General features: G+C 34.4%; 15 protein-coding genes across 22 annotated transcripts in view; 8 read left to right on the top strand and 7 right to left on the bottom strand.

Moving 5' to 3' along the window:
- The window catches only part of cacna2d4b (calcium channel, voltage-dependent, alpha 2/delta subunit 4b), a 67,012-nt gene extending 11,141 nt beyond the window's left edge, over nt 1–55,871 (top strand). The window contains exons 7-37 of the mRNA XM_056452319.1: nt 1,650–1,710; nt 3,345–3,495; nt 3,582–3,656; nt 9,614–9,703; nt 9,793–9,906; nt 12,048–12,126; nt 15,349–15,482; nt 17,399–17,557; nt 18,316–18,390; nt 18,498–18,584; nt 18,667–18,738; nt 21,791–21,852; nt 21,984–22,051; nt 23,096–23,141; nt 23,234–23,331; nt 24,104–24,197; nt 24,358–24,450; nt 25,802–25,932; nt 26,024–26,092; nt 36,219–36,280; nt 36,442–36,456; nt 37,512–37,556; nt 37,673–37,735; nt 41,964–42,034; nt 45,403–45,478; nt 45,566–45,618; nt 45,705–45,760; nt 48,463–48,580; nt 51,258–51,378; nt 51,468–51,545; nt 54,715–55,871. Coding sequence (XP_056308294.1) covers nt 1,650–1,710; nt 3,345–3,495; nt 3,582–3,656; nt 9,614–9,703; nt 9,793–9,906; nt 12,048–12,126; nt 15,349–15,482; nt 17,399–17,557; nt 18,316–18,390; nt 18,498–18,584; nt 18,667–18,738; nt 21,791–21,852; nt 21,984–22,051; nt 23,096–23,141; nt 23,234–23,331; nt 24,104–24,197; nt 24,358–24,450; nt 25,802–25,932; nt 26,024–26,092; nt 36,219–36,280; nt 36,442–36,456; nt 37,512–37,556; nt 37,673–37,735; nt 41,964–42,034; nt 45,403–45,478; nt 45,566–45,618; nt 45,705–45,760; nt 48,463–48,580; nt 51,258–51,378; nt 51,468–51,545; nt 54,715–54,807 — 2,609 coding nt within the window. The 3' untranslated portion in view covers nt 54,808–55,871. The remainder of the gene's footprint in view (nt 1–1,649; nt 1,711–3,344; nt 3,496–3,581; nt 3,657–9,613; nt 9,704–9,792; nt 9,907–12,047; nt 12,127–15,348; nt 15,483–17,398; nt 17,558–18,315; nt 18,391–18,497; nt 18,585–18,666; nt 18,739–21,790; nt 21,853–21,983; nt 22,052–23,095; nt 23,142–23,233; nt 23,332–24,103; nt 24,198–24,357; nt 24,451–25,801; nt 25,933–26,023; nt 26,093–36,218; nt 36,281–36,441; nt 36,457–37,511; nt 37,557–37,672; nt 37,736–41,963; nt 42,035–45,402; nt 45,479–45,565; nt 45,619–45,704; nt 45,761–48,462; nt 48,581–51,257; nt 51,379–51,467; nt 51,546–54,714) is intronic.
- lrtm2b (leucine-rich repeats and transmembrane domains 2b) lies at nt 28,939–33,409 on the bottom strand. Its single transcript, XM_056452320.1, has 3 exons — nt 33,397–33,409; nt 31,710–32,453; nt 28,939–29,474 (listed from the first exon to the last, which is right to left on the bottom strand). Exons 1-3 carry the CDS (start codon nt 33,407–33,409, stop codon nt 29,005–29,007), a joined length of 1,227 nt encoding a protein of 408 aa, XP_056308295.1. The 3' UTR covers nt 28,939–29,004.
- A 1,051-nt stretch (nt 55,872–56,922) lies between the features above and the next one.
- samm50 (SAMM50 sorting and assembly machinery component) lies at nt 56,923–75,086 on the bottom strand. Its single transcript, XM_056452228.1, has 15 exons — nt 74,933–75,086; nt 74,030–74,140; nt 72,736–72,837; nt 71,925–72,012; nt 68,758–68,864; nt 68,550–68,680; nt 67,599–67,686; nt 65,515–65,643; nt 65,367–65,438; nt 65,197–65,283; nt 62,494–62,564; nt 62,342–62,409; nt 62,114–62,260; nt 57,684–57,825; nt 56,923–57,236 (listed from the first exon to the last, which is right to left on the bottom strand). The coding sequence occupies exons 1-15, from the start codon at nt 74,951–74,953 to the stop codon at nt 57,191–57,193; spliced, it is 1,410 nt and encodes a 469-aa protein (XP_056308203.1). The 5' UTR covers nt 74,954–75,086; the 3' UTR covers nt 56,923–57,190.
- Nucleotides 75,087–75,422: 336 nt separating this feature from the next.
- Nucleotides 75,423–99,596, top strand: efcab6 (EF-hand calcium binding domain 6). 2 transcript variants are annotated; one of them, XM_056451926.1, is made up of 31 exons: nt 75,423–75,490; nt 78,455–78,605; nt 78,687–78,907; nt 79,040–79,119; nt 79,942–80,011; nt 80,084–80,220; nt 81,698–81,816; nt 81,985–82,106; nt 82,190–82,338; nt 82,504–82,578; nt 82,689–82,791; nt 82,886–83,053; nt 84,759–84,824; nt 84,919–85,079; nt 85,150–85,254; nt 85,978–86,149; nt 87,010–87,124; nt 87,207–87,322; nt 87,715–87,944; nt 88,021–88,108; nt 90,131–90,249; nt 90,665–90,802; nt 90,890–91,045; nt 91,136–91,352; nt 91,461–91,658; nt 91,754–91,981; nt 94,840–95,037; nt 95,122–95,308; nt 96,788–96,972; nt 99,195–99,344; nt 99,441–99,596. In XM_056451926.1, exons 1-31 carry the CDS (start codon nt 75,461–75,463, stop codon nt 99,561–99,563), a joined length of 4,377 nt encoding a protein of 1,458 aa, XP_056307901.1. In that variant the 5' UTR covers nt 75,423–75,460; the 3' UTR covers nt 99,564–99,596. The 2 variants fall into 2 exon arrangements, with proteins under 2 accessions (XP_056307901.1, XP_056307900.1); XM_056451925.1 differs by having other exon boundaries at nt 84,916–85,079.
- A 1,688-nt stretch (nt 99,597–101,284) lies between these two features.
- Nucleotides 101,285–115,561, bottom strand: tdg.1 (thymine DNA glycosylase, tandem duplicate 1). Of its 2 annotated transcripts, XM_056452024.1 has the most exons (11): nt 115,460–115,561; nt 114,861–114,919; nt 112,265–112,434; nt 110,763–111,025; nt 110,589–110,658; nt 108,340–108,475; nt 108,169–108,251; nt 107,980–108,074; nt 104,756–104,927; nt 104,522–104,662; nt 101,285–102,848 (listed from the first exon to the last, which is right to left on the bottom strand). In XM_056452024.1, exons 2-11 carry the CDS (start codon nt 114,917–114,919, stop codon nt 102,712–102,714), a joined length of 1,326 nt encoding a protein of 441 aa, XP_056307999.1. In that variant the 5' UTR covers nt 115,460–115,561; the 3' UTR covers nt 101,285–102,711. The 2 variants fall into 2 exon arrangements, with proteins under 2 accessions (XP_056307999.1, XP_056308000.1); XM_056452025.1 differs by lacking the exon at nt 114,861–114,919.
- Nucleotides 115,562–119,521: 3,960 nt separating this feature from the next.
- Nucleotides 119,522–135,299, bottom strand: tdg.2 (thymine DNA glycosylase, tandem duplicate 2). 2 transcript variants are annotated; one of them, XM_056452016.1, is made up of 11 exons: nt 135,203–135,299; nt 134,815–134,886; nt 134,221–134,402; nt 131,995–132,191; nt 131,702–131,771; nt 131,487–131,622; nt 131,178–131,260; nt 127,531–127,625; nt 127,282–127,453; nt 127,073–127,195; nt 119,522–122,983 (listed from the first exon to the last, which is right to left on the bottom strand). In XM_056452016.1, exons 2-11 carry the CDS (start codon nt 134,868–134,870, stop codon nt 122,895–122,897), a joined length of 1,203 nt encoding a protein of 400 aa, XP_056307991.1. In that variant the 5' UTR covers nt 134,871–134,886; nt 135,203–135,299; the 3' UTR covers nt 119,522–122,894. The 2 variants fall into 2 exon arrangements, with proteins under 2 accessions (XP_056307991.1, XP_056307992.1); XM_056452017.1 differs by having other exon boundaries at nt 131,995–132,188.
- Nucleotides 135,300–135,754: 455 nt separating this feature from the next.
- Nucleotides 135,755–139,239, top strand: LOC130219406 (ubiquinol-cytochrome-c reductase complex assembly factor 6). Its single transcript, XM_056451813.1, has 3 exons — nt 135,755–135,860; nt 137,369–137,515; nt 137,946–139,239. The coding sequence occupies exons 2-3, from the start codon at nt 137,408–137,410 to the stop codon at nt 138,033–138,035; spliced, it is 198 nt and encodes a 65-aa protein (XP_056307788.1). The 5' UTR covers nt 135,755–135,860; nt 137,369–137,407; the 3' UTR covers nt 138,036–139,239.
- A 415-nt stretch (nt 139,240–139,654) lies between these two features.
- Nucleotides 139,655–159,687, top strand: nt5dc3 (5'-nucleotidase domain containing 3). The gene is made up of 14 exons (XM_056452169.1): nt 139,655–140,024; nt 142,542–142,726; nt 145,877–145,951; nt 146,036–146,091; nt 147,496–147,586; nt 150,634–150,771; nt 151,219–151,279; nt 152,304–152,406; nt 152,538–152,639; nt 152,852–152,933; nt 153,016–153,102; nt 154,691–154,831; nt 155,647–155,711; nt 157,062–159,687. The coding sequence occupies exons 1-14, from the start codon at nt 139,742–139,744 to the stop codon at nt 157,321–157,323; spliced, it is 1,731 nt and encodes a 576-aa protein (XP_056308144.1). The 5' UTR covers nt 139,655–139,741; the 3' UTR covers nt 157,324–159,687.
- A 2,609-nt stretch (nt 159,688–162,296) lies between these two features.
- On the top strand, nt 162,297–175,279 carry parietopsin. The gene is made up of 5 exons (XM_056451423.1): nt 162,297–162,615; nt 164,215–164,543; nt 167,660–167,905; nt 168,285–168,407; nt 175,191–175,279. Exons 1-4 carry the CDS (start codon nt 162,297–162,299, stop codon nt 168,399–168,401), a joined length of 1,011 nt encoding a protein of 336 aa, XP_056307398.1. The 3' UTR covers nt 168,402–168,407; nt 175,191–175,279.
- On the bottom strand, nt 175,127–198,356 carry cax2 (cation/H+ exchanger protein 2). Of its 3 annotated transcripts, XM_056451420.1 has the most exons (21): nt 198,257–198,356; nt 196,964–197,116; nt 196,725–196,825; nt 196,546–196,654; nt 195,000–195,119; nt 194,858–194,919; nt 193,971–194,132; nt 192,702–192,887; nt 192,203–192,302; nt 190,109–190,250; nt 188,162–188,345; nt 187,980–188,079; nt 185,461–185,582; nt 185,320–185,357; nt 185,123–185,235; nt 182,266–182,408; nt 182,102–182,196; nt 179,336–179,414; nt 179,148–179,256; nt 177,887–177,995; nt 175,127–175,307 (listed from the first exon to the last, which is right to left on the bottom strand). In XM_056451420.1, the coding sequence occupies exons 1-20, from the start codon at nt 198,306–198,308 to the stop codon at nt 177,922–177,924; spliced, it is 2,244 nt and encodes a 747-aa protein (XP_056307395.1). In that variant the 5' UTR covers nt 198,309–198,356; the 3' UTR covers nt 175,127–175,307; nt 177,887–177,921. The 3 variants fall into 3 exon arrangements, with proteins under 3 accessions (XP_056307395.1, XP_056307393.1, XP_056307396.1); XM_056451418.1 differs by lacking the exon at nt 175,127–175,307 and having other exon boundaries at nt 177,524–177,995; XM_056451421.1 differs by lacking the exons at nt 175,127–175,307; nt 177,887–177,995; nt 179,148–179,256; nt 179,336–179,414 and having other exon boundaries at nt 182,114–182,186.
- Nucleotides 198,357–199,272: 916 nt separating this feature from the next.
- armc10 (armadillo repeat containing 10) lies at nt 199,273–211,769 on the bottom strand. Its single transcript, XM_056451422.1, has 7 exons — nt 211,422–211,769; nt 210,554–210,699; nt 210,300–210,434; nt 208,175–208,351; nt 206,568–206,639; nt 203,284–203,586; nt 199,273–199,839 (listed from the first exon to the last, which is right to left on the bottom strand). Exons 1-6 carry the CDS (start codon nt 211,684–211,686, stop codon nt 203,335–203,337), a joined length of 1,047 nt encoding a protein of 348 aa, XP_056307397.1. The 5' UTR covers nt 211,687–211,769; the 3' UTR covers nt 199,273–199,839; nt 203,284–203,334.
- An 808-nt stretch (nt 211,770–212,577) lies between these two features.
- fbxl13 (F-box and leucine-rich repeat protein 13) lies at nt 212,578–226,351 on the top strand. The gene is made up of 20 exons (XM_056452433.1): nt 212,578–212,652; nt 212,852–212,955; nt 213,072–213,159; nt 213,250–213,317; nt 213,410–213,564; nt 215,893–216,002; nt 216,082–216,180; nt 216,259–216,354; nt 217,840–218,112; nt 218,199–218,299; nt 218,380–218,512; nt 218,743–218,841; nt 221,392–221,512; nt 221,596–221,758; nt 222,377–222,496; nt 222,865–222,991; nt 223,112–223,195; nt 223,296–223,430; nt 225,907–226,070; nt 226,183–226,351. Exons 1-20 carry the CDS (start codon nt 212,578–212,580, stop codon nt 226,268–226,270), a joined length of 2,403 nt encoding a protein of 800 aa, XP_056308408.1. The 3' UTR covers nt 226,271–226,351.
- Nucleotides 226,352–237,345: 10,994 nt separating this feature from the next.
- LOC130219624 (serine protease 27-like) lies at nt 237,346–239,924 on the top strand. 3 transcript variants are annotated; one of them, XM_056452067.1, is made up of 7 exons: nt 237,346–237,431; nt 237,807–237,830; nt 237,940–238,108; nt 238,212–238,659; nt 238,835–239,033; nt 239,121–239,190; nt 239,556–239,924. In XM_056452067.1, exons 1-6 carry the CDS (start codon nt 237,383–237,385, stop codon nt 239,150–239,152), a joined length of 921 nt encoding a protein of 306 aa, XP_056308042.1. In that variant the 5' UTR covers nt 237,346–237,382; the 3' UTR covers nt 239,153–239,190; nt 239,556–239,924. The 3 variants fall into 3 exon arrangements, with proteins under 3 accessions (XP_056308042.1, XP_056308041.1, XP_056308040.1); XM_056452066.1 differs by lacking the exons at nt 239,121–239,190; nt 239,556–239,924 and having other exon boundaries at nt 237,810–237,830; nt 238,835–239,109; XM_056452065.1 differs by lacking the exons at nt 239,121–239,190; nt 239,556–239,924 and having other exon boundaries at nt 238,835–239,109.
- A 4,730-nt stretch (nt 239,925–244,654) lies between these two features.
- Nucleotides 244,655–260,881, top strand: LOC130219018 (uncharacterized). The gene is made up of 15 exons (XM_056451291.1): nt 244,655–244,778; nt 246,123–246,143; nt 248,828–248,996; nt 249,077–249,345; nt 251,484–251,626; nt 252,613–252,828; nt 254,502–255,020; nt 255,307–255,547; nt 258,303–258,356; nt 258,585–258,605; nt 259,026–259,194; nt 259,293–259,740; nt 259,882–260,083; nt 260,172–260,244; nt 260,595–260,881. The coding sequence occupies exons 1-14, from the start codon at nt 244,727–244,729 to the stop codon at nt 260,204–260,206; spliced, it is 2,559 nt and encodes an 852-aa protein (XP_056307266.1). The 5' UTR covers nt 244,655–244,726; the 3' UTR covers nt 260,207–260,244; nt 260,595–260,881.
- A 10,981-nt stretch (nt 260,882–271,862) lies between these two features.
- fam185a (family with sequence similarity 185 member A) lies at nt 271,863–282,087 on the bottom strand. Its single transcript, XM_056451872.1, has 8 exons — nt 281,569–282,087; nt 281,191–281,300; nt 275,899–275,991; nt 275,462–275,600; nt 275,332–275,373; nt 275,153–275,248; nt 272,332–272,466; nt 271,863–272,203 (listed from the first exon to the last, which is right to left on the bottom strand). Exons 1-8 carry the CDS (start codon nt 281,966–281,968, stop codon nt 272,085–272,087), a joined length of 1,134 nt encoding a protein of 377 aa, XP_056307847.1. The 5' UTR covers nt 281,969–282,087; the 3' UTR covers nt 271,863–272,084.
- Between the last annotated feature and the right edge of the window lie 6,271 nt (nt 282,088–288,358).

The following is a 288,358-nucleotide window of genomic DNA, read 5'->3' as shown; positions in this document are numbered from 1 at the left end:
TTCCGTGTCTCGTGTGAAAACCACTTCACTCCACACAGTAATTTTACTGCGCAGCATAGCTTAATAATTTTTAACGATAACTAACAATAGTGATAACCAGTAGCTACGTTTGCATCCACCTAATTTTTTGCGCATTTTGGATATACGCATAAAAAATTATGTAGTATAAACTTTTTATTCGATAAGAAAAGATGTGCATAAACTACGATGGAAACACTTTTACTGTACAAATTTAAGTATGAAAAAGGTCATGTGATTTTGTTATAAGAGATCATGTGATGATAAAAATGTGTGTGAATGGACAAACCAGCAGGCTGAGCACATTGTAAAACATCTGAAATGTTGTTTTGGTCATTCTAAGATGCTTTAACCATTTCAGTATTAGTGTTATTATATTATTAATGATCTTCAGAATAAAGAGTGTCTGTGCTCTGCGTCTCACGCCTTCAAATGCCACCGCGCGTTCACTGCGTGTCATGATTGCGTTCTGAGGCACAAGTCATTTATTAAATGAAGAAATTCACGCAGCAAATTCCATTTTTACTACTGATATTTTGCGCCAGATAATCAGGAAGTGACGATTTTGTTCTTTTTGATTCATTGGATGGAAACGCTGCTTTATTCGCACATCTTTTATGCAATATTCCAGTTTTGCGCATAAAGTTAACTAATTTGCATTTTTGGATGAAAACATAGCAAGTGATGAAATATCAATAGAATCTGGTGGCTAAAAATTTGTGTCCACTCTTGTATTGTTTATATTATAATTTATGTAGTTGACGGTTTATAATTGCCTGTTTGTACTGTAGTTAAAGAGATTAAGCATGCGAAAGTCAGTCGTGAGAGATTAAACAAGATTAATCGATTGCTCCTAATTTTAAGGATTGCTTCCTTATATGATTGAGCAGGTCAAGAGTTCCCCAAGCTTGAATTTTCCAATGCAGCGACATGCAAAACTTGTCGCACAAGCTTGCATTTCCAGTCTGTCACAATCGCATGCATATGAATAGAAGTCTTTGGGGCGAAAAGTGAAGTATGACCACGGCTGTAAAGTAGCAATGGCTGCTTTTTCGTCATAAACTTACAACACTGGCGAAAAGAACATAGAAACCCCACCGTCATCTAGCATTTCAGAAATTTGATTGCAGACAAATGCAGAGAGGACATAAAAGCATTAGGGTTCATGATGGAATCAGCTACATGTATAGGCTATCGGTTTCACTTGACACAAAAGTAGAAATTCAGGATTTAGCACAGTCTGGAGCACAAGCGTCCTGTCGTGTAATTATGCATGATTTCCCATTATAAATATTAAAAATACAGCTATTCACTTGTTTTACATTGTTTATTGTTAACAATGTAATCGCAGAATTGCTGATATCGTGATATATCAATATCATGATAATATCATATCGTGAGTTAACCTGGGATTTTCACCCCAGAAATGATGTATGCTTGTATGCACTGTTTGTTTTCTATTAGCTTTGCTTTGTATATATGTATTTTTATCAGTTGCCTATTTTAGCTAAACAACTTGGATGGCCTGAGTAAAATAACAGCAAAATTGGATTATTGGGAGAACTATTAACTTAATTGAGCGTTTTTAAGGCAAGAAAATATAAAATTTTGCTTTTATTTGCTTCTTTCAGGAATCCGATGGACCCCTGATGCTAACGGCGTTGTGTCTTTTGACTGCAGAAACAGAAACTGGTAAGTCGTGTCAAAAAGCGTTGGACTTAAAACCCAAACAACAGTCAGTTTGATGGAGTCTTGATTCATTCATATGAGAAAGAAAGTATATGCCAGCTGATCTGGATTCAGGAAGGTCTTTTCCTGAGCCAGCGGGCAGTGCAGGATTATCTGTGTGGATGCCACCCAAATGTCTGCTTGTGGCCAGTTAGACCCTGATCCCACCCAAAGACTTTAATCTCAGTCTTAAGTGGTTAACCGCTCAATGACCAGGTTAGTAGGACTACCGGCGTACGTGTCTGTTTATACAAAACAAACTATTGAAGTTAAATCTGAATAAAAAAAAACAAGATTGTATTCACATTGACCTTGTGTTACAGTTGTTAGTTTAGACTTAAAAAGGGAAAATGTACTCATATTTTACTCACCTCCAAGTGGTTTCAGACCTGTTAAAGTTTCCTTTTTGTCTGTTGAACATAAATGAAGATTTTTAAAAGATTGTTGGAAACTGGTAGACATTGACATTAATAGTAAGAAAAAATACTATGGATGTTTCCAACATTTTTCAAATACAACAACAACAACAAAAGAAATGATTACTAGAGGGTTGTAAATGATGACAGAATGTTCAACTGAAATGAGCTAGAATTCCAGTTAAAAAGTTTAAAATGTAAATAATTATAAAAATGTCATATTTCTTTTTTTCTTGGTTATTTCTATGTGTTATTTATATTAGATCTATTTTTTTTATTTTATTTACATGTCTCAGAACTATTCATTATTTAGATATTTATTGTTAATAATTTACTTAATGTTTTTGTTTCATGTATGTATCTTGATAAATTTAGTTATTTTATTTTATTTTATTTTATTTTATTTATTTTTTTATTTTAGTCCCAGATTTATCAGGGGTCGCCACAGTGGAATGAACTAGTTTAATTCAATTTTATTTTATTTTATTTTATTTTAATTTATTTTATTTTATTTTATTTTGGCTTAGTTTAATTCAATTTTATTTTATTTATTAATTTTTATTTTTATTTTATTTTGGCTTAGTTTAATTCAATTTTATTTTATTTTATTTCACTCATATTCCTTCAGCTTAGTCTGGGGTAGCCACAGCGGAATGGACCAGTTTTATTTTATTTTATTTTCGGCTTTGTCCCTTCATTAATATGGGGTCACCACAGCGGAATGAACCGCCAACTTATCCAGCATATGTTTTACGCAACAGATGCCCTTCCAGCTGCCACCCATCTCTAGGAAACACCCAAACAGTCTCATTCACACACATAAACTACCGACAATTTTAGCTTACCCAATTCACCTGTACCACATGTCTTTGTACTTGTGGGGGAAACCGGAGCACCCGGAGAAAACCCATGCGAACGCGGGGAGAACATGCAAACTCCACACAGAAATGCCAACTGACCCAGCCGAGGCTCGAACCAGCGACCTTCTTGCTGTGAGGCGACAGCACTACTTACTGCGCCACCGCGTCGCCTTTTTATTTTATTTTATTTTAGTTTATTTTATCATAAAGTTAACATGAAATTCAAGCAAATGCATATAAAATACTTTAAAAAGTAATTATTTAGAATTATTACACAATTTGTAGATGTTTCTAGTATATTATTGTCCTCTCTGTGCTGCAGGTACATCCAGGCCGCCACATCCCCTAAAGATCTCGTGATTGTGGTGGATGTGAGCGGCAGCATGAAGGGCCTGAAAATGACCATCGCCAAACATACCATCAACACCATCCTGGACACACTCGGGGAAAACGACTTTGTAAATGTTATCGCTGTAAGAGCATGTTTAGGCTTTCCATTTTTTTACCACCAGTTTGTAACATTAAAGCATTCTAAAATATGATTTGTCCTTTTCTTTAGTACACAGATTATGTGAGCTACGTGGAGCCGTGTTTTAAAGGGACATTGGTGCAGGCAGATTTGGACAACCGCGAGGTAAGACTATTATCCACTTCACTTGAGCCTCAAACTAAAGCCAGTGACTCCAATCGGCCCGGCTGGATATCAGATCCTGCCGTTCCCTCAGATGCTCTCACTGTGCTCTGTGTTGCGGTCGTTCATTCATTTATTCATTCGTTTTTTCTTTTTTATCATTATTGGGTCCTGCTAAAACATATAAAAATATAAAAAATCAAATCACACATATTGAGTCATTTTTGTTCAATTGTGCTGGTTTTGTCACAATTTTGATTTTATATATAAACAGCAGAAAATAATATTCAATGTTACAAATGATACAGATATAATACAGAATTACTTATGTAATCATTCATTAATGTTTTTGTTCCTTAGTTAATTTATTCTTTTTTTATCATTATATGCTCCTGCTAATTTTATCTTGAATAGATTACTGGTGTTTTCCCTTTATTTTACTTTATTTTGATTATGCAGTATTTTGATTTAATTTAATTTAATTTAAACCTTTTTCACCAAACTTATATATAAAAGTATTTTATTCAATAAAAACAATTCCTTCATATGCCAGGAATTACAAAAACAGGTAGTCATTTTCCCAAATTCACTTTACTTTATATAAAATATAAATAGAAAAAATAAGATCAAAAATTCAAATCATATAAATAAAAGTCTAAAAATAAAAAATTACGTGAAGAAGTCATGTTTCTTGAGCCACTGTTGCGATAATGTGCTAGTTTTGTTGGTATAAATGATCAATGTTTATTTCTGAGAAATATATGTGTATCAATATGTATGATGGTCTACTTATTATTAAATACACATTTAATGCAATTGAGATAATCAAATAGACATTATAAATAAAAATTGTTTTTTTAATTTGAATAATAATAAACATTTTAGATGTAACTTCTGATGGGCTATTATTCATTCATTCATTTTCTTTTCGGCTTAGTCCCTTTATTAATCTGGGGTTGCCACCATGGAATAAACCGCCAACTTATCCATCGCATGTTTTACACAGCGGATGCCTATCCAGCTACAACCCAACACTGGCAAACACCCATACACTATGGCCAATTTAGCTTATTCAGTTCACCAGTACCACATGTCTTTGGACTGTGGGGGAAACCGAAGCACTCAGAGGAAACCCACGCGAATACAGGGAGAACATGCCAACTGACCCAGTCGAGGCTCGAACCAACGTCCTTCTTGCTGTGAGGCAATTGTGCTACCCACTGCTCCACCGTGCTGATGGGCTATTATAACTCATTAAAATCTAAATAAAATTATATAAAAATAAAATATCAAGCTATTCTTTAAATAAATAACAAATAGATTTTAAAATATACATAAAAATATCAAAACTAGTATAAGGAATATATAAAAGAACTCATTCATTCAATTTTATTTCGGCTTAGTCCTTTTATTAATCTGGGGTCGCCACAGCAGAATGAACCACCAACTTATTCAGCATTTTTTTACACAGCGGATGCCCTTCCAGCTATAAAAGAACTCAAAGAAATCAAATCATACTTGTTGAGCCAATTCTGTTAAATCGTGCTTTGTTTTTTTTGTTTTATTTTATTTTATATATATTAATAGCATCAAATAATACTAAATATTACAAACAATAAAAATATAATACAGAATTACTATATATAGACACACTTCCAGAAAGCAAATGCCTGCATTGCATTCTTTTCTTTTATTCATAGGCAGTAGTAAACACGGCCCGTCTTTATCTGACCTATTTTTAGTCACATGATTAGAGACGGCGGTGGGTGATTTGATCTGATGTGCAGCTCTTTTGCTTGTTTTATGTCAGAGAGCAGCAGGCAGGGACCAACTCTAATCTCTGAAAGACTTATAGAGCGATCAGACAGTCAAATCACTGTAGGTGCATGTTTCATCTTTCACATTTTCACTATACTAACATCCCTTATAGTGCCAGGAGTTCACTAAAAATGTCATTTAGATTGAACTAATAAAACGTTAAGCTGAAGACAAGACATTGCAGGGTAATAAAATGTGAAAAAATGTATTGTTTACATATGCAAATTAAGCATTACTTAAATAAACATGCACGAATTTGCATACATTTCTAGCACTAAATCAGAACATATTATTCAAAGGTTTCTTGTGGGATTTTGGGAATCTCTTTTTATCACTCCATAATTCTGAAAATACTGCCTGAAAAAAAATTAAGAATGTTTTGAAGAATAAAATGTTGTATCCCATAGTGAAATAACCTTATATAACCAGATATAAATTAAACACTTAGGTTTGGTGTATGTGAGAACTGCTGAAGTGGAGATTTCTGGCTCAGTGCAATATTAATGATAATAATAATAATAATTTAGAGAAATCTGAAGACACAAATTGATAAAATGCTAAAAGACATATCTGTGAAGTAAAGATTGTAGGTCAGTTTGACAGGTCTGGACAGACACAGACTGGCTCCTAATACAGGTTGATGGGTCAGCAGAGCTCATAATGATATAAGTCACTCAGCGTCTGTTCACTGGGCTCACACAGATCCTCTGGCCCACATTCTCACATCAGCAACTTGGGGAAACTATCCCTGGTGCATCTACCAGTACAGAAATTGTAAAAAAATACACAGACATACATAACCCAGTGATTTTATATTGGATAAGCCTTTCAGATTTTACTTTCCTTGTGTTGTAGCATGGGGATCTTGATTTATACTACCAGCCCTTGATCTGCATGTTTCCATCCACAGCACCACTGCAGCAGCAATCATTTCTGTTTGCTCGTTGAAACAACAATCGTGTGTGTGCCAGAAAAAGAGAAACACTACGAATGTTCTGCTGTTGGATAAACAAGTGAACATCCTAGCCACTGAGGACACATGTGGTTGAATTTCAGTTTTGAAAGAAATGAGCTAAAGAATACAGTGCATCCGGAAAGTATTCATAGCTCTTCACGTTCACGTTACAATGTGAAAAAAGATTTTTTTTAAATTGTTGCAAATTTATAAAAAAAAAAAGAAAAGAGAAATCACATGTACATAAGTATTCACAACCTTTGCTAAATATTCGTTGATGCACCTTTGGCAGCAATTACAGCCTCAAGTCTTTTTGAATATGATGCCACAATCTTGGCACACTTTTCTTTGGGAATTTTTGCCCATTCCTCTTTGCAGTATCTCTCAAGAAAGTACCTCAGGTTGGAGGGGAACCGACAGTGTACAGCCATTTTCAGATCTCTCCTGAGATGTTCAATAGGATTTAGGTCTGGGCTCTGGCTGGGCCACTCAAGGACATTCACCGAATTGTTGTGAAGAGACTCCATTGATATTTTGGCGGTGTACTTTGGGTCATTGTTCTGCTGGAAGATGAACCGCCATCCCAGTCTGAGGTCAAGAGCACTTGTTACGATTTTCTCAGGTCTAGGGATGTGACCGCAACAGAAAATGAATGATTGGTGGTGGGTGATGTGCAATGGCTAGAACAAAAAAAAAAAAAAAGAGAGAGATTGATAACTCATCTCCTCAAACAGAATTTCTAGAGACTTAAACAAGGTCAAATCAAGAAAAGAGAAGTTTGTACATATCAAAATATAACAAAAAAAACAGGGTATTAAATCAGAAGGGGGCAAGGCCAAAACAAACAAAAAACAAGCTAACTCCTAATATGAACTCTTGCTAATCTGAAATAAAAAGAAACAAAAAAAAAATACATAAACAAACTAACTCCCTCTACTAACATAAACAGGAGAAAACTGATTCAAAACAAAATGGCACCCACCTTCCTACTTAACCCTCAAAATAAACAAACAAACAAACAAATCAACCAGACTCACTTCTCTTTGGGTGAATTATTAGATGTTATCAACAAGATCACTGAAAGTAGAAGTCTTACTTAAATAGCTTTACCACACTGTAAATATTGAAGTCTGACAAATTTGAAAGCTCTAACAACCACAAGGTCTGTATGTGGAGAAAAGTTCTGCCAATGCACGATCTAGCCACCACCAACAATGGTTTGAAGTGTAGATCAGGTTAAATGGTCTCTCTCCTCTCATAACAGCCAATCACTAGAAAGATCCAATGAACGCTACCAGGTGGACACAATTACCTGCAGGGAGAGAGAGAGAGAGAGAGACACAGAGAGAGAAAAAACACAAGCACATTGTGCACACAAAAAGATAAGTCTCAGGATGTAACACACTCCTCAAGAGAGCAGTAGCTCATTAGCATTTAAAGCAAGGCACACAAAAATGCTCTGATTTTGCTCACAACATTTGTGGGCGAATAGATGAGTGTGTTCAAACATGAACAGTGAAATAAACTTTGTTTAGAGTTTGAGTTTGCATAAAAAAAACTTGTATAAAAATTAAATCTCCAGAAACATTTTCACTGTTTGATAAAGTTTTCATACAAATTTTGCTTTTGGTGATTTTGTTATTTGCGTTTGTTCATCATTCCTCAATTTTTTTATTTTAAGGAAGTTATTATATGCTTATTATATAATATAATAATAATTATTATATGTCATTGCTGTCTGAGAGAATATTATTGTTGTTTATATACTTTTCCTCTATTTATTAACATTTTGAAATAGCTTTTAATTGTAGATGCTTTTCATTTAAGTTTTTGTAGTTGTAATGTTTTTTTTGTATTTGTAATCTTTTTTTACTTTTTTATTAAGAAAAAAAGGACAATAGGGGAAGAAAAAAAATTAACAACAAAGAACAAATCAGTTGTCAAATGGGTTACAAAATCAATTCATAAAACATTTGAAGTACATTATCACATATTGTTTACAATTTTCGCCAATACTTGTTGCACTTTTTTTGAATCAAGACTTTAAAAAGTCAGGTTAAAAGTCAGTCTGTCCATACAGTATATTTCCTTTACAATTCCTGTCCATTGAGCCATTGTTGGATGTTCAACCTGAAACCATTTTCGAGTTATGGCTTTTTTACTACTTACCAAAAGTATTTGAATTAAGTATTTGTCAATAGTTGGAATGAGTTCTGGCATTTTCCCAGGGTATAATGGAATAAATGAGTAGTCCAATTTTTCTCCAGTTATCTTTTTTATTTAATTTGTTAATTCATACCAGACGTTTTAGGATTAACTGGATGCGCTTTTTGATAGTTTTATATCATTTTGACCTTTCTTTGTTGTGGTTAAAATTATGTTTAATAGCTAGGATTAATTAAATAATTAATATCAGAACTGGTCAAAAGACCGATACAGATTTTAAAAAGATTTATATTATTATTTTGACCTTAAAGCAACACAAAACGCAACAACAGCTATAAAGACAGAAAAGAAATGCCAAACAAAACAAAAAAAAAACATTGTTGCATCAGTTCCTCCAGTTTTATACACAGGTTAACAATGTTACACAAATATTTCTAGGCCAGTGGGCACAGGCAATATGGTGATCTTGCAAACAATGACAGGGTCACACAGGGTTATCAGGGATATCAGGACAGGGACAGGGTTATCCTTAACATTTAACAGATAATTAAAAAGGGGTTTCCAGTTGGCTTCGAAGTCAGCAATGCTATCAGTAAGATTGTGTCTAACTCTCTCTAAATGTAAAGTGCTAGAGAATTCTGAAAGCCAGAATTTAAAAAGTGGTTTTAATGCCTTTTTCCATAGACAGAGAATAATTCTGAAACAGATATTAATGGAAATTTCTAGCACTTTTTAAGAGAATCTTATTGTTGTGTTTATTTTTTACTCTATATATTAACATTTTCAATGATATTTTAATTGTAGATGGTTTTCATTGTAGTTTTAGTAATTGTATGTGCTTTTTTAATAGTTTTATTAAATTTTGACCTTTATGTTTAAATAGTTTAATTAATACCAACACTGGTCAAAAGACTGAAACAGATATTATTGTAAATTTTCCTTTTCTTTGTGACATTCGCAAAGTCTTTATCCTTTATCCGTCTTTTCCTCACTCTTTCCCCCATCCCATCTCACCTTTCAGCATTTCAAGCTGCTTGTGGACGAGCTCCATGTAAAAGGGGAAGCTAAAGTGAAAAAAGCCATGAAGGAGTCTTTCCGTATTCTTGCTGACGTTAGTACCATTTACAATACTTGTTCACACAGATATACAAACCTTAGCCAATCCTCTGCATGTCACCGTGTTTTTCTTCCTGTCTCCAGGCCAGAGCAAATGGTCAGGGCAGCCTGTGCAACCAAGCAATTATGCTGATCACAGATGGAGCCATGGAGGATTTCCAGTCAGTTTTTGAGGAGTTCAACTGGCCTGACAAGAAGGTAACACACAATCTGCTCGCTCCACAGGGGAACGGAGGCCATAGCATATGACGTACCCCTGTGGAAAAAAAAATGAAGGCCCACATGATCATTTTTAGGTTTGAGTACAACTATAATATCGATTTTTATACTGTAAAGGTCTGAGAACATTTCTTCCCAGTATATTTAGTATATTTATTTTCATAAAACAACATCAGAAAAGCAAATGTTTTCATTTGTTGTGATTGAAAAATCAAAGTTATTCCATCAAATATTGATCTTTTACATTTTCTGATGGTTTCTCATTTAAAAAAAAAAGTTGGAACACTAAAGCATTTACCACTTTGTAATGTTGCCATTCCTTTTCACAACACTTAAAATACATTTAGGTATTGAAGACACCAAGTGATGAAGTGTTTCAGGTGTAATTTTGTCCCATTCTTTTTGCAAACAAGTTTTAAGGTGGGCAACAGTACAAGGTCTTCATTGTTGCATTTGCATGCGCTTCAAAATGTGCCACACATTCTCTATTGTAAACAGGTCAGGACTTCAGTTAGGCCAGTCAAGTAGCTGTATCCTCTTCCTCCGCAGCAGGACTTTGTAATGTGTGCAGAATGTGGTTTTGCATTGTCCTGTTAAAATGTGCATGGGCCTCCCAAAATTTCTATGTACTTTTCAGCATTAATGGTGCCATCACAGAAGTGAAAGTTAAGTTTGCCAAGGGCACTAACACAACCCCATATCATGACAGACCTGAGTTTTTGGACTTGTTGCTGGTAAAGTTCTAGATGATCCTTTTTTTTCTTTGGTCTGTAGCACGTACTTGAAATACTGATTTATCTGACCGCAGTACACATTTCCGCTGAGTGATGGTTCATTATAGATGGCTCCTAACTCAGTGAAGTCGACGGCGCTTCTAGACAATGTTAACATAGGGCTTCCTTTTGGCACAGTACAGTTTTCACTGGCATTTGTGGATGAAACTACATATTATGGTACTTGACAAAGGTTTGCCAAAGTAGTCCTGAGCCCATGTGGTGATATTGCTTATAGATGAATGATGATTCTTGATGCAGTGCCCCCCGAGGGATTGGAGATAACATTTGTTCAGCTTAGATTTGTGCCCTTGTCTTTTACGCACTGAAATTCCACAAGCCCTTGAATCTTCTAATGATGTTAAGCACTGTTGAAGGTGAAATATCCAAATGTCTTCAATTTCAATCATTTCAAAGACATTTTAATAATTTTCTTACGTATTTGTTGGCAAACTGATCCTCTGCCCATCTTTGCTCCTAAAGGACTAGACCTTTCTTGGATGCTGCTTTTGTGCCAAATCATAATTACAATCACCTGTTGACATCACCTGTTTCAAATCACATTATTATTTAACCAATTTCCCTGATTACTAGCCCTAAATTGCTTCGGTCCCAATTTGTTTTTGTTTTTTTGGAATGTGTTGCAGGTTTGAATGACAGGAAAAGATGTAGCTATATTTACAAATGAAATGAAGTTGACCAGACAAACCATGAAATATTTTGTGTATATTGTCTGCAATGAAATACAAGTCAAAGTAAATGTGGAAGTTACTACTTTCTTTTTTTATTTGTGTTTTCCATACTGTCCCAACCTTTTTTGATTCAGAGTTGTAAATTTGGATGATATGTTATCAGAAGTTCACTGAATTAAGCACGTAATTATAAACTTCAAGTATAGAGAAACCTCATTTTCAAGTGGTTTCTTAATTTTTCCAGATCTTCGTTTATCTTTGAAGCACAAATGAACATAGTTTAGATGAAATCTGACAGTTCTCTGATCCTCCATAGACAATAATGGTCCCGGAACGTTCAAAGTACAGAAAAGCAACCAAAAACATTGTCAAAACATTATATGTGATTTCAGTGGTTCTGCTGCAGTCAAATAAAGCTCTAAGAATTTTCACATGAACTGTAAAAACGATTTACTGAGTTGTTCAGAATCACTTCTTTCTTTGATAGACAGCGTTTATACGTAAGTTATTGACTTTTTAAATTCACAAACAGCTACATTACATATTCAACAAATTGTCATATTCAAAAAAGTAAAATGGAAGCACATTAAGCATCGAGACTTGATTGAACATGAAAGTTATACTTCATATGTAACATAAAATGTAATGTTTTCAGGTACGGGTTTTCACTTACCTCATTGGCAGAGACATGACCTTCTCAGAAAATGTCAAATGGATTGCCTGCAACAATAAAGGTACAGCTTTTCTATGAAGTTGCATCATTATTAGGTTTTCTTGGTCGGTGTTTGAACTTTAAAGAATAGTTTAGACAAAAAAAGACTGTCCCTCATGTGGTTTCAAGACTGCATTGCTTGCTTTCTTCTGACTGATGCTTTTAAGCTTTATAGAGGACACAAAAGTCCCATAAAAATGTGATATTCCTTCCTGTTTTCAAGTCTTTTGACACAATATTGTAGTTTCTGAATGGAAATTGAAGTTGTTAATCTTCATGTCCGATGTAGGGCGCAATGATATTTATGCTGTTTTTGGTCATTTAGCATGACTTTTCTAAAATGCCATTTATATGCACAGACACAAAGTTAGATAAGTTACTTCAAAAAAGTAATTTCTCATTACTTCATCTGAAAAGTAACTTAGATTCCAAACAGATAAAATGAATAGATTAGTAATTGAATAAATAGTAATCTATGTAAATATCAAAGCATCAAGACAATAAATTTGAGTCAACCCAGACCTTTTATTTTTTTATTAATAATCAACATTTAAACAATATATGTATTACACATATGACACCATATTTCACACTTTTCATATATTAGCATACATTTACATTTCATTGTTCCTTAAGCATGTGCAGTTGTGGGGCAAATAAACTTTTAGCTGAACAATTTAAGTAATGAACCCTTTTCACAAGCCTATTATGATGCGTTTCGGTCATCCTAATCTTAAATCCTTGACAGATTTTAATACATCGATTTTTTTTTTTTTTTTTTTTTTTAATAACGTATGTACATTTATATGTATTTATGTATGTATTATATCATCTTTGCATCAAATTACAAATTACCATTTGTGCGAGGTGTTTCTAATGCAGCGTCTATGGGGCTGAGAGTAAATTTGATGTTATTCTCTCTTCTGCCTGCCGTTTTCAGCCTCACACTATTTTTTTTTCTTTTTCTGAAAGTCTTGTTAACAACATTGTGGAGTTTTTCTTGTATTATTTCAGCAAATTGGATTGTAAAAATATTTTTTTGTTGTCTCCCATTCACTGCGCTCTAAGTTTACCCAATAATGAGGAGTTCAACTAATCAGAAACCCGGACATGTGAAAAGGCTTCTCTGAATTTATAGCTTATATGGCATTAATTTTTTTTCTTTAGCATGTGCAGTTGTCTTGATAAATAATATAAAATTGAATTATTCTGAATCTTCTTTTCTGAAATGATTTCCTGCCGAATTCATGTACAGTAAGACAGGTATATTATAAGTAACAATTAAATTAACTAAAAATATAAATTGTGAACAATGAAAATGTCAAGTAAAAAATCTCTTACTTTACTATTTTAGCTTTATACTTTTCATATAATCATTTTTCATCTGGAAAAAGACTTTTTTTTAGCTAGAATAAAAGCAGCTTTAAATTAAAAAAAAAAAAAACATTTTAATGGGCACCTAGGTTAGCCCTTTTTTCAGATTTATTATGAATCTTTTGTGTCTCCAGAATGTGTCTGTAATGTTTCAGCTTAAAACACCCATCAGATTTTTTATTATACCTTTTATAAGATTCTATTTTATACATTTTTGCACTGGTTGGTGGTTTTGCTGTACTGCGCCTTTAAGGCTAGTCCTCCCCGCCCATCGTTTCTATGTGTCTTTCTGCATGCCTTAATCTCCTCCCTCGGCTGCGTCAGACAACAAACAGACATAATGGAAGCAGATCTCACGTAGCGTTTGTGAGAAATACTACAGTAAGAACTTGACCAATGAGTATTTGATGCATGTGTTATGTTAAGTTACAACGATGAGTCACACACAATATCGTTACAAAGTTCGCGCGCACATACACAGACACACACACATACCCAGCACGGACATGATACACACATACATACAGACAGCGCGGGTTCAGCTTTGCACTCTTTTTGCACGCAAATGTGACAGGATACAGGTTAATCTACAAAATGTACAAAATAAACCTGATTTAACATCCACAAACCGGGATTGAAGCTTCTTCTTTTATAATTGTTTTATAATTATTTATATCACCCCAATGGGACCGCCTATACACTATACCTACACATATTTCTGTGAAAAGTAGATGTTTCTTTGAAAAGTAGATTTTTCATCATAGGTGCTCTTTAACGTCAATATTATTAACCCCTTTATGCAATATTTTTCGATTGTCTACAGAACAAACCATTGTTATACAATGACTGCCCTGATTACCCTAACTTGCCTAATTAGTGAAGTTTATTTATAAGCTAATTTTGAGAGGATAACATGCTTATGATCATGCTTATTAAGCTTGCTTGCAGCTGGTCCCACATTATTCAATTTATAATTCACCAATCAGACGATTCCTAAACCCTTTAAATACCCTAAGTTCTATATGACAGCCATCTTCGTTTTAAAGAATCCCCCCTTCCACCCCTACTCCTCCTCCTTTCCTAGATGGGTGGCACAGTGGCCCAGTGGATAGAACTGTTGCCTCACAGCAAGAACGTCACTGGTTCTAGTCCTTATCAAGCCAGCTGATGTTTCTGTGCGGAGTTAACACGTTCTCCCCATGCTCACGTGAGTTTACCCCAGGTTTCCCGGTTTCCTCCCACCATCCAAAAACATGCAACTTAAGTTAATTGACCAATCTAAATCGGCACCATAGACATGCACCTAGTAGGTAGTTATCTTTTAAGAGCAATCACTCTCTGTTCATTAACTACTATAGCAGGGGAGTTCTCGAGATAAACCTGAGCTCAAACTCCCCTCTCGCCTTGCAAATGGGAGGGAGCCCCGGGCTCGAGGATCTTATGAGTTCAGGGCTCTCTCCCGGGACAACATGCCAAACAAGCTTTATAATCAATCATTAGCTAAGTGTGAACTTTTAAAAACTAGGCAAGCCTTTAAATGTCACTTTAAGCTGAATACTAAAATGTCTAGTCAAATATTATTTACCATCATCATGGCAAAGATAAAGGAAATCAGTTATTTGAAATGAGTTATTAAAAATATGTTTAGAAATGTGTTTAAAAAATCTTCTCTCCATTAAACAGAAATTGGGAAAAAAATTTATAGGGGGCTAATAATGCGGGAGGGCTAATAATTAATAATAGCCTTTATAATAGACAGAATTAATAAACTTCAACTGTACATAACCCACTCATCAGACTCACTTTGTTAATGCATTTCTAACATTATTCTCAAGAGAACAAAAAAACATCTTGTATTTAATATTTACAGGTTTTTATGCTCATGTCTCCACCCTGGCTGACGTACAGGAGAACGTCATGGAGTATCTTCATGTTTTGAGTCGGCCGATGGTCATCAACCACGACCATGACATAATCTGGACTGAGGCATATATGGACAGTGTGGTGAATATGATTATTTATTACTTTCATCAATTCATACCACACATTTCCATCATTTCAAAGAATTTGAGTGTGGTTGTTGCTGTCCTGCTTAACCAAAATGTGTGCTGATGTAATTTTTCCCATTCATCTCAATCATTTTTGCTATCAAACAGCTTCCTAACGCTATGGAGGTAACTTAATTAAACATTTTAGCATGTGTAAATAGAAATAGAGATATATTTAGTGTAACATACAGTAGTTGTTAACCTAGTAAATATAGACGGCTTTTTGTTGTTTTAGGACGCCCCCTAATGTTTATCATCATTCATTACATGATTTGATGGTTTTAAAGCAAGACACTGCATGTTAATGGGGACATTTTTGTTCTAAAATGGAATGTTTAATGTAAATAAATGGTGAAATAAGGCGTTATTGAATGAAATGTGTACTAATTTGCATTATTTTCTAAAACAAAAGTCTGAATAATGGATGAAGTTTCATTCAAAATGGTTTCATTAGTTTGACATCTTAAAGTCAATCGTTTTATTTCTTTACAATTCAGAAAATACTGCAATTATTTTGCAGAATGATATGGCATACATTATCATATGTATTTTTCAGAATACAGCTATAAACAACTATTGTTGAATGTAGGAGAAAAAACTAATTTTAAGAAAATTATTATTATAAATACATTTACATTTAAATGCATTTTAATACAATAAAATATGTGTGACAAAAGTAGAAGGTTAAAAGTAAAAAAAATGTCCTGAGAAACTTTATTAAAAGTTTTTGCCTACAGTGTTTTGCCTTAATATCAACATGAAATGTACACTACCTGACAAAAGTCTTATTATTGATCCCAAGAGCAACAAATACTAACTTGACTTCTAGTTGATCATTTGGAAAAGTGGTAGAAGGTAGATTTTTCCGATGAATCATCTGTTGAACTGCATCCCAATCATCACAAATACTGCAGGAGACCTATTGGAACCCGCATGGACCCACGATTTTCACAGAAATCAGTCAAGTTTGGTAAAGGAAAAATCACATTCAGTATGGGTGTGTGCGAGAGATCTGCAGAGTGGATGGCAACATCAACAGCCTGAGGTATCAAGACATTAGTGCTGCTCATTACATTACAAACCACAGGAAAGGGTAAATTCTTCTGCAGGATAGCACTTCTCACACTTCAGCCTCCACATCAAAGTTCCTGAAAGCAAAGAAGGCCAAGGTCCTCCAGGATTGGCCAGCCCAGTCACCAGACATGAACATTACTGAGTAGGTCTGGGGTAAGATAAAGGAGACAGTGAGGATGAATCCAACAAATCTGCAAAAACTGCAACTGCAACACTTTCTTGGCCATACAGATGATTTTATTAATACGTTATTTGAGTCATTATAGAGATGTATGGATGCAGTTCTGCAAGCTCATGGGAGTCATACACAATATGAATTCTTTTTCCACTGCACCATGAATTTATATTCTATACTGTACATTATTTCTATTAAGTGACAAGATTTTTGTCTAAGCACAGTCAGACTTTAATAATTAAAAATCAAGGCATGATCATATTCTATTTTGGTAAAATAAGCGTAATCTAGAAGCCTTTGCCTTTCATATAAGCCGTGTTTTATACAAAATGAAGTCAAATTATTATTTGTTGTTTCTAAAACTTGGATAGTCGACAAGACTTTTGTCAGGTAGTGTAGTTAAAACCCATTTTTACTTCCAATTTTCAAGTAAAAGAAGAAAATTATGTACTTCGAGGAATTTACCTTTTCTGCAATTGGAATTGTTCTGTTTTGGAATCTTCAAAAGTGGACAAGATAAAACCAGGAGCATGCATTTGTATTTTAGTGTTTCATAAATGGGTCGGTTTTTCATGTCTCTGTGCTTCATCTGAATTACATTCTTTTTCTCAAATCTCCTGCAGGTGTTCAAGAGCAAGGCTCACAGTCTGCTGTTCATGACGTCGGTGGCCATGCCAGTGTTCAGTAAGAAGAAAGAAACACTTTCTCATGGCATTTTGCTGGGTGTTGTGGGAACTGACATCCCCCTGCTGGAGGTCATGAAACTTGCCCCACGATATAAGGTAAAAGAACACCACGAAAGCCAAACTGTTTGTAATTTAGGTCAAATATTAATATATATATATATATATATATATATATATATATATATATATATATATATATATATATATATATACATGTTATTTTTAAAAAAATATTTATAAAAAATATTCAAGGGGAATTTTTTGGGTTTTGCATGTATTTTGTTTATTTAAATGTTTAGTAATTAACAATGTTCGTGAAATGCAGTAAATGTGCTTAATTGTGATGAAAACAATGGAAATATAAAAATACATATGTACAATTAAACACATTTACTTTATAGATATTGAATAATAGCATAGTCAAATAATGTTAAAATATTACATTTCATAATTTCAAAAATATACACATAAATATTCACACAAAATATATTAATTTATTTATGATTTCCATTTACTTGCTTGTATTTTTATGCCCCATCATAAATAGAATGTAAAATAATATTTTATTATTATTACAATATTGATAATAATGGAGTTTTTTTATTGTAACTGCCATTATTCTAAACTATTTAAACAAACTCTTTAAAATGTTAATAATACTGCAGAATTTTTATTTGATCAAATACCATTTAAATTACGCGACCATGAGAAATAAAATCAATTTAATTATAATTTAAATATATTAATATATCATATTTTTGTAACAAATGTGACTTCTTAATTGTTTAAATATCATAAGACAGGAAAATACTGTGTAAATGTGAAATTCTAATTCTAATGATGGTGTCGTTTAGCTTGGAACACACGGCTACGCTTTCCTCATCACAAACAATGGCTACATCCTGGCACATCCTGACTTAAGACCACTGGTGAGTCCATCTGAATCCTCTTAGTGGCTCAAGCACTCAAACATCTGCTCATCTGCATACAGCCGATCCATATTCTACTCATGTTATATTGATTTGTCATCATGCAGTACTATGAAGGAAAGAAATTGAAACCCAAGCCTAACTACAACAGTGTGGATCTGTCCGAGGCTGAGTGGGAGGACACTGAAGACAGTGTGAGTTTTCCATATATACTGTAAATATCACAGTTTTAAAGCTCAGCAAATGAGTCTTAATGATGTCTTGCTGTCCGTGCAGTTGAGAACAGCCATGGTGAAAGGAGAAACTGGTACTCTGGCTTTAGATGTCAGAACAGCTGTGGATAAAGGGGTGAGTTTGTTTGCATTAGCACGCAATTTGTTACTAAATTGGTTGAAATGTACTGTCCTCTCACCTATATGTCCATCTAAGACAATATTTTCTATTTGTTACAGTACAACTTAGATTAACATTTCAAGGCTTTCCCTCAGAACAGATCTAATATGATGATACTTCTTCTTGGTGACATTTAGCATTGCTGCTTGTTTAATAGACATCTAGGAGTAACCATCCAGTAATACCACCCCGGGGGCACCTTGATGTCAAAACAACATCAAATTGACATTGACATTAAAGTTTAATTACAGGGTATTATAATTTGATGCTTTTGTTGTTTTTTGTTTAATTAAGTTGCAACTTGGGGGGGTATAACATTGCAGTGTTCTCGCTAACATACCCCAATCGTAACCAAACCGTGAGACCAGTGTAGGTTCACACCTCTAATTTCTACATTAGAAGCATTGCCACCACAGCCAAGGAACATTCTATCTTACTGTGGCTCAACACCAACTCTGCGGCAAACGCGTTGAGAAAAAGCCACAAGCAGAAGATTACAGGACTTGAGAGTCTGGGCGAAAAAATTGCTGCCAAGGCAGCAGAGCTGCGAAGGCTATAGTGTTCCAACACCAAGTTCAAATTTATTTGTTTATTAAAAATCGAATGTGTGTTACGCTGTTGCAGATGTATTAAATGTAACTGACTATTTAAATAAAATGTTTTATTCAATTCAAGTAGTCACTTAACATAACATAATTAACATAATTATTTTCTAGGGTTCAAAATTTACAGATTTTACATTTTTCCCTCATACTTCTGTCGGAATGGGTATGAAGTTGGCATTGAATTTAATTTTAAATGGTATTAAAAAGGTATTAAAAAGCCTTGAATTTCATTTGAAGGATCCTGGGGGTACCCTGCCCCTTATATTATTCATAATTTGTTCAGTTACAGATTTTTGGTAATTAGTATGTTTTGTAGGGCCTTGAGGAAGTATAAATCTGATCATTTGCAGAATAACTGGGAAAATTGACTCATATACTGCATGAAAAGCAATGGTCCTAGTATTGAGCCTTGTGGCACCCCATACTTAACTTGATCAATATGAAATCTTTTCATTTACTGTGACAAATTGATAATGGCCAATTTGACTATTTGAACAGTTGTACCCATCTGTACAGTTTTTGATGTTAACACCATCCCAGGGTGTTGTGGTTGGTAGCATCAAATGCAACAATAAGGTCCATTTACACAAACATACACTCACCGGCCACTTTATTAGGTACACCATACTAGTACCGAGTTGGACCCACTTTTGCCTTCAGAACTGCATTAATCTTTGGTGGCACAGATTCAACAAGGAAATATTCCACAAGAGATTTTGGTCTATATTGACATGATAGCATCACGCAGTTGCTGCAGATATGTCGGCTGCACATCCATGATGTGAATCTCTCGTTCCACCACATCCCAAATGTGCTCTACTGGATTGAGATCTGGTGACTGTGGAGGCCATTTGAGTACAGTGATCTCATTGTCATGTTCAAGAAACCAGTCTGAGATGATTCACGCTTTATGACATGGTGCGTTATCTTGCTGGAAGAACCCATCAGAAGATGGGTACACTGTGGTCATAAAGAGAAGGACATTGTCAGCAACAATACTCAGGTAGGCTGTGGCATTAACACGATGCTCAATTGGTACTAATGGGCCCAAAGTATGCCAAGAAAATATCATCCACACCATTACACCACCACCACCAGCCTGAACTGTTGATACAAGGCAGGATGGATCCATACTTTTGTGTTGTGGACGCCAAATTCTGACCCTACCATCAGAATGTCGCAGCAGAAATCGGGACTCATCAGACCAGGCAACGTTTTTCCAATCTTCTATTGTCCAATTTTGGGTAGCCTGTGCGAATTGTAGCCTCATTTTCCTTAGCTGACAGGAGTGGCACACGCTGTGGTCTTCTGCTGCTGTAGCCCATTTGCCTCAAGGTTCGAAGTGTTGTGCGTTCAGAGATGCTCTTCTGCATACCTCGGTTGTAATGAGTGGTTATTTGAGTTACTGTTGCCTTTCTATCAGCTCGAACCAGTCTGGCCATTCTCCTCTAACCTCTGGCATCAACAAGACATTTGCCCCCACAGAACTGCCGCTCACTGGATATTGTCTTTTTTCCGAAGCATCCTCTATAAACCCTAGAGATGTTGTGCTTGAAAATCCCAGCAGATCAGCAGTTTCTGAATTACTCAGATCAGCCTATCTGGCATCAAAAAACCATGGCACGTTCAAAGTCACTTAAATCACCTTTCTTCCCCATTCTAATGCTACATGTCTAAATACATTGAGTTGCTGCTATGTGATTGGCTGGTTAGAAATTTGCGATAACGAGCAGTTGCCAGGTGTACCTAATAAAGTGGCCGGCGACTGTAAATGTGCAACAATGATCTGTTTATAAGAATATATAATTTGTACTGTAACTCTGTTGAGTGCAGTTGAAATGGATAAATCCTGACTGAAATTTCTCATAGGTACCATTTCTTTCAAAGAACAGAGATAATTTTCAAGAGACACTCTTTCTGATAGAAACATTTGAAAACCAGGCTCACTGGAACTGTATATATGTGAATTATTCTGCAGTTTCTGTGTAAAATCAACCCTAGAAAGCAGTAAAACATCAACTTTTAATTCTTTCTTTTTTTTTAGACAAATTTATGATCATAGGCAAATTATAAATGTAGATAGCCTTGTTTTTGTGCAGTTTTTTTTACATGATTCTATATAAAAGCCTTAAAAAAAGTTTCATTCACTTTGAACTTGTCATTGAAAAGTGCAGCTAAATTGATCCAGAGCAACAAATTTTAAATCATGCAGAAATGTACTCACAAATATTTTTCATTCTTTATTCTTTGTCTCTAAAACATTTCAAATGCCTTTTTATTTTTCTCTAATAAGTGAGGTAATGCGAGATTCTTTCTTTTAATGCATTTAAAACACAAGGTGGCAATTTATAGTGCTATAATTAAGCTGTAATGAATATATTTTTCTTTCTTTTACCCCTCAGAAAAGGCCCTTGTTTCTCAAAAATGATTATTACTACACAACGATCGATGAAACGCCATTTAGGTTTGATATGCTTCTCACTTTCTCTAAATATTTCCTTATTATACTTGTACATGTTGAAAAAGATTATTGAAAAACACACTGAAGACATTAGAAGACGGTATTTTACCTTTCTGTTCATGGTGTGCTTCCAGCTTTGGGATGGTGCTTACGAAAGGTCACGGCCAGTACATGTTCTTTGGGAATGTGTCTGTGGAGGAAGGTGAGCTCAGCGTATGATTTTATAGCATGTGTGATACACTGGTGTCTCTGTAACCAGGTGGAAATGATACACTGGCTTGGGGTCAGCGTGATTTTTTTTCTTTGTGATTCGAAAATGTTTTAGCAAGGGCACATTGAATTGATCAAAAGTGACAATTTATGTTTCAAATAAATCATACTATTTGATTTTCTGCATTTCTCAAATAAATTCAGCTTTGGTGAACAAAAAAGCATTAATAAAAATGTATCACATCCCATACTTTTAAACAATAGTCCACTGAACATGAGGAACAGTAAAAAAAAAAGATAAACAATTAAAATTAACATACTGTATGGAATAAAAACATTTATATGAAGTTGTATATACATTTTACCAGTAATGGTATCATAATAATGTGGAAATCTTATATCTATTATGAAATTCGGTAACACTTTAGAATAATGGTCCATTAGTTAATGATATTTAACATATTTACTAACATTAATTAAGTATAAATAAGCTTGTAAACCATTTAATAATCATAATTGTAATAACTTTGATTTATAAATTTATAAATTATGATTATAATAAAATTATAATCATAATGAAATAACATTAACTAACATTAACAAACATGAATAAATATTGTAAAAATGTATTGCTAATAGTTTGTTCATGTTATTAAATACATTACCTGATATTAACTAATGGACCATTATTTTAAAGTGTTACCTGAAATTCTTGTGGAAATAATTTTAGATTTATTTAACCCTTTGTTTAGTTAAAGAATAGTTATTTAGATTTTTGTTATGGAGTTTGTTAGCTCTAGGTCTGAGACAAGGTTAAACCAATGAAACATATACCTAAAAGGTATAAAAACAGAAAAAATAAAATATATATCTATGAGAAATGGTTTAATAAAAGTAAACCCCTGGGAAATAGAAGTGCAGACATTGAAGACACACTTATGGAAGACACTGTCAAAGCACAGAGGAAAAATAAAACTGCTTCAATAACGGATAGCAAGCTGTTTCATAGCTACTAACCAGTTTCTGTTTTCTGTAGGTCTTCATGATCTTCAGCAGCCAGACCTCACTATAGCAGAAGAATGGTGAGTACCGGAGATATTAGGTGAGGGAACACAACCCAAAAAAGAAAATTCTTTCATGCCTTAAGCTGACCCAAATGTCTGTGCCTCTTTAGGACATATTGTGAGACAGATATTGACCCTCAGCACCGGAAACTCAATCAACTTCAGGCTGTGGTTCGATACCTGACTGGAAAAGAGCCCGAATTGGAGTGTGAGTTCTTCTCAACTGTAACTTTCCTTTTTTTTCCTTTTTTATTTTTTTGACAGTATTTTCTGTTCATACGCTTCAAACAGCCCCACATGCTTTTATCTTCTCCCCAACCTCTTGCTTTGTTACTGTAGTTTATTATGTTGTTGTTAATTATCTTGCAGAGTATGGTTGCAGCATGCTAATTCATGTTGTGAACATTTTATATTTGTTACCAGCATGGCACTTTATGCTAACCAGAAACATGCACAATAATGCTAACATCATGCTAATGCTAACATTATAATCATACTATAATACATGCTAACAAAATACTAAACATTAACAACATCGTAGAAAAAAGCAAAAAAAAAAAACATGGGAACCCTAAAATGCTAATTTATGCTAGCAAAAATGCCAGCATGCTTATTTTTGTTAACTTTGTGTAAGAATTTTAAGGCATTTCTAAAAAATGCTAACAACATGGCAGTTAATGCTTGCAACATGCAAAATACTGTAAAAATACTACAAATATGCTAGCATCATACGAATTCATTATAGCAGTGTACAAATGTTAAAATATGCCACGAACAAACATTAGCCATGTGCTAAAAAGTATTCAATTTGATACTTTAACTTAATTAATTTGCATTGGGAAAATGTGAATGAATTATTTGGAACCCTTGGAAACCTGTTTGGAACTGTTTGCACATTGCTATGTTTTTAATTATTTGACCTTGTTCGGTGCAGGGTATTTTCAGAAATGAATTATTTAATTGTGATTTCATTGTGACAGGCGATGAGGTACTGCTCCAGCAGGTTCTGTTTGATGCAGTGGTAACCGCTCCACTGGAGGCCTACTGGACGAGGCTAACGCTAGCCCCTCCTGGGTAAGAGGCTTTATATAATCAGTGTATGCTGTGCATTAGCCACCAACACAAAGTCAGATGTTTTTTGTGTGCCCTACAAAATCTCTATTTTGCTCTTAAGAACATTTTGGAGAAAAAAGACATCAGTGTTTATGGTCTTTTTGCTTTTATTTGTTTACAGCGTGGATGAAGGAATGGAGTCGGCTTTCCTTGGGACGCGCTCTGGAGTCTTGCGTGTCATCAGATATGCAGGAATTGAGAAACGATTGGGAAAGTGAGTAAAAACAAAATCAAATCCTCCATTGCATACTTATTAGTGATTTATACAGTGGGAGAAGTAAGTAATGAACACTTTCTTAGAAAACATATTTCTAAAGGTGCTGTTGACTTGAAATTTTTACAGGATGTTGGTAACAACCAAACAAATCCATAGATACAAAGAAAACAAAACTAATTAGTTTACAAATGAAGTTATGCGTGATAAAATTAAATGATGCAGGGAAAAAGTATTGAACACATGAAGAAAGGGAGGTGTAGAAAGGCAGTGAAAGCCCAGACAGCAGCTTTTCACAAAAAACATGTTCAATACGTATTTCTCCCACTGTATGTCTTTATATTTTGGTAAAAGTGACATATTAGCTTTGCCTGAAGTCGCATGCTACTCATGCAGTCATTACATTTTGATTCGACCATACTTCACGACCTTTGGTAGATTGAGATGTACTACATCCGCCATGTTGCCATTATAACATGACCTATCCTCATCAGTTATGCCACTTCATTAGCACTCCTAAATTCTCTAGTATGGCCTTATGGCATAGTAAATTGTCCATTGGATGATCACTTCAGAATCTAGTGTTTTACTGAAATAATGTTTTTCAAATACTATGAATTTTGACATCATACTCAGTACTCAGCTCACATATTCTTTAACACATACAGTTGTAGTATACTTTAAATATCTAAAAATATGATCTGTCTATCTAATTTTTTTAGAAATATATGCAACAATAAAACTTTAGCATGAAAATAAAATGATAATAATGATAATAGTCAGTCATAAGCTAGTTTAATGATTATTACATGTATCTAAAAGTTACATTTTAAATTATATTCTTGCGTGTAAATATTTAAAACAGTTTTATAAATGGTTAAATATGTGCTTAAAGGTGATCTATCTATCTATCTATCTATCTATCTATCTATCTATCTATCTATCTATCTATCTATCTATCTATCTATCTATCTATCTATCTATCTATCTATCTATCTATCTATCTATCTATCTATCTATCTATCTATCCATCTATCCATCTATCCATCCATCCATCCCATCCATCCATCCATCCATCCATCCATCCATCCATCCAATCTATCCATCCATCCAATCTATCCATCCATCCAATCTATCGATCCTATCTTGTATCTATCTCATATGACTTTCTGCTTAGATTTGTTTAGATTTATTTAATTGTCCACAACTGGAGCACAAGCTAAATTTGGTTTAGTATTATAGGATTTAAGGGAAAAAAACGTGATACCATTATCAGCTTTTATTGCTCATTTAAAAAAACTTTCTGAGATGTTGGCCTTTCCCCAAATTTCCTGAAACTTTGCCCTCACAGAAAGTTCCTGACCCGTGTGGATAAGGAAAACCTTTTCACAGTGGACCACTTCCCCATTTGGTATCGTTTGGCAGCGGAGAATACACCTGGTCAATTCCTCTTTTACGTCCCATATGATGACATAAACAAAGGTGCATAAACACTTATTATGAAGTGGACTAGAAGTGTCACATATGCTGTATGAGTTACAGTATCTTATGATTTCTGATTTCTGTAAAACAGGCAAGAACACTTTTGTTGCAGTTACATCAGTGACAGTGACTGAAGGGAAAAGAACAGCCGTTGCTGGAGGTCAGACATTTATATTGTTTCTGTGCTGAAATCTGACTGTCAGATTTCATATTTGACATCATATTTGCATTTCTGGGGTCTAAAAGTGTGATTGTAATTTTTCTTTAGTGCTGACTAAAGATAAGCTTTTTAAACACAATAAATTTTCATGAATAATTTAATAAAACGGTTAAATATAATCTTTGTAACATGTCAAAATATACATTATATTATATAATATGATGAGTAATGGCGACATGGTGGCTTGGTGGTTAGCACTGTCGCTGGTTCGAGTCCTGGTTGGGTCCGTTGGCATGTTCTCCCTGTGTTGGCGTAGGTTTCCACAGGGTGAACCGGTTTCCCCCACAGTCCAAAGACATGCACTATTGGTGAATTGAATAAACTAAATTGGTCATAGTGCATGAGTGTGAATGAGTGTGTATGGATATTTCCCAGTACTGGGTTGCAGCTGGAAGGGCATCCGCTTTGTAAAACATGCTGGATAAGTTGGTGGTTCATTCCACTGTGGCGACCCCTGATGAATAAAGGGACTAAGCTGAAGGAAAATTAATGATGAATAATTTTCACAATTCATTTATAACATTTTGAATGATAGACATTTTTACATTTGTGTATTTTTTATTTTTTTATTTTGACCAAGTCAGAATTGTATTAATGTTAAAACAATGAGAAATGAAAAAAAAAAACTAGCTGAATTACAATAAGTTTGAGTTTTTATACATTTTATTTTGTTTCAGTACATTACAGTACATTTCAGTATTTATTTTTTGCATTTCAAGTAACAAAAATTGTTCGTTTTAGTTAACTATAACATCCCTCACAGACAAATCCATTTAAAATATAATATGTACATTTTAGAAAAAATATACCGTTTAATGATTAACGTAATGATGATTAGCAGCTGATTGATAGCCACCATAACAAATCACATTTTATCTGTTATGAGAACTAATACGAAAACTTTTTACAATTGTACGATTTCAAATGTGCCGTTTATAGTGATTACAGTAAAACTTTTCTTCTTCAGCAGAACAATAAAGGATTTTTTTAGCTTAAATTGAAGTCCTTGGTGATTCAAAAAATGCCCAGTTAAGAATTTTAGATTCTAAAAACATTTCTTAAACATTCCTATTCAGTTATACAATGCATGTCCGGTTTTTTAGACAGTGTAATTTTTTATCGTTATTTTTTGGTTCTCAAAATTTTTCAGTCTCATATTATATTCATTTATTCATTTTCCTTCGGCTTAGTGCCTTTATTTATCAGGGGTCACCACAGAGGAATGAACTGCCAACTTCACAGCGGATGCCTATCCAGCTGCAACCCAGTACTGGAAAACATCCATACACCCTCATCCACACACATACACTATGGCCAATTTAGTTTATTCAATTCACATTTGGACTGTGGGGGAAACCGGAGCATCCAGAGGAAACCCACGCAAACACTGGCAGAACATGCAAACTCTACACTTAAATGCCAACTGACCCACCCCGGGCTCGAACCAGTGACCTTCTTGCTGTGAGGCGACAGTGCTAACCACTGAGCCACCGTGTCGCCCCCTCATATTGTATTATTGTTCTTTAAACTTTATTTAAAATGTCATTAGAACATTCCTTCCAAATTTAGACAACATATTAACATTGGTTTTGGTTATGATAACGTTATTTTAAATGTTTTTAGAACTTTTCAGTCTCATGTTATTTATATATTTTTTAGTATGTTATTTAAAACATTATTAAAAAAGTGGGTAACACTTTATTTTGATGGTCCATTTGAATATTAGTCGACTGTCTGCTTAATATCTGTTGATACTGCTCCTTCAACAGACATTTAACTGACTATAAGAAACTTTGCAAGTACCTGTCAACTTACACTCACCCTAACCCCAACCTAACAGTCTACTTACAATCTAATGAGAATTAGTTGTCATGTAGATGCAAGGTAACAAATTCAACAAACGGACCATCAAAATAAAGTGTGACCAAAAATTGACCATATATTAATGTTATAAGGACATTTTTCTATCAATGTTACAATCATGTTCCAAAAACATTATTTTAATACCATTTACACAACTTTTAATGAACGTTATGGAATGTTCTGAAAACATTCCCTGTTCTCTGGGTCAGTGTCTACTGGCATTTTGAGAGTCCAAAAAACGTAATAGAATAAATTTAATACCCAAGGCTCCTAATGATACATTGAGGCCTTGTGAAGTAAAACAAAAGGGTCTGTGTAAGAAACTGAACATTATTTACAAAATTATTCAGTTGAATCCAATTTAATCGTCAGCAAACAGGCCTTTGAGTGATGTCTGGTTCACGTCTAAATTATTCTTTTGAATGAGTTCTCTAAATTGAAAGGTTTTCAGTTTCTAGCTCAAACAATTCGTTTCGCTTCTTGAGACTTCCGTGTATTAGTTTTTGTTTTTCCTGTATATGTTTTTTTACTCTCAAAGTGATGATGTTGACTTGCATTTTATGAATCACAAAGAACCACAGCTTTAAAAAAAATCTTAATTGTTCTACTAAAGAAAAAACTCACCTACACTGTAAAAGAAATTCTTGCTGCCTTCAATTTTGTTGTTGTTGAATCAAATTAGCTTTTTAGTCATCTAAACTTACATCAATCAAACTGACTCAAAATATTAAATTAAACATTGTATAACTTAAAAAAACACGTTGAACCCTTATTAAATTATGAAAAACAAGTTAAAGCAACATACAAAATATTTGTTTTCTTGTTTTCATTACATTTTTACAGTGAAAATTTTGGATGACTTGAGTCAAATAAACAGGTTTAGGTGAACAATCCCTTAAACAACCAACTAGTAATTGCTTTTAACATACACAGAGTCATTTGACCTCATGTAATTTATGTAATTGCTCAACAATAAACCACCGTCTCCCTTAAACACACACTTCCGGAGGAAACGCCATCCACCCCACACACTCCATAGCTTCGGCGCCCTTTCCGATGGTTGGCATCAGATCCTCCTTTTCATCATGCGCTGGTTCTTTCTCCACCATGAGTGGCTGTTGCTGCTGGTGCTTTCTCTGCAGTATCTGCTGTTGTTGGTGAGCGACCAGCGTGGCGTAGATACAGCCGTACGTGGCCGTCACCACCATCAACACGCACACTACGCTGCACACCACACCCGCCACCACCACTGTGGCCGTGGCTCGACGCACACTCACAGCCCGGTAGCGCTGGCGCATACAGTCTCCCGATGGCGCCTGGTGGCCCTCGGGGGCGGATGGCTTTCTGGTTTGGAGCTGCAGGGGGTAACAGTGTCTGAACAACTCCATTGGGAGGCTGGCAAGATCTTTACCCTGCAGGTCAGCTGGAAACAAGCAGTTGGGGGAATCCACACGGCCACCTGTGGAAGAGGATGGCATTATTTAATTTTTTTTAAAATGTTACTATGAATATAAATTAAATTGATATATTAGTTTAATTTTGAATGCATTTGTGTGTGTGAGATATTTATGAAGAGTATTTTTGCTAATTTTTTTATTTATATATCATTATTATTTCATAATTTAATATAATTATTCATATAGCATATTCATACATTCATAAATGTTTACTTATGTTGGCAGATAACTGATAAATGGTTAGTAAGTTAATAGTTATAGTAGTTTTTTTCAAACTACTGAGCTGAAAATGAGCTGAAACAAAACAATTAGTGTTTTTTCAGACAACTTAATTATTTTATATTTAATCAAAAAACAAACAAAAAATGTTAACTTAATTCCTTCATGTTGTCCCAACACAAATTGATTTTGTGGAACCCAGCATTTTTAACAGTGATATTTTTATAGTATTGGCATTGATTTTGATAGATACAGTGCATCCGGAAAGTATTCTCAGCACTTCACTTTTTCCACATTTTTTATGTTACAGCCTTATTCCAAAATGGATTAAGTTTATTTATTTCCTCAAAATTCTACACACAATACCCCATGATGGCAATGTGAAAAAGATTTTTTGAAATTGTTGCAAATTTATTACACATTTTTTAAATTTATTTATTGATGCACCTTTGGCAGCAATTACAGCCTCAAGTCTTTTTGAATATGATGCCATAAGCTTGGCACGGAAATATTTACACATTCCTCTTTGCAGTACCTCGCAAGCTCTTATCAGGTTTGAGTTGAAGCGACGGTGTACAGCCATTTTCAGATCTCTTCAATAGGATTTACATCTGGACTCTGGCTGGGCCAGTCAAGGACATTCACTGAGTTGTTGTGAAGCCACTCCATTAATATCTTGGCAGTGTGCTTTGGTTCATTGCCCTGTTGGAAGATGAACGGTTGTTCCGGTCTGAGGTCAAGAGCACTCTGAAGCAGGTTTTCATTCTGGATGTCTCTGTACATTGCTGCATTCATCTTTCCCCCTACCCTTCCAGTTCCTCCTACTGAAAAACATCCCCACAGCATGACACTGCCACCACCATGCTTCACTGTAGGGATGGTATTAGCCTGCTGATGAGCGGTGCCTGGCTTTCTCCAAATGTAACGCCTGGCATTCACTTCAAAGAGTAAAATTTTAGTTTCATCAGACCAGAGAATTTTGTTTCTTATGGTCTGAGAGTCCTTTAGATGCCTTTTGGCAAATTCCTGGTTGGGTGTGGCTTCCGTCTGGCCACTCTACCATACAGGCCTGTTTGGTGGATTGCAGCACAGATGGTTGTCCTTCTGTAAGGTTTTCCTCTCTCCACACAAGAATGGAGCTTAGACAAAGTGAACATCAGGTTATTGATCACCTACCTGACTAAGGCCCTTCTCCCCTGATCACTCAGCTTAGATGGCCGGCCAGCTCTAGGAAGAGTCCTGGGGGCTCCAAACATCTTCCACTTATGGATGATGGAGGCCACTGTGCTCATTGGAACTTTAAGAGAAGCAGACATTTTTCTGTAACCTTCCCCAGCCTTGTGCCTCAAGACAAGCCTATATCGGAGGTCTACAGGCAATTGCTTTGTTTTCATGCCTGGTTTGTGCTTTGACATGCACTGTCAACCCTGGGACCTTATATAGACAGGTGTATGCCTTTTCAAATCATGTGCAATCCACTGAATTTACCACAGGTGAACTCAAATTAAGCTGCTAAAACATCTCAAGAATGATCAGTGGAAACAGAATGTACCTGAGCTCAATTTAGAGGCTGTGAATACATGTGATTTTTCAGGTTTTTTATTTTTAAGAAATTTGCAACAATTTCAAAATATCTTTTTTCACATTGCCATTACGGGATATTGTGAGTAGAATTTTGAGGAAATAAAAGAGTTTAATCTATTTTGAAATAAGGCTGTAACATAAAAAAATGTGGAAAAGTGAAGTGCTATGAATAATTTACGGATGCACTGTAGCCAGACAGACAGACAGACAGACAGACAGATAGATAGATAGATAGATAGATAGAAAGAAAGAAAGAAAGAAAGAAAGAAAGAAAGAAAGAAAGAAAGAAAGAAAGAAAGAAAGAAAGAAAGAAAGAAAGAAAGAAATTAAATACAAATTCCCAGTAATTGTAAGTCAAGCAATGCAGGTAAGTAATGTTTTACTGATAAAATTTGTATCTCCAATTCCCAGCAGAGTTAAAGGACTTCTCTCACCTGTATATACGATCCATTCCAGCCAATACTTGAGTGGGATTAATTTGCAGTTGCAGTTCCAGGGGTTTCCCTCGAGCAGCAGCTGCTGTAGAGCATTGGCAGGCTCCAGTGATGACCGATCAAGAGTTTTCAGCTTGTTGCTCACCAGCGAGAGCCACAGCAGGTTCTGGAGCCCATCCAGTAGGTGTGTGGGCACATGGCTGAGGCTGTTTAAAGAAAGATCTAGACGCCTAAGTTCAGTCAGGCCTTTGAACTGATCTGTGTTCAGTTCCCTCAGCCTGTTGTCTCGTAGAACCAGTTCATTTAGGCTGCTGAGATCAGAGAACAGGGTAACCGGGAGCCTCACAAGAAGGTTCACTGAGAGATCTAGGAACTCCAGGCTATTCAGATGGGAGAAACTGGAAGGGGAAACTCTGGAGAGAAGGTTTCTTGAGAGGTCGAGATGCAACAGGCCACTGAGGTTGGAAAAACACCCAGGGTTGATGGCGGAGAGAATGTTTCTAGAGAAGTCTAGATGTAGCAGAGTGCTGAGGCTGGAAAAGCTGCCGGGTTCCACAGTGGTGAAATTGTTTTTGGAGAGGTTGAGATTGGTTGTGTCAAATGGAAGCTGCTCTAGGATGGAGTCCAAGGAAGCCAATTGGTTTAAGTCACTGCAGTCTGTTTGGTTCACGTTGCAGGAACACAATGACGGGCAACTTGTAGATGTTCCACACAGACTCACTAGGGTCATCAGACCTGATGAAACTGCAAGAAAATGGAGGAATTTAGGAAGCCATCAGTTGAGATGATTGAGGATACTTTAAGGGCCATGATGCACCAAACAAAACTAAAGGTTGGGTGTCAATCAATAGCTATGCTTCCATCCAAAGATGCGAATTATACTTTTCGTCCAATGAGTTGAGATAACAAAATCATCCCTTTCTGATAAGCTGGTGCCAAATATCAAAAATAATTTTCTGCAGTATGAGAAGCCACTGTGGACATTTTTTTTTCTATATTATAAATCACTTGTGCTGCAGAAGATGAAGATGAAATGCAATGATTCTTTGGGAGGGCAGCCGCTCAAGACAATTCTGAGAGGTAATGATACCAAACGATAACAAACCACTTTGATGATGGACTTTGGTTAAGGAATTTTAAAATGACCAAAACCACATTTCAGATGTTATGCAATGTGGTCGGTCCATTGGTTTGTCCATTCATGCTATCCCACCTTCCCATGATCTGTTAAAACAATTTTTTTTATGCACATGCTGGAGTTTGTTCAGCAAATTATTTCTTAACGGATAAAAAGTTTATCCTACTCATCTGGGAACATACATTTTTGCACATTACCAAAACTTTGGCATTGAGCATCTTTTTATGTGATATTCCAAAACGAATAGGTGGGTGGCATAATAGCTAGTTACACCATCAGTGTGCCTGAAGATTTTTCCTACAGAGTCATTTTCAGCAACTTTGTTTTACTTTGTTTACAGTTTGCATATTTGCAATCCTACTTATGATTTCTGAATGGTGAATGGTGATTCCTGCTAAGATGCAGATGCAGAACATGCATGCAAGTTTGTAGGTGGCTCTGTTGTGTGTCAAGTGCGGGTTTGTTTTCAACTGATGTGATTTGTCTCTGCTGGTTCTTTGAGCTCGGTGTGTTCATGGCAATAATAAGTTATAGTAATAAGGGTCTTACTTAAGATGTTCATCCTGGTCCAGATTGTCCAACCTTTGGAGAAACATCTGGTGGTTTACACCAAATCAGTGCCTTTCTTCACCAACATGACCAGTCCACCATGCTGTAGTTAAAATCTTGATTCATGCAATTGCTGCAATAATGGTAATAAAACAAAGCAAACACACTTAAAAGATGATATCTTCTGAAGGATGGGTCATTTTGTTCAGTATAATGCATAACATTAATAATAATTGACTTCTATTAGAATATAAATTGCTTGCCATGTGAAAGATGGACATTTATTACATTTAAAGCTCTATAAAATTAAATAAATAAATAAAACATGACAAACACTGAAATGGATTTGAGTCTTCTGAAAGAAAATAATGAGAATAAAAGAGAGTACTTTATGTAAAAGTAGCCCAGAGGCCAATTGCTTGTTGTAAAGAGCATCAAACCAAGTAAAAAAACAAGAAATTTTGAGATTACTAGAGGTAGTTTTTATCTGCTTTTTATGCTTTTACATTATTTTGACAATATTATGGGATAGATAGATAGACAGAGAGATAGATAGATAGATAGATAGATAGATAGATAGATAGATAGATAGATAGATAGATAGATAGATAGATAGATAGATAGATAGATAGATAGATAGATAGATAGATAGATAGATAGATAGATAGATAGAAGGATGGATGAATAAATGGACGGACGGACGGACTGACAGACAGATTGATTGATTGATCGATTATTGGTATTGTTATTAGACAATACTATAAAAGAGGGCTTATTAAAAATTAAATTATGTAATTAATTTTGTGAGCTAAACAAAGTTTTGTGCCAAAAAACGCCCCTTATTTCCTCTTGCTGTTTTGCCCATCACATTTGTTGCATTACCCTATCAAGGATTAAACAGTCCACACCATTAGATAATAAATCAGAGCTGAGAACAACATCCGCTTTATCAGTCAAAAGAGGATCAAATAGTGCATGCTTGGATGTGCACTAATCATAAAATATAACATTTCATGAAAACAACAGCATATTTTTTATTTTTGATTGCAAATAGAAATCTAGAAATAAAAATAACACATGAAATAAAATGAAAAAGGATCAAAAGCATTGAACTACATATCCCTTATATAAACTTAAGTTACGAAACCATTTTAAAAAGTCTTAATGCTGAGTGAGCACAAACAAGAATATTCACTTAGGTAACCTAATCAGTCAGAAAATTTAAATGAATCAGAGCATAAACGTACCTTATTGTAGCCCTGTGAAATTTCATGATTACTCCTGTAAGCCACAACAAATGAAAGAATAAATGAGAGGAACTGCTGTTTGACTGAAGTCCAGTGTGTGTTTGAGCATCAGTAAAGAAAAGAACTGACTTTAGAAAAGCCTAATAGAGAGAGAGAGAGAGAGAGAGAGAGAGAGAGAGAGAGAGAGAGAGAGAGAGAGAGAGAGAGAGAGAGAGAGAGAGAGAGAGATGGATTGAGGAGGAGCAGAAGAGATAAAACATCAGCTGATAGCGCTTAGAAAATGGTCGCCTCTTACATTTTTTTATGACCCTTTGCTGTAGCTTATGATGGTTTGCATATAGGAGGATTAATGGTGTCATATAGAGACTCTACATTAATGTGTTGTCCTAAAAAACAGTGCATGGATCACTGTATAATGAAGATTTCCGGGTGCTCGATTGAAAGTTTGGGGTCAGGTTTTTTTTTTTTTTCATGTGTGTGTTTTTTTTTTCAAGAAAATGATTCTGTTCATAAGGGCGGCATTTATTAAATGTAAAAAAATAAATAAATTGTTGAATATTTATTAATTTTAAATAACTGCTTTCTTATTGTATGTAGTTTCAAGTAAAATTAATACTACAGTCATTATTGCTTTTGGTAATATTACCATTAATAATAAGAATTAATTTTAGAGTAATTTCTGAAGGATCATGTGACTCTGAAGACTGGAGAAATGAAGCTGAAAATTCATCTTTAAAATCACTGGAATAAATGATTAAATTAAATGATAAGCTACTTTTGAACAGTTATTTTAGAGAACAATAACATTTCACAATTTTACATATTGTACTGTATTTTTGATGAAATAAATGCAGCCTTGGTGAGCAGGAGAAGCTTATTTTAAAACATTTAAAAATCCCATTGACCCCAAACTTTTGACCGGTAGTACTTGCTTATTTATTTATTTATTTGAAATGGTAAAAATATACATTTTATCTTTATTGATTGGATATTGTAATTATCTGTACATTTTTAAAAATACAAAAAATCTATTAAAATAGATTAATTTATTTATATTCATATTTTGAAAAAATAATGTTAGACCTTTTATAGAATTAAACAAATATTATCATTTTTCTCAAAAGAAAAAATATTATTACAATTAAAAAAATTTATTTAAAAAATTATAACAATTTAATCATTTAATTTTTTTTCTTTCTTTTCTTCAAAAAGTCTTTTTAAACTACCCTTTTTATTAGACATTCCTTTAATCTACACCCTTGATTCACACACATATTATGTCAAAGTAAACTTTTATTTTTAAAATATCAGCTTAAGATTAAACACCTTTAATGTTTGCCCAGCGCTAATTACTCTATTATATATGTGGCCATATTAAATATGTATTCTTCTTTTTGAGAATTTTTATGAATTTTTGCTTTTTCTCTCTCTCTCTCTCTCTCTCTCTCTCTCTCTCTCTCTCTCTCTCTCTCTCTCTCTCTCTTTCTTTCTCTCTCTCTCTCTCTCTCTCTCTCTCCTCTCTCTCTCTCTCTCTCTCTCTCTCTCTCTCTCTCTCTCTCTCTCTTTCGTTTTCAGCTATTGGAATGCAAGCGTCTCTAGACCTGCTGGAGAGAATATTCATGTCTATTGCCAAACAAGTGAGTTTACCCTAAAAAATATTCACAATAATTGTCTGTCAATCAGTCATAAGAAATGTAGATGCAGAATGCAGATGCCATTATTCTTGTACTGTTATGAAAAATGCAAACAAATATATAAATGTTTTTTTTTTCCTCCTTTTCTTGTTTTCTCCTGTCAGCCAAACGACACAGATGTAAGTATTTCATTGTTGCCAGCACTGGTTTTTATATTTATTAAAAAACCAAATTGCATTATTTAGGCACATTCCACTGATATGATGGTGTCTTGTTCAAATGTTATATTTTTTTATATAAACTGCATTTTGTAAAATACAATTGATATTAGCAATATGCAATATGAAAGTTGCAACTTACACACGTCATGTTTATATTTCACTTAAAGTGTGATTTTATGTTATTAGAATATTTCTTTAGTATCATTTGGTGTTTTTGTAGGTAGATAGGCAGGCAGACATGTAGGTAGGTAGGTAGGTGGGTGTGTGGGTGGGTGGGTGGATGGATGGATGGATGGATGGATGGATGGATGGATGGATGGATGGATGGATGGATGGATGGATAGATAGATAGATAGATAGATAGATAGATAGATAGATAGATAGATAGATAGATAGATAGATAGATAGATAGATAGATAGATAGATAGATAGATAGATAGATAGATAGATAGAAAAATAAGAATAATGAATAAGGCTTTTTTGTGATTTGATTGAACTGTTAGTCCTAGTTTAAACATCGACATACAACATTTTGATAACAGAATAGACTATACAATAATAGAGATTTTGTATAACATTTAGTTTAACATCCTGAAGACGTTTGATGTTTGCTGACTTTTTAACCCACTATTTGTTGGCAAAATGACTTATGAGTTTAAGCCCCTTTGTACCGTATTTTACCCTATGTCGCAATAGAAGGAAATTCACTATTAACTGTTTTATTGAACTATTTTAGTTATTAATGCGAGAATAGTTGCTAAGTCATATGAATTCACTCATTCATTCATTATTATACAACATACACATCAATGCTGACTTTTTCTAAAGAAAATGTTACATTTTCATACACACAAAACTGCTATGACATAAAATAGAAGCACTTTCTTGTGATATTGTGTTGCATAATATCTATAGCCTCCAGCTATTTCAGTCATTTCACCGCTGAAGTGTTTCCTATATATAATGAATCAAATGAAAAGTCCATTTACTAAAGGCTTTTTTTCCTCTTTCAGTGCAATGATGTGGAGGGTATTTGTCCTCTCAGCTGCGAGAGCATTGTGAGTCCAGCGTCTTTATGTTGTCTTTATATAATCTGTGAAGCGTTGTTCTGATTCTGTTCATTCATACGAACCCTTCACCAGAGTGAATTTTGATCAAGTTTTTTTTTACACAGGATCTCAACTGTTACCTTGTTGACAGTAATGGCTTCATACTGATCTCAAAGGATAGAGGAGACGTGAGTATATAATTTCATGTGTTGCATTAGTTGTTTGCACTTGTAGATTAGTTTTTTTTTTGTTATATACGTTTGATAAGCTTTTCATACGCTTGATAGATTTGGTCCTCGTATGTTTTATGAATGTAATTGGTCTGCTTTACATATTTATATACAATATATTGGATACATTATACAATATAAGTTACACCATAAATTGTATTTATATAAAATGTAATCTTAAATATATTTTAGCATATATAGTGAAAGAGTAAAAGAAGCTGCATTATGTCCCAAACTGTGAGGTTATTTAAATAACAGCGAACATACATCTACTGTATGTTACATTTAACGTGTTACACAACGCAAAACTATTGAAGTAAGTTACCAAACTACTCCTCCCTAAATTACCTACAACTCTTTCCCTTTCCGCTACTTGAGTAAAACTTTGACTGTCAAGTGTTCACAATTCCTCAATTCTTTTTATTGGTTGAATAAGTATAGGTAAAGGTATTTAAGGTGACGTTTTTGTTTTTCAAATATTCCGTTTAAATTCACTACGTACGCTATTTGAACTACAAAACAAAGTAGAATGGACTCTTTTCACATGTCCGGGTTTCTGAAGTAACTTTGCCGCTCATCATTAACTTTGAATTTGCATTTAGTTTATAACTTTTATGAGTGTTTTTACGTTTTTAACCCAGCTTTTTCTTAAATTTACCCAGCTTTTACTCTTATTTTTTAAGTAAATTTAGGCTTAAAAGACTCTTATTTTGGAGTCGCATATGCTTACAGCAAATCATAATGCAAATTGTAGGATATATACAGATTAAAAATGTATTCATCGCCACCCCGAAGAGCATAAAGTCTGTTTAAATAGATCTTTTGTTAGTTGAACATGTATATTGGGAAATTTTTATCCAAAAATCTTTTTAACGAGGTGATATGTTTGTCTATCATATGTATGTGTATTCTTGGGCTCGTACAAATCAACTATAAAGCTGTTTGGGCTATTAAGTGTCTTAGGTCTTCTGTTTTTGCCACAATCCTGTGTTTATTTTGGCAACAGATTTTATTAATACCACTTGATGAGTATTGACGATTATCTCTGGCTCATTTCTATGGTGTGTTTACGCATTTATGCTGCGTTTACACACATTTTTGTAATGTTACGACTTATTGGAACCTCAGAGATGGTACTAAAAAGTGGAAAACTCCAAAAGTAAGCAGTACTGAACCATAAGCTACTGAAAAGTGTTTATTGTGTGTGAACTGGTTTGGAGAATGGCGCAATTGGCATTGTTTCTGGCAGGAGTAATTGTGCAAAGATCAGCATGTTTGACAAGAGTATAATATTTGACTTGAAGAAGATTTGAGCAGAAATTTTACGCATGTCTTATGCAAATGACACACTAAAACACTAGAACAAGCTCAGGAACAAATGTGTATGTATATTTAGGTAAAAACGTGTGGTGTAAGTGAATGTTTAAAACAGTTTAGAACAGTTAAATGATCATATCTGTTGCCCTTTTTGTGACAGCATGTCCCAATCCTGGCTTATGAGAAATACACAGGCATAGTGAGCTTACGCTTTCCCATGATCAGTAGATGGACAATGATGAGCTGTTATGTGACGGTTCCAGCTGCACGTTTCCTTGCCCAGGCTTTAGATGTGAAGGGCAGGTGACAGGGTCACGGATGTTCTCCCATGAGATGCCATAATCTAAAACAAGCTCGTCCTTGGAGCAAACAGATGGGCTCCCTAATGAGACAGTGATTGAGAGAGTGAGAATGGATGCTGTATAAAATTGGATTAGATGGGAAATGTTGCCATATGTGTTATAAAAAGGTCATGAACTGCATTTTTTGTACTGTTTTCGGAGGTTAATTTGTACTGTTATCACAATTTTAGATAAAAAAAAAATAGAAGTAGTAAGCTATTTGTCTGGTTTTAGTCTCAGTGACAGGATAAAATCTGAATATACTGTACTATACATCTAAATAACGTGCATTTATACTTTAATGCATATGTTTGTAATGAGGCAACAGACACATGTCTATTGCAGAATCTAAATGTTTAATGCAGAATTTGGCATTGTGTTTATGCAGAAGTTGATATTAATTCCTGCCTGTGTTTTTATTTATGTTAAAAGCACAAAATTGGAGTTTAATATTCATCATCCTTCCAAATATGGCCAAAATCAACCACATTAGGGCCAACTGCATTGGAAATTGACCTGTAAAAGTGTTTTTGGAGAATTTTTACACTTAACTGAGCCTTTTATCTTCTATTTTTATATTAGAGAACAATTTAACATATTGTATCAATGCATTCTATGGGACCTCTAAATAGGTGTGTCCACTCAGAAGTAAACACCTAATGCTTTGATTGGCTAAACAGTTTTGTATAATTAAAACATAAAAATGCTTTGCTTTCCAGATTAGGTCCTGATCTTGGCTGTGTTGTGTATTCATTGTTGTAAGCGTCTGCATGGGGGTTTGACAGCGAAATGCTTAAATATTACATATCATACAATCTGTAATTACAGACAAAACAACAGTGAGCATATAAAATAAACAATACTCACGCTTGTGGTGCAACATTATTGTTGGATCCAAAAAAGTTGGTTGGCATGGTGTCAACTTTAGCTTATATCTTCCTAAAGAGCATACAGATACGTCGGATTGATGTCTTGTTTGTGACTTGTCTGTGGGAAAAGTCATTGAACAAAGGAAAAACAAGAACAAGCTTTTTTTCTGCTGTTGTGAAGAGTATGAAGGCAATGCAAAGGCAGTTTTCCAAAACTTGGCACTGAATAGTGTCTTGTTATTTTGATAAATAGTGTGTTTCATGAATCGGAGGTTGGGACTAAACAGACAAGTGATTTAGAAATGGGCGTTGATCTGCTTTGGAGGTATTACATAATAATTCACACATTTAAACGGTTTTGGCTTCAGATTGGCTTTAATATATGCTGTTTTAGATGATCAGGTTTAGAGTTTTTAAACTTAGACGATGTTATATATACTATGACCTCTTAAAGGTCAAAAGATCTAGGGATTTTTAATTTCTCAGTTCTCTTTTTAACGTATTTGGCTGTTTATTAATAAGAGAACAGTTCAGAGTTCAGACAGGAAATCAGTGTCTTGCCATTTGAAATAAGTGCCATTAATGAAAATCTTGCAATTAATAAAATAAATTTTCAGTGCATATTTTGCAACAAATTTATATTTGTTTTCGTGTTTAGTGCATTTTAGTAAACTATATTTTAATCAGGAATTTAAATTTAAATCATTGTGATTATTATAGTCATTATTATTGCTGATATAGTTATTAAAGTAACACTGTTTTGTACCTTTTAAAACAATGTACAGTTGAAGTCAGAATTATTAGCCCCCTGAAATATTAGCCCCCGTTTATTTATTTATTTATTTATTTATTTTTCAGTTTAACGGAGGGATTTTTTTCAACACATTTCTAAACATAATAGTTTTAATAATAATAAAAATAAAGTAGTTTTAATATTTGACTAGATATATTTCAAGACAATTTTATACAGCTTAAAGTGACATTTAAAGGCTTAACTAGGTTAATTAGGTTAACTAGGCAGGTTAGGGTAATTAGGCCAGTTATTGTATAGCGATGGTTTGTTCAGTAGACTATCGAAAAAATAAATAGCTTAAAGGGGAACCTTAAAATGGTTCATAAAAAATTAAAAACTGCTTTTATTCTAGCCGAAATAAAACAAAAAAGACTTTCTCCAGAAGAAAAAATATTATCAGACAAACTGTGGAATTTTCCTTGCTCTGTTAAACATCATTTGGGAAATCTTTAAAAAAGAAGGAAAAAAATCAAAGGGGGGCTAATAATTCTGACTTCAACTGTATATGAGGAGTATTTTGCTGCATATCCGTCTCTATACGAAGACAATGGTTTCATGCCATGACAGCAGCTGTTTGTAGAAACACATGCACTATAGTGATGTGAGCAGTAAACGGGAGATTAATGCTTATAGAGTCTAATCCCAGATTGCTGTGTGGCAGACAGGGCAGTTTCAGGCATCTGTTTGCACATCTGGAACACTGCACATCAGACTGCGCGTGTGTGTGTGTGCGCGTGTGTTTATTCATCAGGGGTTTCAGAAATGATTTCATTCTGTGTCATACAGTATATTTAAACCTGAATAATCCCTCATTCTATGCTTCAGTCTGTGTGTTAGTAATATATGTGATCTCTCCTTTAACACAGGTTGGCAAATTCTTTGGTGAAATCGACGGATCCGTCATGGCCCAGTTACTAAAATCTGGCTTGTACAAAAGGTAAATATAACTATGTTCGGCATTAAAAGTGAGAGGAGCAATGTTTATAGTGTAACAAATATACTGATAAATGAACTAATAACTAATAAATGAAAACCAGTCAGCCCATCAAATAATATTAGAAAAAAAAGAAAGCTTAGTATGTAATTATACTTTTTTTTTTAATTTTCTTAAGAGGCAAATGTTAAAATATGACAATGGTTCGAAATGAGTAATTATAGCAAATTTCATTTTTAAAATAAATAAAAACAAAAGAGTTATTTTTTATTTTATATGTTATATATAAATACATTAGTTTGATTTATTGTGTTGACAGAATATTAATGAACATATATTGGAAAGTATGTCATTTTACACGGAAATAGAAATGGAAATGATAAAATTATCAAGTTATCTGATATTTAAAGATTTTTTTACATTGAGGGTCTGCATGGTCTATAATAGCATTACCTTTTTCTTTTGAGTAATACATTACAGTAGTTCCAGTCACATTAGTTAACATGAAAAAATACTTTAAGCATTTTGTAATTTTTTCAACATTAACAAACATTGTTTAATTTGAATAATGTGTTAGCAATTTTTGTCTAAAGGACCAAAGCTAGTATGAACCAACATTGCATACTTCATTAAATATATAGTGAACAAATAGATAAGACAAACAAATAGCAGGACCGTAGCCAGGGGGGGTTCAAAACACCCACCCCCACTAACAAAGTGCAGAATTTTCCCTATATGAGCTCATTTGTCCAATTTTTGACAGTATGCCATCATAAATTGTGAAAATAACTGATAGAAGAAGGCTTTAAGACAAATTAAATGTTTAATTATTCAAATGGACAAATTCTGACGATGCATCGTTGGGGAAAAGATTGATGTGACAAGTGTTCAATATTCCCTATTATTAGAAATATATGCAAACGGCTCATATAGGACCAATGTTTCCTTTACAAATATTATTGAAAACATGACATATTCTATTCTAAAACATAAAATCACTTACAAAAGCTAACACGTTTTCTAAAATCATATATAAATCATAGAAATTAATTAATAATGAGGCTATTTATTAAGAAATGAAATTTAATATTTATTGTTTATTAGGAAATGAAAAAAATCCTACTTTGATAATGATATTCATAATGTTAATGACGATGACTATTATTATTATTAATATTATTAAGTAGGATATTGTTTATTTAATTTTTTTGAAAATTCTACTTTTACAAATTGACACATGTAAACCACTGCAGAAATGTTCTAACCAACAAGCCCATGTCAAATACAGTACAGATACTTAATAAATAACCTATAAATGAAAAGCATTAACATATGCTATGTTTTTTTGTTTTCACAAACTTTGGAGACGTAACGTGAATTCCGCTTTTAAATAACAGGTCACCTATAGCTTTCGTCATGAGCCACAGCTGTGTTCCAAATGGCATCAATGTTTTCAAAGTGCACTGCAAAGGGAACGCACTTGTAAACATGAAGATCGCTAAAACTGAACTGTAAAAATGGTTTAAAAAAGCAAATACACCTAGAAGTGATGACTAATGCTTTATTTTAAAAAAGTCATTCCAAGTTTAAATGTTAGAATGTTCTAAATGAATAGGGCATGGGGGATAAGTTGGAATAGAACACAGCCATGAACTATGTTTCTAACTACAGCTTCAGAGGTGTATTTGCAAGCATAGAAGTGTGCGACACAGTTTGCAAATGTTCGTTGGAATGACGGATTTGGGAAAAACCAAATCAACGAACTATGTTTGTAACGACACAACTTGCGACCTTAGTTGGCTTATGAGGGTTTTCGGAATCGCACACCAGATTTTTATTTGACTATAGGCTGCAGTTTTTTAAATCTAAAACAAGTTTTAACAGATTCCTAATTCTGTTTTTTTTTTTATGATGGATGATAATAAATTTGTATTTTAAAAATACTTTATTTTGCTTAATAATTTCTTTATTCAAAGTTTCTTATTTAAAATTCTAATATCATAACTTTATTTATAAAACTCTTACAGTTTAAATGCACATTTGTAAATTAACACTTTGTGGTAAAATAGTATAGTAAGCACTTTGACGAAATTGTAAGAAATATTTTTGTTGCATCAAAAAGTGTGGTTATGATGACCATCTGACAAGCTAATCCAACAAGGTATAGTGCTTAAAATGTCACTAAAATGCAGTATTTGAACCTCATAATTTAATAGAAAATGAGATGAATATCTGCAATAAGGTCCGCACTGAGTGGTTTGGTATGGTTCGGTACACTTTTATTTTTTCCACTGTCAAATGGCTCATTTCCACTGACTGGTACAGTATGGGTCGCTACGGGTCACCTTTATTAGGCTTGCGTTTCCACTGCCAAAAGGGTACCAATGGTATCCTACTGCGGTGTACTGTATGACAAAAAGTTTCAGTTGACGTCATTCTCACTCAAGGAAATGTCAAAGTGAAGCTGTACGGGTCGCTCACATATCATATGAGAAGCACTTCTCACAAAATAGATGCTCTATACACATAAATACTTGTGTATAAATGTTCATTACTAACTTTTCTATGAACATGATTTGATTATAATTGCAGATCAATGATAGGGCGAAATAGCCTACTGTAACGTCTGCAATTATACAAAATAAATAAATAAATGCAACATATATGAAGACATACACACCCTTACAGTCTCCGATATCTTAACAATTACAGATAAACTACACAGAGCATACATTTAGTCCTTATTTGGGTTCAAAAACAACACGCAACAAATGGCCTAAATATTTGTGTATAAAGCATCTGTAATGTGAGAAGTGCTTCTCATATGATATGTGAACATCTTGTACAGATTTGACATTTCCTCGAGCAAGAGTGACGTCTGTCGTACACCACTCCCACTAAAAGGGTACCATTGGTACACTTTTGGCACTGAAAACGCAAACCTGATAAAGGTGACCTGTAACGACCCCTACTGTACCAGTCAGTGGAAACGAGCTTTGAGATAAAAGAACCACCTCTTTCAATAGTCTGGCTATGGGCCTGAATAGATATAACACACAGATGGTTTGTGCAATAATAATGATGTTATGAGGCCACAGGTACAGTATGTGTTTATGTAATAATTTACAACAGCCTTAAACGTGGTTCAGCCAATAAAAAAACAAGGACTGTAGGTGCGTCCCAAATCACATGCATATGCACTATTCTATGCCATTTGTGTAGTATAAATAGTACAAGTAGTGCATTCACACTGGAATATTCTTTTTTTATTTTAAAATGAAACAATCCATCATATTATCCTAATATTATAATAACTAATATCATAATATTATATAGACAGATTGTGAACATAATTCTATATTGTTTTGTAGGGTGACGCTGTATGACTACCAGGCCATGTGCAAAAATGCCCATCATCACAGTAGTGGAGCTCGACCTCTGCTCAGCGTATGTAAACATGACAGAGAAACGTCTTCATAATGCAGTGTTTATTGTGTTGATGCTGTTGATAATCCACCTCTGTTCACCTCACAGCCTTTCTATGCTCTACTGGCTTTAATAAAGTGGTGGTTCTCCCATTTTGTGATGTAAGTGCTGTTTAGGATTGATTTATTTGACATTTAATCTAGATGAAATGGAATTTGTTTTTACAGTCTTCAATCTAAACTTTCAGGTTCATGTTGGAGTTCAACATCTGTGGACTTTGGCATAATGACTATGTGGTGGATGGTAAGTTAGACTTTTAGTGATAAAACGGTTAATTATCAGTGGACGCTTCAAATACTGTCATCTTCACCTCCGTAAAACTTGTGTTATTATGTTAAACTGACAAAGCTAACATCCTGAAATCATAGTTAAGCTTCTTCTTTCAATTCTTTTGAGACATGTCAGCCCTTCAGACTGATCTGATTTTTTTCCAAAAAGACTTTTGTGTAACAAATATGCTAGCAACATGCTAATTTAGGTTAGAAACATGCTAAGAACATGCTAATTCTTACAAACAATATGCTATCAGCATGCTAATTCATGCTAGAAACATACTAGCAACATAAATTATGGTAGCAACATGCTTCTTGGTTACAACATAAAAATGTAAACAATGCAAGACGTTAATTTGCTAGAAATTTGCTAACAATATGCTAACTCATGTGAGAAACATACTAGTTAATTTGTATGCTAGAAACATGCTTACAATATGCTAATTCATGTTAGAAGATGGTTGCAACTTATTTCTAATTCTTGCTAACAACATGTAAATTTATTATGGAATCATGCTAGCATCATGTCAAGCATGCTAATTCATGTGGCTTTGTCAACGAACTTTACTCATCTGTTTAATGTGTCATCTTCTGTCATGTGTCTCATCTCTTCATTCTCCATTTCCATTGTTGTTTATGCTGTGATTGTTTCTCATTGATGGCTTGTAGCTAAAGCTGGGTTTCATACAAGTAAGTTTCCATAAGCCTGGCTGTGTGTGCAACATGTCCTGCATCTAGTTTGTGCCTTTCATAGCCAGGACTAGCATCTTGCATCATGAGATGTTATAGTCATGTGTAGTGCCTTTAGTGTAGATGTAGACTTCTAAGGTTTTCTAGAGTAAATATTATTGTAGTTTAAATGTTTTTAGAGATCCTGGTTTATTGGAAGAAATTTGATGTATGTATTTTACATAGATTCTTATAGTGATAAATTATTTATTTTAAAAAATGGTAATAAAATGAATATAAAATTGGTATGACCTCCTTATCTTTATTACAATTTTTCCTTCCAAGACTCCCGAAATATGATTATAATTTATCAACAGTTTATACACTATATTTATGTTATAAATGGAGCATATAATAACAACAACAACAACAACAACAACAATAATAATAATTATTATTATTATTAATATTATTATTAATATTATTATTATAAGTATTGTTATTATTATTATAATTATTATTGTTATTATTATTATTATTATTATTATAAGTATTGCTATTATTATTATAATCATTATTATTGTTATTATTATTATTATAAGTATTGTTATTATTATTATTATTATTATTATTATTATTAGTATTATTATTATAAGTATTATTATTATCATTATTGTTATTATTATTATTATTAGTATTATTATTATATTATTATCATTATTGTTATTATTATTATTATAAGTATTGTTATTATTATTAGTATTATTATTATAAGTAATGTTATTATTATTATTATTATAAGTATTGTTATTATTATTATTATAATAAGTATTGTTATTATTATTATTATTATTATTATTATCATAAGTATTATTATTATCATTATTATAAGTATTATTGTTATTATTATTATTATTATTATTATTATAAGTATTGTTATTATTATTATTATTATTGGTATTATTATTAGTATTATAAGTATTGTTATTATTATTAATATTATTATTATTATAAGTATTATTATTATCATTATTATAAGTATTGTTATTATTATTATTGTTATAAGTATAGTTATTATTATTATTATTATTATTGTTGTTATTATTATTATTATAAGTATTGTTATTATTATTAGTATTATAAGTATTGTTTTTAGTATTATTATTATTATTATAAGTATTGTTATTATTATTATTATTATTATTATTATTATTATTATTATTATTATAAGTATTGTTATTATTATTAGTATTATTATTATAAGTATTATTATTATCATTATTGTTATTATTATTATTATTAGTATTATTATTATATTATTATCATTATTGTTATTATTATTATTATAAGTATTGTTATTATTATTAGTATTATTATTATAAGTAATGTTATTATTATTATTATTATAAGTATTGTTATTATTATTATTATAATAAGTATTGTTATTATTATTATTATTATTATTATTATCATAAGTATTATTATTATCATTATTATAAGTATTATTGTTATTATTATTATTATTATTATTATTATTATAAGTATTGTTATTATTATTATTATTATTGGTATTATTATTAGTATTATAAGTATTGTTATTATTATTAATATTATTATTATTATAAGTATTATTATTATCATTATTATAAGTATTGTTATTATTATTATTGTTATAAGTATAGTTATTATTATTATTATTATTATTGTTGTTATTATTATTATTATAAGTATTGTTATTATTATTAGTATTATAAGTATTGTTTTTAGTATTATTATTATTATTATAAGTATTGTTATTATTATTCAGTAATAATACATAAGACCAAAAAATATGAAAAATAAAGTAAATACTTCAATATACACACACACAAACATTATATATCTATATCTATTATATATCTATAAATATATATTTTCTATGTTAAATATTCATAACCCCAAGGTTAAACAGTTCTGGTCTTCACAGTTATTATTGAGTTATACTGATAATCTCATCTTCTCCAGCACACAAGCAGAAAAAGGTGGAGCTGATGCAGCCGTGCAACACTGAGTATCCAGGCTTCATGTACGACAAGTCCATCAGAGAGACCAACAGCATCATCAAATGCGGCCGCTGTCAGAAGTAAGTGCAGCGCTCGGTAACACTTAGGTGTTGCTCTGCCATTTTAGTCCCCTTGAACATTTGATCATCAGCTTTATATAAACCATAGGTCTCAAACTGGATTCCTGGACGGCTGCAGCTCTGCTCAAACCCTAATCAAACACAGCCGGTTCAACTAATCAAGGTGTTCTATTAAGCAGGTGTGAGTTGGAGGTGGTTGAAGCTAAACTGTGCAGAGCTGCGGCCCTCCAGGAATAGAGGTTGAGACTATTGATATAAACTGTATAGAAAGTCATGATCACTTCAGTGCTTTATAAACTTTATATTAAAGGAACACTTCACTTTTTTGCAAATATGCTTATTTTCCAGCTCACCTAGAGTTGAGTTTTACCATTTTTAAATCCATTCAGACAATCTCCGGGTCTGGCGGGAACATTTTTCTTTTAGTTTAGATTAAATCATTGAATCGGATTAGACTATTAGCATCTCGCTCAAAAAATAAATAAATAAATGTAAAAAATAAATAAAGAATTTTCCTATTTAAAGCTTGACACTTCTGCAGTTACATTGTGCATTTAAAACGATGCAGAAAGTTGTTATTTTCTAGATCAATATGTCTAGGAATTATACTCTCATTCTTGCATAATATCCATCATTGAATCAGTCATCTGCACATCAATATCTGTCTGGTTTAGCTCAGTTACCAAACCTGACCTCTGAAGACTACTTTGAATAGTTCGGACTGCTGAGCAAATCACTGGTACAACCCTCCCTACTCTCTAAGAACTGTACTTATCCAGAGCGAGCTAAAGGGCTGCCAAAATCACTCAAGGCCCCTCACACCCAGCACACTGCCTCTTTAAACTTTTACCTTCTGGTCGATGCTATAGAGCACTGCGCACCAGAACAGCCCAACACAGAAACAGTTTCCTCTCTCAGGCAATCCATCTCATGAACACCTTTTGACGGTAATTGTGAAACAAACATCACTTACTTACCAGCATACTTTACATGCCAATTTGCACATAACAGCTGCACATATAACGTTGTATAGTAATATACCTGTACATACACTTGCCAATATTTGCAGTCACTACTTACTTCTATTTTGAAATATATTTATTATCTGTTTTTGTCTTGTCTCTGTAATTCTGTTGCTCTGTCACGAAAACAATTTTTTTTGTGTGTGTGATCATACCTGTCAATAAAGCGCTTTCTGATTCTAGTAATCTAGGAACTTTGCTGCATTAGCATGGCTGCAGGAAGGGCAATGATATTATGGAACACCTGAAAATAGTCCCTAGCTAGGTAACTAGCTTACAGCGCTGCTTAGTTCTTAGATTAGTCCTCTTACTGTGCAATTAAACTACAGAAGAATCAAGCTTTAAAGAGGATAATATTCGAAACCCTTTTTGAAAAACTTTTTAAAACAAAATGCTAATGGTCTAATCGGATTCAATGATTTATGCTAAGCTAAGCTAAAAGTGCTCCTCCCGAAGATTGGCTGAATGAGTTCAGAAATGGTAAAACTCCACTGTTTAGCTCAAGGTGACTAGTCAAACGAATCGATTTCCAAAAAAAGTAGAGTGTTCCTTTAAACCATGACGGACTTTGCTCTTTCCTTTTTTTTACATCTTCTTCAATCTGCAGATAGGACAGGTGTAATATCTACAGGCTGTGATCATTTCTGCATCTCTGCAGTTCTTTGTCATAAATAGTTTATAGAATGCTCATGGCAGAGCAATTGGTTTCATGTTTACTGCGAGATTTTCATTGCATTCAGCAAGCTTACCAAGTAATTCAGTTTTTAAAAGGCATTTAGTAACCATGTGATTACTGTTAACAATTTCCAGAAGTTCACCAGTAATTTACTGTAAGTCAGTTAGAACAAAAATACTGTATTTACATTTACAGCACCATTTATCTCGCTGTATATGTATAAGGAAGTTTGCTGTAATATGGCATGTTTGGTATCTATTTTATGTACAGAATTTTTTGTATATCTTTACTGTAAATATACAGTAATTTTCATAATGCAACTTTAAAATACAGTAACATACTGCATAACTAAGACTTTATTTTGATGGTCCATTTGAGTGTTAGTAGACTGTCTGCTTATTATCTGCTGATACTGCTCCTACATTTAACTGACTATAAGAAACTTTGCAAGTACATGTCAACTTGCACTAACCCCAACCTAACAGTCTAATGAGAATTGTTTGGCATGTTCATGCACCATAACTTAAATTAAATAAACAGACCATTAAAATAAAGTGTGATCTATTAATATATACTATTATATAATAAATACTAGGCATCAGGGTGGCGCACTGAGAAGTGCGATCGCCTCACAGCAAGAAGAACGCTGGTTCGAGTTCCGGCTGGGCCCGTTGGCATTTCTGTGTGGAGTTTGCATGTTCTCCCAGTGTTTGCGTGGGTTTCCTCTAGGTGCATCGGTTTCCCCCACAGTCCAAAGACATGAGAATTAAATGCAAGAGTGTGTGGGTATTTCCCAGTCTTGTGTAGCAGCTGGAAGGGCATCTGCTGGGTAAAACATATGCTGGATAAGTTGGCGGTTCATTCCGCTGTGGCAACCACTGATGTAAAAGGGACTAAGCCAAAAAGAAAATGAATGAATGAATAATTAATACTAACTTTGAATATTACAGTTTAATACTATGTAATTTGTCTGTTTCAGGATGTTTGTCCTCCAGCAGATTCCCAACAGTAATCTGGTGATGGTGGTGGTTCAGGCGGACTGTGACTGCTCTCGACAGTATGCTCCAATCACACTCATGCCCAAAGAGGTCAAATATATCCTTTGATGATCACTACATTTGCCCTCAACTGTGTGTTCGGTTACACTTTTGTGTGAAAGTGCAGTTTTCTTAACTCCTCTGAACATAACGCCACGGTGAAGTGCAACAGGATGAAATCTCAGAAGATCCGCAGACGGCCAGAGTCCTGTCACGCATACCATGCTCACGTAAGCTACCAAATATATACATCAAAACATCGTAGTATTTAAATCGAACAGTGATTTTTTTGCAATTATTATACTTTAATTTGAATTATTACTTTTTTAAGCCTTTGAGATGTATGATCACACCGGTGTTATGTTTAGTGGGTCACATGATCAGCAGCTAAAAGGAAAATATGCTCTTCCTTGATGGTTGGCGATTAATTACCAGTATATTTATCAGTCTTCTCAAATGAACAACATTTATTTCAAGTTTCAGAGATTTAAATGCACATTAGTACTAGCAAAACCTTGATGGTTTATAAAATACACGCTGATATCTATGGACACGACAGTAAAAGTTATTTTTAAACCTAATTGTAACACTTTAGGTCACAATTCATGCTATTAACTACTGGCTAATTACCTGACTATTATCAAGATATTAACTGTTCTTCAGTAGTTAACAAGTAGGAGCTTATTTTGCGTCTCTAATCCTACCCAAAACCTAAACGCAACTTCCACCTGACTAACTATTAAAAAGCAGCTAATTAGTAGTTTATTAAGCTAGTTGTGTTAGTTAATGGACTGTTAACTATAGTGTTACCAACACAATTGAATGGCTGCTTTATTTTTTATCTTTTCAGAGAACCACTCTTTGGGTTTACTCTTTTATTCTTCTTCCAGTTAAACAGTGACTTAATTCCATGTCATTTGAGAGAAGTAAATTAATTAACGTGTTGTAAATCCAGCAGTTCTCATTTTTTATACTAACATTAAAATTATATTAAGATGATTAAATGATGCAATACATGTTCTCAAGAATCAGAATCTCACATTACAATTGTTGTTACTTCCGGTATTCTTAACAAACTACAACTCCCAGAACTCTTTGCATCCATCAACCCCTGCAACAGCTGACAATAATCCGGACATTCACACACAGACACAGCTGTAGGTCATTTTCACTGATTACATGGACTATATACAGTAGGTGACACTTTAATATGAGCATTAACGCCGCGCCTTGTACCACCGCCGCTCTAAAGGAGTGTTTTTTAGGTATGACCGCAGTTTGCGACTATGCCGCCAGAGGGCACAAAGGGTCGGGATGCGAACGGACTGAAATAGACTGTACAGTATCTGTAAACACTCTGCTACTTTTAAATAAAGGTAAACACTGAAACAAAGCATTATAATTCCTTCATTAATCATTAAAAATTTGTTAACAAGCTTTATTATCATTGTAAACTTGTTAAGTGCAATGAGGATTCATTTTGGAAAGTAGAAATAAAGAAATAAAAGACAACTAAAATGAAAGTACAAACATAAATACAAATAAGTAAGCCTAAATAAATAAATACATAAATAAAGCAGTGTTTTAGCCTAAATATAGAGAGATGTATCGTGTTTGTTATTTTAAAGTGACAGGACTAAGACAGTCAATAAATAAGCTTTTTCATTTACAGTTCCCACATTCATCTCATTTCATGTCTCAATTACTGTACATAAATAACTAATTAATAATTCAATAGGCCTGATTATTTATTTAAAGACATTACCAGCGAAACACTGAGAAACGGTCCAGCGCTATTTTTATATTGGCCTATTATTGGAAAGCTGCAAATTGGGCTCTATTATTTTAATTAATTTCTTCTGTCTTTGTTACTTGCAGTTCAGTGCGCGCATGCTGAGAGACAACAAGGCAATATTGACCCTTTTATAGGCTATAGGCTACTAGAGTATGTAATAATTTTGTTTTTTACATATAGTATTGCATTCATTTGCATAGACATTTTATAGTTTATATAGGCCTAAAATGAACGACTCGTTGCAAAGTTATTATTTAAAACAAACCTGCGTTTGTAATGATGGATGTAGGTGTCACAAAATACTTTTTAAACCAATGTTTTTATTATTATTATTATTTAATGTGAACAACACCTAATAAAAATTGAAATGTATTTAGTACACACCTTATTGGAAAAAAACTGTATCAATTACAGTGCTTCCGACAGGTTTGAAATTTACTTGCGGTGTTAGCCGGATTGAAACACACCATTTACCCACCCCACATCACATAAATAGTTAACTATATGCCACAAACAAAACAGAATTTCTTTTTTAATAGTGATTGTATTTATTATGACACTGTTCCTTTTTAATGGGTTCATGTAAAAAAAGACTTTTAAAAAAAGACTTTTATGCTATTCAGGAGTTCGCTGACAGGTCAAATCTGCTTCTTTCTCTTTCGAGTTCAAAGCAAATTTGAATGCCAAAGTGTAACTCAGGTTAATAGACTTTGGTATAATCAATGTTGCCAGATTGGGCGTTTTTGAATTTGATTGTGCAGGTAAAAAACAACATAGGCGGGTAGTGAAAATTTGGGCAGTTTTACAACGGTGCGCCCCCCATCCCTAGACAACCCCACTTACCCCCGGAATTCAGTTATACACCAACTATATACATCAACTTTGGAATGAAAGCCTTTAGATGTCTGGGCGGTTGTTTTTGCATTTCGATGAGTTTTGGATAGTTTTTGGGCTGGAATCAGTCAGCTACATCTGGCTACACTGGGTATAGTATCAGATCGCAGCGGCTGCCCGAAACCAAGTGCATAGTACGGTTTCTTATGTTATTCAGACACCACATCCCCGACACCTAGACATCCCCACCACTCCCACCATAACCCCCCATAAGTCTGAGCCCTTATTCGTTTACAGGCGCAGCCGTTTAGAGGCCATTTCTGGTTAATGATGTCAGAATTTACCGGTATTTTGGAAAAGTCTTTTCCGGAAAATTTCGTTAAAAAAGACTTGTCCTTATTATGTGAACAGCGCTTTTTTTTTTTAGCTTACTGGTAAAGTTGTTCCGGAAATTTTCCAGATATTTACCGGTTTCACTGTGTGAAAGGGGCTAATGACTCTTTTTGAATGAATCATTGAATCATTGGTTCAACTGAATCATTCCAAACGTGAACACATTGTCAACAAAAACACACAAATGTCCTGCTGTGGCTTTCAGATCATATTTTTATAAGCCAAACTGGATGTTGCTCCAGTGATATTGAGAAATTCTATCATATGAAATTGGCATTTTTACCTCAATATCTTGAATTTTAGTGTCATAAAACTGCATTCATGTTTCATCACAAATCAACTGTATAATTGGGTTGTATTGTGTTTTTTTTTTGCAGGAAAATGCGGAGGATTGTGGTGGAGCTTGTGGGATAACTGCATCTCTTACACTGTACGTCATATGTTTGGTCTCCTCCCTGGCTCTCCGCTAAACAATACACAATATTTCTGCCATAACTGTGGACATCTGGACCAAATAATGGGACGCTCTTATCAGCTGTGGATCTCCAGCATCAGGAATTCAGGTTCATACTACATAGTATTTACTGCGATACGATTTAAGCCAAGACACTGCTGGGGAAAATGAACTAATATTAATCACCATACATACATATAAGCATATTTTCCTATAAGTATGGTGATTAATATAAGTTATATGAATAGTTTGGTGTACATCAAAGCTGCTGAAGTGAAGATTTATGGCTTAGCAGAGGAGAAAAAACTCATTTTAGAAAAACAGCCTTTTCAAAATATGAATCGCAACTGAAATCTGCAGACACACATTGATCAAGTGTGACAAAGAAATACTTAAAAGTGTATTATTGATCTTTTCTTTTCTATTAGACAAAAAAAACACTCAAAAAGTCTCAGATGCCTGAAAAACACTGTATTTTTGGCTGCAGTGTCTCACCCTTAGGTCACCTACAAATAGTGTGAAGCAATATGACAGTGAGTAAATGACAGATTTTGTAAACAAACCCTTTAACTTGATTGATACAGGTCAGTTCTGCCCTGCTGGACTCAACATGACTGTTCAGATGCTATTTTCTCATTGTGATCCAAAGTGAGAGATATAATATTAGATTGTCTCATGTGACTTGATGTTATACATCAGATCTGCTATTCTCTTAATTTTTTTTATACTTTTAGGATTACAATGAATGTTTTAAAAAGCTAATTTAGAGCAGCGGCAGATAAACTGCTGTTTATTTTCATGACGGTTGACCACTTTTTTCAATGAGACACATTTTGTGTAAAACTGTAATGAAACATTTCATATGTTGCGTGAGATAGGTACAGTTTAATACTTTTTTTAACCAGACTTGTATACGTGGGTATTTTAGTAACTGTATGTATGATTATTGATATGAGACCTGAAGTCTTTAATATCGCTCGACAATGGTTTGAAAAATGTTTTGCTTGAGTGTAGAAAACAGTGAATGACAATGAATTTGTGGTGTTTGTGCGAATAAAAAGTGCAGGAAGTTAAAACAAATTCTTATGTGTGTTTTTTTTTTTTTATCCAAGGGAACTTGCCTTGTTTTATTTTAGAATGTTGTCACACCGGCCACTTTATTAGGTACACCTTACTAGTGTTGGGTTGGACCCCCTTTTGCCTTCAGAACTGCCTTAATCCTTCGTGGCATAGTTTCAACAAGGTACTGGAAATATTTCTCAGAGATTTCAGTCCATATTGACATGAGAGCTTCACACAGTTGCTGCAGATTTGTCTGCTGCACATCCATGATGAGAATCTTCTGTTCCACCACATCCAAAAGGTGCTTTATTGGATTGAGATCTGGTGGCTGTGGAGGCCATTTGAGTAAAGTGAACTCATTGTCATGTTCAAGAAACCAGTCTGAGATGATTCGCGCTTTATGTCATGGTACACTTTCCTGCTGGATGTAGCCATCAGAAGATGGGTACACTGTGGTCATAAAGGGAAGGACATGGTCAGCAACAATACTCAGGTAGGCTGTGGCGTTGACACGATGATCAATTGGTACTAATGAGCCTAAAGTGTGCCGAGAAAATATCCCCCACACCATTACACCACCAGTCTGAATCATTTATACAAGGCTGGATGGATCCATGCTTTCATGTTGTTGATGCCAAATTCTGACCCTACTATCCGAATGTCGCTGCAGAAATCGAAACTCATCAGACCAGGTAACGTTTTTCCAATCTTCTATTGTCCAATTTTGGTGAGCCTGTGTGAATTGTAGCCTCAGTTTCCTGTTCTTAGCTGACAGGAGCGGCACCCGGTGTGGTCTTCAGCTGCTGTAGCCCATCAATGTTCAACATGTTGTGCGTGTAATCTTTCTATCAGCTTGAACCAGTCTGGCCATTCTCCTCTGACATCAACAAGACATTTGCACCCACAGAACTGGCCCTCGCTGGATATTTTTGCTTTTTCAGACCATTCTCTGTAAACCCTAGAAATGGTTGCGCGTGAAAATCCTCAGACCAGTCCGTCTGTCACCAACAACCATGTCACATTCAGAGTCACTTAAATCATCTTTTTCTTTAGATAAATGAAAACTCAATTGAGGCCAGAGACGTTGTTTATTGACAAATAAATATGACAATAAGAGCACTGATGTCCATATATATTCCCCACTCAAGTGCCAATGAATTTTAAAAAGGGAGACAGATCCTAACAAACATTTTTGGTTTTATATCGTTTTCCTTTTTTAGCATGTTTGTCAACACTAAAAAATCCACCAACATTCACTGCATTACTTTGCATTTGAAATGGAATTTGTATGAATATCCTTTAAATCACAGGTAGAAAGTGACACCACAATCGAGAAATCACAGGAAGCGGATTCCGGCCCCAAACTGCACTCCGTCACATATCCTGAGATAGGAAAAACAAAACACATCAGTGTCAGCATCTGATTGGTCAAAAAAATCTGTCAAGAATCTGAATTTATGAATGTATTCTTATTGGTGGAAGTGAGAAACTGCAAGCAATGCTTATTTTGTTTTGTAGCAAACTTACATTAGATCAGTGTTTCCCAAGCCTGTTCCTAAAGGCACACCAACAGTACACATTTTCAACCTCTTCCTAATCAAACACACCTGAATCAACTAAGCAGAACATTCGAAGAGACTCCAAAACCTGAAATGTATGGGTCAGATAAGGGAGACTTCCAATGTATGTTCTTTTGGTGTGCCCCCAGGAACAGGGTTGGGAAACACTGCATTAGATAACCTGAATCGAATAGACTGATGCGAACACCCAAAGCACTTTAATCTAGCTTTCAGGGGGACTTTAAAAATGTGTATTTGTGAGTGTGTGTACCTGTCTCCGCTCTGGACGCCCATAGGAATGCAGTAGTTCAGCTCCAGTCGAGCGATGTTCCCCAGACGCAGCACAATACCAGCTCCATATGACCAGCGGATGCACTCGGCCAGTTTGCTGAGGTGAGCCCGTGGCCCTTCCCCTAGTGGACCATTGGAAGAACAGCAGGTAAAAACAGAAGCATGTTTCATAAACAAGAGGATGAAAATATGCATCTAGCAAACATGTCACAATTTCAGTAGTAGAAAACATCACCAGTGAAATAAAAAGGTTAAAACGTTTAAAATTGTCAAGATTTTCTTCCAAGTCTGACTTTATTTATTTATTTTTGAATAATTTTATTATTTTAAATAGTCATATCTATCTATCTATCTATCTATCTATCTATCTATCTATCTATCTATCTATCTATCTATCTATCTATCTATCTATCTATCTATCTATCTATCTATCTATCTATCTATCTATCTGTCTGTCTGTCTGTCTGTCTGTCTGTCTGTCTGTCTGTCTGTCTGTCTGTATGCCTATCTCTATCTATCTATCTATCTATCTATCTATCTATCTATCTATCTATCTATCTATCTATCTGTATATCATGTCTGTCTATCTATCTATCTGTCTGTCTGTCTGTCTGTCTGTCTGTCTGTCTGTCTGTCTGTCTGTCTGTCTGTCTGTCTGTCTATCTTATGTCTGTCTGTCTGTCTGTCTGTATGCCTATCTCTATCTATCTATCTATCTATCTATCTATCTATCTATCTATCTATCTATCTATCTATCTATCTATCTATCTATCTATCTATCTATCTATCTATCTATCTATCTATCTGTGTCTGTCTGTCTGTCTGTCTGTATGCCTATCTCTATCTATCTATCTATCTATCTATCTATCTATCTATCTATCTATCTATCTATCTATCTATCTGTATATCATGTCTGTCTATCTATCTATCTGTCTGTCTGTCTGTCTGTCTGTCTGTCTGTCTGTCTATCTGTCTATCTCTATCTATCTATCTATCTATCTATCTATCTATCTATATCTATCTATCTATCTATCTATCTATCTATCATGTCTGTCTATCTATCTATCTATCTGTCTGTCTGTCTGTCTGTCTGTCTATCTTATGTCTGTCTGTCTGTCTGTCTGTCTGTATGCTTATCTCTATCTATCTATCTATCTATCTATCTATCTATCTATCTATCTATCTATCTATCTATCTATCTATCTATCTATCTATCTATCTATCTATCTATCTGTCTGTCAATCAGTCAATCTGTCTGTCTATCTATCTATCTATCTATCTATCTATCTATCTATCTGTCTGTCTGTCTGTCTGTCTGTCTGTCTGTCTGTCTGTCTGTCTGTCTGTCTGTCTGTCTGTCTGCCTGCCTATCTATCTATCTATCTATCTATCTATCTATCTATCTATCTATCTATCTATCTATCTATCTATCTATCTATCTATCTATCTATCTATCTATCTATCTATATTTTTCTTTCATAAATCTGCAATATTTTACTGTTGGTTTATTGGCTGTTTGTTGGAAAATCTGACCATTTTTTCCCTCAGAAATCGAGGTATTTCGTGCTATTTTGAGTTTTATATTTTGACTCTTGCAATTCTAGTTTGCATCTAAAAATGTCAACTTTTTGTGTGGAAAAAAATTCAGAAATGCAAGATGTTAAAGGTGCAGAAGGTGATTGTCTTCAGAAACATTTTTTGTTGTGCTGGTTGAAAGTCTCTTCACATTCCCATAGTACTGTTTAAAGTAGATGATCTTAATGTATTTTTATATTCCAGGCAGAAGCATAAGACTAAAAAATGTTCATCCAATTAAAAATTGTCAGGCCGACAATTCCCATTATTATGACAAGTAGCCCAAACTGTCTGTCAGCAAATGTAGATTTGTACAACTGCGCACCTCTGTTCACATACAGTAAATCTGCTGTTTGCGCGTGAACACACGCCAGGAGGAAGGATGACACCATGGCTGAAGTATTTTTTTTAAGACAGGTAATGTTCTGTTTTAAAACTATTTTAGCTTCACGCACAGCTGATGTAGATGTTGTTGTTATGAATGGGTTATATGCACAGAAGTGTTGTTCAGCCACTGAAATCTTCCGGCGCAAGATTGATGTGACTATTTTCAGTTTCATAAGGTTCCTTTTACAGCATCAATAATGTAGATTTTTATTTAGTTTAACAACAAAACATCAGTAAATAGCGCTATTCCGCCTAGCCTGCTGTACTGAGCTGAAGTTGCTTTTATATTCACATTGGGTCATTTTTGAACAATGACAACCTGTGACGCGCTCTCTATATTGTTTACCATGTTACTCTAAATATTCGCTCTGAAATAGCATGCAAGTATGGCTTGGTAATAAGTGTTACTCCTGCATGCTGCCGGCCAACCACTAAGCATACAGTAGTCGCTGCTTGCATGCATGAAATATTGCACGTTATGACAAGTTTTCCTAGCTAACTACATAACTGAAAACGTGCTAGATATAATAATGTTTTTCGCTCAGAATTGTAGTATTATAAAGTACTGTAAAGTTTTCTAACAGGTGAATGACATGATATAATGGGTCTCTGGCTGCATCCGAAATCACATACTTCCATACTATATAGTACACTAAAATCAGTATGCGACCCGAGTAGTATGTCCAAATTTATAGAATTAGAAAATCAGTATGTGAGAAGTACCCGGATGACCTATTACTTACTGTTCTGAACTACTTACTGAGATTCTGAAGTGTGCATCAGATGGACGCTACACCATCACATGATGCCCCTCAAGAGAATTCATGAATGGGAGTTAAGCGACGCAACTGACGCGAGTAGGTCATGTGATCATGACAAATGGCGAATGTAGTACATCAGAGTTCCATTCATACTGCTCACATTCATACTGTATAGAACATACGTTTCTAATGGCCGAGTAGTACGCTTAAATTTAAATTCAAATTCAGTAACTACTGAGTATTCAGTATTCAGTAACTACAGTTTTGGAGGCAGCTATCTGTCAGGGTTCTGCCACTCTGGTCTTGGGACGCACACTCTTGTACTCATGTTTGTTTTGTTCTGTCGGCATCGCGCTGTTTCATTCTCAGCGTCTCAGTCTGGTTGGTTTTGGTTTCGGTTGGTGCTGAGATGAAACATGCACGTTGCATATGTGTGAGCGCACGGTAAGGTGTTTTCATCTATCGTGTGCTCGTGTCTTGCGTCTGTTTATGTTGGTGTTGTCTAAGCACGTGGCTCTGTGTTTACATTGTGGCCGCGTGCTTTCGTGTGCTTCGGTGTTGTTCTAGTCTTGTTTTATGTGAGCACATGGCTTGTGTTGTCTCTTTGTGTCATGTGCGCTCCAGTCTATTGTCTAGTCCCACCCTCCATGTTAATCCATTATTAGTTTATTAGATACACCTGTTTGTTCACCTGTGTGTTAATTTACGTCTGCTTATAATCTCTTCATGTCTGCTGTCCTGTGCCAGTTCGTCGTCGTATGTTGCCTTGTCCTGTAGTATGTTCCAGTCCTGATCCCTGCCAGTGTGCCCAGTCCGGTTTGTTTGTTTATTTGTTTTGTTAATGTTCTCACCCTCGGGGTAGTTTGTTTTGGTGTTTTTGCTTTCAATTTATTCTATTATAAATAAATACCCTTTACTCTGCACTTCAGGAGGTGTGGCTATGGACGACAGGGGAGGGATTGTATTTGAGATATTATGCTAACCGGTTAGCATTTAGGCAGATCACCTACTGCACCTTTAAGTCAAAATGTCTAAGTAAAAACTTTTCAATAAGTAACAAGACAAACTCACAATTATGAAAAGTGAAAAATATTAAATTGTTAGGAAGTAATTTCAGTATATAAATAATAGTAGTAATATTGTATTGTTAATGTTATTATTAAGATATATTTCAACGTAACTGCACATTCAAATAAAATATACTCCTTAATTATGTTAATTTATTGTTGTCATTTGACTGAGTTTGCCGCTCTATGCTAAGTTTGCTATTTTTTTTGCTATGCTATTTTTACAGTTGTTTCTGTTAAGCCACATTTTAGATGCCAGTGAAATTTAATAAGTTTACAGTTTCAGTGTAGTTAGTACATGGAAAAACGAATAGTCTAAACTATCTAAAGTTCAAGCTTTAAACTAAAGTTCAGCAAAAAAAATAAAAAAACAAACAAATGACCATCAATATCACAAATAAATGCATCAAAAAAGATATGAATGAAAACCGTTTTGAGATTTTTTTTGAGATCCAGCATAATGAGAACATCTGATATATCCCTGAACTGTTTACTTATTCACTTAAGACATTAACTAATTAAATATTTGTGTAAATGAACAATGTGAAACTGTAGTGGGACATATTACACTGTAAAATGTAACTACTGACAACACTACTGTGCGTCTTTATTTAACTCACCGTAGTTGAGGTTACACAGGTTTCCGGCGTTGAGGAAGAAATGTGTTCTGAAAAGATCCCCGAATCCGCCTCGCCCAGGCCTGAATGGAAGAGGGGTGTAGAGGTGAACCCCCCCAGCCCAATAGGCCTCTCCACCGAGGTAATCTCCTGTCAGCAAACACAGAAAACACAATTTAGTCAGTGACATCGACACACTGAGCTTCAGTGTTGAGAGTCAGAGTCGTTCACCTTCGCTCTGAGGGCCGATGCTGTACATGCTGAAGCCCCTCACACTGGTAGGACCACCCAAATAAAACCTGTGTACACATTTAAAAGCGAAAACAGCATTACTTTGAGTGTCTGTGGATGGTTTTCAGCTGTAATGGAACATGTTTACTAACCTGTCAGCAATGCTGGAGGCCTTTTCACCCAGTGGTAACAACATGCCGCCCCACAGAGAGGTGCTGAGAACCTAGAAGAAAAACAGCAGAATATCCAAAAATTGTTAAATGTCCCATGAAATTAAAATAAAAAAATGCACATGTTAGTTTCAGTCTGTTAGTTTTAAGAATATCAATAATGTAGTGTGCTCCAAAAAGTGACAAAATTTGTATTTAGAAAACTGATATAAACATCCAAAGCATCCAGTTTGTCACTTCAGCTTAAACGGATTAACAATTTCTTCCACGACACCTCATACTTCAGTTTCTCATAAATCTTGACCAATCAAATGCCTTCTAGTATCTGTCATGCCCCGCCCCCTTCAAGATGCTTCTCATTTGCTTTTCATTTGATTCGCTTGATCTCAATCACTCTCCATGGCAGATCTGTGAGAACGAAAACGAAACGCTATTGGTATTTTAAAAAGGAGCTACTCTGTTCCACCCTCTTCTCGTTTTTCAGTTCATATTATGTCAAATGTAAAATATGCACATTTAAAAGCACTTCACGGGGACCTTTAAAAATACATTTAGTTTTATTTTAATATTATGTAACATTAGCAACCTAAATATTAAAAAAATTACAAAAAAATTCAGTAAATAGCAAAGGAAATGTTTCTCATTGTAATTTAGTTCAGGCTGAAAGACTAAAATTAAAGAGAACAATCCTCAAACAGAGCCTTTTGAAAGTATTTAAAACATTAACACACGTTTTACCAAAACAAAGCCTATTCAAAAACATTTAAATAAACTAGAAAGAGAAAATGTGGCAAACTGAGCTCTTTGAAAGTGTTTAAAACTTCAACAAACTTGTTTTCATTTAATAAGACAAAAAGACTAAGATGAAGTAAACTAAAGATAAAAAAATGAAATAAGAAAGACAGCTTTATGAAAGTGTCAAAACATCAACAAGCTTATGTTGTTGTTTACTAAAACTTCTGAAACTAAAGAGTTTTTTTTTTTTTTAAGTGACTTCGTTTACATGGACATCAGTAATCGAATTATTTGCCTTAATCTAATTAAGACAATAATAGACTAAGGTGTTTACATGAGTTGCTTTTTGAATGTTTCTTTCATGATCCTGTTTTACATGCTATAGCACATAATTCGATTAACGTCATTGCGTCACCACGCTATCCACGTTTCCTCCGGAGTTTCATGTAATTTCGGTTGTTTCTTTTTTAATTTGACAACTTTAACTGCGGTTTGGCACTTTTACTTTCATTCGGGCATACCCCCCTGTGACAAATGAGATATTGGATGCAACTATGAACTGCTGAAGGACTGCTGCTTTAACGGACGTTCATACCACATCCTGAATGGAAGAAAAAAAAACCTCCGCATTTCACAATGCAGGTGTCTGTGGTCTGCACTGACTCGGTAGGTGCAAACTGCAAAGAGTGTCAAACAGCCGTGTGTGTGTGTGTGTGTGTGTGACTATTCTGTCGCAAAACACGGCGAAAAGCCCTACATGACGGTAATAGTTTGATTAAGGTGTTTACATGTCTGTAATGCACTTCAATAATGCGACTAAAATCGGCATTCTCAACATGTCTTAATTCGATTCCTCTTTAGTTCGATTTTGATCTTAATCTGATTAAATTAATCAAAAATATCTGTTTACATGGTAGACTCTTAATCAGAGTATTGTTTTAATCGCATTAAAATCAGATGATTGGTGTCCATGTAAACGTAGTCAGTGAGACTTGTTAAAAAAAGGAGAATGTTTTATAAAAACTAAATAAACTTGTGTTGTCATTTACTGAAACGAAGACTTAAACATTTATAGATTGAAATGTTGGTATTGCTAACAAAAAACAGTTAACAGAAATAAAATAAGTGTTAACTGAGATAAAACAAGTTAGTTTTTTTTATATATTTTGTTAGTTGCCATGAAATAATACATTTTTTTTCTTTAAAAGCTCAAGTAGTAAAAAGACTTAAGCTAAACCCTAACTAAAAAATATCTAAAAACTCAGAAAACAAACAAAACCTCACATAAATGATAAAAACACAACAAAAAAAGCTAAAAAATTGTATTTAATTTGAATAAAATTAAATAAAGATTTAAATATAAAAACTATTTTTAAACATCAATACATTTTGGTAGGCCTTTTGTAGCTTTTTTAATAAAATACCTTTTTATCTCACAACTTCATGCTTATATGTCACAATTCTGACATTTTGTCACATAACGGATCATAAAAAGTAACAATTCATTTTCGTTCGGCTTATTCTCTTTGTCTATCAGGGGTCGCCACACTGGATTAAACTGCCAACTTATCCAGAATATGTTTTACACAGCGGATGGCCTTCCAGCTGCAACCCAGTACTGGGAAACACCCCCACACACACATACACTTCAGCCAATTCGGAAACCGGAGCACCTGGAGGAAACCCACGCGAACACAGGGAGAACATGCAAACTCCACACAGAAATGCCAACTGACCCAGCCGGGACTCAAACCAGTGACCTTCTTGCTGTAAGGCGACAGTGCTAACCACTGCGCCACTGTGTCGCCCCAAAAAGTAACAATTGTAAAATGAAATAAAATAGAACAAAAATATTACATGGCTTAATCAAACTTCCACAGTATTATAGAAATGATAAATCGCAACAAACAAACACACAAGTGAGAGTTTCTTCCAAATAAAACATCTCACCGAGTCCCAGAACAGGGTCTTGTTGAGCTGAATTTCAAAGTCCTCCTTCAGAAAGCTGACGTCTCCTCCAGTGTAACCGGCCAGCTCCTAAAACACCACAAAAATGAGATCATTTTCATATGAACATTTTTAGACGAGCGTCTCCTTTTTAATAGCTGATTGAAACAGACCTGATTGATCTTCAATAAGGCACCTTTTCTTGGCAGGATGGTGGAGTTGCGTGTGTCTATGACCATTGCATGCTGGGAAAGAAAACTTTGTGTTTAATATAAGATTTGACATATATCTTAGTGTTGATGATGATGAGAGGACACATACAGCGAGTGACGACTTTAGTGAATGTCCACTCTCCTCTCTGACTGCAAAAGAAGCCGTTCGGGCCAAACAGCCCAGCTCTCGCCACACTCCTTCCCATTTCAGTGTGTGACTCGTCCTCCAGATCGGGAACTGCGCAAATAATCCATGGACAAATAGATGACATGTAAGCATTGTGGGGAAAAACAAAAAAAAACATGTAATTTCTTACATCTTTTAGAAAATATTATTTGCCTAGAGAGGAAATAAACCAACAAAAATAAGACAACAAAATCGTACAATGAAATTATTATTTATTTTGTTGCATAAGCAGAATATAAAAGCATTTTTAAATGCATGAAAAAAATAAACATGAAATATTTAAGGACAAAATGTAATAACAAAATACCTTTATTACATAATTTACAATATTTTAAAGGAAAAAAGTATTGTAAATAAATAAATAAACATATATAAATAAATAAATAAACATATATATATATAAATAAATAAATATATAAATAAATAAATATATAAATAAATAAACATATATATATATATATATATATATATATATATATATATATATATATATATATATATATATATATATATATATATATATATAAATAAATAACTAAACATATATATAAATAAACAAATAAATAAATATATATATATATATATATATAAATAAATATATAAATTAATAAATAAACATATATATATATATATATATATATATATATATAAATAAATAACTAAACATATATATAAATAAACAAATAAATAAATATATATATATATATATATAAATAAATATATAAAGTAATAAATAAACATATATATATATATATATATATATATATATAAATAAATAACTAAACATATATATAAATAAACAAATAAATAAATATATATATATATATATATATATATATATATATATATATAAATAAATAACTAAACATATATATAAATAAACAAATAAATAAATAAATATATATATATATATATATATATATATAAATATATAAATTAATAAATAAACATATATATATATATATATATATATATATATATATATATATATATATATATATATATATATATATAAATATATAAATAAATAAATAAACATATATAAATAAATAAACATATATATATATATATATATATATATATATATATATATATATAAATAAATAAACATATATAAATAAATAAATAAATAAACATATATATATATATATATATATATATATATATATATAAATAAATAACTAAACATATATATAAATAAACAAACAAATAAATAAACAAATAAATAAATATATATATATATATATATATATATATATATATATATATATATATATATATATATATATATATATATATATAAATATATAAATAAACATATATAAATAAATAAACACACACATATATATATATATATATATATATATATATATATATAAATAAATAAACATATATAAATAAATAAATAAACATATATAAATAAATAAATAAACATATATATATATATATATATATATATATATATATATATATATATATATAAATAAACATATATAAATAAATAAATAAACATATATATATATATATTTTTTTTTTTTGACACAATATTTAATTAAGCAAAATATACAAGTATTGAAATGCAAATAAAAGTTAAAAAATTACTAGTTTATTAAATAAAGAAATTTTAAAATGAAATGTATAATAAATACCATAAATGAAAAATATGCTTTTAACATAATAATTGCCAAACACACACACACACACGCACACACACACCAAGAAGATTTAATTATTATTTTTAATATTATTATTAACAAATACTGTATATTGAACAAAGAAAATGTAAAATAAAACTAAATAAATACCATATATAAAATACCCTTTAATATAATAATAATAATAATAATAAATAAAAAAACACACATCAAGAGGATTTAATTCTATTAATAAAAACAATTAATAAAAACCAAATGCATAAAATAAATGTATTTAGTTACAAAAAAATTATTTGGGTTAATAATAATAATAATATTTTTAGATAATTAAAAACGAAATGTATATCTTACACTGATCTCAGCGGAGACTCCTCTGTCAGTTTCTCTGAGGGAGCTCCAGGGAAACTGACCCGTCACTTTGTACAAGTTTAGAGAGAAGCTGGAAAATAAAAGGGATTATCAGCAACATGCCGATCATTCAATCATTCAATATAGTGTGATAATGAACATGTACAGTGTTGATTAAAAATGCTAATAATTGAATTTGAATACTTAAAAAATACACATAGAAGTATATCATTACCAACATGAACTCTTCACTCCCATGCAGTGGTGGAAAGAGTACCATTACTTGCCCAAAAATGTAGTGCAACTAAAGTAAAATGATCTGTTGTAAACATTACTCAAACTATGAGTAAAACGTAGACCTTTTAAAAGTCGAGTAGTGAGTATTACTGAGTATTACGATGTGAACGGCTCATGCGTTTACATGCAATTTGTGAACGCATGTGTAAACGTAACATTCTGTAGTGCATTAGTAATTGTTTAAGGGCATTTGGTTTCAGTCCTCATACAGTAAACATCCATCTTCTCAACAGTGACATGCAGACTATAAAGTCTCTCGATCAATTGCGTGTGAAGATTTTAGACATGTTCTTGCACACTTTTAATGCTTCCAAATGGTTTGTCGCATTTATAAGGGAGCCAATGTCTTGCTGTTGTTCAGTATGATGCAATTTACTTTCTATGTGCGATTTGATTGGACGAGAATAACAGGACTGATTAATCTACTTTAGCCAATCCCCAGAGACAAGAAAATAAAGGGGTGACTGCAGGTTGAAGGAAAAAAGCGGAGTAAAAGTACCGATACAACACTAAAAATGTACTCAAGGGTAAGTAAAAGTACACATTTTTTAAAACTACTTAGTAAATTACAATTCCTGAGAAAAACTACTCGATTACAGTAATTTGAGTGTTTGTAATTTGTTACTTTACACCACTGCTCCCCTGCTAAAACCATACTTGCGCTCAAAGTGTCCTGGCTGCGGCTTGAAGAACGACAGACCGTACGAGGTCTCCTTTGTACCATAAGAGAACTGAAAGGTCAGCTTCTCAGCGCGGCCAAGCACATTGGGCAGTTTGATCCCCAGGACCTGAAAGAAATCCGCACTTGAGTGTCTCTGTGATTCCACGTCATCACAAACACACACAGGCGTGTTCAGGATCTCACCATGCTGCCCTCGTTGTTCCCAACCATGGTGTTGTAACTTCCTGTCATTCTTCTGAGCTCCTTCACCTCAAACGTCACGTCCAGGCCGTTTGGCAGCGCATCTGCACCTGAGCATATGAGGAGATGCAGACCGTCATCAGTTACCTTTATGATGTCACAAAACTGCAGTATTTATTTATTTATGTTTGTACATTTAGTTATATAACTAATAAATCTGATGACATCTACAGTGCATCCGGAAAGCATTCATAGAGCTTCACTTTTTACACATTTGTTATGTTACAGCCTTATTGCAAAATGGATTAAATTCCTTTATTTCCTCACAGTTCTACTCACAATAGCCCATAATGACAATGTGAAAAAAGATTTTTTGAAATTGTTGCAAATTTATTAAAAATAAAACACCTGAAAAATCACATGTACAGAAGTATTTACAGCCTTTGCTCAATACTTTGTTGATGCACCTTTGGCAGCAATTACAGCCTCAAGTCTTTTTGAATATGATGCCACAAGCTTGGCACACCTGTCTTTGGGAATTTTGAAAGGAGGCAGTTCTGTTATAGACTGCGTTTTGTTATAAATATGCATACAGTGATGTATGAGATGACGGTCATATAAACATGCAGCACGACGCCTCAATATTTCTGGTGTCTATTAAGTTGTTAATATCAAAATGTAAATAGGCAGTTCCTCGTATCATGTTTTCATTTTATTGTTAAGAAAGTGAAACAACGTAGCCAGGGTGATGTGAATGAGGTTATAAAGTACACTGTTCCCTTTGAAGATTTACTCAACGAGTCCGCGGGAGTTTGTTTTCCATATCAAACTTGCGAAGTCTGAACTTACAAGGAGAGGATGCAAGACTGAATTGTGTATTGGCTACTTAATATTGAGGAAAAAGCCCCAATCAGATAGGCGAATGTCTGCAGCCCCGCCTCCGTTTTCCCCATCCACATCGACATGGAGCAGCAGTGTTTTAGAATGAAAATGGCATCTTCAGCGTTTTCAAAATGCTCCGTTTTCGGTGCTCAAAAACTCTGGTGTAGTGTGGACGGATGGCGTAACCATAGCAAAACTTATGCGTTTTAAAACTAAAACGTGTTAGTGTAAACGGGGCCTAAGGCCCGTCTCCACCGATCACTCAGCTTAGATGGCTGGCGAGCTCTAGGAAGAGTCCTGGTGGTTCCAAACATCTTCCACTTATGGATGATGGAGGCCACTGTGCTCATTGGAACTTTCAGAGTAGCAGACATTTTTCTGTAACATTCCCCAGCCTTGTGACTCGAAACAATCCTGTTTTGGAGGTCTACAGACAATTCCTTTGTCTTCATGCTTGGTTTGTACTTTGACATGCACTGTCAACCCTGGGACCTTATATAGACAGGTGTATGCCTTTTCAAATCATTTGCATTCCACTGAATTTACCACAGGTGAACTCCAATTAAGCTGCTGAAACATCTCAAGAATGATCAGTGGAAACAGAATGTACCTGAGCTCAATTTAGAGGCTGTGAATACATGTGATTTTTCAGGCTTTTTATTTGTATTAAATTTGCATCAATTTCAAAAAATCACAAATATAATGGGGTATTATGAGTAGAATTTTTAAGGAAATAAATGAATTGAATCCATTTTGCAATAAGTCTGTAACATAAAAAAATGTGGAAAAAGTGAAGCGATATGAATACTTTCCAGATGCACTGTACAAAGGGACAATGTCAATCAAAGTGTTTCTGCAGATGTGATTGTAAAAAATAGAATTAATTAATTTTTACCATTAGAGACTGGATGCGTTCTCATACTTTTCCCACACAACTGTGTTTAAACCTCCCATTACGCCATTGTGTCTTAAAACACAAGATTAAAATTCAAGCATTTCCAACACCTGTTAAGAACCCTTAAAAAAATTATGGTGCCAGGCTGTGTGCACTATCTGCTTGTCTGTCAGAGGTTAAGGCTTGGATGTCAAAGAATTTTCTAAAACTAAATGAGAAGACGACGAGGACTAGCCGGCTCTGGTAAGCTGAATCAAATGCTGGACAATCTATCCGATTACATTAAACCATCTGTAAGAAATCTAGGTTTCAGCTTTGATTCTGCCCTTCTATTTGACAAACAGGTAAATGCAGTAGTTAAATCTTGTTTTTTCCAGTTGAGATTATTAGCCAAAGTGAAAGGCTTTTTAACTTGTGCTGAATTCGAGAGAATAATTCATGCATTTATATAATCACACTTCGACTATTGTAACTCAATTTATACAGGTATTGGCCAATCCTATATAAATTGTCTACAAGCGGTCCAAAATGCATCCACTAGGCTTCTTACTGGCACCCATAAGTTTGAACACATTACCCCCATCCCGTGCTTCCTAAACTGGTTGCTGATATTTTAGAATAGAATTTAAAATTTGATGTATGTTTTTAAGGTATTAAATGGCCAGGCACAGTCTTATCTTTCTAACCTTATTAATGTCAAAACTTCTGGCAGATGTTTAAGATCCTCAAACAAGAAAATGTTAAAATTTCCCAGATCCAAACAAAAGAAAAAAGGAGACCAAGCTTTTTCTGTAGTAGGCCCTAAAATGTGGAATGGGCTACCTATGTCTATTAGAACAATATCTTGTTCAAAGGGAAACTCAAGCTACATCTCTTAGAAAAAGCATTTAAATTGGAAGAGAATTGATCTTATTGTTCCAATCTTTGTTTCTGCGGTATGCATTCGATGTTCTGTTCTATGTTGGTTGTACTGTATCCTGTTTAACCTGCTGTTGTTTATTGTTGATCATTTATAACCCAAGGTGTGCACAGCACAATGGTCAACAACTGTTGTTTTATTGCGCTTTATAAGTAGAGTGTGTAAGTCTTTAGTGCGATACTGGGGAATTAAAACTTTGATATGATACATTAAAACATGTACATATATAATAATATGTTAATTGACTTATTATTTTGCTAATCTATTATAAGGGAACTCAGAGTAAACACAAACATTGCTAACTGCTGAAAAAAGGGCACAGCTGGTATTGATAGATCGCAGAAAATTGATTTTGTATCATTACAAATATTTCAGTATTAATACATATAGGACATACAGAAACTTGACAACACTACTGTCACTATCACTGATTATTGGTGATTCTCTGTTTGGCTGTTTAAATTTGTGTCGCACCTTCAGCAGTGTCGATGACCACTTCCACATGTCTGAAAATCCCCAGACGTAAAAGTTTCTGTCTGGCCTCATGGGACTTCTTCATTACCTGAAACATAATTATATATATAAAAAGACAGTTATGATAAAAATCCTAATAGTTAAAAAAACTATAACAACATTTGTATATATATAATATCTATCTGAATAGTATAATATTGTTTAAATTATATTTTTTCACCATTTTGCACTTTACTCAAGATGCTAACTTCAAAACTAGATACCACATGGCATGTTTAAAACAGGATTTAATGTATTTTCATCATATTTTTGTTTTTTTAAAAAGTGAAATTCTCTGAAATATCACAATAACAGAGAAATAATTAATCTATTTTTGGTGTATCTAAACAATTTTGTACAAATTATGTATATGAAAATAATAAAAACATGTCACAATGCTGGCCAGAGTTTCTAGCCAAAGGAAGACAAACAGTAAAAAAAAAAAAACAGATATAGTGGGATCCTTTTTAAAATTTCCATATCAAAATGTCGCTTAATACAGATAGATAGATAGATAGATAGATAGATAGATAGATAGATAGATAGATAGATAGATAGATAGATAGATAGATAGATAGATAGATAGATAGATAGATAGATAGATAGATAGATAGATAGATAGATAGATAGATAGATAGATAGACAGACAGATAGTCAGAAATATATTTAAATATTAAGATGTATTAATATTATTATTATTAATATAAAAATAATTCCATTAGAAATATTGATTGATATACATATAAAGTAGATATGAATCTAGAATACTCACATCTATCAAGTTTTTGGCATGGAAAACGTCTGCAATCTCATACGTTAAAATATCTTCCTTTGTTCGTCCGAGTCCATCAATGTGCACATGTTGTACAACAACCTGAGCAATCAAAAAACATACAAAAACACTGTGAAAATCTGTGAAATTTATGGTAAAAAAACAGCAGCTTGTGGATGTTTTTTACAGTTAAAAACACAATACAATTGATAAAAATTATTTCAATTTTTTATTGTAAACTACTATATTTGATTAATTTATAGTGTTAATACACCAGTGTTTTAAAGTACTAACATCTTTTGTTACACAGACATGTTAACACAACCATAAACATGGTAATGAGAAAGTCATAATGAAGCAAAGCTCATCACAAACAAGCAGAGAAACATGCTAATATATAGAAGACACTCACAAACTACTAAACTCCATCATGGTAACAGATATAAAAATTAATATACAATAACAAACAATATTTATCAACAATAGATGTAACATAAAACTCAAAAAAAAAAAAAATCAACTAAAAGGAACCCCAGTAATGTCAACGAAAAGCATAAATTGTCATGCAGGGAATACTGAGAATGTCAGTTATCCACTGTACTGTATATATACAGTTGAAGAATTAGTAGCTGCCCTGAATTATTAGCCCCCCTGTTTATTTTTTCCCCCAATTTCTGTGTAACGGAGAGAAGATATTTTTCAACACATTTCTAAACAATAATTTTAATAACTCATCTCTAATAACTGATTCATTTTATCTTTGCCATGATGACAGTAAATAATATTTGACTAGATATTTTTCAAGACATTCTATACAGCTTAAAGTGACATTTAAAGGCTAAACTAGGTTAATTAGGTTAATGAGGCAGATTAGGGTAATTAGGCAAGTTATTGTATATATAGTGTATATATATATATTTAAATTATAGTTTATTCTGTAGACTATCAAAAAAATATATAGCTTAAAGGGACTAATAATTTTGACCTTAAAATGGTTCTAAAAAAAGTAAAAATATTATCAGACATATTGTGAAAATTTCCTTGCTCTGTTCAACATAATTTGGGAAATACTTAAAAAAGAAAAAAATTCAAATGGTGGCTAATAATTCTGACTTCAACTGTATATTAAGGAAACTTACTGTTAATGGGTTACCGATATTTACAGTAGCATTTTTTTTTTTACCATTGACTGACATTTTTTACAGTTTACCCTACACACAATTATACATGTACAAGCACTATATATCATATAAAATCGGTGTGAACATTGAATGTGACATAAGATCCATCTTACATCTTTATTTTCAAGAACTTCCTGCTTTTCTTCACGTTCTGGTTCCCCCAGATCCATGTCGTCTGCCTGAACCCCCAGTTCAGGGCCTTGCATAGGAAGAGGGTCCAGACTCTGGGTTAAAAAAAAAAGAGCAACATTTGTACATTTTTAGATCTATTAATGTTATATCAAAAACCTATCTTGCTACATTTAATTCTAAAAATTCAAACTTAATGCATGGTTTATATGTGATAATGTGAATAAATTATATACACTTACAGTTCTAATACTAATACGATGAAAATAAACAACATATACATATATAAATATAAAAAAATCATTTTTTTTATAATTTGAAGTGTTTAAATGAGAATAAATTTAATGATTCAACTATAATAATTAAAATTAAGGTAGTATAAAAGAATTTGTTTTTAGATATATTACTGCTTGCTATATTCTACATTTTCCCTTGTAAATAAATATGTATTAATTAAAACTAAATATATAGCTTGCATATGACAATATTATAAAATATAGTTTTATTTGTATATATAAAATGAAATGTAATTACTTACATTTTTATTCTTAAATGTTGTTTAGTATAACAATATAGGAATGAAAGTGTTTTAGATCCATTACTGTTTTATCAACAATTCCAATATAACATTTACTTTTTCTCATTATTAATATTCTTAATTTCACAGAGAGTACAGTATATTAAGCTGCAATACTATAGACGTGCAATTATACTAAAGTATACTAAAGAGTGCGCGTTTATTTGCGCAAAATGCATTTGATATCTTATTACTGCTGAGGTAAATACTAAACGTGTTTCTGAACTCGGCCTGTCATTCAAAGACTCTCTTTCTTCAAAGGTCATTGCTTCGGCTTCTCCAGCAACTCAGGAGAAATAAAGACGCTTACCCTGGCGTGCACGGTCCCCATGTTTAAAAGACGTTCACATTCAAGTGTCCTTAATAAGATAATAAACACAGTTCAATAATATGAACAGAACAGTCCGCGCTCTGTCTCTCTGACACACTACTACAATCTCCCGGCGGCCGCCATGACAGTTCCTAACCACGCCCAATGGGATGATGATTGGCTGACTAGGACAGAACAACTACGTCAGGTTGGTCTCTATCACAATTTGTTTATTTTAAAAGTAAACGTGACGCTCTAAATTAATATTAAATGTTTCTAGGCGTTACTCCCCAATACTTTAATAAAAAATATCCTATTTTGTAAATGCATTCGCTTTGTCGTCGAACATTGTGTTCAACGTGATCACTGGTTGGTTGCGCATTCCAGTAGGCGTGACCCATTTTTGATTGACATCCAGTTGGCAGACCATATCCATGGGAACTGGAGCGTCCTCGACTGTCTACAGAAGAGTTGTGGTCAAGTTTTCCTCTTTAGCTTCAAGTGTTTATGTGATTATTTTATACAGAAATGCGGCCGAGGTCAGCTGTGGAGAGCTGGGTTAGTATAAAGACTATTACTAATATATCATCCGTGAAAATTTGGTATGTTTAACTGCCTAGGAAGTAAATTCTCAAATGACGCTAACGTTACTAGTCCCTTATAAAATCTTAACTTGAACGCTTTTTTACAAATCTGTTTAATATTTTCCAGAGTCCTTGTTTATTTTAAAACGGTCAACTAAATCCTCACTGAAATTAAGTTTTAAATCTTGCTGTGTTTTACTATTTTATTAACGTTGTTGCGTTTAATTAGGCCTACCTGTTTTGATGAACGTTCATTAAAAAATCTTTAAAATGTATTCATTATATTCTATAAAATATACACACGCTGATAAATTACTGCTAATCTTCTGGATTAACGTTAAAGCAGGACCACATGTGCTAGGAAATTTAATTAAACAATTATTTGTTCATTTAAAATAATTAAAACACTTTACACATAAAATACTAATATTACAATAGGTTATTATAATATAATTTTTTTTGTAAAGAAATACGACAGGGAAAACAATATTTACCCACAAAATATTATTTATACTGGTGATATTCAGGTGTCATTATTATCACAGATGCCTCAAATATTACTAATATCATCCCAGAAAAATTATTAAATTGGACTGTCAAAGAAGTTAAATCTCAAATGAAGCTATTGGTCCCTAATAAAATCATTATTTTTAAAAAATGGTTAATTAAAACCAGACTGAATTTAAGTATTAAAATCTTACAGTGTTTTACCATTCTATTAATGTTATTACGTTTAATTAGGCCCACCAGTTTTGATGAATGTTCATTTAAAAAAAAAAAAATCTTTGAAATGTAAAAATTATATAGGTACATTTGAAGTCAGAATTATTACATCCCCTGTTTATTTTTCCCCAATTTCTGTTTAACGGAGAGATTTTAATTTTATTTCTAAACATAATAATTTTAATAACTTATTTCTAATAGCTGATTTCTTTTATCTTTGCCATGATGACAGTAAATAATATTTTGACTTAAGTGACATTTAAAGGCTTAACTAGGTTGATTAGGTGAACTAGGCAGGTTAGGGTAATTAGACAAGTTATTGTATAACGATGGTTTGTTCTGTAGACTATCTAAAAAATAAATAGCTTAAAGGGGCTAATAATTTTGACCTTAAAATGGTTCATAAAAAATTTATAACTGCTTTTATTCTAGCCGGAATAAAACAAATAAGACTTTCTCCAGAAGAAAAAAATAATCAGACATAATGTGAAAATTTCCTTGCTCTATTAAACATAATTTGGAAAAAGTTTTAAAAAGAAAAAAATTCAAAGGGGGAGCTAATAATTCTGACTTCAACTGTATGTATAATTTACACATGCTTATAAATTACTGCTAATCTTCTGGATTAAAGTAGACCCAAATGCGTTAGAAAGTTTAATAAAATAATTTCTGTTCATTTAAAGTAATTAAAACACTCTATAACATAAAAGGCTGATAATAATAAAATATATACAGTTGAAGTCAGAATTATAAGCCCCCCTGAATTATTAGCCCCCCTGTAAATTTTTTTCTTGAATTTCTGTTTATCGGAGAGAAGATTTTTTCAACACATTTCTTAACATAATAGTTTTAATAACTCATTTCTAATAACTGATTTCTTTTATCTTTGCCATGATGACAGTAAATAAGATTTGACTAGATAATTTTCAAGACACTTCTATACAGCTTAAAGTGACATTTAAAGGCTAAACTAGGCAGGTTAGGGTATTTAGGCAAGTTATTGTATACCGATGGTTCGTTCTGTAGACAGTCGAAAAAAAATTGCTTAAAAGGGCTAATAATTTTGCCTTAAAATGGTTAATAAAAATCTTTTATTCTAGCTGAAAAAAAGCAAATAAGACTTTCTCCAGAAGAAAAAATATTATTAGACATACTGTGAAAAATTCCTTGCTCTGTTAAACATACTATGGTAAATTTTTTAAAAAGAAAAAAAATTCAAAGGGGGGCTAATAATTCTGACTTCAACTGTATATTTTATGTGAAAGTATGACAGGGAAATATTTACCACAAAATATTATTAATTATATTGGTTATAGTCAGGTGTCATCATCATCATCATCACAGATGCCTCAAATATTACTAATATCATCCCATGCAGAAAAATTATTAAATTGGACTGCCAAGAAAGTAAATTCTCAAATGAAGCTATTGGTCCATAATAAAATCATGTTTTTTTTTAATAGTTAAATAAAACCAGAAATAATTTAAATCTTACTGTGTTTTTACCATTTTATTACAGCATTTAATTTGGCCTACTTGTTTTGATTAATCAAAAAATAGAGAAATGTTCAGATTTTTTATTTATATGTGTGTACAGTGTTTATGTAATATACACATATTGATATTGTTAATTTTCTGGATTAAAACAGCACCAAATGTGTTAGGAAGTTTTAATAAAATACTTTCTAATTATTTTAAATATATTTTTTTAAAGTACAGGTTTTAGTAATATATTATTTTAATAATATGATATTATCACGTAACGGTGGCGCAGTGGGCAGCACGATCGCCTCACAGCAAGAAGGTCGCTGGTTCGAGCTTCAGCTGGGTCAGTTGGCATTTCTGTGTCTTGTCCCCGCTTCACGTGGGTTTCCTCCGGGTGCTCTGGTTTCCCCACAAGTCCAAAGACATGTGGTACAGGTGAATTGGGTAGGCTAAATTGTCCATAGTCTATGTGTGTGAATGGGAGTGTATGGGTGTTTCCCATTGATGGGTTGCAGCTGGAAGAGCATCCGCTGGGTAAAACATGTGCTGGATAAGTTGACAGTTCATTCCGCTGTGGCGACCCCAGATTAATAAAGGGACTAAGTCTAAAATAAATGAATGAATGAATAAAATTTATATATTATTATTATTAAATGTGTCCTATTTTTGTATAAATATGACAGGGGAAAATATTTACCTCAAAATAATGGTTTATATTGGTTATATTCAGGTGTCAGCTTCAGCACAGACGCCTCAAATCTCTAGTCATTTTGATTTGAGACCTATGACACAAGGACTCACCATCATCCCTAGAGCCAAGAGTGCATCTCGGCTGTCCTTAGGAGACTTTTCCAGGAGGAACACTCTCAAATCTGACTCCGGTAGGGGTTAGCTTGGTGTTTATTATTTTGGTAAAGATCAAAGAATTTTTTTTTTATATGTTACTCAATCTTTTTTTATAGCCTCCTCTGTGCAGTCAGTGGCAGATGAGAATCTTTCTTTGGTGGACATTGAGAATCAACTGCTGGAAAAAGTCAAGGACAGAAAAGATGACTTGAAGGCTGCTTTTGAAGCTTTTGACCAGGAAGGCAACAAAACTGTCACTAAAGGAGAGTTCAGACGTGTCATCGAGGGGTTTCTTGTTCCGCTCACTCAATCTCAGTTTGAGGGTCTGTTGGCTCAGGTTTGTTCATTTAGAATTATAAAAATCATCTTTTTCAGTGGACTTAAAGTCATTTTTGTGACATTAAGGCAGTAATTTTACACTTTAAATGTAATTGAAATTTCTCACTATTTATTCATATTAACTTTATAGCTTGACTTAAAAGAAAATGGAACAGTTTCCTACATGGAGTTTCTCAGAAGACACTGCAAAGTTTCATCCGCAGTGGGCAGGTAATTTACGATTCATTTATCTTTAGTCTTTCAATTTTATAATTCATTCTTAATCATTATATTTGCTTAATTTAATTCAGTCTGTAATTAAAAAAAAACAGTCTATTTACCAATAATGCAGCAAAGGACTATTATTGTAAAATATTACACTCCAAAAATAATTTTTGATGCTTCTTCAAACTACTTATTTAAAATGAGCTGAATCAACTCAATTCTTGAGGTTTGTTTTGGGACAACTTAATGTTTTATGTTCAGTCCACTTAAGGTAACTTAATCAATTTGGGTTGGGACAACATGAAGTAATTGTGTGTAACCCAACTGTTTTTACTGTGTACTTTAATTCAGTGATGATTTCCTCAATATAAATACATCACATACATAAAAATGAAAAATGTTGGATGCCTATGACTCTAGTATGTTTTTTGCCTATTGAAACAAACTGAATCTTGACAGATCTACTGCACCAGTAACAAGACTGAAAACTATGAATCAGCACACTCTGATCTGCTCATCTTTTTGTCTATATTTTAGTCTCATTTTCTTTTGTCAATGATGCATGTAGTCCTGTCTTTGCTTCATCTTCGTCTTGGAAAAAAGTTGACAATGAATATTATTGCCGTTTCGTTAACAAATTTAATGTAAACATTAAAATTGTTAAATAGTACAATAAATAAAAAGTGTTTAATAATTTTAATATAAAATGTAATTTATTTCTGTGATTCAATATGAATTATTATCAATATAAACATTATAAATATCTTCACTGCCAGTTTTCGGTGTAATTTATCTCTGTAATTAATACAATATATGACTTTGTAACAGGATTCCGAGCAAGAGTGGGAGATACAGAAGCTTGTCACTTGGAGAACTACAGTGTCTACTGAAAGATAAGGTAGATAACATAGATTTTATATATTAACCTGTACATGCTAGTATGTAATATCCATAATTATTATCATTTCAGATCAGAGGCAATTTGAAAAACATCACCAGGGCTTTTCGACTGTTTGACTACAACAACGATGGTCAGATACAGCAACATGAGCTTCGCAAAGTATTGGAAGGATACTGCTTTCCCATGAGCCAGCTGGAATTCCACAGGTACCTGTTTTTTCCATTAAAAGGGGCTATGTGTAGTAGAGTTGCACGTTTTACCAGTACTATGGTAGTATCGCAATACTATGGCTCCAAAATACTGGTGGTGCCACTGTAATTTGTAAACGGTAGTATCGTCATTAATGGTTTATCTACAGTAGATAATGTTGCATGTGGAAAAGTCACGACAATGCTCACTTGTTTGTGCAACAATAGACCATTTTATTTTAATAGTCTGTGGAGCCCTTTAAGGTTGCAGAACTGTGTAGAATTTGCGCCTTTTATGTTAGCCTATTGAACGCTTTCTAATGCTTCAGTTCAAACGCACATCTGAATCGGTTCATTTCTGTTCCTGTTAATATGATTTAGTAGCTACAACAACTGCGGCAATCTCTTAAAAGAACGACTCACAAAGTGAAATTTTGAATTACTTTGGATTGTTACCTGATAAGCCTGAAAAACAAATCGATGAAAAACCCAAAATAGTAACAGGAAACATTGAAAAAATTTCTGACCACTTCATATAGGCTAATTTTGTTGGAAAAAATGCTCTTTTGTAACTAATTTCATATGTATAATTTGTATCTTTATTTTAATGTATTTTTTTTGGTCAGTTATCTACAAAAAAAATACTTTTTGACCTTAAAGGAATTATGAATTACATTCAAGTAGGCCTATTATAATATAAAATATAGTATTTCTGACAATTTTCTTTATAATTTGAGTTATGAATTTCAGTATCGCAATACCACTTGGTATCATGATACTTCAGCTGTTATAATATCGTAAGATTAATTAATGGTATTGCGACAACCCTAATGTATAGAACATAGATCATAAACACTTCTCATTAGCATTGAGCTCACCGGTGGCCATTAAGTGAGCTGCAGCCATTCTTATTTTTTAAATATGTATTTTTGAGACCATAGACTATATAAAGCTGGATTTCAGATATCAAAAAGTTTTGATAATTTTCCTATTTAAAGCTTGACTTTGTAATTACATCATGTACTAAGATTGCCCAGCTGCAGCTATGGTCTGACAGCAAAGTTCCTTGATTATTATGAGAGTATAGGTTCTAGCCATATTGACCTAGAAAATAGCAACTTTTAGTTTTCCGTCAGTCTTAGTATGCGACGTAACTTCAAAAGAATCAAGCTTTAAAGAGGAAAATTATCAAAACATATTTTTAGCAAGATGCTAATGATCTAATGGGATTCAGTGATTTATGCTAAACGAAGATAAAAATGTTCCAACCAGACCTGCAGATTGCCTGAATGGATTCAAAAATAGTCAAACTCTTTAACCCTAGGGAACTTGTAATGTAAAATAAATCTATTTTAAAAAAAGTATAGTTCTTTTAATGTATCGTCAATAAAAAAGAGATTAATACAAACTAAATTTGCACAAATAGCCCCTTGCATTATCTGGTATTATTGTTTTTAGAATTAGAAGGCTAAATATTTCTTGTTCTTTCCTCCAGACTGTGGTCACATTACAGCGTGAATAATGGTGACACAATATCTTACAAGGAGTTTCTTGAGAAGCTTGGTGTTGACTGTGAAAACTATCGAAAAATCCCACCAGATTCAGTACAACTGGGTACAGTTTTGCAAAATAACTATGTGTAATATGTAATATTTATCATATGTAATATGATAAAGCATTTTTAAAGTAGTTATTAATAATGGCATCAGTTAGATTTGAACAAAAATAAGCACATTTTTATGCAATTTATGCAAGTTTTATATCTGAATTATACATTTTCAGCACTGAATTGGGATGCCGTCAGTCGCAGTACCACAAGACCTAAAAGTAATACAAACTTAAGGAGTTTTTCAGCCAAATCCAGAGACAACTTGGATGACCTCCAGACTAGGTTTTTGAGCAAGGTGAGTATCAAAGAGATATTTTTTTTCTCATATATCTTATAAGTATTTCTACAGAAAAAAATCTGCTCTGTTGCAACAAACAGATAAAGAAGGACCATAGCCTTGTTGAAAAAGCTCTGCAAGCCTTTGACATTTCAGACAGTGGGTTTGTTTCTCCCGAGGATCTCCGATCAGTTCTCAGCAATTTCCTCTTCACCATGGATGATACTATCTTCAGGGAATTGTTGAAAAGGTAAGAGAGATTTTAACATATTTTTAACTTAATGCAAACTGATCTAATGCTAGTAAAATTTTTACAGTTCGCTAGAAAGCAACAGTGCAAAAACATTGAATCAATCATGAAACATTGAAAAGTAAAAAACAAACAAACTGTGAAATAATTCATTTATTCGTACAGATTTGGGGTTAGCAGCACAGAGCCTGTCAAATGGAAAATATTTCTTGGATTGTTTAAAGATGACACAACTGTTCAGTAAGTTGAGGTTTGGCTTTTATAAATATATATATTTTTTAATTTACTGAAGGAATGGTTAAAATATGTTTGCCTTTAATTATGAAAATGTATTTTAATGCCTCAATCAGGAAAGATTCTGTACCAGCAATTGCAGACACATGCAGTATTGATGCAATTTTGTCCAAACTACGGCAACATGTACTTAATCAGCCTCTTCTGGACCCTGATAAAGTAAGATTTGAGATTCAGAAAAACCTGATATATTATTGTAAATCAAACTAATTGCTTTATGTTTAGATATTCATAATAATGATTGTTTCTGCAGACCACTACAGGATTTATCAGTAGAGATGAACTATTCAGAACTCTGGAAAATATAAATCTCACCGATGAGCAGTTCAAAGTTCTTGCTGATTTCTTGGATGTGGATCATACAGATGCCATAAATTGCCAACAGTTCCTTGACTTCCTGCATCTCCAAAATCCAGTTGTGGTATTACACAACATTATTTTTAGAACAGCCCCCAGTTCTCATAACTATGAAATGCACTGCCTTAATCTAAGACCAACCAATTTTTCGTAATAATCATTATTGGCGAATATGTAATATTTGATTTATTCTCACAATGCCTGGGAATACAATATGGTTGTAATCTTAATAATTCGTAATCTTAAATTTACTAGCATTTAAATTCTTTTCAGTTATTAATAACAGAAGTTTCTGCAGACTTTTATTCCAGAATGTTGATGTTTTTTCAACTGAAATGTTATATTTAGTAGGGGGCGTGGTCTTAGATTTGTGTGGGAGGGGCATGGCTAAGCTAAGTATAAAACATTTTTTTGACTTTAAAAAAGGTACTTGAAATGTGATTATGTAAGTTTGCCCTAAAAATCTAAAGTAAAATAAGTATGAACTATTTGCATGAAGTGAAATGTGTTTTAATTTGACCGTTAATATTTCATGAACTGAGACCATTTTTTGCACTGTAATATTATTGGATAACATTTTGCTTATTTTACCCAAAAGCAAAATATGTGTAAATATAGGCTTCTATAGCCATAAGTGATCACATATACAGCAATTTCAGCTTTTAGTTATATAATATAGTATTAATAATAATATTAATAACAATAATAATAAATCCTTACATTTATATTCTTTTCTGGATACTCAAAACTTCTTTACACATTGGGGGAATCTCCTCATCCACCGCCAGTGTGCAGCATCCACCTGGATGATGCGATGGCAGACATATTGCGCCAGACCACACACCACATACTAGCTGATTAGTGGACAGGAGACAGAGTGATATAGCCAATTATGATATAGGGATGGTTAGGAGGCCATGATGAACAGAGGTCGGTGGGCAAATTTGGCCAGGATGTCAGGGTTAAACCCCTACTCTTTTCGAAGGACATTCTGGGATTTTTAACAACCACAGAGAGTCAGGACCTCTGTTTAACATCTCAAAAGAAAGACAGCGCTTACTGACAGTATAGTGTGCCCTTCAATATAATAGGGCATTAGTACCCACACAGACCACAGGTTGAGCGCCCCTGCTGGCCTCACTAACACCACTTCCAGCAGCAACCTAGCTTTGCCATGTGGTCTCTCATCCAGGTACTGACTGGGCACAGCCCTGCTTAGCTTCAGTGGGTGACCATGTGAGAGTTGCAGAAAGCTAGCTGCCAGCAAATGAATAATGAGTAAACTATCAAATTACTGTTTCCCCATTACGATGCAGTTAATCTTACTGGCAATAAAATTAGCTATTTTATTGATGCATAAATAATTTGCTATAACTGAGCTAACTGAAGTGGTTTTCATCTGCGTAGGCTCTCTCTAAAATAGAACAGTAGGTAATTTCAATGGTAATTAGTTACTTTTATAACTCTGTTGCTAAATCAGTTACTACTAAACTAGTAACTAGTTACTTTATTTTAATTAACATGCCCATATATTATTTAATAAATAAATGAACAATTGAATAATAATAATAACTGTAGTATTTCACTGCAACCCAGTAATAAGAATCATTGAAAATATAATTAGAAATGTCTGTAAAAAGTAATTTGTGGTGACTCCTACTGCATTTCAATGAATAAAAAAGTCCAAACTTTGATTCCCTATTATTAAATATCATTATTATTTTTTTCATTCTTGACAGTATGTAAATTATTCTATTTATTAATTCCAGCAGACTTCAAAACTCAATGAAAAGGATCAAGCAAGATTAAACTCAGCAACAACAGCACAGAATGCGGTAAGTAACCTGAACACTCATTTTTACTGCCTGTTTTGATTGCTAACCACCAATATATGTTTTCTATCACAAATTTCTATCAATCTCTCAGCAGATTGAAAAGATTCTGAAGGAGAAGATTTCAGAAAACTATGACGTGCTGATGGAATCAATCACAAACACAACCCAAAACCAGAGTGACACCATTTCTCCAGAAGACTTTAGGAGACTGATCCAACAACACGTCCTACCGCTGTCTGACCACCACTTCAGCAAGTGAGTCTCGCTTTTCTATCTTCAGTTCTACCTCTGCATACTAACTAATTCCCTCTGTTTTTTCTAAAAGGCTTTGTGAACCATTTTTTGAAGATGGAAATGTAAACTACAAACTGTTTTTGAAGAGTTTTGGTCGTCCAGAGAAGATCGACAGCACCCTCAGTATGATTGAGAGGTTTGTTTAAACAAAAAAGCCATGAAACAATTCACACCAGTGATGTGGTTCCCTATTTTTTTTAATATATAAAGTTGCTTAAATATCTTAATTCAACTAAGCCCTAGCCTAGTGAAAAAATATGCAAAGTATACTTGCAGTCAGATTAATTGCCAGTAAACTTCACATGTGTTATTATTGGGTAACTTGAAGTGTTAAATTGAAACAATTAATTTTATTGTAGGTATACTTTAATATCATATTGTAATTAAGCATAACTATTGTTGTATTTACTGTACTTTTGGGTGCTAAATTGATTACTTTAAGTATATGCTTGTATAAGTTTATTACATGATTGATTAGTGACATTAAAGTGTATCCTAATTTGTATTACAAGTACATTACAAATAAATTATTATTATATAAATTATATACCATAATTGTACTAGTTCTTAAACTGGCTAGTATAAAAACATGCATTGTTTATAAATTGTATTCATAACAAACTATACTTATTTAAAAAAAATGTATAAACTTTAAGGTCATACCAAGTGTTATTCAAGTAGTACACATACAAGTACTAGTAAATAGAAGTTAGTATACATGCTGCATGAAGTAATGTATACTTATATATATATATATATATATATATATACGTCAACATTACTTAAATATACTTCAGAAAATGAACTTAAAATATGCTATTTTTTCATAAGGCAATATGTGTTTTTTGTTAAACTACAGGGAGGAAAAGGCACATGAAGCTTCCATACTGAACATAAAAGCACAAGCAATAAAGGATGTTGTCTTGAGGAAACTCAAAGACAGGCTTCAGAGGGACGGGATGACCCTTCAGGACTATCTGATGTCCAGCAGAATCACAAAATCTTCACTTAATCTAAGAGATGTCTGTAAAGTAAGGCCCTTGTGGCAATCTCAAACCAGTCTGACAGCGTAAACACAACATTCTAGCACATATATTACATACTGTATACAGCGGGGAAAATAAGTGTTGAATTCATCATGTTTTTTCCTTGGAATAATATTTCTAAAGGAGCTGTTGACATGGAAATGAACCAGATTTTGGTAAAAACCCAAACAATACAAACATAAAAACTAAACAAAACAAAAAAACCTGAAAAATTAGTTATGTGTAATAACAATAAAATGACACAGGGAGAAAGTACTGAACTACTGTTTTTTCACAGACTTCAACGGAGTGTTAAAATCTTGATGGTTCTGTGGGTCTCGTAAATCAAATCAGATCTTCAATTTGTAATTTACATTAGATTCAAGTCAGGTGATTGGCTGGGCCATTCTACAGCTTGATTTTCTTTCTCTGAAAGCATTTGAGAGTTTCCTTGGCTGTGTTTTAGATCATTGTCTTGCTGAAATAACCACCCTGGTTTTATCTTAATCATTCTGATAATGTAGACGTTGGACTGAAGCAGCCAATATTAATTTACAATGGCTTAGGGCAGAGAGATGCTGATGAAGTACTGAGAGATTTCAGCTGCTGTCTGGGGTTTAACTGTCTTTCTACAGCTCCCTTGCTTCATGTGTTTAATACGTTTGCCCTGTGTCATGTTATCAAGCATTACTTAATTTGTAAACTAATTAGATTCGTTTTCTTTGCGTTTATGGATTTGGTTGTTACCAACATCTGGGAAATTTTCACCTTTAGAAATATGATTTCTGAGAAAAATAGTGACGTGTTCAATACTTATTTTCTCCGCTGTATAGATTTGGCATAGATTCATAACATTTTGCTTTTAGATACTGGACGATTGTGGTGTTTTCCTGGAAGGACACCAGTTTCAGATGCTTATTGATTCCCTTGGTTTTAATTTGGGTCCAGTTTCTGTTGCTGACTTCGTGGACAAATACAAAGGTTTGATAGCTTACAAAACAATGTGTTTTCATCACAAAAATGTGTCACAAACCATGATTTATATAATTTCTATTCACCACAGAAGTGACGATGCCAGAAAAGGATGATAGTCAGACCAAAAATGCTAAATATTCCACTCTTTTGACTGCTGAGGACTGTCTAGGTCAACTTAAAAAAAGGATCAAGGAGTATCATGGGGTATCAGACAGACTTTTACTTATTTTATGAAAAAAAAGATTTTTTATATTACAAGTTTTGTGTATATTTATATATACTGCTATGGAAAAATGATTTGATTTCTTAACTCTTCCGAAGTTAAAACATTGGTGATGTCTAAAATTAATAGAAATATTTCTGAAATCATTGCACCTTTTTGTTAATGTGTGAAAAAGTTCTTAATTACTACATTTTACTTTGAATTCAGAATTTTTTTTATTAGAATTTTTTTACTTTCAAACTTTCAAATCCAGAAAGAGCGAACATTTTCAAGTGGTTTCGTAATTTTTTCCATAGCTTCTTGGTCAGTGTGATCTATTGTTTTTTGTGTGTACTGTACATTGTAAATCAACAGTACTTGCTGATGTTTGCAGGATGCTCTGACTGCTTTCCATCTCATGGACAAAAACCGAGATGGTATAGTAAATCGGATTGACTTCAGAGCTCTGTTTGACAGCCTGATGTTTGTAACTCAAGAAAGGGAGTATCAGAGATTGCTCGACCTGTTGGGTCTTACACCTGGTGCCACGCTCAACTACACTGAGTTCTACAAAAAAGTCCAGTCTAGCGGAAAGATGAAATCACATCACCACGATGGCACATTGTGAGAATCCAATTGTGAATCATATCGTCAGTTGTTTTTTTTTAAAGCTAACATTTCATAACTTATATTTTTTCAGAAGGGGTGGAATTCTTGACAGTGGATGTGATCAAGTTCATGAGTACCTAGCAGCCATTGCACACAGACGGCCTTTAGAGATTTCAAAGGTAACCATCTAGTCCTGTTCATTAAAATTTCAATGGGTACATCTCAGTCAGCTCTCTTGTTCCTGTGGTGTTGGATCAGTAGGTCATGTAAATGAATTTGAGCACTGGTAAAAACAGTGATCATAAGCTTGGTTCACTACACATTGGGACACAGAGGGCCCTATCATACATCTGGCGCAATAAGGCGCAAGACGTGTTATTGCTATTTTCAGACCAATGCAACCCAAAATTTTCCGTTTTGTGCCACATTGTTTAAATAGCAAATCCATTTGCGCCGTTATTTGGACTCATGTGTGTGCCGGTCTAAAACAAAGGTGTTGTCGCGTTGCTATTTTGAGGAACTGAAATAGACTACCATTGACCAGCTGAAACTGGTTTAAAGTCCAGCACAGAGCACACTAGTTGTGCCCCTTAAACACGTATACATCGCTTATTACACACAGGATGTACAGCAATACACAAAAATCTTTACAAATAAAAAAGAATTAAAGAATTGCAAAAATTATTATTTTCGACATAAATATAAAATCTAGTTCCTCCATGCCTTCTTCACGCCGGGTGCATTTTTCAGTTTATTCATGACAATTCACCTTTGTATAATATTATTATTAACAGTATTATTTATTATATGCATATTTATATTTGTTTTAATAAAAACAAGTTTAGATTTGTTCACCTGTCAGGTTTTGGACCACATGGGGCATAGGAATAGAGTGTTTGAATATTGCTCAGTTTTTTGACCACACATCGTTATTATTGTTCATTTATTCGTTTGCTGGAAATTAGAGCCAAACTTAGAAATACTATGAAATATAGAAAACTAAATGAAATATATAGACCATTTTCTTATCTACAAAATTAAAGGAGTAAAGTAAAGAGTAAAAGTAAAGTAAAAAGAGAGTAAAGAGGTCGAATGGAGGAGTCTCGTTTTTTATCCTTGCACTGCAGATGGATTGTTTAACTGTTTTCTCGCTAGTGAAGCGTTCAGTTTTTTACTTGCAATGTCCACCATGTAAATAGCAAACGCATCATGGTGCGACCCAACTGACTCTTTAAGGGAATGTGAGATGAGACTCTTTAATGCATGTAATGCTTAAAACACACCCATAACTCATTAAGAGAATAAGCACAACCCTGTTAGACCATGCGCTGCAGTGCAAACTGTATTTTTCCGTCCTTAAAATAGCAAAAGTGGATTTAGACAAGCCCTTAATCCTTTTGCGCCATGTGCTTTAAACTTTGTGCCTAGATCGTTAAAATAGAGCCTTAAGTGTGACATGAGATCTTCTTCATTGTACAACATCAAACCTGTAATTCATAAACAACAGCAGAACAATATTTTTATATATAAAATTTTAAAAGTTTTTAAATGTATTTTATAGCTAAAAAATGTGATTGTTTTATATACAGTTCATTAAGGGGCATAGTGAGCATCGATACACCTCTATTTTCATGGTGCATTGTGGGACTTTTCAGGAAGTGAAACAAGAATTTTTAAAAATGGCTGTGATTGTGACGCAGAACAATATTATTAACAATAATCCATGTTTTCAACTATATATATATATATATATATATATATATATATATATATATATATATATATATATATATATATATATATATATATATATAGTTTAAAATTAAGGCTAAAATCAATTTGAAAGAAATCAGCTTAGAGTGAGAGCTCAGAAATTATGTACGGTGTAGGGAACCTGTTACTTAGAATGCATTAAATATGCACAAATGATCAATAAAAAGTACATCCCTTTTACTCAATTAATTTGGGGTGAAATATTCCTTTAATGAGGTAAAATATTATTGTAGAAATGTATATTTAGTAATTAGCCATGTTTACAGCAAGATGCAATTTTGTTAGCAAATTAAATTATGTAGCAAATAACTAATCATGAAATCAAAAAGGCTGTTCCCATGGGGAGATCACCTCCATGTAAAAGAATTTTATTAAGCAAAAAACAGCATGAATGTTACATAAAGTCAACTTTTCACTTGTGTCAACAGGTCTTTTGTCACTTGGGTAACGACTGTAACAGCATCATGACCAAAAATGGTCTAAAGCAGCTGCTTTTTAAGTACAGCATGCCCATCACACCAAATGAGTTTGAAATACTTTGGAGCAGGTAAGATCAGTTTTATTCACTTTAATGGAATAGTTTACCCAAATATGAAAAGTGTGTCATTTATTCTTGTTTTACTTGTTCCAAACCTGTTTGATTTTCTCATGTTGATCAGTAATGAAGATACTTGGAAGATAGCTAAAACCATTGACTTCAAAAGCATTTGTTTTCCCTATGGAAGTTACATGTTATTAGCTTTCTTCAAATTATCTTTATTATTGCTTGACATAATAGGTTTATAACCACTTGATGGTGAGTAAATAGTGAGTAAATTTCATTTTTGGGTGAACTATCTTTTTAATCCATCCATACATTTGATAGCTAATCCAGAATCGATATTATCATGGCATTAACAACAAACATAAACAGCTGGAAAGTATTCAAACAAATGCCTGTTGTATGTATATATCTTGCACAGATATGATGAGGAGAGCAAGGGCTTTCTCACTCAGAAAGAGTTTTTAAGTAAGCTCAAAATCACATCAGATGAAGATCAGGAACATCAGGAACAACCCACAGCAACACCTGAACTAGAAGTTATGCTACAAAACCTGAGGTGAGAATCAAATGAAATGACAAACATGCTGAAATGGTGGATGAAAACGATTCCATCTTACAAACGTGATTCTCTCTGTGTTTGAAGGAAGTGGATCGGGAGTGACTTTGAGAGTGTTAGTGGAAGTCTTGTTGTTATGGATAAAAACAAAGATGGACACGTGACTGTGACAGACCTGCTGTCTCTTCTACACAGACATGGCTTTCAGCTAACAGAAGCAGAGTTTGCACATTTACTAAGCCTGTAATCCTCCATTACAGATTTGTTTGTTTACTCAAACTGTGGTAGGTGTTGTTAGCTAGCAATTAATTTATTATTCTTTTTTTTATCCAGACTTGGCTTTGACAGCGGTTTGAAGCAGCTGCCATACCTTGATTTCCTAAAGCATCTTGTTGGTCCTCCGATGTCTAGCTGGTCTGTATTTGACCCTTCTCAAGGTCTGCCTGTGGCGTCTCCAGAAGAAATGAACGATGGAGAAGAGCTTAGCCCTGGAAGAGCCATACAGAGAGTCAAAGAGCTGGTTACTACCTCCTCAGATACTCTCTTCAAAGTACTGACCTTTTAAATAATTTATTATTACTGCTAAAGAAAAGTGTTAACTTGAAGCATTAGCTTCTTGAAACATTCCCACATGAACTAAAGACCTTTGCTTTTCTAGGCCTTCTCTGCGTTTGATAGGACTGGAGATGGTATGATTCCACAAGCAGAGTTTCGGCAGGTGCTGGACCATTTCTGTATGCGTCTTTCTGATGTGCAGTTTAAGAAGTTGTTGTCTGAGCTGAGATTGAATGAAGGAGAGGAGATTGGGGTTGATTGGAAAGAATTTCTCCAAGTCTTCAACCTTCACACTGAAGAGGTCAGAGTTTTGGCTTTTTCAAATCCTTATCAAATGAAGTAGGGTTTAAATTGCATGTGTTGTATATTAAAATAATTGTTTAATTCCTTAACCAGACAGCAGATGAATGGCTGAAGAAAATCCGTAAGATGCGTTTTCCAAATCAGACCCGAGCTTTAGCCATTGGTGACATTTTGAGGAGGGTACAGGAGGTTGTGTCAGCCCGCATCTACACTATAACACAGGAAATGGTAGACCTCGACTATGCCAATACAAACACAATCTCCAGATATCACTTTAAGACTATCTGTGATCGTCACTTCATGAGGCTTACAGATGAGCAGGTAATTTTCAGTACATACTGAAACAGTTATGTGAGTAATGCCACAGAGGAACCATTTTGGGTTTCCCAATAATTTTTCTAGAAAGTATCTTGTGAAAGTGTGTGAAAAGCAAACAAACTATTCTCCCTACTATCAATACTTGCTCAAAATCTATTGAATGTCATGTTTCGATCTGACCTTTGTCAGACAAATAACATTGTTCATGTTTGACAACCCAGGCTTATTATGGATATGTACCCTGGCATACATTTCAATAGAGAGTGAAGTACGCCCCAGGAGCTATGTTTTTTTTGCACTTTTTCTTTTCGCAAATCCTCCAGAAACCGCTGTGTACGCTTTTTCAGATCTCAAATTTCTCTATTAAGTGCCATTTGCGCCTACTCTTCTTGTGTAAATCCACCAGAGGCCGCTACTGACTGACTGACTGACTGACTGACTGACTGACGACTCTCCATCGATTCTCCACCCACCCTCTTCCCTAAACCCAACCAAAAGGGTTCTCAAAAGCCCTGATTTACCAGAAAAAAGAAAATCCCTCGCGGCCGCCAGATTTTTATCACAACTTCAGATCGTATCACGTTCTCACCCTGTAATCTGTGGAAACCTCACCCCTGCCACTGGGGAAACTGGTAACAGCAGAAAGCCATCCACACTGAGGTAAGTAGTCAGCCGGTAGAGTTAAAAGGAACCGAAGGCATCAGCTGTGTCATACCGCCCCATAGTGTTAATTTTAAAGAGCCATACGTACCTCTGGCTACATCGTTCACTCTATTCCAGAAATTTATACAGGGATACGTTTTCAAAATGAGCCTGCGTTGGAGTTTGAACTGAAATATCTTAAAATCTATTGACAATTGATGCCAAAGGCTGTGTTCTTGTTAGTGTTCCCGGCTCCTCTGCTGAAGTGCTGATTTGAACCTGCCTTTAGTGGTGCAAGTAGGACCAGAGGAGAAAGTAGTGGATTCAGGGTGTATTGCAATGAACCCAGAGTGATTTACAAATGTGTAAGGTTGTCTCTCCACACTGCCACCAGTCTGCAGCATGTACCTGTATGATGTGAGGGCACTACAGGACAACAGCATCAGTGTGCTCACCACACACCAGCTGCAGGTGGATAGGAGAGACAGTGATACATCCAATTCAGTGGATGGGGATGGATGGAAGGCCATGATGAGTGAGGGCCGATGGATGGAATTTGGCCAGGACACTGTGTTACTCTTTACAAGAAGTGTCATGGGATATTTAATGACCACAGCGTGTCAGGACTTTGGTTTAACATCTCATCTATAAAACAGCCTCCCCATACCTATACTGGGGCATTAAGATTCAACCAGACCGCAAGGCCTCTGCTGGCCTCACTAACACCACCTCAAACAGCAACCTAGCTACCAGGCTCAGCCCTGCTAAGCTTCAACAGGCAACTAGTCTTGGGCTGTAGGGTGATATGGCTATGACTTTATATTTGTTGTATTGATTAAATTGGTGCCATGGCCTGGATAAGAATGAGGTATAGAGAATGATTGTAACTGAAGCCAATAGTAAAGCCTTTGCAGGTAACTTTCACTCTCCTGACCCTAAGAGTCACACTGGTGACTGATATCAGAGACTCTAATCTTTAGCATCTTTGTTAGTGTGCCTGCCTTCTATGCTGTAATGCTGATGCAAATACTGCTAGGAGTGGCGTGAATTGAATCAGAGGGGTTTGCATTGGTGCCGTGACCCGGGTTGGAGTGAGGTTTATGGGGGTGAGTGTAACGCGACCAGAGAGTAAAAATTTTGCAGGTAGACCGCAAGAGTCTTATTGACACTACAGACTGCAGTCTTGAGAATCCTTGTTAATGTGCTTTACTCCCATGTCTAAACCCTGGTTTGAATCCCACTTAAAATGGTGAATGTAGAGCAAGATGTGTTTTATTGGTGCTATTACCTAGTTGGGAGTGAGGGTTGGGGCGAGATTCAAATTTCAATGGATTTAAGATGTTGACTCATGTTGTTGACATGGGAGGAAAATCCACTTCCAAAGATAAATACTAATACTTCAATTGATACACTTACCAGTTATTATTGGTATCACTTTATTTTACAGGTGCGGAGTAAATCTCCAGAGCTGAAATTTAGATATGGTTATGGCCAACTGGTTTTTGATACTTGCTTAAAATTTTGGATCAATTTGAATTAAATTCTCTGGGCCATCTGACCAATGAGAGCAGAGTAGACTAGGCATGGGACAGTAATCATTTTCAAGGTATAGCGCGGTTTTGAAATGTCAAGGTTTTAAAACCCTCAAAATTTTCTGCAATACCATTCCTAAGGTATGTGCATGATTTTTATTAGGTTTTTTTTGTTTTGTTTTTTAGGACAACAGTATCTGAAGCAGATGATAAATCTAAAGATGTCGTTTTTGAAACAAATGACAACTGCAGAAGTCAATAATTTATTTAGGCTGAGATGTTTACTCTTCCAAAAATACTTTAAATGTTTCTCAAAATGAAATATATTGTTTAAAAGGGTAAAAAGGTGTTTATTTTTAACCCAGAGATTTAAAAAGAAAATATGTTAGAGCAGTAATCATACCGTGAAACCGAGATATTTTTTTCCAAGGTTATCATACCATCAGAATCTTATACTGGCCCATGCCTAGAGTAGACTCTCGGATAGGGGGTGTTTAGAAAGTCCTGGCACTGTGAGAAAAGAACTGATGCTGCAGCATTAAAGTTTGTTTCGGTCGTTGGTAAATGTAACTCTGTAAAGTTGCATAAAACTGGCACTTAACGAGTTTTGCACATAATTAACATATAAAGAAAGTTTCATTTAAGAGTCGCCTCTTCAATAGTTTCAAAGTCATTTATCTCTTTCAGTTTCAAAACCTGTGGAAACTCCTACCAGTTAATGACTTTGGAAATCTGGAATATCGGGAATTCCTGAAAAAGTTCAGTGGAGAACAGAAAGGCCTGGAAAAGGCTAAGTCATTACCAGGTTCTGCAAGATCTACAGTCGAGAGACCAGCATCCCTCAGACGTCCCAAAACAGCACCCTGCTCCTTGAGACGCTCAACGGTGCAGTGCATCATTTGTCTAAATTACCACATAAAATTGGATTCTGTAAGAATCTCCTGTGTTATTTAACACCTCTTTCCACAGTCATCAGTCTCAGAGCATGTTCAGAGGCCATCCGCAGCGAGCAGAAGGTCTGCACCCCTGCTGAACTGTGAAGATGTGGAGATGAAGGTGCGTCCTAAGATCCAGGGTTGTTGGAGGCACATCCAGAGAAGATGCAGACATGCAGACCCTGAGCGGACAGGGGAGATTGATGTGGACGCCTTCCTAGGTACATTATTAAGGCCAAATTCCATTTATCTATGTACCTTTCAAGCGCAAAACACAGGGTTCCTACAATCATGAAAACCAGGAGATTTTCAGAACTTTGAAAAGTAAATGAAATTAAAGTCATGGATATTTCTACAGTGACTTTGACTTTGCTCATGTGTAGAATAATAATGGCTCACAGTCTGATCAAATCAGATTTTATGAATAAATTGATTAAAAAAAACTTTTTTATATATTATTTAGTGAAATACAAATTTTTAAGTTAAATATAACACCATAACAATTATTGGTAACACTTTACACTTAGGTTTCGTTAGTTGTTAGGTAATGTATTTATTAACATGAACAAACAATTAACAGTTGATTTATTACAGTATGTATTCATCTTTGTCAATGTTAGTTCATGTTAACTGAGAGTGCGTGAACTAATGTTATTACACGGCTGTCTGGTATAATCGATTCTGATTGGTCAGTCGCTGCATTTCAAGGTAGGTTATTCAGAGAACTTTTGTTATTCGAATCACCTTTGATCATCAGTGAATACGTTCACTTCCATATAGTTTACATTACATTTACATTTAGTCATTTAGCAGACGCTTTTATCCAAAGCGACTTACAAATGAGGACAAGGAAGCAATTCACAACTATAAGAGCAGCAGTGAACAAGTGCTATAGACAAGTTTCAGGTGTGTAAAGTCTAAGAAGCAAAGCATTAGTAAAATTTTTTTTTTTTTTTTTTTTTTTTTGAGAGAGAGAGAGAGAGAGGGCACAGTTAGTGGTATAGCCAGAGAGGCAGTTACAGATTAGGAAGGAAAGTGGAGACTTAAAGTGAAGAGAGTGGAGAGTTACATCCACATTTACATGAATCTGCTTGTCTGTCATGCCGCTGTTTTTCACTGTTAAGCGCCATCTTGTTACTGAATAATGTGCAGGATAGTGTATGCTCCATTCAGCTCCATGTAGCCATTTTCGTTTCTGCCAGCTTTGCTTTTAATTAAAGTTTAATCTAATTGTTATGTTTTATGGCAATAACCGTGTAATAAGTGGATCAATGACCATCATGACTTTATTCTGCCATAACACCCTACTGGATGTACTTAATTCCTAACTTAACCAGCATGAATTTGGATTTGAATAATGCATTAGTAAATGTTGAACTATTGTCAATATATGCTGTAAAAGTGTTGTTCATTATTAGTTCATGTAAGTAAATACATTAACTGTCATTAACTAACAAAACCTTATTGTAAAAGTGTGAATCAGTCATTAATATAATTAAAAATATGACTTGTATGATGTATACTTTTATATAAAACAATAATATCAGAATCACTTAGAAAGATAATGGTTAAATTCATTTGATGAAAAGGAAATCATCATAATATAGTTCAAATGAGAAGATAAACAAATTAAACGTTTTATGTTGATGGATTTGTTTTCTTGTAAACTGACTTTATGTTTTGAACTGATGTTTGTGCAGGGATCCTCCAGGATCTCCACATTGAGTTGAGTCCATCTGAGTTTGAGCAGCTGACTGTCAAATTCGACATAAAAAGCAACGGCCGCGTCTCTTATCCAGACTTCCTGCGGCACTTTGTGCTCATGTTCAGTCCTGAGGTCAATACTTCATCCAACAGACTCAGACTGCAGCTGCCCAGAACACCAGTGAGTTCACTGTCCTCTTCAGTAATTATACAGCATGATCAGTGGTGGAAGTATGTTCACCATTATGCTTAAAGTGTTAGTTCACTCAAAATGATGGCATTCATGTCAATCCAATCCCCATTCATTCATGTTTGGAACACGTTACCATATTATTTAAATGAAATCCGGGAGCTCTCTCGTTCTCTATATACAGCAATGGTCCCGAGACATTTAAAGTCAGAAAAGAAATCAAAAACATTGTCAAAACAATCCATGTCACTTCAGCGTTCCAATCATACAAAGCTCCCAGAACACTTTTGTGGTCCAAAAAACTGTAAATGCAACTCATTTCACCTATATTTTCTTTCCCTTTACTATTTCGTTCTCCTTCTTTTACTACAGGCTGTACAAGTTATTGCCAGCAGTCCTAAACAATTACTTTGTTATGTAACTTGTGGCCTTCAAAAGGCAGCAATTCTTAAATTCATATGATCATGGCATTCATTTTTTTGTGGAATTGTTTGTGTAGCGTATGTGTGAAGCGCATGTGTAATTTCTGCAGTGAAGATCATCATCGTCATCATTGGCGCCTTTAGTGTTCACATCATTCAGGACCATTCAAGGATTGTACCTCACAATTACAGATTTCCTTATATTCTTAAGTCTCTGGGATTCATTGTGTATATAATTCAACAATAATGCAAAGTCCAATAATGTTCTTGTGTCAAGGTGCTGCTTCCGATATACATAAGCTGCATCCCAAATGGCAAACTGTACACACTATGTGATGTTTTAGAAACAAATTTCGGGAGGAGCACACGCAGAAGTTTCAGTATCAAATAAGTCATTGACAATTATTCTATTATCCAATCAGTTCTTGACCAAACCCCTATATATACCAAAGCTGTCTTACCTGCAGCATCTTACGACTTTAGCATCCCTCCACCACCCCGTCACCTCACCTCTTAAGCATTACAATCCCGGGGGGAGCGTTCTGGGGCTGGGCTAGATACTTCGCTCGAATCCCAATTCCTCTCTGTTTCCAGATAAGGGGAATAACTCGAGTTTGGGTGTCTTCCCCGAGCTCAGAGCCCTCTTCCCGGACAGCACGCCAAATACGCTTTATTCTGAAACTATTGCAAGTGTGAACTCGTGAAGCTCTTATGCACTTATGCTAATGCACTTACACACTCAACAGCATAGTATTTGTATGTAGTGTCGTCCCAAATGGAACACTAACGTTTTTTTATTAGGCGGAAATTCAAATCATTTCCTTGATGACGTTTATGGTTGCCAAATTAGTGAAATGATCAAACTACCAAATACCTGCCAAGAGTATAACCACATTCCCCATCGGGAGGTGGTATCATCACTCTCGTAGGAGAATACTGTTTTCACAATCCAAAATAAATACAGTAATCCAACATCAGTGCCAGATAGCTCCGCCCCTTCCGCTACGTGAGCAAAGCAGCGGTTGTTGAGTGTGTGAAGTGTGCAACATTCCACACTTTATTTTAACGGTTGAATAAGTGCATCATTTTTAAAGTGCACTTATTCTTTTTAGAGTTTTCAGTGTGAATGCAGTACTTGCACTATTCATACTGCAAAATGGCGTAGAATAAAGGCATAAGTATGCAATTTGGGACGCACCTAAGATATTAATGACTTTTGAATTCCACATAGCTAGGAGCTAGTGGCGCCATCTAGCAGCGATGTGTGGAGCTGTCCTGAGACTGCTACAATTTTATATTGTATTTATTTAACATCACTTTAAGCCAGTTTTGCAACTATAAACCTGTTTGACTATTAAATGACTAAACCTTTGAACCAATAAAACGAATAATTAATGATAAAGTGTAAAATTGTGTGACCAAGTATCAAACATTTATATCATGATAGTAAAAATAATTATATATATATATATATTATTTTTTACTATGCATAATGTCGAGGGAGCATGTGATAAGGAGTATAGGAGATAGCAGCAGGTTTGAAAGCACAGACTATAGAGGTGGATAGATTTGCAATGGGTCTGATCAGAAAGTAAAAGTTGTAGTTTGTAATGTGGGCCAAATGTTTTCTTGTTTTTTGTTGTGTGGGTTTTTGGCCCACAAGTGTTCTTGGTGTGACCTGTGCATGCAACACACAAATGCTTGGCACATAAAATAAATGTTAACAATACTAAGCCATAATTTTTTTTCCGATATGTAGTGCAGCTCTAGTTTATTTGATTCCTCCCTCAGATGAGTCCTGGTCCACTCAGCACACAGTGTGTTGAAGCCATGCTGAGGATCTCCAGGCCTGTCCAGCTCTTCTGGAGGCAAATGAGGCAAACGTTCATCTCCTTCGACAAAGAGCGCACTGGAAAGATCTCGATTCAGCACTTCAGAAAGGTACAGGCCACTTTGTTTTTTGTTGTACTAATTCCAACGTGAATAACAGCTCGTGATGTATTTAATCACGCATTTTGTTTTGCGTGATATTTTTAGGTTCTGAGACAGTTCAGTGTGAATCTGTCAGAGGAAGAATTGTTTCATTTCAAATCTTTTTTTGACAAGAACCTTTCAGGAAGGATTTCATACAATGACTTTCTGCGCATTTTTCTCAAATGAGATTTATGCATTTATTGTTCTGCTTTTGTCACATTGATGTCACTTTTTTTTTTTTAAATAAATTGATTTTGTGATCCTTAATTTCTGTTATTTATACAGCAACACATTGATCCATGTGTATGAGGATGAGGATTTCAATGTTGTTTACATATATATACATATATATACACATATATATATATATATATATATATATATATATATATATGTATGTGTGTGTGTGTGTGTGTGTATATATATATATGTATATATGTATATATGTGTATATGTGTGTATATATATATATATATATATATATATATATATATATATATATATATATATATATATATATATATATATATATATATATATACACACACATATACAGAAATTGGGGGGAAAAAATAAACGGGGGCTAATAATTCGGGTGGTTATATATATATATATATATATATATATATATATATATATATATATATATATATATATATATATATATATTAGTTATTAGCCCGTTTATTTTTTTCCCCAATTCCCCAACAGAGAGATTTTTTCAACACATTTCTAAACATAATTGTTTTAATAACTCATTTCTAATAACTGATTTATTTTATCTTTGCCATGATGACAGTAAATAATATTTGACTAGATATTTTTCAAGACACTTCTATACATCTTAAAGTGACATTTAAAGGCTAAACTAGGTTAATTAGGTTAACTAGGCAGGTTAGGGTAATTAGGCAAGTTATTGTATAACGATGGTTTTATTCTGTAGACTATCGAAAAAGAATATGCCTTAAGGGGGCTAATAATTTTGACCTTAAAATGGTTTTTAAAAAAATTAGAAAAAATATTATAGGAAATACTGTGAAAATGTCCTTGCTCTGTTAAACATCATTTGGGAAATATTTTAAAAAGAAAAAAAATTCAAAAGGGGGCTAATAATATATAACTGTATATATAAATTTTATTTAGATTTTATTTAGATTCACACATATGCATATTTACTATTTAATATTAACTATTTTTAAGAAATCATAAGCTTTAAGATTACAGATTTACAATAAATGAACATCAGACCAATTCTTAAGGCTTAAAATTTGAGTCACAATTTAAAATGAGGTTCCGTTAGTCAATGATAGTTCATGTATTTACTAACAATAACTTTACTTGTACAGCATTTATTAATCACAGTTCAACATTTATTAATGCACTGTTAAAATCCAAAGTTGTGCTTGTTAATATTAGTTAATGCAAAGAGTTAACAAGAACTAAAAAAAAAAAAAAAAAAAAAGGGGGGGGGGGGGGGGGTCGGTTTGGGTGGTTTGGAAGACCCACCCCTCACTGACAAAAGCCCAGAATTTGTTTCATACATGAGCTCAGTCATCCTATTTTGACTGCTATGCCATCATAAATAGTGAAATTAACCCATCACAAAGGCTGTAAGACAAAGCTGGATCCTCTGTCGGCTGTCACTTTGGTGTGACTTCAGCTTTGGCCAATGCTAACAAATATCATACGTCAATAAAAATAGTGCTTAAAGTGTCGCTAAAATGCAGTACTGTACTTAAATCTCATAACTGAACAGAAAATGAGGCATATAACTGCAAAAAGGTCCACCCCTTTTACCAGACAGGCTACTGGCCTGTAACTAATAGAACTTTTCTCCCTTTTCTTCGTCTAAGTCCCTTATTTATCAGTAGCCCCCACAGCGGAATGAACCGGCAATTACTCAGACATCAGAATTATTGAATTTTAATAAACAAAAAAAAGAATAATCATGTTTACAGAAAATGTAAAAAAAAACCAGCAAGTAAGAGCATGTGGATAATTGCATAAATTATATCGGGATGTTCATGTTGTATACCGCTCACACTGTAGTTTATTTTACAGTATTAAAGGTGAAGAGATGATCGTGTACATTTTTAAAACAGTGATGTTGATGCTTCCTCATAAGGAAAGCCACATTTACAATCGATTGATTGTACCTTTGTCTTGCAGTGGCATTGTAAAAATTCCTAATATCATGGTAGACTCCTTCCAACATGTAAAAAGATGTAACGTGTCACATTTGGTACTAACAAAGCAATGTTTAAACAGATTTTGCAATATAGAATTTTAAAATCTGCTCTTTAAAAAAAATGGAGTTGTACTTAAAATATTACTACACAAAATACGGTCCACCCTAAAATAACGAATACAAATCAAGTATCAATCCCTGATATCACGATGAAATAAACCAGTGCTCAGAACCTTGTATACTAAACTACTAAAAGTAACGTCAATGACTCTAAAGCATTAAAAGAACACTCTACTTTTTTGGGACATAGGCTCATTTTACAAGTCCCTTAGAGATAAACATTTGAGTTTTAACATTTTTTTAATCAATTCAGCCAATCTCTAGGTATGGCAGGAGAAATTTTAGCTTAGCTTAGAATAAATCATTGAATCAAATTAGACCATTAGCATCAATGTTAAATTACTATTATTATTATTATTATGCATTACAGAAAACGAGAACTTTTCATTTGCCATCAGTCTTAGCACATGATGCAACTACTAAAGTCAGCTTTAAATAGGAAAATTATTAAAACTCGTTTTTTTTTTGTGTGGGATGCTAATGGTCAAATTTGATTTAATGATCTATGCTAAGCTAAGCTAAATGTGTTCCAGCAGGACCTGAAGATCGGCTGAATGAAAAAAAAGACAAAACTCAACAGTTTGCCTCTAGGGGAGTTGTAAAATTTGCCTACTATGTTTTAAAAAGTAGATAGCTCATTTAACGTAAAAGATAAATTCCAATTCCATAGAAATGCTAATTCCTAAAAGATCTACTGGAAATTCGTTTGCAAAAAAAAACAAAAAACGGCTCTCTTCTTTAAGATAGAGGCATTTGAGATTTCAAAGGCCTCCAAATGAAGTTCAGAGGTACAGTTTCTGTAAAAGTGTAGCAGCCATTGGATTCTCCTTGTGCAAGTCGGGCCACCTTGCATGACACTGATTCCTCCAATCGTTCCTCAAATGAAAATGTAACAGAGCGGCGTGCAGGAGGAAACCACCAGCGCTCTTAAAGACTCCTGGGTTCGATTGTGAGAAGAATGGAGGCACAGTATCTCTGGAAGAGCACCGGAAGGCTTCGTCTGAAGTCCCTCATGGTGTTTGGTCCTCATACACCCCAGTTTTGGGCTTGAGAGGAGCTGCCGATGTCTGGGATCTGATCGGCGAAAGACTGCGTCATCCACTGGCCGTCCTGAACCTGGCCTACAGCACTTGGGTTCGTAGGAGCCTTGTCAGCTGCGTTGGCTGGAGATTTGAACACAGAAATCCATGTTAAATTTGAACTGAAGTGAATGGGGACCAACAACGTGGCTTCACGAAGTGTGAGTAAATACAATCTTAAGACTTTTTAAGAACTAAGGTTATAATAGTTTTGGATTTTTAATTAGTTTGTTATTATTTTGTTTTGACTTTTTGTGTTCAAATTTAGTTTGTTTAATTAGTTTTTAGAGGCAGATCTGCTAGGTTTTATTAGTTTCTATATTTTGAAATTAGTTTCAGTATTTTCAATTTTCTGTTATGAAATAAACTTATGTTTCACCAGATCCCCTCATTTAATCCCTCGGTTTACCCGCGCTGCAGTTGTTCAAGTTTAGTTTAGTCACAGAAGGCTGTCATGTACTGATTGTGTTCGGTTCACTGAATCACACATGCGCATTATTATGAGTTCACCCGTTCTCAAATCCGATCTCTGTGTACTGTTCTAATAACCGAAAAACTAGGGAAATTGGTTTATTTCGAGTCGAGGGTGGGGGGGTCGGGGGGGATGGGGTATCAGGCATGTTAAAAAGTAAATATTTGTGGATAAGTGCTTATTGGACACACAAATCGTTTCAAATGATTCAGTTCGATTTGGTGAATTAGTTAAACCGGTTCACTTAGAAGATCCGGTTAAAAGAATGATTTGTTCGTGACCAGGATCAATAATACAGAAATAAAACCCATTATTGGACACAAATGTATTAAATTCATACTTTTAAGTGTCTGCTCGGGTCATATTTAATGTGTCACTGTGCTGCTGTCATGTCCAGTCATTGTTTTTGTCGCAGGAGCAACAGCGAGGACTGACTAGAGGAGGACTGGCTTGATCTGGCCATTGGCATCAGGATTGCAGACTCTGAGGTGCAGTATGGGTCAAACACCTGGCGTAAAACTGGCATCGCGAAGTAAATAGATTTACTTCTAAACGAGTTATGTATTACATACATTTACAAAGACTAAAACGAAGGATGATGCAAAGATTTTAGTTGGTTCTAGTTTTTTTAAAAACTCTCGTTTTTATTTTTATTGCAGTTAACGAAAAGGTTTTTTTAATTCTAGTTTTCGTTTTTTTCGCTCGTTTTCGTTAACTATAATAATCTTGCTTTGAAAACAGTTTTAACATTCTTCAAAACACAATCTGTTACACACAGGGTTTCCACTCTTTCATGGACACCAAACTCAAAGACTTTTTAAAATCACAAATAATTTTAAATGAAGCACATTTGTAATTCACACCCCCAGCATGTATATATATATATATATATACACACCATGAAAATCTTTCCTGCACTTAACATTTCACTTGCACTTAATATTTACATTTAAATATCATAAACTGTCATGTTCAAAAAACTTTAATACAATTAGTTGACTTCAATACTGGTAATGTTCAAATGCAATTTCTGAAATATTGATAAAAGACATTACTTGTCATGAATAAGATTTAAATGTAAGATTTTTAAGTTATAAATTTCTTCGTTTTTTTGTTCAGTTTTTGAGCACAGCACAAATTAATTGTTGAAATATAACTATAGACTTTAAACTCAAGTACTTTCAAGGACCTATGTTTGGTTTTAGGTACTTTTCAGGCCTTGAATTCATATCAGTACTTTCAAGAAGCGTGGAAACCCTGTACACAGAAGAAACACTGCACCAACCGTTCTCCTCGGATGCAGAGAAGTTACAAAATCCATTGCTTTGGCCTCCTTCAGGTGCAGCTTCTCCATAAGCTCCTCCAAAAGCGGCTTCATAACCAGGATCGTATTGCTCTTCCTTGACGGCGATCCTCTTGGCATCCTCTGCAAGACGGAAAGAGGTCAGTGCAAGCCGTATTTCACATTCATCACTCATGGTTAAGAAAAGAAGGGCGATGCTAGAAGTTCTGCTTGTACCTTTAGCCAGGCCGAGGTCAAAGGTGTAGTTGACTTCCTCCACCTCCTTCTGTTTCATCACCCCCTTCAGCTGATCCCGCAGCTCCCGCAGCTTGATGTAGAAGTGCACTTTGTCCTGGGCTCGAGGAAACTGAGCACAGCGGGCACTGGAGGATGGCATCAGGTACAGCGCCTGTGAAAAAAATAAAGTAGTATTGACATAAATCTGCCAGAATTTGACTTAAATTCTAATTTACTAATAGTTCCCATAATTTTTCTCCAGCTTACTGATTGGTTACATAAAGACCAAGTCCACACATATGTTTTTGTTCAAAAAATGTTTGGTTTCATTGTATTTAGGAAATAAAAACTAACTTTTTTGTCGCAGTGTAGACTGTGAAACAGAGGCTTTTGAAAAACAAATAAACAATGCTTTTTTTTGTCATGTGACCAATTTAGCTAAAATGGTGGATGACTTTGTACAGTAGTCTCTGTTTTGACAGCATTGTTAAAGGTCCTATTAAATTAAAATAAAGTTTTTTAGATGTTAGTATCAGTATTGTTAGTTTGTAGGTTATCTATAAGCTAGTGCACATTAAAACAGTGGCAAAATTCACATTTAGAAGATATAAAACAGATATGAACATGTGACTTTTTTATGATTGGAAACAATAGCATGGACACAGAATGTTTTTAAAAGAAACCGCCATTTTCAAATTTATCCGGATTAGTGTAGAGCAGGGGTGCCCAAACTTTTTCCTATAAAGGGCCAAAAAGCAAACTTAATTGAGGGTTGTGGGTACCAAAGTGTATAAATTAAAATTGCCATGGGTAGATTTTTAGCTCATCATTAATTCTGTTTATTTACTTGCGTAAATGTGTGTAAGTTTGTATTTATTCAGATTTAAATAAATTTCAGTATAATAATTGACTAATATGACATTACAGTTTGTAAAGTAATATTTTCTGTCTTTTAGTATATAAGAGACTTGCTTTGTTTACCAAATAAAGTGGATCTAATTGGATTTGCATTGTAAACATTAAATACAAGTTTAAAAAGTATTACTTTTTAGTTCATATAATAAGGTTTTAGTTATGATACTCCCAAAATCATTCAGCATAAATCCGCAGATTTTTAACAAAATTCTGCGCAGAAATAGCAAAAATTGTCCGCAGATTCTGTCTGGCCCTAGCCATGGGTAATTTCCCAATTTATTCTGTAATGTTTAATAACTAGACAGCGTTATTTTAAAGCATATTAATTAATGCAGTATCATTTTTAAAATGTTATAGTGAACTTATTACAGTAAAAACATAAACAATCCCATTTATAACACAATGGAGTTCAATGCTGAATACACTAATCCAGCTGATCTGTCAGGTGACAGTATTTACATGTTAGAAGTCTGATTCATTTACAACATTTAATTGAATCATTTAATTTCAGTTGTTTTTTATATCTCAGCAATAAAACAAAGAAACAAAAGGTTACGTTAAATTTAAAATGACAATCTCTGTCAAAGGCATTCGCCCTAACCACCTTCTCAACGTTCTCCCTCTTTTCTCAAATGCAATGGTGGGCCAAATCAATGGTTACCATGGGCCAACTTTGGCCCGTAGGCCCTGCTTTGGGCATCTTTGGAGATATAGTCTAATGCGGTGTTCACACCAAATGTGAAAGTATTCAAGCAAGTACATTACATACAATTCAATGCAAATGTGTGTATAGCTGCAAATTACTGCCATAATAAAGACGCACAATTTGCCTCAATGCATCTTCCGGGCAAATTTAAATTGAGTGGAAGTTGCGATTGAGGCGATTTCCACACATATTTCATTCGCTCTGCCCAATGGAAATTTGCCGCTATTCACGTTTCCATTGAATTTGTATACAATTTACTCTTCATGAGGTGAAAAACATCCTGTGAATAATCTAGAGCAAGTGACATGATGTGTGTGTGTGTGTGTGTGTGTGTGTGTGTGTGTGTGTGTGTGTGTGTGTGTGTTGTCTTTATATTATTGTGAATGGAGCATAAGAATTGCAAACTTTTTTGTAGTTTTCTAAGGGTTCTTTCACACCTGTAGATTGATTGTTTTGTTCCGAAACTAAAATGGTTACAATGTTGTTCTTAGTGCGGTTTGCTTTCACACGGCAAAGTCTTAAATGGACTAAAATAGCTAAAACAAGTCACATCTGAGTAAAATCTCCTCACAGAGTTTCACAGTTTATTTTTCAGAGTCCCGCTCAGCTGTTACGCTTCCTGATTTTAATTTATAACGATGAGCAATAAGACACAAGCGAAAAGCTGTGCTTTAATTTTGAATGATGACCCCCACAGACCTCATCACAAAGTATAAATCAGAGGTAAGATTTCTCATACATAGCCTTTGGCTAGAATTATGTATTATAGGCTTTACATACTAGAGAAAAATAACCGATAAACTAAGACTACTGTTCTGTAAATTTTCTTAACGGATAAACAGCTCTCTTTAATAGTTCAGCATGCTTTCACTTTTGTATTTGACATGAAACGCACATTTGCTGGTAGGAATGACATTCCACCCTATTCTTAATTCTCTCTTCATATAGCCGTATATATGCTTATTACATATCCATAATACACTGTGATTTAGCCTGCTTCGGATCGTGTTGCTTTCTTACTACAATCAATCCGCTCCAGAGTTTGTTTCAATTGAGCCAAGACCACCTCATTCAGGCGATCTCAGACTGATTGTTTTGGCCTGGATCCGAGCTCGATTGCTGGATTCACATATGCCAAACGAACCGCGCTAACTGGGGAAACGTACCAGGTTCCGAAACAAAAGTCTAGGTGTGAAAGCACCCTAAAATATGCAAATTAGTCATTTAATTGAATGTGCTCATCTGTTTACATTCTAGCATCATTCTAACAATGGATGAAATCAAGTTTAATCAAATTTCTTTTTATCCCTCCATAGTTCAGAAAAAAGACACTGCAAACAGCCAGACAAAAAATTATATTTTCATAATTTAACTAAATAAATTGTTGTATCTAATTAGGCAAAAACTGTTTTAAAAATATAAATGTTAATCAAATATATTCATAAAACTATGACCTTTAGTGTATGTAAGATTTATGGCTCAGTGCAGGAGAAAAAAACTGAAGAGCTGAAATCTAGACACAAATTTGATAAATTGTGACAAAAAAAAAAAAGAAACACAGCCAAAAAAAAACTGTCAATAAACAAGTGGAAATGTCTCTTACCGTGTCAGAGTCTGGAATTTTGTGAGGCTGTAGGCCAAATTCAAGTGTTTTGGGCTTTTTCCCAAATAGCTCCCTACAGAACATTTCATAAATACCTGAAGAAGAAAAAAAGGAATGATTAAACGCATGTCTTTCGCAATAGTCACATCATTTATTCATCATAATCTGTAACTGTGATCAAATGCTTACATTTCCCATTAAAAACCGCTATGAGTGGCTTGAACTGTTTGATTTTCTCCACTAAGATTTTACCGCCTTCTCGAAGCTCCTTGCTGCAGAAAGTAGAAAAGCATAAACAGTTTAGAGAAATACCATCACTTACAGTCATGAATGAAAGCAACATGATTATTTAAATCCTACCTAGAGAGGTCTTTGCTTCCTGGCGTCGCTCTCGCTACCATATTTGTGAAGCCGATGCCGTATTTCTCTGGCAAACTCTGATCATCCATGTGATTCAGCAGCTTCTCAGTGAATCCAGACAAGAACAGACACTTCCCTGAACACAATAATGATTCATGTATTATTGATCTGAACTTACTTAAACAGCATTAATTATTAGAAATTATTATTACAAGTATTTATTCATATTACTAAAGAGTACTGTAACAATATATATATATATATATATATATATATATATATATATATATATATATATATATATATATATATATATATATATTTTGTTATAATTTTAACAAATGTGTACGATGAATTGTTAATGGTTCAATATCTCCATTGTTACATATGAACATATTAACTCATTTTTACCACATTGGTCTTAACATTAGAGATTATTATAATTCACAGAATTTCAGGTTTTTAGCACTTTGTTTTAAAAACTGTAGTATGTCAATATAGTATATATATACACATGCATGCTTTACACTTTCATGCGTCAAGAGTATTTAGCAGTTTATTTAGTTTTACATTTAAAGCAGATTTTCTTTATTATAGTAGCCTGTTTAAATTTATTTTGCTTCAAAAAAGCATTTTGATCTCGGTAAAGGTGTCTGCAGCTTTTGCAAAGCATCAAATCACCGGCATATTAGCTGTCAAAACATGTGTATGACAGCATAAATTATTACATCCTTAAAAAAAACAAAAAACAAATATTGTGCACGTCTACTATCATACACTAATTATACTAAAGCTGGGTCAGTACATTAAAGTAGTACACAATCGTATCTAAAAAGTTTATTTTAATGAATGTTCTCTTTGAACCCCTTGGGGAGAACCACCCCGTGACAAGTTTTGTACTTATATTTCGGAGTGCAGATTGCAAAAGTTTTATTTATATATATTTTTAGACTTTAAACTATATATATATATATATATATATATATATATATATATATATATATATATATATATATATATATATATATATATATATATATATATATATATTTATATATTTATATATATATATATATTTATATACATATATATATATATATATATATATATATATATATATATATATATATATATATATTTTTTTTTTTTTTACTATATTCCCAAGTGTATGCAACAACTACTGTAAGAAAATATCAGCATTTCGTACATGCTTTCAGTATTACCTTTGCTTAAGTATACCTGATCTAATCCTTTTTATACGAAATAAGCCTGCTCTCAAGCAGGTTTGAGCTACCAGAACTATTGCTATGACAACAACTCTCTGATTAGTTTTGAAGAACGAAACGATCCTGGATCATGTCAAATCGTCAATAACCAAATCCAGCTAATTGAGTAATACACATACGAAGAACGGAACCCAGATTTTGAGCACTTTGTTTTTAAAATGCAGCATATAACTAAATGATTATAATATTCATATACATTTATTTCCGTTGTTATATTAACAGTGGCGCAGTAGGTAGTGCTGTCGCCTCACAGCAAGAAGGTCGCTGGTTCGAGCCTCGGCTGGGTCAGTGTTTCTGTGTGGAGTTTGCATGTTCTCTCTGCGTTCGTGTGGGTTTCCTCCGGGTGCTCCGGTTTCCCCCCAGTCCAAAGACATGCTGTACAGGTGAATTGGAAAGGCTAAATTGTCCTTAGTGTATGAGTGTGAGTTAGTGTGTATGGATGTTTCCCAGTGATGGGTTGCAGCTGGAAGGGCATCCGTTGCGTAAAACATGCTCGGTAAGTTGGCGGTTCATTCCGCTGTGGCGACCCCGGATTAATAAAGGGACTAAGCCGAGAAGAAAATGAATGAATGTGATATTAACAGTAATATTAATGTAATAATAACAACAATTTAAAATATTTTTTTACATTAAAACAAAAATTTGCTACAGATGATGATTATTACTGTAACTGATATTTATTTTTGATTAAATTACTAATAATTAATTACATTTATGAACACTATCATTTTAGCTTGACATATTCTGTTGAAATATGATTTTATTCTTATCATCATATCAACATCAATTAAACATAACATCTACTTATATATAAAACGCAGTCTTATTATTTATTTATTTATTTATAATTATAAATATAACGTATAACATAAAACCTACTTTTGTTTGAGGTCAATAACTTTATTATTATTATTAATGACAAAATACTAATATTACAAGTGTGTTGAAGCCAACAGTACTTACAAAAGTGATTTCCCGGTCCAGGAAACCATCTTCCAATATAAGCCGCCATCAACCCGGGATTAATTCCAATCTGTGTCATAAAAATAAGCTTCATTTCAGTCGACAGCATTCAAACGTTTAATATTCCTCATCATTGAAAAAAGACTACTTCACATAAACAACACACTAACGTACAATGACGTAGTCCAGGTTGGGGATTAGGATGTCAGGTAGTGTTCTCTTCATCACTTCCTCCTCTGACATGCCCTTAAAGCGGTCCACTTTCCTCTTCACCTTCTTGAAAGTCTCGTCGATCTTCTCCTGTCCTTCAGCCGGCGGAGCCTCTTTATCCTCCTTGGCTTTCTTGGGTTTGGGTCCGGGTTTGGCTCTAGGTTTAGGTTCGCCTTTGGGTTTGGGCTCTTTGTTCGTCTGCCTTGCTCGCTTTCCTTTAGCAGGTGCTTGTGAGGGAAAACAGAACCTTTTTACTCACTAAAAACACAAAAACAACAACAACAAAAAAAACTACTGTAGATAATGAGTAAAATGTGTAATATTGTAGATCTACTTCCAGGTGTGTACTTATTCATACCATAATATGATGGTTTGGTATATTTTGTGTACAGCATGAAGGAAGAGTAATCATCAAATTGTTTCTTTTTACTGTGTCATTAAGGCGAGACACTTCAGGGCATTTTTTCATGCATGTCAATTTGGTGTTTTTATATTCAGTCTTATAAAAAGAAAACTTTAAAAATATACTTTTTTATGAAACTTTATCAATCTGTGCCTTCACTACACATTTGTGAAGGCTATTGTCTTCAAAAATAAGGGTTTCTCTCACAGAAAATCTCGTCTGTAAAAATCTTTGACTGAAAGTGAAAAATTTTGAACCTTCAACAAATGCTTAGATTTTTGTGCTAGAAATGTTTAAAAATTTGCCTAATTTAATTTAATAGTATCTCATTTGCATATTTAAACATGAGACGCTCTATTATTTGCACATGATCATAATACTTAGTGCTAAAATTAACAGCTGAGCCAACACTTAAACTGAATTGCTATTTATATTAAGAAAATAATAATTATAATAATAAAAAATAAATAAATCTGCAATTTTTTAAAAATTGTTTGCAAATATGCAGAACTTATTACTAACGTTCAACTTTAAATTAATGTTTAAATCTAATGACAAAATGTAGTATATATATATATATATATATATATATATATATATATATATATATATATATATATATATATATATATATATATACACACAAATATAATAATTTACACAGCACCTATCAAAGCATTTGAATGCTTTAATTAAAGCTGGAAATCATCGGCCAAAATTTACATTTTTGGTTTTGCAGAAAGAGAACAAATCCCTAAAATATGTGGAATAAAATAGTGTATATCTGGAAAAAAGTTAATTTTATTGATCATAAACTTTATCATTAACTGAATCAATATGGATGTTAAACTGAAAGTTCTGCACAAGCATTGGACAAAACAACTGTATTGATCCAGTATACAAGCATACTGGACATTGTTACCTTTTATGTATTTACTGTTACCTTTTATGTGAAGCTGCTTTGACACAATCTACATTGTATAAGCGCTATACAAATAAAGGTGAATTGAATTGAATTAGAGATCTGAATATGTGTATTGCGTTACAGCCCTTATATGTTTACCTGTCTGCGCAGCGACAGGCTGGAGTTGTGCGCCGTCCTCTGGATGTACAGGCATCTGCTGCAGGCCTGCATCTTCTCTCTGTCCCTCCATCATGAAGCCTGCGTTGCCATTGGCCATGTGAGGATACTGAGCCTGAAGCGTCTGTAGATGCTGCTGAGCCGACTGAACCCTGATTCACAAATAAAACACAGGCCAGTTCACCAAAATCTCACAAAGTTTGTCAGAATTTCCTGTGCAATTAAAAAAGAAAAATTCTTAAAGAGCAGGTGATTTGGGTTTAAATGTAGTTGTTAATAAAAAAAAAGTGCATGATAAATAACTATATTGTTTCTCAAAAGAATGAGAAACAATATTGAATATTTTGCCTGCTACCAATCTACGCCAACATGATCAAAGTAACATATTTGCATACTCAGCAAAAAATGGGTGTTTCATTTTCTTATATGGAAAGACCAGTCAAAACAGACTTTAATTTACGTTAATTTACTCACCCACAGGTCATCCAAAATGTAGGTGACTTTTTTTTTTCATTAGAACATTAAAGAAGATTTTAAGCTGAATTCATGATCCTTGGTGATTCAAATAATGGCAGTGAATGGTGATGGGTTGTTTAGATTTTTAAAAACGCATACAAATGAGTCCAAATCTATATCAGTGGCTCCTGAAGACATACTGAGGTCTTGTGAAGCCAAACAGTCAACCATATTTACATTATTAGTAGGGATGCACAATATGTCAGCGACCATATCTATTATTGGCCAATAAATGCCATATTTAATGTTATCGGTCTGATAGCAAAATTAGGTTGATATCTTAAAGCCGATAAATGATGTATTGTTTCCGCTGGTTGAACCACTTCACATGCTTGCTGCACGCCACCTAATTTTGTTATCAGACTGATAAATAACATTAAATATACCATTTATCGGCCGATATTGATATGTTCGGTGTATATGTATATTGTGTATCCCTACTATACACATTGTAAATAATGTTCAGTTTCTTGCACAGACTGATTGTTTTGCTTCACAAGACCTCAGTTTGTCATCAGCAGCCATGGCTATGGATTTGGTTTATTTTTCATCTAAACAACCTATCATCATTCACTGCCATTATATAAATCACATAGATAACACAAAGATAAATGTAAAAAAAAAAAAAAAGTCACCAATATCTTGGATGACCTGTGGGTGATTAAATTAACAGGAAATTTTCAGTTTTGGTGAACTATCCCACTAATCCCTGAATTGATTTAAACGAATGCATTGAAACCGCAGCAAAATGGTTCTAATATTTAACACATATTCTGATAAACGTTTATAACCTTATATGCATTTAAATCTGTTGTAATAAAATTCAACAAAATATTAGGACAGTATAAAACCCCATATGACCTGCTCTTTAAAGGGACAGTTCACCCAAAAATGACAATCGGTAACCATTGACTTTCTTAGTATTTGTTTTTCCTACTATGGATATCAATGGTTACTGGTTTTCAGCTTTCTTCGAAAAATCTTGTTTTTGTGTTCATCATAAAAAAGAAAGAATAAAGATTCAGAAGCACTTGGAGGTAAGTAGATAATTAGTGAATACATTTTTATTTTTGGGGTGAACTGTCCCTTTAAGTAGACATAGACATTGACAGTTTTTGTCATTATTAAATTGAAACAACTGTTAACTGGATGAAAAACTGTAATAAGCATGCAAACTATTTTTATATAAAAAAAACGCCATTTACAAATTAATCGTGTTTATAAACTTCAACTAAAAAAAAGCTCCATAAATATCTATAAAACTTGCATACATATACATACCTATATACATACCTATATATATATATGATGCAAATCATTTAAGTATTTTTTTAGGTATATACGATATATTTTTGAATATTAAATTTATATTTATACATACATATACACACACATATACGTGTATATATATATATATATATATACACGCACATATACGTGTATATATATATATATATATATATATATATATATATATATATATATATATACACACATATACGTGTATATATATATATATATATATATATATATATATATATATATATATATATATATATATACACGTATATGTGCGTGTATATATATATATATATATATACACGTATATGTGTGTGTATATGTATGTATAAATATAAATTTAATATTCAAAAATATATCGTATATACCTAAAAAAATACTTAAATGATTTGCATTTTGTAAATAAAAGACCATATAAATAGATAATGTAATAATTGTATAAAAAGTTCTCTACTGCAAAACAGGTGCATCTTCAAACAAATAAATAAAAACATACATGTATATACACATACATTATTAATGGATCTTGCAGCAGAATGTACATAATAACTGCAAAGCACATCACGTTTTAAAGCAAACACAAGTAGCAACACTAGGACAGTTTTTCCTACATGTAAGAGCTGTTAAAGTGTGTTTGGTGCAGGCGGTACAGACTGGTGGTTAGCAGCATTCAAAATCAGCAAGAAAAGCTGAATGTTATTCTAAAATCAGTGGGATCGCGATTAATCTTGGCGCCATTTGATGACAAATGGGGGACACTCACCATTGTTGGAGGTATTCCGAGGGGGCATGAGGCAAAGATCCATACAGCCTTTCATCCATCTTAAATACATTAATATTTGTGTTCATTTCAACAGCAATTTCAGTGGTATTCTCACAGGGGAACATTTAAAAACCAGCCCTATTTTTATAGGCTCGAATAGGTTCAATCACATCAATCACTAAAATGCATTTTTAAGTGTTAGGAATAATCAAAACATCCAGTCTAGTCTATAAATGTATAAACCAGATCAGAAAATGTTCGGTGTGCTGGGTTTTAAACACACTCCACGTATTCATGATCCCAGAACGTATTTAACCACTATTTTAAATCAGTCTATCGTTTAAACTGCGGGAAACTCAACCAAACTTGACGGTCACAAGTTACTACAACAGAACAAATGCAGGTAAAACAAGCGTGAATTAAAATAATTGATGTTATAGAGTTAGCATGTTCGGCTAACACTGGCCTAGTGTGCCAATTCATTGAGTACAATGAATGCTAGTCGCAGCTAACTGCGAAGCGCGTTTCTATCGACATGAAATGCATTCCCACACGGCTATTAATCAGATTAAGATCGTATGGGTTAAATTAATACATACCGTTGTTATACGATAAGAACGATTGTCCACTGAAATGTTGATTATTTTTCTCGTTTTTTAGGAACAAAACCGGCGATAGCAACAAAGACCGACAGCGAGAAATCAATTTGACAGAGGAACGAACCAAAGCGCCCGAATTAGGGGTGTGCTGAACACAGTATGTCTCTTTTTAGGTTTCATGCAAATATGTGAACCAAAAAAAATGACAAAATCATCTTTAATGTGTTTTATAAATCTAAACAAAAAAATCGCATTCAAATCTAGTGGTTTTAGCATTACTTCAGTGTGAAAATGTACACTTGCACCCCTCTGAAGTTTATAGTACGTCCTCAGTCTCCTGTGACATTTAAACGTTTCATAGCGAGCTCCCTATTGGCTGCGCTTGAATAAATAAAAAAGCCCCCTTTTCCAGTTTAGCAAATATAAAGTCTCCTTTTTTGTTATTATGCTTTAAACAACAAATACATTACAAAATAGTAAACAAAACAATGTCAGGGTGATAGAAAGTAAATAACAACAACAATATAAAAAAATAAATAAATATGTAAAACAGAAATAAAACTAGAGTATAAATAACCGAAATTCTTACAAATACAAACAAGCAGGACCTTTACATTAATCACAAATTTTGAAACTAGAGCACAGTTGGACAGTTTTAATGGCCTTTCGATTAGCACTATATATAAAGTCTCCTCGTGTAATCGCGTTCATCCGTTTTAACGTCGTCTTGCATAACTACATTAAGCTTAACCCTTGTATGGTGTTCGTATTTTTGTTACTCAGCCAGTGTTCATGGGTCTGGTGGACCCACCAGAGTTTTAGCTTTGCAAATTAACACTATCAAACAATTTTATGTTAAATTACTCGACAAATGTTTACTTCATCCCAATTACAAGCCATATGAACAGCAAATATGGTTAATTTTTCCCCTTTACCTTTGTTAGATCATATTGATGAATTAATGTGCTTCTTGTTTTAAAAAAAATAAAATATTAGTGTCATGAAAAAAAATAAAACCCACAGATTTGTTTTTTCGTATTGTTCCCACCATGATCTTGGACATCGTCATCAGAAGCTTCTCTCTCTTCCACAATCGATTGCAAGGCCCTCGCAGCAGATAATCTTTTGGCTATCTTGATCAGTTGTGATAAGGAACCACACTGGCAAAGTCTTATTTTTAATATTATGCCCCTATTGCTTAGATGGGACAGGGTGTGAGAAAATAAAGCTTGGTTCCCGCAAGAGCGAGGTTAAATATGCGGGAATGTAAGAGCAGACAGTGTTGATAGTTGAATTTTCAACCATGTTACAACTTTGTGCGGGAGCAGGAGGGGGAGAGGAAGAAAACAGCAGCACCAGAAAGGAGGAAGACAGAGTGTAGGAAGACTGGACCTACACTTTCAAGACTTTTATTAGACCTGGGTCCAGTGGTCCCGAACACCTTGTATGTAATGTAAATGCGTGGAGGGAGGTACATCATGCGGTCATTGAAAATCTGTTCGGATTTATATTCTTCACAGAAAATAATCCAAAGCCAATGAATTTCAGGTTGAAAAAATAATTAATTGTTTAATTTTTAGTTTGAAAAGAACTGAAAACGAGTCTCACAGACCCGAACACCATACAAGGGTTAAACCAAAAAAATTGATTAATATATATTTTTAAAAAGTGTTAAATGATATATTAATAGTATAGTTATAACAATGTTATAATGCCATAAATATATTGACGTGTAGTATTACTCAGGGTTCATACATATTATTACTATTAAATTTCCAAGACTTTTCCAGAACTTTCAAGTACATTTTCATGACGTCATGTTTCGTGTCTACATATAAATGGTAAATAATAAGAAAAACAATTACAGCATATCATAGAACACGCAATAATCTATTTTGCTTAAATTGATTTTGATGTTTACACAGCACTAACAATGTGAGAGCAAGTTTTTGGCCAAGGACAGAAAAGAAGTAAAGACAACTAACCTATATTCAAGTTAGAGCTGCACAATATATCGTTTTAGCATCGATATCGCAATGTGTGCATCCGCAATAGTCACATCGCAGGATATTCAATGTTAGGATTATAGTTTAATACAGAGTTTAACCATAATGGAGTAAAAGTTTATCATCTGCTTGCATTTTTAAAGAGATTCAAAAATGACTTACCTTTTCAATACACCCTTCACCTGTTTCAAACATTTTTTGAGTTTTCTTTGTTTTGTTTTTTAAAATGAACACAAAACGAATATAATTTAATAACTCCTATGTTGACAAGTGAAGTGTGAGTAAATAGTGAGCACATTTTAATCTTTGAGTAAACTCTCCCTTTAAGGCCCGTGACTGTGTGAACATTTCAATATTTCACATTTTAAAACATCCGGCCACAAGAAATGTTTTCTAACTTTAATAAAGAAAAAATAATACACAATGAAGACAACACAGTGTTGATTATTCAATATCTGTACCTGAATAGTGAATACCTGAAAACTATAATTCACTTTTATCTTTACTATATTTTATCTATCTATGCTTGTAATTTATTTGTTATGTATTATTCGAGATTCACTCCTCTACAAAATCCCCCCAATCAATCCAAATAAAACTATTTGGTGAAATTGTTCTCACATCGCAATATATAAATCACAGTATTACAAATTATGGTAATGTCAGATTTTTCCAATATCGTGCAGCCCTAATTCAAGTATACTGAAGTTTGTTTTTTTCCCTCTCCGCTGTCGCCACTGGCTTGCATGGTTTGGGATATGCAGAGCTGCGCATCATTGGATTTGCTCTTCAGTGTTTGGACTCTCAGTAGTGATTATTAAACCACACTGATCTAAGCTAAACTGAACTGAACTTAAACACTACAAACTGAACTACACTGTTCCAATTTACTGTGACCTTTTATGTGAAGCTGCTTTGACACAATCTACATTGTATAAGCGCTATACAAATAAAGGTGAATTGAATACAGATATTTGTTTAACTAATTTCCATGATCCAGTGTTTTTCTGTTTTTCCAAAACTTTTCCAGGCCTGGAAAATGCCATGTCAAAATGCCATGACTCTTCCAGGTTTTCCATGACCGTATGAACCCTGATTACTGTAAACAAACAAAACACTTTCACCATTGTTTATCCAAAAGTAATCATCACATCTTTACCTTTAGATGAGAAATATTTGATTTGTGTCTGCGAGTAAAAATAACCAACACGCACGTTTTCATCGTATTTGCTTTTATTCAGCCCTATAACCGTTCCATTAGTAATACTTGCATGTAAAAAAATAAAATACAACTTACAGAATGTCATACATAGTACAGACTTCTCACAGCAACAATGAGGCCAGATTATTACAACGTAACAAAACGAGTATATAAATGGTACTTAACAAATATGCACACTGATATAACAAAACACAACTCTAAAAAGTCTAAAAACACCATTCAGAATGAGGTAAACAGAGTGATCCGTATCCAAAAAGCACCATCACGTGGTACTGAACATGCCGTCTGCAATACTACTGTAAATCATGCAATGAGGACATGCACAGTGATAAACCTCTTCCAGAGTCCAGCCGTGGGTTGAATGGGGAATTTCTTTTCTTTTTTGCACTGAAATGCTCAAATATGAGGTCTTCTCTAAATAATCCCAATAACGAAGGAAACTATTTTAACAAAAAACTCTTTCAAAAGTTTGGGGCTGGTAATATTTTTTAAAGAAGGCTGTTATACTCACCAAGGCTGCATTTATTTGATGAAACAAAATAGTAACTGTTTTATGTCAATATAATATATAAAAGTCACTTAATCCTTTCAATTTTAAGCATCGCTACTCCAGTCTCCATTGTCACATGATTTAATTCTCAGGAAAACATTTCGTATCATCTACGTTGATAACAGATGTGTCATGTTGTCTGTGCTTCAGAATTAAGTAAATGTAAAATCTATTGTAGCATTATAAATCACTCTTCATCCATTTAAAGCAGTGGTTCCCACTGGTCGAGACCCCCTGGTGGGTCTTGAGACAATATGGGGGTGGGGGGGGGGGGGGGGGGGGGAGTTATACATCCTATATGTTATTAAACCATTAGAATGACCATATATTATCCATAACCTACAGAAGATGAAAATTGTATTTAATAGTTACATAAACAACAACAACACGCCATCAGCCTTTCAACTCTTATTCCATTGGGGATATTACGCTAGATTCATAACACAGCAATAGTGTTAGTTGCAGCACAATGTTAAACTTTACCTCCTTCACATCTCTCACATACATTAAAAATAAAGGCCACGACTGAACATAGATGACGATCTTCAAGTGGCGGTCTTCAAACCCAAGAATAACCTTGAGCTGTAAACATCGTGCCCACCATTCTCATTATTCATTCATTTTCTTTTTGGCTTAGTCCCTTTTTTAATCAGGGGTTGCAACAGCGGAATGAACCGCCAACTTATCCAGCATATGTTTTACACAGCGGATGCCCTTCCAGGTTGCAACCCAACACTGGGAAACACCCATACACTCTAGCATTAACGCACATGCACTACGGCTAATTTAGCGTATTCAATTCACCTATAGCGCATGTCTCAGGACTGTGGGGGAAACCAGAGCACCAGGAGGAAACCCACGCCAACATGGGGAGAACATGCAAACTCCACACAGAAATGTCATCTGAACCAGCGACCTTCTTGCTGAGCTGACTGTGCTACCCACTGCACCCCCACGATGCCCTTTCTCATTTAGTGAGGTTAATATTAAACAAATGAATAATGACTATAATAAATGATATGGACTGTTGCACTTGTTTTGTGTTGTCAATAAGCGTGTTAATATAGTTCCTATTGGTCTGTATGCACAGTTGTGTGCAATGTTTGTATGTTTATAACCACCTCAGAGGATAGTAGGGGTCGTGAGTCACTTGAATTGTTATTTTAGGGGTCACGAGCTGAAAAGTTTGAGAAGCCTTGATTTAAAGGGTTAGTTCACCCAAACATTTAAATTAGCCCATGATTTATTCACCTTCGAAGCATCCTAAATGTACACTCAAAAATGATATCGCTGTTTGTTTAATCTACTTATTTAACACAAGCAGAAAAAACACAATTCGGGGGGCAACTTATTCATTTTATGTTCAATCCGATTAAATTAGTTAAGTCACCTTAATCGATTTGTGTTAGGACAACATGAATTATATGGAAATATGCAATTTTTTTAATCGTTTGTCAGATTTCCTTTATCGTTCAAGCTCCACAGTGGCAAAAAATGGCATTTTTTTGGCATTTTTTACTTCTACAGTCCAAAAAACGTACAGTCGAGCATATTTATCCTAAACAAAACCATCTCACACAGCACCAGGGGGTGAATAAAGGTCTCCTGTAGTGAATCAATGCCTTTTTGTTAAAGAAATGCCATCATTGTCTTCTTTAGAGATATTGTGTATCGTGATATTGTTTATTGTGATATTTAGTACATTTAGCGCCACCAACTGGACAGAAGTATAAAGCCTTTATGACAAATGAAAAGTACAAAACAAGGGTTTATAAGGAAAAATTTCCATATTAACCAAGAGATGACTTTTTTTTTTTGGTCTGTCTTTACTTTTGGTTGGCCGTTCACTGTAAAAAATAAATCCGTAAAATTTACGGTAAAAACCGGTAGCTGTGGTTGCCAGTATTTTACCGTTAAAAATATGGTACAAACCGTAAAAGTAATTTCTCATTTTTACGGTACACTACCGCATTTCATTCATTTATAGAGGTAATATGTCTGTATTTTGAATTACCAACATCTACACATCTTTTGTTACACAGTTAGACACGCTAGCACAGCCATATGCAGGTGGTGATGAGGAAGTAACATAATGAACTAAAGCTCATCACAAACAACTATTTCCACAAGCAGAAAAGTGTATCAGTGTGTAGAAGGTGCTCAGTGTCATTCACACAGCGACTAAACACCAGTACAGTAACACGCATAAAATAAAGTCATGAAATAAGCATTGTTTATCAACATTAGATGTAACATGAATCTCTAATGTACATCACTGATAGAGAAACAACGAAAATGATCCATAGTAATGTCAACAAAAAGCATAAAAAGTGATGTGCCATGCAGGGAATTCTGGGAAAGTCACTTACGGTTATTCGCCGTATATATTAAGGAAGCATACCGTTAACCAGGTTACGGATTTTTACTGTAGCATTTTTACAGTTTTTACCGTTGAAATCACGACCATTTTTTACAGTGTTGTTTTGGTTCTCTCTCTTCACTGCGTTCATATGTTTCTCCCAACAGTGCATGTGCTACGCAGCCTCCTGTCCAGCTGGTGTTGCTTAACACACCGAAAAAATTTATTTATTATATTATTATTTTAGGGTGACAGCAAGAAGTTCGGTGGTTCGAGTTGACATTTCTGTGTGGAGTTTGTATGTTCTCCCTGTGTTGTCGTGGGTTTCCCCCGGGTGGAAACCCCCCACATTATTCCCCTACAAACAAAACACATGCGCTATAGGTGAATTGAATAAACTAAATTGGCCATAGAGCATGTGCATGAATTAATGTGTATGGATGTTTCCCAGTACTGGGTTGCAGGGCATCCGCTGTGAAAAAACATTACTAGATAAGTTGGCGGTTTATTTCACTGTGGTAACCCCTGATGAATAAAGGGACTGAGCCGAAGGAAAATGAATGAATGAATGAATGAATAAATATAATTATTTTATAATAATGTAATATTAGAATATTATTATTTTAAAACTGGAAAGTGGCGAGGTTTAAATGGACAGTTACTCTGCTTATGTAAAGCGAACACATTCAAACTGATTCCTGAACCAGTCAGGAGAATATGAGGCTTTGGATGGCATCAATAACATCATTGCTCCAAAACGATACAAGTCTTGATGCAGCTTCCCTGAAAGCTTCCAGGATTTCTCAACACATGCTCTGAAGTCTCGGGACAAAGTGTAAAATCATTAGAAATTACACAAAACAGTTTTTAAAGTTTTAAATATGGATATTTTCCTTACTAAAACCCATGGATTCACTCCAGGAGAACAGTTCGTCCATGCAAAAAAAAACAATGTCTGTTTGCCTGAACTAACCATTTAATGCATACTTGCTGAATACATTTTTAAAAAATAAAATATTACGATATCCCCAAAGTTTTGAATGATGTTACTGAAGTTTCCTTAAAAAGATAAAAAAAATAAATAAAAAAAGAGGCACAAAATGAACAAATGTCTCGATCAGAAATGTTCATTTAGGTAACAAAGTTTTGTTACACACACTGAAATCACATACATTAAATAATGTAACACCTCGTAACGTATTAAAATATGAAATAAAATAGTACAAAAATGTTTTGTTGGTCCTTCTGGATATATGCAGTGTAGACAACAGTCTTTGTGCGATTACGTTTTTTTTTTCTTAGCTTGTTCGGGTGTTGTTGCTACATCTGATGTCTGGAATCTGCTCTGCAAATGGCTGCATTGTCCACCGGTCGTCCATTACCTGGTCTAAAGATTTCGAGCATCGTTATAAAGCACCCAATAATTAAAAATGTTTATATTTCTATTGTAAACAATATTTACAGAGCATGATTTCACAAATACAGCCTTTTCAAATTTCTGTTTGATAGAAATACAGACAAGGATCACAGATTTAAACCCTAAAGTAATATATTCCTCTCTCTTTAAAAAAATAGAGTTTATGGATGTAACTATAAAATCATAAACACACCAAATATGCACAGACATGGAGCTTTTAATCTTAAATTCTTCACTGTAGAATCATTACAGATGCAAAGAAGGGTAGGAACCGACTTTATGTGTTTTTGTATCTTATTTTTATTTCCTTCTCTTTGCATCCTTGTTCTAATTTTGCTTCACTTTACTAAACAGGCCATTATTCACATTTGGCTATATATTTTAGGCTTATGTTAATTTATTACAATTTTAAAATGAAAGAGAAAAGGATAGATGCTTTAAAAATGAAACTAAATCTGTTTTTTAATACATGAATACTATATACACAAACGTGACATGATCGGAGTGACGAATTGCAGTGCTAAAGCAAATATATCCATATCGCTGTCATTTTTCTCTCGTGTTTATTTTGTTGTGCAGAGGAAAGCATTACTTACAAACTGTAATCAGATACAGATTACAAATTACACTACAACATTTGTAGTCAGTAATATAATCTCTTAAATTACACTTAAATATAATAAAAAACACTTAATATAATCTCTTAAATAAAATATATTAATACTTTAAAAATCCTAACACTAATATACCCTGATGTTATCGAAGAGTAAAGAATAGATGCTTTTAAAATTAAACTAAATCTGTTTTTTACTACATGAATACTATATAAATAACCGTGACATGATTGGAGTATTGGAGTTAGATTACTAACAAACTGTAATCCATTACAGATTACAAAATACATGGTGACATTGGTAGTCAGTAATATAATCTCTTAGATTACATATTTATTGTAAAGTAGTCGGACTACTTTTGAATTACATTTAGATTACTTTTGTGCCATCCCTAATTTGACGTCACAAATATTGAAGTAGGATAATCGTGTACTATTCTGACAGATGCAAAGGAACGAAATATTCCATTCTTTATGGCAGACTAAACAGCTTCTTTTTAAAATGCACAGGGTATTAATACTTTAAAAATACTAACACTATTATACCCTGATGTTATTGTTTGCTTAAAATTACATATTTAAAATAAAAGAGTAAAGAATAGATGCTTTTAAAATTAAACTAAATCTGTTTTTTACTACATGAATACTATATAAATAAACGTGACATGATTGGAGTATTGGAGTTAGATTACTAACAAACTGTAATCCATTACAGAATACAAAATACATGGTGACATTTGTAGTCAGTAATATAATCTCTTAGATTACATATTTATTGTAAAGTAGTCGGACTACTTTTGGATTACATTTAGATTATTTTTGTGCTATCCCTAATTTGACGTCACAAGTATTGAAATATTGAAGTGAACGTGCTTGTACTATTCTGACAGATGCAAAGAAAAAATATTCCATTCTTTATGGCAGACTAAACAGCTTCTTTTTAAAATGCACAGGGTACGATTACGAGTTTATGATTTTAAGACATTTACTTAAATTTAAGTATATTTTTAAAAAGTTGCTGATTTTTATCAGAACCCTCACGATTCCACACCCCTCCCCACCAAAAACACAAAGAATACATAAGCAGCAGGTTTATTATGAGAAAATATCAATGTTCAAAAAAAGAGGGAAAAATTAAGAGAATTAATCAACTGTGAACAACTTGCTGACATTTACTACGTTTACATAGACATCAGTAATCAAATTATTAGCCTTAATCTGAATAAGACAATAATATGATTAAGGTGTTTACATGAGTTGCTTTTTGAATGTTTCTTATATGATCCCATTTTACATGTTATAGCACATAGTTCGATTGACGTCATTGCGTCACCGCGCTATCCACGTTTCATGTAATTTCGGGTGTTTCATTTTTAATTTGTTGACTTTAACTGCAGTTTGGCACTTTCACTTTCATTTAGGAACATTTCATGCATGCCCCCGTGAGAAACGAGATATTGGATGCGAGTATGAACTGCAGGAAGAGTGTTGTTTTAATGGAGTTTGAGATCGCATGCTACCAAGAAAACTCAGCATTTCGCGATGCAGGTGTCTGTGGTCCATCATTGACTCGGTAGGTGCTGAGAATAGTGTCAAACAGCCATGTGTATACAGACCATCCTGTTGCAAAATGCGGTGAAAAATCCTACATGACGGTAGTTTGATTGCGGTGTTTACATATCTATACCAGTGTTTCTAGGATTTTTTCCAGCTGTGGCAGCAGGTCTTTTACACAAATCTACCAACTACCTACAGCATTATTTCAATAACAAATAAAGAAATGTCGTGTGTGCAGTATAATAAGTCAAGATTTATGTAATACGAGCATATGCAAATCTCTTTGCTTGCGCGCCGATTTCCTCTGCTCCTGCACAATACTTCTAGCACGCCTTCAAATATACGCTGCTTAAGCGCAGATCTTCTTGTGCCCTCTCAAATAAACACTGCAGAAGTGCGATTTAGCGCGTTTTTGTACTGAGTATGTCTCCAACATTTATAAGATTATAGGAATATTTATGAAGGTCATCAATAGACCTACAGAGCAGCATTAATCCGTCCTGAAGTAAAGTAAAACGACCATAAACTCCAGCAAGATAAAGTCATTGTATGTAGAACCACAAACCTTTATCTATAAATAAAGTATAATTATGGAAACTGTGTTCATCTTAACTAAAAGCTACAGCGTGTTAGCTGGCCTCACGCATCACGCACCTGTCAGTCAATCAGTACATCACCTTAAAGCAGGGGTAGGGAACCTATGGCTCGGGAGCCACATGTGGCTCTTTGACCAAAAATATGTGGCTTTCCAGCTGTTTTTCTTCAATAATATTTCAGATTTTAAAAAAATAAATAAATAAAACTGTTACTAGAAATCAGTTTCCTATTGAAAATACAATTACAATTCCCTTTATTTTGTATTTTCTACAGCAAAATGAATAAGAACTTTGTTTACAATAAAAGGACGTTTTAACCTTTAACTTTTTAACTTGAATCACGACAACAGTAATGGGCAAGTTATATCTTTACATTTCCATGCTAATTTATATTTCTATTGTAACCCCACACCCGTAAATTCAAATATTCATGAGTGACGATGGCAAAAAGAAAAAACAAATCTGTAAATTGTCCTTTCTTTATCATCTTTATCCTTTCTGCATCATATTGGTTTATTTTTTAGTTGTGCATGGACGTAATGGTTTTGTTTAAAAGTAAATAAAGGTTTTGTTATATACACACTCCCCATATGGCTCTTTAAAAAACACGTTTGATTAAAAAAAAAAAAATCTGAAATGGCTCTTTGCTGAAAAAAGGTTCCTGACCCCTGCCTTAAAGGGTTAAACAAATAACGCACAGCAGTAGTACTACACAGAAAAGCTTGTGCTGTTATAATGCACTTACCTTTTAATGCGTTTTTGTACGATTATAACCCGCTATTAAAAAAACAACAACAACGACTAAATGTTTTGAATGAGAAACTATGTAATGTAGCCATGGCGGGATTAATTTTGGTGTGACGCCCCGCCATGGCAGAATGAATGCATCGAAAATCATGTATACTGTACTTCAATAAGGCGACTAAAATCGGCAAACTCCACGTCTTAATCCAATTTCTGTTTAGTTCGATTATGACCCTAGTCGGTTTATATTAATCAAAAATCGCTGTTTACATGGTAGACTCCTAATCAGAGTGTTGTCTAAATTGGATTATTGGTGTCCATGTACACACACTTTTTGTGTAAAGTATATAAAATCATGACATGAAATCCATAAAAAGTAATTGTAGTATGATTATTTCACAAAGTAATCTAATTACAAGTACTTAATTTTTGCAGCCTCATTATGTAATCCAGATAAGATCAGTTAAATGCTTATGAGTATATCAGTGTCTTCAGAAGCACATGTCCTGCTATAGGATTAGCGCACACATTTGGCGCTAATGTATATACCTGTATCTGTCGAAGGATGGACTCCAAACGCTTGCTGTGGTTCCCCCCATGACCCATGAGCGCAGGTCTCCTCGTACCCAGGGTCATTCTGCTCTTCTTTGATTGCCATTCTTTTGGCATCCTCTAAAATAAACAATGATAATAACACCGGTTAGCACATTAATAATTAAAAACCTGGTTTTAAATATCGAAACTGAAGCGGTTTTCACCTTTGGCCAGATTCAGATCAAAGCTGTACTTTGTCTCCTGGATCTCCTGAGTCTTGGTCACTCCCTTCAGCTGATCCCTGAGCTCTTTTAGCTTGATGTAGAAGTGCACTTTGTCTTGAGCACGAGGAAACTGGGCACAGCGCGGGCTTGAGGATGGCATCAGATAGCAAACCTGGACAACACAGGATCATAACCAATTCAAATACAACTATAAAAGTATCTGAGTGCTTTTATGATAGAAACTCGTACCGTCTCCGTTTCTGGCACTTTGTACGGCTGCAATCCGAACTCTAAGTTCTTGGCCTTGACTCCAAAAATCTCTTTGCAGAAGATTTCATAAATACCTGAAACATTTAGGAACAAGTTACAAGTTAAATAAGAGAGTTTAGACTTGAAATCAACATGCGTACGAATGTGAACACTTGTGGCAGATCATTCTCTCTTATTTTGTCACACTTTACTAGCGATGTGCAATATTAAAGAAAAATGCGATTATACAACCTTTATAAAATGCATGTTTTGGATGATCAGTCTTTTCGCGTGATCAATTCCTCTTATCGTTTGCATAATTTTTTTTATTTACCTCATTTAATGACTTTCTATTCTAAAACATTTGTTAAACACATATTATAAATAAAAAAAAGAGCATATATGTGTCTGACAGGAGTTGAGATAATTAATTGGTCACTCCACAAAGTGGTTTCTATCAATTAAGGAACATTGCCAAATTGAAGCCTTTTCTGTCTTCTAAAGAGTTAGAAACCACCATCAATGTTTTGATTATGTCAAGATTGGACTACTGTAACTCTTCTTATTCAGGAGTTTTGCAGGCATCAATTGCACGCCTGCTAGGCTTTTAACTGGGACAAAAATGTTTTCTAGTATCTCAGCTGTTTTATCATCTCTTCACTGGCTCCCAGTCCAATTTAGGATTCAATATAAGTTATTGCTACTTGTTTTTAAAAGTTTGAATGGTCTGACACCTGTTTACATCAGTGAGCTTCTTCACTGGCATACTTCATTGAGGCCAATCATGTCGGAAAACAAGTTTCAGCTAGTTGTCCCCAAAGCACGGTTGAAATCAAGAGGTGACAGGGCTTTTTCTGCTACAGCCCCTCGTCTGTGGAATGGTCTGCCTTTACATATCAGGTCATGTTCTTCCCTTGGTGCTTTTAAGTCTCATCTAAAAAAATCACCTTCTGTCTCTTGCTTTTTGATTGCAATGAATTAATTTTAATCTGTTTTTTATATTTTGCTTATTTTTATATACAAGTATAGATTTTGTATGCTGATTTTTTTGTAAAGCACTTTGGTCAACATCTGTGGTTTTTAAATGTGCTCTATAAATAAAGCAAGCAAACAAACAAACAAACAAACAATTGATGCATGTGTTGGATGGTGAGTCTTTTTGCGTGATCCTTTGTGTAATCACTTTACTTAAAGATAACTACTTAAATTACTTTAGATTTAACAAATTTCCAAAAAACACAATGAAAAATATAGCCTACATGTTAAAACTGTAAAAGAGAACAAAAGAGTTAAGGCCTAATAGGAGTTGATGGGATAAAATAGCCTTAATCAATAATCTATCATTTCATTAGTCAATCCATGAAGTAAGTTATTTACAAAGCGTTTTTTTTCTGGTACACTGCTTTTAATTACATTTTTTGCAATTTATTTAAATTTAATTTATATTATTTTGTATTTTATTAAAATTGCTCTAGCTTTTACAGTGTTAAAGAGAGAACTCTCATCATCAGAGACGTGGTTGAAAGTGGACAAAAGAGATTTAAATGGCAAGCTTTAACGCTAATATGTCTCTTTTGTCTAATTATGATCAGATCGACAAAAGCACATCTTAATAACAGGTGCCAACAGTGCCATAGATTCTTTTTGTATTGCTAACAATGTGATATGTTTATAACGATGTGCACAATTGCGATATTTCAAAAATGCCGATATATCGCGCAGCTCTAACGAGGCCTGTCATGATATGTATTTTTTGTTGTCCGATATATAATGCACCAAAATATATTGCGATAAATGATATTATTGTCATTTTAAGCCACTCATTATATATTGCCAGAATGACAATATAATAGCATCATAATGCAAGTGCACTCTTCCAAAGAACACATATTTTATTCTTAAGAAAATTTCCATTAATTATAGAGATTATAACAATAATAATTAGGCATTGGAATCAGAATGTGAAAACGCATATCCTACATAAATAATATTAAATGTTAACAAAAAGGTGCAAGGTAAAAAAGTAAAAGAAGCTGCGATATCTGCTACCAGATCTATTTTCAGCTGTCAGACACCCACATGAAAATATACTAAAGTCATTTATAATAAATACTACAGTGTTCCTTATACTATACTGACTCTGATACCTCTAATAGACAGATGTTGCACAATCAGTTAAAACATTGCTAGAATTAATCTTTATGAATAGGCGATATATATATGCATCACCAAAAATGATTGAGGTTATGTCCATGTGTTGTGCCAAAAGTCGATATATTGATTATTGTGGCAGGCCTGGTTCTACCCACTTCAACAATTTTACGAGCCATCAGTGTCAAGCATGTGTTACAACCCTATGTTTGTCTTGTCTCACATGTCTTATCTCATCTTGCTTGTTCCTGATTGGCCTACAGTGTTTTAAAAAGCCATGACACTACTTCTTTGGCAGCCATCTTGTTTTTGGTCACTTGCTTTGTGTTTGTTGATACTATTGTATGTGGTATAGGCCAGAGTTTTTGAATGTGTTAAGTTTGAATATTGAGATTTGTGAGTACTTTTTGTTTTGTGTGACTACTGAGATTCTATTGAGATTTGTGAGTACTTTTTGTGTAGTGTTTGTTTTGTTTATGATACTTTGTTCCACTGGCTTGTTTGACCTTTGTTGCCTGCTGACATTGATTTTTGGATTGTCCTTTAAATATGATTGCCTGTTTTGTAAATAGTTTGTATATATATATATATATATATATATATATATATATATATATATATATATATATATATATATAAATAGTATATATATTGGGATAGTAAGGAGTTTGACGCCATTTTCTTTGTAAAACCTTTTTGACCTCTGTTTTTTTGTGTAAGGTAGTTAGGGTAGTGAATTGTACTTTCTTTTCTTTTTTTTTGATCAGGTAAGTTAGAGATTTAACATAAACACATTTTTGTTTGTTATTTTGGCCTTGTCAGCTCCCGAATTCAAACCCCAATAAATCTTTGACTTCATTTTCGTTGTCTTGTCTTTCATGATGTGCACCATCCCTAGACGGTGCGTAACACATGAGTACTGCTGAATGAACAAACCCATAATACGTGGCATCTATGATTGCATCATAATGGCATGATTTCTATCATAATCTTTGTGTTTTGGTACAACACAGCAAAATATAAATACCTAGTTTTGGTTCACTTTCAGACAAAAAAAAATCCCATCTGCCATTTACTTATCCTCCACTTGTTACAAATCTGTTTGAGTTTCTTTTTTCTGTTGAACACAAAGGAAGACGTATTGAAGAATGTTGGGTGGAAAAAAACAGCCATTGACTTCCATTTTTTGTACGTACTTTGTATCTCAATGCCTTCTTTTTTCCCAACATTCTTCAGAATATCTTGTTTTGTGTTCAATGGAAGAAAGAAAATCATATACGTTTAGAACTACTTGAGTGCGAGTAAATGCAGAGGAATTTTTTGTTTTTGTGAAATATCCCTTTAAACCAATTTGATCACATGTGTTTTGACTACCTCTGGAAGTAGCAAAACCAGCTCAAAGCCTTTTGACAAGCTCAAACCATTTCAGATCCCGTTTACTCACTTATTTTGCGCTGTTATCAAAATGCCAGGTGTAAACAGGAGCAAAGACTTACATTTTCCATTGAACACAGCGATTAAAGGTCTGTACGTCTGGAGCTTTTCCAAAAGCTGGTGGCCTCCTTCACGGATCTCTTTGCTGAAAAGTAATGTAATGTAGTCAACACCGTGCAACTTCTTAGGTCTTAAAATCTCATTTTAGGACACTGTCACGTTATCACTGGTGTAGATGTGTAAAAATGCCAGCTCTCACAGATTTCTGCCGGTCAACATTGTGATTCTGTTTGACCAACTTTAGCTAACTTCGAGGTCTAAATTGAAAATTCTTTCACTCTAATGCAAAATTCCCAAACTTGAACACTTACTTTGAAAGGTCTTTACTTCCAGGGGTGGTCCTCTCCACCATATTGGTGAAACCAATGCCGTAGTGTTCAGGTAGAGTCTGATCGTGCATGTGGTTGAGCTGTTCATTAGTCAGACCAGAGAGAAACAAGCACTTCCCTATGAGACAGTCAGTAGACGATCAAAAGACAAGCATAAACTTCTTTTATGATGAATTAAATCAACTGATAATACATACAAAAATGGTTCCCAGGATTTGGATAATGCCTTCCCTTATAGGCTGACAACAGTCCAGGGTTGATGCCAATCTATAAAAACAAATAAATAAAAGACAATACAGTACAGGACAGGACAGGTGCAGTACAATAAATACTGCTTGCTATGTTATGTATCAACCAATCAATCAATATACATGTATTTTATAATATATATACTACCTTGCATTACTATATTATCATTATTTATATTTCAATAAATTACCAATTTATACATTTACATTTAAAAATAATTAAAATCTATAACAAAACTCACAATCAGCATGTCAAGGTTATGCGTGATGACGTCTGGTAGCTTTCGAGCCATGACTTCCTCCACCGACATGCCGTTGAACCGATCTAATGTCCTCTTCGCTTTTTTGGCTGACTCTTCAGCTTCTGTCTTTTCCTTTTCTTCCCCTTTTCGAGGCCTCCCTCGTTTCTTTCCTTTCGCTGGAGTCGCTGGAGGAGCTGCTAAACAGATGTTTAATAAGGTGAGCTGCAAATTTAAAAGCTTTTTAAAATAAAAGTTTTTATTTTATAATTTGCATTATATACTATCATCTTGTTCGTTTTCAATTATATTCTTGACTCTACGCACCTGTAGCAAAAGGATTCCTTATTTACTTGGAGTGCTACAAATTTTCTTAAGTTTTATAAGATAAACTGCAGCGGTGTTGGGTGTGATTACTAACAAAGTAACTAGTTACTGCAATTGCTGTACTTTCTCCAAATAAAAAGTAAACTAAGGGATTTCTTTTCATTTACAACATAGGTAACTTAACTATGGGTATTTACAAAACATTTACCTTAAATACACTACCTGACAAAAGTCTTGTTATCTATCCCAGTTATAAGAGCAACAAATAATAACTTGACTTCTAATTGATCATTTGGAAAAGTGGCAGAAGGTAGATTTTTCCAATGAATCATCTGTTGAACTGCATCCCAATCATCACAAATACTGCAGGAGACCTATTGAACCCCCATGGACCCAAGATTCTCACAGATATCAGTCAAGTTTGGTGAAGGAAAAATTATGGTTTGGGATTGCATTCAGTATGGGGGCATGCGAGAAATCTGCAGAGTCAATGGCAACATCAACAGCCTGAGGGATCAAGACATTTGTGCTGCCTATTACATTACAAACCACAGGAGAGGGCGGATCCTTTAGTAGGACAGCGCTCCTTCTCATACTTCAGCTTCCAAATCAAAGTTCCTGAAAGCAAAGAAGGTCAAGGTGCTCCGGGATTGGCCAGCCCAGTCACAAGACATGAACATTATTGAGCATTTCTGGGGTAAGATGAAGGAGGAGGCATTAAAGATGAATCCAAAGAATCTTGATGAACTCTGGGAGTCCTGCAAGAAAGCTTTCTTTTTCATTCCAGATGACTATTAATAAGTTATTTGAGTCATTGCAGAGATGTATGGATGCAGTCGTCCAAGCTCATGGGAGTCATACACAATATTAATTCTTCTTCCATTGCACCATGACTTTATATTCTATACTGTACATTATTTCTGTTAAGTGACAAGACTTTTGTCTAAGCAAAATCAGACCTTACTGTCCTAATTGTTAATAATATGCTAATAATTCTACTTTTCAGCTTTTATTGAACATGCTTTAAAAAAAAAAAAAAATAATAATTGAGTCAGAAGTTAATGACAGTATATGGTACATATGTTTTTTTGTTTTGATATACAGCACTGTGCAAAAGTTTTGGTGTTTTTAACAAAGTTTTAAGGATATTCCAGAGATAAGACTGGTCACTGCATTGAGATAAACAGATAGATACGAAGTATGTACACTTAATTAGGAAAAACAAAACACTGTTTTCAGAATAAAATGGCTCCTGCTAGCAAAAGACAGTATTTAGCATGAGTCCATATACCAGACCAAAGTTCATCTTCTAATTTATGTGTTTTTTCCTCTGTCCAGTCAATCCCATACTGCCTCTATGATAATACATTAAGGTCGGGACTCTGTAGAGGCCATTTCATGACTGTTTTAGCTGTTTTTATTTATGAATATCATGAATATCTATAAATATCATATAATTTCATAATCAATATTAATATCATTACTGTTCTGGTGAAGTGCAAGAGATTATTATACAATATTATAAATAAATATAAATAATTATACTAAAAGGACAAAGCTATTAGTGGCCAAAGACTTTTGCACAGTACTGCATTTCATATTTATTAAATTTTTAAAAGTTAAATGTTTAATAAACAAAAGGTCCTGCTTGGAACAAATGTAAAGAATTCAAAGAGTTTAATTTCTATTGCCTATGTGTTTACATTTATAGTGATTTTAAATCGATTTGTGTAAAGTAATAAAACTTCATATTGAGTAATTTAGTTTTCAGACATGGTAAGTCATTTAAATACACTTTTAATTATGTAATTAGTATTTAATTTCTTTTTTGACGTAACTTAACCAACACTGCACTGCAGAAATATCTCAGTGAAATGTATTGTAAGGAAAAAAATGTCGCACCTGGTGGTTGGACAGAGAGCTGATGAAACTGTTGAGGTTGATCCTGATATGGGTCTTGATGCACAGATAAATCAGTCATAATTTTGTCCTCCATGGGTCTCTCTGTGTACTGACTGGCATTGACCAGCTGCTGGTACTGTGGCACCTGCTCAGCCTGGTACTGCTGAGGGTTGCTTTGGTACCTGACAAATATTAAAGAGAGGAAAACACTGCACTTAAAAATGTATTATTTCTTGTTTTGTTTTTTTTCACATTTAACATGCAACTTACAATTAGATATGGAATAATCAGCTAATTAAAATGTTGTATATGTAATAAGAATATATATATATAATCTTACAATATACAATATTTACATTGATTACAATTTACTGCTGAGGGTTGCTTTTGGTACCTGAGAAATATTAAAATAAGAAAAACACTTAAAAAAAATTATCGCATTGTTTCTTATCAGTAATTTCACATTTAACATACAGCTTCTTATCCCATTTTGAGTGTATTTGTTGGCATCCTACTCACAAAATGACTACTATTTTTCGAACATTTATTGAGAAAGTAGCTTCTTTGGGATTTTTGTGGGTTATAAAAACTCACCAGTACTGAAGATAATCCATTGGGGCCGTCAGAGAGGAATACTGCCTTTCTTCCATCTTATTTGGTGGTTTGCTTTAACAGATTAATATTCATGTTTATGTTACTGATATCCCATCTGCCAAACCACACCTCCCTTTGTTTCATCTTTTCTGCTACACGAGTCTCATTTTCAGCAGACTTAACACATCAATTAAACCTTACAACATGACTTAAAACACTGGAAATATATTTGTGCTTATTTCAACGAGTATTCATTATCTCGAGTTATAGATGAAGCTCAGTCAATAAGCTAAAGCTGTGTGGACCAGTCAGTGATCGCAAACAAGCATTAAAAACACATTTCGTTATGTAAAGATGTATTTTTATGCGCTAGATTTATGATTCTTACCGGTCATATATATTCTTCAGACCATTTCTTACACATATCAGTGTTTAGTGCAAGAAAATCGGAGCTAAATGATGCTACACATGATGAATGAAGCCGGTGTAGGTACAAATGTCAACAAAGGTAAAGGGTAAGTTCAAAATAAGAGTCCCCGTTTTGATAAGATCGACGTACTTAGGTAGTTGGTAATGATTTTTTTGCTTTTTAATTTCTTTTACTTATTAAAGACAGCTATTATAACATGAATACGTTAAAGCGTTGATATGAGGTATCATTCATTCAGATCGTAAATCTATACTTTTATGTAATAAAGCGTCGTTTTATATCTGGCTTCACATTATTAGACTCTACCATTATTTACAAAGGAGGAAATCGTATTTTGTTAATTATAGACTTATCTTTAAAATTTGATGTTGTGCATTAAAAAAACACCAATGTTTAAGTAAAAATATTAATAAATTGTTAGGTGAACTGATTTATTCAGTTTGGATCGATTGCTTAATAAAATTAGGGTACATAATTAAGTCAGAACTCCCTATATTAAAAGTAATTTACAATAGACCCAGAGCAAGCGTGTGCTATATATGACAAGAACATTTACGGGTGAATGTCGAACAACAAAACTACGCTGTAATGTTATTTTTATATTTAACATAACAAGGTAAGTACACGTCTCACCAAATTTTGTCATGCTTAAATCAGGAATTATAATACTGCATTTATGTAATACCACATGTGCTTCATTTCTTACTCCAAGACAGCTAATGACCTTAACGTTACACCAAAACTGTTGTCGTTAAATAGATTTCTGCTTAAATGTATTTTAATAAACCATTATGGGCCTATACGAACGCCTGCATATAGACTATATAAACACTTTGAATAAATAAGGTCCATTTGAAAGTTAGGAAGCTTACATTATAATTATATTGACATATAATAAACGGGAATTAATGGAGTGTAGTTATACATTTATAACTCTTGATTGCACAAGAACATTTAATATTTATACAAATATATTTCTAACTACATCATAAGCATGAGATATAATGCTCAAACTAAATGAATTCATAAAGATGTCATAGATATGTATGAGCCATTCCATGTAAATGTCAACCTTGCCATGAAAATAACATTTTCACCAAAATATTGAAACCTTTTCTATGTTTTTTTTTTTTTTTTTGTGTAGGCTTGTATTTTACACTACTGTAAACATACTCAAAAATGTCTCTGTCAGTGTTTTCAAACCATTATATTTGATTTACCAAAATGCCACAAGTGGCAATTTCACATCTGTCACATCCATAACGGAGAGACGTCACATCCATAACCAAAGCTTTTTCCTCATAAATGCAAAAATGTCAAACAAAATAAAATCAATCATGTTTGTTCTATAGAGAGTCAACTTTCATTCTTTAGATTAGCTTTGTTTCTTTTGAGTTGTGCAGTTTAATTCAGAGAATATCTACAAAGTATGTCTTATACTGTAAACTCAGACTTTTTTTGCCACATCCATAACGCATGCTTATTTCCCTCATTTAAAACCTAAAAGTTGTTTACAGGTTGATATGTTTATGATCCCATAACTCTGTGGTTAGTTGTTTTGCAAAATATAAGCAGATGTTTCAATATAATGTTAACATATACTTTCTCTGTGAATTAATGTTTTGAATTTTTACTGCAATGTCACATCTATAACACTGGAATTGCTCGTATTGTTTATGAAATAAGTGATCAATGCTGCAGTGGTTTATCAGGCACACAGTCAGTTTATAAGCAATATTCTATTACAAAAGTGTGAGAAAGCTAAATATATTTTGCAAAAATGATTTGACATTGATGTAACTTTATTCATAATTTGAAAAGAAATGTGTTATACAAATATTTCTACACCTAAAATGTTTCTTTATTTAAAAATAGAAACGAATTAAATAGAAACTAATGTATCTTCTATTTCAATATGGCCCTAAATGCATTATGAGGGGTAAACAAAAAATATAATAATGACTTGTTGTTTTACAGTTTTTAAATAACTTTATAAATACTCTAATAATTAATTGTTCTTTTTGTTTTTATTATTATTTAAAATTAGTCATTAAATAGTATAAAACATTTGCTTTAAACATGAACCAGAACACTGTTAATAATTAAACGTTTCTCTTTATTTAGGTAAAATTCTCTTCCTTAGCTGAACATCAGAGTTTGAGGATGCCAGCAGGCGTATCTTGGCCCAGATATCTGCGGATGTTTGCAGCCAGTGTGTTGTCCATGTTTGCCGGAGCACAGGTTGTGCATCAATATTACCGTCCAGATCTCGTAGGTTTCCAATTTTAGCCTTGACTTTTTGCTATTTTATTAAATATTTGAATATATTGATTATTTTATTTGGTCATCATCATTTGACCTGATTTTTAATATATGTATTGTAAAGACATACATAGTTTAATATATATATTTTAAAAATAAAAATAAATAAATAAATAAATATATATATATATATATATATATATATATATATATATATATATATATATATATATATATATATATATATATATATATATATATATATATATATATACAATTTTTTTATTTATTTTTTTATTACATATACCAATGAATTCTTCCCAACTAGTTCATAAGTATGCATCACAAAAGTACTTTAGATACATTTCTATTTAATGTTTACTGTAACCATTAAGTAGAATATACTGTAACAATGTTTGTTTATATATTTTTATCATAGTCCATTCCAGAGGTTCCACCAAAGCCTGGAGAACTGCGAACAGAACTTCTTGGCTTGAAAGAAAGGCAGATGGACTCTCAGAAACAATGACCAGCATTTTTCAAAGCAACTGCGTATAGATGGTGTACAGACTATGGAAGCGTCATTTTGTCATGGAATAAATCTTTTAAGACGTTATATCACAAAATTCTGATGCCAATTGCAAGTTCTTTAAATTATAAACTTTAAATGATAAACTTTTGACTTTTTTTCTTCACTTGGCAAGTCGATTCAGAGAGAAAGAAAAATCTAAATTGCATTGTGTATACTCAGAATTATGAGTTTACATGCCATGATTTCTATTTTATTTTATGTTTTGCGGTTCTATGTTTAAATCTCAAAATTGTTCAAACTGTGATATAAGGAGGGATGCTACATGCAAAATTCTGTACTGCAGCTCTGTGAAAAGGGCCGGGATTAAACAAGCCGATTAGACATTTAAAAAAAGCAAACAATTGGTCAATATTTTAAAGTCCCCATGAACCGAAGCTACAACCGTTATTTTTTGTGTATTGTGACGCAGTTCACAGGATATTACAGTAAATGACAACAATGACGGATATTACAGTAAATGACAAAACAGTTGGTGTGGCTTGTTTCTTCTACTGCGAGCATGTATAGTAATCTAGGTATTTCATTCAGAAAGATCAGGGTTTGGGAAGAGTTATTACAATAGACACCTCCTCACCATTTCTGTTTGTTGCCATAACTGACCGTTGGAGGGGTGTGGTTAAATATGTTAGCCTCGCCCAATTCCTAATATATATTTAATCTGACAATTTAACTGAAAAAAGCAGCATTTTCAGATTGAAATTAAAGATTAGAAGGCCAAACAATTTTTTTCTTATTGACATGCACAGATGAACTGTTCATCACAAAACTAGCAATGAGCTAACAAAATCAACATGGTTAGTTTTGATTTCTTGGGCACTTTAAATTTCTGTTTGGCCTCACGCAATCACGTGATGAGATTTCACAGGTAAGAGTTTACCATGCTTGAATTTTGCAACACAGCGAACTGCGAAACTTGTCGCACGAGCTTGCGTTTCTGGTCTGATGCATTCGCATGCATATGAATGGAGGTCTATGGGGTGAAAATTGCAGTGTGATCGCGGCTTGACAAGTACCTTTTAAGTTGTGTGAAATGGGCTTTCATAAGCTATACTTCTATATAGTGTGAACAAATGTTTTTTAAGGCCTGAGTAAAATTATGTAAAGTTTGTTTATTCTATGAATAAAGTTGTTTATATGTTTATTATTGTGTCTGAATTTTATATAAAAGTCTTCATAACTCAGCACTCCATAATAGTTCTTCATATTAATTGTTTGTTTTTTAGTTTTCATACTATTTTAGCCTAATTCAGTTTAACTTAATTCCATTATTCAGAGGAAAAACCGTCTAAAACATTGTTTTATTTAAAAATGAACTGTTCTTTAAGTTAGAGGAATAGTTTCTGTTGAAAACAAAAGACAATTTGGAAAGAATGTTGTAAACTTGTAAATGCGACTATAGTATGGAAAAATACAACAGAAGTCATTACATGAAGGCTTTCAAACATTCTTCCAAAGATCTTCTTTTATATTAAACAGTAAAAAAAAAAAAATTTTTTGATGAACTTTTATTCGGACTTTTATTCTGAAAGCAGCCTGTCAGTGTGCAAACGGAAGTGAGCGTGTGTTTGTTTGAGTCTGTTCTACATCATGTCCAGCTGATCGCGCTCGTGTGTCTGACAGAAGCTGCTCTGCCTCGGGGAAACATGCCCACTTTGTCCTTGCCGCTTTCCAACCTGCTCCGCAATAAGGAGGGTTTTAGGAGACTCGTGGCGCATGTTAAGTCTTTGCACACCGGCAGCAGGTCATGGTTGTTCAGCGGCAGCACCCCGTGTTTCACCCGTTCTCGGGGAGGCAGATTTGGGCTCTTGTCCAGAAGGAAAGGTCCTGTGGCTCCGCTGACAGCCGGGAACATGTGCACCTGCTCCGGCGACGACAAATCCAGCTGGCTCTGGTCTGTTTACAATGAAACCAAGCAGAAAACGCAAGGTGAGGTTGTAAACAAGTTTGTTTTTTCAGGTGATGTATTTATACAAGTCTCTCTGGATTTTGTATATACTTACAGTTCATAAATGAAATAGTATTATCTATTTGTGTAAGTGTGTGTTTTTTCTGTTGCTTTCTATTCTATATCATACTATACTGTATTGTTTGCGATATTATAAATATATTGGTTGTAAATTATTATTGACTTGGTACGAACAGAGCTGAACATTTTTATTCGATTAAGATTATTGGACGATTATTTTATTCATTCATTCATTTCAGCTTAGTCCCTTTTTTAATCTGGGGTCGCCACAGCGGAATGAACCGCCAACTTATCCAGCACATGTTTTACAAAGCGAATGTCCTTCCAACTGCAACCCATCACCGGGAAACACCGACCCACACCCACTCATTCACACACACTACGGACAATTTAGCTTACCCAATTCACCTATACCACATGTTTTTGGACTTGTGGGGGAAACCGTAGCACCCCAAAGGAAACCCACGCCAACACGTGGAGAACATGCAAACTCCACACAGAAATGCCAACTGACCCAGCTGGGGCTCGAACCAGCGACCTTTTTCCTGTGAGGCAATTGTTCTACCCACCGCGCCACTGTGCTGCCCTGATTATTTTATTAATTTAATCATCTTTTTTGCCCTCATTGTTCACGGACTAGTTTTGTACAGTAAATATGCTCACATATTACAAGTGAGAGATTTTAGATTCAAGGGTGCATTACTTGGTTTTAAAAAAATTAAAGAAAACACGCATCTACCATCTATGATTATTTATTGAACATCAATGCTGAACAACTGAAATTAAAATACACATTACCAAAAACAAACTTTGCGTATAAAAAGTGAACTTGCACTTTTGGAAATAAATTATTGTCTATATTTTTCATATTAAATGATTCATATTTCATATCTCTTCTAAATAAAATAACTCTTGTATATCCTGTAAATGATATTTTAAACAAACTTCGGCCTCTTTCTCTCTTTTGTGGATAAGGAAACAGTGTTGTACACTCTCCACTAAAGAGATCCATTAGTCTACATATTTAATATTCATTTGTTAAGCGCAAAGATTTGTTTCAAAGCTATTTCTAAAATTTCAGTTCAAATTTCCAGCAAACGAATAAATGAACAATAATAACGATGTGCGGTCAAAAAACTGAGTTCTATCCAAACACACTTCCTATGCCCCATATGAGAGAGCTTCAAGACGAAGATAACTGGAGTGAAAAACTCTGGTTATTTATAATAATGGGTCAGATTACGGAGCTAATGAGGAGCCAGCCGTGTTGATCATAAGCACGTGATCCTCTCGAAATTAGTTTATAAATAAACCACACTTAGACCTGCTTTCAGCTGGTCTATTGCACAGTCTATTTTAGTTCCTCAAAATAGCAACGCACCAACAATGCGCCTTAACACACCTCTTTTCTAGATCGACACACCCATGAGTCCACAAAGTGGCACAAATAGATTTGCTATTCAAACGACGTGTCGCAAAACGGGAAATGTACTGTTGCGCTAGTCTGAAAATAGCAACACGTCACAGCAAACACGTCTTGTGCCCTATTGCGTCTGGTGTATTATAGGGCCCGTAATGTTGTTTTGAAGTCATACTTACATGTGCTTTTACACCGAATATTCAAAGTGACGATGTAAACAATATAGGGTATGTATAGTAAACAATATAGTGTCACAAGTTGTCACTTTTACAAAATGAACAAATGTGCGAATATAAAACCAACTTTACCTCAGTTATGCTTTTTATTAAATTAAACTTATTTCAGTTTGCCACCATTGTAACATTTAAATAACATTTGTTATCTAACGTTTACATTTTATATTATTTCCACGTTATTAAAATGACAAAAATGTATCATTTAAACTAAGTGTCTGTTTTGCTTTTGAGTTTACTTATAAAATAAAATATGAATCATACAGTTAAAACTAATAAAATGATTCCAGCAAATACCACACACTTCCAGCAATATTTGTGTTTTATTTTTGTCTTATAATATCCCATCAAAACAAACCCTATTGTTTTAGGTTTTTGTCTAAGAAAGTCATAAAGGAACTTAGTGTCTTCATTTTTACAACAAAGCACTCACTATAAGATGCTTAGCTTGTAAAAAGCACACATACAAAAAACACATAGCAGCAGAAATATATTCTCTTCTTTTTTACCTATCATACTCTGCACTCCTTTCCAACAGTTCCAGATCTCCGCACATACTCATATACAGTGAAAGAAAGTAAGTTTAAGTGAACTGCATTTACAGCGCTATTAAACTGATCTAATAAACCTGAAGTTAAGTAAAGTTTTAGTTTTGTTTTTCCACATAGTCTTTCTTTCACAGTCAGTGCATTACTACAGGTTAATCATTAATCATTTTAGTTTCTATTTTTATTTTAATATTCTTCATTGTAACGTGAGCAAACATCATTAAAATGTCAATTATTAATTAACGCACAAGTATGTTGTTGTTTTTTTCTTTACAGATTTAATTCCTGTGATATCAAACAACTTTGTGAACCCAGACACCATCTTCGCTAACAATCAGATGAGTCTACAGGACATTGAGATCTATGGCTTCGACTACGACTACACGCTTGCTTTCTACTCCAGTCACCTTCACACACTCATATTCAACATCGCCCGAGACATTCTCATCGAAGAGCACAGGGTGAGTGTCCCCATATGCTGAATATTTCTGAAATGACAACGCTCTAAACAGTTTTAACATGGTAATAATAAATACAATGCTCTATGACTGTGATGCTGTTGGTGAACCTTTTTTATAAATTTCAGATTCTCCTTTATATCAGTCGGTTCAGTTTCAGTTTCCTTTATTTTATCATTTAAAACATCACAATAGATGTAATGCAATACAAAATTGTTACAATGTCATCCAACAAGAACATAAAAAAGCATCAGAAAAATTCTAATATAATAAATAAGCATTTGTAATTTTATAAATATATATGTATAAAAGAAATGATCGCGATATCATGTTTCATATCATTCAATATCGATAAATATTGAATATGTTTTAACAATCTATTTAGGTATATTTATATTAATTTACCAACATTACTAAGGCAAATAGTTTTAATAGTCAAAAGCAAAAATATTTAAACCAAATATCTGATCTCTTTATAATAAAATAAACATAAGTGTTAAAGTGACTCTTAAACTTGTTACATGTTACAAAGTGTGTGCAATGGTTAAGCGTAAATACTGAACAATCAAAGCTAACTTTAAGGTGTGAATAATAATGATACAGTAATCCTCAAACTCTGTAAACAAAACAAATTATGATATTAAAATCTGAGTTTTCAAATAAAGGAACCAGCCATCATTATTCAAATACATACTGAACATTACAAATTGTGAAGTTGGATGACTACATTACCCACTATGCAAAAAAATCTTTCAGATGGGGAGTTAGTGGCTGGGATGCACAAGAAAAGAAACCAAAAAGCCACTCTATCACTCAAAAAGCCTAACATCCTTTTTTATTTACAATCTCCTCATTGCTGATAGCCACCGCACTCGTTTTCGCATGTGTTACAGTAATTCTGACCTGAAGTGACAAGTGTGAGCACGTGGTTTTCTCCACCGTTTTCAATGGACTTTGCGCTCACATTCCCCTGGCGTCTCTTGTAACTAGATGACCATCAACCGTTTTTTTAGAGGATGACAAACGAACAAACCATTGCTGCAGCCCTGATGCAAGTTTATGGAGAAAAGTAAAAAGCACTGCAGTGTTTGGATGCTCTGTGTTTGTCTGAGGTAATTAGTCTGCTGTTATTACTGAAATGTGTATATTCCATTCAAAGTATGAAGCAGATAGTTCTACTTAAAGGAATCGCGTTGTACATGTGGCATTTGAAAAAGTTTAGATGTTTTCAACTAGGTTCACCTGGAAAATGTGCCCATGTCACGTGTGTGCCGCTTGCACAACATGTGTGTGTCGCTCCCATATGTGTATCGTGCAAATCGCCCGCCTATTGGCATTGCTTCCAAGGTGGGCGCTCAGCAGCAACATGTTAATAAAACTATAGCGCTTCATAACGAAACTTCATACCGAACTTTTTTATCGATATTGACAATGGTGTTCGGTCAATAAATACAGATATCATTTTTATCACCCAGCCCTATTTAAAAAAAAAAAAAAAAAAAAAAAAAAAATATATATATATATATATATATATATATATATATATATATATATATATATATATATATATATATATATATATATATACATATACATATATACATTTATATATACATACACCCACACAGTCAAAATTATTAACCCCCTTTTGAATTTTTCAAAATTCTTTTTTAAATATTTCCCAAATGATGTGTAACAGAGCAAGAAACATGTCACAGTATGTCTGATAATATTTTTTCTTCAGGAGAAAGTCTTATTTGTTTTATTTCGGCTAGAATAAAATCAGTTTTAAATTTTTTTAAAACCATTTTAGGGACAAAATTATTAGCCCCTTTAAGCTATTTTTTTTCTCGATAGTCTACAGAACAAACCATCGTTATAAAATGACTTGCCTAATTACCCTAACCTGCCTAGTTAACCTAATTAACCTAGTTAAGCCTTTAAAGGTACTTTTAAGCTGTATAGAAGTGTATTAAAAAACATCTAGTAAAATTTACCGTCATCATGGCAAAGATAAAATAAATCAGTTATTAGAAATGAGTTATTAAAACTATTATGTTTAGAAATGTGTTGAAAATATCTTCTCTCCGTTAAACAGAAATTGGGGAAAAAAAATTAATGGGCGCTAATAATTCTGACTTCAATCATATATATATGTATATATATATATATATATGTATATATGTATATGTATATATATGTATGTATATGATAAATATATAAATGTACAAATATTATATAAATGTATAAATGTGTATATATAAACCAATTTAAAATCACAAAAAGGAATGAATAAATACTTAAATACGTGTATTGCAGTTTGCAATAAAAGTATGTGTGACATATAATTGATATACATATGATGAAATAACCTGAATAAATAGATTTCATATATGTTGCTAAAAATACTACTATTAAGGCTAATTTATTCTTCTGCATTGAGTGCATGTGTGTATTCTGATTTGGACCTCTAAAAACATTTAACCACATGTTGCAACGACTTGATTGCAAGATCTGGGATTGGACTGCTTGATAGTGGTGATGAGTGTGGGTTGGGCCAAGAGCCGAAGAGTGGAGCAGGAGTTTAACAGGTCTAGAGTCCAATGACTGTAACTTCATGTTATATTTTAAGGCTATATCGCCCACCCCTACTATGAATTCTCTTGGAATTCACTTAAACATTTCCTAACTTGATTAATAATTATTTAAGGTTCAAGTGGTATTTATAATCAATTGGACAATAGCAAAATATGGCTGTTTGTAAAGCATACAGCGCCATCTGTTGCTAAAAATTAAACTCTGAATCAAGAATGGTAATGGCTTTTGAAATCAACTTCTCAGATGATCCATCACCACATCTCTAGTATCTGTGCGTATACATAATGTTTCTTTAAAATGACCATCTACTGGCCTGGCATGTGTAATACAGTGTTTTAGTTGTTTACGTTGAACTGTATTATTGAGGATTGTTGTGAGTGTCGTCTGTTTATGAAACACTTAAGGAATTAATATGAAAAACATTTTTATCATAGACAAGTGTAGCTGGGGGAGATGTAGAGGGTTTTGGACAACAAACTAGATCTAGGCTAGACTACCTAAATGTTGAGCAGCCAGTTAATGCCTTAAAAACTGTATCTTGTTTTTTCTCTGCAGTATCCAGAGGGACTGAGGGAATATGATTACATCCCTAATTTTGTAATTCGTGGTTTGCACTATGATGTTCAAAAGGTACGTGTCCAGTCCTGATCTGACACACTGTCCATGCTATTTTCATGAGCTTTGTCTAACATTTCAATTTCATTTGATTTCCAGGCCTTACTGATGAAGATTGATGCCTTTCATTATATTCAGCTGGGTACAGTGTACAGGTAGAGTTCAACAAATACAGTCTCGGGCCATTTTATTACACATGTTTTGCTAGTACACTATGAATCCCCTCAGAACTGCTGTTATTTCCTCATGGCATAGATTCTGTGAGTGCTGAAAACATCACATAGTTTCTTCAGATTTTTCAGCAGTACATCCATGATATAAATCTCCTCTTCCAGCACATTTCAGTTCATGCTGTTGGATTGAGATCTGCTGACTGTGGGGATCTACTCATTGTCATGTTCAAGAAACCAGCTTTTTTTCAGCTGGAAGTTTACAATGTGGTCATAAAGGAATGGACATGTTTCAGAGTGACCTAAATGACATTTTTCCCCCAGTGTCTTGGAGTTAAGTAAAAAACGTATATTAGAGCTAGCTTGGTTGGGACGTAATATGGTCAAATGGCTGGGACGTAAGCTCCAAGTGGGCTGTACAAACGTCCTAGGGATGTTTATTTATTTATGTCTTGTACATGTAACAACTACCTATATCCACCCTATTGTATACGGAGCTCCTGAAAACCACACAAAATTCCTTGTGTGTTTGTGGACACTTGGCGAATAAATCTCATTCTGATTTCTTAATGCCTAACACCTAAACCAACCCGAAACCAGAAGAAGTCAGTTATTGTCAAAAATTACATTATGCCCCAATCCCAATTCTATTTTTGTAGCCACTAGACTTTTCTGAGATGGAATTCAAGTGTCATCAAGTGACAGAATGTTGTGGGACTGCTGTACAGGAGTTATTATTATGGATTATAGATAGCCAAATTTAGCGTTTTTTTTTTTTTTTTTTTTTTTTTTAAGCATGACGGTAAAACACAAACGCGGTTATGAATATATTAAAACATGCTTGTTTGTTGTAAAAATTTGTAATAATGAAAAAAAAAACTAATTTTTGGATCTCCTGATTTCCGGGTGCAGTCATGCTGCCGTTGTGGCTGGTGTATTCTGGAAAATTTTCTTTGAGTGTGGTCCTGAAAAATCTCTGTTCGAAGGGGTATCTAGTCCTTCCACTTATCCCTACGCCTTCAAGCTAAAGAGAGTTGGGACACCCATACCCCTTCATGTGAACGCACAAAACAAGGGGTAAGGGGAAGGGCTAAGGTGGGATTGGGCCTATATATTGATGTATGCTTAGTAGCCATGGCTGTAAATCCTTCTAGCTGTAACCCCACCAACTTGTGGCATAAGCCCCTCCCACTTGGAGGTATCTGGGCTGCAGTGTTATATACTTGGTTTGATCAGTTTGAACTTCAGAAGATTCTCTTGACCACATCTACACATGACTGTCATGACTGTGATTGTGCACCTTGTAAAGTGTCCAATGGGTATACAATATTGTTTAACATTTTTGCAATTTGTATTTATATAGAAATTGACCCATGATTATTTTGCTAGGGGTCTTAATCCTGTACCAGAAAAAGAGGTGATTGCCATGTATGAGGGCTCCCATGTTCCCCTCGAGATCATGAGTGACTTCTACGGCAAGGTCTGTATATTTTGATGACAAGGGATTTGTCTAATAGCCTAAAGGTTCCAATGTACTTGAAACTGCTCACATACATTGATACAGTCAGTGTTGTATGATATTGGAAAAACCTGAGGTTGCGATATATATATACAGTATATATATATATATACAATTTCACCAGATGACTAGAATATGGAAAGAATTCATTATTTTAGATTGTTTGCTGTGATTTTTGTAGTAAAGCACGTCGGCATAAAATATAATAAAACAAGTACAAGCATAAATAAATCCAATAGAGCAAAGATATAGTTCTAGGGTTTTCTGGGAGTCTAACAGTATTTAGGTACAGACATAGAACAAGCAAATATAAAATAATTATTAAATACAATTAATCGTTGTTAAAGCTATACACATTATAATTTCCTGTGTCAGAATGCTTTAAATTCACTTGAATTGCATATAGAGTCACAGGCCTTAAAATACATGCAAATAAAAAACTTTCAGTCTATTATGGTTACTCAACAAATCATGTCCTCAAATAAACTGTAATTACAACTCTATATTTCACATTCTCGGATGTGAATATTGCGGATACACACTATGCATTGTGCTGCCCTAATGCATACACATTATGTGTTCCATCTGTAGACATGTGGAGGTACGTGAAAACAACAATGGCAGTCTACAGGACTGTATGTGCGAGACATGTAACATTTCTTTACAATGTGACATTACCATATACTAGCTGGTATTAGAAATACACCTGCTGTCCACACTACTAAATGCTAAAGACCCATTTTTAATTTGTAAAGGCTGTTGTTCCATTACAGTATAGAAAGACTTAGGCTACGTCTACACTAATTTTGGCTTTCAGCAGTGACATTTACATTATCCTGAGCTAAACTAACCTGAACATCATCTGTGAACTGGATTGAAGCAGTTTTAATTTACCAGCACTTCATCTGTGTTAAGCTGCTTTGACGCAATCTACATCATAAAAGTGCTATAGAAATAAAAATGAATTAAACTAACTGTAAATTGGTCACATGAATAAAATGCGTCATCAAGTCTCTGTTTTCACAGTCCATGCTGCAAGATGAAAATCATTTTCAAATGTATCTACTTTGGAAAGCATTTTAAATGAGTGTGGACAGAAGGCCAAAATGAAGAGGAAAAAAAAGGAAAGTGTATAAGTGTGGACATGGCCTGAAATGCAGACTTTTGAAAATGTAGAGCAGTAGTCTAACTGGTCTTCTGAAATATTGTGTATCATTTCCTGATTTGTCAAGCCCCTCTCATATGTCCATTACAAAACATAGAGATTGTTTTTCTAAAACACAGTAAAAACACCAGTCTGGATGAGAATCGTTTTTATTGTAAAACTCTGTTTTAACCCTTGTGCACTGTTCAAATTTACTACCCTTTTGTAATGTTAGAGATGAAAACATCCACTGATTTAAAGTGCTGCAAAAATGCATCAGATGGATTTTTTTATTTATTTATTTTTGCATAAATGTGTTAATCAACCTCAGTCCTGATCAAAACTACTAATTTAAATTCTTTAAGTGCCAAGTCACAAATGATGTCACTGATTTGGTGAAAAGACACACACAAAATTTGAAAATACTATATTGAAAATACCTAAGTAATTGTGGACTTGATATTTTTTAACCTTTTATTACAGTCTTGGATGTGTGAACGATTAGTAACAACATTGGCTTTGATGCATTGTTAATTCATTTTTATTGGTGGTGTTGGTGGCTGTTTTTGCCCCATTGACTTTCATTATAAGCACATTTGATGATGCATAAATACAGTCTTTGTTTTTATTTACTCCATGTAGTTCTTTTATACTCCATATAAAAACTAAGCTTTTTTGGCACAGGCCTATCTAAAGGGTTAATGGTGCCAATTGATGATCAAAATTACAAATTTTACCTTCTTCCAACAGGGAAAACCACCAATAATCAAAAATGCATGATTATATGGTGTCATGGTTTTGTAATAAAAAAAAGTCAATGGGGCAAAAACAGCCACCAACAGTAAATTAGGGAGAAAAAAATGAAAATTAATCAAAAACAATGCATCAAAGACAATGTTGTTTCACAAGACTTTGGTCAATTGTATATAAATAAAAAAATCCAGCCCACAATTACTTTTTATATTGAAAATACACCATTTTTTGTGTTTTTTTTTTCACAGTGACATCATTAATGAATTTGACAATTAAAGAGTAAAAATCCTGTAATTTTCTACGCAGTTTGGTAGTTTTGATCAGGACTGAGGTAGATTAACAGATTCATGCAAAAAAAGAAAGTAAATATTAATCTGATGCATATTTACTGCAGTTTAATACAGTGGATGTTTTCATCCTGAACATAATAAAGGGGTAGTAAATTTGCCCAGAGTGTATTGTTTAGTTTTTTTTTATTCAAAGCTTTTTCTTAAAATATATGTCAAAATAAGATTTGTCACCAAAAATCATTCTGCTAACTGAAACACAGAAAACTTTATGGCCAAATTAAGACTCAAAATCAACCCAGAGTGGATGAAAACATCCCCAACACACATAAGGATTAAAACAAGAATACACTAGTGTACACACAGCCTGAGGGAGGTGAAGCGGTTCAGAAAACAACTAGAATAAACTATTGGCAGTCAATAAATGACTTATAAAAATATGTTTTAATTACATTTTTTTTATTATTGACCAAACAAACTGTTGTTATATTTCAACATCAGGTCATGTTTAGAGTTCATGTTAACACAGTCTTTACTGTTATGTGATTCTTTTTTTTTTATTCTTTTTTTTTTTTACTTTGGTGAAAGTGCACTGTAAATATTTACATTTTAATGTAGTCAAGATGTTGCTAAAAGTATACTGCTTCAAAGGTATTTGAATTTTATTTTTTTTTAACCCTAAATGAAAGGGTCTTATAGGTGCATTCAAATTAGCCATTCATTTACATAGGTGTCTACTAAAATTCTATAATTTCACCTGTGAAAATTCACCAAACAGTGATTAAGGTGATCATGTCTTCAACTCTTTCTCTGTCACTCTACAGAGCTCTCACGGTCACACCATGAAGCAGTTCATGGATATCTTCTCTTTGCCGGAAATGTCGCTGCTATCATGTGTTAATGACTACTTCATGAAGCACAACATCGACTATGAACCCGTTCATCTTTATAAAGACGTCAAGGTACAGTTCTTCCTCAAAATCTTTCAGAGTATGATTTAAAAATTGCGATTTCGAGTGAAGCCCAGATGTCAGAAGGCACAGGATCTCCTGAGCACACATTCTGGATAAATATGGCTCCTGAAGGTGCTATTTCAGTTCAGCATGGAAAGGAACAGTCTAATTTTAGAGGATGCACCGCATGCCTGGAGAGGAGCAGGGTTACAGATGGACTGATGTCTTTTAGTGGCTCTACAGATGAGTGTGATCAATGAAAGACACTCATGTCATTGCTCTTGCACTCAGTCCTGCCAGTCATTATGAATTAACAAGACTCAAAGGATATAAGAGTCTGACAGCAGGTGTCTGGCTTTGCGTCAGGGCTTTGTGTGTTGTTTCAGTGCAGAACATTGATTAAGTGGGCTTTGATGTTTTTGTTTGTATGCGTCTGGTCTGTTTCTTCATTTCCAGGAGGTCATAGGAAACGTACATGTCAGAGGGATTATGTATCGAGCAGTCGAGGCTGATATCGGTAAATTTCTATTTTCCAAGGATAAAAACTGTAACTGGATGCACAGTGCGTAAAAATATTCGTTTTTTTTGTTTTATCAAATTAAATATTTTTGTAAACTACAACTACTGCTAATAATGCATTATTTTAATAATGATACAATACAGAAAATCTATTGATATGCAACACGAATGGTATTTATTATAGTTTTTATTGCTATAATAAATACTATTAACTAGTAGATATGTACTGTGATATTCAGTATATAATAAGTCTGCAATTAAAATATATGATGAGTAATATTTAAGGTATTTTAATATTAAGTTATTTTATTATTGATGTTATAAATGCAATTGATGGCTAATATATAAACTGCAATATAAAATTAAATGGTAATAAAATAACACAAATTGGCACCAGTATTTGTAAAATGTGTAATCTAATGTATCTATAAAATATGTAAAATAATCAATATTATTATATTATACTAATACATTAATTACATTAATAAAATGTGTATTGTAATGTATAATAAGAATTATTATATTAACATTTCTATTATATTATTATTCTCATAAATATCAAGAATATAATCAAATATAAGATATTAACTGTAATAGCTGATCAGCAGAAATAAAATACTATTTTTACTGCTAACATTAAACATAATTTACATAAATAATCTATTATTATCCTTACCGTTATTTTTATTATCATGAAATAATAATGTCATTAATATTATTATGTGTATTGTTCTTTAAAAAAGTAACCCATAGGCCTGCAATAATTTAATAATTTGATAAAACTGTTTTTATACAAGTGATTTTATACAAGTGATTTTATACAAGTTATTTTAGTATATTTCATATAATAAACATTTAATACACGTTCATATAATAACATTTATATTTGATTTATATTACTATTATTATTTAATAAAACATATCTATATGTATCGACCTTCCCTTCTGTTTTACTCATCAATGCAAGTGACACAATTTAGATGATCTTGCCATGTTCTTTATATATATTTTTTGCCCTGTAGAGAAGTACATCCGTTACGGTGAACAAACACATGCTGTGTTACGGAAGCTGTCTAAAAATGGAAAGAAGATGTTTCTGATCACCAACAGCCCTTTTGATTTTGTGTGAGTGATACCGAAATACTAAACTGAATAGAAGCCTGAATACAAAGACTGTGTACAAAAGTTATTGTGGCTCACTGCTTGTAACAAAATACACTTTACGAATAAAATCTGTTTTCATTTCCTCATTATAGAGACCGAGGCATGAACTATATTGTTGGGAAAGACTGGCGGGACCTGTTCGACGTTGTCATAGTGCAGGCCGACAAGCCAAGCTTTTTCAATGACAGGAGGAAGTGAGTTTCAAAAGCTCCGACCTAATCTGGCAACACAGAATCACTGCTATATCAATGTCATTCCCACATAATTACAGCCTCGCTTACAGATTCCTTTATTTAGATCATGACAAATGACTTCTGGGAAGGTATTTAGACATGCCAACTTTTCTTGAATCCAAAATATAGTCTCTTTGTGTGTGTGTTTTTTTTTTTTTGTCGGATTTCTAAAGGCCATTCAGACGAGTTACAGATAAAGGCGTGCTGTTATGGGACAGAATTCATCACCTTGAGAAAGGGCAGATCTATAAACAGGTAATCCTTCATGCCTCAGTGTTCAGCCGCAAGCTGTTTCTGTTCAACAAAGATGCTGAAATCTCTTTTTTTATGTCTCCAGGGAAACCTGTATGAGTTTTTGCGGCTTACTGGCTGGAGGGGCTCAAAGGTTTTGTACTTTGGAGATCACATTTACAGTGACCTTGCTGTAAGAATCATATTCTGAGATGGTTTATACATATGCCCAAACAAATAACCTTGTAATTTTGTTCTTAAAGATCTGTCTATTGCCAACATAAACAACTGCTGTCTAAAGCACTACAATGTATACTTTGGTGTTTATACGTATTTTAGGTTATTCGTACAGTGCGCGGGTACAGATTTTATCATCAGTACAATATTCACATATTATATGCGGACAGACTGCTTTTCTAATGTAGAAAAGCATCACAAAAATGTATTTGTCCACTAGGTGGCAACAGTGAACCAAGTCATTGTTTCACATTCAAAATAAACTCAATTCATGTTTATTTCTATAGCGCTTTTACAATGTAGATTGTGTCAAAGCAGCTTAAAATAGAAGTTCTAATAAAATAAAACTGTTTTCAGAGTTAAAGTTCAATTTAGTTCAGTTCAGTGTGGTTTAATTTCACTTCTGAAAGTCCAAACACTGAAGAGCAAATCCATCGTTGCGCAGCTCCACAAGTCAGGGGCGAGGAACAAGTCAAGCAAGCCAGTGGCGAGGAACAAAACTTGACGAAAGTGAAGGAAAAGACCTCGAGAGAAACTAGGTTCAGTTGACCATGACCATTTCTTGGCCACGCCAAACTTCTTGTGCAGAGCTGCAGTCTAGGCTCCGGAGGCTGGCAAATAATACTGATGTTGTTGTCAAATAAACTGACAAAAAAATAGCCAATATTCTAAAAGCCATCGTTTCACATTCAGAAAATAAACTGACTACAGATAGCCTAGTGGACAGCGTGTTGAAATATAGTGCCGTACACCTTTCTCAGTAATGAAAACGACAATAACCCATTAAAATAAAATATTGTTGGAATCACAATATGATTATTTTTTATTCCGCCTGATAAATGATAAAGAAAAGCCAATCATAAGCTACCTAACTTCAACATTTTAACAAGCTTGAACCTTAAAAATTTACAAGCGACACATTATTGTCATTTTAGAGTCCACATCAAATTCAATTTCCAAATAGGGTTATATAAACCTATTAAACACATATTAAAGCGATAGTTCACCCAACAATGAAAACTGTCACTAATATGTTCCTGCTATGGATGCCAGCAGCTATTTCCATCCAAAGACTCAAATTAAATTTATGCACAACCTGAATATTGCATAAAAGCCGCATAAATAAAGCAACGTTTCCATCCAAGGAGTCAATGAGAACAAAAGCATCACTTACTGATAAACTGCCAAATATCAAAAGTAAAAACGGAAATAGCTGCGGTAGGAGAAGCTGCCTGCCTTTTCTTTATTTAATAAATTACTTGTGCCTCGGAAGACAATGCAGACATGCAATGAACGTGTGGTGGCATTTGAAGGCCAAAATTTATGCTCATCTTGGCATTTCCATTAGCAATTTTTTTATGCACATATGCAAAATGCGCATAAAAATAGCTGTATGGAAACATGGCTAATGGTTGCTGATATCTTGTTTAGTATTCAACAGAAGAAAGAAATGAAAGTTTAGAAACACTCAAGTATGACTAAATGAGGAAATCTTCATTATTGGGTGAACTAATTGTCTTCGATGTCGTTATGTGTCTGTGTAGGATCTGACCCTGAAACATGGTTGGAGAACGGGAGCGATTATTCCTGAGCTGCGTGAGGAGATCAAGATCATGAATACCGAGGAGTACGTCCACACCATGACCTGGCTGCAGGCGCTGACCGGCCTGCTTGAGCAGATGCAGGTCAGACCACCAGGGGGTGCTTAAACTATAATGTAAACGTATATTTTATTTTAAGGCCTATGACAAACTGCTGGCAGGGACTACAATGAGCTGCTTCCTGGGTTTATTGTAACTTCATAAACATAAAGAATTTTCATAAACCCCGCCCCTGGATGTCCTTGGTTAGCGCTGGGCCAGCTGACCAATCAGAGCCTAGTGTGTATTTTTGTGGGAGGGGCTTTATAGAACGTTTAAGTAGATCAGAAACAGAATGTGCTCTTTTTACACTGATACAGATATATAGCTGATGATAAAACACAACCAGTTCAAATATATTACAGTTACATTTAAATTTAGGCATTGCACGTGAATTTTTTGAATTGAAGTGATTAATCTGTATATAAACGAAACATGGCAAAGAGAATAGTCCAACTGCATAAATAATACGTTACACGAAATTAAGCTGAAAATAAATGAGACACTTTGCAAATTATAATTTTAAAACAAAGCATGAACAAACTGGCTATACCAGATGTCGAATTGGACATTCTAGGTTGATTCATTTGCTGATGTGCCAATAAAAAAATAAATAAAATGAAGTGATTTGTTGATGATGGAAAATACTACAGTAAATGATGAAAATGAGCATATAAATATCTAACATCAGCCAGTAAATTGAAACAAATCCCTTATTTTCCACTGGTAAAATATAAGGTGATATTTTTTTGTTGTTGGATTTGGAGGATTTCCCCCAATTGAACTAAAGGCTAATGGACCATGTCTCATTTCCTTATGTCATTTCTATTGGGTTAATTAAAAACGCTGTATTTGTGCAGGTGCATCGAGACTCAGCATCTCAAACGGTGCTTCAGCAGTGGATTGATGAAAGAGAGGATATGAGGTAATTACATTTATTCTGCTTGCACATGTTTGGGTTTATTAATGAGGAGCATGATGTTTAATATAATTCTATATTATTATTTCATACAAATGTACAGGCTTAATAGCATAGTGTAAATTATAAACTAGATTTTCTTTTTCTTTTTACAGTAAGTTAATTAGAAAAACACAAGTAAGTAAATATATGTAGAAATTGTGGAAGCCAAAAAATAATAAAAAGTTTAATTCACAAATTAATAATAATTAATAATCATGATTTACTGAAATTCTAAGTTTTATTCTTGCAGTTTTTGCAATGCTCCCTTTTTTATCAGAACTGCAACTTTATTTTTAACAATTGTGAATGTACAGACTTAAAGTTAAAGTTAGGAGGTGAAATTTTGCTGATTTCAAATAACTGAAATATAAACTTGCAGTTTTAAGTTTGTAACTCACAACTGCAAGATACAAAGCCACAATTTCGAGGAAAAAATTGTGCAATATTAAATCACAATTGCAAGAAAGATATTTTATAATATTTTATAAATTATATTATTATTATTTAAACCTTTTTATTTTTATTTTGTGACAGGAACAAGCTTAAACAGCAAAAATGAAATTAAATAAATAATCAATAAAAAGAATAATAAATCTGATTAAAATTAATAATTCCAAATTATTTACATAAAATATTTAGATTAAATGGATTAAAGTCAATTTATTAAAAAATAATTGATACATACAGAAATTCTCTTACCATAACACATATTTTATTAGAATGTGAAGTTAAAGTACCATTAGACAGGATTTTTATTATGAAAACACTTTTGATGGATGTTTTTAAAAAGGTATTACCAGGAAGAAATTTAAGCCTTTATCAATTTTTGAATTTCAAAATCGTATGCAACCTTTTATATAAATTTTTTTGGTCAATTTTATTTATTTATTTCTATTTATATATTGGAGTTTGTGTATCATCTCTTATTGAAATATAAAGTTGTTCTTATTGTATAATGTTTTTTATGTATATTGATCTTGCCATATGTTGCTGGTGCGGCAATAAATAAATACATACTGAAGTATAGTTCTATGGTTGATACATATGAAAAGTAAATTAAAAGAAATAAGTAATTAGCAATTATTACTTTTTCAATATTTATACTATTCAGATTTCAACGCATGAATTGGTCTTTTTGAATATAAATAGAATTGAATATAATCTAATTGAATATTAAATAAACAAATAAAAATTTTAAACTCATTTGATGCTTAATAAATGCTATTTTTTAAAACAGTATCTTTTGATTAGCATTTTAATATTTCATATTCAAACTAAACATTAAAACAACCAAAAATGGTTTCTTTTTAACAGGTTAAGGACCAAAGACATCTTCAACGCCCAGTTTGGGAGTCTTTTCCGTACGTACCACAACCCGACCTATTTTTCGCGCCGTCTTTCCCGCTTTGCCGACATCTACATGGCATCTCTGAGCTGTTTGCTGAACTACGACCTCCAGCACACCTTCTACCCCAGACGAACCCCCCTGCAGCACGAGTCCCCCATCTGGCCCGAGCAGACCAGCACCACAGGCTCCAAAATCCCTCTCCACAGCCACAGGACATCCAGCGTCTGAGCAGGCAGCCTTTAGAAAGTACGTACCCCAAAACAGCTGCTGTTACAGGTTACAATACTTCAACTCGCAAAACTTCATTCATATTTACAACGGTAATGAAGACTCTTAATAAACTCTCAGGGTTTCTGTCCCTACATTCAAAATCTGTTCACCAGAAATTGCAGAATTGCATTATAATATTTTTTTTTAGTCCAAAAAAATCAGTTTTCCTGGATGAACAGGATTTATTAAATATGGGTTTAAGAAAAACGTTAATAATTTAGTTTATTAAGCAAAGGTCCGATAACAACATAATTGGGAACTGACAATTGATCAGAATAACAAATGTTTTCACATCTGCTTGAGACTGAAAATCAGGGTTTTTTTCACTAAATGTTCTCGTCTGAAGTTAAAACATTTGTATTGTTTGTCTAAAAGGGAATATAAACATCTGAAAATGATGTTATACAAAAAGGCTCTATTCCAAGTTTAAAATAAAACTGTAATTTAAAGTTTACAGAACAAAATGATAACTGTGAATCATAAATCTAGAGAAACTGACAATTCTTGGTCCAAAGTGGTCAAGTATATATACTTTAAATAAACCTTTGCTTTTTTTGTTTAAGTGATTTTGTTTTTCTCTGCACTTGTAAATGCTTTGCAATTTGTGGTTGTTTCACACTATTCTACAAGGTGGGTGAAAAGAAATTTAATGGCTATATAGAACTTGTATAACAATGGAGTACAGTTGCCAAGAGATTGGCATGCAAATGGAATAACACTTAAATTGAAAAAACATCTACAACATTCATTCATTCATTTTCCTTCAGCTCAGTCCCTTATTTATCAGAGATCGCCACAGCGGAGTGAACCGCCAACTATTCCGGCATATATTTTATGCAGCGGATGCCCTTTCAGCCGTAACCCAGTACTGGGAAACACCCATACACACTCACATTCAAACACACACACTCACACTTTGGTCAATTTAGTTTATTCAGTTCACCTGTAGCGCATGTCTTAGTTTTGCCTGTGGGGGAAACCGGAGCACCCTGAGGAAACCCACGTGAACACAGGGAGAACATGCAAACTCCACACAGAAATGCCAACTGACCCAGCGACCTTCTTGCCGTGAGGTGACTGTGCTAACCGCCGAGCCACCATGCTGCCCATCTACAACATGTTTAAAGGGATAGTTCACACAAAAATTAAATTTCTGTCATAAATTACTCACCCTTCATTTGTTTCAAATCTTTCTGCGTTTCTTTCTTCTGTTAATCACGAAAGAAGATATGTTGAATAAAGCTGAAAACCTCTAACCATTAACTTCCATAGTAGAAAAAACAAATACTATGGAAGTCAATGGTTTCAGGTTTTCAGCTTTCTTCAAAATATCTTATTTTGTCTTCAACAGATAAAGAAATGCTTAAATGTGTAGAACCACTTGAGGATGAGGAAATAGTAAGTAAATTTACATGTCACAACTATCCCTTTAACGTTAATTGTGCAATTCATCAGGTCATCGGGGTTAAAAATATATAAACAAGGATCCGTACGACCAGACTGTTAAAATCAACAAAAAACTCTCTCAGATCTTCAAACACCAGGAACAACAAGAAGCAGAGTTCATCATGTTTATTTGTTAGTGTTTTTCTATTTGCATGTGTTTTTTAAAACTTGCAGAGCATTTTAGCTCTCCATTTTAGTCATGGAGTCTCTAAATAGACAAATTTCTTGTGTTGATAGTACACGCATCGGTCATGACATCAATATTAGAAATGCAGACGTTATTACCAGCTTTTTAATACTTTACACCCACCCTGTAGTGTATTTGCAAGTTGGAACATAAATTATGTTTCATTATAACATCTGATCAGTTTTTGACATCTCGGACCATTATTAGACCAAGAAAGTCAGCAGTCAAACCACTTTCTTTTCCTTATAATCAAAGTTTATATGTTTATAAAAGTGTAAATTATATCCAATCTAATGCAGTCAGAAGAGCTGTGGTGAAAAATCATTGGAGAAATTTGATGAGATTTTCAAAATCGTCATTCTCTCTTGAATTGATTCTGAGCTTTGAACAGTAGATGGCGCTCTTGGTTAGTTTTAACTGCAATAACTGCTCTTGTGCATTTGGCTGAATCTTGTTTGGCTTTTATGTTGCGATATTAATGTACAGCTCACTATGAACACGCATGTAATTCGCTTAGACTTTTTCCAACTTTATTAATATTTATTTTAGGTTCAAGTGGTATTTGTAAAAAAGGGGACGCTAGCAGAGTACATCTGTTTGTAAAGTGTACAGCGCCATCTGCTGTTAGAAATTGAGAATCAATTTAAGAGAGAATATTGACGTATTTTGAAAATCTCAGAACTGATCCTCGATTGATATATATATATATATATATATATATATATATATATATTTTTTTTTTTTTATTATTTTTTTTTTTTTTTTTTTCTTCACCCCAGCTCTACATTTCTGTGAGCAGACTTTTGAATGGAGAAGAAATCTCTTTTGTTAAAAATATATTCTTGTGTTTTTCAAAGATCAACAATCAACTCGCAGGTTTGAAAAGACTTAAAAATATGTGGGCAAGTCACTTCAAAAATAATGTAATTCAACTGTAGATCTGTGCTGTGGTCCATTCAAACTGTCCATACTTTATTTTTATATGTACAATGGTTGAGAATGGACTTTACATTTACCAGAGTACTTGAGGAACTTGTTGTTTTAATGTGCCTCATAGTGTACGATTTTAGTCTGTAATCGCTAGCCTTCATACATCCACCTTATCAAAAAACGAAGAGAGAATAAACTTGACAGAAAAAAATGGGGTTGAATGTACATATTGAAGAGTTTAGTAGATTCTGTATAGGGTTATGCAGTATTTTCTTAGAAAAGTAATGAAGAACAGCTTCTGTTGGAACCAAACAGGAAACTCTCAGGAAGACAGACGGTTAGACACTATATATTCGTCTTAAGGTTATTGGAAAGTAATTCAGTGTTTTAAAGTTTTAAGAAGCCTTACATGTTTTGTTTAGCAAAGTATATTTATAATGTACATTAGGCTTCAAAAATGTGAGACTACTCAAAATACACACTGCTGTCCAAAATTTATGTCAGTTTTTTTTATCGATATTTATTCAGTGATAGCAAGAACATATGTTGTTATAATGTATTTCCATTTAAAATAAATCCTGTTCTAATTTAAATTCGCTATTGAATATTTAATCAATCATTATTGATTTTGTTTTACATTAATTATATTTGTTTTTAAAAGTAGGCCTACATTCAGCAATTTACTGCTATTGTAAACTTTTATTGTCCTCTTTTGTTCTGCAGCATAATACATTTACTACACATATCACACCACACACTTAAGACTACCTTTTCCTATTAAAATTCAGCAAATCAATCGCACAAGGAACAAATGAACATTTAAATCTGTTGGTCCTTGCCAAAGGGACCCAAAACCGAGATCCTGAGGGAAGGATTTGAAATAAATCAAAAAGAGGATGGGATATATCAGATGTAGGTGGTTTTCTTTACCACCTGGGTTTCATACAAACAGGATAACCCTGGCACTTTCACCCCTAATACTTTACTGCAGGTATTTAAAACCTGAGTTCTTCTGTTTTATTTTTAAAGAAGCAAACCAACAAATCAATGAAAAGGTTCAAATGGATTCTATATAGGCCTTATAAAATGCCACCATCAGAGTCCAATCAATATTAAACTTCGTTAATTTTCACTGACAATAAAGTCTTTGTTGGCCTGTCCAATATAGTCTTTCAGTATTTTAATTAAAATATAATTTATTATCAATAACAGTACCTATGTACTTAACTTTCAACTAATTCGATCTGGTGGTTGTCAACCATAGTACCTAGAACTAAAACTTGCTTTCGCCACAGGATAATGCGCATCTCCTTTGTTTTCTCTGTGTTCAGATGTAGATCAGCCTAATCCACACCAATTTGTAAAATACTCCACAACAGGTCCATGTTCTCCCTCCTCACCAACCAACAAACTTACAATAATGATGTAATCCGCACACTAGAATGTACCATTTTTTAAAGGGACTGCGGCACTCATTTGTGTAAAGGATGTAAAGGAGAGGAGAAAGAACACACCCTTGTGGTGAGCCCATAGATACTTTTTTAAAAGTACATTAAACATTTTACACATTTTTATATGCTGAATCTAAAAATACACAAGATATTGTTTAATCAAAGTTTAAAAATCCTAAAGCTTTCCTGCTTCAAATTAGATTTTGAATTGTGGTTTCAGATTTTTGAAGCCTACTGTGTGTTTTTGTTGAATGTCAACATTGTGTATATGATTAGAAATTACATTCAACAGTATAGCAAAATAGAAGAGAGTCTGTGTGACTTTTACACTGAAAGAACATATTGTACTGCTTTTTATTTGACAGATTCAGCTGTAGGGCATTTTTGCTGATGTTAAACATATATTTTTGATTTTTGTATCATTTCAATATATTAAAAGTGGTGTTGTATGAATGTTGTTTTGAAGTCACTAGTATTGAAGGGATTTATTTCAAGGGAGAACGCACACTAATAAATTTGTTTTGCTCGTTAGTTTTTTGATACTGAATGGCACTTTTTCGGATGGCTGGATGTTCATTATTACAAATGTAACCGAATTAATTATAGTTGATTATTTTGTGATTTATTTTTTTTTTCTTGTTTTTTTGGAATGTCAATAACATATAAATCTTAAAACAAAGTCCCACCAATATCTCACTGTATTTTTCTGAGGTAAAAGATTGCTTTCAATAAAAGATTAAAACATCAAAGTGTAATTTGACAAATGGTTTTTAACAGTGACCAGATGCTCCAGATTTTCTTTCTGACGATATGAAGAAAAAAAATCAGGTATTATCCCAAGCCACATCTGATCCTATTAGTGAAATCTGATATGTCTGCGTGACGGTCACAGGCCTCAAAAACAAACCGTCTGAATCATGGAGAACATCGCTAAAACTGAGCATACCATGACGGCTCAGCCGACCATCTTTCCTCGCGTGGGCTACAGTATACTTTCATACCTCATGTTCATAAACACCACTCTCTCCGTCTTCAATAACTTACTAGTGATCGCTGTAATGGTGAAGAACCTGCATTTCCTGAACGCGATGACCGTTATTATCCTCAGTTTGGCGGTTTCTGATCTTCTCATCGCCACCTGTGGATCTGCCATCGTCACCGTCACCAACTATGAGGGAAGTTTCTTTTTAGGCGACGCGTTTTGTGTTTTTCAAGGTTTCGCTGTGAACTACTTTGGTGAGTATTATATTATATTATATTATATTATATTATATTATATTATATTATATTATATTATATCATATCATATCATATCATATTATATCATATCATATTATATTATATTATATCATATTATATCATATCATATATTATATTATATCATATTATATTATATTATATTATATCATATTATATTATATTATATAAGTAAAAGTACATATTTTTATTTATGCTATGTGCTTTTAAATGTTGATCCTTGGCTTTTTCTGTTAGTGGTTCTTTAATCAAAAAATGATAATTTTTAAATATATATATATATATATATATATATATATATATTTTTTTTTTTTTTTTTTTTTTTTGCTTAATTTTAGTTTTTAAATTATATTGTAGCATATATTGTCCTGTCTGTCTAATTATTTATTATTTAGCCATGTTTGTAAAGCACTGGTCAATATTCATGCTGTTTAAAGGTGCTTTATAAATAAAGTTGACCTTGACCTAAAAAAAAAGTGTAATATGTATTCATAATAATACATACATTTTTATTTTAAACATCAAATTATTGGCTTTTAACCAAGACTGTTCTGTTTTATTGTGCAGAGGCAATGAAAATGTGATGAAAAATAGTAATTAATAACATTTTAACCCTAGTTTTGTAATATAATTAAATAATACATTTTATAATATAAAATAGTGAATTATAAATATTTCTAATATTAATTCGATGCAATTTATATATTAGTAAATTATTTGATTTATGCTGGAGTATTTCTGTTTTATTTTATTTTTATTATTGTGCAGATGCAAAGAAAATGCGAGGAAAAAAGAGTCATTAATAACATTTTAACCTTAATTTTATAATATAATTAAATAATACATTTTAAAATGCTAATACTGATACAAAATATTTCTAATATAAATATGACACATTTTTAAATCTACAATTGGATTAATTTTGCAGTATTCAGATTTGTAAAGTTGAAATTTTCTAAGCTTGTGAAAAATGGTGAATATTAATAACATTATTAATTATAATTATACTTAAACATTATATATTTTTAGTGTTTCTCTGGGGGGAAAAAGTTTAATTCTTAGCTCTTGTAATAACCATGTAAAAGACTAGTGAAAATCATGAAATTGATAGCTTTTTTATTCCTTTATAGTATTATTTTATATAAATGTGTGTGATTAATATTTTTTAACACCGAATAATTCGATTTTTCATTTTAAAATCTGTATTTAGTTTAAATAAAAAAAAACTAATTTAAAATCTGTATAATCATGGATGTTTAATAATCATTTATTACAATATGTATATGTGTGTATATAATTATATTTTTTATCATATTATTGTTTAAATTATAATAATAAATTACTTGTATTTTATTAAACAAATAATAGCTCTACTAAAACCAATAAACTACAACGAATCAATAAAATATAATTTAAATATAGATTAACCTCCTGATTTCAAAGCAGAGGAAGCTAACAAACACATTCATTTTCCCAACTTTATATACAGCAACTTTTTTATTTTATAAATTTTTTTTTTTCATAAACCTCACATACAACGCAAAAAAATAGTGTCACTTTCCTTGTATTTTGTTCTAGGCCTGGTGTCTTTGTGCACCCTCACTCTGCTGGCGTACGAGCGCTATAACGTGGTCTGTAAACCGATGGCGGGCTTCAAACTGAACGTGTGGAGGAGCTGTCAGGGTCTGCTGTTGGTCTGGCTCTACTGCCTCTTCTGGGCCGTGGCTCCTCTGCTGGGCTGGAGCTCATATGGGCCCGAAGGCGTCCAAACGTCCTGCTCTTTGGGCTGGGAAGAGAGATCCTGGAGAAACTACAGTTATCTGATCCTCTACACGCTCATGTGCTTCATCCTGCCTACTGCCATCATCACATACTGTTATAGTAACGTGCTTCTGGCTATGAGGAAGGTAACATTTACTCCAGGTCTCAAACTCAATTCCTGGAGGGCCGCAGCTCTGCACAGTTTTGCTCCAACCCTAATAAAACACAACTGATCCAAATAATCAAGGTGTTCAAGTCTACCAGAGACTATTAGGCAGATGTGATTTGGAGGTGGTTGGAGCTACACTGCACATAGATAAATACACTAGATATCGCATACGGACACTGAGGATGCGTCAATAGCGCCGCCACATTTGTACAGTGCTCCCAAGACAAAAGTCATTCAACCGCACTAGTCAAGACTAAAGCCAATGTGAAGATGCTGGACTTTAGCGATGTGTACAGGTGTAGTAATGAGCAAACAATGGAAACGAAGGACAAATGCAGAACATTTTATAGGTAAAATCTATTTTTTATGATTTTGTATGTAACTTTTGTGCTAAATAAATATTACAATACAGTCTCTTACAGCGCTGACCACAAGGCAAAGTAGCAACAACTCCCACTAAATACTAGGCTTGAATAAATTTGTTGAATAAAATCAGCAAACAATGTAAATTAAATATGACAACAAGATGCTGCGATGCTAAAAAAATTGCTCCCTCCGTTAGAAATAGAAGTGAAAGCAGGAGAGGGGGTTTGTTTCAGGACACAGATTAGATCAAATTGAACAGGGAGGGAGGATAATACATTTCTATGCACACATACACATACACATGCTCTTTGTCGGCAATGCCCATGTGGTCACTTATCCATCGACGTAGAAAAGTGACTGACCACCGGGAAACCTCCTGATCATAGATATATGTATAAATGTTTACATATGGCTCTGTATGGCCAGTCCTCCACTGCACCTTAGTCCCACATGAATTTCAAAGGAGCGCTACCCTGTACTAAAATGGTGGCTCTATTGACGCATTCCTTCCTATAGACCAGTGTTTTCCAACCCTGTTCCTGAAGGCACACCAGCAGTCCACATTTTCAACCTCTCCCTAATCAAACACACCTGAATCATCTTATTATAACATCAGAAGAGACTCCAAAACCTTGAAGTTAATGGGTCAGAAAAGGGAGACATCCAATATGTGTACTGATGGTGTGCCTCCAGGAACAGGGTTGGGAAACACTGCTATAGACAACAACAGCGTAGGCAACATCTAATGTAAGTATCTATAAACTGTGCAGAGATGCTACACTCCAGGAGTTGAGTTTGAGATATCTGCTCTAAGTAATGGTAATGATAGTTTTAAAATGCATGTAAAAGTCCTCACAGCATTGATAACCTGAAACTTGTCTATAGCACTTGTTCACTGCTGCTCTTATAGTTGTGTAAATTGCTTCCTTGTCCTCATTTGTAAGTCGCTTTGGATAAAAGCGTCTGCTAAATGACTAAATGTAAATGATTACAACACTGTAAAAATGCTAGATAGCTCACAATTGATTTGTGTTGAGACAACATGAAGGAATTAAGTTAATGTCATAGTTTTTACAAATTTCAGTAGATTGGAACTTCAAACAATTAAGTTGTCCCCAAAAGATCTCAAGAATTGTGTTGTTTCAGCTCATTTGAAATAAGTAGTGAAATATGGCCCTAAGGAAAGATACAGTGGGATATTATGGAATTAATTCCTCACTTTTATTTTTTTCAGATTTTATTTTACTAATGAATGATACAAATTAAAGCTTAAAATTACTGCTGCTTATGTTTGAATTATAAAATACAATTAAATTATAAGCTCATACAAGATTTGTGAGTGATTGACTTGAAATTGTGGTAATTTTGAGAAAATTGGCAATTATAAGAGGAAAAAAGTTGAACTGTTCCTACAACTTCGTTTAAGTGAGAAATTATGAGATGACGTTTAGTTAGCAAGAAAATAAATCAGAATGGCAAGCACTCACAAATGAGATTGTGGACCACAAAAAACTTGTGTCTTGTGTTGCATGGGTGTTTTTGTGGGAATAAACAAAAATATAGTATATGAGTAAAGATTATACATTTTTTTTCATGCCAAAAATGATTTGAATATCAAGTAAAGATCAGTTTCCATGACTGCAAATATACAAAAGTTCATTTTTCTGGACAACTATAAAGGCACTTTTCTCAATATTTATTATTAGTTGTTGTTGTTGTTGTTGTTTTTTAACCCTCAGATTCCAGATCTTCAAATGGTTGTATCTTGGTCTAAAAGTTTCCTAACAAGCATATAGCAAGCTTATATATTCAAATTATTTAAATACCATTTTGAAAAAACCAAATGATACTTATGACTGGTTTTGTGATCTAGGGTTACAAATAAAATTGCAAATGTGACAAAAAACAAACAAACAAGCAAGAATTAATTGTGAGAAAAAGTTTCAAATGTCAAACCGCTTCAAAAAGCAGCAAATGACAAAATTGTTCAACCTTTTAAAACTTTTTTTTGCCCTCAAAAGAAGGAAAAAAACTTATTTAAACTATTGGGGCCATTATGCAACTCCAGTTTTAAAATGCAACAAAAAAGAATAACAAGACAAAATTGAGTTTTAAAATCTTTTCCTTTTTTTTACGTTGTTGATTTGATATTGATTCTCAAAAGCCAAGAATATTTTTTTCAATATTCATATTAATTGCATGCATTTAAAATAGAGAGGTTGGTTCGGTTTTAATGAACCCATGCGTACCTGAAATTAAAACCAGTTACAATTCAACCACTTTAAATTTTCATTTGTGAATTCACCATTAGCATTCTCCATTTACAGAAATATCAGTGACGCTTATAACAAATCAGTCATTTCAAATCAAATCAGGACATCTGAATTAATACCCAAAAAGTGACAAAACTATAGCGTGTGCTTATAATAAACAGAATATCCCCATGCATTGGTGTGAATATAATCATTGTGATACACAGAAAATAATTATTCATTGGATTTACAACATTTATTTAAGGTAAGTATATTAAACAATTTATATGTGCTGAATTTAAACAAACACATTAAACTGAGTAATGTTCAACTTCATTTGTTTAACCACATATGTTAAAAAAATGTAGTAAATCCAGTGAATCGTTTTCTGTAGTGTAGTTGCCATTATAGTTATTGCTATAAATGTGCTTTTAGTGCTAAAAAATATTGGCCAAATGACTTTCCATTCTTTCAGATCAACAAAAGCATTGAAAGTCAGGGAGGAAAGAACTGTGCTGAGGACAATGTGCACGTGGTGCGAATGGTTCTGGCCATGATCATCGCCTTCTTCGTCTGCTGGCTGCCGTACACCGCCATCTCTGTGCTTGTCGTGGTGAATCCAGAGATCTCCATCCCTCCTCTGATCGCCACCATGCCCATGTACTTCGCCAAAACCAGCCCCGTCTACAATCCCATCATCTACTTCCTCACTAACAAACGGGTCTGTTTTACTCTTGGTGTTTGAGTACGGTGAGGTTTAAAGCTGGTGTGAAATCAAAATGTGCAATGTTAATTTTTTCTAACGCACATTGTTAGTCAGTAGTGAACAAATAATCCACTGAAAAAAGGTTCGTTTGGGTAATCTTCAATCAAAATCTGACCATTTGCTTCTGCATTTAGAGGAGCGGTTCATCTCTGTTGATGTTAGATTGACAGCTTCAGCCTCAATATTCTTAACCACGCCCCTTTTACCTTTTGTTTGCTATGAGGGAATGCAAAAAAGAAAGCCCCGCCCCCTACTTAATATGCCACTTCAGTTCGAAGTGCATCAACATTCTGAAATAAAAGTCTCAGTCATTGTCTGATATATGTTTGTCCAGTTTCGAGAATCTTCTCTGGAGGTCCTGTCCTGCGGTCGATACATTTCTCGTGAAACTGGTGGTCCGTTAATGGGATCATCAATGCAGAGGAGCCAAAGCAGGGTGAATCCAGTCTGATCAGAGGTCAGTCAATGTGATTTTGAAGGTCATGTTCAAACATTATGGTAATTTACCGTGTTTTATAGGGGTGTAACGGATCACGGTTGAACTTTTTTTGAACTTGTAGGGTAATCCAACATCTATAACAGTTGCAGAGAGATCGCCTCCTGTGTCATTTAAATTATGTGTATGAAAGCATTTTGGCTTCCCTATAAAATATAATGACGACGGAAAAAGTTGAGGTGGGACCTAAATTTGAAAGCACTGCATTCAAATCTGCGTTTGATCGAGAGAGATTCAGTTTTTACACTTTTTTAGTTAGTTACAAACGATTAAATAACACAGAAGTACTGGGAGAACAGTTTACAGCTCAGATATAAACATTGATGTTTATGGTAAGATCTCCGTTTAATGGAACTTGACGCTGGTGAATGTTGAAGCAATTACATTGTTTAACCAACTGGTGGCAACAAACAACCATCAAAATTAAGTCACTGAATAGGTTTTCCAGAATGATCCACCTATAATGAAACGCAAAGTTTTATGTGTAAATTGTTGAATCATTAATTGAAAATAAATATGATCTGTTGTACAAGATATTAGATTTCTTTAGTTAGCATTATCAGTAACGGTAGCAAAGAAAATTTTTCTTATTGAATATACCAAAAAATGGTCCAATCCGTGACTCAAAAACTGTAGTGTGATCCGAACTGCGAGATTTGTGATTCCTTACACCACTAGTGTATTAATTGACTGTTAAATGGGGTAGTTTGTATTACTGCTTGAAGGGATAGTTCACCCAAAAATGAAAAGTTCCTCACCATTTACTCACACTCAAGGGGTTGTAAATGTTTATGAATTTCTGTCTTCTGTTGAATACGAAACAAGATTTTCTGAATTATGCTGGAAACCAGCAGCCACTAGTAGCCATAGTAGAAATACTACAATTACCATGGAAGTAAACAATTTTTTCCCCCCTAACATTCCTGAAAATATCTTCTTTTGTGTTCAGGAGAAAGAATCTCGAACATGTTTGAAACAAAAAGAATGTGAGAGCCCAATGCAGGAATGCAATAAAGCAATGCAATTGAACATCAGCATATTACTCTACTCTTAAACCAAACCCCAAGTAATAACAACGACTCACATTCAGTATTAATCCACACAGTGGCAAAAATTGAACTGTTCTGAAAATTGATTGCGCCGCGCATGGGAGCTGCTGATAGTGGCCATCGCAAAGGAAAACAGCAGAGGATCACGAGTTCAGAAACGCATTTAAATCGGTAAAGGAAGAAGCACGCATCGCATTTTCACTGTGGTTTTGGACACAATATGTGAACAGCCCCATAAAGATTTAACCTAAGAGATACAGTGCAAGCACGGATCTATAATAGATAAGTGATTACTAGCCTCGCTAAGCGATTAAAAGTTACAACACACTATTAAACACATATTTTGCAAACTACACAAAATGAGGCAACAATTTTAATTACACTTACATGTTATGATACGGAGGAAGAAGAAACTGGTCCATATGAACGAATAGTTACTGACAAAGTCCCATACGTAATAGTCTCTGCTGCTCCTTCCTTTAATAGCAAACAGCCAATGAATCCCACGTTGCAGCGTAGGTTATTGTATAAATCATAAGAAAAATGACAGGAACTTACACAGCACACGGTTGGCTATACTGTGGTTGTGAAAATGAACCCTTTATTCCCTGCAGCCGAATTCTGTCAGTGATCGTCATCTTCGCGTCATGATCGGTCCTGTGATCCCCCTCGCTTCGCTAGGGTTTCCACGTTTACAGGATCTGGAACTACATATTTGTTGATGTACCGTATCGATGTTGATGCATTCAGGCAAAAGATCTGAACCCAACTCGATTCATTTATTCGACTCTGAGTCAACTATTTTGCTAAAGAATCAATAGTCAGTGCACTTTTAGATTTAAATCTCAGCTGGATGTTTGCATTAACTTAGAGCTGTGTTACACACTGCATGGAAGCTCATTTTAATGTGTTTCAATTTCAAATAACCTTTGTGAAAATAACAAAATACTTATTCTGATCTTTACTTATTAAAATATATAAACTCACTCAAATGTTTAAAATCTCGTGGTTTGAAGGACATTGACAAAGTATAAAGATTTTAAATAAAAATTCATCAGCTTTTTAAGGCTACATCGTTAAATAGCAGGTTGTTAATTTGCCATCAGATTCAGTTATTATCCAACAATATTTTTCATTTATAAACTGTTGTTAATCTGACTGATATTTTTTCATGGATCAAAGCATGTATGATCTTTATCATAAATGATATTCATCATTAGTAATTTAACAGGACATTTTCTAATGTACAAAAAGGACAAAATGTTATTAAATAACCAACCTGACCAGGTTAAAAAGGAGCTTAATCCCAGAAGACATCTTGCATGGAGAGTAAAACCTTTCCCAAATTAATCTCTTCATAATAAGATTACTGATCTGATCACCATGGCAACAACATCATAAACCATATGAAGGATTAAAAATGGCTTAAAGATCAGTGTTTAATATGAAAAAAAAATCTTACTTCAAAAAAACCTTTTGCAAATAATGCATTTACAACAAATAAACAAAAACCAGAAATAATATAATAATAATCCCCCTCAGTGCAGTAATTGGCATTGTCCTGGTCTGCGAGATGACATCTAGGAACCAGCAAATTGCCTAAAACAAAACCCATCCCTGGTGGCCGTGAGCCCTGCAGGGTGTTAATTGAAAAACGCAAACAAATGGAGAACCATGGTGATGATGAGGGTTTAAAATAAAAGAGCTTGATTACTACAAGCTCACAAAAAAGCAGACGACCAAAGCGAACGGTGGACGATATACATGGGAATTTAAAAAGAGATGGAATTATTCGTTATTTGACTGGAGATGAGAAGCAATTCCACTGCTTTTTGGGAACAAGTGAAGAACAACACATGGCAAGAAACTGCACAAGCCATATTTGTAGCTGTTAATTGTCTGGTTTTGCTGGTCGCTTTACATGTAGGAATCGTCGCAAACTTGTTTGTCGCTTGGGCCGTTTACCGCCAAAAGTCGCTTCAGACATCCAACAACGCTCTCCTGGTGAACCTGGCTGTAATTGACATCTGTAGATGTTCTATTGACTGCCCATTGCTGCTCAGTATTGTTGTGAGCTCTAATGATGCACGAGATCTTGGATTGCGTTTTTGCAGTGCGCAAATTGCGTCATTTTCTCTTATCTGTTGCGTTCAGTTGTTAACACTAGCATGTATTAGCGCCGAGCGATATCAAGCTATTGCAAATCCATTTAAAAATGCTGAACGGCGAAAACGGATAACTGTGTGGATTCCCTTGACCTGGCTGGTGCCGATCTCCATATCGGTCATTTGCGTGATTTTTGCGAAAGACTCGCCGGTTTATGTTCGATGCAGAGGTTTGCGGATGGAAACGTTGGATTCGTATGATACGTTCGGATTTTATATCTTAATTCCAGTCTGGTTTGTTTGCTTGACGATCATCATTGGATTTTACGGGCGTATTTTTCTTTTGGTAAAAGCGCATGAACGGAAAATATTCGACAAGGGTTCGTTGCCACCCCCAGATAAGAAGAAAGAGGATAAAAAGCAGAAGAAGGAAATGAATGCTATTTTCAAAAGTGATAATGAAAACCCACAGATAGAACCCAATCAAAAAGCATTATGTGGAGATTTGAAGCCAGTATCTGAGGAACTTCCCAAAACAACCACGACTGACTCTGTAGATGCAAACACAGCTAAGAAACTCGAAAAAGACGAACTCAACAATGAAGATCCACTGATTTTAGAAGGTATTACAGAGCCAAGCGACCATCAAAATACTTCTAAAGAAAGTTTTCCAACATTTAATGAAGACATTAGTGTGGTTGAGAAAACCTCCTTCAAAAATAGAGATGAAGACATTTCTGAAGAATCTGTAGGTGATGTGGAGCCAAACAACCATCAGAAAGTTACTCCAGAAGGTTCTCAATCATTAGATGGTGGTAAAGAACAATTTAAAAACCATCAAGTTACTACTTCTCCATTGAATTTTGAGTTAAATGCTCCAGAAGATACTACTTCTTTCCCTAATATCAAAGAAGTTTCTGAAGAAAACACTGAAGAACAATTTAAAAGCCACCAAGGTAATACTTCTCCATCAACTAATGAAGCAAATGGTACTTTAGAGTCAAATATTTTACAAGACTTTACTTCAGAAACATCTGCAAAATTAGGAAATGAAGAAAACGGTGAAGAACTATTGGAAAACAATCAAGATAGTACTTCAAAAACATTTTCTCCATCAACTGAAGAAAAAGATGGTACTTTGGAGTCAAACAATCTGCAAGACGTTACTTCAGAAACATCTCCAAAATCACACGAAGGAAGCGGTGAAGAACAATCAAAAGCCCAGCGGGATACAACCTCTGAAATGTGTCCAACATCAGGAACTGGAGAAGATGGCGCTAAAACTCCTCCAGGAGCATCAGGAGAAGCTGCTGGAGCTCCACAGCAGAAGCAGGAGGAGGAGGAGGAGATGGCCGGAGCTGTCTGCATGATGCCTTCACTCGCTCAACGGGAACGAGGAAACGCCAAGAAGGAGAGCAAACTGGCCAAGCGCTCTGGATACATCATCCTTACCTTTCTGGTCTTCTGGATCCCACTGATCACCACAGTGATTCTGAATCACTTCTATTATCGAAATGGCCAGCTAACAGTGAGTTTTGAGACAATATTAAGTATTGAACTGCGTTTTGTTTAAATGTCAGTACATTTCCAAAACTGCGTTAAACGTCTGGTTTAAGGTTCAGTTTAAAGATTAGCTCGCCTAACACCATTTATATTGTAAATTCAAATGAAAGTTAAGTTGAGATAAATGAATATTTAATATTTTGTATTGGCCATATGCACTGTTATGGTAATTACAGTTGAAATCAGAATTATTTTTTGTTTTTTAAATATTTCCCAAATGATGTTTAAGAGAGCAAGGAAATTTTCACAGTATGTCTGATAATATTTTTTCTTCTAGAGAGAGTCTTATTTGTTTTATTTCAGCTAGAAGAAAAGCAGTTTTTAATTTTTTATGAACCATTTTAAGGTCAAAATTATTAGCCCCTTTAAGCTATAGTTTTCAGATAGTCTACAGAACAAACCATCATTATACAATAACTTGCCTATTTACCCTAACCTGCCTAGTTAACCTAATTAACCTAGTTCAGCCTTTAAATGTCACTTTAAGCTGTATAAAAGTGTCTTGAAAATTATCTAATCAAATATTATTTACTGTCATCATGGCAAAGATCAAATAAATCAGTTATTAGAAATGAGTTATTAAAACTATTACGTTTATAAATGTGTTGAATAAAATCTTCTTTTCGTTAAACAAAAATTGGGGGAAAAATGAACAGGGGGGCTAATAATTCTGACTTCAACTGTATGTTAATTTCTGGACATTTTATTTATGCTTCAGAAATATAAATGAAATGATGTCTAATCTATTCAGTATTTTTTCTTCTTCTTTGGTACATAAAATACATGGATCCTTATTTAAGGATTAATTCTAAAAAATATAATTAATTAAAAAAAAATAATAATAATAATAGTACATAACATACATAATTATAATAATAATATACATTTTAAGCCTAAACTATAGATTTGCTTAAAATATCAATTTTGTTGTGTTTATAACAAGAAGAATTAGCAACTACAGCTAATAATACTACTACTAGTAGACATAGTAGTAATAATTACAATATTTTTTCTTCTTTGTTAAAAAATAATAAAATGGTTGAGGATATATTTGAAGAGTTCAGATTCAAAAACCTCTAAAAGCCATTTGATATTTTCTTCCAAAATGAGCATTTCTCTCTGAATCCTGTGTGTAGTCTCAGTAATTTTACTTTTACATTGACGAATAAGTTCTTTCCATTGCCTTATGAAGTGAAATAACAGAACATGAACATATGGAGGCTTAGAAAAATGCTCATTTTAGGAGAACATTTCTGACGGCATTTAGAGGTTTTTGCATCTGAACTCTTCATTTAAAGTCTTTGCTAAATATCTTCTGTTGGCTATTTTTATTTACTTATTTTTAAAAATAATTTAAAAATCTGCTCCCAGGTTTAATGCATGTTATCCAGTATTATATATGCAGCGATTAAACGTTTTCACTATTAACTGTGCTTTAATTCGTCACGGTTAATTAATCCTTAAGGTTTCTCAACAATGTGTTTCTGCATGGAACAAAACTGCTGCAACTAAACAAAGTTATGCCAACTGTGCGCTAGTTTAAAGTTCTGAGCTTGTACAGGGGCTAATACGCACGCATATTGGATTAACTATGGCTGAGGCGATCAACTGATGACACCTCTTTCACACCGCATGTAAAATCAGCTTACGAGCCATTCACATATCGCATCTTTGGCACACAAGTTCCTTATTTTTTTTCACTTATTTTCAAGTCCAAAGAGACATGGACTATTGTTTGTTTATTAATATTCTTTTGTGCTGTATTAATATTATTATTGTATTGTAATTACATGATTATTGTAGTACTATTTGGTTATTAAGCAGCAATAAATAACACTGTAAAATGTAAGGAGTTTTCATGTGATTTACTAAACTACTAGTTTTTTGAAATAAATGAATGGATTATAATCATGATAACCATGATTATTCCTCAGACTGTAATCGTACAACCAAAATCTATAATCGTTGCATCCCTATCCAGTATATTAAGTTACTGAGGTCCTTCTAATGTCTCTACTGTGTTTCAGATGGAGGTTTTTCGGGAGCTGGAGATTTTAACCGTGTCTTTGGTCTGCTTGACATCCATCACTAACCCCATCATCTACGCTGCGGTCAATCCTCAGTTCCGCACAGAATTTCACAATCTGAAGACCAAATGGAAAACATTTTTCATGCGCCCATAGAGGTTATGCACTATTGAAACATACTGCTGGGATCATTACAGATTTTATCCCTCAATGCCAAACAGAAACTCGCTGATTCGGATTTCCTCCAAGCTAATTTATGACAAAATATCTATGATTAATGTGCATAAATCAAATGTGAAATACAGCATTTAGGATTATGTATAATGGGAAGCATAGAAACATCTAAACACTTTATTTATTTTTTTAAAAGTTATGTTTATTGTGTTTTGATTATCCAAAAAAATGGATACAAATTTTAGTCACACATTAAAAATAGTAGAAAATGCTTTATAGACACACAAGTCATGTTTTAATATGGAGTACTTACAATAGATCAGTGCAACAGATCAAAAAGGTTTTGACCGTAAATCGTTCACTGTGCAAAATATTCAAAATAAATGCATTTATGCTGTGACCTAATCTTTATGATGTCAAACGCCAGAGACTGAGAAACACATTAGCTAAAAATGGATCCCTTGTGTAAAATAGTTCATTTGTTTCATAATAAAATAGCTGTACTATTTCAAACAGTTTAACTAAGCCAAAATACATCATTTATTGTGCATTATATGTATTTTTTAAAAATAAAATCAGTTATCATACAAAGTGTATTATTGTGTTTATAGCCCAATGTATACTTGTTTTTACACATAGGGTACATTAAGGTAAGAGTACAGTAAATTTAGTCGGAGCAGTGTTCATGTATTGTATACATGCTTAGGTCTAACTTTCCTAAGATTGATTTTTCAATTTCTCAATTCTTTGTGAATATATGGAAGGCCATTGGAGCCAAAAATATCAAGAGTCATACATAATGTTATAATCTCAACACCGCTTGAGCATGTTGAGGAGTCAGTTATTATTTTATTAACATCAAATTCTGTTCAAATAAAATTGTATGATTTAAAAAAAAACATTGTATTGTATGCTTGAATGTATTGTAAACCATTACAATATCCGTCAATGATATACATGACATTTGTAAACACATCCCATCGTACCATCAAATATTGTAATATAGTCTCATATATAAAATATTAGAATATCGTCTCAAGTACAACAAGTTTTTTGGCTTTTATGCTCATTGTTTTGTTGGCACAGTACGCCCATTTTTGGCCCATATGGCCTTCCATACACAAACGACGCACTGCTCACATGTAGTTTTTTTACTCTAAATAATTTTCCTAAAAGTGCCAATGCCAATGCTGATGTTTTACATAAGGAAATGAGATATAGGTGTACACGTTACAGATTTTTGCTCACAGTTTTTTTTTTTCCATCAGGAAAAGTTGAGTGGAAATTGTTAAGGCTCATATGGTCTTGTACCGATAAAAATCCTGTATGTGTAACAAACATTTATTATTAAACTCTTATGAGAGAGAGAGAGAGAAAGAGAAAGCAATGTTTTCCTCTCCATGTTTTTGGTGCGGAATTTCATGCGATTTGCTTCGGAATTTACACGGTCATAAAAATGTTGTACATCACTGCATTGAAATTACTTTTACATAAGCTCACTCATATCGTTTATGTGTACATACAACCTTCCAACTATCAGAATACGCACACCTGCCTTTAGGGAATTAAAAGGTAATGAAATCCTATTTTAAATGAGTTAAAAGGAATTGATCACTCATCATATTTGATGTCTTAACCACATTGTCAAATACAGTATACTTTAAAAAGCTGTGCGTTTGACTGTAACGTGCTTCTGGTTAAATTAAACAGCAAAGAAATATTAAAGATGTACCAAAAAGTAGTGCTTTACTACTTGCTTTGGTAATGCTTTACTTGAGGGGGCTGTTCATTAGATGGTCACGAAACTTTTATAATCATGACATTACACACCTCATGAATATTAATGAAATTTTAAGGATGTGTTAATAAGTGTCATTCGCTCAGTTATAAGATTTTAAATGCAAAGATGACATTGTTTGTTATGACAATTTGACATAAATACATTACAACTGTCCTTTATCTTTGTCATAACAATTTGAGATTACCAAGACAACATGACTTGTCATAAATCTGTCATAAACATGATTGTCATGATGCCATTATTATTGTGTCATGAATATCTTTCTGACCACTTTTTCCAGTGGAACAAACTGTTTTTGTCGTTGATATGACTTAAGTGTTGTAAAGTTGTTAGCTTGTACACAATAATAATTCACAATAATAATGGCTTCATGACAATCATGTTTATGACAGATTTATGACAAGTTTTGTTGTCTTGGTAATCTCAAATTGTCATGACAAAGACAAAAACAGCTTGTGTATTTGTTTATGTCAAGCGGTCATAACAAACAATGTCATATTTGCATTTAAAATCTCAAAACTAAGCGAATGACACTTGATGACAGTTGTTAGGAGCATACATGAAATCTCATTAACGTCACGATTATAAAGGTTTCATGACAGTCTTACGAACACCTCGAGTGTTACCGATGAAATTTTCATAATTGAAATACTCTAAAACACAGTGTAAGACTAAGGTTAATTTGAAACCATAACAGGGTTTTAGAATGTAAATCACCCACTGAATAGACGAAGCAATCTGTGATGGCTTTCACTCTTAACAACCAGCAGGAGACGGAGCGAAAAAATACAGCGCAAGCAGGATGAGATACACCACCACCAGAGCAGTACCTGTTCATACAAACACAAACAAAAAAGTGATACTGAGGGGTCTGTGAAATGAATTATATAAACACAAAAGTAGCTTACAAAATCATAAAGCCCTATTGTAATGTTGATTTTTACATTATATATATATTTTTTCTTTGTGCCTGCAAGACGTCCTAATAAAAATACAATTTATCCAGTAATTAGATATACTTACATTCAAATGTTTAGGGTTGTTAAGATTTCTGAGATCACTAAGTCGGTTAGGCTGTATTTATTTAATCACATATACAGTTAAATTCTGAAATAATATTACAGATTTAAAATGTTTATTCTTTATTTAAATGTATTGTTAAGTGTTATTATTTATTTAGTGTTATAATTTTAAGCATTATTACTCCAGTATTCAGTGTCACATGATCTATCAGAAAGCATTCTAATATGCAGATTCAGTGCCTAAGAAGTAATTATTATTATTATTACCAGTGATGAAACCATTATGCTGCTTGATTAGAGTGTAAAATGATATTAATTAAAATAAATATTTTTAATATATATATATTTTTTTTATCTACAGAAAGTACATCAATTTAACATTCATTTAAAATGGAATATTTTGGCAAAATTACAAAATTCATTTTCTTTTGGGCTTAGTCCCTTTATTAATCTGGGGTCGCCACAGTGGAATGAACCGCCAACTTATCCAGCACATGTTTTACACTGCGGACGCCCTTCCAGCTGCAACCCATCACTGAGAAACACCCATACACACTCACGCTCCTACACTACGGACAATTTAGTCTTCCCAATTCACCTGTACCGCATGTCTTTGGACTGTGGGGGAAACTCATCAGAGCGCAGGGAGAACATGCAAACTCCACACAGAAACGCCAACTGACCTGACCGAGGCTTGAACCAGCGATATTCTTGCTGTGAGGCGACAGCACTACCTACTGCGCCAAAGCGTCGCCACAAATTACAAAATCTTTAATGTATTTTTTTCATTAAATGTATATTTGCTAAATTAAATGATCAATTTCTGTAAAAAATCCCGCAAATCTTTAAACGGTAGTGTCATTTTGAGTTGGAGTCTGCAACTTTTTCTCATTTAAGTGAATGTTTTGAAGTCTTGTTAAGATTACTAACCTCTAATTTTACAAAACATTCAGCATTTACCTTGAAAGTAATCACACTTTCCATCCATGAAAATGTAATTGACAAGGATGACACTGAAGATGCTGGCCCACAGGTGCAGGTCGCTGAAGACGAGTACAAATCCAACATCCTATCACAGAAAGATTATTAAAAAATGCTGACAACGAAATCAGTTTTGAGATGAAAACCGCATTAACAGAAGCACTCACATAGAAGACGTTGAATAAAACCAGGACGGGGATCTGAATCATGCAAACCTGCACCGCAATGCAGCTTCCAACCTCTAAACTGTGGAAAAACAACACAAACATCTATTTTTAGAAGATAAAGTTTGATTCATTAAATACGCTGCTATGTTTGAGCCGACGAGTGTCACTCATTTCACACAAAAAAACATCCTACAATGAGTAAATGATGTTTTGGACATATATAGCGCTCAGCATATATGAGTACACCCCTCACAAATCTCTCATTTAAATTACTATTTAATTTAATACTATAGGATGCTTTATAATATTATATTTGTGCATATACATTAGTTTTGTCAGTACTGAAGCCAAATCTGGAGCTTATCTAACAAAATAACTTACAATAATGGTTCAAATTAGTAGCCAAATTTAGATGTTAGGGAAAAATATTAAATAAAATTTTCAAAAATAGCAATAATCAAGAGAAACAAAAACTATATATGTTGAAGTTCATTATTTTGCAATATTTTACATGAATTTAAATGTATTATCTTTCCATTCTAAAGATGTTCCTTGACTAAAATATTATCTTAATAAATATATCAGTTTAATAAATCTGTTTTGTTCAAATGCACCAATATATATTACCCATATTCACTGAGAAATGGATACAAATATTAATTTTCAAAATGGGGTGTACTCAATTATGCTGAGCACTGTATATATGCTGGTGAAATACCAGCTGGAGATCTTCAATCTGCAATCTATTGCTTTTCCTTCAGTTCCCGGACATCATGTCGAATTTTAGCACTGAAATTATGGAAGCTAATTTTTGAACTAAGATCAAATGAACTGAAAATTTCCTTTTGAATATTATACACCTTATTTTAAAAACAGAACTAGATATTTTGGAAGTGAAAACTGGACGTTTTAGAAGTTGAAGAATTAAAGTTAAGTATGAAAATGTCTTTTGAATTATAATATTCACATCTTAAATAAAAAGTTGTTAAATTTCAGGATCTAAATTACAAATCCTGGCAAGTCATTAAAATGCAAACACCTGTTAATTCAATGTATTATTTTTCAAGTTAGTGCTACTTGACAAGCTTTTTTATGGAATAAAATCAATGCCAAAAATATTGAATTAAAAAGCTTGTTGAATAGCACAAACTGAAAAAATAATACACCGTATTAACAAGTTTTGCATTTTAATGACTTGAATTCCAGGGCTTGTCTTTTTAGGTCCTGAAATTTAACATAGCTGTTTATTTAAGCTGTGAATATTTCAATTAAAAATATTTCAAAGATGTTTTTATACTTGTAAATTCAATAATTCATATTAAATTTCCAGGTTTCACTTACAAAATATTCAATACCCTTTAAAAATACAATATATTGTATAATATTTATAATGTAATTTTCAGTTCATTTTATTTCAGTTGAAATGTTCGCTTCCATAAATTCAGTGGTTCAAATTTGACTGTTACAATTCAACATTACATCCGGGAACTGCAGGAAAAGCAATAGATAACAGATTGAAGATCGCCAGCTGCTTTTTCACCAGCAGGTGGAGATGGAATAATTTGAGATTTTTAACCCAGTAAATAGGCCAGAAAAAAGCTAATAAAGGCACAAAAGTAGCATTTAATATTAATATCAGTGTCTTGGACATTATAAGTAATAAGTATGAGTAAAATAAGTAAATGATGTTTTGGTCATTTATATTTGCCCTTATGTAACGGAAGCCAGCTGGTGATCGCGTAAACCGTAAACCTCACTCCTCGGATCCAGCGACAGACGTTGTTCTGCAATCTTTAGCCTCCTCAGAGCATTTATCTCCCATGGCGGTATAGCCGGCTCGCGCCCTGCTCGGACCGGTGGGGTTACATGCACATAAACCGTCTTTTGATGAATGATGTTACACATTCTCTATATCTTTATTAACTCACTCTTCCATTGATGTAAAGTATTATATTGACAGCTAAAGAATATAAACATAAGAAAACAGGAAAGGAAATAATCTAATAATACAAAATAGATGAACATAATTGCCAGGGCTAAGAACAATTAAGAACAAAGATGTTACTTTTAAAACCAGAGAGATTTTATGAGAATGTCACACTAAACAGTTTACTTGGAACTGTTAGACAGAGTGTTTAAGTATGATTTAAGGTTGGGTATGGATGGGATGTGTAATTTAAATTCATTTAACATAACTAGCGAATGCATTAAAGGAGCGTCTTTGGTTATTCAAACAGAGCCATCTAATATATGGCTTAACCATTAAGGGGTTATTAGAAGTGTTTGCGCTGTTTAAACGCAGCTTTTTTCAGGATTGGGATAGGCTATATATTTTCATTCAGTTTGTGTTATTCAACAAGCTTTTTAATTCAATACTTTTGGCATTGATTTTGTTCCATACTTTTTAATTCAATACTTTTGGCATTGATTTTGTTCCATACTTTTTAATTCAATACTTTTGGCATTGATTTTGTTCCATACTTTTTATTTCAATACTTTTGGCATTAATTTTGTTCCACACAGATCCCCCCCAGTGGCGAATCACTGAACAAGTTTCATATTTTTAACCTGAACTTGGAAGTGAAATGAATCAGTCTGCCAAAATCAGTTTGAACAAATATCTTAAATGAACGACTGAATGAATCATTCAATGTATCTACTGGAGGTTTTAGTGTTGTATTGATATATTCATGATCCAGCCAAGATACCAGCATAAAACACACTTATTAGCAAAATATTAATTATCATTATACACTCAAAACTGACCTCAAACTGATTTTATTCTGAAGAGCAAACTGAACTCCGTTGACGATTTCTGGGATTTCAGGGACCATGGCCAAAAGAGTCACACCTATGAAATACTGAGGAAGAGTGAAGTCAGATAGACCATATTTACAGCTGTTTGCTGTATGATTTACTGCAGTATCTACCTGTGAAACAGACGAGTTGTTGAGTATGGGCTGAATGTGTTCGGTGGCCAGATCGGCACATGCTGACATCAGGACTGTGGCAAAGATAAGAATAAGCAAAGCTCTCCATCGGGACCAGTGCACTGACGCTCCAAGATGACTTGCTGTCAACACACACACACACAAACGGCCTCGTTCTTTAAACAATCATAAATGTAAAAGTAGTGTTGTCACTAATACCGGTTTCAAGGAAAACCACGTTAAGTATTGACGGTTAGTATTATCAGAATTGATTATCACAATTTTTTTAATTCATAGTAAACACTGTAACAATTAGCTAATCGCAAAACACTGCAATGTAAGTGCATGTTTCCATAGAGAGATAATAAATACATATTTATAAAATGGGTAAAAATAAAAGTACTGAACCATTTTTCCCCAAAAAACAATTCTAAGGCTGCATTTACACTGCAGATCTTGATGGTCAATTCCAATTTTGTGACTGTTTCCATTTTTTTTGCTGACCAGCTTACATCATCTATTAAGACTGACCAGAGGCGTTGCTAGACATAAAGCTCTACTGGGGCACAGTTCCCCCTCCCAAAAATTGTATTAATTAATTTGTTATATATAAAATAAAATATATGTAAATATAAATATATAAATAAGTAACAGTATTACTGTTATTATACAATTAATATTCTAAATAAATAACATAAATGAATCCTAAATGTATCTGGAAAGCAATCGAAAGACAAAACTGTGTGCTAAGATAATTTAAGAAATCTTTTGCATGAATATTAATTTTATCACAATGAAATTCTACAGACAACAATACAAAAAAAGATGTTTTATAGAATTATCTGTTGTCTTAGACTTGACACATGGCAGAGAATTAGGTTTAATAAGTCTTACCTCCCTGACTTATCCTTCCTTTTTGCTTCATACAAAAAAATCTATCAGGAGCCATGCTTAATCTAAGATTACCATCATATTATTTAAAATTAGTTTTGGCGACTTGCAAAACTCACTGCGTGCCGACACCTCTGCATAAAAGATTGTTACGCTGGTTTCACAACGCATGAGCGGCGCGGCTATTTTTTCAGCATGCATGTTCACAACCGGGAGTAGAGCAACCAGTCAGCGTTAAGCAGGAGAGGTGCATGCGTGCGTGAGGCGCGCAGATATGCTTTTTTTTCTGCGCATAAGCTTAGTTTGCTTTTTGGTTAAACTACATTGCTTTCATCTGCGTTGGTTCGGTTGCACATAGAGAATAATGTCTTTATTCTGGGAATATGTCTTTATAAATACACTTGCATATAAAGTAAATCGTATCTCAAAGCATTTACTAGGGCACTGGCGATTTTTACTGGGGCACGTGCCCCAGTAAATGGGGTCTAGCGACACCCCTGAGACTGACTTGTATCTGATTGTCTGCATTTACTCTGTACATGGCAAAGGTGCAATGACATGGGGAAAAAAAAGTGTGGGCGCTGACTGACAGCTGATAAAAGAGTGCTCTTTTCTCCATTCCTGTATTTAATCTGTTAGCAGGGTTCGATTCTTTTGACAAGTTGTTTTATTATAGTTTAAGACATAGAAGTTCTCATTTGGCCGTCTTCTTTAATCTAGGCCTCTTTAAACCAGTAGGCACCTTAATCATAATGTCCATGGCGTGATTTATGCACATGACACATGCCACAGTTTTATATTAGTTTATATTGGTTAGCAGATGTTGATCTCTCTCTCTCTCTCTGTCTTTTTTTAGCTTTTTTAGTCCTCGTGTTTGAGATTTAAGGTTTAGGACTCTGCTGAAGTGTTGCAATTAAAAGCGTCAGAGTTGACGTCATTTGCTATGGTTTTTAATGATGTGCAACTCGGATTGACTGGTGAAAATCCGATCTACCTGCTTACACTGCAGACAAGAGGGCACAGATCCGATTCATTTTTCTGATATTCCACATATCAACAAGGCCTGAATCTGATTTGAGCAATTCGGAATCCATGTGATTTTGTCCTGCTTACACGTACATGATCTGAATCCGATCTGTGGGAGAATAATTCTAAATTGAGTCCCTTGAACCATGCAGTGTAAATGCAGCCTAAAGGTGCTGTTGACTCGAAATGTTCACCAGATGTCAGTAACCACCAAAGTAATCCACACATACAAAGGAAACAAAACTAATTAGTTTAGAAATTAAGCACATTATGTAACCAGGGAGAACATTTCAGAAAGACAATGATCCCAAATACTGAAAAGGAACTCTTCCGATTGGTTTCAGAGGAATAAAATAAAGCTGCTAGAATGATCCAGCCAATCACTTGACTTTAATCCAATAAAAAAAGAACTAAAAATCAGAGTTCTTAGATGTGACCTACACAACTTTCAAGACAAACTCTGTAGAAATCTGGAAAAAAATAAAATAAATCAAGGCTCTCTTCTAAAAATATTTTGTTTTATTCAAATTTGCAGTTAATTTCCATCCAACTGTCAGGAACTAAAAAGACAGTCCATACAAACTTGTACAATATTATAATTCCAGTGAGTCCAAATTCAAAAATCAGAAAAGGGCACAGTGTACATGTCTTTCGTACCAATAAACATTTAGGAAATACAAACTCTTTCATTGATCCATAAATTTACATTATGTACAATAAAAAAATTAGTTCCGCTTGTGATTCATGAATAGCGCTCATTGTGTTTGCTATCACTGTGATGGAGAAACACTAATTGACTTCTATTGTTCTTATATGAATAAGATTATAATTTGTACATTTTTGAGAGCACCATTCCTTTATCTACATGGAAATCGACAAAGTTTTGATCCCTTATTTGAATTTGTATTAGTCATTTTCTTAGAAGGTTTAGCAAACTCACCCATTCCATCGCCAATGTGAATGTCGTAGATGTGTGAATGTGTTTTAAGAGTAAAGATGAGGCCGATGATGTAGGAGACAGGCAGCAGAAAGGAAACTGTATACACTAGAGGCCTGGGAAAATAAAGACATGTTAATGACCTATACAAAAGGGCATAATCTGCATATTATATACTCTGCGTGTTATATTTAACTTACTCAATGTGACTGTGAAACAGACTGTAGCTGTTTTCACTCTAGTGGAGCACAAAGGGAAATAATTTCAATAGAATTGTGCATAAACTTGCAGAAATGGTTTCATCTAATGAATTATAACAGGAGAGATGGTGGAAATCTCACCAGATCGTAATGGCAGTTTTTGCACACGAAGGAGCCGCTGCTGTTGGTTCCTGTGGAGTTTGTACAGTTCTCACACACCAGATTCCCATAGGCTTTAGAGAAGAGCGTAGGGGCAAACACTCCTGAAGTAGGAGATCAATATAAAAGTAATTCACAACAGCAATTTAGTCATATTCACAACAATATACAAATTTCAAATGCACAACCAAATTAATTTATCATTCATTTCTTCATTCATTTTCTTTTTGGCTTAGTCCCTTTATTAATCTGGGGTTGCCACAGCGGAATGAACCACCAACTTATCCAGCACCTGTTTTACGCAGCGGATTCCCTTCCAGCTGCAACCCATCTCTGGGAAACATCCATACACACTCATTCACACACAAACTCTACGGACAATTTAGCTTACCCAATTCACCTGAAGCTGTATTATGATTTAAGTCTGGATTGCTGTTAAATATTAACTTTGCCATATATAAATATATATATAGTTGAAGTCGATTTTTTAGTTGATTTTTTTATTCTTTTTTTAAGTATTTCCCAAATGTTGTTTAATAGAGCAAGGACATTTTCACAGTATTTCTGATAGTATTTTTTTTCTTCTGGAGAAAGTCTTATTTGTTTTATTTCAGCTAGAATAAAAGCAGTTTTTAATAAAAAAAAAACATTTTAGGGACAAAATTATTAGCCCCTTTAAGCTATAGTTTTCAGATTGTCTACAGAACAAACCAACATTATACAATAACTTGCCTAATTACCCTAACCTGCCTAGTTAACCTAATTTACTTAGTTAAGCCTTTAAATGTCACTTTAAGCTGTATAAAAGTGTCTTGAAAAATATATAGTAAAATATTATTTACTGTCATCATGGCAAAGATAAAATAAATCAGTTATTAGAAATGAGTTATTAAAGTTATTGTGTTTAGAAATGTGTTGAAAAAAATATTCTCTCCATTTAACCAAAAATTGGGGAAAAAAATAAACAGGGGGGCTGATAATTCAGGGTGGCTAATAATTCTGACTTTAATTATATATATATATATATATATATATATATATATATACACATACGAACTCACCGGCCACTTTATTAGGTACACCTGTCCTAAGAACAGGAAACTGAGGCTACAATTTGCACAGGCGTACCAAAAAAGGGTCAGAATTTGGCGTCAACAACATGAAAGCATGGATCCATCCTGCCTTGTATCAACGGTTCAGGCTGGTGGTAGTGGTGTAATGGTCTGGGGGATAATTTCTTGGCACACTTTGGGCCTATTAGTACCAACTGAGCATCGTCTCAACGCCACAGCCTACCTGAGTATTGTTGCTGACCATGTCCATCCCTTTATGACCACTGTGTACCCATCTTCTGATGGCTTTCAGCAGGATATCGTACCATGTCATAAAGCGTTAATCATCTCAGACTTGTTTCTTGAACATGACAATGGGTTCACTGTACTCAAATGGCCTCCACAGTCACCAGATCTCAATCCAATCCGGCGTGATGCTATTATGTCAATATGGTCTAAAATCTCTGAGGAATCTTTCCAGTACCTTGTTGAATCTATGCAACGAAGGATTTAGGCAGTTCTGAAGTCAAAAGGGGGTCCAATCCGGTACTAGTAAGGTGTACGTAATAAAGTGGGCGGTGAGTATATGTATATATATATATATAATTACTTTATAAAATTAAAGGCCTAGTTTGGCCAAAATTGAAAATAGAAGATATCCTGAAGATTGCTGGAAACCAGCAGCCACTGACATACATAGTAGGAACAAAAAATACTGTGGGACTCGATAGTTGTTTCTTCCAACATTCTTCAGTATATCTACCCGTGTGTTTAACAGAATAAACAATTACACATTCCAACAGATCTGGAATAACTAGAGGATATGACCTAAATGATGACAAAATTAAATTTTTTTTGTGAATTACTCCATTAAAAGTGTTTTCACAAGGCATTTACAGTTTAAAAAAGACCACAAAAAAGGCCAATCAAAACACTGACTCTGACATTCATCATTAATGTGTATGTAGCATCTGAAAGGCATTTGTTAAAAAACAGGATCAGCATTATAGAACTCTCGGGTAGGTCAACCAGTTATTGATGCAACAGGCACAGAGCATCTCATCTCATCACAGCACTTGAAAATGCTAAAAATAGGAAAGGGGGATTATATGTTTATTTATTTACTATGTGAACATCAGCGAATGCAGCAGGAGCATCAGATCAGAGCTCATGAATATTAACGACCCTTCCAAATAAGGTAAAAACAGAGCACTTTATTCTAGGGCCAGTTCCTAGGGTCGTAAATATACATGTAGAATCCATTTTTGGATAATTTTTCCAGTTATCTAACCCATATACCTTCTATGTAGTCATCAGACAACAATTCAAACATATTTTATCAGTGCATTTAGTGGCACATTTAAAAATCACATCATAGAAGCAGTTGAATTAATACAGCACAATAACGAGCAGGTTTCTGCCACCTCATGAGAGTACATGACATCTTACCCCCTATTGATATAAAGAGCAGAGAGGAGCTGACTCCCGCCGAGCGACTGTTAAACCTCTGCTCCTGGTGCTTCAGACCTCCGATTATCATACAGATCCCCTGGGAGAGACAGACAAATATAATAGTCATCCACAGAACTCTTTAAAGATTTAAGATCCTCTTTAGGTATTGAATCACATACAGGTATGAAGAGGATGCAGCCCAGCAGAGTTCCAGTAAGAGCAGCTTTCACAATCTCCTGCAGACACTTGTTTCCCTGATGATGACCTCTGAGCAGCGCCGTGATGTAAAACGTCAATTCTGTGATGGAGCCGAAGGTCGCGTTCACCACAGCCCCGACGGCAAAGTTACTCTGAGCAGAAATGCTGACAAAAGAAATTTACATCTGCTATTAAGATGTGTTTTGTTAAAGTAATCACAAGTGGACAATGTTAAACTGGTCTATACTTGGTTTGAAATATTTTGAATGATATAAAACACATATTTATATGTTAGATTGCTTTTATTTGCATTCAAATAGCTACAAAAGCGCACCTACACTTCATCTATAAGGGGTGAATAGTAAGTATTTTTTAAATCTATTATTATATTTATATTTTAGGACAATTTTACTTTTCATCCTTTGTTTTTCATCATTACATTCCAAAACAAAATACTCTTTTCCTCGACTAGATTTCGCAAATGATCTCTTCCTCTGATTCAAATGATATACTCACCAAGTCAGTAGTTAATGACTCACTGATTTAAATACTCCAGTCAGAGTGAGTTTCTAGTTAATGACTCAGTGATTCAAGTGAATCAGTCAGAAAAAGCCTCTAGTTAATGACTCAGTGATTCAAGTGATTTAGTCAAAGTGAGTCTCTATAGTCAATGACTCACTGAATCAAGTGATCCAGTCAGAGCGAGTCTCTATAGTCAATGACTCACTGAATCAAGTGATCCAGTCAGAGCGTGTCTCTAGTTAATGACTCACTGATTCAAATAATTTGATTAGAGCAAGTCTGCAGTTAACAACACACTAATTCAAATGATCTAATCAGAGTAAGTTTCCAGTTAAGAATTTACTTGTTTAAATGATCTGACTCTCTAATTAATGACTCATGGGTTCATCCGAGTCACAGCGAGTCTTCAGTTATCTACTCACCGATTCAAATGATCCAGTCAGAGCAAGTGTTCATTTAATAACTCACTGATTTTAATTAGTTTCTATAGTCAATGACTCATTGAATCAAGTGATCCAGTCAGAGCCTCTCTCTAGTTAATGACTCACTGATACAAATTATTTGATTAGAGCAAGTCTGCAGTTAACAACTGACTGATTCAACTGATCTCCTCAGAGTGAGTCTCCAGTGAATGACTTACTGATTCAAATGATCTAGTTAGAGCGAGAATCCAGTTAACGACTTACTGATTAAAATGATCTGGATCAGAGCGAGTCTCCGGTTAGACTCGCTTATTTATATGATTTAGTAAGAGTGAGTCTCCAGTCAACAACTCACTGATTCAAATGATCTAGTCAGAGTGAGTCTACAGTTAACGACTCACTGATTCAAATGATCTGATCCGAGCAAGTCTGCAGTTAACAACTGATTCAATTGATCCCCTCAGAGTGAGTCTCCAGTGAACAACTCATTGATTCAATTGATCCAGTCAGAGTGAATCTTCAGTTAACGACTCCCTGATAAAAATGATCTGATCTCCAGTTAACCAAAATGATCCTGTCAAAGGAATCCCAGTTAATGATTAGGCATTTTACTCAGTTGCTTGATTTGTGTACTTTGTTGTTCTACAGATCGAACAAATGATAAGGGATGTTTTGTAAGAAAGTGCAGCCAGCAAAATGAAGTATTCATTCAAAACATTGCATACAAATAATAGTTGCCATAAATACATTTTTCATTTGCTTGCCTGATGCTCGTAAGCCTAACTATAATTATTGAACAAAACTCCTGCATTGAACCAAGTGCTTCAACAAAAATGATGTAGAGTGTGACCAAATTATTGTTGAATAATTGTGATGACTTCTTGGTTGCTGCTTGTGATCACTAAAAATGCTGAATTCATTTTGTATCTCACAGGTATTTGTTTGTTTAGGTGTATTATACCAGTCTCACAGGTATCTGCTCACCTTGCAATGCCCATGCCAATGTAATATGATAGCGGAATAATGGAACTGACCGCTGTAGCGAACTTGACTTCAGAGCTGACAAACTGGTTTGTTTGGTCCACATAACCAATCACTAGTGACACTATAACTAAAGGTAAGAGATCTAAAATAACCTCAGGTAAGGAAAACAGCAAAAAGCATGAATTGTAATCACAGTAATCATAAAAATGTAATTATTTTCAATTATTCTTTCAATTATTTCAATTATTATTTTCAAGCATTCTTTCAAAAATCTGGATTGCAGCATTCCACTTTTGATAAACTGTCTGATTTGGTTACTTGATCTAATCGAAAACATTTCAGTTAAAGGCTCAGTGTGAGCTTTTCGTCACTAGAGGGAGCATTTTCACAACAAACAAAGGCATAGTTTGATGACAGCATGACTGAATGTGGAATCATGGGAGTTGTTGTCCTCATCACGTCCAATGGGACTTGTGCAGAAATCATGTTCACGTATGGGCTAAAGTACTCAAAACTTATCATCATGGTAGTATGACGTGGTTTTTGCTGTAATGAAAAAGACGCACATATTGTGCCTTTAACAGTGGTAACCGTCTACAGCAGGCATGGGCAAACTCGATCCTCGAGGGCCGGTGTCCCTGCAGAGTTTTGCTCCAACACTAATCAAACACACCTGAACACCCTAATTAGTGTCTTCAAGATCACTAGAAAGCTACAAGCAGGTGTGTTTGATTAGGGTTGGTGCAAAACTATGCAGGGACACCGGCCCTCCAGGATCGAGTTTGCCCATCCCTGGTCTACAGTAAGATTCTATTATATTGATCAAAATCGATATCCATTTCAAAGAAGTGGTTCTTTTGAACCTTCTATTCTTCAAATATTTACAGTTTCCTCAAACATAAAGCAGAAAAAGGTTTACATTTATTGACAGAAAATATTAAGATTAAAAAACAAAACAAAAGCAAAGTCATCCTATTGGAACAATTTCTGAAGGATCACTGAATACTGGAAAAACTCACAGTATCACAGCAAAACTGAAAACTTAGGCCCAATCCCAATTCTACCCCCATAACCCTTCCCTTTACCCCTACCCCTTGCTTTGTGCGTTCACGTGAAGGGGGCAGGGGTGTCTCAATTCTCTTTAGCTTGAAGGCGTAGGGCTAAGGGGAAAATCTAGCTCTTAAACCTGATATTTTTCAGGACCACGCTCGAAACCAAGTAGTATGGAAATTTCCCAGAATACACCATCTACAGCAACAACATAGCTGCACATGGCAGTCAGGAGATGCACAACTTAGTATTTTTTTGTCATCATTACAAATTTTTTTCACGCATATGTTTTAATACATTCATAAGGATGTTCGTGTTTTACCGTCATGCTTAAAAAACGCTAAAATAAAAACCGCTAAGTTTCTATAATCCCTAATAATACCTCCTGTATAGCAGTCCCACAACATACTTTCACATCTGTCACTCGATGACACTTGAATACCCTGTCAGAAAAGTCCAGTGACCGGGAATGAGCTTTTTACAGTGTCTGCTATAATGTTAATGTTGTTTTTTGTGTGTTTACATAGATGAATATGGCCACGGTGTAAACGCACAGTACAGTTACAAGCTTATTGCCACATTATATCGTTATGATAACATAAAATATGCCTTCAGTGATTTCCTAAAGATAAATACCAAAAAATAATGCAACTGGAATAACTACAACAGTCAATACCGTCTGATCTCATATGAAGCAAAAGATCGCGATGACATACGATGACGTGTGCAGATGTTGTAGTGCTGTCCCATTTCTTAGGGGTAAATTTTGAAGCCCTTCTCCTTCACACTCCGTTTCAAGGGCCAAGGGGAAGGGGTACAACTTTTGCAATAATATGTCACAGTACTTAAACATGCGGCATTGGTAAGGATTATATTATTCTCTCAAAAACACTGACTATAACTTTACCACATAACTTTAAATGTTAGTGTAGATATTATTTGCAGCAAATACTGCAAATGTGAACTGACAACATATGTCTGAATGTCAGTTTTAAAGACTGACAGGTCTCAACTTAAGCATTTGTAGTTTGATGTTAAGGATACTGACAGCAAAAACGTTGATCCCGTCCACTGTGTATTTATAATAGTAGAGGTTCACTGCACTGTAGCAGCACAGAATGACTCGGACTTCGTGATCTTGAGCCTAAAAATAAACATTTGAAAGGCATTACGATTAGCTAATATGACAACAATGTCTTGAACACACTCAGGAACATTTGCTGAGGCTGTGGATTACAATAATGTTGTAAAAATGTTGTTTCTTTTTTGTGCTTTATCGTTTTGCTTTATATGACCTCAATGTATCATCAGGAGCCTCAAGTATCAATTTTGTGCTGCGTGTTTGTGTGTTTGTTACCATTAGACATTCATTTTATAAATCTCAAAGTGTTACGTTCTGAAACCTTTGAAGAAAAATAAATTACGTTGATGGCCTGAGAGTGATAATATTAACAACCAGTTTTCATTTTTGGGTGTACTATTGCTTTAATTGACCGATGGGAAAAGCTCAGTGTGTGTTATAATAACAGTGCAGTGTTCTAACCTCAGGGTTTTGGCTGATGTGGATGTGTTCGGGGGGCATGAGCAGGATGGTGCGTAAGGTTTTGGCGCTCATCTTGGCCACAGGGATAGTGAAAACCAGCAGCCATGAGATTAGACACATCAGTGAATGAGTGAGGGCCAGGAGAGGAAAACCCACCAACAGCCAGACATATGTACTCAAACGACACTGAAATCAAAGGAGACGCACAATCTATAGTCATTACAGTAGAAAAACTACAGACTACGTCAATGAAAGTAAAATGCTAAAGGTATATAAAGTGTTAATATTATTGCTGATTAAGTCTGAGGAGGCATTTCTGCAGTAATAATCAAATGTTATATTATACAACATAAATATATATATATATATAAATAAATATATATATATATATATATATATATATATATATATATATATATATAAATATATATATTGTGTACACACACACACACGCGCACACACACACACACACACACACACACACACACACACAATACAACCACAAGACGTGTTCATGGAGGTTAATAAAAAAGGTGAAAAACCTTTAAACACATACGTTAGAGGTATAATTTTGGACACTATATATTATCTACACTATTGCTATTTACAGTAAAATATCTCTTACTCTTGTGCTCATTAAACTGAATCTTCAATGTCATATGATCCTTCATAACATAATTTATATGCAAAAATATACTTTCAGATTAAATATCTATTAGCCATTTTTCACAACTTTTAGCTCATTTGTAATTTAATAAAAGCCTGCTGGTTTAAAAAAATTAATAAAAATGTATTAACTACAAAAATATTATATATTATTATTGATATTATCTTGAGATGCCTTTATATTGCCTTTATATGTTTTAATCACATCAAAAAATTTAAATATACTAAATTTAACACTAATATGAATACAGTGTATGTAGGCCTATGTATTTTGATCACTTAGCTTGTTTGTAGTTCACTCATACAGACTTGTGGCCTAAGAAAATGGTTGTTGGGATGTTTACGAAAATTGTATCTAAAGTACAAATATCAGCATTGTATAAAGAAGCCATACATACAACATGTAAACAATGTAAAAAATTAACATCTCACACACACTGAACAGACTCAATGAAATGCAGTGCAAAATTCAAAATGTAGTTTTAACACTGTATATTAAAAAGGAATACAGAAAATTCGGTCATAACAATACTGTACCTATTTTTTTGATAAATTATAAATAAATTTGATGACTTTGATATGATATCTGTTTGACTCTCTTACCCAATATCGGTGGTCGTGTGGCTCTCTGATGAGCTCTTCTGTCGTCTCTTCCAGCGTTGTGGGCTGCAGAAGAGGAGATGAAGCCTTCCCATCATCCTCTTCTTCTACAGATAAACCATCCTGGAGGATCTTCACACTGTACACCGGCACACTGACACTGGCCTGAAAACAGCAGTGTTTACCCTTACAAAGTCTCTACTCATTTAAATCGAGAAAACTCTCTCAATAGCCACAATTTAGAATTATCATCCATTTATCTCAATCTTGTACAAAATTATTGTATAATTACAGTCTCTGGACTTTCTGCATTCCAGACATCAATATTTAAATCATGATCACACTTTACTATAAGGTTTCATTAGTTAATGTATTTACCAACATGAAGTAATAATGAACAATACTTGAACAACATTAGTTATCATTAGTTAATGCACTGTGAGTTAACAAGAACTAACATTTATTAACTAACTTTATTTTCATTAACTAGCATTGACAAAGATTAATAAACGCTGTAATTGACGTATTGTTCATTGCTTGATTATGCTAGTATATACATTAATTAACATTAACTAATACAATCTCATGGTAAAGTGTGACCTAAACAATTTATAGAAGATGAATCACTGTCCGAGATTATACATTGATATAAACATTACACCAACATGATTTTCAATAGTATGCCAGCACACTGTGAGTGTATATTAATACCATTTGTTGCTTGCTTTTGGCGTCTGAAAGAGGTTTTAGACCCAGTGACTGATGTTTAACGTCACATTTAACAAAAAAAACGGCATATTTTCACAGATAAAGCAAACCAGAGACTGTGTTAAAATGATCAAAAGTAGCCAGACATACAAACACCATGTGGAAATAAAAAGAAATAGGACCTTTTCGATCGATTTCCCAAATGGCCAGAGAAAATAGCAGGACAAGTTCCAGCAGAGTTTTCCTGAAACAACATAATACACCTTTGTATGACATTATAACAAACCATAATGTACTGTTGGAAATCATTTAGATAGTTCTTACCATATGGGATGCCAAATACTGTGAGGAACATTAGGACACCAACAATAAGGTAAACCAGAGAAATCCACCAGCCGAACAGAAACACATAGAGGATATTTCCAAATGTAAATAATGTCCCTGCTGAAACATGAGAATGAAAGAGATTTTATTGTAGATTGTTGACATACTGGCACAAATCTCTATTAGATTTCTTTTCCTTTTTATGAAATGTATGAAATTAAAATGGTGTGCACACACACACACACACACACACACACACACACACGCACACACACACACACACACACGCACACACATAGTTTATATATATAGTTTGGGGTCATTTTAAAAAATTCTGTTAGTTAATTATTCTGTTCATCAAGCCGGCATTTATTAAATGTAAAAAAAATAATTAAATTGTTAAATATTTATTTATTACTTATTGTATGTATTTTCAAATGAAATTATTTGTCCAGTCATTATTGATGTTATTGCTATTACCATAATAATTATATTAATAAATAATAATAATATCTAATATTAGAGAGATTTCTGAAGGATCATGAGACTTTGAAGACTGGAGTAATGAAGCTGAAAATTCATCATTAAAATCACTGAAATAAATGATTAAATTAAACTATAAACTACTTTTGAACAGTTATTTTATAGCGCAATAACATTTCACAATTTTACATTATTATTTGTACTGTATTTTTGATGAAATAAATGCAGCAGGAGAAGCTTATTTTAAAACATTCAAAAATCCTACTGACCCCAAACTTTTGACCGGTAGTGCATATATACATATATATACATATTTATTAGTTTTAATGTTTAATGTATGGATTTTACTTTTTGTACAAAAAGCAAAATACAAGTGTTATTTTTTGTTTATTGCAATATGTATAAACAGTTTGAAAAAAGGTGATGCCTAAGTAAAGATAATTTTAGAACAATACATCTAATATTCCTATTCCTTAGAATTCAATCAGCAGCATTAGTACAGCAGCAGTACATTATAGAAACAATAAAATTATGAACATGGTTTAAATTTTGCTAGATGTAGAATAAATAGGATTTATTAGTACACATCAATGTATTTGCTTTATTTTTGACAAACAAAAATTATCATAAAACAGTAATATTAAATGCATTTATTTGATTACAATGAGCAAAAACAGTTTTAAATAGTTTACAAGTAAGAAAAAGTTTGATTCTTTAATACTTACAACATTAATAAATATAATAATTGATATTGATGATGATAATAGTAATAATAATAATAATAATAATAATAATAATAATAATAATAATAATATTTGTTTAGTTTACTTTAACAATGTTATTTGTACTTGCCACTGTACAGTATTTCACATTTACAATAACTGATAATTAAATAATCTTTTAAGAATGAATTTCATTCACACTTTTACTAATGTTAGACCAAATCTTTGATTGCTTTAAAATTTTTCAATATATTAATAATAAAAAAACTATAAAATGTGTCTAAAATGTTCACTCTCACTACTCGCATACAGAAGGAAATGAAAGAAGAGCTTGGTCAAACCTGAAAGTGGTTTAATGACATTTAGCTCAGAGTAAAGCTCCTTCACAATTTCTGACCGATCCTGAAATGGCCGCTCCGTCACATGACTCTTCCATTTCCTGAATCCAAACTACAAGATAAAACAGCATCAGCATAAAAAAACGTGTATAATTAAACCAAACACCATATCCCACATTCACCTTATAATTATTTGCCAGTTTTTGGGCCTCTACTTCATTCTCAGCACTTAAGGTGGTCTTGCGCGGATTTTCCTCCTGTATTTCATCCCCAAAGCTGCATGCTGGAAAAAAGAAGAGGTAGTGGCATCCTGTTAGTCTCAAAATAAATAAATAAATAAATAAATAAATAAATAAATAAATAAATAAAACAAAATAAAATAATAAAGCAAAACAGGTCTAGTAATGCAAAATGCTTTCACTTCTCTGTGGGGGTTTAGGTGTGAAGGAGCCGCTAGTTTGCAGCAAACAGGAGTGTGCAGGACCATCACTAGTTTCAGAGGGAATATGAGCTACACAGATCCTCTCACAGAAAGAGCCGGGCAGATGATTTCCATCACGCTTCTCTGGAGGATCTGAGGGACCAGTTCAAAACATGACATTTTTTATTAGTCAATATTTCCTTAAATTTTAATGTGCTATACGCAGTCGTTATTTTTTTAAAGCACTTAAAGCTGAAACTACATTACCCATGATGCTCTACAAAAATCCCACCAATCAGAGTAATCAGAGTGGCAGAGAGTAAAGTGTGGCCAAATATATATATATATATATATATATATATATATATATATATATATATATATATATATATATATATTTAGAGAACTTCATTCCTATTAACCACTGCGAATTATATAATCTAATCTTCCAAGTTGGTAAAATACTGGAATATTTGTGTGTACGTACATATATGCATTTGCATATAGATGTAATATATATGTATATCTTTTTTTCCCAATAATCTTTAAATATAGTTTCTTTAGATACAACCAGCAACAACTTTAGATTCTATTTTATATTTCCTTGCCATTTTTAGTATGATTTTTGTCATTTGCAATGCCACTGTTTATCACAGTGTTTACATATTCATGTACTGCTTATACACGTTTAGTTCTCATAATGAATTTAGATAATTGACCAATATATTAATATGTAGGCCAAACAAAAGGAAGTGTTATATACAAATATAAAAATTTTATTATTATACTATATTGTTTATTAATTATTGTTTTGTGTTTGTGCGTGATTTACGTGTGTATATGTATCACTGTAATTTGAATATACAATATTTACAGTTACAAATACTGTTGGTTCTCAAACATAAACACGTTTTAATTTAAATCTAGCACAAGATATGAAATGGACCTAAAGGAAATACAGTAAATGGAGAAGTGTGGACTCATGCGGTCTCAATGGTTTCAGAACCTTTTCACGACAGAAACCACACTGTCTGCAAATGCATAGCAATACTGTTTTGACAAATACTGATTCTTTACGTTCAGAATAAATCATAACGTTATGAAGATCTATTAATGAAAAACAGGACATGTAAACACTGCTCATATACATTACGTGTTGAGTATATGAAGTCTTTAGTAATTGGAACTGCTTGCTCTGGTAATAGTGTACTGCAATGTTGATAAACTAAGTAAGTGTGTTATTTTCAGTCCCTCAGTTTATATACAGTATGCTTACTTCGTGTTATAGTTTACCTTGCGTCTCTGTGTCAGGTTTCCTTCTCCTCGTCTCTACATTTGTTGTCATTTCAGCTCATTTTCTTCTGTCATCGCACGCAGACACTCGACTGACAGTTCTTCAGTAATCAGACTCATGTGATTCAGTCGCACTAACGCCGAGCGACTGTGTTGCCAGATCCTACTGGTTTAATAAGCGAATCTGCCTGACTAATAAAACACAAGATAGATGATCCTCAGCTTAAACACAATGCAAAAATACAGTACTTGAGCTTTTCGATAATATTCTAAACACTTTTCAAACCGGATCCAAAATGTAGAAAAACAAACAGAGCGTATTCAAGTGGATAAAAATACAAACCGAGTCAATCATTATAAAAGGACGTGGCAACCCGGGTGAATTCATAAGAATTGTGGGAAAAGTAGTTTTTTTTTAAACACAAGAGCGATTTGAGTGTAAGAAAATAAATCCTTTCGTCTAAACCATCTTTGGCACTTGAACTGAAACAAACATTAACTGAAATATAATACATTATATTTTATTTTAGCTCGTTGCTCAGGATCTTATTTCCATTTAATTACATTAGTTAAAATAAAAACTCTAAATTACACAAAAAAATAATACAACTAAAATAAAAACCATGGCAATGCAATGATAATACAAATGAAAAAGCTGTTTTAAAAGACAAAGGCATATTAATGAGATTAAAATAAGACTGCCTGAAAATGTTTGGTCTGCGCTTAAAATGATAAGCTTGATGTCATATTGATGAACATATTATGTAAATATGTTTAAATATGTTAACAAACCTGACAAACTGCTAGAAAGCATTTAAAAATAAAGTTGAATCAATTATTAAACTGCAAAATAAACAGTTTTTTAAATTACTGTCTCATTATATTACACAATATTTAATAATATTGCTGACCTTGTCAATATATAAGATATTTATATATTGCATATATATTGTGAATATAAATGATATTTAAAAACATTTGTCTTCCTGTGAATAAATACAACAAACAAACATCAATAAAATGTAAATATTTATTTTAAAGAGCTATTCACAAACCTGACATAAAAGCCAGGAGCATTCAAAAATAAATGTAGCGATTATAAAACGGCCAAACAGCAACTCCATTTTATAACTGCCTAATAACAAGAAAAACAATTATTAAATAATAAATTGCTAGCAATGTCAATCTCATTATCGAGCATAAAAAAACAAAACAAAACAATGACAATACAATCTTTGCACAGAATCTGTAAAAATAGGGATTTTACTAAGTCATAAATACCTGCATAAATTTTGCTTAGTGGTAAACTTGACTTGCATTATCCCATACCCCTCCCCCCAAAGCCATTTCTAAAGTCATGTAGAGACGTTACTTTAATCCTTTCCACTACTAATTTGGATATCCAAAGCACTTAGTGTGGTCAGAGAAAATCCCTGCAAGCTTTGAGATGCATTCTTTTGGCAAGTAAACTCTTGGCAGTGGAGATGTTCTCGAATGAGATTTAGGGTGATCACAAATATCGCTCAAAATGCCTGAGGGTGTCATTTCTTCATTTTCCAACATTCGGTGGAGATACTGATGGTCTGTGACAAGTGGATCAACACTGAAGAATTAGTGCGAGCCCTGACATTTAAAGAGTTAATCCACCTCAACATAAAAATTCGTCATCACTTGCTCACCCTCGTGTCGTTTCAAACCCATATGACTTTTGATCATCATTGAAACACAAATGAAAATACTAAGCACCAAATCTGAAATTTTTTCTCCACCATTGAAAGCCTGTTCACCCAAAACTCTGAACTTCCACAAGAACCAATTAACTAAATTCTCAAGTGTCACATCCACAATTACCAATGGGGTTCGTTCTCTTAAAATTAAGTGACATGAATCAATGTCTTCGACAAGAACCAACTAACTGTGGAACTTCCAGAGGAACCAATGGCGCTTTTTACCTTTTAAATATATCTTTTTTTTTTATCCAAAACCCTGGATAAACTGAATCTTAGGTTATCTGTGATCACGTTTTACACCACTCATACTATACCTGGAGTTAACGAATAATCCTGGGTATTCATTAACAGACCTTTCACACTGTCCATTCCAAAACCCCAGGTTAACGTTTTTATGTCCACTGTCACTGTTGCTGTTTGGACAAAGAGGAGGCAACCTTTTTACACAGCATTTCCAGATCTTTTTGTCAGTTATAAAAAATGATGTAGTGTACACTGTAAAAAATGCTGGATTTCACACAATCGATTTGTGTTAGGACAACATGAAGGAATTAAGTTAATTTCTTAGTTTTTACAAATGTAAGCACATTGAACTTAAAACAATCAAGTTGTCCTCCCAAAAATCTTAAGAAGTATGTTGTTTCAGCTCATTTTAAATAAGTAGTTTCAACAAACAGCAAACTTTATGTTTTGAGTGTAGGTCTTTAGCTGTTTTGAGATGCACAAAGGAATGAAAACAAAGACAAAAGTACAAATGAATGAATCCAAATGACTGACAACTCCAGTTTATGTGCGCTTTAGGTTAGTTTAGGTTCCACACAATCATTCATTCATTCTTTTTGGCTTAGTTCCTTTATTTATCTGGGGTCGCCACAGCAAAATGAACCGCCAACTTATCCAGCATATTTTTTACACAGCGGATGCCCTTTCAGCTGCAACCCTTCACTATGAAAACATCCATACACACTCATTCACACACACTACAGACAATTTAGCTTACCCAATTCACCTATAGCGCACGTCTTTGGACTTGTGGGGGGAAACCGGAGCACCCGGAGGAAACCCGCGCGAATACGGGGAGAACATGCAAACTCCACACAGAAATGCCGCCCTCCTGCCACCCCCCACACAATCAATTTGCTTTAAATAAGTAGTTTGAACAAACAGCAACGTCATTTTTGGAGTGTGGTTTAAACTCTTTTTCTCTCGCTGACTGCTGTTTACATGATGCACGCTTGCCGTTATTGACATGACATGAGCCTCGCTGCCCGATTTCTGATTGGCTGTCTCTGTTGCTAAGCATCCTGCATCAACAAGCAAACACTGCTCTGTTTCACACTGAACAAAGTTACAGTAACTCCCTGCAGTAACTCCGTAAATGCAGTGCTAAACCTGCTTTGGAGCAGTTTCATACCTCCAACTAAAACATGCTTTTAATTAAAGGTTTGATACGTGACTTTACCTGTGGATAAAATTGCTATTTAGAATGATAATATGGGGTGTGAAAACACATAATGAGGCTCATTCTTGAGTGCCATATTTAAGCTACAACAAGACATTATGAGGTACATTCTAGTCACACAACAAAGACCATAGTATAAACAAAACATGTCACTTGTATAGTTTTTAATAGGGAAAAGTGTAACGGTCAATATGGTGAATGAAGCCCCGCCTACTATTACAGGAGCCAATCATTGATTGATATAGCCTGACGTTTCTCCAGGAGAGAAGCTCGGACCAGACGTGTGTTTTACGACAGTTTTTTTGTGGTCAAAAGACACGAATCTCAGTGAATACTTGCTTCACAGACATAAGAAATATATCCACATAAAGCTTGAATTCTGTACTTTTAAATTAAGCAAGTGCACTTGACAACAAAAGTTTTTCGGTTATGTAATCTGTATGAAACAAATGTGAGGTACAGCTTATCCTGTCAAACGCACATCACAACTTGTAAACACAGAGTCGCTGTCATTTCTGGAGGAGATTCACCATCAAGACCAAGCTTTCAATTACTTCAGATAAGCAGCGCGATTATCATGATTTTGTTCCTTTTGAGTGCGCATGCGCATTAGCTCAGGCAAACTAATAAAACGTCGATTTTGTTCGACTTGAACGTTTAGAAACGAAACTTATGAGACAGTCGTTTAATTTTATTGGAGATTGCAAATATGTAATATAATCTTAAGCTTGGCAAACAGTTTTGAAGAATTTAATGTTTCCCCATTCAAACAGAATGCCCGAGCATACTGCCCAAGAGGCTTTTCAAAGATGGCCGCCGAGTGAAATGACTTGCCCTAAAGGGACTTTGCACACAACACAATTGAGTTCCAAAAATACCAATGAGGTTCATTCTCGAGCATCACATGACATTCCACAAGAACCATTAGTTTCATTATGCGGCGCCGCACAGACCGATCGAATCTGAAGCAGTGCATGCCAGTTTTCTAATTTTGTCCAACTTGAGACGGTGCCGATGCCACATAAATGCTACATGTGGCGTCAAAGTGCAGTTTTAGGTTCATTTACCTCAGTTTGACTAAAATATAGGACTTTCAAAAAACTAATTTAACTTTTCACACCGTCTTCCTCTAATAAATCATGTTTATCAAGAGATTACAATTATTTTTAATGCATCACTTTTTTAATCGTTTATTTATTAGTTGTGTGCATAGGTTCATTTTGAAGCTTTTCCACACAGACGCTTTACTGTATTCAGCTGCATAACCCATTTAGATAATACTTTTTATTGAATAACTTACACATTTTAATATAGCGTAATCTTTATTTATCATTGATTTATTGGTCACACCATGTGATCTACAGTGTAAACATCGCGCTCATTTGGCTGAAGTTGTAGCACACCTAGATTCATTCTTGATGGTCATGTGGCATCTTTGAGCTTTAATGGCTATAGTTTATTTCCTATTTATTTAGTTTTTTTGCATTCATCCTTGTATGTATCTTTTACTCCAACATATTTTATGTCTGTAAAGTGCCTTGAGATGCTACTTTTAAAGGCGATATTTAAACATATGTTTATTATTATTATTATTTTTATGCTAATAAATACCAAAAATGTCTGTTCATCATATAAGGCAAGCTCCTGTCTTCCAGAGACCCTAATTAAACTGCCAGTTTAACATGGATATTATGAACAGTTGAAGTGTGAGTTTTGGGTGAACTGATATTCTCAGATTTCATTTAAAACATCCTAATGTTAAATAAAAGTCTTATTGGTTTGGAACATCATGAGGATGGGAAAACTGTAGACTTTTCATTTTGGTGTGAACTAACCTTTTAAGTTAGCATTGAAGACCAGCAGAACTGCGGTAAAACTTTTATTTGTTACGTGAGGAGTCTGGCCACCTGCGTCTTCACCTCCTCATCTGGATGAGAGAACAACAGCGGCAGCTTCTGGTGGAGCTGAGAGGAGCCGTCCAGTAAAACACAGTAGAGAGAGTCTGGTCTCCTCCTCAGCGCTTCAGCCACCTGAGCTGAAGGTCTCCATGCGCGCAGGTTCCCCACAAAAAACAGCAGGCGGAGGAGGACTGATGTGTTGGTGCAGCTGTCAAACAACACGATCAAGGAGGCTGGAGCCTGGAAACAGTTTGCAAGTTATTGGAAAGGTGTGTGAAAATACCATAGACTGTAAAAGATATGGACATAGTATCCGTGACGTCACCCATAGGTTTCTGAAGAACCCAAAAGAAGCTACTAGTAGGCGTGGCCAACCGTCGCCATTTTGTTCGCACATCATCGCACCAAACGGAGGATACCAAACAAGGGCAAAGAGGCGGAGCGTGAGCGGAGCTACACACACTTGCTGGCAGTTTGCTTAGACGGACTTTCCCGTAGGAGAAACGCTTAATACGTCATTACCTGCGACTCGTTTGTGTTCTGACCACGTGTTTGGTTGTACACTATATCAATAAAGTGTTTAGACTTTTAAAAACACTGTTGTAACACATTGAGCCACTAAGCATTGTTCTGATGACGTTTTCTACTGGAGGAAAACGCAAATTACTTCTAAACACCTCAATTATAGATAAAATCCAGGCATAACACGGTATGACAGCGTTTCAGATGACTGTTCTAGAGCCTACAGCTAATCAATCTGTCAGATTCTGGAGTACTTTACAACTCTAAAGAACATTATAAACGATAAATAATCTTAAATAAAACAAATACATTTATAGAGATGGCATATAAGTATATAATTTCACTCACCAGGGAAACAGAGGCCACGTGAATGGTTTGTGAGCACAATTAAATGCATACAACATGCCATATCATCTGATAATTGTAAGAAATATTTCCAAAAGGCAACTGACTGTGTAAAGCCACATAAAACAAAACGAAAATACAATGTATATGCCGAGTTCAGCAGCTAATCAGCCGCTAACAGCTGAGGTGAAGTGACGGCGACCAGCGAGACCTAGCTGTCACTCAAGTGGCCACGCCCTTAATTATGCAAACTTAATATAACCTAATATAAAGGAAATGGATGAGTTATAAAAAAATTCACCCCCCCTCACAGTTGTCATGGTGGGTAATAATAGCTATATGAACCAAAATCGTTCTTTGTACCAGGCTGTAAACACCCTTTTTTCTGTTTTAAAGTTGGCCATTCTAAAAGTTCGCTCAATTAAAATTTGCTCTATTATGGAGCCAGGACTAGTGGAATTTCGATGAATTGCAGTTTCAGTTACTTCCGTATTAGCTTCCTGAGAGAGAGCGGGAGGTTGCCGCTTGGAAAATACACTGTCTATAGAAAATCATCATACCCTATGAAAATCTATAGCGTTGATCACATTACACACCCTGATTTCCAAAGACCTTCGGGATAAAGCTGTAGAAAGGCACATATTAGGAAAAGGATACAGAAATATTCCAAAGGCTGGGAAAGTTATTTGGAATGTGATTTGATTTCGGGCTGTATGACAAATGCTGTAATCATTTCAAAGGAGTAAGACTATGATGATTTTCCATAAGTACTTTATAGAACAGATTTTAAAATTAAAAGAAGAATTAAATTATTGCTGAAAAATCGATCAAAATAAAAACCAAAATTGAGACAGTTTAGCATGACAATAAAAGATTGTGAATTAATTTAATAAATCACATAATATATATACATTTTCCAGTAAAATAAAACTTTATAAATTTTTTTTTATGACAATTATTTCCCCTTAATATTTCATTAAAATTGTACAATATTGCAATTTTATTATTTACAATATTAATATTTTATTTACTAATATACTTAATATTACTTTTATTAACTAATAATTAGAATCATAAAACAATATAATATATTTATAAGGATATTACTTATTATTTATTTACTTAAAAAGCAAGAGAAAAGCAAACCAAAAGCATAATTTAATTACATTTTTTTTATAATAAAAAAATGTAATTATTATTTATAAAAGAAAATTTCAATTCAAATCTACCCCCAAATCACGCAATACCAAAATAAAAGTTAACATAATGGTTTAACCTCTTAATGGGCTCTATGCACAGCTAGAGTTTTAAAGCCAACGATAAACTTCTGGTGAAAGCTTAATGTAACTATTTTCAATTTCACAAGGTTTGTTTTTGCAGCATCGATGTTGTAATGTCATCATAATACATTCAGTTAAAAAGACTTAAGCATTCATTTAGTTGTTCAAGCGTAAAACTAGATGAAAGACCATTGTAACTACTAGCGCCGTCGGTAGCAACAGGCTAGTGCCGAAATTCCACTGGAAATATTGGGGTAAAATAAACTGTCATATTTTAAAGACATGGCGGGGGAAATGGAATTTAATGCAGTGCCTCTTGTCTGATCTAAGACCCACTTCATATCATATATCTAACAGGCAGTGAAGATCGCTGATTTTTAAAGAAATCAGATCTAACACGTCACAATTTTCTAATGGAAATGGCTGAAAATCGGCAGAAAATTAAAAGTCAGTGTGCATATAGCCTATTATTACAAAATGCATATTTCCTAATGTTTAATTGTATTATTTAGTAATAATTAAAATTACAAAATAATAAACACATGTACATTATTTTGTTCATTTATTTATTTTTAGACATACTTATATACAGTATATAATCTCAAGATACACTAAATTTTGCAGCCCCAAAAAGAAAGTTTAATAATGGTTTATTAAATGATAATTAAGAAATTTTAATTTGTTGTGTCACTATTATATTCCTTCATAGATTGTTTTTACATTATTTCATTTATTTTATTAATTTATTCTGAACCCCTACAAGCAAGAAGTGCAAAAGTAAAGCTTTTTTAACAATAAAAATAAATATATTCACATTGATTTAAAAATACAGTGTTGGAAAATGGATGCAGTGAAAAAAAAACTGCAATTTGATTCTTTAAAAATGTGCAAACTGTACAAAGCCAAAATACATCATGGCGACAGAGTGCCTTAAAATAGATACAGGCATCAACAGCAGGCAATGAGGCAAACTAGGCCACCTAGCAACCCATGTGAATATTTATAGATATTTCTATTAATAATCATATTGTGTTCATATGAGAGAAAAACACACCATAAAAGATGTTTGTTCACCTGAGCTTGCACAATATCATCGATCAAATCTGGATTGGAGGAAAGATTTACCAGGATCTTCAGCACTTGGATCTGCAGAAACAAATTAAATGTTTAGTATATCTGATTGTGTATATAATAGACAGTTCAAGTGAAAATTATTAGCCCTTCTGTGAATTTTTTTCTTTTAAAAATATTTCCCAAGTATTGCATAATGAAGAGAAGTTTTTTTTCCAACACATTTTTAACATAATAGTTTTAATAACTCAATTCTAATAACTGATTTCTTTTGTCTTCGCCATGATGACAGTACATAATATTTTACTAGATATTTTTCAAGACACTTCTATACAGCTTAAAGTGATATTTAAAGACTTAACTAGGTTAACTGGGTTTACCAGGCAAGTTAGGATAACTAGGTGGACAACAGTGGCTTGTTTTGTAGACAGTAGAAGGAATTTTTTGAAGGGGCTAATAAATAATTATTCCTTAATTTTCCTTTGGCTTAGTCCTTTATTTATCAGGGGTCGCCACAGCAGAATGAACCGTCAACTAATATTGTACTTTATTTTTTAAAAACTAAACAAACTAAATAAAATATAAAAAATCCATAAAAGAAAAAGAAAATTATAGGAAATACTGTGAAAATGCCCTGGGTGTGTTAAACTTCACTTTATTTAAAATATTTAAAAACCAAACCATAATTTCACTAAATGGCTAATCGTTTTGAATGTCTAAAGTTTGGGATAAGTGTGATTTTATAAAAGTTTTTTATAAAGCTCTTCCTCACCAACCTTGCAGTTATTTGATCAAAAATTGTAAAACATTTGAGCTCAAAATGTAAATTATCTATGTGATTTAAAGCTGAATGCCCAGTATCATTATTTGTCCAGTCTTCTGTGTGACATGATCCTTCAGAAATCCTTCTAATATTATGAGCTGCTACTCACGAAACATTTATTATTATTATTATTATTATTATTATTATTATTATTATTATTATTATTATTATTATCAGTGTTTAAAACTGTTGGTTTTCTATATATTTTTGCAGAAACTGTGATACGGTCATTCAAAAGTACAATTAAAATGTATTTTGATTAATCAAGAACACATTCAATTGCTCAAGAGCAAAAGTAAAGACATTTGTAATGTAAAAAGCTTTATATATAAATAGATAGATGTTATTTTGCTATGATTATAAATTTTTTCATGAAAACAATCATAAAAATTTACATGTTTTTGCTAAAGAAGCAGGTAAAAAAATTCAACACTGATAATTATACAAATTGTTACTAATGACTGTGAACCAATAATAATTTATCATAACAGCAACCGGTCACATTAGAATGATTCTGAGGGATCAACATGGCATTGAAAACGACCTAATGATGCTGAAAACTCAGCTTTCAAATCCTTAGAACAAATTATATTTTAAATTACATTGAATTAAAAAAAAACTATTATTTTTTAATGGTAATAATATTTCACAATTTTACAGAATTTGATCATTTCATGAAATAAATGCAGCCTTGGTGAGCAGAATAGTTGTTTTTTATTATTAAAAATCTTACTGATCCCAAACTGTATTGCATATTTGAGCAGACCACGACTTTACTCTGTATCACCTGTAGGACTTCATTGCTCACTACGAGCAGCGAGAGGAGGAGGGTGATGGAGGTCTTCATCAGATGCTGGTGGTTGTCGGTGACTGAGAGATTAGTCAGTAATCGGAGAGCTGCAAGCTGAAGGTCAGAGTTCACTGGTGACATTTCGATCAGCTGCATCACCGGAGGGACGTAAATCTAAACAGCAAGAGCAAAAACATGTCGTCAATAAGAAAAAACTAGAAAAACATGCATGTGATAAGAGTGTTGTTTTAGAAAAGTCTCTTTGTTTAAGGAAGAGATAGAAAAAACAATTACAACAGCAACTGTTCCTAACTACTGTAATAAATAAATAAACAAACAAACAAACAAACAAAGCATACAATACATACATTCCAAAACTATGTTCGTCTAAATTTCAACAATTAATTTACATGCTTGTCATAACACATCTATAAAACTGTAATTTTTTTATTTCAGTTTTAGTTTCAGTAATTGTACTACATAATCTTAATTACTTCAGTTAGCTACAAATGCAACATTTTGAAGAGTTGTTTTCAATAAAGTTTTATTAATATTATATCATTTTTATTTTATCAGTTTTATTTATTATTATAATTTTTTTCTGTTAATATTTATTATTTAGTTCCAACAAATTGTGTCTATTTTTGAATGTTTATCTGATATTATTTTTAAAAGTAAAAAAAAAGATTTGTAAATGTTAATATTACATTTCATTTAAAAACAATTATAGTAGTATTCATACATTTATTAAATTATAAATAGGTCAAACTATATATCAAGTTATTTTAAATACCCATTAAATTATCTACTCATTTTGTTGTCCACATTAAACGAAATTGTGATTTCATAGAAAGCATACTAAACGCATATTACATTTTCTCTTTTAGGGGAAAATAAATATGCCAAATATGGGTAAAATAATGTTACATCGTCATTTGGTGTAACAAATAAAACAATTACACTGTAGAATATATACAAAAAAATACAGTACATGATCATACCAAATTGTATTATATTTTAAATGTTAAAATCATTTTCCTGACAAATAAGTAAATCCTAGTGATATGAAGTATAGTAACAAAGTATAAAAATGATTATTAAACAGCTGTTTTCTTATTTTTTTATTTCATTTATATTTGTTATTTATTTTATATATTCATAATATTTTTTCTTTATAATATTTGCTTTATTTCGACTATAATAAAAGCAGTTTTTAAAAGCTGTAAGATTAAAAAAAAAACCTTTTAAGGTCAAAATTATTAGCCTCTTTAAGCTACAGAACAAACCATTATTATACAATAACTTGCCTAATTACCCTAACCTGCCTAGTTAACCAAATTAACCTAGTTAAGCCTTAAAATGTCACTTTAAGCTGTATAGAAGTGTCTTGAAAAATATCAATATATAAAATAAAATAAAAATATAAAATAGTCAAATATTATTTACGGTCATCATGGCAAAAATAAAATAGATCATGATAAATAAATGAGTTATTAAAACTAATGTTTACAAATGTGTTGAAAAAATTGTCTCTCCTTTAAGCAAGAATTGGGGAAAAAATAAATAAGGGGGTAATAATTCAGGGGGGCTAATAATTCTGACTTCAACTGTAAAAATTGGGGGGCGTCACGGTGGCACAGTGGGTAGCACGATTGCCTTACAGCAAGAGAGTTGCTGGTTCGGGCCCCGGCTGGGTCAGTTGGCATTTCAATTTGGAGTTTGCATGTTCTCCCAGTGTTCGTGTAGGTTTCCTCCAGGGTGTCCGGTTTCCCCCACAGTCCAAAGACATGCGCTATAGGTGAATTAAATAAGCTAAATTGCCTGATTAATAAAGGGACTAAGCCGAAAAGAAAATGAATGAATGAATGAATATATATTTGTAATTGTTCTAATATGCCTGAAAAGGTATTTTGTGACAACTTAGTTTTGTCATTTAAATTTAGCATAAAACTGCATACAGTTATTGAGAATTATATAAAAATATATTTACTTTTTTTTTGTTTGTTTAATATTAATATTTTAGCAAAACATAATATTCAATGACTTTAGACAATAACAACACGGATCCAAAAGCAATCCACAGAGATTTAAAAACAAAAAATACAGCATCTCTAAAAAATACCTTCAACTGCTCTTGATTGCGTATGTTCATGCTTAAGTTGTTCAGAGCGTTCAGAGTCTGAACACGAATCTCAGGAGAAGGGTCCGACAGAAAACCTGCTATAATGTGAAGACCTCCAAATTCTCGCAGAAGATCCTAAAGTAGAAATGCAAAAGATGCATCAACTGCACAGTGCATTTTACTCATTGATGAGTCAAAAACATATAAAAGTATGTTGGATACAAAATCTACAGAAGACAAGCAATAAAAAAGACCTGGTTTACTGTGAAGGCAGCAGAATTTCCTAATGTTACGAGCACTTTTCTCCTCTCTTCTGGGTTTGGGCTGCTCTGCAGAAGAGAGAGGAGCATACTGAGATGCCGAGGCTCCAGGCTGGCAGCAGATTTTGAGTGAATATCACCTTATGAGAAGAAGAAAATATTGTTAAAAACCTCAGGTCCCCCTTTTTTCTTTAGCACAACATTGAAAAAGATTTTAAGCTAAAACTGTTGTATTTTTGTTTTTTGATTTATAAAATGCAAGTCAACAGCTCTCTGCACTTTTAGAGTCAAAACGCTTGATGCTGATGCTTGTGTGTTGCGCTGCTGAGCCTAAGGGCAATATATCATACTGACTGAGGAAAAGTTGGTTTTATATTCACACATTGTGACTTTCGCCTTAATAATATAATTTAATTAAAGTATTCTTTGATAATTCTGAATAGGAAAATTATATTAGCAGCCAATCACTAACAAAGTGCAACATTATTCACAGTCAATCAAATTTTGCTGATGTTGTTTTGAAGTCATACTTACAAGTGACTCCAGACCGAATATTCAAAGTAGTGTGGTAAACTATATGGTGTCACAAGATGAATGAATGTGCGAATATAAAACCCACTTTACCTCGGTACACTTAAGGGTAAACTGTTGATCTGCTCCACTGGCTAGACAAGTTGAACATTCACTATATATATATATATATATATATATATATATATATATATATATATATATATATATATATATATATATATATATGTATGTATGTATGAAATAGAAATCTTTTTGACTCTTTTAGAGCCGTCTATAGACATTTTAACTTTAATATCCAACACGAAAACCAAAATGCCACTTAACTTACTAGATTCAGTATCGGCAGCTGGATCCAGATTATCAGTTTTACTGACAACTTTAAATCCAGATACTTTGGCCATCAAACTTCCAGGCTGAATATTTACAATTTTCGCAGACTTCTTTTTGTTTACTCCTCCATCTTTCGCACGACCAAAGACTAGTTTATAAATGCCATATGAAGCTCCGGCTCCTGCCACAATCCCCAGCAGAGCCTTCATGCTGCCGAGACGGGCTATGACATTATCATCTCCCATTTCCCAGATTTCATACATTAATGCAGAAACTGTAAACACATTGTGCTCGTGCAGCAGGACAAATAAAGATGCCCACAGTTCCTGATCACACTGACGGTTCCTGCCATCTGCCGCCTACTGTATAAGTGGACGAACAAAACCTTTCGCGGAGTTAAGCGTTGCGTTCATAAACGATTTCGGTGTTTTAAAGCACTAGTGTTATTTGTGTCTCTGTTATGTTATTGTACTGTCCATTTGATATCTTTTACTTTAAAATTGTATTTGAAGTATTAATAGTACTTGAGTGCATGGGTGTTTCCCAGTACTGGATTGTGACTGGAAGTCATTCATATATAAAAAAATATATATAATTATACAACATTCAATCATTATTATAATAAATTTTTTATTAATAATAATACCATACATAAATCATAAATGCAGTGCTGAAATAAAAATGTATATAGACCTACATGAATGTTATATATGTCTTTTCTATATAGGGGATATCTATCTATCTATCTATCTATCTATCTATCTATCTATCTATCTATCTATCTATCTATCTATCTATCTATCTATCTATCTATCTATCTATCTAACTGTCTGTCTGTCTGTCTGTCTGTCTGTCTGTCTGTCTATCTATCTGTCTGTCTATCAGTCTGTCTGTCAAATGTCAGAGTGCTTTGGAAAAAATAAAGCAACTACAACATTAACATTTTTCTTCTTCCTTTCTTTAAAAAAGTATATAAATCTATGAGCTGTGTTTATTGTAGTTTACCTGTAGGGTTTTTTCATCTGACCAACCAATTGTTCAGGTAACCAAGAAACATGAAAGGTAAATATTAACAAAAGTGTCTCAGGTTATTGTTACACTGACAGCAGGAAATCATCTACCATTGCAGTGACTACTCTATCACCGCTTTTATGATGGCATTTTTGCAGGATTCAGATCCGATTTTTAGAGACTACATTATTAAACATTCACTTCCTCAGATTTACAAGGTGATATACATTTTGTTTTTAAAATTATTTTATTTTAAGTTGTAACTATTGTTATTTACATTTGAAAAACAAATCTAAACATTTTGTAAAGAAAAATTCATATTTTAATGTATTTTTAAAATATTGAAAAATTGTATTGTATTTTGGTTGGAAGTTGTTGTTGTTGTTATTATTATTATTATTATTTCATTTTATCCAGGCTTTACTTGCTGGCTTATGTATCTCTTGTCCTGAAGATCCTTTACACTTTATAGAGGAAAAAATACTATCAATCCTACAGGATCAAGATTTTGAGATTGTCTGGTATGTTGGCTTCTTTAAATATTTGTTTCATTAAATTATACATAAAGCATGCCTTTTTATTGTAAAATCAAGTTCAAGTTAATAGCCCTAAACATGTTTTTATATATATATTTCAGGCACACTTTTATTGACAAAGACAAACAAATCTCCTCACTGGCAGGAGGCATTGTGAATTATATTTTTGGATATCCAGAAGACAGCCTGGTAAAACTCTCTTTACTGTATGTATTTTTTTTTTATTTAGAGTGAATGTTCATGAGCATAAACTCATTTATTCATTTTCCTCCCTCATAGAATCTGTCACATTTGCTGGAGAAAGCTTACACTTGTTACCACACCAACCTGACTAAAATGTGTTTCACGTGAGTACGAAATGTAAAAGTACTTTCGTAAAAGTACGAAATGTTATATTTAAAAGTCAACTGCATTAATATCTTGCCTTTTTGTATTAAAGGGGTTGGAAGAGTTACATCTGGCAGAAGAAGATGAAGGCTGCCCGGCTCCTTGAGAGAATGGAGGAGGCAGAGATATATCACACACAGAGAAGGATAAAACTGGCTTTCATAAAGTGGACAGCATGGGTTCAGTTTCAGAAACAGCGATGGAAAGGTATTAAGCTTTCATGGTCTATAATACAACAGATGTAATTGGAAATAATTTAAACATTTTAGAAATTCCACAAATTTAGTTATATTATGGGGCTGTTGGATGCTTGATTCTGATTGATGAACATTGTAAGGTGTGACATTATTCTCAGGAAACTTACAAGTACAATAATCATGTAATCCGTAAAAAGAAATCAGAATTCTAGTTACGAGCATTTTAAAATATGATTTCATCCAATTGCAAGTAATTTTTGGAATATGATTAAGTAATCCAGATTACATGTAACTGTTACTGCCTGCAGGAACTGATCATTATACTATAGGGCCACTAAAAGCACAACATGTTTGATTCTTAGAACACTATTATATATTTTGTTGACTTATGTACTTATATTATGCCAAACGTTTTGTTTAATGTTCAAATGACATCATAGACCCTTGATTTGTGAGAACTTGCATAATTCCACACTCATTTCACACAACATCATAAAACTATGCCTTTGTTTGTTGTGAATGGACACCCTCTAGAGCTGCGAAAATGACCTACTGTGCCTTTGAAAGCTTGATTATTATTGGCTGAAAATTGTGAATCAGTGGGACTGAGATGTTGAGGTAATTTTCAAAAAAGTCTTTACAAACTAAAAAGATCAGCATAAACTGGAGGTTTCTGAGACTTTTATTTCAGTGTGTTGATGTACTTCCAATTGAAACTAAATATACTGAGTAGGGGCAGTGCTTTTTTTGCGCATCATTCCCTCTTAGCAAACTAATGGTAGAGGGGAATGATTCAGGATGTTGTGGCTGAAGCCGTCAATCTGACATCACAGAGAAGGACCGCCCATCCAAAAATTGAAGCAAATACTCAGATTTGGATTGAAGATTTGTTAAAGTACTGGCACTCATTGTATTAATATAATCACTGTAGGTTTTATAATTTCATTTCAGTATGTCATGATACTGTAGTGATGACGTCATGTTTTTTTTTACATGCTTTTTGTCTCCATACTGTTTTTTATAAGGAAGTGTTACCATCTCATGTGAAGTTTTTTCCCTCTCCGCTGTTGCCACTGGCTTGCATGGTTCGGGATCTGTAGAGCTGCGCATTGATGGATTTGCTCTTCAGTGTTTGAACTCTCAGTAGTGATTATTAAACCACACTGAACTGAGCTAAACTGAACTGAACTTAAACACTACAAACTGAACTGACACGGATTCAATTTACTATGATCTTTCATCTGAAGCTGCTTTGACACAATCTACATTGTAAAAGCGCTATACAAATAAAGGTGAATTGAATTGAATTGAATTGAATTGAATCATGTTCATCCTGTACAGAAAGAGCATGTGAAAGTCAGAAATAAAATGGCACTGCTAAAAACTATTCGGTCTGTCTAATGATTAAGCTACACACTCAAAGCTCAACATGATTACCAAAACAAACTTTTTTCAGTGGATTAATTGTTTACCCAAAGAATTACAATGTGTGATATGCAAAACAAGCATTGTAAATTTTGATTTCACTCAGACTCAGAAAGCATAAAACCATAAAAAGACCTCAAGGTACAACACTGTGTCCTAACAACTTAAATAAGTTAAAGAATTATAGCATTTCTCAATTTTTTTGTCATGGGTTTCTCAATACAACTCTCTGATTGATTTTCTGCACAGCATCATGGGATAATTTAGTTTTTCCGCACAAATTATATTACTAAACATGATTAAAAAATAAAATAAAAATCCTGAAATAATATAAATAAATGGATTCAACACAAGGCAAAATTAGCTAACTAAAATATTACGGAAGTCAAGGGCAGCTTTTTTTCAGCATATCTTCCTTTGTGGAGGATGAATAAATAATGGTAAATTTTTCTTTTTTGTTTTGGTGAACTATCCATTTCAGGCCTTCAGAAATTTTTTAAGTAAATTTAAACTCACAGTACATGTTACAAATAAGGTAGCAACAGAGACCTGGAGTGAAATCCAAAATCTAGTGTCAAAAGACGAACACATATCTTGAAATACAATCAGAACAATGTCTTGAGTAGCCATTGTATAAGTGGAGTCATTTGTAATATCTGTTACAGTAAAGTTAGTAACACTGAAAAACAATATTAATTGGATTTACTAAATTGTTTTAAGGGTACTCGTTTTAAACAATTTATATGGGCTGAATTTAAGCAAACAAATTAAGCTGAACATTACTAAATGTAATTTGCTTGTTTAAATTCTGCCCATATAAATTGTTTGCATGTTACCATATAAATTGAGTGTGTTGTTAATATTTTTGTTCTCTCTATATATCATGTAACAAGGCATTACTTATTTTATCCAGATGCAGAGAGGAAACTACAGAAGGTGCAAGAGTCTGTTCACTGCAGAAAAATCATCACGGCTTGGCATCATGTTGTGCAGGATGCTAAGAGAACAAAGGAATACTTTAAGGTACAATTATAAAAACAATCAGCTAAATCCAAATGCATTTAATTCATGAGGTATTCAGCTATTATACATGTCTGTTCAGAAACTAGAGAGAGATATGAAGGAAAGCCAGAACTTGGACATACCACAGGGTGATGGACAGGACAAACTGTCACTGCTGCCCAACAGGCTGTATCTCAAGGTATCATTTGACCACATACTGTTAAATAACTGGCAAAAACTTTAATCAGCTGTGATTGAAATGAACCGTTTGGTGCAGATCTTCCAAAGTCTGGGTGTGCGTGACCTGCTGAAATGTGCTCAGGTTTGTCAATCATGGAAAGCGATCACTCAGATCAGTTCACTGTGGACTGAGGTTAGTGCAGCTCACTTAAAAACGGTCAAATTTGGCTTTTCCCTTTTGAATTAAGAAGTGCATGTTTAATATTTGTATACATCAAATCTTTTAGAATATAGTAAAAGTATAAAGGAAAATCTACATATTTGCCCTTTTTTTCAAACACATGATGTTATATTAATGTTTTAATGTATTAATTTTGTAAGCATATTGTGTACTTGCAATTGAAAGTGTTGTTTCATTGTGACACTGCATGAAAACATAAGCTGCTAATTCAATACAAGGCAAAACCAATGAAATGTTAGTAATGCTTTAACATCACCCTCATGTTGTTCCAAATTTTAATTACTTTCTCATGTGGAATTGAGGTAAAAGCAAATATGATTTGGCTCCCATTGACCTCATGGACAGAAAATATAATATCAATTGGAAATTAAAATGAGGAAAGTTTTGTGGTAAAATTTAATGTTGGCTTGACAAAGATTTATAAACTATTATGTTGTTAGATGTTAGAAAAATTGTTAACATGAATTAGTATGTTTGCAACATGATTTAGCATGTTGTTAGTATGTTTTTATAGCAAGTGGTATTACTGTATGTTGCTTGCTAGACTTTAGTTTGTATGCATCTAACATGAATTAGCATGTTGCTCGCATATTTCAAACAAAACTCTGCATGTTTCTAACACGTTTCTATTTCAAATTTATGTTTCTAACATGAACTGGCATATCATGTTGCTAGCAATTAGCATGTTGCTAGCATGTTTCTAATTTAAATTACCATCTTTCTAATATGAATAAAAAGTATTAGTATGTTATATGCTTTATTTATGAATTTGCATTTAACATGCTTCTAACAAAGCTAACTGCTAATGTAAATTCTACTATAATGTTAGCACAAATGAATTTCTAGCATAAAATTGATAGCAAACAACTTGTCTCCAGCATAATTACCAGTGTTATCCAGAATTAACAATGCAAGCATGTTTCTTGCATGGTTAGCATGTTGTATGCTAGTTGATAGGCTTTGCTAGTTTGCAAGTAGTTAAAGCCTGGCAATGAAAGTCTGGATTTCTTTATTTTGAAGATAATTTAGAAGTTATATTGCATAAAATGCTGATAAGAATGAGTGTCTGATGTGAGTTTGGTAGTTCAGGCTTCAAGCTTTAGGAATACTTTAGGAAGACCAGACTTTTATAAATGTGGTCTCAGAAGAAGAGGGAGAAGAAGAATCAAAAGCTATTCTGTAATTAATTTTTGACGTGTTTTTTATGCCAATATAAGATGTCAATTTGATGATGTTTTGACAATACGGTACTTTACTCTATGTGCATTGTAGGGATACAAAATCCAGTGTAATCATCAGTGTGTTGATGTCAAATGGATGCGTTTGCAGTTTTGGTGTGTTTTTTAAACGTTGTTTATGTCGTTTTGACATGAAGGTGCCTGCTAAGTGTGCTAAAGGCTGCATGTACAGTGTAACCTGTAAGATGTATTTCCACAGATTGATTTCTCTCCAGAGAGCAGCTGGATCACAGATCAGATGGTGGAGAGAATCCTGCGGCTTCACCGTGTTTATGTGATCTCTGTAAACCTGTGTGGTTGCAGCATGGTGCAAAGACTAAGTTTCAGACGCATCAGTACATTTACCTTCATTTGCCTAGCTACATTCATTTTTTGCTTTGTTAACCTTATAAATATACTGAATACTTTTATTTTCAAAGGTCAATGCAGGAATCTTCAAGAACTGGATCTCAGTGAATGTCCAACTGTTAATGCAAGTACATAATCTTAATAATTTGATGCTGTTTAAATTTCCGGCTCTTCAAAACTAGCATGTTTTGTTTGAAAACACACCGACAGGATGAAAATATGAAGATGATTTTAGAGGGGTGTCAGTCTCTCCTCGGTCTTAATCTGGCCTGCACTCACATTGCCAACGCCACAATAAAAGTCCTGGGAAGGTACAAAAGCCTTATGTTTCTCAGATCTTCAGACTGTACTCAACAATGACTAAAGTTTTTTATGTACTGAATGTTTTTAGTAGATGCTGTGTGATGCTGCGGTCTCTGAATCTGGCATATTGCGTTCATTTCTCTGATAAAGGCCTACAGTATCTGACCACAGGGACGGGTTGTCGCAGACTCCGCCATCTTAACCTCTCTGGTTGCTCCCAGGTTAGTGTTGACTTGCAAAAAATTAATATATGTGCAATTTCTCCAGGCCAGCTATCCTTTGATCTACTGTATCATTTAAAACAAGTATCTCAGGCTTTCTATTAGTTATTGGTTATATGATGCAAATGTCCAATATATTTAATTTACTGCTACATGATTTATAATAAAGGTACTTAAAATTAGACTTTACCCCAGAGTGATCAAATACAGTTTTCATTTTGTACTCTTAGATAACTGTGGATGGATTTACATGTATTGCAGAGACTTGCAACTCACTTCAACAGATTGTGTTGAATGATCTGCCCACCTTAACTGACATCTGTGTGCAGGTAAGTGTTATTTATGGTGGCCGAGAAAGCTTAACGCGCTGCAACTTAAGAAGACACAAAAAAAATACCCCCAAATTATGAAAACATCTCAATCGGTTTGACACATTACAAAGCTTCACAACAGAAACATAAATTAATATTGTTCTGCAAAGCCTCACAATGCAAACACAAATAGCACACTGACAGAACAAAGATCAAGGTCCATAATGAAATTCATAAACATTACAAAATTTGTAAAACACCTGTGAATTATGAAGTAGACACCAGTATAATAACGGATATTTTTTAGTGGTTTAAGACAAATAATATGAAAAAATTCAACTCAGTGATCCTAAATAAGCTTTTGCCTCAAATATTCTTGTGCTACTATTAATTTCACATTAAAAAACCAAGAGTAAAATTTTTTTATATGTGGATGTACCTATAAGAATATGGATTTTACGTTTTTCTGCCGTTTTGTTTTCGAGAATCCGCCAGAGGTCGCTGTGTGCGCTTTTCGAGATCTCAAATTTCCCTCGCGAGTGAGATATTTCCAGCTGCAGGCCCGCAGAACCACACACGTTTTAGGCACACACAATCTAGGCAAACCATATATGGTTACGGTGGATGTTAATGTTATTAACGTCTTCTTGGATATCGTCATCGACATATTTTGATATATATATATATGGTTAATAATTATTGTACACAATAAACAATAGCGTTTACTTTATTTCACAAATATTACGATCGAGACGGGCGAATGGGGGGAACGTTTCCGATCGCAATTCAATTATAATAGACCGAACAGACAGTTTTCTATCAGTCATCATAGATGATCAGTCATTATTGTCTGACAGAGTCAATAGCAGATACTCGTTTGCTGGCCTTGCTGAAAGATCTAAATTGGACAGGTTTAATTTTTATAATGGATTCATTTATAATCAAGGAAATAATAGCAAGTTAATATAGGCAATAATACATTTTATATGTATTAAAAATCTTTTTACATGTAATAAATGTATAACACTATATTAATATTTTACTCAAGCGATTTAATATTGTGTATTTGCTTAATTTTCTAATAACTTTTTAATTAATGATTTCCCACATTAAATACTGTAGTAATTTATAGTAAGCAATATATTGTTTTTAAACCAAAATTTTGCAATAGAAACAAATTAACTGTTAATAATTAATTTCAAAATAATAATAAGTAAATTTATATATATGTAACAGCTGTGACAGTTTAGTAAAAGATCGTAGTTTATAATCAGATAATCAGTTTATAACTATATGCAGGGGCGTAGCAACGGGGGAGGGGGGACAAGAGGAATACGTCCCCCGCACTTTTAGAGACAGACCATTTAGAAACAGGTGATTAAGAATGTAAACCATTGGATTTCATACAACTGTATCCCCCCCACCCCCTCCCTCTTTTAAAATGTCCACTACATCCCTGACTATATTATGTATTGTTTAAATGATTAACTATAGTAATTCATTTTAATGTGACACATTACTGTTTGCTTTTCATATTTTACAATATCATAGTTGTTTAACTAAGTATGATAATATTAAGATCCTAAAATTAGTTCATTGCACTTAATCCTACAATTAGACGGTCTGACGGTTTTCTTCGTGTATGTGGACACATAAATAAAGTCATAAGTGTCTTTAACCAATTATTTTTATTTACATAATTTGAGTTCAGAAACTGCAGAGATGTTAAAATGATCGTTACAATATAATAATAATAACTGAAATGGGAAGTCATATTTGTGAAATTCAATAGTGGCGATAATGCTAAGGAGTTAAGTTACCATATATGGTTTGCCTAAATCGTGTGTGCCTGAAACGTGGTTCTGCGGTTCTGCAGTTGGATATTATTGGAGAACGATCGGCAGACCCACCCTCCCCCTTCATTAAACCCAACCAATTTTATCGATTGACCCGCCCACCCACTTCCTTAAACCCAACCAACATGTTTCAAAAGCAATCCAAAAAAATAAAAGCCCTCGTCTGATTTTTTCTTTTACCACATTTTACCACATTCTCACCCTGCTATTCACTTGTTTGTTTTATATTTTGGATTTTGTTTTTGTCTTACCTGCTTTCTGGAACTTCACCAGACTCGAACCCCCGTCTTCGTGGTCAATTCCTTTCTGCAACTCAAATCCGCCGACGTACGTGGCGCGCTAACGGGACAAACTGGTTGCTGCCAGCATGCCGTCCATATGGAGGTAAGCCGTCGGTCTGCTGGTAAGCGTGAAAAGGAACGGCGTCACACTGCCCCGTAGCGTTCGTTTAAAAAAATGAAATGCAGCCATACGTACCTCCACCTACGTAATTCGCTGTCTCCAGAAATGTCCGCAGGGCTACGTTTTCACAATGAGCCTGTGTCGCATATTATTTAATGTGTTTGGTTTAAGTTCTTTTAAACTGATGTTTTTCCAAACTGGAAGTGCAAACCATAATATGTAGAAAATGATGGATATGAAAATCTAGTTAATGAATTTGAACTGAATATTAATTATTAATTGATTTATGAAAGGTGTTACTTTGTTACAGGTCTTAGTGTCTAGATGTCGTATGCTGACTGGGATTTCTTTACTGGACTCAACAAATTTGTCTGATGCGGCATTCAAAGCTGTCGCTGAAGTGATCGACCTCACCAAGATCCTAATCGAAGGTTTGCATTTGTTTGCTCCAATAATGTGGCATAGGCAGAAAGACAAATCACAGAGGATGTAAATATTCTGTTCTGCATTTCAGGTAATGATGTAATCACAGACAGCAGTGTGAAGGCTCTGTGCCGGAGCTGTCGGAAACTCTCTGAGCTCCATCTGTCCTGCTGTCCTCGAGTGACTGATGCCTGCTTCAAGACTTTAGGAAATCTGACAAAACTTTGTAACTTAAATATCTCTGGCTGTTTTAAGTAAGAGAACACAGGCTAGAACATATGCTAATGCTTTTTCTATGTATTTATTATATACAATTATCTAGTAACATATTTTATACAGAAAATAATGTAATTAAGACCATATTTATATATTATTATTAAAAAATACATGGTTAGAATTAATTAATTCATAAATTTTTTCATATAATTTGTTGTGATTGTCAGGTCTAGTCCACCAAATACAGATTTCTTAAGTCTTCTGAAAAAAAAGTATAAGTTTCAGAGATATCATTAGTAATTTTATTAATTTAATATAGTTAATTTATGGTTTGTATATTTGGTTTGAATACAATACTTACTGTGTTTATAATGTATTGCACAACACTTATGGTGCTCTTGAGATGGGATTTGGGTTTTGTACGGGTTTAAGGGTGGGTTAAGGTGTAAAGGATGGCCAATAGTGTCATTTCAAATGTAATACAGAAATTAATTACAGATGTAATTACATACAGGTATTTAATCAATCATAAGTACAACGTAAAAACATGTATTTACACAATAAGTGCATTGAAATAAATGATTAATTTCAGTGAAAGTACATATTAGTTAAGGCCACCTTATATAAAGTGGGATCCAATTTTGTACCTGATCCAGGGTGACTGATATGGGCCTCCATTACATCACTGAAGGACCGTCTGCCGGTCAACTGCGAGAGCTTGATCTTTCCTACTGCCTAAAGATTACTGATCTGTCCCTGAGGAGAATAACTCAGAAGTGAAAACATTTAACACTTATACACTTTTACACCAAATTCATTGTTAACACTTTAGTTTAGGTCATAATTCACGGGATTACTAAACCATTCAATGACCCTTAACCAAACTAACCATTAATTCAAACCTTAACCCAACTTCTACCTTACTAAACTACTAATTAGCTGCTTGTTAACAGTTTGTAAGGTTGAAGTTGGGTTAAGGTTTGCATTAGGGATGCAGAATAAGCTCACTTTATAACTAATGAACAGTTAATATCCTAATTTAGGCAGGTAATAAGCCAGTTATTAGCATGAATTGTGACCAAAACTAAAGTGTTACCAAATCCTTTACATGCAGTGACTGCCTAAACAAAATATTCATTTACAGATGCATCAGTCTGACCAACCTAGCCTTGTGTTTCTGCGAAAACCTGACAGACAATGGGTTCGAGTGTCTGGACAAATGTTCTTCTCTCATCTCTCTGGACATCTCTGGCTGCAAAATACATGACAAAGTAAATTTAAACTCTTTACTCTTATAATACCTTTATAGCTAGTTATTGCATTACATTACATTACATTGAATTGCATTGCATTGTATTGTATTAAATTAAAAATGCATTTTTTTCCCACAGGGACTAGCAACTCTGGGAGCAAACCCCAGTCTGAGAAAACTGACCGCAGCCGAGTGTGTTTTCATTACAGATATTGGAATAAAGGTTTGTCTCATATTTGATCACTTCAGTGCATTAATGTTTTGATATGCCTTGCATTTGAATTTCAACATATTCTTTGTGATGTATTCTGGTGTTTGTGCAGATGTTTTGCCGGCTATGTCAGCGTCTGGAGCTTTTGGATGTGTGTCAGTGTGTGCGTCTGTCTGACCGAGCGATTAAAGCCCTTTCCTTCTTCTGCAGAACCATCGCCACTGTCAAAATAGCTGGATGCCCCAAAGTACTTATTTAATTCAGCCATTCTAAAACTATCTCTGAAATAAAGGTATGAGAGCTGTCCCTGAATTTCAAGTGGTAATCTTTTGTATTTTTTAGGTACTAATGTTTTTTTGAGGTACTAATATGGACCCTTTGTAAATGTGTAACTTTTGTAAAGGTACCACCAAAATAACAGTTCTCACACCTTTATTTCTGAAACTAAATAAAATGTGCACAAACTAGCTTTGTTAGAAATTAATTGTTAAAGTCAACTTTAAAATTAAATGAGCATAGCCTCTTCTGATGTAGAATCCTCTTTATTTTGTTCCTCTGAAATTAATTGGATTATTCAACCTAGGCTCATTCTGAAAACCTACCCCTGTATACATTTCTGAAGAGCACCAAATATGTCCCAGGAGCTATGATTTTATTGCAGTTTTTGTTTTCGCGAATCCACTAGAGGTCGTTGTGTATGCTTTTTAAGATCTCAAATTTCTCTTGTGAGTGCCATTTGAGCCTATTGTTCTCTCGTAAATCTACCGCTATCGACTGACTGACTGAGTGATCGACTGACCCACCCTCCTCCTTCTCTAAACCCAACCAATAGTGTTTTCAAAAGCAGATTGACCAGAGAACACCAAATTCCCTAAACCCAACCGACAGCATTTTCAAAAGCAATCCAGAAAAAGAAAAGCCCTCACCTGATTTGTGCCACATTTTTAGATTTTACTACAGTCTCGCCATGTTGTTTGCTTGTTTATTTTTTGGCTTTCTGGAACTGTTCTTTGTTGGACTCAAACGCTGTCGTCGTGGTCAACTCCACTCTGCATCTCAAGTCCACCGACGTACATGATGAGCCACTCGACAAACTGGTGAGAGTGAGAAAGCCGTCCATACAGAGGTAAACAGTCAGCTGGTAAGCACAGAAAAATCTGACATTGTCCATAGCGTTCATTTCAACATAGGCTCATTCTGAAAACGTTGACCTACATAAGTTTCTGGAGAACATGAATTATGTTGCCAGAGGTACGTATGGCTGCATTTCATCTTTAAATTAAAGCTACGGGGCTGTATAATACCGTTCCTTTTTGCGCTTACCAGCTGACCACTTACCTCCGTATGAACAGCTTCGCTGTTACCAGTTTGTCAAGTGGCTCGTCACATATGTCGATGGACTTGAGATGCAGCGAGGAGTTGACCACAATGATGGGATTCGAGTCTAGTGAAGAACGGTTCCAGAAAGCAGGTAAGAATAAAACAGAAGCCAAAAAATAAAATAAACAAGTAAATAACAGGGTTTTTTAAAATATGAAAACGAGTCAAAAATCAGGCAAGGGTTTTTCTTTTTCTGCATTGCTTTTTAAAACTGTCAGTTGAGTTTAGGGAAGTGGGTGGGTCAATCTGTGCTTTTGAAAACACTATTGATTAGGGAAGGAGGAGGGTGGGTCAGTCAATCGTGGCTTATGGTGGGTTTACGTGAAAACAGCAGGCGCGATTGGCACTCAGGAGAGAAATCTGAGATCTCAAAAAGCATACACAGCGACCTCTGGTGGATTTGCAAAAACAAAACCTGCCAAAAACGTACCACCTGGGACATATTTGGAAATCTCCAGATATGTATGCAGAGGTACGTTTTCAGAATGAGCCTGGGTTGGTTTGTTTTAAAGACAAAATGCAGAAATACGTATTTCTGGTTACATAATTCACGATTTCCAGAAATGTATATAGGGCTACATCTCAGAATGTTTATTCGTCAATCTCATTTTGACAGGTTGTCCCCCCTCACACTAGCAGACATTTTATATATCTTTTTATGACCAGATAATACATTTTATAATTTTTTTTAATAAAATTTCTAAATTGAAGTTTAAGTTTAGGATTTTTCTGACAGTACAGTTGAAGACAAAATTAGTCTGTGAAACTTTAATTCTTTTAAAAATATTTCCCAAGTGTCATTTAAAGGAGATTGTTTTCAGCACATTTTTAAACATAACAGCTATAATAACTAATTCATAACATTTTTTTTTTATTTTGTCTTTGCATTGAGGATGATACATAATATTTTACTGGTTATTTTGCAAGATAATATTTAGCTTAAAGTGCAATTTAAAAGCTTAACTATAGGTTAATAGGTTAACTAGGTAAGTTAAGTTATTTATAGGAAAGTCATTGGATAACACTGGTTTGTTTTATTGCCAATCAAAAAATATCTAGATTTCTTTAGGCGGCTGATGATAATAATGATCCTAAAATTGTAAAAAATAAAATAAAATAAAACAGCTTTTATTCCAATCAAACAAATGAGCCAAAATAATGAGAAAACAAATCAGAAATAGTGTGAAAATATTTGAAACATTTAGGAGGGCTAATCATTTTACACTCAACCGTATATATGTATATAATAAAATAATTTAATTACAAAACAGATCTGGTTCCTTAGATATTTGGACCTGTACATTATACAGTATATTAGCTGAGGTTATGTTTTCCTCTGCCAGATGACCGATGCAGCAGTGAAGTATCTAACCAGAGCTGGTCATTTCCTGAGGGAACTGGATGTGAGTGGTTGTTCTCTCTTGACCGACCACACAGTCTGCTTTCTTCAGTGCAGCTGTTTGCATCTGCGCTCCATCAACATGCTTTACTGCAGGAACATCTCCAGGTGGGATTTCATCTCAATCAGTAATGATAAGAGCTAATTAGTGCCAACACAAATACATCAACACAACAGTTTCAGATGCATTACTGTTTATAATGTTGACTTGTAACCTCAGACAGGCTGCTCTGAAGCTCCACCACCGTGTCCAACGCTGGAAACACAGTAATGATGACGGGCCTACATTCTGGATTAATGACAGCTAGACTGGAGAAACACAAGCTGAGTTTCCTTCACCCTGTGTTGATGCACATTTTGAAGTATCACTTGAAAACGACTGATAGAAATGCCAAATATATATATTTTTAAAAATCCTAAACGTTTTTACATTTGCTTGAGGTGGTTTTGGACTTGTTGAAAAATGGTTAAAATGATTAATAAAAGTCAAACAAACTCTGATGCACACTTTAAAAATTACTTTTACTGCTTTTAAAACTACTTATTAAATGAGTTGAATAGACTATTCATAAGTTTTTTTGGGGGACAGTTTAATTGTTTTATGGGTACTACTTTTGAATAATGGTCTGTTAGTAATAATGGGTATTTACTAACATTATGAATAATCTTGTAAAGCTTTTATTAAAAGTTCAACATTTACAAATGCATTATTAACATCCAATCATCCACCATGAGTTAACATGAAGTAAAAAGAACTAGTGTTATTTACGTTACTTAAACAACCTTAGCTAAAGTTAACAAAAATATTATAAATGTATTACTAATTGTTTGTTCATGTTAGTAAATACATTAACTAGCATTAACTAATGGACTACTATTTTAAAGCATTATCATTTTATGTTCAATCCACTTACATTTGTAATGATTAAGTTAACTTCATCGAACCTAGCATTTTTAGCGTAGCATCATCTGTCTCCATTTTGAATTAGCTGAGAGTTTGTAGTGCTACTGATATGATTTTTTGAAATAATAATCACTGTATTTTTTACAGAGACAGATGGTGTTTTATTTCTGCATTTTACTGTACTCCTCTGAGTGCTCTGGTTTCCCCATAAGTCCAAAAACATGTGGTATAGGTGAATTGGGTAGGCTATATTGTCCGTAGTTTATGTGTGTGAATGAGTGTGTATGGATGTTTCCCAGTTATGGGTTGCAACTGGAAAAGCATCCGCTGCGTAAAACATATGCTGGATAAGTTGGCGGTTCATTTCACTGTGGTGACCCCAGATTAATAAAGGGTCTAAGCTGAATAAAATTGAATGAATGAATTTTACTGTACATGTTTAAATGGTCTATAGCAACCCCTGTGTCATTGCCACAGACTTGGATTTTACTTGTATTTACTATTCATTCAGTCATTCATTCATTTTCTTTTCAGCTTAATCCTCCAATATATGTAAAAAATATGGACGACACGACAGTGCCTTATCCCATAGAATGTTTTGAAGGCAAAACACCTCGTGACGGGCACAAACTGTCGCAAAAGACTGCTGCTATTTACTGCTAATATAAATATAAGCACTTACATTTAAAAACACATAAAATTATACGATTTAAAACTGTGTGATGTAAGATGATGTTATAATTTATTAATAACAATTTATGTTGGACTGCGGAAATAAACAATCTTTCAAACACTCTAGCTTATGTTAGACCAACTTATGAGCACAAAAATATTTCTCCTATACCGGGTTGTTGGTATTTGTTATCTTCACAGAGGTAGAAATACCACTTGTAAAATATGAACAATAACATATGAAAAACACATACAGTTGAAGTCAGAATTATTAGCCTCCCTGAATTATTAGCCCCGTTTCATCCCACCTCCCCCACCCCACCCCCAATATCTGTTTATCGGAGAGAAGATTTTTTCAACACATTTCTAAACATAATAGTTTTAATAACTCATTTCTAATAACTGATTTATTTTATCTTTGTCATGATGACAGTAAATAAGATTTTACTAGATATTTTTCAAGACACTTCTATTCAGCTTAAAGTGACCTTTAAAGCCTTAACTAGGTTGATTAGGTTAACTAGGCAGGTTAGAGTAATTAGGCAAGTTATTTTATAACGATGGTTTGTCCTGTAGACTATCAGAAAAATATATAGCTTAAAGGGGCTAATAATTTTGTCCCTAAAATGGGTTTTAAAAAATTTAAAACCACTTTTATTCTAGCCGAAATAAAGCAAATAAGACTTTCTCCAGAAGAAAAAATATCATCAGACATACTGTGAAAATTTCCTTCCTCTCTTAAAAAAGAAAAAAAATCAAAAGGTGGCTAATAACTCTGACTTCAACTATACATTTTAGAAAAGTTTTTATTTTTAATTAGCAATCAACAGGGCCCAAAATATACACACCATAGCTAACTATTTACCATGCGGGAAAAATTGTGCTTTTAAAAGATAAATACAGCAAGATTTCATAACTTTCATAACAAGATATTTACACATCCCAACCCTGCATTATATAAAATAATCCTCGTCGATTTGTACAATAAACTTAATTAGCAGTATTAATACATCAACAGATGTCTATTAGCTGCTGCAACATCACTTGTATATTGTTTATCATTTTTTGCCTCCGTTTTCATTTGGTTTATTCAATGCCTTCATTATATCTGGCAAAGAGATATTTACCTTTTTTTAATGTTTATTTGAATGTTTATTAGGAGTTTTCAAATAAAAAGCCAACAGTAAATGATGTATATAAATAACATATAACATTTACAGCTCTATTTGCTTAACAAGATTCGGTTTCTAGAACATTAGTATTTTATAACAGCAAATTCAGTAGATAACATGCCGAAACTCAAAATGCAGAGACTTCCTGTAACTCAAGTGCAAATAACGTTACAGGAGATCAATGTGGAGATAGGATGGAGGCCTCTGTCGGCGCACACACACCCACACAGGAAGTGGAATTCAAAACATGCCTCAGCTCTAAATAGGGGAGTACTCTGCACTGATTGGTCATTGCAGACGTCAATCACAATCACTTACCTCATGCACCCTATCACACCAATTATTATTTCAGACCCATAAAAAGAATTAAGTTGCGGTCACACTAGAGTTTGTGTGTATGAAATTCTGTCGTATGGCGCTGTGAAAAGGGGCGGGATTAAACAAGATTATTAGACATTAAAAAAGTGAGTGATTGCTCAATGTTTTAAATTTCTGTCCAGAGAGGTCATGTTTTGATCCTCGATTGGTCTCACGCAGTCAAGTGCTCTCTTATAGATGTGTAAATTGCTTCCTTGTCCTCATTTGTAAGTCGCTTTGGATAAAAGCGTCTGCTAAATGACTAAATGTAAATGTAAGTGATATGATTTCGCAGGTCAGAGTTCACCAAGCTTTGCACCGCAGCGAACTGCGAAACTTAACGCATGACCCTGCGTTTCCGGTCTGACGCATTTGCGTGGGTATGAATGGAAGTCTATGGGAGAAAAGTCCAGTGTGACCGCAGCTTTACTGATAGCGATCAGCTGTATTTTCCCCGTCATGGCTAGGCAAACTAATAAAACCTGATAAAACCCTCACTTTACCAAATAAACAGTGTTCCACCAGATCCTGTATGCCAGAAAGCATAGTTTACAGCTGAACTCATTTCATCATGGTAAAATAACACAAAAATAGAATACTAACACTTCAATTTCCTCCCGAAGCTCCGATGGTGTGCTTTGAGAAACTGTCAATCACAATGACAGGCCCCGTTTTTAAAATATTAAATTACTGCTAAAAACATACTGTTTACAAAAATGAAGATCTGCACCTATATCAGCATGAAAACCAGTGCCTTAATTGACCAAAACCATCTTTTGGGGCATTTTATTGCAAGTGTGATAAATTTTTTTATTTGGGCTCAAGTCTCGTTCATTAACACAGAGGAGGCTGGCTTTATGACTTGTACTGCAGCCAGCCCCCAGGGGGCGATCTAACGGCCGGGCCCAGACCTTCACTCAAAAGCAGGCTTGTGGCACACTTGTTACTAATCCTAATAAAATTGCATTGTGACTATGCAGCTTAATAAAGTAAGCCCACAGTTAATTTAATATTTTAATTACATCAAGTTCACACAAAGGTGACTGAGGAAAGAAAAAAAAAGAAAGAAAATAAATAAACTTTACAAAACCATGAATGCTTTGTGCTGGACAATGCAGAACCATTATTTTCCGTTAACATAATTTCCATAACACTAAAGTGTGTTTGCACAGCATGCAGATCTGAATGAAAAGTAGGCTAGAACAAACTGCTCTATCTTTCATTTTTGCCTGCATATCACACAGCTTCATGATAATAACGGTCCATCTCTGCAGTTTTACTAATGTATCTTTGCTTTGCTCATATCTCTACAGTGTGGTTTTGTGCATCTGCATGTGTGGCGTACGCTATGTTCTTTTACATACACAACTAACTAAATTATTAGCTCTCCTGTGAATTTATATATATATATATATATATATATATATATATATATATATATATATATATATATATATATTTCAAATCTTTCCCAAATTATGTTTAACAAAGCAAGGAATTTTTCACAGTATTTCCTATAATTTTTTTTCTTCTGGAGAAAGTCTTTATTTGTCATTTGTTTTATTTTGAATAGAATAAAAGCAGTTTTATATATTTTTAAAAACCATATTAAGGTCAATATTAGCCTCCTCAAGCAATATCAGAACAAACCATCATATATACAATTACATTTACACTAACTTGTGTAGTTAACCTAATTAAAAAGTCCCCAGAAAAAATATACAAAGAACTGCATGTCTCACTTTCCTAACCAGTTATTAGATTTAGGGGAAAATGCTTTTTCACACAAGGCTATGTAGTTTTGTATTTTTTCCCCCACCCAGTAGCAGCTCAGGGATTTTTTGTTGGGGGGTACGGTGGCCGTGGGCGCTTAACACGCTGCAATTTAAGAAAGCACATGCAATCACAAAAAAACAGCAGATTGAGAAAAGATCTTCTTTGGGTTGCCAGCATATGTGTTGCAAATCTTCACAACGCAAACAACTAAAATGTGACAGACTTTGCTACTTAGGTTATGGTTATTGCAGCTAATAATATACAAAAGACAAGGGAATCATGTAATCAGGTTGTTATAATAAACAAAAAACTCACCTTTCAAAAATCACCTACAACTTATCTCAGCCAGGTCCGTCACTTTTTTGGCTCCCCTTGACACATTTCTGTTGTGTTCCTTAAGAAAATGCAGCGTGATTTCTTTATTTGAACTCTTAAGACATAAGAAATTGCTTTTCAAATGCTGTGAGTTTAGATTGCTGCAGTGACAGGTTAGAAACAGCCTAATGTTCTTTTTCAGCTTTGACAGTGCTATTAATATGATTTTATTGGAAATTACTTTCACTGTAGTTTTTCAGGGACACAAGATGACATTTCAGAGACATGATGTTTTATTTGTTCATTAACATGTTTAAATGGTCTAGATAATTGTCATCTGGCTATGGATTTACTCTCCTAATCCTAAAATTAAATTGCAAATAAATGTTGAAGCCTATACAGCCTTATACAGTATAGCTCAAGTCTATTTAATATTTTATTTACGTTGAGATCACACAATCATGAATGTGTGTGTCCATGACCATCATTATCAGTTTCTCAGTTTGCACAGCATGTAGATCTGAAGGGCAGAGGGTTGTTGAAAAACTATTAAAAGATTTTAGGTGCTGTCTGAGCTTTTACTGCCTTTCTACCCCTCCCTTTCTTCGTGTGTTCAATAGATTTACCCTGCGTCATTTCATTTGATCATACATAACTTCATTTGTAAACTAATTAATTTTGTTTTCTTTGCATATATGGATTTCTTTGGTTGTTACCAACATCCAAAAATTTTAAGTCAACGGTCCCTTTAGAAATGTGTTTTCTGAGAAAAATAGTGATGTTTTCAATACTTATATTGCCCGCTGCATTTAAAAGATACAATTTAGAAAGTTCCCCTTCATAAGGGAACGCCAACATGTGTCTGTATATAAACAGACTTTGGGAGTGTGTTAGACGACCAATCACTTCTGAAGACAAGAAAACGGGCCAATGAAATGCCAATTGAGTTGGCGGAGCTTAGCTCCACAGCCGAAACGGATGAGCTCATTAAGGCAATATCAGTCAGCTGTTGGAGTCAGCTCGTCAGAATTGTTGCTTCAGACCCGATCCCGAGACTGAAGACAGGCTATCTGCCAACCTGATTTCAAGTTTAAGCCCCTGTCCCCTTCTTCCCAGGGGCGCACAGCGAGCACACGCTGCCATAGAGGGCGTTTTTCTTTGCCCAGTCCACGTGTGCTTCAGCCTTCACCTCCCTTGATGGCGAGGCGGCCAATGGGTACAAAGATATTTCCTTAGGTGGTGGGCGCCGCCATCTGAAGGGGTAAGCTGAGACCCCGGTCTAAGGCGGGTGGGTTATCTGTTTCTCTCATGGCCAGAGCCCACAACGCTGCGGGCCATGCCGCTTCTGCCCAGCACCACAGCCTCCTGGCTGTGCAGCACAGGGGCGGTTCTTCCCCAGGCTTATGCGTAAGCTTCGCACATAGTGGTCCGGAAATGCCACCCTCGACCAATCCTAAAGATATGCGCCGCGCTGACAAAGTTCGCTTTCTTAGTGTGCCCATATCCTAGGTAGGCCTTCTTGGCGACACCGTCAGGGACTTTACTCAGGAGTCCTCAGTGGTGAGAGATCAGCCATGCGCGATGGAGCAGGTCATCTCTTGGTGGGCTCGGAAAACTGCTCTCCCCATCAGACCCGTCCGCACTGGCCGTTCCTCGGCGAGTGCGCTCTTCCCGCAACTCCAAAACCTTCCCGCAACTCCGCAGTCACAGTCCGTTCCACTGACTAAGAGAACGCGCTGAGCCCCTCTGTGGGGAGTTGACGCTCCCGTCTCATTAAGTCCAGTAATCGGACCGCGAAGCGAACCTGAGGCAGGCCGCTTGGAGAGGAGGAAAACCGCTCTTTCCCCGGTGGAGGCCGGGGCTCCCCTGCGAATGCATGTAGCGATCCCAAAAGAGCGGCTTTTCCTCTTTCTGGGTGTGGAAGCCCAATTGCTGCCTGCGCGGGACGCACTGCCTTCCAGCTCTCAGTTTTGGTGCATTTCGCCACAGGCTTGAGGGCGCCAGAGGATGAGCTCCTTTCTCCCACCTCCAGCCACCACTGCTTATCACGTTTTATGCAGCGGATGCCCTTCATGTCTCAGTTCACTCGCCATCTGCTCCTCTGGAGACTTGCGGCTAAAAAGCTGCGCGCTGTTCATATCCCGTACAAGCTCTCCATGCCAGCTTACATGCTCTCAGGACCGTTATGTTTCCGGGAGAACGGAGAATCCACCCCGGTACTTTCCAGCTGTTATGGGCACGCTTCAGAGAAGCCCAGGTCATCCTGCTGTTTCTCCCAAGCGGCCCTTCGCTGGCTGCTTTCCCTGCTTTGCACGAAGGCGCTCTCTGAGAAAACCCCAGGATATTTTCTTCCTTCAGGATTGCTGGAGCGCAGGCTGTCTCCCTCCACACTGAAGGTTTGGTGTGCGATCATGCCCCATTCTTTCTGGGGATGGAAGCGCGCTGGGAAGGCATAACCTCATCAGCCGGTTTCTCAGAGGCGCGTGGCACAAGATGGTTAATTCCATCCCCGCCCCCTCTCTCGCCCTCTTGGGATCTCTAGCCCTAGTGGTTATGATTAGATCTGTTGAGCCACTCGATCAGTATCTATAAGTTTTCTGTCCTTATGCAGCTCTGCTTTCAGGAGGGTTAGGATTCCGGTGGCATTTTTGGTCAGCAAATTGTGCCAGTAATTCGGACGACCTACTCTCACATTTACCGGACACCTCGGTTCATCTTGTGCCAAGGCTCCTACTGCCCCCTTTTAAAATGAGGTGGTGAGCCTGCAAGTGCTGCCTGTTGAGGAGGCAGACCCAGCCTTTTCATTGATATGTTCGCGCACTGCGCTTAACGTGACACGAAGCATATGCAGCTCTTTTCTGTTATGATCAGCAGAAGGGAAGTGCTGTATTAAAACAGAGGTTGGTTAATTTTTTAGTTTAAGCCATCACCCTCGCTTCATGTGCCAGGGTGAGCTGTGTCCCCTGGGAGAGAGAGCACACTCATTAATAATACAATGAGATATAAGCGGTGCCTCCTTTTCGGCACGAAACAGATCATGTAGAGCTGCAGGCTGGGCGACATCTAACACATTCTTGAGATCCCTGAGTGGAGTGAGTTTCCTCCAGATTCCTAGTTATTCTGGTCAATCGGGAGGAAATTAAGCTCGGTGTCAATAAACGCTTGCTGCGCCAGGCTCCCTAACCCGTAGATGCCTGCACATTTTCTATACTACAAGTAAGTTTCCCTTTTTAGGTGAACCCTAGAGAATTCCTCCGAGCCCCCCAGCACCTGAATCAGCAGAGGATTCGAGTGCATGGCTCAGTGTGTTGTCTGGTATGCCCATATAGTCTACCCACATACTGAGGTTCGGTGCCAGCTATATGCATTCCCCTGTTCTTAGTGATGCCATATGCATTATTCACCACGGTGTTTTCCCCTTTTCAGGCGGACCTGTTTCTTCCCTAACCGCTAACCAGCTAATCACATGTAGCACTCTCCCTCATTAGGGCTAGTCCATATACTTTATTACCATCAAGTCTCCCCTCTTGGGTAGCAGGTGGTCTCCGCAGCACCCCCCCCCCCTTCCTTCGGGCACTGGAATGCTTCCCAAAATACTGTCGTATTTCTAAAATCCCTAGTCTATATTAGCTAGGTAAAAGCACATTACGACCCCCGATCTAAATTCTTATTATTTCCATGTAATGGTAATATTTTGGGCCTAGGGAATGTTGGAAGGCTGCGCATTTGGTGATGTCAGTGCGCTCATGCTATGCTTGGCAAACTACACATCAGGATGGGCTTGGCTGCTGTGGCGTTTTCCATACTGTCTCCCAAAGTCTGTTTATATACAGACACACATTGGAGTTCCCTTATGAAGGGGAACGTCCTGGTTACGTCCGTAACCCACGTTCCCTGAATAGGGAACGGAGACGTGTCTCCACTGCCACAGCATCTGAGTCTCCAGCTGGGAGCTGAGCGATCGACTATTCAGCAGGCAAATTCTGAGGAGCTGACTCCAACAGCCGACTGATATTGCCTTAATGAGCTCATCAGTTTCAGCTGTGGAGCTAAGCTCCGCCAATTCAATTGGCATTTCATTGGCCCGTTTTCTTATCTTCAGAATGATTGGTCGTCTAACACACTTCCAAAGTCTGTTTATATACAGACACACGTCTCCGTTCCCTATTCGAGGAACGTGGGTTACGGACGTAACCAGGACGTTCTTTTGTATGTTTTATATTTCTATGTGTTTCATGTGTCCATTTACTTATTTACACAATACACTGAACATTAAAAAGAAACCCAATAACAGCAAGCATACATCTAAAATAAATTTGTGACTGTGTAGTTTTCAAAAGCTTTTGCCATATATGTATCAAATACACCAAAAACACAGTACATAAACAGTAAGGTCTTATTGTGACAGCTTTAAGCACACTGATGTCTTTTGGGGTTTCGCATGACATATTGTCACCACATATAGGAATGCATTTGAAAAGTAGCTCACAAAAATGCATGAGTTGGAAAGGTTTCCCCTCAAGTAAAGAGTTTAATGATTTAATAACATGGTGATATACCTTTAAAAACAGCACAGTGAGATAGCTTTAAAGTTTAGCAAAATTTTACAATCAATTAAATGCAAATTATTAAAACAGAAAAAAAGTTATTGTTTTGTTGTTTGGACTGACATTTTTGAACTACATTTATCTACTGTCATTTCAGTTATACATTTCTGGTATTTCGTATATCTGCATAATTCACCCTGTGGTCCTTGGTCCTGGTTGTAAAAAACGAAAGAATAAAAAAAACATGTTTGGATTGCAATTTTTAAAAATTATTATTTACCAGTTTGGTTATTATTTATTAATGCAAACAGTTTTATGTTATAAACTCATCCCATGCATACTTGTAATGTCTCGTGTTTCCTTATGTCAGTACTTGCAGCCTCTCACACCCAGATGACAAAATCGTATTAAAAGGCAGAATAAGAATTAATCGTCATATGTACACTTTTAAACTGGGACTTTTAAATAAATCTTAATTATTAGGTTATTAATTAGGCTATTAATTGAAGTTATTATTTTGTCTTGTGGCAAGTACTTTTATTTTCCAGGATATTTTAAAGAAAGAATCCTTTAAATGTATTTTATAGAAAATACCAAATAATTTTTGCAATCAGTAACCAACATGTATTTTGCGCAATACTCTTGTCAAGCAATAACATCATTTAAAAATATTTATGTATTTTATGAGAATTCATGTGTTATCTAAATGTAGCTTTTTTATTTAATAATAGAGGTTTAAATCCTTATTTAGAAGAATATAAAAATGTACTGTAAATAATTTGGATAGATGAATCGGAATGGTTTTGAAGCTTAATGTAATGTGAATCTTGATCTAGTTCTGATGTTAGATGATGTATGAATAAAATAGTGTATAATATATTTCAAATAACAATCATTACACTAGGCGGCACGGTGGCACAGTGGGTAGTACTGTTGCCTCAGAGCAAGAAAGTCGGTCAGTTGGCATTTCTGAGTGGAGTTTGCATCTCCCCGTGTTCACATGGGTTTCCTCCGGGTGCTCTGGTTTCCCATACAGTGCAAAGACATGCGCTATATGTGAATTGGGTAAGCTAAATTGTTCATAGTGTATGTGTGTGAAAGAGAGTGAATGGGTGTTTCCCAGTATTGGGTTGCAGCTGGAAGAGCATTGGCGACCCCTGATTAATAAAGGAACTAAGCCGAAAAGAAAATGAATGAATGAATTATTACACTGCAATTACCTTTATTAGAAGAAAAGATATAATTCTGTTCTCATCATAATTCTGTCCTCATCTGTCTCAATTCAAATTTAGCTTAAATCCAGGACCATAATTACTGGCTTCCATTTGAAACCATGTTAATATTTTAATTTCTGCCTTTCAAAAAAAATTCAGCAGTAGTGACTTGCCTGATAAAACTGACGAGACCCAAAACAAAGGGCATTTATAGAATAAACAACAGGTATTCACCTTATAACTCATTATATCTTCTTATAAGGCACTGCAACACTTTGTACTAAGAGTTGAAAAAGAGATGATTGGTAAATGAATGAGGGGTGTGACGAAGGACTGATCAGATGATAAATATGACGAGATAAAGGAGAGGTGAGACATTATAAAAGGAGACTGCGAGACGCACAGAGGACTAAACTATCACAAACATCCAGAAACCCAGTCAGTGAAGAGAGTCTGAGTGAAGATGTGGTGGAAAACCAGTGTGACTTTACTCCTGCTGATGTGTGTCAGAGGTAAGAACTTACAGTTACTTACAGATTCACCTGTGACTGTTTTAAAATTGAATAAGCTATCTTACATTAACATTAAAAATCCAACTGTCAATATCAACTGTTGCACAGTCAGTTCCATGATTAACTTTTTTCCAATTTCTACTGAATGGAACTAATAAATGTGTTGTGTTCACGTGTAATTCAGTAGTGACTTTTATGTTGAATTAAGAAACTTTTATGTAACGGTTGGGAAAAGGGAAGTGAATCGAGTAGTAAGTGAAGTAAAGAAATGTTGAACGCCGAGATTCCTGTCTCGTCTGATTTATTACTATAAGAATACCACAAAATGTCTAGATGCTTTCCTTCATAATCTGTTCCACACTTTCTCTTTTACTGCAGATTCACTTTCTAATTTGCAAGGTAAGTGTTCTTCTCTCTCTTGACATTGAATCATATATAAATTTGTTTTATTAGAAATTGTTTGGATGCTCTGTACTTTCTGTGTCAGTGTGACTAATCTCTTTCGCAGTTTGCGGACGTCCAAACCCCACATTAAACCCTCGTATTGTGGGTGGTGTGAATGCAATTGAGGGTGCGTGGCCGTGGATGGTCGGTCTGCACGACAGTCATGGTCATTTTTGTGGCGGCTCCCTCATTAACAATGAATGGGTGCTGACAGCAGCTCACTGCATTGTTAGGTAAGACACCTCAACACAAACTATAATCAATGGCCTCATTTGGTTGGTGGAAATGTTCTTTAAGTACCCTTTATTACTCTTGTTTTCTCTTCCTTGAATACAGTGAAACCACATCCAGCATGATTGTGTACTTAGGAAAGTGGAGGAGTTATGCAGCTGATCACAATCAAATCACCAGAACTGTCAGAGACATCATTCCACATCCCTCCTACAATAACAGAACTAATGATAATGACATCGCTCTGCTGCAGCTGTCAGCTACAGTTCAATATACTGACTACATTAAACCCATATGTCTAGCAGACGAAAACAGCAACTTCCCTGCTGGCACCAAAAGCTGGGTCTCAGGCTGGGGGGATATTGGAGTTTTGGGCACAGGTGGTATAATAGGCAGAACCACAGTGTCTGTTCCTTTACCTCATCCTGGCATTCTGCAAGAGGTTGAGCTTAAAGTGTACAGTAATGCAGACTGCAACAATATTTGTCATGGACGCATCACCCCCAACATGATATGTGCTGGTACACGGCGTGGAGGCAAATCAACCTTTTCTGTATGATGATCAAAGAGATTGTTCTTATCAAGATCTGTATTCTACGTTATATGCACACACCCAAACACACTGCAAACTTGAATGTCCAACCAGACTGAATGTGTGTTGTCTCTATTTGATGACACAAATGCAAATAACCAAAACAGTAACTGAATAACATAATCTTTCTCTGTAGGGGGACTCTGGTGGTCCACTGGTGAGTAAGTGTTCAGTGTGGGTTCAGGCTGGTGTTCTCAGTCATGGGTATGGATGTGCACAGCCCAATCTTCCTGAGGTGTTCACTCGCGTCTCAGAGTATAAACAATGGATTACAGGCAATGTTGGTGGAAACCTGCCTGGATTTGTCCTTTTTGACCCAAGATGTTCTCTTCGCAGTAAGATTCCTCCCTCTCATGCCCCCACACACAGTATACAGCAACATGCACTTCTTTGACCAATGTGTAATTATGTATTTTGTGTAGAAGTTCTCAGTCAAGTCTGCTGCTTTGGATAACAAAAACTGCTGCTGTGAATATGTATATTGATGCTCTGGTGAGTCCTCACACACACTTGTTCTCATATCACAGTGGGGACTCTCATAGACATGTTTCAGCTTTAAGACAAACTGTATTTTCTATCCCCCTACCCCTAAACCCAACCCTTACAGGTAACCATCTGCATTTTTACAGTTTCAAAATACTTCATTCTGTATAATTTATTAGCATGCTTACCCATGGGGACCTCACACAAGTCCTCATGACTCTGTGTGCATTCAGGTTTAAACAAGTAAAAACATGTCTACACCCACACACACACACACATGTACACACTTATATTTAACTTTTAAAATATTTCATATTTAATTTTAAATTTTTGTATTTAACTCAATTGCTGCACTGTTTGTTTTTGTTTTCAAGGCTATACCTGGACACCTGCCTATCACATGATGAAGTCTCTTCTTGTCTGCTATCTGTAAGACTATACTTCTGGCCAATGTTGATCTGGAAACTCCTCAGTGTTAGTACTGGAAGACTCTTTCTTACATTTCTACACAAGTTCTAATATTGAACAGCTCTCTTCAAGATTAACACAACCTGACGTGACAAGTCTTCTGGCATTCCACCACCACTGCAGCTATTTAAAATGCATTGCTTCAAATATGCATACTAGTTTTTTACATTGTAAATGACACCATGGTGATTGAATCATGATAGAAAGAGCACTTCATTGTGTGCACAGCATGTGCAAAAGTCTTTGTGGAATTATTAAAATAGTTTAGAACTGCATGCTTGTGTCTCCTGTGTCTTTTTTTTGCTTGTGAATGTTATCATCATGCAAATTAATAGACAGAGTAAAAAGAATGAAGAATATGCTACTGAAATAGGGAGAAAATAAACCAACTCATTGAAAAAAAAATGATTCATTGGATTTACTATATTTTTTTAGGTAAGTAGTTGCAAACAATTTATATGGGCTGAATTTAAACAAACAAATTAAGTTGAACATATGTATATTTAATTTTTTTGTTTAAACTCAGCCCATATAAATTGATTGCAACCTCTTACCTTAAAAAACAGTAAATCAAATGAATCATTTTTTTTCAGTGCACCAAAATATTTAAAACACTATTTTTTTTAACTAAATTACAATTTATTCTCTGTTATTTAATTTAATGTTCAATTGCTGAAATTAATATTCAAATTTCAGTGTTAATTCCTTGTAATTCCTCAGCACTCTCCCAGAGAGGCTGATGTCTAGCATATGGATGTGTAAAAACATAACATCAACGCAAAAAATAATGTTCTAAACTAAACTCCTCTATGAAAGCAATGTCATGATGTTTTCTTGAATTACGACAGGCGTGATATTATAGTTTGAGTTGTCTGGATCATTCTCGTTCTTAAATCTCTGAGACCGACCAGCGCTTTTCTCAGTTTTGTGACATTTTGGACTGAAAGGTGTCCTTCAAACATTAAAACAAAATCCTCACGTTACATTCTGTTTGATTTTTTAACTAAATTATATAGTATTTTATATTAAATACTACCTTAAGGTTAGATCCGTTTGAGCACATTATGTTACTTCTTCACCAACATTAAATAGAATTTAATAGAAAGGTGGTCTGTGATTTCAGGCTTTTGAGGGGTATCAAATGTATAATTCTTTATAAGATTACTTTTTTAATTATAATTAAATAAATAAGTGAGTCCTAGCCTAAATTTATTTGCCTCCAGATATTAATTTCCAAAGAAAATACTTTTTCTAGGGCTGTTTTATTCTAACACGAAACATGTCATGTGATGTCAAACTATAAAATCTATGTTTATTAATTTATTTGTTATTGTCAATACATAAATATCGAATGATTTAAACATAAATAAAATAATAAAAATGCCAGTGAGTTTAACAAATAAAGAGATTAAAGAACATGAACATTTTAGCATTATTTAGGTGTAAATCATTTTATGTTAAAAAAGAAAATAACACAACAAAAAAACATTTTTAATTGTAGTATTTAAGAATACATGTTTATTCTAATTAAATAAGTGTGACCATAAAGAATCCTATATTTTTTAATTTTGCGTATTGTTTGTTGCATAATACAGTATGCAGTTATCATTGGTTTATTTTTTATTTAATAATTAATATTTAATAATTTATAAATTATTACTCCAAATATACACACAGAGGCCTTTTTATAATTTTTTTTATTTATGGGAACATTTTATGAGAGATTTTTATTTTTATTAGAAATGGAACGTATAAGAAAACGTGCCCCAATAACTCCAATAAGCCTGGGTTGGATTTCTAAGAAATGGTCTGGATGTTGTTTACTTTTTTTGTGTCACTGTGAACAGTCTCTCTCTCTCTCTCTGTCCGTTTGAGGAAGTCCAAACCCCAATTTTAAAAAAGTTCATATAAGAAGTTTTCTCAGGATGTTTTCTTGATGGATATTGGTAAGTTGGTCAGAGATATGATGTACAAGAACCAAACCATGCACTTTATAAATTAAAAATAAATATTCATAATCATGTGCCTTTTCTGTAAGAAATGAACTATCAGGGATTGCAGAACATCTTAGACTGATGATGAATTAAAGTGATCAACAAATAAAACTGGGTGTGGTCAATATATTCGTATACTTTAACAACATCTCTGAAAAAAAAAAAAGTTAGACTTCATAGGAAAAATGAATATAACAAGTCTGAGAACAGCATTGTGTTATGTCAATGAATCAGGGGCGGACTGGGATAAAAAATTCAACCCTGGCACACCAGCCCACCACAAGGACACAGCCCCAATCACGAACACGCACATTCACTTCTTATATTGGTGTACAGATGATGAAATAATATAAGCAGTACCATGTGTAATAGTTATTTAAACATTTAATGTATGTGTCTGGAACAAAAACAACCCGTTTATAACAAATTTATACACACAGTAAAACTAAATAACAAAATAATCTGTGAATCTTGTAGAGTCCTTATGCTGTCTGTTTATGCCATTTTTCTGTTATTACGATAGGAGTAACCTGTGAATGTGTATCACACACACACACACACACACACACACACACACAAACACACACAAACACACACACACACACACAGACTTGCAGCACTAGCAAAACTTCTATATATACTATACATGTGATTCTCTGCAGTGTTGTTCTTTATTGCCACTGTCTATATGTTGGCTTCTCCATATTTCTATGTTGATATTGTACACATTGTCTTTCTGATTCTACATCTTCTCATCCATTTTAACATTTTAACTCTGCAATTTTAATATGTTTGTATGTCTGTCTGTGATAACTTGTTCCTCACTCCTGCCTGACTGTCATTGTGTCCATGCTTCTTTTGTTTTGACTAAATATGTGCTTATGAAACAATTATAGGTGACCTAATGAATAAATATAAATAATTATGACCTAATGTACAGTTATGTTCAAATGTAACTATGCAGACATAATTACAATTATTGCCATGTGTTCACCTGTATTTTAGAGTTAATTACAAACCCAAAGTATAGTGTGTAACGGTTTTGTTTTTCCTACCTCTACTGTCTCACAGCACGGGTATTGGCAAAGCAGTCTCTGATTCCAGCAACATCCTAGTTAATAAACACAGTCTAGGATGTAAAGATTGCAGCAAAATGGTTTCTAACTGACTGCTCTCAACATTGGAAGACACATTAATACAATTAAGTAATAACAGTAGCACAGAAAGGAATAGAATATATAGTAAAAAAAAAATGCAATATTGATGTGTGTTTATCAGCAGATTTGTATTTTATTTAATCTTATATGATATATAGTTACTTTTGAATAAAGTATGCTGAAGTGTTGCTAGTGCTGCATCTCCATTTGTGTGTAAAGTTGTGTATGTGTGTGTGATACACATTCACAGCTTACTCCTATCATAAGGGTTAATTTATAGCTAATAAGAGCCACAACGTTAAAAAGGCTCACATGAGCTTTTATTTTGAAGTGTTTCTGGTCATCACATACTCATGTTGAATGGACATGTTAGTGTTTTAGTACATTTATTTCTATAAGTTTTTGTGATTCCTTAATTTGTTTATTCTAATTTGTTGTATACCACACACACACACACACACACACACACACACCAACCCACAGTGCTTGTTAGAAACTTTGTGGAAAGTATAAAGAATCAGAAGAATACTGGATTGACTGCATCTCAATGTCTCTGACAATGAGAGGATTATATCCTGTAACCTATGCATGTATTTAATGTTTTACTTTAAAGACTAGCTATATATTCAGAATTCACTACAAATGACTGCTATGGCTATAGCTATAGCTATAGGTTCTTTTGCATGTCAGATTATATTGCTAGTAGCATTTTAAAATGTATGGGAGTTCTACGCTGAGCTTACAACTGTTAAACACAATGTTGGTTACTGTCAAAAGCTGTCAGAAGTAGCATGAATGGCGTGAAAAATTACTTAGTATATTTTAGTATAATGACAGAAGTATATTTTCTGTTTTCTTCTTACCTCCTCTACCACGCTACTGTCCTCCGATACAGCAGCCGAATTTAAACCTTTCGAGATTATTTCAGTTAATTTTATGCATTTGGCAGCATCTGATTTTAGAGCCCTTATTTTGCTTTCTCTGATACTTCCGGCACCGCCTTTCCACTTTTCATTTGCACTTGCTGTTTGTTTGACGTTCTTGCCCGATTACGTCCGTGTAACCTCTGATTGAGTCGGATTGGGGCGGCCCATCTCGAAACCAGCCGGTCGTCACCATTTGGGCCACATGCTTAACATTTATTATTATTATTATTATTATTATTATTATTATTATTATTATTACTATTATTATCATCACCATCATCATAATTTCACATCTTGCAAGAGATAAAAGCTGCCTGCATGTAAAAACAATACATATTAATATAAATAAATAAATAAAATAAATAAATAAATAAATAAATAAATAAATAAATAAATAAATAAATAAATAAAAACCTGACCAGCCCACATTTAAAAAATGATCCGGCCCTTCTGGCATTTGTATGTCCCTGCAATGAATTATGAATCACACAATCGTATTGCATAAATCTTGTGTTTTCCATAGTGTCAAAATTGGGATTTTTAAAAATGATTGTAAACTTTTGAATGAAGTGTTTCATTTAGCAAAAAAACTTGTTGTGCTGCTGTTTGTGTGGGAATGTGTAAATTGTGTAACAATAATGTTTTTTTTATTCTATGAAAGTCAATGGTTACAGGTTTTCAGCCTTCTTCAAAATATCTACTTTAGTGTTCAACAGCATAAACAAAAATGTTCGTGTTTGGATGAGCTATCCTTTTAATATCAAGCAGACATGCAGAAACCACCTGATCTCCACCTCAGTAAAGTGTATTTGCATAGCAGGACATGCAAATAAAAGGTAGGCACTATAACAAACTGTCTTTTCCATCCCTGTCACTTATGCTTTAATATAACAGTTAAACATTATAGAAAGAGAGCAAGGAATAAAAGATGATAATGAGAAATGGAGGATGAACCTGCGAATGATATTCTGAAGGACAAAACAAGCACAGTCCTGCATCAATGAGAAAGATGTGGGTGTTTATATCTGTGACGTTACTCACATGCTTCAAAGGTAGGATGTTATTTTATCATTTCGTTCAGCTGTGCTTGTTTAAACAAAGTATTAAATAATTAAAGTTTCAACACGTAAATTACACAGAGAAAAATAAAAACTAAACAGTTAAACTATTGAATAAGTATTATTACTAACGTATTTGATAATATATATACATTTATAAAAAATTTTTTACTGAAAACCTAAATGTGTGCAGTACTGGTTCAATGTTTTTATAAAGCCCCTGAAAAGTGAACCTATATTAATGCCGCATTATAAAGAATATCAAAAGCCAATAATGAGGAAACAAATAAGTATGCTTATAGAATATTAAAAGACATATACTGTACATTCGTACGTATAGATGTTTGTTAAAAAAAATAAAGACTGGTCTAGTGAATGGTTGTTGATTGTTGTTGTCACATAATTTCTACCATAGAAAGAAACAGTCAATCAAAGTTCTATATTTTGTTTTTTTTAAAGGTGGTAGCACTTAACAATAACAGTACATAAATAATGACGTGTGAATATTTTAACTAAACGTTTATGAACTAAAGATGATAACTATTATAAATGATTATTAAAAACTAATAATAAGTTAAAGCGTGCACTAATCATGAACTAACTTTAACTACAACATGCAGAAACATTATTCATGTGTGAATTCTTAATTACTTGTTAGCGCATGCTTGGTAATCAATGTGTTAATTAACACTTTAGTTTAAGCTAAATGAAACCAACATGAACTCTTGACCTGCTAATGTAATTTATGTCATCACTTAAAGGGGTACATCATCATTACCTCATTTTTAACTACTCATGAAGTCCTTTGTTTAAACTGTTCATTGTGATGTAGACAGAAGACTTTTCTATTGTGTTTTAATGTAACACTAGATGAACGTGCAACCTTAATTTACATATGAAGTTCAGATGCAAAAACTTCTAAATGCCATCTGAACTTTTCCTCTAAAATGAGCATTTTTATCAGGACCCTGTGTGTAGGTTTAGTAATATCACATTTATGGTAAAGAATAAGTCCTTTTCCTGGTCTTTAAAGTAAAATACCTTAAAATAAACAGGAGGCTGAGAAAATGTATATTTTTTATGGAAATTTTAGACGACACTTAGAGGTTTTTGCATCTGAACTCTTAATATTTACATATTAGCACATCATTATTTACCTATTGTCATAGTTAAGTGTTACCAAAAAATCTAGACAGACTTTTTTTTTTTGGTCACTATAGATTTTTTATTTAAAGTCACACACTTTAACATTATCTTAGCTGATTATTTTAAGACATTAAATGATTGTTACATAATGGATTTGCTTGTTAATCTATCACCCTGTGTCTTTTATTGCAGATTCTCTCCCCCATTTGAATGGTAAGAGCACCTTTCCCTAAGAATAATTAAATTATAATATTTAATGTAGCACACGTCTGAGGTGTCCTCAGTATATGTCTGACATTTCAGCTCAAATTATCTCACAGATTATTTATTACACCATGCTATAAGCACCCACCTTTGAGTGATTTTTTTGTGTCTTTCTTTAAATGCAAATGAGCTACCACTTCCAGCCCCCTTTCTAAAAGAGGGTGGAGCCTTTACAGTCTGTGTTTCATATACGCTCTAGACAAAACATCTGATATTGTCATGTTTATTGCACTGTTTATGTATAAATGATTATGTACATAGTGCGAGGTATGCGTAATTCATCAACAGAATAATGTGTGCATTCGGTACATGTACCGCTTAATTATTGTAACTGTTATACTTAGTTTGTCCACTGTTTTTTCGCAGTCAGAGGGCAATGATTCTCTTGTTGGCAAATGCATTCAAACAGCCACAAATCCCAACAACTTTTGTTGTTGTTTCATTGTTAAAGGGCACCTAGGTTACCCCTTTTTTCATATTTAATATAAGTCTTTTGTGTCCCCAGAATGTGTCTGTAAAGTTTCATCTCAAAACACCCATCAGATTATTTATTAGAGCTGTTTGAAGTGTCTATATTATAGCTGGAAAAAAAGTTTTTGCTGATTTTTTGTACTGGGCCTTTAAGGCTAGTCCTCCCCGCCCACTGTTCCCACGTGCCTGTCAGCAATCGCCGCCCTCGGCTGCCTCAGGAAGCAGATCTCACGTAACGTGTGTGAGAAATACTACAGTAAGAACTTTAACAATCAGTATTTGATGCATTTTTTGTGGAGTTGCAACAATGAGTCACACACAATGTCATTACAAAGTTCACGCACACACACAGCGAGGACACACACACATAGCGCAGACACATACACACACACACACACATAGCGCAGACACACATACACACACACACACATAGCGCAGACACACATACACACACACACATAGCGCAGACATACACACACACATAGCGCAGACACACACACACAGAGAGAGACAGCGTGTTAAGCTTTGCACTTGTTTTGCTCGCATATGTGACATGATACTGCTCCAATTAGTCCACCGTTTTTATGTTGTTAAATTTGAAAAAAAAATGACTGGGTGTGTTTATACACTATACTTACACACATTTCTGTCCACACAGCTTGTTAAGTAGATTTTTCACCATATGTGCCCTTTAAATGTTACAAGCTGTGTTACTATAGCACATTATAGCACCCTATGTTTAATCTTGGCCATATAACACACTCAAAAAAGTTGTCGAATAAACTTAATTAAATTAAGAAATACTTTATCACAAAATTTAATTGTGTTACTTCAACCGATTTGAATCAAGTTATTTCAGCCTATTTGAATTGTTTTTTACATTTTTGATTAATACATTGTAGGCATATAGAAATGTTAAATCGTTTTCATTTAAATCACCTTTAATCATCAATTTAATTTTCATGGAACAAAGTTTTAAAACTCAATAGCTTAATGACAGAGAACGATCTCAGAGCTGGCATTAGCACACTGACTGCTGAAGCAAACATTATTGTTGTTTATGAAGCTGCAAAGACCTAAAGCGTGAGCGAATAAAGAAAAGCATTTGTAATAAACTTAACATAGGCTCATTCTGAAAACATAGCCCTATAAACAGTTCTGGAGATCGTGAATTATGTAGCCAGAAGTACGTATGGCTGCATTTCGTCTTTCAAACAAATGATACAGGCAGTATCATGCCGATCCTTTTCTCCTTTTCTTGCTAACCGTCAATAGGTTCTTTTCCAAAATACCATTGGTTGGGTTTAGGAGAGGAGGGTGGGGGGATCGGTCAGTTGGTCAGTCAGTCAGTGAGTTAGTCAACAGCAGCATCTGGTGGATTTACATGAGAACAACAGGCGCGAATGGCACCCACGAGAGAAGTTTGAGATCTCAAAAAGCATACACAGCGGCCTCTGGCAGATTTGCAAAAACAAAAACTGAAAAAAAAACTTAGCTCCTGGGAAGTATTTAGCTTTTTCCAGAAATGTATATAGGGGTACTTATTCAGAATTTAATTAACTCTTACAAGTTTATTTCTTAACTCAAAACTACCAAGATTACTTTTAATATCTTCTCCTCATAATGCAATCCACCGCAAAGCATGGTGGGAACTACAACTCCACTAATCTGGTAGTTGTGCCAGCACAATTCTTTCACATTGTCCCAACACAAAACAATTAAGTTAACTTAATTTTTTACCAAATGAAAGTGGATTGAACATAAAGCAAATAAATTGTCCAATAAATACAAGAACTGTGTTGTTTCAGCTCATTTTAAACTAGTAGTTCGAACAAGCTGAAACAATCATTTGTTTAATGCATTACAAATTTGGTTTGAAGGTTGTAAAAAAATGATAAGAACAATGTCCTTATTCAAACACAAACATTGCATTGTGCGTAGTTTTGCGGAAAGAAAAGCTCCTGCTCTTCCAATTATATTTTCTAGTGTATTTTCATGCTCATATGTAAATTGGATGAGCTTATTTTGCAATCGATAGTTTGATAAAACAGAAGAAGCCAGTACTGTACTTACACAGTCTCAAAGAAATCATTTAAGTAGTCGAAAGCTGAAAAAATTATGATTTAAAACACCAATTGAAAACATAAATGTCTTTCTGTCAGTTTGTGGGCGTCGACATTTAAGTGCTCGTATTGTGGGCGGGGAGGATGCACCTAAGGAGGCGTGGCCATGGACAGTTAGTCTTCACAGCCCCAGATATGAAGGTCATTTTTGCGGTGGTTCCTTGATCAGCAGTGAGTGGGTGCTTTCGGCTGCTCACTGCTTCTCCAGGTCAGAACCGCATGAACACATATTCCTCCCTAAACATTAGCCTCTTGTAATTCATTGTGTTCTTCATGGTCTGTATTCAGTGTCATCACGTCAAGTGTGCTCGTGTACTTGGGAAGAAGGACGCAACAGGGAGTTCATGACCATGAAGTCAACAGAACAATCAGCGAGCTCTTCATTCACCCGTACTACAGCAGCGACAACTACAACAATGACATCGCTCTCCTGCATCTGTCCGCTTCAGTCAGCTTTAACAAATATATTAGACCTGTGTGTTTAGCAGCAGAAAACAGCAGCTTTCCTTCAGGCACCAGCAGCTGGATCACAGGCTGGGGACAAACAGCAGCTGGAGGTAGAGTGTCACACCAGAAGTTCCTTCACCAAATAACAGTTACCTAGAGTTACATTCATTCATTCATTTTATTTTTGGCTTAGTCCCTTTATTAATCCGGGGTCGCCACAGCGGAATGAACCGCCAACTTATCCAGCATGTTTTTACGCAGTGGATGCCCTTCCAGCCGCAACCCATCTCTGGGAAACATATAACACACTCATTCACACTCATACACTATGGACAATTTAGCCTACCCAATTCACCTGTACCACATGTCTTTGGACTGTGGGGGAAACTGGAAACCCACGCGAACGTAGGGAGAACATGCAAATTCCACACAGAAACGCCAAGTGACCCAGCCGAGGCTCGAACCAGCGACCTTCTTGCTGTGAGGCGAATAACTAAATAACTAAAGCAGTCGCGATCGTCTGATCTCATATGAAGCAAGAGATCGTGATGACATATGATGATGTGTGCAGGTGCTGTAGTGCTGTCCCAATTCTTAGGGGTAAATTTTGAAGCCCTTTCTCTTAACACTCTAAGGGCCAAGGGGAAGGGGTAGGGGTACAAAAATAGAATTGGGATTAGGCCTAAGAAAAAAAATGCTTGCACTTGTAATCTAATCCTAATCTTCCATTAGAAGAGTCAGGCAGGTTCACACAGGAACAGATGGTAGCATGTAGACAATCATAAAGGGTAATCGGAAAACAGATAAAAAAGCATGTGCCAAAACAATCATAAACAATGAAACAAACAAGGGTCAAAAACACGGCAAGACTAGACAGGAAACACTTATGTAATGTTCATTACAGTGGAAACAAGACTCAGCCAAGATGTGTGCGTCAGTGGACTGTTTATAGTGCAAGTAATCAGTCATGACAAGTTTCAGCTGTGTGTAATCAAGGGTGACCTGGAACTGGTGTGTGACTGCAGGGCATGATGGGATATGTATGAACTCTCCCCAATTAATTTGATATTTCTGAATAAAATGCCTACTTTACTACATGACATTAGCTTGCAGTAGAAAAAAAGCCATGCCCACTATTTTCTCATTCAATAATGTTTCTTTAGGAACTGTATCAATTCATGCAGACTTTAAGATTGTACTTTTCCCCAGATCATGTCATACACCCAATTAAAACTGAATTAAAATGAGAAGAAAATTTAGGGTGGTGCATGATTTTGTCTTCTCGGAACCGAATGGATTGTTGGAAGATGAGTGTTGTTAACTAAATGGAGGAATATTTTGAATGCCAGTTTGCACTGTAATGAATTACTGTCCACCAGACTCAATGTTGGAAACTTCTGTTGCAGAATGATTTCAGATGCTAGATGATTAAGAGAACAAGGGAGGGAACTACATGGCATTTGATTAAAGATTATGAGGGTTAATCACTTTTAACAATATAATGAAGTACACAGATACATCATTTGTAACAATCACTACAATATGCATATAAAATTAAGAAAAGTATATTTTGATTTCATACCTACTTTAATTTGTGTGCATTATATAGACCCTTACTCACAGTTTTTCCTATTACAGATTCACAGAACTAATATTTACATATTTGTAAATAATTCACAGTACATTTAGGGCATGAGTAATGCTTTTTTTTTTATCTGTGATCGAGCCCATAATTGTTGTGCTGCCACTAGACAATGCCCTACCAATCAAAGCTACACAATTCACTAATTTTAGCACTGATGAAAGCACACAATTCATTATGGATTACATGCAATAAGGACACTTCAGTGAATTCTCTTATGGGTCATTTTCAGGAAATAGACAAATGACCTGTCCACCTTATAGTAAGTCAAGAAAAACTTCCAGACTTTCAATTTGATTACCTTCCATTGATTTTAACCATGAACATAACAGCTTGTTGCTGTTTATTGTTGCAAACTGATATTTTCTTATCATATTTTTATTGTATTGTTTTTATATATTATATTGTCATAAACACATTGGTTTGTAGCACAGAAAGTTAATGCCATTAATGATTCCCAAAGGCAAATGAATTAGAAGTCCTACACAGAAAAGAGCTTACTGTATTTATCCACTGCAAAATAAGGTGACCATGGTTGTATAAGTTGAAGGACAATTTGTAACACACACACACACCACAAACTGATGGCCATGTTTGTGTTTCCAGTGAATTTGTCTCATCCCGGGACTCTGCAGCAGACTGTGGTTCCAGTGGTAATTAATTCAGATTGTAATAATCTGCTTGGTGCCTTCATTACAGACAACATGATGTGTGCTGGTTTACTGCAGGGTGGAAAAGACACCTGCCAGGTACAACAGTCAATCAGATTGTTACAACTTGTGCGTACATCAGGAATACGCGTCATTTAAACAATGTAAAAAAATACCAATAAAACAAGAACAATTTGCTTTTAAATTAGCTTCTTTTAAAACAAAGAAAAAGAATCGCAAAACTGCAATTCAATGCTTTGTGTGAAATGGCAACATTTAATTTTTATTTTTCTCATGAATTAATTTGGCATTTGAATTTGAGTTAACTCAAAGGTTACTCTAGGGAGATTATTTTAAATCTTAAATTGTAAGTTAATTGCAAGAATTTTTTGAAAATGTATTAATAAAACTTTATAAAATTACAATGGAATATTTAAAATAACCCTAAAAAATCAATTTAAAACTGTAAACATCCAGGTAATCACCGGTGTAAAAGCAAAGACCTACACTGTTAACCATTTTTGTAAATTACATAGTATTTGAGTGTAATATGAACTGTATTTTACTGTAGTTAACAGTTATGCAGTATGTTATTGTATTTTAAAGTTGCATTGTGAAAATGACTGTATATTTAAAATTTTGTTCAAGATATTCATAAAATTGTGTTAATATATATACAGCAAGATAAATGGCGCTGTAAATGTAAATACAGTATTTTTGCTGTAATTAATTTACAGTAATTTACTGAACTGCTGCCAGTAAGTTACTGTAGATTTTACAGAAAATTGTTAACGCTGTACTCAGGCAAGCAAACATTATATAACTTGAAAAGCATGTCTTCTGTAAGCATCAGTAAACAATGGTATTAATAAGAGGTATTGCCTGTTCAAATTTGATTTTGGGGGTTAATTATCCATTTAAAGTGTGCTTGAATTTTGACTTTACTTAATTTTGCTTATTGTAACTCATATTTTCTGTATTTCCCCCCCAAACTTCCTACTTTTAGATCAGTTTATATTCATATTTAAAGTTTTGATATTGATTCCTGCAATAAAGAAAAACAGTGACTATCACTCTCTCTTTAGGGGGACTCTGGTGGTCCGATGGTCAGTCAGCAGTGTTCAGTGTGGGTTCAGTCTGGGATCATCAGCAGAGGTCATGACTGTGGTCAACCCTATGAGCCTGGAGTTTACACACGCGTATCCCAGTATCAGAACTGGATCATGAGCTGCATCAACCAGAATCTTCCAGGATTCATCACCTTCAACCCTCTGAACTCATGCTTCTCTGTCAGCCAAAGTACACATCTATAAACAATACATGTTTATGCCCATTATCACAAAAAGCACACTTGTTGGACAGATGCTTGTTTACATGCATAATTTGTGAATCCTATAAATTTTTTGCATCTCTGCAAGTTAAGATGTGCTAACATAAATTCACACACCTGCGTTACTTCCAGAGAATGTTTTTTACATTTTATTTAATAACCAGTTCTACTCATGGATATGAACTCAAAACTGCAAGTAATGCAAATAAAAAAAAGAAAAGAAAAAGAAAAATATTTAATTACCTTAAATTATAACAAAAAATAAGGAAATAATAAAATAAAGACAATATTTTTGTTAAAGTCAGATTCAGCAGTGTGTATGACGGGTGTTTGCATGAATTTTAATGTGCATAGAATGTGGAAATAAATGTATGAAACAAAACAAACCAGGGAACAAACCAAAGATAAAGCAAAGTCAAACAAAGGTGCAATCCCAAGTCCACCAGGCAAATATGAGGCACTTTGAAAAGAGCACTTCAAGCACAACAGCAGGCAATGTAGCCAATGGTCTGTAAATCAAGTTAATGAACAAGATGGTTAACTCTACTAATCATTTCTACCTTCTTTTCATTTTGCAATACGCAAATGTAACACAATTCCCCTTTGGGTGGGGAACTTCAATGCTATGTGGAAACTTCAACTATGGGGATTTCATCAGAATCCAATCATCTAAAAGAGTATATAAACGGGCCAGTGAAATGCCAGTGAGTTGGCAGCGTTAGCATGCACAGCTGCCACTACTTGCAATCAATTTGGAATATAAGCTCAGCACGTGCCAAGCTGAGGCATCCTTTTCGCTTCAGATCCTTTCACCGATGAGGGTTTTCGCTGACTGTTACGACAGAGAGAGAACGAGAAAGCGGGCAGCTTCTCCCAGTCCAGGGTGCGTGATACGTGTCGGCAGATGGTCGAGCGGGTTTTTCACCTGCCATTCTTTGGGTCCGGTTCTCCAGAGAGGTATGTATTGTTGTGAATTTCCTAAAAGAGCAACACGGTCGTGCAGCACGTCTTTTTCAAGACGTAGCTCCGACTGTGCGCTTCTGGATGCGGTGGTTTCCTGTCCCTGGATGATGGGCATGAGCACTACGTTTCATGTCTGGGGGCCCAGCATGTTGATGCGGTGCTCGCGGGCAGTGCATGCCATCACTGAGGGGGCATGTCTGTTGCGCAGTTAAGATCGCGGCTCGCTCTTGCAAATGGGCCACCCACCTCAGTTGTCCCCCACTCCGCGGTGGGCACTCAGACAGACCTGAGAATTACAGTGGGAGTAAATCCGCTGCCCTTGGGCTTGCGGACCTCTCGCTCCTCCACGCGCTCCATCCAAGCTTCGAGTGAGAGAAGCGCTCTGTCCTCGGATGGTCGCCCTCTCACTTGATGACACTGAGGCTAAGATGTCCATCGCTGCATTGGAGGATGGGCTGTCATTGTCTGATGAAAGATTGGAACCCGCTCCCTCCCTCCGGGGTAGCGAGCACGGCGTTGGATCTAGAAGCAGACATGATAACCGTGCTTTGCCGGGCTGCTTCAGCCGTGGGCCTGGAGATGGTTTATCCCCCACCCCCGCAGCTGGACTGACTAGATGGGTGTATGTGGAGGATTAAGAAGGCAAGACCTTCTAGCCTCCCGTTCCTTTCTTCCCGGAAGTGCACAGTAGGCTCCTGCAGTCTTGGAGGGCACATTTCTCTGCCCAATTTGCATGTGCCTCCGACCTCACCACCCTTGATGGTGAAGCAGCCAGGGGGTAAGAGTCGATTCCCCAGACTGAGAGTGACATTGCGGGCGCGCGTGGTGCCTCTTCCTGGTGGAGTCAGCCTCGTCTCCTGTGGAAGGTGTGTTAGTTATCTGCCTCCTTCGGAGCTAGAGCCCACACAGCCGCGGGCCAGGTTGCTTCCACCCTGCATGCTAGGGCCACCTACCAGTGCTACCAAGCACAGGCGCACAAGGGTGGTTCCGACCCAGCCTTGTTATGAGCCCCGCACCGCAACTGACAGCTCTACAGACCACAAGTCCGCTGCGTGTGCCCTGGAAAGGATGATGGCCACGTTTTGCCTTCTTAACTTACCCATATCGCAGGCTGGCCTGTTCAGCGACACGTCGGTGGATTCACTCAGGAATTCACGGCGGTGCAGTCGGATGCAATGGGCTGAGTCATCTATTGGCGAGGTAAGACCGCTCCCCCCCGCCAAACCATCAACATCCACTGCTTGTCGCCAAAGGGCCCCCCCCGCGAGAGCTGCTACGCCCATGCCTTTGCCTCTGGCCAAGCACCTCGCAGGCAACCAGAGCCCCCGCCTCAGGGCGCAGCTAAGTCCAGTAAACGGACTGCGACGGACCATCTGGAGAAGAAGGAACTTGCTATCAAACCCTCAAAGAAAGAGCACTTTTTCCTTCCCCGGATGTGACAGCCCAAACACTGCCAGTCTGGGACGCTTTGTCTTCCAGCTCGCAGGATCGGTGCACTTCGCCAGTGGCTCGCGAGATCTGGGAGGACATGCCCCAGCGCTCCCTGGATCAGCCCTCCCACTCCGTGCTGCCCCACTGCTGGTACATCAGCAATCGTAGTGATGAAGCCATTAGCGAAGGCTCTGCCTGCCTGGTTAGCGCAGGCCAGCCCTTGCCCAGCCTGGCAGTACAAGTCCTTCCCTTCGGGCTCTCTCTGTCTCCGTGGGTTTTCACCAAGCTCGCCGAGGGTGCCCTAGCGGCCCTTCGGACCGCAGGCATCTGCATACTTAATTATCTCGAATGGATGATTTAGTGCTCACGGGATCAATTGATTACGCACAGAGACAGGGTGCTTCGGCACCTCAACCTATTGGGGCTTCAGGTCAACCGAGAAAAGAGCAAGCTCGCCCCGTGCAAAGCATCTCCTTTCTCGGATTAGAGCTGGACTCAATCACCATGACAGTGCACCTCCCCCGAGATGAAGCTGACCTGTCTGAAAGAGTTCGACAGAGAACTGTGGTCCCACTGATATTATTTCAGAGGCTCCTGGAGCATATGGCACCAGCAGCCGCTGTCTCGGTGCTCGGGTGCTCCATATGAGACTGCTTCAGCATTGGCTTCACAATCGGGTCCCAAGACGCGCATGGCACGCGAGCGTGCACCGGGTGACTCGCTGCGCCCTCAGCCTCTGCACGGTTCCTACGTTTCTACAGACCTGTGTGCCTCTAGAACAAGTGTCCAGGCATGTCATATATATATATGGATTATCCCACATGCACATTAAAATGTAGGGTTACCTTTAAAATACAACTTTTTTTCTATCTACTCCAATGTGTGTGATCACTCTTTTAAAATTATAGGGACAGAATTCTGTAAAAAATGTTTCAGGTCAAAATATCCATCAGATCATTTATTAAACCCTGTTGAAAATGTCAATATTGGGGTCAGAGGGAATTGTAGCTGTTTTGGAGCCTGTGCCTTTAAATGCAAATGAGCTTGTTTTCTCCACCCACTCTTCTATCTTGTTGCTTCAGAGAAGGATATCCAGGCTCGGATGTCAGGATAAACACAGCACAATGACAGACAGCTACTCAGACATTATGAAGCAGAGACCCACATTTCCCAATGGTTATTGTGGAATTTGTATCCTATTTAATGTCAAGAATTATTGTTTTTAAAGAGACTGTTTATATCACTCCAATACTGTGGACACGCTACACCTACATTTCTGTCCAAACAGCTTCCAAAAGTTGATTTTGCATGATAGCCCTTTAAAGTTTGTACTGGTTAGGTGTTTTGAATTGATTATTGATTAGATTAACCAGTATGTAAATGATATTCAGTTTCTATTGAAATTCTCTCATCTGACTATTCATATATCATGCAACAGCATAATAAAGGATGGCAAAACCATATTATTACCATCTCTGCATGTCAGTAGATCTAAATGAAAAGTTTTTAGCTGAAGGTCAACAACAAAAAACTTTTTGAAGTACTTGGTTACTTCATGTTCAAGCTACATAATTGACTACTTTTGCTATTAAACATGTGCTTTGATTCTGTAAATATGTCATATGTTCTCTACTAATTTTAACAATAAATGAAAAAACGAAATAAATTATTAAATGCCAGAAAAAAATGAATAAAACAAAACATTATTTCTGTAATTATTAAAACTAACAAATATGCGTTCTCCACGTCAATACTCTGGTGTCAAGATATAACATAATTTAATCATATTTAAATGTATTTTATAACAATGAATGTGTTATTGTATAAATTATTTTTTTTAAAACATCCAAACAATACAAAACTGTACTTTAAATAAATGTTTTGAACTGGATAAATGTTGCCCATCCCCCAATGAGGGGTAGGTTTACAGGTGTGGTTTAGAGGCAAGCTTTCTTATAAAAATCGTATGTTTTTATATGAATAAATGTATGCAAATAAGACACTTTTATGACATATTGTGAATATTTTTGTTTTCTCATGAAATTGGGCTATTTGTAGAATAAATTATAGGTATTTAGTCACTCCCCATCAGGCCCTATAACATTTTTTTAACAAGTATTTTATTAGTCTGACATTTTTTCAATAATTGCCATGCTACACAACAATAAAAAAAGCACAAAATAGGCTTGATAATACAAAGAAAATAATGGTAATAATAGTAGTTGATATTAAAAAAAAAAAAAAATTAAGTTACTATTAAAAAACAATTAGGGCATTTAAACTGTTTTAATGATACGAATACAAATCAATAGGGGTAGTGAGCATATTAAGCATTACACTGCTGCTCAGAATCCACATTATATTCATCCAGGTGATCAAGAAATGGTTGCCATATATTGTACAACTTATCAAGATTATCAATAACTTCATAACAGACTCTTTCCATGTGCAATATTCAAGTGTAAAAAGTTAACCATGTGTTAAATTGAGGAATAGAATCTAATTTTCAGAGTTTTAGAATGACACTCTTAGCAATAAATATTCCATCAATAATGGTGCTTTGTATGGACACATTATAATCCAGCAGATTACTCAAATATAGTAATTTCTGGGTCAGGTTTAAAGGTAAAACCATACATATCAGAAAATCATTGAAATATGTCACACCAGAAATCATAAAGTTTTGGACACGTACAAAAGTGGTGGGTCAGGAAGCCTTCGGCAGACTTACACCAGTCACTAAAGGTAGATGGTGAGAAAAATTCTGTGTGATATAGATTTTGAGTAGTGCAGTCTATGCATTACATTAAATTAATGCCTGGAATTGATAGAACAAGATCGAATTCTACTTCGGCTTTCCTCCCATGTATCAGCCTCAAGCTGTTTGCCCAGTTGGGCACTGTAACATTTTAATAGTATTAAAGATAGTTATGGAAAATGAAAGAGGGGTGTGACAGATTACTGGTCAAATAGGAGATAAGAAGTGATAATGGAGAAGTGAGACATTATAAACGAAGACTGTGAGAGATACAGTGGACTAAACTATCTGAGTGAAGATGTGGAGGAAAACCTGTGTGATTTTGCTCCTGGTGATGTGTGTCAGAGGTAAGAACTTGTCTCATTATTTTAAATTCACCTGTGCCTGTATTTCATTGAACTAGCAAGCTTTCGTTATCATTTTCATTATCGTTGATCAGCAAACATGAACACACTCTTGTACAATCAATTTAATAGTTATTTCATTTTTATTTTCAAATTTCAACTTAATGAAACTAAATGTATTGATGCTTTCCCTCAATGATCTGTTTCACACTTTCTCTATTTCCCTGCCAGATTCACTTTCTCAACCAGATGGTCAGTGTCCTTCTCTCTCTTTACATGTTCATTTGAAGTCACTTGGTGATCTATGCAACACAGGCTCATTGGGAATATGTGCCCAGGGCTACATTTTTGAAAATTGAGAAATATTTGCATGAGTATTTATGGCTGCATTTTGCGTGTAAAACAAACACTTCGTGGCGGTACCGCTGGCTCTATATGGTACTCCGTATGCCCGCAAATGAGATATAATGTCCCGTAATTGGAGGTGAAACTCACACCTCCCCACCACCCCCCGCTCTTAATCTACGATGATCTTCAAATGTACACAGTGACCTGGTATATTTTTAATGAGAAATAAGTAACTCCAATGAGCCTGAGTTGGATTTATTATAAATGGTGTGGATGTTGTGTACTTTTTTTCATGTAACTGTGAACAGTCTCTCTTTCTGTCAGTTTGTGGACGTCCAAACCCCAATTTTAACCCTCGTATTGTGGGTGGTGTGAATGCAGTTGAGGGCGCGTGGCCGTGGATGGTCAGTCTGCGTAGGAGTGGTGGTCATTTTTGTGGCGGCTCCCTCATCAACAATCAATGGGTGCTGACAGCAGCTCACTGCATCACTGGGTAAGACACATCACAAACAAACTGCAATCCATTGGTCTTGTTTGAATTTTATTTATGTACCAGTTTTTCTACTCTTGATTTCTCTTCCTTGTATACAGTGAAACCACATCCAGCATGCATGTGTACTTGGGAAAGTGGAGACGTTATGAAACTGATCACAATGAAATCACCAGAACTGTCAGAGACATCATTCCACATCCCTCCTACGATAACAGAACTAATGATAATGACATCGCTCTGCTGCAGCTGTCAGCTACAGTTCAATATACTGACTACATTAAACCCATATGTCTAGCAGACGAAAACAGCAACTTCCCTCCTGGCACCAGGAGCTGGGTCACAGGCTGGGGCCGTATTGGCGTTTCGGGCACAGGTGGTATAATAGGCCGAACCACAGTGTCTGTTCCTTTACCTCATCCTGGGATTCTGCAAGAGGTTGAGCTTAAAGTGTACAGTAATGAAAAATGCAGTAAACGTTGTCAGGGACCCATCACCCCCAACATGATTTGTGCTGGTACACAAAGTGGAGGCAAAGGAACCTTTTATGTAATACGATCAATGAGATTTTTCTAATCAAGACTTCTACTCTACTTTTGCTCTGTCCACTAAGACTGACTGTATGTGGTCTCTATGATACAAATACAATAAACTAAATCAGTACCTGAATAATTTAATCTCTCTCTGTAGGGGGACTCTGGTGGTCCACTGGTGAGTAAGCAGTGTTCAGTGTGGGTTCAGGCTGGTGTTGTCAGTCATGGTTATGGATGCGCACAGCCCAAGATTCCTGGTGTGTTCATGCGCGTCTCAGAGTATAAACAATGGATTACAGACAATATTGGTAGAAACCTGCCTGGATTTGTCCTCTTTGACCCAAGATGTTCTCTTCGCAGTAAGAGTCCACTCCTCTCATGCCCCCACACACAGTATACAGCAACATGCACTTCTTTGACCAATGTTTGTTTATGCATTTTATGTAGAAGTTCTCGATAAAGTCTTCTGCTGTTTTGGATAACAAAAGCTGCTGCACTGATTACGTATATTGATGCTCTGGTGAGTCAAACCACACACAGACACAATTGTTCTTACTGTATATCCTAGTGGGGACTCTCATAGACATGTTTCTGCTCTACAAACTGTGTATTCTATCTCCTACCCCTAAACCCAACCCTCACGTGTAACAATCTGCATAATTACAGTATCAAAATGCTTCATTCTGTATAATTTATTACAATGCTTTCTAATGGGGACCTCACTCAAGTCCCCACGAGTCTGTGTGCATTCAGGTTTAAGTCCCCAACGGGATACAAAACAAGCACACACTCAAATTTAACTTACCTTACTCAAAGAGAATGAAAAGCTTCTCTCAGTTGCTTGAGCTGTTTATTTTTGTGTGTCCGAAGGTTAATGTTCTGGAAGATGGAGGATCCTCATCAAGGCTTTACCTGCACACCTGCCTGTCACACTTCCTGTCTGCTGTCTGTGAAACTCTTCTGGCCAGTGTTGATCCGGAAACTCTTAAATTTCTGTGGAATTACAAATATAAAACAGCTCTTGGTGCAAAAAAAGCTTTTAAAAAGTACAACATAATGTGACATCTTCTGTTAAACTGTTGATGAATTATGAAAATTGCAATATGGAAGATTACACATGATTGATTGAAACATGTTAGAAAGAGGGCTTGGCTTTGTTGCAGAATGTAAAAGGTTTTTATGAGAATAAAAAAGGTTAGAAGTGCACACTTGTGTCTTTTACGGTGTTTTGCTTTTAAATGCACACAAATATATTTGTACAAGGTTCCTATGGGGTGACTAAATGGTTAGCAATGTCGCCTCACAGCAAGAAGGTCTCTGGTTTGAGTCCTGGCTGGACCGGAAGACCTTTCTGTGTGGAGTTTGCATGTTCTCTGCGGGTTTCCTCCAGGTGCTCCAATTATCCTCACAGCGCAAAGACTTGCAGTAAAAGTGAACTGGATAAAATTGTCCACTGTGTATGAGTGTGTATGTGAATGAGAGAGAGTGTTTTTTTTTCCAGTACTTTGGTTAACTGGCGGTTTCAAAGGTAAGTGAGTGAGGGTTTATTTCTAGAATTTTCATGATGTGTACTTCACACATGTAAGTGGGCTTGACAAACCACCTGTTGAAACACTCTTCTCTGTAAAAAACAATTCTTCTTCCTCATTGCTCTCAACTTACTGTAATTCTTTGAGCACTTACAGTTCCTTTGTATAATTAGTCCCTCTTGTGTGCATAGTCTCTTTTTGTTGGATGGCTAAATTGCTCTTCAATTGTAAGTTGTTTTGGACAAAAGCGTCTGCTAAATGACTAAATGTAATTCCAGATATTGAAAGTTAGGTATTTTGTTTTTTCGTCCAGGTCATGGAATATGAGATGTTTTTATTAATGATTTAAAAATTTTACTTTACGTTTATCAAATTGTATTTTATTAACAACTTGTCTTTATTGTTGTAATTCTTTTTAAATGTAGACTATATTAGGTGGAAAAGATGCTCACTGACTGAATTGAGTTAGGCTGTGAGTTAATTAATGCTAAGTTTGGGCTTTTTTATTGCTTCTGCAACCATTACTTCAGTAAAGCATTTAAAGTCTTAGATTGGTGTAACATAATTATTCTTTTATATGTATTTTTATATTCTGGGTAAGGCATTAGACTAAAAAATGTTCATCCAGTTATATAGTGTTGAGCAGACATCTCCCATAATTCCGATAAGTAGCTCAAACTGTCTGTCAGCAAATGCAGATTTGAACTACTGTGCACCTATTTGTACGCAGCTCTGCCGTTTGTGTGTACATGTGCTGCATGTTCGAGAGAGGGAGAGAGAGAGAGAGAGAGAGAGAGAGAGAGAGAGCGCGCGCGAGTGAGCGGAAAAAAACATGCTGAATCAAAACTTTTTAAAATCCTGAATCAATATTGGAGTTACTTTTGCACGCTGGAGGAAGGATAACACCATGTCTGAAATATTTCAGGTAATGTTCTGTTTTAAAACTATTTTAGCTTCACGTACAGCTGAAATGGGTTATATGCACAGAAGTGTTGTTCAGCCACTGAAATCTTCAGGTGAAAGATTGATGTGACTATTTTAAGTTTTATAAGGGACCTTTTACAGCATCAATAATGTAGATTTTTATTTAGTTTAACAACAAAACATCAGTAAATAGCACTATTGTGCCTAGCCTGCTTCACTGAGGTGAAGTTGCTTTTATATTAACATCGGTTCATTTTTGAACAATGACGACCTGTGACGCGGACCCTATATTGTTTACCATGCTACTTTGAATATTCGGTCTAAAATAACACTAGACTAATAGCTAAGCACTAGTCTCTTTAGCTCAACACATGAGAGAGGGTTCTGCTGTCATCTTAAAAGTACGCATGCTTGTGTTTCAGGAGGTGTGGCTTTGGACGGCAGGGGACGGGCGTGATGAGAGGTGGCAGGAGATGGGGAGCGATGATTGGTGCTGAGGGAACATGATGGTGAGAGATAGTGGTAGGTGGAGCAGCAGGAACGAGCCGGGGATGTGACAGTTGGATGGCTGAATGGCTCTTCAATTGTAAATTATGTTGGACAAAAGCATCTGCTAAATGACTAAATGTAATGGAATTTAAAAAGGTTTTTTCCAGATATCGAAAGTCAGGTCATGCAATATCAGGCATTTTTATTATTGATTTTACATTTTACTTTACATTTATTAAAATGTAATTTATTAATTACATGTTTTTTTATTGGTATAATTATTTTTTAAGTGAAGACTATATTAGGTGAAAAAATGGTCAAGATAACTGAATTGAAAATAGCTATAATTAGGCTGTGAGATAATACTGCTAGGTTTGGTGATCTATATTGGTGTATTAATATTTAATGTATCAGTCAATGGTCTATTAATGTTATAATCTAATCGAGAAGATTAACAAGCCCATTGAATTAAATGGAAATTCAAGTTCAGCTTGTTTTGAGATTTAGTACAGTGTCCTAAAAAGATGTGGCAGGACAACACACGATTAAAAAATATCACCTTTTTTGTCTTTTCAGTGGGAGCTTTCAAGAGAGGTGGGAGGTCTGTGTTTGGCATCAACATTTTAATGAACAAGGTATTAACTTGTTAATTATACGTAGGTGCTTTATCTGGCCGATTTCGTTACTACTTTGTGTTTTTAAATGTTTGGCTCCATCTTGTGACTAAATAATGCGAGTGTACGTTCACTTTTGAGCTGTTTTCATTTCTGTCAGCTTTATTTAACTAGATTTAATAAACTATGAACAGCACAGAACAGTGTCTTTTGTCTAATTTTATGTTTTGTGACAAGAGGTATAAATCCAGGGTGCTTGTTTTTGCATAATAAAGTCTTTCAGCCCTTCAAACAAGCTCCTGGATGTACTTTATCCCTAAATTAACTAATGCACTATTGTAAAGTATTACGATTTCATTGTATATATATATATATATATATATATATATATATATATATATATATATATATATATATGTAAATGTATGCAGTAAGTAGGTAGTGCTGTTGCCTCACAGCAGGAAGGTCGCTGGTTCAAGCCTCGGCTCAGTTGCCGTTTCTGTGTGGAGTTTGCATGTTCTCCCCGCATTCGCGTGGGTTTCCTCCGGGTGCTCCGGTTTGCCCTACAGTCCAAACACATGCGGTACAGGTGAATTGGGTAGACTAAATTGTCCATAGTGTATGAGTGTGAATGAGTGTGTATGGCTGTTTCCCAGAGATGGGTTGCAGCTGGAAGGGCATATGCTGGATAAGTTGGCGGTTCATTCCTCTGTGGAGACCCCAGAATAATAAAGGGTCTAAGCCGAAAATAAAATGAATATATATATATATATATATATATATATATATATATATATATATATATATATATATATATATATATATATATATAATTTTATTTTAAATAAATTTTAATTAGTTCCTTATTTACTTTTTAATCAGCTGCATGTGTGCCACAATTTCACTGACCCATTCTTAAAAACAAACATTCATTACTTAATGATTCGGCTATTTTGGAATGAATCAGTTGAATTAATTCTTATAATAACATGTGATTTGTTGTTGTGTGCTCATTCCTCAAGAGAATGTAAAAAATTCAAGTCATGTTTCAAGCCCCATTATAGGATTATACAATTTTTGTTGATTAAAATCTGGGAATTAGTTAAAACATGTAAAGGATGGAGTTCAGCTAAGATCTGTGTTAAGCCCTCTGTCGTTTTCATAAAAAATGCTCACGCTCCAAATTGTAAACATTATTTTTTTAAGTGTTGGGTGCATATTTGCTGCTGATGGTTGTTCTTATTAAAAGCCTCATGATCAAGGTATGGACTTTTCTTAGTACACAAGATAGAATGGGATTTGTTTTTTTAGGAAGCAAAATAGAAACCACATTTAAATCTAAACACATGCATGGAATTAAATGAAATTTACTAACCATCTAAGTTATGTAAAGTAACATTTTTTGGAGTATTTTTTTGTCATTTGAAGTTATTTTTTCTATTACATTTTAATCTCTCTTTGTTTTTAAGTTTTACTCAAACTTATTTGTTGAGCAATTTAAAGTTTATTTTGTACTTTGTTACAAAAAGTTTTTTTTTTACTCTTTCTTTTAAGTTTTACTCAAACAGTGATGCTGAATTAAACCATTTGTTTTAAATTGTATAGTTAAAATCATTGAAATGCTTTAAGTAAAAAAATAACCTCAGTGCTCAGCAACCCAGGCTCTGTGTTTTTAACTTGCAACAACCGTAGATTTCTTGTCAGATTCTACATGGTAAACATTTCTAAGCAGAATGTCATTTTGTGTAGAAAATAAAAAACACATCTTCACCTATACCAACACAAGTAAAGATAAAACAGCCTAAATACAACTGGAAAACCAAATAAAATCTATACAGGGACACCAATGTTAGAAATTAGAGAAGGTTTTTACTAAATTGTGTCACTTTGATATTTCCTCAATCATGAAGTAAAATCTATACTATCAGGCTTTCAGTTCTACAGGCTAGAATTTACTTTTTAATTTATTAATTTTTTTACAGTTGTTTTATTAAGTTTTATTACCTTCTCTATAATAAAACCATTGAATGTTGAAAGCAGCTTGCCTTTTTGAATATATTTACTATTTTACAAAAATAATTCAGCCTTTAATACATTGCAAAGCTATACATGGAATGAAGCTATACAACTGTTTCTGATCCAGAAAAGGTATTTGATGCATTTATGACCTCTAGAATGGATTGTTGCATTAACAACTATAAAAATAAATTAAGGCATTTGTTGAAAAAAAAAGATTTAGAGGCTGAGGTTTGATCTTTGGACTAGAAAGATGTTTTTGATCAGATACATTTCTGTGGAAATATAATTCAGTCTCTTTATTGCAACTGTCATACAGAACTATGTAAATCTGATGAAGCAGTAAAGTGGACTTGTGCCTGTGCTATGCTGTGCTATGCTGGAGAGTTTGACTACATGCACAACTTTAGTGATCTGAATGAAAATAAATGTATTTGTTGTAGGTTCATTTAGCTACCAATAAATACACTCCAAAAAATGCTGGCTTGTAAAATATGGACAAACCCTTCCATTGAGTTTAGTATGTAAAGTACAGTTTTAAATCAACAATTGGGTTTATCTACTGTTTTTAACAGAGAATATTAAAGAAGGTTTTGCTGCAGAGATCCCATATGTAAAAATACTATTTAAATGCTACAGTAAATGCTACAGTGCTTTTGAACTATACTACAGTAAAGTGTATTATAATGTATGTATTACAGTATTTATGACTATAATGAATGCTTCAGCATACTGATTCATTCAATCAATTTCTTTTCGGCGTAGTCCCGTTATTAATCTGGGATCGCCACAGCGGAATGAACCACCAACTTATCCAGCATATACTTTACGCAGTGGATGCCCTTTAGCTAGAACCCATCACTAGGAAACAAAAGTATGATGCTCACTTCAAATTATTATAGTGTTTTTTCATGGGCATTTTTTAAAGAATAGCTAAACAGATGTTTGTTTGGTATTGGCTATGCATTAATTCTCAAACTTTGCATGTTGTATTTATTTTAATAATTTAAATGTTATAATTGTTACACACTGGTCTTTAAAATAAACTAAAAACTATACAACAGAGGTAAATATAAGCAGTTTCTGAATACAGCTAAAGACTATGTACAGTAGTTCATTAAAATGAATGTTAAGTAATCATTATCAATATAAGTTATAAATATAATGGCAAACAAGAGTAGTGTAACTAAACAACTACAAAAAAAATTAAAATGCATAAAATAAAATACCCTTGACCATGCATGACCATGAAAATTAATTTCAGTGGAAGCCACACTATTCCCATCACAGTAAAGCATGTTTGCATATTTTGTGTGAATGAATGGCTAACACATTTCATGATAATAACACCAAAGCATTTCAATAGTGTCTTTGAATTGGCTTATATCTCTATAATGTGGTTTTGTTCATCTGCATATCTTGTCATGTACAAAGTCTGGCTTGTTCAGTGTACAGTAAGGCAAGGCAAGTTTATTTATATAGCACATTTCATACACAGTGGCAATTCAAAGTGCTTTACACAAACAGGATTAAAAGAAATAAGTATTAGAAAAATAAAAACAAATAAGAAAAATGGTTAAAAAAATAAAATAAATAAGCATAAAAACAGATAAAATGTGTTATAAAAGAAAGAAAAAGAAGAGAAAAATAGAATAGTGCGATCTGTCGGACGTAGCACAGTGCTCATTCAGTAAAGGCGCAGCTAAACAGATGTGTTTTCAGTCTTGATTTGAATGTGCCTAATGTTGGAGCACATCTGATCATTTCTGGAAGCTGATTCCAGCAGTGAGGGGCTTAGTAGCTGAAAGCCGATTCACCCTGCTTTGACTAAACTCTTGGAATTTCTAGTTTATTTGATCCTAAAGATCTGAGTGATCTATTGGGTTTGTATTCAGTGAGCATATCTGTAATGTATTGAGGTCCTAGGCCATTTAGTGATTTATAGACCAGTAATACTACTTTAAAATCTATTCTGAATGTAACTGGGAGCCAGTGTAAAGACCTGAGGACAGGTGCTCTGATTTCCTGGTTCTGGTCAGAAGTGGTACAGCAGTGAACATTTGTGAACATTTGAAGTGGTTCAGAAACTTTAATCCAAGTTGTGCTAAAACTATTATACCCACTGTTTTTTGATCTACTTTAAATATTGACTACTGTATATCTCCTTAAGAATTTGTATTTATTGTTCAGACACCGAAGTTTTGTACTGGAAAGAGTGAGATATAAAAGATAATTATGGAAAATGATAGAGGGGTGTGACAAAGACTGCACAGGTGAGAGATAAGAAAAGATAATGGAGAAGTGAGACATTATAAAGGAGACTCTGAGAGACACGGTGGAGCAAACTTTCCAGCCAGGAAAGAGAGCCTGAGTAAAGATGTGGAGGAAAACCTGTCTGAATTTACTCCTGCTGATGTGTGTCAGAGGTAAGAACGTACAATCTTATGATTTAAGATCTGTCTGTATTATTGAATCACATAGCTAAATTTCGTTATAGTGAAAGAATGGTTTTATGCCAAACTCAACTATAAAGAAGGTAGTCAATGTATTGATTCTTTCCCCTTATAATCTGTTCAACAATTTCTCTTCCATTGCAGATTCTCTCTCTCAGCCAGATGGTCAGTGCGATTATCTCTGTTAAGATGTTAATATGTTGTCTGATGATGTTTTAACACGTGATCTGGATGCTCAGCACATTTACAGTAAGTGACTGTAAATAATCCTCTCTCCCACTTGCTCACAGTGTGTGGACGTCCAAACTCCAAATTAAACCCTCACATTGTGGGTGGTGCAGACGCACCGAATGGCTCATGGCCATGGATGGTCAGTCTGTACATCAGATGTACATCAGCTCAGATAGTAGCCCATTGCTGACTAATTTCATTGGCTGACGCTGCTATGACGATCACGTCAGCCCCAACTTCAGACACACTCTTTGTCAAGCATAGACTGATTTTACGCGGCTGCCATTTTTAAAAGCGAAATCGAGGCTGCGGTGGGAAGAAACCCGGAAGTATCGTTGGGAGTTACATTGTAACGTTGTGTACTTGGCTGTATATCTTATCAGCGAATAGAAAGAGACACAAATTTATCATTTCACCGCCTTCTGAGTGACCCGAAGGTCCGTTCTGAATGAATGGTGAAAATATAAAGGGATATCAGAGCTCATTTTCAGCTAAGTTAAGGAAAACGGCACTAGTTAGCTAACGTTTTCTTTCCTAAACACACATTTTAGATGCCCTTTATCAAACTCAAGTTAATGAACTGATTCTTTCACTATATTAGACTTGTCACGTTACTGAATTAAAAGAAAATTTGTCAATTTCCCGCTAACATTTAAAGCACTGTTGATGGCTTTCTTAAAACAGCGCTGATTGGCCATTGTGTTCACGTGCTCAACAGATATGCTTGTGATTGGCCGAGAAGGTCATCAGTTCACCCTCCGCTGTTTACTGAGCACAAACACAGCCGAGCGATCTGCTTGATGACTCTACTGATCCTCATGGCTGTTTCGCGCTTGCGCTCCAGTCTCCGTGTATCTGTGTTTGCACTGGGTGAAGAGCGGTAAACTGAGTGCAAACACAAGATACATGGAGACTGGATCGCGAAGCAACCGTGAAGATCAGTCGAGTCATCCGCGCTCAGCGGCGCTTCAATTTTAATTTAGCGGGAATTAGACTGTTTTAAAACTTCAGTACCGGGACAACACGAGGGTGTGCTACAGAGGACTGCATATTAAAGTGATGTTTACACCATATCTGTATTTTGAAATCTCGGCAACAGCTGGACGTTTGTAGTCCACAGCATGTCACTGCAATGTTTACAGTGCTGGTCCTATACTTCCGCGTTTCTTCCCACCACAGCCTCGCTTTGGTTCTTTAAAATGGCGGCCGCGTGAAATAAGCGTATTGATGCTGAAGCCCCTTGTGAATGGGGCGTTCCTTCTTCACCATGTAAAAATTTCTTACAGTTTCTTATTTCATGCTGATGTGTGTTTAATGTTTAAAATATTTAATGATCTTGCACCACCACCTCTTAAACAATGTGTGATTGTCTGCAAGGACAATATAAGACAGCCTAGGTCATCGATAGGCCCACACGGAATCTGTGTGCGCAGAATTCCGCAGATTTTTAGCCCATCATTAATTCTGTTTATTTACTTGAGTAAATGTGTGTAAATCTATATTTATTCACTTTTTAAATTAATTACAGTAATATTATTGACTAATATGAAAATGTTCATCTGATTTATCTACAACGCCGTTTGTACAGTAATATTTTCTGTCTTTTAGTAGATATTTTATATGAGACTTGCTTTGTTTACCAAAGAACATTTTATTTAAACATTAAATAAAAGTTAAAAAGATATCTTTTATTTCACATATTAAGGTTTTAGTTATGATACTCCCAAAATAATTCCACAGAAATCCGCCGATTTTTACTAAAATTCTCCGCAGAAATAGCAAAAAACGTCCGCAGATTCTGTCTGGCCCTAGTCATCGGTTAGAGGTGATTGTTCAGTTAAACTCAAGAGAACTTTTTTGGACAATCAGTTTTTTTCAGTCAGAGCAGCAGAAAGATGGAATAAAATACCAGTGCATATCAGAGACTATTATTAATCATTTAAAAACTGTTCTTAAAGGGCACCTAGGTTACCCCTTTTTCCAGATTTAATATAAGTCCTTTGTGTCTCCAGAATGTGTCTGTAAAGTTTCAGCTTTACAGATTATAAAGATTTTATAGAGACTTAAGATTTTTTATTATACCTTTCAGAAGTTTCTATTTTTAGCTCTGAGCAGCAGGTAGCGGTTTTTGTGTACTGCGCCTTTACAGCTAGTCCTTCACGCCCACCGTATCCACGTGCCTCTCAGCGTGCCTTAATCTCCTCCATCGGCTGCTTCAGACAACAGACAGACATGAAGGAAGAAGATCTGACGTAACGTCTGTGAGAAATACTAAAGTAAGAACTGTACCAATGAGTATTTGATGCATTTCTTGTGGAGTTGCAACGATAAGTCACACACAATTTCGTGTGTTACAAAGTTCGCGCGCACACACACAGATACTCACACACAGCGCGAACACATACACACAAGCAAACAGCAACCACGTTTAGCTTTGCACTCTTTTTGCACGCAAATATGGCAGGATACAGGTTAATGTACACTGCTGTATATGGATATCCGTTATGTTAATGTACAAAATAAACCTGATTTAACGTCCACAAACCGGAATCTTCTTTCATAATTGTTCTGACACACGGCTGTGCTGATTAAGTAAATCTGAAGTGAATCGCTATAATTCATTACACACATGCTGTTTTAAAACATTTTAAACTTGTAAAACTCACTCTTGATCACGTTTGATGATGACTGATGATCCTAGCAAACTGAACACACCTTTTATTCCTGCCTGCTTTGCGCAGGTCCTGTCTTGTTGATATGTTAATACGCAGCTGTCAATCAATTTGGTTGGAGGGGGGACCGCACTCCTACGTCGGTCTCAAAACCGCACCAATTGGTCCACCATTTTTATGTTGTTAAATTGAAAATAAAAAGCACTGGGTGTGTTTATATCACTCCAACAAAATCAAACATGCAGCCAATGATTTGATTGACTGACGTATGATGATGTATTGTTTTGTAAGTGTATTATGAATTATTTTTTTACTGGCAAATTTGTTATAACTTCCCGCCCAGGGACGACAGATGTAAATTAGCTTTATAGCCAACTCTGGTACAGCATGTCATGTTGTACATTGTCCCTGTATAAATAAATAAATAAATCAATAAATTAATTAAATAAGATGTTGCTGTCTTATATATACATATTTGTCAGTTTAGTAGCTAATTCGTACAAGTTCAGTCGTACGAAATTGTAAAATTTTAAAGAGGCGTGGCACCTAACCCCGCCCCTAAACCCAACTGTCATTGGGGGATGAGCAAATCGTACGAAAATGTACAAATTAGATCGTACGAATTCATACGAATTAGCCACAAAAAAAAAAGTTACGAATTGCCGTGAGATTGTGTTGGATAAAACAATGGCCAACATTGAATTAATGCCATTTACCCTCAAAAAACCTGAGATACAGTCAGGGGTTGAATTGTGATTGTTATGTAGTTTTGACTCTTTGCTATGTGATTTGAGGCTTTTGAGGGGTATTAAATATATAATTCTTTATAACAATACATTTAACATTGTTTTACCAAATAAGTTCTACAAAACTTTATTTGCTTCTAGAAATGAATTCATTTATGTAGGGCTGTGTTATTCTAAGACGAAACATATCATGTCAAACTCTAAAATTTATATTTATTCACTTATTTCTTATTATGAATACAAAAATATCAAATTATTTCAAAGAATTATACATAAAAAATTAATAATAAAATGCTATTGGGTGTAACAAATAATTGATGACACTGAATTGAACAGATATTAAAGAACATGAAAAATATTTAAAATAAGTAAAAAAAAAACATTTTTAATTGTAATATTTCAAAATACATGTTTATTCTAATTAAATTAATGTGACAATAAAGAATCCTGTATTTTTTATTATGCGTATTGTTTTAGCATAATACTGTATACAGACATGTTATCAGTGGTTTATTTTTATTTTGTTTAGTTTTTTTTTATTTTGTTTAACTCAAATGACACACAAATGTGTAATTTTCACTCACTCGTATTTCAAGACACTACTGTATCTCACCACAACTATACTGTATTTGAAGTATCTTGTTGGACAGAGCCAATATTTGGTCCCGGACGCTTCTGTGCAGGTTTTAACTCTGAGCACCGAGTCTGAGGGTTTCAAACCAGCTCTGGGTTTTCAGGTTTACAGCAGCTTTTTCAGCTGTGGCTTTTATCCACCGTTCCTCAAATGTGCTGCCATTCAAATGAGCTAAACAGAATACACAGAATAGTTTGAACAGAATATATTAGAACAATGCAATTAAACCAGTCACAATTTTAGGTTTCAGGATAAGATCTAGACTTAAAACTCAATGAAAATAAAGTCTGAAGACTCACCTGTGACTGCTGTCTTGCCTTCAGCTGATACACGTTCAGTCTCTTCACATGTCACATCAGAGTTGATGCTAACTGACACTCCACACAACTGCACTGCTGTCTTCATAGTGGAGGGCACACGTACACTCACTGCACCTGGATCAGATAATAGAATCCAATAGAAAATGTGTAGCTCAGATTGGTTTCATTTATTTAAAAAAGAAAGAAAACGATTCAACTATGAAACAATATTTTCCTCATGTCAAAATATGCACCTGCACATATTATAGTATCTTACTTTAATATGCGTTATTTATATATTTGATATAATGTAAAGTGTATGAATTATATCTTCAAATATCATTAACAAACTAAGATTGTTACCATATGACAAACTGTTGATGATATGTGTCTTACCAATATATACAGTGGCCAACATAATTCAGCACTCCCTTTACAAATATCTATTTTAAATAAATACTTTCTATAGGATGCTATACAATAAGATATTTGGGAATATATATTAGATAAGTCAATACCAAACTACTCAACAAAATAACTTAAGATAAAAGTGCAAAAATTAGCTCACCGCAATGAAAATATTTAGGAAAAATATAAAATAAAATGTTAATAAACAGGACAAAAATCAAGAAAATCATAAAAGACATGTATGAAATGTATTATCTTTCTATTCCTAAAGATAATCCAAATACTTATCCACTGAGAAATGAATATAAATATTCGTTTTGAAAGGGGATGTACTCTTTTATGCTTTTATGTGTGTACACATCCTTTATACATACTATTACTAATTTATATTTAGTAATATGGTTATAAAATTATTTTCACTACTTACAGTACGACATTTTATAAGATTATATAAAGCATACTATTGTAACTATCTCTATTCCACACACACTTTGGGCCCTATCATAAACCCGGCGCAATAAGGCGCAAGACGTGTTTCACCGACGTGTTGCAATTTTCAGTTCAACGCAACCTTAATTTTCCCGTTTTCCGCCACGTTGTTTAAATAGCAAATCCATTAGCGCCACTTTGTGGACTCATGGGTGTTCTGGTCTAGAAAAGAGGTGTGTTAAGGTGCATTGTTGGTGAGTTGCTATTTTGAGGAACTAAAATAGACTGTGCAATAGACCAGCTGAAAGCAGGTCTAAAGTCCAGCACAGAGCACGATAGTTGTGCGCCTCGCTTAAACACTGCTTAAAACATGCAGGATGTACAGCAATACGCAAATACCCTTTACACATGAAAAAAAAAAAAAAAATCTCAGGGGGATGTTTTCAGTTTATTTACGACAACTTGCTTTTGTATAATGCTATTATTATTAATTATTATATGCATATTTATATTTGTTTTATTGAAAAAAAGCTTAGATTTGTCCACTTTTTTGGACCACATGGGGAATAGCATGCGTGTTTGGATATAACTTTTGACCACACTTCGTTATTATTGTTCATTCATTCGTTTGCTGACATTTAAAACTGAATTTAGAAATAGTTTTGAAACAAATCTTTGCACTTAACAAACTAAATTAATTATGTAGACTAATGGATGTCTGTGCGTACAAGACCATTTTCTTATCCATGAAAGAGAAAAAGTGAAAGTAAAGGCCGATTGGAGGAGGCTCATTCTTTATCCTTGTGCTGCGGATGGTCTGTTTAACTGTTTTCTCACTAGTGAAGCGTTCAGTTCTTCTACTTATAAAGTTTGCCATGTAAATAGCAAATGTGGCATGGCTCCACGCAACTGACTCTTAAAGGGAATGGGAGATAAGACTCTGATTGATTTATGCTCAAATTACACCCATAACTCATGAAGAGAATAAGCACAACCCTGTTAGACCATGCACCGCAGCGCAGAGCATATTTTTCCATCCTTAAAACAGCAAAAATGGATTCGGACACGCCCTTAATGCTTTTGCGCCCTGCATTTCAGACTTTGCACATAGATCGTTAAAATAAAGCCCTTTGGTTTTATGGTCATATGAAATGTAGCAAACAATTTAGAAATAATAAGGCTTAATTGACATTTTAAGGGGTTTAATGAATCACATTAAGAACATAGTGCCACTTACACACTGTGGCATCAATGACACATTATATGCGGCTGTGAGGGTCCATGCACGTCTTTATGACAACACTGCGTGAAGGTCACTAGCCAAGCTGGTCATGTGTAAAATCGTCAGATTCTGGTCCTTTGCTGGTCGACTGGTGCATCTCTAGTTCTTAATTCGTTAATGTACGGTATTTGTTACTGTGTTTATAATTGTTAATGTATAAGCTATTGCAGACCCTCTATGTTGTTCTGTGTGAAGAGATTGAAGTAGATTTCAAAATTTTCTTTATGAGGTCAGTTCGATTGCATTTTTAAGACCTTTTTAAGACTAATTAAAGCCTTATTTTTATACTATGAAAATTAAGACTTTTAAGGATCCACGAACAACCTGTAAATTTAGCTGAAATATATACAGTAAGTACTATTAAGTACAATTTATTTTACAAACTAAAGATGCATTTTAAAAAAAAGTATGGATGAAGTTATGCTGTAGCAACTCATAATATAATAACTGCATCAAATGTAAAAACTGAACATAATGCAAGTACTATATCATAATTTCCATACCCTAATAATTTCCTCAAAAGGTAATAAAATCCTGAGCTCAATGTCATAATATATTTTTAAATGTAATAACAGTTTTCCACATAATGTAACGTTATTGAATGAGGTTTGCAATGCTTATATCAGGTTCATCTTTGTATTATTTTCTGACATACAATAATAATAATAATAATAATAATAATAATAATAATAATAATAATACCTTCCTGACTGTGAAGTTCTGCAGTTCCATCTTGGCCCACATAAACGTCAATGTTTCCAGAGACTGTAAACACCTTCAGGGCTCCACTTGAGCTGTCTGTGATGCAAGAAAACTTCTTATTCCAATAAACAATGACAATAACAATCTATTGTCACTTCTTCACACTGCTTCGCACTTACCAATGACAATGTTTCCGGTTTCACTTTGTACAAGAGCCTGACCTGTAAAACAGTAACAGTTCTTGTTTTTAAAGCGGTGTACATCAGGTCTTTAAGATGATTTTTAACAATCTTCTTCGCCCTCCCTCACCATGTACATGACCGATCTGGATGTTCCCAGAGGAAGTGGTCACAGAGGTGGTCTCAGCGTAGATGGCCTTAACTTTCAGATCACCATGTTCTGTGCAGAGATTCATTGTGGTTCCCTGAATTTTCCTAATATCGACATTCTGGAGAACAAAAACAAAGATTTAAGATAATTTCACAATTTATGCAGCTAAATAAATGTTATTTAGCATCTTATTATCCAGTCACATCGCAGCATTATTTAGATGTGGTCAAAATAAAATTATTTAGGTATCTAATCAATCAGCCAATCACATCACAGCAACACGAAGATCATCTACTGACGACATATGAATGGTGGAGAAAGATCATTTAAAGGGATAGTACACTTACAAATCAATACTAGCAAGATGTACCTAATAAATTGTCTGGCTGGTTGGTTGGTGTAAATCTACTACTTACACCATCTGCAGATGTGCCGATATCTACATTCCCATGTATGGTGTGAAGTCCAGTGACGTTTCCTCCTGTGGACTGAACTTGAACTTCATGACCCTGAAAAAAAAAAAAAATCACAAACATTAAACATGAAAAATAAATCACATTTAGTACTTTATGATATATTAAATTAGGGAGGTTCAATCATTTAGATTCAGAAATTAATTGCTGCTCAGTTATACATTTTTATTATTGATGCTCAATTATTAATAATGATTTATATTTTATATTAAATAAAATGCTTTATATTTTAGTGAGAAAACTCTGTGATGAAAGTTTAAGTAAAAACAAATCTTTACTGTCACTTTAATTGCTAATGATTGATTTGATTAATTTTGCTACTGGCTAAAAACTTGTATTGATTTTTTTTAGTCTTACTTTCTCCAAAACTTTACAGGTAGTTAGTGTTTATTAAAACAGAAATCCTTCTATGAATATTGTACAAATAACAAATGAATTATTGAGTCATATGCTCACAGAAGTTTATGGTAAAAAAAAGGAATGAAATATTAGGGAACAAATTGTCAAGTTTTTTTTTTAAACAGTTTTTAAAAATGACTGTTTACGTTTACAACATATAGTAGTTACAAGCACAGTTACAATAGAAAACTGTTATTTTAAGTTGTAATAATGTTCCAAAACAAACAAAAATCACTCAGGGGTAGCTCAAATATTTTGTCTGTGCTTTTTGGGTAAGGGATTCATCAAAACAACAACAAAAACCAGTCTAAGACACTCTGAAAATGTGAAAAATATAAAAAGCCTTTATTCACATGGCTAATCCTTAAAAATACCTACGCATTTCAGCAGGGAACTGCCTTCATCAGGGTAACAGTGATCATGTGCGTCTAGAGTTTCTTCTGAGTACTACGTTCACATGACTCATTTAATTATCTCAACAACGCTCAAATCATATAACAAACAAGGTCAACTATCATCATTAATTCAGCATTGATAGAGGGGGACATATATACATACACATGCATACATGTATATGAAAAAAATATATAGAGCAATAATGTAAATATAAATACACTTAAACATGGCATGTACATACAAATATACACCCATACATATGTACATATGCACATACATATACATACACATATATAAACATGCACACATAAGAATGCATACAAACACACACATATTCAACAATATATGATAATAATCTGTAAAACATCTATAAAAAAAGAGGTTACTCTAATTTGCCATTTAAACCTGGAAATCTAGTTGCTTTTAATGTATAGCTCCAAAAAGTCTTTCGCTGTTTTCATCTTTTCATCCTGTCTCCTCCTCTTGTAGAATTATAATTAAAGTTGTGTCCTGAATGTAGGAGGGCAGATCTTTAACAATCGATTTTATCAAAAAAAAAAAAAATCTAATTTTGAGGCAGGTTCTGTGATCGATTCATTCCCACTAATCTTTTGACAACAAGAAATCAAACTCATTCTGTGTAATTCATTCTTCGGTTTTAGCATATGTCAGTATTACCATCAGTTCCATTTTTATCTTTTCTATAGATCAAATTTCAAAGGTTTATAATACTCACAGTTCTGTAGTTGTTGTAAGGCTTCTTTGATGTACCCATCTCTGCCCTATACCACGACAGCACCACCTTTGTCCGCTCTTTTAATAATAAGATTGTCATTATTAAAAGTCCTACTTTTTATATGCTGCCTAAAATACATAAAGGTTTGGAAAATCCAACTGGCAGACCCATAATTAGTGGTAATGAATGCCTCAAAATTTGTTGATTATTTTAAAAATCGATTGTTAAAGATCTGCCCTTTTACATTCAGGACGCAACTCGGGTACTAAACACTATTTAAAAAATGCAACGTGCTGAAACCTGTATACTAGCAACCATGGATGTTGAATCACTATATACAAATATAGATCATAGAGAAGGTCTAGAAGCATTGTTATACTATCTAGAAAAGAGACCACCAGCAGAAAAACCACCAACATGTTTTATTTTACAGTTGCCTGAATGGACATTAAAAAATATTGTTGTCCTGTTTCAAGATCAATTTTATAAACAAATTAAGGGAACAGCGGGAGCTTGCTTTGCCCCAAATTATGCAAATTTATTTCTGGGATTATGGGAAGAGAGATTTGTATATTCTGATTCAATCCATCTTTGAGTGGTGTTGTGTGGTGGGATAGATATATAGATGATGTAATCTTGATATGGTCCGGATTAGAGGCAGATTTGAGAGATTTTTTATGCATTATTAAACACTACTAATGCAAATTTGAGATTCAGTTTGGATTTGGATCTAAATTTGGTTTGGATTTTACTCAAATGAATTTGTTGGACTTAAATATTTTTACAGATAATACTGGAAAATTACATACAGTACCACCATCTTTAGAAAAGAAACTCACAGAAATACCATCCTTAGAGCAGATAGTTTCCATCCCTCATGGTGATCGAAAATATCCCCTTTGGACAATTTCAGAAGTTGAAAAGAATTTGTGATAAAGAAGAAGATTTTGAAATTAAATCACAAGATATGATTCACAGATTTAAACAACGTGGCTATAAAAACAGTAATTTATAAATCTTATAATAAAGTAAAAAATAGCAGCAGAGAACTGTTAATACAAAGACCTAAATCAAATCAGTCAGAAAGTTCTGTTTATTTTGTCACACAATACAGTACAGAGGCAAACAAAATCAAGAGAATTGTAAAAAGTAATTGGAATATCTTGATGAGTGACCCCCATCTTAGGGAAGTTTTACCTCTATTCCCCTCTATTGTAATTTGAAAAGCTCCAACCATTCAAGATAAACTTGTGAGACGCCATCTCTCCACTAAGAAGACTAATACTTGGTTTAGTCAAACAACAGGAAACTACAGATGTGGTAATTGCAATCATTGTGATAACATACTTAAGATGAACATATTTAGAGATCCATCATCAGGACGTGAATTCAAGAACAATTAATTTATTAATTGCAATACTACATTTGTTGTTCTGTATATCGACTGGAATGTTCGTGCGGATGCTTTTATATAGGAATGAGTAAGAGAAAATTAAAATTGAGATTGCTGAGCATAAAAATGCGATATCTACCTGTAATCCCTAATTATCCATTGGCCCTACATTATAAAAATTAAGGTCATGGCAATCCCAGTTCATTAAAAATTGTTGGTATTGAACATATTTATAATTCTACAAGAGTATTTCTACAATAAGATTTTTCTCCTTTTTTGTAAAACAGTTTTTCTAGAGATGTTTTACAGATTATTATCATATATTGTTGAATATGTACAGTTGAAGTCAGAATTATTAGCCCCCCTGTTTATTTTTTCTCTAATTTCTGTTTAACGGAGAGACGATTTTTTTTCAACACATTTCTAATCATATTAGTTTTAATGACTCATTTCTAATATCTTTGCCATGATGACAGTAAATAATATTTCACTTGATATTTTTCAAGACACTTCTATACAGCTTAAAGTGACATTTAAAGGCTTAACTAGGTTAATTAGGTTAACTAGGCAGATTAGGGTAATTAGGCAAGTTATTGTATAACAATGGTTTGTTCTGTAGACTATTGGAAACTATAGCTTAAAGGGGCTAATAATATTGACCTTAAAATCGTTTTTCAAAATTAAAAACTGCTTTTATTCTAGCCGAAATATAACAAATAAGACTTTCTCCAGAAGAAAAATATTATCAGACATACTGTGAAAATTTCCTTGCTCTGTTAAACATAACATGGGTAATATTAAAAAAAAAAAATAAAAAAATCAAAGGGGGGCTTATAATTCTGACTCCAACTGTATGTGTTTGTATATGCATTCTTATGTGTGCATGTTTATATATATATATATATATATATATATATATATATATATATATATATATATATATATATATATATATATATATATATATATGTATATATATATACACACATATATATACACACATATACATATATACATATATATATGAATATGTGTGTGTACATGCCATGGTTAAGCGTATTTTATGTACATATTTGCTTATTTGTTCATATTTGCATGTGTATGTATATTTATTCCCCTCTATCAATGCTGAATTAATGATGATAGTTGACCTTGTTTGTTATATGATTTGAGTGTTGTTGAGATAATTAAATGAGTCATGTGACCTTAGTACTCAGAAAAAACTCTAGACGTTACCCTGATGAAGGCAGTTCCAGGCCGAAACGCGTAGTTTTTTTTTTAAGGATTAGCCATGTGAATAAAAGCTTTTATATTTTCCACATTTTTCATATGCCTTGGACTGATTTCTGTTGTTGATGTAATATTGTTTTAGTGTTATTGTATTGTTTCAAACAAATAAATAATTCGTTTTCAACGTCATTTGCAATAACACTGTTTTGTTAGATATATTTATTTTTATTGCATTTATTTGCTTAAAAATGAATGCAAATATACAGATTTTTACTATATACTGTATGAAGATTTTTTTTATATGTAATAGACTGTTAATAATATACTTTCTAATATGTTTGGTAAATATATGATTTATTTAAAGAATTTTCAAATTAATATGTGATATTTCAAATGAATGATTGATATTAAAATAGATATCGCTTTAATAATTTTGTTAATATAATATTTTATATCTCAAAACCTATACTTTTCAATATCAATATTAAAAGCTAATAAGGGAATTACCGGTTTGTAAACATTTAGGATGTGCGTACATCAAGGTTGCAAAAAAACAAACAAACTGGGAGCGCTAGCATTTGCAGCGAGGGTATGACATCCAATGCGGTACAGAGTTTGTTGTTGCATTAGAGATAATTTATATTGATTACATATTATTATTTACATAATGCTTTCAGCATATTATAACAGCTCGTCACCCAGTAATAAGCACAGTTATTTGCTGAAATCTTTGCTGCGATCAAAAACAAGTAATGTGTATGATTCAGCATAGCATGAACTTACCTGGTATAAAATGAGAACTGCAGAGTTAAGCATTTTTAATTAGGTCCTCACTCCATTCAGCTCTTCTGATGGCTGTTAGCCAAAGACGTCTGCGGTTGGCATTAAAAGCAGTGTGGTGAGCGGTAAAAACGTAGTTTTTTTTTTTTTGGACAGTCGATTTTGGCATCTTATCGCACAACACAAAATGTCTTGTAACCGGCCTTTTTTTTTTAACCGGTAGGCGCGGTTGAACCCGTGTGATGTCATGTGCGACGTAGGTTGGTAATTCTCCTATAAGAATGTAAATAAAAAGTATTACCTTGACAGACTTGAGGACACAGTGTCCTCTCTCTGTGTGCACATGGCAGAGGTCACTCTCCATTTTCTGGATCTTCACATTACCTTTGTCTTTCGTCCTGATTTGGAGATCTGAAGGGATAAACAGGGACTAAAAGGATGCACATGTCTTTTTATGAATTTAAGTTGACTTATTAATTGCATTAACTTTACTTATGAGGGTCTGCATGTTAAATACAAACAATATAGCATTAAAAAATGAACTGTACTTAATATATCAGAAATATTTTTTAATAAAATAAGCTAGCAATGGCATACGTCTTATTAATATGTATATATGCATACATAAATTAATAATACACCATTTAATAAGATTACAAGTCTGAATTTAGATCCTTACCACATTTAATAGGTGCTGTCAGTTCAACAGTGACATCGCTGTCCATTTCGTCGGCCAAAATCTCAAGTTCACTGCTTTGGTCATCATATTGAACATGAAATCTGTCCACATTAACAGTTTGATTGGGATCAGTCACGTGCACAGTAATAAGGGCTCGATCAGCTTCTGGAAAAGTATGTGGGTCCAGTGACTTTACGGATATATTACAGCCTAAATGACACCTAACCTTTGTAAAAGGACTAATTAATAACTCCCAATGCTTTATAGGTTTATTTAACTGTTTCACAGTTGCGGGAGCATCTGTATAACTCCGGGAAACCTGAGAGAGGCTTAAAACTCTCTGAAATAATGACGCACATGCAGCGTGACGTAACCGCCGTGTAACTGCACAAACAAACATAACTAAAGCTTTACTTTATGTTGTGAAGACTAAAGTAAAGTAGTACGCATTGCAGTTCAATGATAAACGCTACTTGCAGTAGGAAAAGCGTAGTGGAAATGTTTATATCACGGGGTAACACGAGCGGCGCTTAACGATGACAGGCACCGAAAAGATTCGCGCGAGGGGAATTATGGGAAATGAAGTCCATCAACTGACAGTTCATTGAGTGCAACTGATGTATCATCATAAAAAACTATAGAATACACCTTAAAGGGACTTTGGTGTCATTCATCTTTAAATAGATTGTGAAGTGTTGTCAGTACGAGAACGATGGCTCAAATAACGAAAAATAAACATTCAACAACGAATGAACAATGATGATGATGATGATGGGCACATCCTCATATTGCAGAGTTCAAAGGCCCAATCCCAATTTTATTTTTGTACCACGACCCTCTTGCTGTCAACATTGCCAATTGTACATTGTCTTGTTTTTGGGAAGTATGTTGTTGTATGTATTTTCAGTTTCTCTACTGAAAAAAACAGCTTAAACCAGCCTAGGCTGGTTGGCTGGTCAACCAGCCTGGTTTTAGAGGGGTTTTGGCCATTTTCAGGCTGGTTTCCAGCCATTTTCAGCCTGGTTTTAGCTGGTCATTTTCCAGCTTGACCAGCCTAGCCAGGCTGGGAGCCCAGCCAAAACCAACTATGTCCAGCTTAAATCAGGCTGGTCAAGCTGGTTTTAGCTGGATTTAGCTGGTCATTTTCCAGCCTGACCAGCTAAGACCAGGCTGGAAATGACTGGAAACCAGCCTGGAAATGGCCAAAACTCCTCTAAAACCAGGCTGGTCAACCAGCTAAAACCACTGGATTTTTCAGCAGGGTTGTATTTTGCACTGGAGCCACCACCTAAGCTTTTTACTCATCATAGCACACGTGCCGCTGATGATGTGACAATAAAAAAATATTTGATTTGAAACTTCCACTATGGGGAAATCTATGGAAAACCCCACAATGATTGAACCTACCTTGCCCCTGGTGAGAGGTTATGACGAGCTGTTAGCGCACCTGCATAACCAAAGGTGCAGTTTTGTGAATTGAAGTGGAGAGGTGATGTTTTTACAGATTTAGATTTAGCACCTAGTTAACTCTAGGAATTTAATATACGACAGTACGTTTGGAAAGCGTGCAACCCCCATAGGATTGGTTCAAACCAATCAGCGTGCTCTATTGTGTATGCAGCGCAACTTCATTAATATGCATGACAGCTTCGAAGACTGTTATAGTGTTCAGACGGCAGAGAGACGCCATGTGTTGCCAAAACAAGTGAAAGAACAAAAATTGGTCGTCAGTGCTGCAACGAAGGTTTTGTTTTCATTTCCCGATATGAGAGCGCAGCAGGACTCACGTATGGACTACAGTGCATGCAACACGCGGCAAAAATATGTTTGTAAGGAACATTTTTACCTGAGAGCTTTTTGCATCTGGAAATGGTGAAATCCAGATTTGCTGCTCGTCTCCTTTTTAAAAAGACGCGGTTCCAGTTGGTGTTGATTGTCCGGTCTCTACAGATTTGGTAAGTAAGCGATCAGTGGTCTTTGTTTGTTTATTCAGATGGCAAAGTAAGTTTGTATCGACAGCAGTACTCTTTCAGTTTTTAAAGACATACTTTAGACAAAATGATTTCTAAGTTTACAGTACGTTAATATCACTACAATTTTATGGACTGAAAGATTCACTGTAAATGCTGCTCTCTGAGTGTAAACATGTAAACTCCGCAATCAAACTATTACCGTAGTGTAGAATTTTCACCGCATTTTGTGACAGGATAGTCTATACACATGGCTTTTTGGCGCTACCTACCGAGTGCATCTAAGTTACAGAGAAATGCGGAGGGTTTTTTTTCTCTTATACAATGTGCGGTATAAAACATTCCATTAAAACTGCACTCTTTCAGCAGTTCCTCGTATGCAATATCTCCTAATAAACTGCAGTTAAAGACGACAAATTATTGATATGGCAAATTATTCGATTACTGATGTCCATTTAAACAGTCACTGTCTTTCTCCCCTGCGTCTGTGTGTTTGTTTTCCTTCTGTGAAAATCAGCGTGTGCCCAAACGAAAACTCCCATTTTTATGCAAAACCTTCCCTCTTTCCCTCCCCCGACACTCCCATCTAAACTGAGGTAGACACACCTACTTTTCTGACTTTTTCCAAACTAGAGGTGTGAAAACACCCTGCTGAAACAGGGGGTTCCGTGGCCCTTTAAAAATTCCTGCAAATGTATTAAGGCTATTTTATACTTCTGCGTCAAGCGCACGCGTATGCTACAGCGCAACCTACGCGTGGACGCCTAGCCCTCGCCGTGGCCGTCGGCGTCGCTGACGCGCACCTCTCAAGAAATGAACTACTCGTCGCATAGCTGCACAGCGCAAACTCTGTAATTGGTTGGCTTGGAAGCGCTGACGAGTGTGGGCGGGACTGACAGTTGCGCAAGTCCATCGGAGCGACTGTTTACAAGTGTCGACTGTTTACAAGGAGCTCCGGATGGAGACTGTTGCTTTGTGTTTACCTCAAGATTAAAGTTGTTGCACGTCTGCTGGTTCCTGCCTCAAAATAAGCGAGTTTGAACCACTTGTATATTAAGGAAGCATTCAGAAAAAACAAAACACCAGCGAAGAAACTCGACACAGAGGAACATAAACACCTCACTGCCAGCTAGCGTTTAGGAAGTGTTATTGCGGGAATGATCGTAATGCCAACAGCCTTAGCTCCAGCCAACTGAAGGAAGATAGCATCACACTGATCTGGCATGTTCGGGGTCATTCTTGGAGAAAAGTATACCACACAGCAAATAGACTCCACTTCAGGGTGTAGGCATGCCTCGAAGAGGGTGCTCTAGCCTGAGTGACGGCGTTAACCACCTAATTAGTAAGTCACCTAAGTCCTCTGCGCTCTATCTATGGACCATATGTGAGGTTCCCTAGATCTGGGCGCGGGTGCCAAACAGTGCCTGTCCCAGAGAAGAAGCTTTTTCCAGGGGATGTGCCAGGAAAGGGCCATCATGAGGAGAGTTGAAATACAGGTCCGATTGATAGAGAGGCATAATAAACAGACCTGTTCCTCATATTCCCTCAGTTTACACAATATCTGTGCGAGTAGGCTCACTGAAGAAATGCATATCTAGCAGCGCAAAAAACGGCACAGCGTGAGATACACTGCCAACAGCTTCAGGCAATTGAAATGCCAATGCAACCAGGTTCCTACCAAGGACCCACAGCTGCATGCCTGCAATACACAGCCCCACAGCGCAACTGGAAGCATCCATCGAAACAATGACATGCCTGGACACTTGTTCCAGAGGCACACAGACCTGTAGAAATGCAGGGTCTGTCCAGAGGCTGAGGGTTCGGCGACACAGGGGAGTGACAGTCACCCGGTGCGCACTCGTGTGCCATGCTCGTCTTGTGCATGTAGTGTATATTCATCAACTTTTAGGAGCTCTGTGGTAATGTGACTGACCTGTCACATCAGAGACCCGGGTTCTATCCCAGACCCTGACAGGAGTGTATAGAGTGTGTGTGTATATGTATAGAGTGTATTGTGTCTGCATATGTATGGAGTTTATCGTGTGTGCATGTGTATATGCATAGAGTGCATCGTGTGTGCATGTGTATATGTATAGAGTGTATCATGTTTGTTGGTGCATATGTATAGAGTGTATATGTATAGTGTATCATGTGTGCATATGTTTAGTGTATTTGTATTCATAGAGTGTATATGCATAATGTATTGTGTCAGTGTATGTAGTGTGGATTCATCAACTTCCAGAAGCCGGGTTCTATCCCAGACTCTGGCAGGAGTGTGTATGTTTATATGTGTATAGATTGTATTGTGTGTGAATGTATAGAGTTTGTATATGTACAGAGTGTATCATGTTTTTTGGTGTATATGTATAGTGTATCATGTGTGCATATGTTCGGAGTGTATTTATATGTATAGAGTGTATATATATCGTGTCTGCATATGTATGGAGTGTATCATGTGTGCATATGTATGGAGTGTATGTTGTATGGTGTTGTGTGGGGTGACTGACCTCTCACCCCAGAGACCCAGGTTCTATCCCAGACCCTGACAGGAGTGTATCACTTGTATAGTGAGTATAGTGTCTGCATATGTATGGAGTGATCAGTTTATATGTATGATGTGTGTATGTGCATAATGTATCATGTTTGCTTCTGCATATGTATTGTGTGAATAGTATGTGTATATGTATAGTGTATCATGTGTTTAGAGTGCATTTATATGTAGAGTGTATCATGTGTGCAAATGTATACTGAGCTACAGGAAGTTGATGAATACACTCACGATACACATACAAACATAATACTCTCTATACAGATGCACACATTAAACACATACAAACATGATACACTCTATACATATACACATGACACACTATACATATACACACAATACACATACAAACATGATACACTATACATATACATGATACACTTCGTACATAAACATATACAATCCTGTCAGGGTTTGGGATAGAACCCTGGTCTCTGGTGTGACAGGTCAGTAACATTACCACTGAGATACTGGAAGTTCATCAATCCACACCTGTTTGTATGTGTATCATGTGTATATGTATAGAGTGTATCATGTTTGTATGTGTCTCGTGTGTGCATATGTATAGAGTGTATCATGTTTGTTTGTGTATATCGTTTGTATGTGTATCAAGTGTGCAAATATAGAGTGTATCATGTTTGTTTGTGTATCACGTTTGTATGTGTATCGTGTGTGCATATGTATAGAGTGTATCACTATAGTGTATGTTGTGTGGATGTTAGTGTATGTAGTGTGAATTCGTCAACTTCCAGTTGCCGGGGTTCTATCCCAGACCCTGACAGGAGTGTATAGAATGTGTAAATGTATAGAGTGTATCATGTGTATGTCTATAGATTGTATTATGTATGGAGTGATGAGTGTATATGTATGATGTGTGTATATGCATAGTGTATCATGTTTGTGTGGTCATATGTATAGAGTGTATCGTATGTATATGTATAGAGTGTGTCATGTTTGTATATGTATAGTGTATCGTGTGTGCATATGTATAGAGTGTATCATGTGTATACGTATAGTGCATCATGTGTGTATATGTATGGAGTGTATGTTGCATAGATTCATCAACTTCCAGTTGAGGAATCCAAACAACACATATACACTCTATACACACATGATACGCTATATACATGATACTACTGCACACACATCTGATTGGTTGAAATGTTGTATCAATTGGTTAAAACATTGTATCATAAGCTCCGTCCTTGTTGACACTGGAACACTTAGAACTCTGCAATGTCATGATGATGATGATGATGATAATAATAATAAATAGTGCCATTATATTGTCATTAAGAATATTAATTTAATAAATAAATGAAGAAAAAATATTTAACAATAAAAATTCTTGTAATATGATAGTAAAAATGTATAATAATTATTATAAAAGGTTAAAATGATAATCATATTATCATTATTATTTAATAATAAATATTAACTACAATAGTAAGAGGTAATTATGAAGTTCAAATGATAATAATATTAATAATAATATTAATAATAAGAATTTATTGTAAACTAAAATTTAGAAAAACAAAACACGCTTAAATGTTATTATAATTAATATTGTTAATTATTAATATTATTAATATTATTTATTATTATTATAAAATGCTAACATGATAAAATATATTTTAATATAATTTAAATTACTAATGATATAAATATTATTTATAATGATTATTCCAGTTGTTATTGTCTTAATAACTGTACCAACTGCATAGTAATAAATAATAATGAAGTTTAAATGACAAAAAAAATCAAATAATATTTTTAAAGCCACATTGTAGGCACTAACATTTTTTTTCATAACATTAAAATATTTATTTACTTCTAATGATTTCATTTATAATTAATTATGTTTTAACTAACACTATCTAATGTATTCTGCATATAACTTTTTTCCCCTAATTTCAAGGGCCCTGATCAACATACTGTCCAAGAGCCCCAGAAACCATCATCTGCATCCCATAGTATTTTACTAGTCTTATGTGGACATTTGGCCTCCACAACACAGGCCAAATCCCGACTCAAGCTGCGTTTCCATGCGCTGCTGTGTTGTAAGTAGCTCATAACTGTCATGTCATCTTGATTTTCAACTCCCAGAGCAGGTCATTTTTGAGGCGAGCAGACAGAACGTCATTTCAGGGCGGATTTTCCGTCTGGATTTCAAATAGCTGGGAGCGATATTATTATTCATGACACCAACTCACTGCTCGCATAACTGGTCTTTAATTCTGTCAATGAAGGCCTGAGGGAATTTATTTTTTAC

The sequence above is a fragment of the Danio aesculapii genome, chromosome 25 (assembly GCF_903798145.1).
Source record: "Danio aesculapii chromosome 25, fDanAes4.1, whole genome shotgun sequence".
Taxonomy (NCBI): Eukaryota; Metazoa; Chordata; class Actinopteri; order Cypriniformes; family Danionidae; genus Danio; species Danio aesculapii.
This window is presented reverse-complemented; position numbering and strand designations above follow the sequence as displayed.

Coding starts and splice junctions, on each gene's coding strand:
- lrtm2b (XM_056452320.1), bottom strand. Junction 29,475..31,709: donor GGAATGGATCGTATATACAG/GTGAGAGAAGTC, acceptor CCTCTTCCACAG/GTGGCCGTGTGGATTCCCCC.
- samm50 (XM_056452228.1), bottom strand. CDS start 74,953: ATGGGGACCGTGCACGCCAGG. Junction 74,141..74,932: donor TGGGGACCGTGCACGCCAGG/GTAAGCGTCTTT, acceptor TTTTTAACCCAG/AGTCTGGACCCTCTTCCTAT. Junction 62,565..65,196: donor AGACCCTGTTCTGGGACTCG/GTGAGATGTTTT, acceptor TTTTTCTTCTAG/GTTCTCAGCACCTCTCTGTG.
- efcab6 (XM_056451925.1), top strand. CDS start 75,461: ATGCGGCCGAGGTCAGCTGTGGAGAGCTGG. Junction 88,109..90,130: donor GGCCTTTAGAGATTTCAAAG/GTAACCATCTAG, acceptor TTGTGTCAACAG/GTCTTTTGTCACTTGGGTAA. Junction 91,982..94,839: donor TGAGGCTTACAGATGAGCAG/GTAATTTTCAGT, acceptor TATCTCTTTCAG/TTTCAAAACCTGTGGAAACT.
- tdg.1 (XM_056452024.1), bottom strand. CDS start 114,919: ATGGATGAAAGGCTGTATGGATCTTTGCCTCATGCCCCCTCGGAATAC. Junction 112,435..114,860: donor TCGGAATACCTCCAACAATG/GTGAGTGTCCCC, acceptor TTTGTGAATCAG/GGTTCAGTCGGCTCAGCAGC. Junction 110,659..110,762: donor CCAACCTGGACTACGTCATT/GTACGTTAGTGT, acceptor TTTATGACACAG/ATTGGAATTAATCCCGGGTT.
- tdg.2 (XM_056452016.1), bottom strand. CDS start 134,870: ATGGAAGAAAGGCAGTATTCCTCTCTGACGGCCCCAATGGATTATCTT. Junction 131,261..131,486: donor GGAAGTAAAGACCTTTCAAA/GTAAGTGTTCAA, acceptor ATTACTTTTCAG/CAAAGAGATCCGTGAAGGAG. Junction 127,454..127,530: donor AAGTGCCAGAAACGGAGACG/GTACGAGTTTCT, acceptor TGTGTTGTCCAG/GTTTGCTATCTGATGCCATC.
- LOC130219406 (XM_056451813.1), top strand. CDS start 137,408: ATGCCAGCAGGCGTATCTTGGCCCAGATATCTGCGGATGTTTGCAGCC. Junction 137,516..137,945: donor AATATTACCGTCCAGATCTC/GTAGGTTTCCAA, acceptor TTTTTATCATAG/TCCATTCCAGAGGTTCCACC.
- nt5dc3 (XM_056452169.1), top strand. CDS start 139,742: ATGCCCACTTTGTCCTTGCCGCTTTCCAACCTGCTCCGCAATAAGGAG. Junction 147,587..150,633: donor TGAGTGACTTCTACGGCAAG/GTCTGTATATTT, acceptor GTCACTCTACAG/AGCTCTCACGGTCACACCAT. Junction 150,772..151,218: donor ATCTTTATAAAGACGTCAAG/GTACAGTTCTTC, acceptor CTTCATTTCCAG/GAGGTCATAGGAAACGTACA.
- parietopsin (XM_056451423.1), top strand. CDS start 162,297: ATGGAGAACATCGCTAAAACTGAGCATACCATGACGGCTCAGCCGACC. Junction 162,616..164,214: donor TTTCGCTGTGAACTACTTTG/GTGAGTATTATA, acceptor ATTTTGTTCTAG/GCCTGGTGTCTTTGTGCACC. Junction 167,906..168,284: donor ACTTCCTCACTAACAAACGG/GTCTGTTTTACT, acceptor ATGTTTGTCCAG/TTTCGAGAATCTTCTCTGGA.
- cax2 (XM_056451420.1), bottom strand. CDS start 198,308: ATGACAACAAATGTAGAGACGAGGAGAAGGAAACCTGACACAGAGACG. Junction 190,251..192,202: donor GATCAACGTTTTTGCTGTCA/GTATCCTTAACA, acceptor AGGTTATTTTAG/ATCTCTTACCTTTAGTTATA. Junction 188,346..190,108: donor ATTGGCATGGGCATTGCAAG/GTGAGCAGATAC, acceptor TTCTTTTGTCAG/CATTTCTGCTCAGAGTAACT.
- armc10 (XM_056451422.1), bottom strand. CDS start 211,686: ATGTATGAAATCTGGGAAATGGGAGATGATAATGTCATAGCCCGTCTC. Junction 210,435..210,553: donor CTGCCTTCACAGTAAACCAG/GTCTTTTTTATT, acceptor TTTCTACTTTAG/GATCTTCTGCGAGAATTTGG. Junction 206,640..208,174: donor TGAGCAATGAAGTCCTACAG/GTGATACAGAGT, acceptor TTGTTTCTGCAG/ATCCAAGTGCTGAAGATCCT.
- fbxl13 (XM_056452433.1), top strand. CDS start 212,578: ATGGCATTTTTGCAGGATTCAGATCCGATTTTTAGAGACTACATTATT. Junction 216,355..217,839: donor TCAGTTCACTGTGGACTGAG/GTTAGTGCAGCT, acceptor GTATTTCCACAG/ATTGATTTCTCTCCAGAGAG. Junction 218,842..221,391: donor TAACTGACATCTGTGTGCAG/GTAAGTGTTATT, acceptor ACTTTGTTACAG/GTCTTAGTGTCTAGATGTCG.
- LOC130219624 (XM_056452065.1), top strand. CDS start 237,383: ATGTGGTGGAAAACCAGTGTGACTTTACTCCTGCTGATGTGTGTCAGA. Junction 237,831..237,939: donor TTCACTTTCTAATTTGCAAG/GTAAGTGTTCTT, acceptor TCTCTTTCGCAG/TTTGCGGACGTCCAAACCCC. Junction 238,660..238,834: donor GAGGCAAATCAACCTTTTCT/GTATGATGATCA, acceptor CTTTCTCTGTAG/GGGGACTCTGGTGGTCCACT.
- LOC130219018 (XM_056451291.1), top strand. CDS start 244,727: ATGAGAAAGATGTGGGTGTTTATATCTGTGACGTTACTCACATGCTTC. Junction 249,346..251,483: donor GGGACAAACAGCAGCTGGAG/GTAGAGTGTCAC, acceptor TTGTGTTTCCAG/TGAATTTGTCTCATCCCGGG. Junction 260,084..260,171: donor CCCAAGATGTTCTCTTCGCA/GTAAGAGTCCAC, acceptor CATTTTATGTAG/AAGTTCTCGATAAAGTCTTC.
- fam185a (XM_056451872.1), bottom strand. CDS start 281,968: ATGTTTGTTTGTGCAGTTACACGGCGGTTACGTCACGCTGCATGTGCG. Junction 275,374..275,461: donor CCAGATCGGTCATGTACATG/GTGAGGGAGGGC, acceptor ACTGTTTTACAG/GTCAGGCTCTTGTACAAAGT. Junction 272,467..275,152: donor AGAACTTCACAGTCAGGAAG/GTATTATTATTA, acceptor TATCTGATCCAG/GTGCAGTGAGTGTACGTGTG.